The sequence below is a fragment of the Sorex araneus genome, chromosome 5 (assembly GCF_027595985.1).
Source record: "Sorex araneus isolate mSorAra2 chromosome 5, mSorAra2.pri, whole genome shotgun sequence".
Classification (NCBI taxonomy): Eukaryota; Metazoa; Chordata; class Mammalia; order Eulipotyphla; family Soricidae; genus Sorex; species Sorex araneus.
In genome coordinates, this window is record NC_073306.1 from 23942128 (window position 1) to 24230485 (window position 288358).

General features: G+C 42.2%; 3 protein-coding genes and 1 pseudogene across 13 annotated transcripts; 3 read left to right on the forward strand and 1 right to left on the reverse strand.

Annotated features, from left to right (window-relative positions):
- Window positions 1–209: 209 nt before the first annotated feature.
- On the forward strand, window positions 210–152877 carry EPS15 (epidermal growth factor receptor pathway substrate 15). 2 transcript variants are annotated; one of them, XM_055138076.1, is made up of 25 exons: window positions 212–335; window positions 25489–25530; window positions 29841–29930; window positions 30995–31042; window positions 39524–39619; window positions 44344–44409; window positions 49898–50023; window positions 52866–52925; window positions 65499–65588; window positions 67136–67281; window positions 69031–69187; window positions 73759–73844; window positions 89943–90015; window positions 101509–101670; window positions 102073–102270; window positions 109734–109937; window positions 112145–112261; window positions 112678–112768; window positions 120345–120380; window positions 121296–121432; window positions 130798–130867; window positions 141606–141682; window positions 144105–144267; window positions 147281–147471; window positions 150516–152877. In XM_055138076.1, exons 1-25 carry the CDS (start codon window positions 303–305, stop codon window positions 150660–150662), a joined length of 2706 nt encoding a protein of 901 aa, XP_054994051.1. In that variant the 5' UTR covers window positions 212–302; the 3' UTR covers window positions 150663–152877. The 2 variants fall into 2 exon arrangements, with proteins under 2 accessions (XP_054994052.1, XP_054994051.1); XM_055138077.1 differs by lacking the exon at window positions 147281–147471 and having other exon boundaries at window positions 210–335; window positions 150516–150658.
- On the forward strand, window positions 31609–32370 carry LOC101537019 (40S ribosomal protein S7-like; annotated as a pseudogene).
- A 9675-nt stretch (window positions 152878–162552) lies between the features above and the next one.
- On the forward strand, window positions 162553–210700 carry TTC39A (tetratricopeptide repeat domain 39A). 10 transcript variants are annotated; one of them, XM_055140862.1, is made up of 18 exons: window positions 162553–162684; window positions 182205–182309; window positions 190552–190683; window positions 191472–191548; window positions 192410–192477; window positions 193495–193559; window positions 195325–195424; window positions 196245–196310; window positions 198951–199059; window positions 199297–199364; window positions 199446–199505; window positions 200105–200266; window positions 204474–204565; window positions 205525–205645; window positions 207647–207758; window positions 208148–208262; window positions 209100–209216; window positions 209688–210700. In XM_055140862.1, the coding sequence occupies exons 1-18, from the start codon at window positions 162632–162634 to the stop codon at window positions 209809–209811; spliced, it is 1746 nt and encodes a 581-aa protein (XP_054996837.1). In that variant the 5' UTR covers window positions 162553–162631; the 3' UTR covers window positions 209812–210700. The 10 variants fall into 10 exon arrangements, 9 of the variants coding, with proteins under 9 accessions (XP_054996837.1, XP_054996843.1, XP_054996836.1 ...); XM_055140861.1 differs by lacking the exon at window positions 162553–162684 and adding an exon at window positions 172868–172985; XM_055140864.1 differs by lacking the exon at window positions 162553–162684 and adding an exon at window positions 173174–173190.
- A 9323-nt stretch (window positions 210701–220023) lies between these two features.
- Window positions 220024–260396, reverse strand: RNF11 (ring finger protein 11). The gene is made up of 3 exons (XM_055140870.1): window positions 259779–260396; window positions 224245–224414; window positions 220024–222295 (listed from the first exon to the last, which is right to left on the reverse strand). The coding sequence occupies exons 1-3, from the start codon at window positions 259899–259901 to the stop codon at window positions 222124–222126; spliced, it is 465 nt and encodes a 154-aa protein (XP_054996845.1). The 5' UTR covers window positions 259902–260396; the 3' UTR covers window positions 220024–222123.
- Between the last annotated feature and the right edge of the window lie 27962 nt (window positions 260397–288358).

The following is a 288358-nucleotide window of genomic DNA, read 5'->3' on the forward strand; positions in this document are numbered from 1 at the left end:
ATTCTCCTCCGCCGCCCGTCCGCCTTGATGGAAAGTCCGCGCCGGGTTTTCGCGGGCGGCACCGGGGTCGGGCTCCGGTCCGACGGCGCCTGGCTCCGGCGCCATGTTTTGAACGGCGCCGCGGCCGGGGCCGGGGGCGGGGCCGTGCGGGGCGGGGCGGGCGGGAGGAGGGAAGTTGTCGAAGTTCGGGAGCCGCCGCCCGCCCGCCCGGCCTCGCCTCCGGCCGCTCCCTCCGCCTCCTCCCCGCCCCGAGCCCCCGTCCGCCAGTCTTTCCTTCCCCTCCCGTGCATGATGGAAACACCATGGCTGCGGCGGCCCAGCTCTCCCTGACACAGGTAACGCCGGCCGCCCGCCCGGCGCGCGCGCCCGCCTGCTGCCCCGGGCCCCCTCCCCCCGCGCCCTTGGCTTCACCGACCCGGGCAGTTTCGCCCGGCCCCGGCGGGGCGGCGAGGGTGAGGCACGGACGGCGCCATCCCGAGCCGGCTGCTCCCCGGCGCCGCCGCCACCCCGCCCCGGGGCTCGGGGCGCCCCCGGCCCCGCCCCCGCCGGTCCCCCCCGCGCCGCAGCCGCGCGGACTCTGCCCCGCTCCGGGCCGGTCTCGGCCGCGGCCCGGCCCCTGTCCCTCGGGGCGCCGGCCCGCACCCAGGAAGTTTCCTCCTCCCAGGCCCCGCGCGGCCGCGCAGGTGAGCTCCTGTTGAGCTCGGGCCGAGAAGCATCCCGCCGCGGGCCACCTCGTCCCGCCCGAGGCTCGTCCTGGGGGACGCGGGGCAGCGCGCTTCCCCCCACCCCCGCCCTCGGCAGCAGCCGCGTCTGGGCCGGGCTCCCCCCCTCCTGAGTGGCGTTTTCCCAGCGGACTTCCCGAGCGCGCCCCTTCCCCAACACTTGGCTCCCAGCCGCCTCTTGCAGGTCTCATCCTCCCCTGCTAGCTCGGTCCAGCCTGTCCCCTCCCGATCGGGTTTCCGCCGGGGTCAGATCGCCGCCCTGCCCGCCCGCCCCCCGCTAGTGTCTCCTCTTTCCTCCCCTTCCACTCCCACCTGGTGGGCTCTCGGTCGCTGTCCCAGCGGATGGATGAGAGGGACAGAGCCGCTGTCAGGGGAGTGATGCTCCTCCAGCATCACTTGTCACGCAGAATCCGCCCCAAGAGCGGCTCTTGGGATCTTACCTCTTGCCTGTCGGTTTCCCTCTGAGCCCGGTCCCTGTGCTGCACCGACCCCTTCGGCATCTCTCTCTGGGATCCCTCGCACCCCTCCGTAATGAAAGCGCCGTGCAATCCTCCCGGGATGTGCAGGCTGATGCGGCGACGCGCACCTGTTGGCCCTTTCCCGCCCCGCACGGCGATGCTCACTCCAGCCTTTTCATCCTCTTCTCCCCGCGGCTGGTGGCGCTGCTGGTGGCGTCCGGACGATCCCCGCCCGCCCGGTGCCACCTTGTATTCTCCTTGGCCTGCATTTATCAAAGCTGCGATTGGGTATGCTTTGGGGGTTTTCTGTGCTGGGCATCAAGAGACTATGGGGCATTTTGCTTCACACTGGAGGCTGAAAGGAGCGTGCGTGTTACTTTTTTTAAATTAAAAAAATAGTTTTTCTCTAGGAACCAGGAGTCACTTATAAAACATGCGCCACGGGTTAGAGAGCTAGGAATGGGGCCGGGGTGTGGCGCACTGGTAGAGCGCATTCCCTGCCCGGGTGAGGTGCTGGGTTCAATCCTTCACACTGCAGGGAGGGGCGGGGGAGGGGCGCTCCAGAAACTAGCATTGGTGGTCAGGAAGAAATCGAACCCCCGCTTACACTGTGGCTGGGAGTTAGCAGTCTCCTCTGTGAAGTCTGCTCATTTCCCAGTTTACTGGGTGTTGCTTATCCTATTTTGATAAGCAGTTAATGGGGAAGAATCCTTGGAATGTGGCAGTTCAGTCTTGGTGAATCTCTTTCTAAGGGACCTCCTGGAAACTCATACTTGACTTTCAGGCCTTCGCTTCTCCCGAGTCTAGTTAGTGGCTGGCATAAAACAAGATCTCTGTTGGCAAGCTGTTGCTCTCTGGCTCTGTCGGCCAATTGGGGCAGGAGTTTTCCCTTCTTGAAGATTGTGTTCTTTTGAAGACGTCTGTAGGTTGGCTTCTTAGTTGTGTGCAAACTTGAATCTTTCTCAGGTTAACACTCTTTTCAGTTTCTATTTTGCTGTCATTCATCTGGAGGTTTTCTTTGGGCTTTGGCTGATTTATAGTAATATAAATAGGTTCTTGAGATTGTATATATGTTGGAGGCCTCCCAAGCAGTGCTTGGGGTCACGTCCAGCGATTTTCCACTAACTGGGCTGGACTGTTCAGTGCTAGGGCCCCAGGATGCTGCACTGCTCCAGTCCGGAGTTGCAGGCTGCTTCTAAGACCTCACTGAGTGCTTGGGGACTTCCAGGTCTACACCCCACAGTGCTGGGGGCAGTGTGTGGAGCTCAGGTCCCACACATGCAAAGCATGAACCCCTAACTCCTGTGTTATTTCCCCAGCCCTGTGGCTATATAATTAAATATTAGCATGTGCACTGCATCAAAACCATAGACGTTAACACTATTGTAACTGTGTTATCTGAACTAGATAAATTTAAAAATATGAACAGGTACAGAATAAATACGTAGTTGCATATGAAAGAATATACCTTGACAGTTCATTTATAGTGATTATTAATTTTGTTATTAAGAAGCAATAAGATCCCTTCAGTGGAACCTGGGCCTCCCCAGTGCGTACCACTGAGCCTTGTCCCTGATATATTGTAAACACACAGGTCAGAACTTTCTCAGGTGTTAGTCTACTTCAGTGTGACTTGTTATTTCAAAAATTGCTCGATCTGTGTTTCTTTAAAAATTATTTTCTTTACTTTCTTGAGGCAGATGAACAGGTAACAGTGCAACCTGGGTTCAGATTCATTCCTGATCTATTTAAGTCACCCTCTCCAGTATATACACTTAGAAATAGGCATACACACGCGAAAGATCTCCTAGGGCAGGACAGTTTTTCATTCATCTCCCTCAATGTCCATCTGGAGAAAAGTGATTAATAACTATCTCATGAATGGAAATTCTGAAGAGCTTTTTGACAGCTACAAAGATTAAAAAGGTGCTGAAGTTAGTTTTTGCTTCTGGTCATGAAATAATAATGGTTTTGGAATAGGTTCAGTCGTTCAACAAATAATTACTAAGTACCTGTTAAGTGTACTGTGATTGTCTTGTTTATAATGTTTTTGCTTTTATTATTAAGTGAAATGGATGGTTTGGGAAAAATATGTGAAATGTTTAATTTACTCCTTTCTCCTTTTCCTGCCTGCTAACCAATATTTCAGCTCCCCAGCCACCAAAATAAATTATATAAATTATATAAATTATTATGCTCTAGTTTATGGGGAGGATAGAATTTAAGAACAATGAAATGTTATTTCTAGTCCCAGCTCTGTTTAACTGCATGGCATCACCTCCAAGCCTGTTTTCTTTAATATTTGTTCAAGAAATAGTTGTTAAACTTTTCTTTATGTGCTCTTACTTATCCTAAATACTGAGGATATTCTAATGACTAAAATAGTAACAATTGAAGACAAAACATAGAGCTTACATTCTAGAAATGGCATTTAAATTAGCTGATCTAAGGGCCTTTTTAACATTTTATTTTATAGCTCATATTCTATGATTTGTAGATTAGAAGTTACTTTCCTAGGATACTTTAACGCTGTATTGCCTTAGTATTCTCTAGTTCCAGCAGTCTTCTCTCAATATTCTATTTTCTTCTTTTCAATAAGTTAATACTGCTTTTATGATATGATTATATTATATACATTCTTATTTATTGTGATATTTAAAAAAATTATTTTGATTATTTCAGTGACTATTTGTTCAGGCCTGTATTCCTAGTAACAGCATAGTGTTAGCTTTTGTTTTATGCCAGAAATTTTGGTTCTCTTGATCTAATACTATATTTTACAAATGTAGGAAGTAATTTACATAAGCTAGTAAATGGTTGCTCTTGTTTTCAGCCAAAGTCTGTAGGACTTAAGCTATCTATTTCATTGCACTTCTGTGTGTTAGATGCTTGGCATATATAGTGCTCCCTTGTAATTTTATTCTCCTTTTTTTTTCTGTATAAACTATTGTCCTAATTAGGCAATAAGCTTCTTGAGATGGAAACCATAGATATTTGCCTCTGTAGTTCTAGGGCCTTTCATGGTATTTTTTTTTCCATGGTATCTTGATGGTACTATTGTGGCTATATGAGTAGTGCCTTTGATGAAGATAAAAGTCTTATTTTATATAAATATGGCATGATATCAGCACTTGCAGCAGTTCAGCTATCTGTCAAAGTTTCATTGCTTTTAAAAAAAATTTAAAAAAGTGTTTGGCCTCACCCAGCAGTGCTCAGGGCTTACTGTTGGCCTTGTGCCCAGTGTTTACTCCTGGTGGGCTCCAAGGTCCATGTGGGATGCTGGAGATTGAACCCAGGTGAGCTGCATTGCAAGGCAAGCACCCTACCTGCTGTACCAGTGCTTTGGCCCCAAAAGTTTTCTTGTTTTAATTTAGTGGAGATTAAAAAAAAATTATTATATTTTTTGGTTGAGATGACAGTTCATCAGACTGTGTGTGTTTTAGGAGGAATATCTCATGACTCACACCAGTGAGAATGGCCTTTCCGAAAGTGGCTAGGAATGGGTTTGGGATGTGACTCAGTGGGAGTGCATATTCCTTGCATGTGTGAGGTGTTTCATCCAATCCCTGGCATCACAAGAGAAGAAGATGAGAAAATAGCAGCAGACTTCCAGAAACAGATGTTTGTGGGTGTGAAGAAATAGAACCCCTCATACACTATTGGTGAGAATATACATTTGGGTCAGCCACTTTGGAAACCAGTATGGTTTTTTTTTTTTTGGGCGGGGGCACAATGGGAGTGCTCAGGGCTTACTCCTGGCTCTGAACTCAGGGATCACTCCTGATGAACTTGGGAGACCATACAGTTGCTGGGGTTTGAACCCCATTGTCCACATGCAAAGCATACACAATACCCACTGTGCTATCCCTCTGGTCCCTGGGAAACAGTATGGAGAATTTTCAACACATTAAAAATGGATCTATTGGGGCTGCAGTGATAGCACAGCGAGTAGGGCGTTTGCCTTACACTCGGCTGACCCGGGGTCGATTCCCAGCATCCCTTTATGGTCCCCGGAGCACCACCAGGAGTGATTCCTAAGTGCATGAGCCAGGAGTAACCCCTGTGCATTGCTGAGTGTGACTCATAAAGCAAAAATAAATAAATAAATAAAAATAAAAATGGATCTACCGAAGGAACCACAAATTCCTCTTCTAGGTATTTATCCAAAGAACACAAAACCACTATCTTGAAAAGACATAAGCAAACTCTTATTCTTTGCAGCTCTGCTTAGTGTAGCCAAGGATTATTTTTCAGCAATAAAAAAGCACTTAAAAATGAGACTGAATATGAAGAAACCTTTAGTATATGACATAAAGCAATAAAATCTGTAAGAATGCTCATGTTTTTAATTATTTAACATTTTTTTGAGGTATCAGGATTTATACGACTATTAATTATGCTTTTCATGCCTACATCTTTCTAATGCCACACCCATTACCAGAGAGCCGGCTTCCTGCCAGCAGCATCCCAAGGACCCTCCCAGTGCTGCCCCCATGTAAGCTCAGTACTGTAGACAAAATTTTCAGTCCTGATGATTTTGATCATTTGTTTCCTTTTGTATGTTTCTTTTCTTTTTTTTTTTTTTTTTTGCTTTTTGGGTCACACCCGGCGATGCACAGGGGTTACTCCTGGCTCTGTACTCAGGAATTATCCCTGGCGGTGCTCAGGGGACCATATGGGATGCTGGGAATCGAACCCGGGTCGGCCACGTGCAAGGCAAACGCCCTACCCGCTGTGCTATTGCTCCAGCCCCATTGTATGTTTCTTTTTTAATCTCACTTATGGGAAAGATTTTTTTCATTTTTTTTTTTTTATTTTGAGTGTGGTGATCTCTAGCCTCTTATAGTTGTGACATCTATCCTCTTATAGTTGGATTGAGCTAAATTCCTGAAATTCCAGGAAATTGTAAATCAGTAAGTTGATAATTTTTTTCAAAATATCTTTTTTGATAGGCATAAAATTAAAAAATAAATATGAGTAATTCTGTACTAATACATTTTAAAATTTACATGAAGTAGATACATACTACCAATGTAAAATTTAGTAAGACTGAAGAGAATTAAGACCATGTTAGGGGAAAATCTGAATAGACCTCTATAAATATAGAAATATGTTTTATCCTAAGAAAGGGAATATTGGCTTTATATTGAAAAATATTGTATTATAATTACCACTTGAATATTTGCATTAAGTAAAATATTATAATAAAAATTCCCAAGGATGTTAAGAAAAAGAAAAACAAAACACCTGAACAGATATAGAGCAGTCTATATAAGTGAAATGTTAATATTATTTAAAACATAAAATCTCTTAGCAAACTGGGAGTACTCAAAGCTTTCTTGATCTTATAGAGAATAGCCATGAATGAATGCCATACTCAGTGCCAGGTGCTGATAGGTTTGTCTTATCTTTTTTTTTTTTTTTCTTTTTGGGTCTCAACTGGCAATGCTCAGGTGTTACTTCTGGCTCTGCACTCAGGAATTACTCCTGTTGGTGCTTGGGGGACCATATGGGATGCTGGGAATCGAACCCAGGTTGGCCACACACAAGGCAAATGCCCTACCCGCTGTGCTATCACTCCAGCTCCTGTCTTATCTTTTAAAGAAGCTTCTTTAGTGCTTCTTGCAAAACTGGTTTTGAGGCTATAAATTCACTAAGCTGTTGTCAGTCCCTGAAGCTCAGTATCTATTTTTTCATATCTGAATAATAATATTGCTGGATAGAGTATTCTTGGTGACTTGTTCATTTCACTGAGTTTTTTGTACTGTATTCATCCATAATCTTCTGGCCTGTAGTTTCATTTGATAGATCTGTTGTGAATCTTAGGGACTTTCCTTTGTATGTATGTTTTTCTTTTGATCTTGCTGCTTTTTGTATTTTGTCTTGTCATTTTGAGTACAGTGTGTCTTGGGGTTTTTCCTCTCAGAGTATTTCTGCTGGTACCCTTCGGATCTGGGTGCCCATATTCCTCAACTCTGGAAATTTTTTTCTCTGATTTCTTTAACTTGGCTCTTCATTGAATTTGTCTTCATATTCTTTAGGACACTGATGATTCTTAAATTGTTCTTTTTGAACTCATCTCATCCTTTTATTCATTCCTTTTCAGACTTTTCCCCATCTCCTGTTTATCTAGAGGTTTTCTACATCTTATCTTGGAGCTCTTTGATCTTTTTCTCAGCTGCTTTTATTCTGCTCAGAGCCTCTATTGCGTTTTTGTGTATTACCTACTCTGCTCTTCATTTCTGTTGCTTCTGATTTTAGTTTTTTCATTCAGCTCTCATACTTTCTTCTTTGCTGTGCCTTTTCTTTTACCTCATTAAACAGTCTCATCATGGTGTTGCTAAAGTCATTCTCTGAGAATTTATGGAGCAGGTTTGTCTGGTTGTGACTTTCCTGTTTTTACCCATAAGGCCTGGTGGGTTTCTACATGTGGTCTTCCCCTTTGGCATTTTCCTTCCCCCTCTGAGTTTTCACTCACTGAACTTGGTGGGCTTCTACACGTGGTCTTCCCCTTTGGGTTTTGCTGTGCTCCAGCTGTGTGGAGGGTGAATCTTTGTATTTTGCGCCCCCTTCGCATCTCTGAGGCATGAGTTTGGGAGTTGATCTTTTCCTTCCCTTTCCATCTTCACCCAGTGACAGGAAGTATAGGTGTGAGCAGTGTGAAATCTGAGGGGTAGAGATGTCTCGATTGAGGAGATATGTACCTGGGCCTGCTGATAGGGCAGAGGTCAAGCATGGAGCCTGCCTGGACCTAGCTAGAAGAGAAGAAAATTTGCCTCTGGTTAAAAAAAAAAAAAAAAAAAAAAACAACCAAAAAAATCCCTGGAGATGTTAACTGGCGATTCTTCTCACTTGGAAGGGTTGGGGAGCAGGCAGAAGATCAGATGTGCAGCTCTAAGGGCTGAAGCATGTGCTTTGCATATGGGGACTCAGATTTGACCCCTGGCTTTGCATGGTGTCCCAAGCACCTCCAGAAGTAGCCCCCGCACCCCTGTCAGGTGTAGTGCCTTCTCCCCGAAATCGCAGCAGTGATGTAACAGCGTTACAGAAAATTGAAAATTTGAAGGGGGAAAATGTGCCATAAATTAAATTTCTTTTGTTTATTTTCTATTTGATTTAAAATAGTAGAAATACACAAAGCCTATTGCTAAACATATGACCTTAGTGTGGTTTGCTTTAGCAATTGTGACCGTAAATCACTGTCACTGTCATCCCGTTGCTCATCGATTTGTTTAAGCGGGCACCAGTAACGTCTCTCATTGAGAGACTTATTGTTACTGTTTTTGGCATATCCAATGCGCATGGGTAGCTTGCCAGGCTCGATACTCTCGGTAGCTTGCCGGGCTCTCCGAGACGGGCGGAGGAATCGAACTCGGGTCAGCCACATGAAAGGCGAATGCCCAACCGTTGTGCTTCAGCCTGTAAATAAAAGGTGGAATTTGAAAATTGCTGTATGTTGTTAGAGACTGAAAGAGGTATTGATCAGACATGACATAATGTTTCAGTTCCTGATATGAAAAAGGCACAATAATGATTTTCTTTTGTGCTTGAGGTTTTGCAGTTTAGTACTTAGGAAATTTATACTTCTTTGATGTTTATTAAATTACTCATGAGCATAGGGATTTTAGTGATTTACATATATTTCACTTAACCTACATATTATGACATACTGAAACTATGAAACTTGCATGCTTCCATTACTGTGTTTTGACCCTTTCTTTAACATAACATATATGAATGACTCCTATGTGTCTTTGCTCTGTTATGCCTTTGCCATAAAGAAGAGTAAGACCTAAAATCATGTATTATCCAAAGTATCTTTTAGTCTTTGAGGGAAATAAAATGGACTCTCTAGTGCTCTAGTGTACTGTGGAGTAATAATCCTGTGAATATGAGGGAACTTCTGGTGCTAATTTAGTTTTCAGTTTTTTCACTAAGGTTGAAATATTTTAAATTGTACTTAAAAGACTAACCATAGGGATATTTCGTTTCAGTCAGTATTTTGAATCAAGGGTTTTTGTTTGTTTGTTTGTTTTGTTTTGTTTTGGCTGCACCTGGTGATGCTCAGGGGTTACTTGGTGCTCTGCACTCAGGTATTATTCTTTTTTTTTTTGCTTTTTGGGTCACACCTGGCGATGCACAGGGGTTACTCCTGGCTCTGCACTCAGGAATTACTCCTGGCGGTGCTCGGGGGACCATATGGGATGCTGGGAATCGAACCCAGGTTGGCCACACACAAGGCAAACGCCCTACCCGCTGTGCTATTGCTCCAACCCCTCAGGTATTACTCTTGGCAGTGCTCGGGAGACCATCTGGGGTGCTGGTGATTGAGTTGGCCACGTGCAAGGCAAGAGCCCTACCCTCAATATTATCTCTCTGACCCTTGACTCAAGTTTTGATATAAATCAACATTTAATTTGATTGATTTGAATCAGGGCTTGGGGAGATATCTCAGAGGACTTGAGCTACATCCCTTGTATGCACAGGTCCTAGGTTCTGTCACCAGCACTACATGGTCTTCTGAGTACCACCATGGGTGTAGAACTGGGGGTTCCTAATGCTGGCGAGTCCCCCCACCAAAAAGCAAAGCAAAACAAAAAGCAAGAGCAACAATAATATATATTATACATATACTATATTTGAGTTATGTCAGTGTTTTGGTGCATAGAATCTACACTGTCATCATCACTGTCATCCCATTGATCATCGATTTTTTCAAGCGGGCGCCAGTAACATTTCCATTCGTCCTAGCCCTGAGATTTTAGCAGCCTCTCTTTACTCATTTTTTTCCAGCGGTGCCAATTGGTGGCTCTTTCAGGGTAAGGGGAATTAGACCTATCATTGTTACTGTATTTGGCATATCAAATATGCCACGGAGAGCTTGCCAGGATGCTCTCGGTACCTTGCCAGGTTCTCTGAGAGGGAGAACTAGGCTATAAGAGTCCGTGCGGCCATGAATGCTGCTGTGTGCTTCCAGGAGTGTTAAAATCTACACTAGGGGATCTAATATCCATTTTCTAATGGTTAATTTTCTGCTTTTTCTTCTTTATGTAATGGTAAAGCAGTAATATTTTGAGTCCCCACCCACCCATTCGCTTCCCTTTCCTGCTGTTGGTGTTGTGTTCATGGACTAGGTCTCATATACTTAGCTGTAGCTCTTGAACAAAAACCAAGATCGTTCCTTTAATCTAGATTTGGGAGGGGCTTCAAGATAAAGGTCAAAGGATCTGTAACCAATTCTAAAATACTATGTAAAAATACTTTCTGTATTGTAGCAGAGTAGTAAGATTTCTATTTCAAGGATACTAAGAAAAGTTTTATGTAGTGGGAAGTACTAGACTTAGTACAAAGCAAAGCTGGATTTAAATTCTTTCATTTTCACTTGCACTTTTTGAGTACCTTACTTAGCAAGTTAAACTCTGAACTTCCTTCCCTTCTGTAGACTTATTATAGATACTTGAATGCAAACTCATTAATTCTTTTCATGCCCAAGTTCCTTTACTTATTAAAGAAAACTTGGGACGTGCAGGAAAAAGAGCAGTAAAAAACATGAGCTCCATATTTTAGGTTTTAGTTTTGCGCCATTTCCCCATACCACTTCCCTCTGTTTTGTTTTTGTTCCTTCATTGACTAGGGGTCCCAGACATGCTCGATTATAATGCTTGCACACTTGGTTGTAGTCCTTGGCAATTTTGCACATCTGGTGTAGGTATTCTCTGGGGTTACACACGTCAGTTATGGCGCTTCACTCACCTCGCTGCTGTGCATCAGAGACTGCATATTTGCAGGGATCCCAAAGAGCAGAGCTACCAGGACTGTGCTCAGGCATATGGGCAGCTCTGGGCTGCCAGTTTGGCTTCCTGCTTGTAAGGCATTGAATCATCTCTGGGACCTTTTAGTTTTTAAAAGATTAGAGAGGGAGAGGACGGGGAAAAGTAGTTGTGACCTCTCCTTCTCTCTCTCTCTTTCTCTCTCTCTCTCTCTCTCTCTCTCTCTCTCTCTCACACACACACACACACACACACACACAAACAATTTTGTATTTCAGTTTTTAAAAATTTTGATTTCTATGGTTTGGGGTCCCTATGCTGCAGTGCTCAGGACTTACCTCTGGCTCTGCTCAGGGATCATTCTTGCAGCCTCGGGGGAATATATGCGGTGCCAGTTATCAAATCCTGGTTGGCTATGTGCAAGACAAAGGCCATACTCATTATACTGTTTCTCTGGCCACTGTGTTTTATTTTTGACTTAATTTTATAGGCTCTGGGTAAAATCTTGAGCCCTGGCACCATCAAAACACGACAAAAACCCATAAATATTTTTCTATGTGGTCTCTGTAGCATCTTTTTAATGTCTTCATAATAAATTGAGTAGACATTTTATTGTTTATTTAACTTATTTATTGTACAGATACTTTATCAATTATAGTTAATGCTGCTGTAGATAATTACTGCTATAGAATTTTCAGTTCTTTTTTTGTAGTTATTAGTATATAACTGAATTTTTTTCTGTTCATGTCTTTGAATTTTGAAATTAAGTGTGGGATTTTTATTTGTTTAAATTTATAAGAACTTGAGTGACAAAGCCAAAACAACTTTAGGAACAGTATGCTCAAAATACTGTTGTGAAGATATTAAGATGGGTGTATTTGGTTTAGCCATATAGTTTAGAATTTATAAACTTTTACTTAGCATAAAAATTGGGGTTAAAATTTGTGAGACTGAAGTTGGATGATTTCAGTTTGCATAGTTTTTATCCTTTGCAGACTGAGTTCCTTTCATTTTTTATTTTTCTCTGTTCTCTACATTCTGTTCTGTGTTTTGTTGTTGTTTTTTTTTCTGGCAGACTTATGCAGGACCTTGTAAGAGATCTGGGGGTGGATTCTGGACCATCTGGTACTTTAGAAGGGTCCAAAAACTTAACTCTCTTGATGACTTTGAGTCAGACTTGCTTGAAATAGCCTGGTTGGTTTTGCATTAGACAGTTTGTCTCTTATATACACTCATATATATTAGATTTTCTGTATTTATTTTTGACTTTGGGTTACATGCATCTGATGCTTAGGGGTTACTCCTGGCTCTGCACTCAGGAATTACTCCTAGTGGAGCTTGGGGGACTATGTGGGATGCTGTGGATCAAACCCAGGTTGTCCGTGTGCAAGACAAATGCCCTACCTTCTGTACTATTGCTCTGGCAATAGTTTTACCACGTTTTAAAATTTGAGAAAAAGATGCTGTGCAGTGCGGGGATTGAACCTGGGCCTCCCACATGTAAAGCCCTGTGAGCTGTTTCTAGCCCTCTTATTTTGATAGTAAACTATGTTAAAAAGATGATCCTAAACTGAAGGTGTCTTAGAATTGGAAAGGGTCTTTGTTTCGAAAATTTTTCTGTTACAGAAGTAACATTCCATTATAGCAATACATAAATTTTGGGTGCCTGCTATTAAAAACCAGTAAGTGTAGAGGCTGGACATGTAGCTGGGCTTTGCTTGTGGAGAGATCTTGCACTTGCCTTGCATATGTACAGCCCTGGACTTGATCCTTAGCACTGCCCAAACAAACAGTAATTGTATATGTAATATTAAGTTCACTATTAAAAGCTTAATCTTTTTCATATATCTTATGATTACTTGATTTATTACTGTTAGCCAATTTATTCATGCTACTTCCCCTAATATGCCACTTTATTTATTTTACTTTATTTTTGTGATGCTGGGGATCAAACCCAGGGCCTTATATGTACATGGTAAGTGCTCTGCCACTGAGCTGTATACCTAGCTTAGTTTGTATCATTCTCTTCATTGTCGTCGTCATCATCATCATCATCATCATCATGATTTTGGTTTTTAGGCTACACTAGGTGGATCTCAGAGACTATTCCTGTCGCTGCAAGGGAAATACCTTAACCCCTGTATTTTCAGTCTGGCATGTAAACTCTGGCACATCCCATCACATCTTCCCTCCTCCCCTCCTTTCATATGTTAAAGTTTGAATCCACAATATCACAGTTTGTAACTTAGAAAATGGAGTTGTTCCAGATGTAATTAATTACTTGAGATTAACTGGAGTAAGGTGGCCCATTTCTGAATATGACACTTACTCTCATCATAGAGAGAAATTTGGATACAGATACATGCACAGGGAGAAAGCTACATAAGATTGAAGTTATACTGCCACAAACCAAGGAACTCTCAGAAGCAGGAGAAAGTTCTGGAAAAGATCCTTCCCTAGTGCATGAAGAGGGGGCTTGGGCCTGTCACATTTTGATAGTAGATTTCTTGCTTCCAAACTGTGAGATAGTAAATTTGTTGTTCCAACCTTTCAGTTTGTGAATCTTTTTATGGCAGTCTTAATGAATTATTATAGTGATCATGAGTTTATAGTAACATCAGTCTGCTGTGCTGAGTTACTTTCTCAGTGTAGGCACAAAAAAAAAAAAAAGAAAGAAAAGAAAGAAAAAAAAGTGTAGCTGGTTTGTCCAGGTTTGGGACTTAACTGTAAGTGTGACCAAAAACAAGTGGAACAGAATTTATTTGTAAGTGATCTTTTCAAATAATACATCATAGAAGAGAAAAGTAAAGTAAAGAAGAAAATCTCTGAGGGGCCAGAGTGATAGTACAGCAGTTAGGGCGTTTGCCTTGGTATGCGACCAACCTGGTTTGATCCCTGGCATCCCACATGGTCCCCCAGCACTGTCAGAAGTGATTCCTGAGTGCAGAGACAGGAGTACCCTCTGAATATTGCTGGGTGTGACCCAAAAAGCAATAATTTTTTTTTTTTAAAGAAAGTTTGTTCAGAGACAAAATGAAAGAATCCAGGTAAAGAGGTCTTATAGAGGTCAAAAGAAGGTAGCTTGGAAAAAAAGCCTATGGTTGAAGGACAAAATGCTTGGAATAGTGCTTTAGGCTGATGATAGTAGGGCCAGGAAGAATGTTACCACGGGCTGTTTGTAGAGACTGCCTGGGCCATATATGGGTGGGACATTGAATGACTCTGTATTTTGAAGATACCACTGGAGGTCCGTCATTCAGTTTGATAGGGTATGGGGATGGAGATGAAGAAAGACATTGAGCAGATCTGGAAGCTTTAGATGAGTGAATAAGGTGGAGAATCCACAATGAGAAGAGAGTAATTTTGTTGAAACATTAAAGCAAGCAAACAAAAAAACACCTCAAAAGAGTAGAGCTTTACTTTGTCTTTATTGATTTGTTTTTATTTATTTTTGGCCACACCTACCAGTGCTCTTGGCCGACTGCTGCTTCTGGGGATCACTCCTGGCTGTGTTTGGGGGACCATGTCATGGTGCTAGAGATCAAACTGGGGTCAGCTGTGTACAAGGAAAGCATCTGTCCATCTGTACTATCTCTCTGACCTCCCTCTTTATGTTTAAAACAGGAAATTCAAGTAGTAGAATGTGGTCAAGCTGCATGGGTGAACAAAGAGAATTTTAATTCCAGGTTTAGAACCTAAAGTAGACAGATTGTTAAAACTGGACCGTTGTCATTTGAGATGGCAAGAGGGAGGTGAGAGGTTGAGTTGAAAGTAAGACTCAGAGAACGAGGTGCTATTTAATATTGAGTGGTGAAGGGAATCATTTTTAGATGAGGGTGAGAATAAAGAACTTTCCTGCTTCTTCCTTATCTCTGGGATAATCTCCTTGATCAGGCACTGTGTAATTCTTCACTGTGCCTAGTCCAGTCTTTGGCAGCAACATAATACCAATAGATGTTGAATAAATGAATTTCTCCTCCCAGCAATATTTAAGAATTCATAGCAGAAAGGATTTCATCAGTAATTATTCATTCATGGAATGCTTATATATAGTGTGCTTGGTAATGTGTTAGGTATTGAGGATAGAGGATATGTAGTGACAAGATAGATAATGGTTTTCTTCTTTCATTAGGCTCCTATTAAATGAGAGTAGTGGAAAATAGTACATAAACAAAAACAAATTGTAATGAGGTCTGTGAAGGAAACATGCAAATACTGAGATAGAAAATAAAAAGGCGTCCTGAAGAGATAGTACAGGTGTTAAGTAGCATACTTTGCATGCACTGACTGTGGTTCCCCAAGCATTGCTGGCTATAGCCCTGGAAGCCCCTAAGCACCGCTGGGTCCATGGCCCTGAAGATTCCAAAGCTCATCCTGAGGTTGCTGGATGATTCCTGCTACCACAGGCCCTAAGCAGCACCACATCCAGGGGGCCTTGCATCAAACCAGTGGCTCAATTGGCTGAGAATTGACTGGAAGTGAGCATGACTTTGGAGGCACCCCTCCACATAAAATAAAAGGTGACCTATCTTATGATCACACCAGTTTCTGGATAGGAAACTTTTCATCTAGCCCTAAAGAAAATTAAGATACCAATTGTGTTTTTCAAGAAGAGAGAATGACATGAGTTGGGACCGTTTGTGCTTTTGGAAGGATTGGAATATCAGGGTGAATTTAGCAGCCTAGGTGAGGTTGGAAAAGAAAGTGGAGGCTAAATCATTTGGGTACTCAAAACAAGGCAAGGACTTTAGATTTTATATTTTATCAGATGAGAAGCAATTGAAGGGTTTAAGCAAGAGAATGTTATATCCTAATTTATATTTTTAAATTACTACTTTGCCATCTGTGGAGAAAAAAATAAGCAGAAAGGATGGATAAAACATTTTATAACAGACAAGCAGAAAGGATGGATAAAACATTTTATAATAAAGATAGTACAGTGTGATAAGGGTAAGATAAGGACAAAGATATAGAGAGGTGGTTGGATTCAGCATATGTTTTAGAATTAGAGATGATAATATTTGTTGAAGGATTGAAAATTTAGAGACAGGCTAGTTCTTAGATATTTGATTTATGCATGTAGATGTTTGGGAGACATCTAAATGTAAAGTTATATGGTCAATGTAAAACTTAAGAGGAGATTTTCTTTTTCAGGGGAGTGGGTTGGTTTTGGACCACACCTGGCTGTGTGCACAGAGCTTCTTCCTGCCTCTGTGCTTAGGAATCACCTGGTGATACTCGGGACCATCAGTGGTATTATGGATCTAACCCAAGTTAGTTACATGCAAGACAAATGCCTTATGCACTGTACTGTCTCTCAGTCCCCAAGAGGTTTTAACTCAAGATAGCAGTTTGATAGGTCTTAGCATAATTGATCATATTAATTAGCATAGAAGATGAAGTTGGGAACATCTCTTATTAAAGATAAAGCACATTGTAAATGTGGGAAAGAGTGATTTGTTTCATTTGTGACTTAAATGACTTTTTTTTTTATAAGTTTATATGTTACTCTTGCTGAAAGATAGTCCCCAAGAGGTTTTAACTCAAGATAGCAGTTTGATAGGTCTTAGCATAATTGATCATATTAATTAGCATAGAAGATGAAGTTGGGAACATCTCTTATTAAAGATAAAGCACATTGTAAATGTGGGAAAGAGTGATTTGTTTCATTTGTGACTTAAATGACATTTTTTTTTATAAGTTTATATGTTACTCTTGCTGAAAGATAATACTGCTCCCAGTGTTTATTTTAGACTGTGTTGAATTGCATATGTGGGATTCACTGTCTTCTGATGAAAGACCAAAGCTTTGTATTCACTCTTTGTATTCACTCTTGTCAAACTGCCACCAAAGTCCTAGATTTTTTTTGTTGTTGTTGTTGTTGTTAATCAGGTTGAATTGGATTCAACAAAAATAGTCCCTGGATTAAATTGCTGGTATGAACAATTTTCATCCATTGTTTCTCAGTAGTACTATACATTAGAATTATCTTTTGAAATTCTTTCATTAGCTACACTGCAAGTCTTTACTCTTTTATTTCTGATAATCTCCAAAGCAAATATATTTTAGATCCAAATTTTACAGCTTTCTTTAGAACACTGTACTCAAAGCTTTCGATATAATATTATTCTGTAATAGAAACGCTTAGTATTCCTAGATCTTAACCTGCTATGTTATCAATTTGTAATGGTTTCTTATGGAACAAATATGTTACCATGTTTGCAGAATGGAGCATTCTAACTATTACTAGCATGTAAACTGTTTTGATGACAGGAGCCCTGTATGATTTTTATAATCCTAGACAGGTAAATATTTATTCTGTACCTAAGAGGTATCCGGTACATGTTTATTAAATTATTAAATGAATTTTGAGTAACAGATCTGAAGGTTGATCCTTTGCGTTCTCGATGGGAACTGCTCAGAAACGGTGCTTGTGTTTCCTTGAACTCCTCCCCACTGTTCTAACAGTGAAAACTACTCAGATAACTTACTTTTCTCCACCCAACTTCAGAGCTGATTTTCCGTTCTAAAGTTTCTAATTTATTAGAAACTTGTTCCACTTGAATTACCATTGATCATTGCTGTTCTTTTTAGTGTTCATTCTTGCCTTCTTTTGTTATTTGTTTTAACACATTCTGAATTATGAAATGTGCAACTCTTAAACATTGCAAGCCTGTAAAAAGATTTTACCACCCTACCCTGGAAGCCTCAATTGTGTAAATATTTGTATATGAGTTTAACTTCTTTCGGTGGTGTTTTATTCTTAGGACTTGCTATTCAACACTAGAGGGATGATAGTAGTGGTTGTGGGAGAGAAGTTGAAATGATGTAGGGGTTGCTTTCCCTTTTGGTTCTTTAACTCTCTTGAATATGATGTATTAGAAGGCAAGAATTCTGGACTGCTGGATTCTTCTGTCTTACCTGAAGGATTAAATTCTATTATATTGTTTCCTTTCTTAACCCAGCCTTATTGGTCTGTTTACCATCACATAGGGTTCTTTAAAAAAAGCGATGGGGGCCCACTCCCGGTGATTCAGGAACGGGGCCTTTTGGATCACACCTAGAGTGTACAGGGGCCTGTGTGGTGTTAGTGATTGAACTCTGCCACTTGATCCTCATCCATCCTTACATACACTGTTCATTCTGCCTGAATTACCACTTACTCTTCACAGTAGTCTTCAACATCCTTTTCTCATGGGAAGTTGCAAAAAGTGCTAAAGAGGGCCATGTACTCTCTACCCAGGTGTTCCTAATTGTCACACTTTGTTTAAGTATAGCTCAGCAACCAAATGGGAAATTGACATGGCTACAACTCACAGCCCTCTTCAGATGTCACCGGTCTTACAGATATCAGTTTTGTGTTTGTATATATAATTGTTTGTATATATAATTATGTACATATGCAATTTGTACATATGCAGTTTTGCAGTGTGGGTTTGTGTAAGATTCTTCAAGTTGCTTCTTTATATTCAGATTCACTTTCCCCACCATTTTATTTATAGTAATTGCTGGTTTTCCTTTGGGTCATAGACCATGTGATTAACCAAAAAAAAAAATGAGCATGTGTTTTAGGGGATGTCTTAGCTATTTTTACCTATTCCCACATGGTACTGTAACCATTTGCAGTAAGCCTAATACTATTTAAGCTTCCACTTTTTGGTGCATTATAGCATCAGACTCTCAAAGTCATTTTTATTTTTTTAATTTTTTAATTTTTAATTTTTAATTTTTTAATTGAGTCACCATGAGAATAGCTACAGGGCTTTTAGGATCGAGTCTCAGACATACTATGCTCAAACAGCCATCCCTTCACCAGTGCACATGTTCCACCACCAATAACCTCAGCAAAATCCCCCTCCCACTCCTCCCTCTGCCCGTGTGGCAGATGATTTTCACTTTACTCTTTCCTTACTTTGATTACATTCGATTTTCGACAGGAAACTCACTATCATTATTTGGAGTTTTCCCCCCAACATTCAGACCTGTCGGAATGGCATCATTAGATTGTATGTTTTCTATTGTTGGTAACAAAGAGCATATGATGTTGCACAGTCTTGAAAGCAGCCGCCCACATTTGGAATTCTGGTATTAGGTCCAGAGGTATTTCTGCCAGCAGCCGCGGCATTCTGAGATTGGTTTCTGTGGCGCTGGGGTCATGGCTGTTCAGGAGCGGAGACTCTCAAAGTCATATAGTCTCTTATCAACCCTCCATATAAAACCCCCACATAGAAAAAAACCTGAAAAGACATGATCTCTTTCTTTTTCTTTCTTACTATGTGATAGATTTTGATGTTAAATTATGTGTGTGTTTTGATGTATTTTGATGTTACATTACATCAGTGTTTCATTTTACTAGATTTACTGCACTAAAAATCAACTCCAAAAGTAACTTGCAGTAACTTAGGTTTATTGTTTGCTTGTATTGTAATAGTGTTCCCTAGTAATCAGCTGTAGTTCTATTCCATGGTTGTTTATTTTAGAAGCCAGGCTATAGGAGCATCCCTTATTTGTTGAATACTTGGCAGAGAAAAGAGCAAAAGCTGGTGGAAACACACGATAAATTTATTTATTAATTAAAAAAAATTATTTTGTTTTTTGGCCACACCCAGTGGTGCTGGCTCTACACTCAGGAATTTCTCCTGGTGGTGCTCAAGGGATGATATGGGATGCCACAGATTGAACCTGGGCCCACCATATGCAGGCTAGTACCCTACCTGCTGTACTGTCTCTTTGGCCCCAACACAATAGTTTTAAAAGCTTCTACATGAAACATGACCTTTTCATATTTCATGGAACAAATGCACTTTACGATACACAGAGAAAGACAAAACCTTTTCCATATTTCTTAGGACAAATCCACTATAGGATACACACAGAGAGACACTACAAATCACATGGAAACGGTTAGTGATAGTACTGCTTTGACAGAAAGGAGAATAAAAAGGAGCAGAGATAAAGTACTTGCCTTGCATGTGGCCAACCCTCCTGTGATCCTCAGCACCAAATATGGTTTCTCATCACAGCCAGGATTGACCCCGGGGTGGTCACAGATCCAGGAGTAAGCCCTGAGTACTGCTGGGTATGGCCTCAAAACAAAAATGATAGGAGGAATAAGTAATTGAAAATTTGAATGCAATCTATTGAACCTTAGGTAATTTACCATACTATTTTGTAATCTTTCCTTCATTAAGATTATTATACACATTTTTTTGTTTGTTATTGTTTTGGGGATCACAGCAGGCAGTGCTTAGAGTCTGCACCTGGCTCTGCTCGCAGGAATCACTCCTGGAGGGACTTAGGGGACCATATGGGATGCTGCAGTTTGAACCCAGGTTGACTGAACCCAAGGCAAGTGCCCTAGGCAAGTACTTTCTCTCTAGGCCAAGTTTGTTGTACTTTACATGATTATTGTTATATTTAATGAGAGATGTTACTGGTGCCCGCTCGAACAAATCGATGACCAACGGGATGACAGTGACAGTGACTTTGCAACATTAATAAGGATGTTGTTAAAATCCAAATCAGAGACACAAGAGAGAATTTATCACTCTCCAGTAACTGTCTAAGGTAGGCTAAGTGGATGTAGGGCTGATACAGCAACTTGATGACAATTTTAGGGACTTAGACCCTTTTTCTCTAATGGCTTTTAGTCTCAGCCAGATTTTCTCCTCCCAGTCTGGGCTGCTACTCCATACTCTACTACCAAATCTCTTCTAGCCAGATGGAAGAAGGGCTGGGAGTTAGAAGTATTCTTTTTTGTAGGTGCACATTATTTCACAGTAATATGAAAGCTGGGCACATTATTTACTTAGATAAGATGAAAGGATACCAAGATACAACTAGCCATTTCTTGTTATTTCAATCAATTTAATTCATATAAAATCCATGAAAAATAGATTTTTTTTTTTTTTTGCTTTTTGGGTCACACCCAGCGATGCTCAGGGGTTACTCCTGGCTTTGCGCTCAGGAATTACTCCTGGCGGTGCTTGGGGGACCATATGGGATGCCGGGGATCGAACCCGGGTCGGCCGCGTGCAAGGCAAACGCCCTACCCGCTGTGCTATCGCTCCGGCCCCTGAAAAATAGATTTTATGAGTACTTGCAGATAAGGAAAAAGATTTCTTAAACAATGAAATCAGTCAACTGAGATCTGACAATTAGTAGTGGAATGGATTTTGAAGCTAGGCCTATGTGGTAGCAGAGCCTATGTGGGTCTGTGTGTGTGTGTGTGTGTGTGTGTGTGTGTGTGTGTGTGTGTGTGTGTGTTTTCCGTCACACCTGGCAATGTATATTCCTGGCTTTGCACTCAGGAATTACTCCTTGGAGACTATATAGGATGCTGGGTCAGCCACATGCAAGACAAACCCCCTATCTTCTGTGCTCTCACCCCAGTCCCTGTGTGGGTTTTTTGTTTGTTTGTTGTTTCCAAAACTATACTGGCTTTCTGGTGATTTTCATTTGTAATTAACATTTTTCTTTAGGGTAGAAAAAATTAGCTATTGAATAATATAGCTAATAATTATTAGAAAGAATTATTAAAGAGTTTATACTATGGCCAATAAGTTAAGTAAATGCTTTTAAATTAGAATTTAAAGTTCTGGTTTTTAGTTTTACAGGCTTAAATGGTTTATTTAAAGTTAATTTACTTATGTGCCGGAGCAAAGTTACAGTGGATAGCGTGCTTGCCTTGCATATGGCCAACCTGGGTTTGATCCCCAGCATCCTGCAGGGTCTCCAGAGCACCTACAAAAGTAATTTGTAAGTGCAGAGCCAGAGTAACCTCTAAGCATTGCTGGGTAGTATAATTTATTTGTAATATTATCCAGAAGAATCACCATTACCATTTTAACTATTGCTTTCAGACATTTTTCTTTGTGAATTCAATATGTGACTTTTAAAACAAATTTAAATTTTTTTAATCTTTCAATAAAAAGATAGCCAATTTTACTGAATCACTAAAAACATTTAAGTCTTTTTTTTTTTTCCTTTGCTTTTTGGGTCACACGGTGATTCACAGGGGTTACTCCTCGTTCTGCACTCAGAAATTACTCCTCGTGGTGCTCAGGGGACTATATGGGATGCTGGGAATCGAATCCGGTAGGCCGCGTGCAAGGCAAACGCCCTACCCGCTGTGCTGTGCTGCTGTGCTCCAGCCCCCAACACTTGAGTCATTTTGTTTGGTGAGGGAATTGGCAATTTAGACGGCTTTTTCCATTCTCACTTAGCTGAATCTTATTAGTGTAGTAATCTGCACAGGGTGTATTTTTAGAGCTCAGGCTTTCTTACTGTGTAAAGTTTTATTTTTCCCCTGGATACTAGAACTTCACCGAGCACCTCTAGAGTAATTCCAGTGTGCAGAGCCAGGAGTAACCCCTGAACATTTCTGGATGTGGCCAAAAAAAAAAAAGTATCAGGAGAGAAAGATGGAATTATCTAATTTATTTGAGATGGAATTATCACAAATAAATGAATCTTATTTTTAAGATTTTATCGTTTTTTTTTTTTTAGCAGCTAAACACATCACTTACTACTAGATATATACAGTAGAGGTATATAAAATCCATCTTGGCTTTTAAAAATTTAATTTCATTTAATGTAATTTTTTACCCCTGGGGGCCTAGGAACCACTTGCAGTGATACTTGGCCATCTGATTCAGTAGCTTGATGCTTGGATCCAAGGGTGTGATGCTCTTGGGGCCTGCAGTGCCAGGAGTCACCAGTTCCCACCCAGCTGGTGTGGGGGCTGCCAGGGCAATATCTGATGCTTGGAGGGTGTTTCCAGAGCTTGGAAGGCCAGGTGGTGCGGGGGATTAAATCAAAAGATAGGCTAAGTAGAAAGAGGGTTTTCTGTCCTGAGCAAACCAGAGCATAAAGGCAAGCAGCATGGTGTGATGGGAGAGCGTGGAGTTTGGAAAGGGACAGACCTGATTTCAAGCTTTGGTTCTGCCATTTAAAAGCTGGGTAAGTTGTTTCTCTGAGACTAGGTGTTTTAGGGTTCTCCAGAGAAGCAGAACTAACATGTTCCCAGATGCATGACATATAGATTTGTTTTAAGGAATTGGCTCAGGCAGTTTTTGAGATTGGTAATCCTAACCTGCAGGGAAGGCAGCAGGCTAGGAACCAATTGATGTAGTAGCTGAGGCTCTATGCAGTCTAGAGTTAGAATTCTTCATTGAACCTCAGTTAAGACCGCTAGCTGCTCATATGAGAGTAATCTGGAAAGTAGTCTGCTTTATTCAAGGTCTACCTACTTCAGTGTTAAGCACATCTGAGCAAAAGACACCTTGACAGTAACATCTTGAGTCTTAGTCAACAACTACAACTGTGTACCCTGGCATAGCCAAATTAATGCCCCAAATGAATCTTCACAGTTGGTTTTCTTAATTTGCAAATTGGGACAAAAATATGCCGCTCTCCAGATTAAGTGTAGTGTTTCTAAAGCAATTAGAACTATGTTCTCAAAATAGTCTCGCGCCCATTACAACTATAGACATCTTTGGTTTTTTGAAGATTCAAAAAAAGAAAAAACTTTGTCCTTTGTCTCCCCACCTTGTTTAGCCTTTCTACTTACTTAGCATATCTTTTCAACTTTGTTTTCCAAACTTTCTTCAGACCATAGCTTTCTTTTTGTCATTGCCAACCCCTCTCTTAGGCCATTAAGATAATTCCCTAAACTGCTTCTTAGTTTCTTCACATTGAATCACTTAGAATTAATACTAATCACTTCAGTTTTCCCTTTTTTCCTATCCTCATTTTCTTTAGTTCTATTTTGGCGGATGAGATACTTTGTTTTGTAAATTATCTTCTACAAACCTCACAGTCTCTTTTTTTTTGGGAGGGGGTAGGGGACGAGATGAGGCCTAACCCATTGGTACTTGGGGAACTGGGCCCTCTCCTGGCCTTGCTGGTAGTGAAACAAGGCAATAGGACAACATCTGACAGTTGCTTGGGTTGAAACCCAGATCTTTGCTTATATAAGGGTTGTTTCCTACTTCTGGAGTCATATCCCTGGCTTCGAACTTCATCTTTTACTCAAACCATGTCACTACTCAATGTCATTACTTAAGAGCATGTGAAACCATGTCACTATTCAAACTATGTCACTACTTAAGAGCATAGTACTCTTCCTGTAGCAGCAAAAATGCATGTTTTATGACCAAGTAATATTCCATTGTGTACATATACCAGTTTCTTTATTCAGTCATCTATTCTTGGACACTTGGGCTGTTTGCAGATTTTGACTATTGTGGATAGTGTTGTAAGAAACAACGGTGCAGAGGTCTTTTAAGTCTTCATTTGCTTTTGGGCTCTTGAACTTTATTTCAGGAAGTGGAATTGCTGGTCAAATGGAAGCTCAATTCCTAGATTTTTTAGGAATGTTCATATTGTTTTCCAGAAAAATTAAAACCAGTCAACATTCTCACCAGCAGTGAATTAGAGTTCCTTTCTTCCTGCATACATGCCAGCACTAGTTGTTCTTATTCTTTTTTGATGTTTCCCAGTCTCTCTGGTGTGAACTATCCCATTATTGTTTTGAATTGCATTTCCCTCTTGGGACTTTTTTTGTAGGTAGAAGATGAATATTTAGTAAGTTTTTGGAGTTATGTTTTGTTTTTCATTTTTGTTTGGTTGCTTTTGGGCAACACCTGGCCATACTCAGGGTTAACTCCTAGCTCTGTACTCAGGATTCTACTCCTGATGATGCTCAAGGGGCAATATAGGATACTGGGGAATCAAACCTGGATCAGCTGTATGCAAGGCAAGCACTTTGTCCCTATCCACTATCTCTTTGGCTTGTAGTTGATATTTTTTCAGGGATGGGGGTGGCACACCCAGTGATACTCATGAGTTACTTCAGCCTCTATACTCTGGAATTGCTTCTGGCATTGCTTGGGGGACCATATGGGATGCCAGGGATCGAATCTGGGTTGGACACGTGCAAGGCAAACTCCTACCTATTGTACTATCTCTCCATTCCCTGGAGTTGATTTTATCAAAGCATTTCACCCCTAATTTGCTATATATGTTGGATTTCTGCTTGAGATTTTGAATGAGGAAAAGCTGTAGCACATCGTCCAGTTGTTCATCGATTTACTTGAACGGGCACCAGTAATGTCTCCATTGTGAGACTTGTTGTTACTGTTTTTGGAATGTTGAATACACCATGGGGAGCTTGCCAGGCTCTGCAGTTTGGGCGGGATACTCTCGGTAGCTTGCCGGGCTCTCCGAGAGGAGTCAAACCCAGGTTGGCCGCAAATGCTGTTTGCAAAGCAAACACCCCACCCACTGTGCTATCGCTCCAGTCTGAGGAAAAGCTGTAATGTCAAAAAATTTTAATTTCTTATTTTATTTTTTTCCCTATTTTTAGTAATACATGTGGCTGCTTATGTTACTCCCCTTTCCTCCCCAAAAGAAAAACTTTTTGATATCAAGAGTATTTTAATCTTAATTATCTTTGTTTCTCAGATATCTGTTAAGTGAATGAAAATATACTAATAAAATTTATTAAATAGATTTAATTTCTATTTTTAATTACAGTTATCAAGTGGAAATCCTGTATATGAAAAATACTATAGACAGGTAAGATTTATGTTTCTTTGTCTTCCTAGATTAACAGAAAGTAGATTTTCAAACTTGGTTGTATGCATGTGGATTACTAACCAGCTAAATAAATTTAATGTGTTTTGCTTTTAGAGGTTCTTTAGTCTCCTACTTTGAGAATTTAATGCTCCTGAACACAGTCTCAGAAAAGTGAAGGAAGCATAAGGGTAATTATGCCCAAGCACTTAATGTCATAAACACTCAATTAAAATCCTTTCCTCAAAAATCTGTGTATTCAGCTAGATATAAATATCCAAGTTAATTTTTAAGTCAAGTAGAAATGACTTTTCTGCTTTGTACTAAAGAGTTATTAAAGCTTAAGTTTTACAAAGTTGAAACTGGCGGGGGAGATAGGCCTGGCTGGAGGTCATGCTTTGCCAGGTACAGGGGCTTTGACCCCAGTACCACAATACACCCCAAGCACTGCTGGCAGTGACTTTTGAACCACTGAGCCAGGAATCATCCTACATACTGCAGGGTGTGGCCCTCAGCCCCAAACTTAAAACAATAGTAATAAAAATAGCAACTGTGGCTCTTAGAACTAATGTAGAATTAACAGGTATCAAGGACTCATAATTTTTTTCAGACTCATAATTTCTGGAAGAGCCAATAAGATGTAAAAATCAGAATATGAATTAAGGAGATTTGTGTTCTCTAACAAAGTTAATTTTTTTAGCAGGCCAGAGAGACACCTTGCTTGATTCCCTTCACCATATAGTCCTCAGACCATACCAGGAGTGATCCCTGAGAACAAGAACAAAGCCAGGAGTACACCCTGAGTATTGCTGGATGTGGTTCCCAAACCAAACCAAACCAAACCGATTTTTGGTATTGACAGGAATCATTTGCATTGCTGTCAGTTTTTTTTTTTTAATAATTGACCTCTACTCCTATAGCATATAAAATAACTTAATAGATAGAAAATCAGTCATGACTAGAGCAGATACCGTAGTTTAGATTAGTTCCTCTATGTTCAGACAGTCTCATTTCTCCTTTCCAATTATTGGGTCATTTTTCTTAGGGCTTCTTACTTGAGCTCATGATTACAGAAAAGTCTAGTCTAATTATATTTGACCTGTTTGCACCAAGTATTGAACCACCTTGGATTTCACTTGCAAATCTAGAGCTATGTTCTCATTTAGTAGCCTCTAAGGCTAAGAATTGGGACTCCGCGCCAGACTGTTTTCACTTGGGGTGCCCCAGAGTGGGGCGGATGAGAACCCTCCCCGCCCCAAGGGACCCATCCCTGGCAGCCGCCCTGGCAGCCGACCTCCACTACCCAAACACCATCACACTCCAGGCCACTTTCAGGACCACACAGCCACTTTGCAGCCACGCGACACATTATAGGACATTTCCTACCCATTTTCCATAATTACCACACCATATTTGATGGAGTTCAGACAGTAGGCAACAAGTATCATAGAGAGTAATATATGTAATATATATATGTGTATACACACACACACACACACACACACACACACACACAACACACCTCTCTGAGAGTCTGGCAAACTACTGAGAGTATCCTGTCCACACAGGCAGAGGCTGGCAAGCTACCCGTGGCGTATTCAATATGCCCAAAACAGTAACGATAGGTCTCATTCCCCTGACCCTGGAGGAGCCTCCAATCATCGGGAAAGACGAGTAAGGAGAGGCTGCTAAAATCTCAGGGCTGGGAGGAATAGAGACATTACTGATGCCCACTCAAGTAAATCGACGAACAACGGGATGACAGTGATAACAGTGAAGGCTAAGAATTATTTTCTGTGTCAAACTTCTTTTGCTTGTTTTTGGGAACACCCATTCTGCTCAGGTTTACTCTTGAATCTGCTCAGGGATCACTTCTGGCAGTGCTTGGGGGATTATGTGTGGTGCCACATATCAGACCCAGGTCAGCTGCATGCAAGGCACGTGCAGTAATACCTGGATTTTCTTTCTGGCCTCAAACGTTTTAAGAATAGCAGATTCTTTATGTCTTTGGGGGCTAGGGGGCTTGGCCACACCCAAGATTTCTTCATTTTAAAGCCTTTATTACTAGTTTTCTGTCTTGAGGCTAAAATCTAAATCATAGAAATTTTTTTCCCCCATATTTCACCAGCAGTACATATAAATTTGAGTAAATTGATCTCATATTGCAGTTTCCCATATCTGCTAAGATTTCTAGTCTGTTTATAATTGATCCTGCTTTAATATTTTTTATATTTATTTATTTATTTGCTTTTTGGGTCACACCCAGCGATGCTCAAGGGTTACTCCTGGCTTTGCACTCAGGAACTGCTCCTGGCAGTGCTTGGGGGACCATATGGGATGCCGGGGATTGAACCCGGGTTGGCCGCATGCAAGGCAAACGCCGTACCCACTGTGCTATCGCTCCGGCCCCAATCCTGCTTTAATATTGTGAGATTGATATTTTTTCAACCAGACTGCAGCTTTGTTTTTTCTTGGGAGGGCTTTGTAAAATACTGGCTGTGAATAGTCAGTCATTGTTTCTTAATGGTGACTTGTTCTGTCTGAATACTTCCCTTCTTTTGGGGGGGTCACACCTGGTTCTGAACTCAGGAATCACTCCTGGCGGTACTTGGGGACCATATGGGATGCTGGGAATCGAACCTGGGTTGGCTTTGTGCAAGGCAAATGCCCTACCCGCTGTGCTATCGCTTCCGCCCCTTGTTCTGTCTGAATAAAAGGTTGTAAAGACCTTGACATCTTGCCTTAGCCTGCCAACTCAATGTTAACAGTTATGAGAGATGTAAACTTAGAAGTTGTTCCCTGGAAAGCCTGTAATTCAAAGTGTTAATAATTCAAAGTACCTTTCCATAGGCTGCCATTTTGTTGAAGACTCTAGCTGATAGCTTTTATGGCAAACATCAAAGTACAACAAACAGTCTATAGATGACAGTGATAGTGATGTGCTTAGTTTATTATGGTAAGCGGAAGAATGTGCAGTAGCAAAAAAAAAAATTCTATTTTTTCTCCCCTCTCCTGTCTGGCAGTGGTGGAGGTAGGCTTCCTGCTGCGGGTCAGGAGTCACTCCCTATGGTGCTGGTGAGGTGTAACTTCCTGCAGTGCCCCCGGGATCTCGGGCATGTGATGCCCACGGTCAGTCACATGCAAGACAAACTCCTCCATCCAGTATTATCTCTCGGGCTGTAATAGTAAAATTCTTTTTTGGAATATAGTGAACAAATTTGTTAGAGTTTAGTTAGTTTTCTTTTGAGTTGTCTCCATGTTTTATGCTGGAAGTAGGGTTTTCCTTTTTTTTTTTCCTGCCCTGGTCAATCGGGGGGAAACAAACAAACAAACAAAGAATGCTGGAGAATTTTTGAAGCAAATTTCCCAGGCCTTTTCATATTTCATTGTTATCCAAATTTAGATGGGTAATTCTTTTTTTGCTAAGTGACAGATTTAGCCCATGTTTTAGCACTTGGGAAAAGGGTTTCTCTTTTGCTTTTTTGCCGGGTTTGACCTGCCTGGAATGTTTTTGTTATGTTTACAACAAATTTAATCTTTAAATTGGAAAAGCAGGTAGCTCACAAATATTCTGATACAATGTTATCTTTCCCATGAGTTTTTCAAATTTATTTTCCATTTCTACAAATAGAGCTTTTCTTCAGGAAGTATTTACAGAAGTGAGAGTTACTAGGTTTTTTTTGAACTGGTTTTTTATTCTTGCTGACCTCATTCTGTCTTAAAGGAAAGTCCCCATCAGTTAAATTGATGTGTTTCTTCCCTTAATGTGTTTTAGGAACTTTAAAAGTTTCTTTAAATTTATCGTAGGATTTTCTGGTATTTTTGTAGCTGATACTACTTTCATTCTTTTTTTTTTAAGTGTTGCAGTTTCTAAGAATAAATATAATAGAGGTTGATTTAATAATAGTTGCAAACCAGATAACATACCTAGTTATTGTATTTGTCAAGACTTCTCCTTGAGATGCTGTTCCTCTGCCCCACTGTTGTTTTAAGTTTATTAGGATTACATGGGCAACTCTAGAAGATTTAGGAGTCAGAAGATATGTGTTAATGTTATGATTCCATTAATTTGCTTCAACTTTCTCTGAGCTTAAGTTTTCCTACTTATGTAACATATGTAATAAAAAACAATTTGTAAGCTGCCCGGGTTATCTAGATGGTACTCCCTGGTACTCTGTGTATGGCTCTTCACATATTCTTGGCCTTTTAGTAGTCAGAGTATGCCCTTTCCCAAATAGAGGGAAGAAAGAGGGCAAATTGATGATCATTTGATCTTTCTGTTTGTTTTCAACTCACAGTTTTCATCTTTTTAGGTGGATACTGGCAATACTGGAAGAGTATTGGCCTCTGAAGCTGCTGCTTTCCTGAAAAAATCAGGGCTTCCAGACTTGGTACTTGGAAAGGTACTTCTTGTTCATTATGACTAGTTTGTCAAATAGATATTTAATAGTGTGGATGAATTGGATCCATATTCAAAGAGATACCATCTAGAAACTTAGAAGTTAAAACCTAGTCATAATTATAGTAATGTGATAAAGGGAATTTTTGATATGTGATTGATTTACTCTCCTAAGAAGTGTTTTTCAGATTTTTTGAAAACAAATTATTTTTTAGTAGGATGAAATGAGGAAGTAAGAGTACATTTGGGATTTGAGGGGAAAAACAGTACAGACTGGGAGCCTTGCCACCACTGAGAGTTGGCTATATCCCTACTTCCTCTATTACAGCAGTCTCCAACTGTGTTTTTTATACATGATGAGTAAAGTGAAGGATGAGAGGCTTAGGAAACAATGTAGAGAGATGGAAAACCATACTGGGCATACTAGTATGTAATACTGTTATTAATTGTTATAAGTTATACGTTATTAATTGTAATAAGTTATTAGTATTTTTGACCATTTAAAATAATTTCTAATATTTGCTGGCAACTTATTTAATAATTATAAAAGTATCCCCACCCACTATTGACATTTCAGTTACTAAAAAATGCACATTATCTACTTCATCTTGCCCATAAGAAAGAATATCATCTTACGAGGATATAAAATTAAGGTGGTATATTCTCATAGAAAGAGCATTGGACTTGGATTTGGAATCTTAATTGATTAAAAAAGGTATTGAATGGTCTGTAGATGACAAAAACTAGTGGTGTGTTTAATTTATTATAGTAACCAGAAAAATGGGCAGTAGTAACATTTTTTCTGTTTTGTTTTACTATACCTGTCTATGGCAGTGGTGGGCTTCTAATCTTCAAGTTAGAATCTGGAGTTTAGTTCTTTTTCTCATGCCTGTGGTATTCTTGAATTAGTCATGTAACTTCATTAGTTATAAGTATCTTCGTACTAAATGATCTTTAAAGTTTGTTTCTACTTTAAATTTTATGCCAGGAATATATCATAAAATGCAGGGAATTAATTTAAAATATTTGTGTTTAAATATAGATTGACTTACGTATTTTTTATTTCAGATTTGGGATTTATCTGACACAGATGGCAAAGGTATCCTGAACAAACAAGTAAGATTCAGAAATTCATATGAACTTAGAGTCATTTAGATTCAGAAAGAGCCATTATGTTTTGTATTGTTAAATTGATAATTTTGTCTTCCAGCAGCATTAGGGTTTTGCAAGAGCATTGTCATAACACTGAAATATGTCTGATTAATAGATAGCACAGTGGGTAGGGCGTTTGCCTTGCACATAGCCGACCTGGGTTTGATTCCTCCATCTCTCTTGGAGAGCCCGGCAAGCTACCGGGAGTATCCCACCTGCACAGCAGAGCCTGGCTCTGGCATATCGAGTATTCAATATGCCAAAAACAGTAACAAGTCTCCCAATGGAGACGTTACTGGTGCCCGCTTGAGCAAATCGATGAACAACAGGACGGCAGTGCTACAGTGCTATAGACATCTTAAAAGTAATTCATCCTTGAAGTTTAGTGTTAATTTGGTAGCAGCATTCTAGAGCATTATTAATTTAAGCAGATTTTTATAACAGAACACCACAGACCGGATAGTTAATAAACAGCAGACACCTGTTCCTCATAGTTTCAGAGGTAAAAAGTCTAAGGTCAGGGCACCAACATGTGGTATAAAGGCTTTGTTTCAACTTGCAGACTTCTTGCCCTCCCATGGCAGAAGCAGTTAAGGATCTTTCTTAACCCTCTTTTAAAACATAATAATCCTGTTCAGGAATGTAATAATCCTGTTCGATAATCCTGTTCAAGAATCCACTTAGCTTCCTAGTCCAGCACTCACTGAGGAGAAAGCTCTATTCAGTACGAGTGCAAAGATTGTGAAGCTGAATGAATTTGAGACCAGTATTTCCCAGGCTCTCCTTGAATTGGAGATGAACTCGGGTATGAAGGTCCAGCTGAGAGAGCTGAATATCATGGCAGCCGAATTGAATTTGGTGGTAGATGAAAAGCTATTATTATCTCCATTCCTGTTCCTCAGCTGAAGTCTTTCCAGAAAATCCAAGGCAGCGAGTACAGGAACTGGAGAAAAAGTTCAGTGGGAAGCATGTTGTCTTTATTGCTCAGAGAAGAATTTTGCCTAAGCCAACTCCATAAAACTGTACAAACAATAAGCAAAAGCATCCTAGAAGCAGTTCTTTGACAGCCGTGCACGATGCAATCAATCCTGGAGGACTTGGTCTTCCCTAGTGAAACTGTAGGCAAGAGAATCTGTGAAATTGGATGGCAGTGGCTAATAAAGGTTCGTTGGATAAAAAGCCAACAGAACAATAGGGAACATAAGGCTGAAACTTTTTCTGGTATCTATAAGAAGTTCACAGGCAGGGATATTAATTTTGAATTCCCAGAGTTTCAGTTAAAACAAAAATGATTAAATAAAATATCATTCACGGTAAGGACCAATAGACCCCAGTTAGTTATATTAAGCACCTCCCACAGGCCCTCCCTTTAAACCATCATTTTTGGGGGTTAGGATTTCAACATAAAAATTTTGTGGGGGGGAAAAAAATTTTGTGGGGGTATATTCAGACATGATATTTTTTTCTTTGTCATATAAAAAGACTTTACTCTCTGGTTATATTTTATTGATTAAATTTCTTAAATGTTCAGGGCTATAAATAAAAGTGAATTCTAAGTGTTAAGATTAACTGGTACATTTGAAAGGTAGCTCTTGGCTTATTAAACCTGAATATTCTGGTTTAGGTTTTCCCTTTTTTGGGGACAAGGGACGTTTAAGTGTTGCTCAGGAGTCTAGGGGTCCCATCAGTGATTCTTGGCCAACCAGACTAGTGGTTCAGTGCTGGAACCTGAGGATTTGCTCGTTGTACTTGAGCCCAGTATTGTTCCAGGGTCTTAGGGACCATATCTGGCAATGCTGAAAACCTTAAAGGCTGTGACTGGCAATGCTTGAAAAATCATGTGGTGCAGAAGATCGAACTGAGTCAACAATATGTAGGACAAGCACCTTAACCCTTGATTTATCTGTCCAGTCACACGATCTTGTATTTGAGCTATAAGCAAACAAATAATAATTGGTTTACAGCCCATAAGTAAACTCTGGACTACAAATATGTGGAAGTTATTATAGGTTGGGTACACAATTGGTGTACTTTGAAGTTCTACTTGTTTGTAATCGATTTCAAATTTCTACAGAATTAATTCCAAGCTTTGTCACTGTCACTGTCATCCCGTTGCTCATCAATTTGCTTAACTGGGCACGAGTAACGTCTCCGTTGTGAGACTTGTTACTGTTTTTGGCATATCAAATGCGCCATGGTAGCTTGCCAGGCTCTGCTGTGCGGGTGAGATATTCTTGGTAGCTTGCATAGCTTGGTACTTGCTAATATGTTGGCTGACCACTACTGTTCAGAGCCAGTTTTCTCTTGTGTGGATAGCTAAAGCAGGATCAGACTTAGAAATGAGTTGGGAAAAATTGCATGTGAGGATCCCTGAATTAAGATTACAGTCTATGGCTATCCCACCCCGCACATGCCTGTTCTTGTGTGAATTAGGATTATAGGGCTAGATTGTAGTCCCTGTTGGAAACCCTGGGCATAAGGATCAACTTGAAGCATTGGAAGCACTGTCACTATCACTGTCATCCCATTGCTCATCAATTTGCTCTAGCGGGCATTAGTAATGTCTCCATTGTGAGACTTGTTTGTTACTGCTTTTGGCATGTTGAATATGCTACAGGTAGCTTGCCAGGCTCAACTGTGTGGGTGAGATACTCTCGGTAGCTTGCCGGGCTCTTCAAGAGGGGTGGAGGAATTGAACCTGGGTCGGCTGCGTGCAAGGCAAACGCCCTATCACTGTGCTATCGCTCCAGCCTTCATTGGAAACACAGGAAAACTAAATTCACATGTGCACCACAGTGCTGTCCACTGTAAATACTTGTCAGGAACCTGTTTTATGAATCAGGCTCAAGAAATACAGAGGGGCTAGAGTGATAGTACAGCGGGTACATTTGCCTTGCACGCGGTCGATCTGGGTTCAATTTCCAGCATCCCATATGGTCCCCTGAGCACCACCACCAGGAGTAATTCCTGAGTGCAAAGCTAGGAAAAACCCTTGTGCATCAATGGGTGTGACCCAAAAAGAAAAAAAAAAGAAATACAGAAATGAACACACGACAGATTTGATACCTATATTCATGATTTAACTATATATATATATATAATATATACACATATATTATATATATATAAAATCAGTTCTTCACGATCTCCCTGGACATTGGGTACTGAGTTTGAGTTGCCTTTGTTAATCAGGTGACTGTGTATATAGTTTACAGTAAAAATTGGCTCTTTGTTTAGAGGATAGATTTTTAAATTAGCATGAAAGGAAAACCAATACTTGGTTTTCACAAAAGTATAGACAGAAGTCAGTTTTTTTCCTATAAAACTGTTTATAGAGCCCTGAGGACACTGAAGTGAACACAGCATCAGCCAGTGTCAGGATTGCCTTGGCACTCAGGATCACCATCTTGCCCCCCAAGTCAGGATTATCCCCTCCTGCAAAGTGGAAAAGGATGGGAAAGGCTGCTAGCCACCCTGGCTTGGCTCTGCCCAGCCCCAGTCCCAGGACAGTGAGGCACAGTGTAGCAGCAGCTGGTGGTGGGGGCCTGCTGGCTTGGTACTCAGGACTGTCATCTTGCCTCCCAGGTCAGGATTATTCATGTCTGTCAAGTGTGCAGTGGCTATGCTACATTGCTGCACGTTTTTTACCTCTCCATGACAAAGTGTGAGCATACAATGAAAATCCTAACTGTAGTCACCTAGTCACATAGAAATTCAAAAGAAACAACTCCAAACTACAAATGTCACAATAGGAAGGCAATGCAGAACATCACCAGGCTTGGTGAGTGAAGATGGTAGCCCAGAAGATTCAGTCAGTAATAATGAGCTGCATAGGCTGTTTGACTAGGAATTTGGAGAGGAATTGTTGAGGATGTTTACAGAACACAAACAATGGAACAGACCACCAATAAAACACAAGAGCATATAAGAGCAGAAATGGGGAAACTACAAGCATAAATGACAAAGCTGAGAAACTTGGTAGGTGAAGTGAAAAACTCACTGGAAGGCCTCAGAGGCAGGGTAATAGATGCTGAGGACAGAATCAGTGAACTCCAATATGAGGTGCAGAAAACCTCCAGACAACAGCAGAAGATGGGAAAAGGCCTCAAAACAAGCTGACAAGAGAACTTTGGGATGAATTCAGGAGGAACAGTATAAGAATCATCAGGGTCCCAAAGGACCAGGAAGTCAACCCTAATGAAGAAGCAACAGTTGAAAATCATCATTGCTGGAAAGTTCCTAGAACCGAAGAGTACATGCACCCAGATCCAGGAGGGCTGGAGGGTACCAGCTAAATGAAATCTAAATAAAAATACTCCAAGACACATCCTAATCAGAATGACAAAATCCATACTTAGAGATAGAATACTAAAAGAAGCAAGATCAAATAAGAAAATTTTGCTCGAAGGAGTATCCTTAAGATTTACTGCAGATTTATCAAATGAGATGCTCCAGGCCCAAAGACAGGTATGGGATATAGTGAAGAAACTAAAATTGAAATGAACGCCTCACGACGAGCATTTTACCCAGCTAGACTTTTTTTTTCTTTTTTTTTTTTTATTAGTTTTTTTTTTTTTTTTTGCTTTTTGGGTCACACCCGGCGATGCACAGGGGTTACTCCTGGCTCTGCACTCAGGAGTTACCCCTGGCGGTGCTCAGGGGACCATATGGGATGCTGGGATTCGAACCCGGGTCGGCCGCGTGCAAGGCAAACGCCCTACCCGCTGTGCTATCGCTCCAGCCCCTATTAGTTTATTTTTAATTAAAGAGTCATCGTGAGGGTTCAGTTACAGATCCATACATCTTTGTGCTCATGCTTCCCCCATACAAAGTTCAATAACCCATCCCTTCACCAGTGCCCATTCTCCACCACCCGTAAACCCAACATCCCTCCCTCCCTCCCCAGTCCCGTCTCCCCCCACCCCACCCTGCCACTATGGCAGGGAATTCCCTTTTGTTCTCTCTCTCTGATTAGGTGTTGTGGTTTGCAATATAGGTGTTGAGTGGCCATTGTGTTCAGTCTCTAGTCTGTATTCGCCTCACCCTTCCCCCACATGACCTCCAACCACATTTTACTTGGTGGTCCCTTCCCTGAGTTACCCAGAATGAGAGACCAGCCTCCAAGCCATGGAAACAATCTCCTGGTACTTATTTCTACTATTCTTGGGCGTTAGTCTTATAGTCTATTATTCTATATTCCACAGATGAGTGCAATCTTTCTATGTCTGTCTCTCTCTTTCTGACTCATTTCACTTAGCATGATACTTTCCATGTTGATCCACTTATATGCAAACGTCATGACCTCATTTTTTCTAACAGCTGCATAGTATTCCATTGTATAGATGTACCAGAGTTTCTTCAACCAGTCATCTGTTCTAGGGCACTCGGGTTTTTTCCAGATTCTGGCTATTGTAAACAGTCCAGCTAGACTTTTTTTTTTCCCCAGATTTAAAGGAACAGTGTACAACTTTACAGAGAAACAAGTCAGGAATTCATAGATGCAAAACCATCTTTACAAAAACCAAAGGGTCTACTTTAAGACAACACGTCTCCCACAAACACCCAAATTCCTGCAGAATAAGGCACAAAACTTCATGACAGTCATTCCCGACTGGAACAAAACTGGGCTGTGGAGCCCGCTGGCCTGTGAGCAGACCAAGGATAAGACTAGTCGTGGTCGTGCTCGTGCTCATGGTCATCAGGGCCTCTGTGTGCGTGGCCCTCCTACTCCTGGGCTGTTTCACCCTGCTTTGGTACGTCTACAAGAACAAGTATGCCATCTGCCCTGGGAACTCTCTGCCCCAGCACCTGAAAGAGACTATTATGTCAATGTTAATTGGGAATGATCACTCTGGATAAGAACTGAGTGTTGGAAAGAGGTAGAGTCATATATGTGATAAGATTTCAGTAACAGTATTGCAAAACCACAGTGCCTAAAACAGAGAGAGACGGACAGACAGAGACAGAGAGAGACAAAGACAGAGACATGCGTGGGGCGGAGTGTGAAGCATTGGTGGAGGAAAGTGTACACTGGTGAAGGGATGGGTGTTAGAACATTGTATGAAACTTAATCATGAACAACATTGTAACTGTGTCTCTTGCTAATTCAGTTAAAAAATAATCACCAAAAAAACTGTTTATAGGGGAAAAAGTTAATTTTTTTTTTTTTTTGCGTCACACCTGGCGATGCACAGGGGCTACTCCTGGCTCTGCACTCAGGAATTACCCCCTGCCAGTGCTCAGGGGACTATATAGGATGCTGGGAATTGAACCCAGGTCAGCGGCGTACAAGGCAAACGCCCTACCCGCTGTGCTATTTCTCCAGCCCCAAAAAGTTAATATTTTTTTTAAAATTAAAATATTCTATTTTGTTCCTTTAACATATTACAAGGAAGGTATTCATCTATTTATTTATATTTGGGAACCATACCCGGCTATGGTCAGGGCCTACATTGGGCTCTGTGCTCAAGCATCACTCCTGGTGGACACCAGGTACCATATGGGGCGCCAGAGATCAAACCCAAGTTGGCTGCATGCCAGGCAAGCGCCCTCCCCACTGTACTGTAGTCTCTCAGGCCCCTATCCATCTCTTTTAATGGGAAAGTTTTATTAACTTTCCCAAGGCCTCACAACTTTTAAGTATCAGATCAGCATCTGCTATTTGGTGCGGGACTGCAGGGTCTGTTCATACTGTGGGAGTAGAGTCATCGATTTTCTTTTTTTAAAAATTTTTTTTCTCTTTTTCTTTTTTAATTTATTTTATTTAATCACCATGTGGAAAGTTACAAAGTTCTCAGGCTTATGTCTCAGTTATACAATGCTCAAACACCCATCCTTTCACCAGTGCCCACATTCTACCACCAAAAAACCCCAGTATACCTCCCACCCCCTACCCCTTCACCTGCGCCTGCATAACTGATAAATTTCACTTCATTTTCTCTTTATCTTGATTACATTCCATATTTAAACACAAAATTCACTATTGTTGGTGGAGTTTCAACACATAACTTGTTGTTGGAGTTTACCCCCCAAAAATACGGCCCTACTGACAAGGAAGCATTTGATAATTAGTTTTCCATTGATGAGAATGAAGAGATATGAAGTCGCGGCCACGCGGGTTAGGATTTCTGTATTTTAATTAAGCCCAGGGAGATTTATGTTGGAAATTGCATCATTTCCCTTCCTGGGGCAGCACGGGCAAAGGCTTACTTCACAGTCTGGAGACATGGCTGCAGGCACTTGCTGGGACCAGAAGTAGTGTAGCTGGCTCTGGATATTGGTTGTTCAACAGCCAAGCGGCCGTGCAAAAGCAGGGCCACCTGGGTCGAATCGCAGCGGAGCTCGAGCTGGTATCGGCCCCGGGTATCGACTGCCCAAGCGTCCCGCTGTTTCAAGTTCAAAACACATTTTTTTTTTTCTCGTTCCCGCGCCACCAAGTTCATACCTGCTTAAAAGTTCCATAATATGGCAGACACCACGCCGCTTCTTCCCATAAAGGGAAGAAAAACCGAGGAAGAAGGATATTTCCCCTTCTCAGCCGGCAAGAGTCGTCGATTTTCACGTACAACAAGAAGAGGGTCAATGTTGGAATACTTCATATATGAATACACATTTAAGAAAGCACTGACTCTAACAGAAGAAATTTGAAAAGTCAGAAGACAGGAAAGCTCATCAGACTGTTGGTGGAGAGCTTCAGGCAGGATCAAAGTGTCTAGGCTTCCAGAAGAACAGTAACAGAAGAGTGGAAAACAAGGAAAGAGTAAAGAGTCGCTAAGTAGGTGACACAGGCAATAGTTTCTCTACTTAAGCATGGAAGTTAAAGTCAGATTGCACAAAAGCTCATGAAGTCAATAAAAACAGAAGTAGTATTTTTTCAAGAACTTAAGAGTGAAGATAAGGAATTGAATCCATGCCTCACACCTCACTGCAAGTGCTCTGCCACTGAGCTACAATCTAGCCCTAAAGACTTTTTGTTTCATGCTTAAGTGATAAGTAGCTTTTCTTAATGTCAAATACTTTTTGAAACATGATTATCACTTTTGTATAATTTCCACACTGTAGTTTAAATATATTCATAATTTAGCAAGTTTTTCTACTTATAACACTTGCCCTTAGAGATCTCAGTTTTAAAGAAAAGCACTATAATACTGTTTTTGGCTTTTTTGGAGCCGCACCTGGCAATGCTCAGGAGTTAATTTTGGCTCTGAGCTCAGAAATTACTTCTGGCAGTGCTCAAGGGACCGTATGGAATCTGGGATTGAACTTGGGTTGGTAAATGCCCTACCTGCTGTTCTATATTCCAGCCCCAGTACTTTAATATTTGTTGCTATATAAATACTTGGGTAGTTGTGATTTGATGTTTCATATTATAGGTATGTATGTGAGTGGATGACAGATGGTGGAAAAATAGATTGTGCTGTTAATATCCATACTTTTCTTTCCCAGGAATTCTTTGTCGCTTTGCGTCTTGTAGCATGTGCCCAGAATGGATTGGAGGTTTCACTGAATAGCTTGAACCTGGCTGTTCCTCCACCAAGATTTGTAAGAAATATTTTCAATTTGATTTTTTTTAACTTAACAAAATGATACCATATAATTTGAAAGCTATAGTTATTGTATTTTTTTTCTTTTAACATCCCATCAGCTTTCTGACTTTCTCTCTCAAAGGCTGCTGCTATTTCTGTGTTTCTTTTTTATCTTTCCCGAGCTATTCTGTGTATGTGTGTGTGCGTGTGCATGTGCGCAAGTGTGTGTGTGTAAAGAAATACAAATGCATATTTTCTCCCTTTGGATTGTGACATAATTCTCTTCTGAGCAGGGGCAGGGGTTTGGCAGGTGGCCGCTCCTTTTGAGATGTTCTTGGTCGCTGGCTCTGGTGCTGAGGGAGAGCGCACAGTGCTGGGGAGTGACCGCAGGCTTTGTGCATACAGTGCACATGCACCCTCGCCCTTTGAGCCGTCTCCCTAACCCCCTTCTTGAAAGAATTAATGTTTTAGATATCTTTACGTACCATTACATCAAAGCTTATTCAGAATTTTTTGTAGAGCTACCCAGAATTTCTTTGTTTATAGCACAGCCAGTAGGGTGTTTGCCTTGTACGTGCCTGACCAGGGTTTGATTCCTCCGCCCCTCTCAGGGAGCCCGGCAAGCTACCGAGAGTATCTCACCTGCACAGCAGAGCTTGGCAAGCTACAGTGGCATATTCAGTATGCCAAAAACAGTAACAACAAATCTCACAATGGATTCGTTGTGAGTCAAGCAAATTGATAAGCAATAGAAGGACAGTGATAATGATATTATTTACTGTAATTTCCTGTTGATGAGTTCTTAGCTTGTTTCTATTACATTTTAATGTAACATTATATTTAATAACCTTGAATATATATCTATATATGTCTTTTTGTCTATAGAGTGTAAACACTCATAGGTGGGATTACGCTTTGAAGAGTTGGTACTGTTGTAATTTTTCACTCATTATTAACTTGTCACTATGAATAGTGATTGCATTAGTTCACACTCCCACCAGCTATTTGTTGAATGCACTTTTGCTTACATACTGTTGTCAAACTTGGATGCATGCCCGTTTGATAATTGACAAGTGTAATGTAAGTGTAATTTTAATTTTAATTTGTTCTTTTGGTTTTCTGGAATTTGAGTAGTCTCATATTTATGCTGGTTACATTTTATTTTGGTTTTTGAGCTGTATCTGTCAGTGCTCAGGGCTTACTCCTGGCTCTGCACTCAGGGATCACTCCTGACAGGCTTGGGGTCCATATGGGGGCTGGGGATTGAACCCGGGTCTATCACATGCAAGGCAAGGACCTTATGCACTATATTATCTCTCTGATCCCTTTCAATTACATTTTTAAGTGTGTTTTTACAGTCTCGCTTAATTTTGAGGGGCTTGTTGATCATTATCTTATTGAATCTTAGTTGTGCTCCTTATATTAGGAAAATAGTTCTTAGGATATTAGAGTTGCAACTAATTTGTAATTTGTTTCTTGTCTTTTTTTCCTTCCTCCTCTGTACTATCAGTCTGTCCCCTGTTCTTTGACTTTGTGGTGATTTTTTTTTTTCAATAAAAAAAATCGTTGTTGAGCTAATTAGAGAGAGAGAACAGAAGGGAATGCCCTGCCACAGTGGCAGGGTGGGGTGGGGGGAGATGGGATTGGGGAGGGTGGGAGGGATGCTGGGTTTACTGGTGGTGGAGAATGGGCACTGGTGAAGGGATGGGTTCCCGAACTTTGTATGAAGGAAGCATAAGCACAAAAGTGTATACATCTGTAACTGTACCCTCACGGTGATTCACTAATTAAAAATAAATAAATTTAAATTAAAAAAAAAATCGTTGTTGGGGCAAGACCAATAGTAAAGTGGGTAGGGCGTTTGCCTGGTATGTGGCCAACCCCAGTTCAACTCCAGGAGTTGAACCTTCCAGGAGTGATCCCTGTGTGCAGAGCCAGGAATAAGGTATGAGCCCTGTTGGTGTGGACCGCCCCTGCCCCCTCAAATCATTGTTTTGGGTCTGAGTGGTGGAGATAGAGCTTTTATGTGCTAGATGCTGGTTTAATTCCTGGCACAACAAAAAGGAGGAATGAGGCAATTCAGTAATTTTTTTTTAAAGGAAGGAAAAGGAAAAAGAGAAGAATAAATTGTGTTAAAATTTTTATTTGGGGAGCTGGAGAGATAGCACAGCGGGTAGGGCGTTTGCCTTGCACGCGGTCGACCCGGGTTCAAATCCCAGCATCCCATATGGTCCCCTGAGCACCGCCAGGGGTAATTCCTGAGTGCAGAGCCAGGAGTAACCCCTGTGCGTCTCTGGGTGTGACCCAAAAAGCAAAAAAAAAAAAAAAAAAAAAATTTTATTTGGGGACCACACTGGCTTGTGCTGGGGCTACTGTGGGTGTGAAGAAAGAAAGAGAAGAAAGAAAGAAAGAAAGAAAGAAAGAAAGAAAGAAAGAAAGAAAGAAAGAAAGAAAGAAAGAAAGAAAGAAAGAAAGAAAGAGAGAGAGAAAGAGAGAAAGAAAGAGAGAGAGAAAGAGAGAAAGAAAGAAAAAGAAAGCACCATTCTTTCTGGCGCTTGAGGAACCATGTTCTCCATTCTTTTGGCTATCTCTCCAACCCTGGTATTTTTTTTTTAATTTTATTTTAATAAAGTTGTTCACAAAGATTTATTACATTCAGTATTTCAGTACCAATCCCACCAATCCTCTCACCAGCATTATTTCCAATTTTTCCAACCACCATCCAAATCTGCCCCAATAGCAGACCCTAAATAATTTAGTTTGTATTGCTTGTTATGAATAATTAGCTAAAAAATGATCAGAAAATATTTCCTTAGAAGAAAGTATGTGAAGATTGTTATATCTCACCCGGGAGCCATTAAGCCCTTGGATAAGAGATTACTAAAATGTTGTTAAAGGCTACACCTGATGTTTTAATATTTTCTTAATCGGGTTTGGTTGCCTTCTACTTTACATTTCATCCAGTGTGGTGTGCTACTCCTCGTAAATCAGTGGAGTAGAGTATGAGATGTCGCTCTAGGAATTGTAAAATTCGAAATGGGGTGATAGAACTGGAGTTCAGTTTTTAACCAGTTGGTGATTTGGGGGTTCCCTAGCATCTCTGTAGCTTGCTGATCTCTTTCAGGGTTTATTTATTTGTGAGTCTCTGGATCATGGCCGGTTAATGAGCTTATATGGCGCCAGAGGCAGTTCAGGGGTTTGACTACTAGGCTCCAGGAAGAACAAGGGGATGGGAGGAGGTTGCCCATCCCCGACTTCATGAGAGCCTGGAGACTTTGGTCACAAACACTCGTACTTGAGGTTTTCAACAGTTTTATTCCTGGATGAGTCTTGTCCTGAGCCTGTGACGTCCAGCCTGAATCATGGTGGTGATTAGATTATGGAGGTTTTTGGCTGCTGGCCAACCCTAATATTTAAACTAATTTCTTTTTTTTTTTAAACTTTCTTTTATTTTTGCTTTTTTTTTTTTTGGGTCACAACCCAGCAATGCTCAGGGGTTACTCCTGGCTTTGCACTCAGGAATTACCCCTGGCGGTGCTTGGGGGACCATATGGGATGCCGGGGATTGAACCCGGGTCGGCCACGTGCAAGGCAAACGCCCTACCCGCTGTGCTATCACTCCGGCCCCTAAACTAATTTCTTTTAACTTTTAAATTAGTCCTGATGAGGATTTGAGTGTGGATTCACATTTATGTTTTTCCAAATCATTTACTTCATAGACCTAGTGCAGTTTTTTGAATAATCACTTTTTTCTTTACTGATTTGAAATGCCACCTACATTATTTGCTGAAATGTCATATGTGATTTGGTTTCTGTCTAGATTTTTGTTATCACCTATTAATCTGTCCATATTCTGTTCTCAGATTATTGTAGTTCTCATATTTTGTTAGTTCATTTTTATATCTGATAGTGCTACTTGCCCCTACATTAGCTCTTTCCCAGAAGTTTTGTAGCTCTTCTTGATTGTTTTGAAATTCAGTATTTTAAAATATTTTGCTAATATTATCAATTTAGCTAGAATTTTGTGATTTTTTCCCCCCAAGTTTAGTCATGAAGTCAAAGGTTATTATGGGGATTTATTGCCCTACTATGTTATTATAAAAACTTTCAAATAGGGGCCGGAGCAATAGCACAGTGGGTAGGGCGTTTGCCTTGCATGCGGCCAACCCGGGTTCAATCCCCGGCATCCCATGTGGTCCCCCAAGCACCGCCAGGAGTAATTCCTGAGTGCATGAGCCACGAGTAACCCCTGAGCATCGCTGCGTGTGACCCACAAAGCAAAAAAAAAAAAAAAAAAACCAACTTTCAAATAAGTACAATTGTGTTGCTTTAAACAACAAAAAATATTTTTAAAATTATATTTAAATTTGACATCATATACTTGTAACTTAAAAATATTAAGTTGAGTTCTTGTTATAGCTGCTGTGGCATCAGGAAAATGTCACCAGTTAATAATCCATGGATATTTTTGTCATATTCAGCTCTCTGGTAACAAAATTTCATCTCTAATACATGTGTTTGCTAGCCCACAATTATTTATGCAGACAACTCTGCAAAAATAGATTTTGTTATTTGTTCCAAAATGGTCTAATGGATTAATGTAAAATAGTTCATTTAAAGTAGTATTCTGTGTGCATTGAGAGACAGCATTTCAGATGAATGTTTTAAAGTCCAAAGACCAGGTTTTCATCATTGCTTAAAGATGTTAGGATTTCAGCTCTGTGCTGTGTTTCTTTTTAGCATGATACCAGTAGTCCTTTGCTAGTCGGTGGAACCGCTGCAGCTGATCTCCCATGGGCTGTAAAGGTAAGTAAACTTGAGACTTTTCCTTCTTATGCTTAACTTTGCTTCCTTATAATATAATCCATATAATCCTTTCTTGCTATTTTTAACATGTAAGTAGGGGAAAATCTTTGTTAGATATTTATTTTATGTTATTCAAGGACATCAGAGGGAAATATTGATACTTAAACATTTTAATTGATTAATTTTGGGGTCCTTCCAAGCAGTGCTCAGGAAGCCTGGCAGCCCCTTGTAGCAGTGTTCAGCCAGTCGGGCCAGCAGTTCAATGCGAGAGCACTGCAGTGCCAGGAACAGCCAGTCCACCCTGGCACCTCCAGGGCTGCACCCTGCGATGCTTGGGGGACTTAGTGGTGCCAGGGATCGATCCAGGGTCAGCCAAGGCTAGTGCCTTAGTCCTTGTGCTATCTCTTCGGCCCCTAGAAATCTTTTTGAGGATCTAATAGCACTATCAATAATTTTTTAACAATTTATATTGACCTGTTAAGTGTAAACCCAAAATAGTTATGCCATAATAGAGTATTGACTACAAGTGTAAAGTGTGAAGTGTAAACCCCAAACAGTTAAACCCAAAATAGTTGTGTCATAATACTGTATTAACTAAAATATTTTATGAATGGATAGTATCCTATTGGTGTTATTCTTGCTTGAAAATTATGGTTAATTAAAGGCTGGAGCGATAGCACAGCAGGTAGGGCATTTGCCTTGCATGCGGTCGATCCGGGTTCGATTCCCAGCATCCCATATGGTCCCCCGAGCACTGCCAGGAGTGATTCCTGAGTGGAGAGCCAGGAGTAACCTCTGTGCATCGCCGGGTGTGACTCAGAAAGCAAAAAAAAAAAAATTATGGTTAGTTAAATAATCTCTATGATTCTAAAAAAAAAATTCTTTATGAAATCTTAAATAGTAAATATTGATAATTTAAAATTGCATGTTAAAATATCAAAATTGCAGACTTAGAATGGTGTTAGAATATGGCATATCAATGACCTTTAATAAGTATCTACAAAAAATCAGAAAATAGGGGCTGGAGCGATAGCACAGCAGGTAGGGCATTTGCCTTGCACGCGGCTGACCTGGGTTCGATTCCCAGCATCCCATATGGTCCCCTGAGCACCGCCAGGAGTAATTCCTAAGTGCAGAGCCAGGAGTAACCCCTGTGCTCAGCTGGGTGTGACCCAAAAAAGCAAAAAAAAGCAAAAAAAAAAAATCAGAAAATAATTTTTAACATCTATTCTGTTTGTTTTGGGGCCATATCCAGTGGTGCTCAGGGCTTACACCTAACTGTGCACTCAGGAATCACTTCTGGCTCAAGGTGGGAGATATTTAGGATGCCAGGGATGAACCTGTGTTGACCACATGCATGGTAGATATCCCATCTGCTATACCACCTCTCTGGCCCCAGAAAGCTAGTTTAATTTATGTGGGACCGGAGAAATAGTACAGCAAGTAGGACATTTCATTTGCATGTGGCCAACCCAGGTTTGATACCCAAACATCCTTATATGGCCCCCCGAGCCTATCAGGAGTCTTTCCTGAGCACAGAGCCAGGAGTAAGTCCTGAGCACTGCCAGATTTGGCCCTAGAGCAAAACCAAAGAATAATTTAATTTTCATGTTTGTGTATATTTGTATTTGCATAACTTGTATGTTAATTTAAAAAAATTGTAGGATTTCATCTTGACAGAGAAAACACTGAATAATAGGGTTTTAAATATATATTAAATATATATTTATGTATATATTTATATATTTAATATATAAATATATTTAAATATATAAATATATTTAATATATAAATATATATTTGATATATAAATATATATTTAAATATATATATATATATCTATATCTAGGATTTTAGGTACCTTCACTACACAGCCACCGCCACACTCCAGGCCACTTCCTGGACTACGGCACACCATAAGACAATACCCATTTTCCATAATTTCCGCATCATATTTGATGGGGTTCAAATATGGTGTGAATCATGGGAACACCCGTAAGGGCGATTGGAGACCGCCCTAAAAGCCTCAATTCCTCTTGGAGAGCCCAGCAAGGTACCGAGAGTACCCCACCCGCAGGATAGAGCCTGGCAAGCTACCCGTGGGTATTTGATATGCCAAAAACAGTAACAACAAGCCTCACAATGGAGAAACTAGACTGCCAAAATGAAGAAAGATTAAAATGACTGTCTGTACATTCAACGCACGTACGCTGGCATCAGAAGTATCCATCGAGGACCTGATGCTGCAAGCGCAGAAGATCAAGTACCACATCATTGGTTTGACTGAAATGAGAAGGCATTGATCACATCATGCCATTTTTGACACTGGAGAAGAACTGTTTCTCAGAACAGAACATGCAACAACAGAGGCGTCGGTGGCGTCAGTGTCCTTGTCAACACAAACTTGGCCATGAGCATTGATTCATTTGAATGCCTAACAACATGAATTGGACAGTTACGCTTGAATAGATGTGGCTCACTGCCGGCAGTTTCTTTCTTCGTCGTCTACGCACCAAAATCCAGCTATGATGAAGAAGAAATTGAGAAGTTCTTCATGGAGCTGGATAGTTCTATAAAGAAGGCCACACCTTCTATAAGATCATTTTCGGTGATTTTAATGCCAAGATAGGACCGAGAAGGTCACCTGAAGAACTCCACATCGGGACCCGATGTGGAGTAGAATGAAATGAACAGGGTGAGAGACTGTCAGAGTTGATCATGTTGACCAAAACCATCCATGGTAACTCACAGTTCCAGAAGGCTGAATCTAAACGATGAACATGGAAGTCTCTCAGTGGACAGTTCCACAATGAAATTGACCACATCATATTCAATTGACAGTTTTGCCTGACCGATGTCGCTGTTGTCCCAAATTTCCAAACGGGATCAGACCAGCATCTCCTTCATGCAAAATTCTACTTAACAGAGCGGGGAGAAAGGACTGCAAAGTTTAAGTTTAGGAAGAGAACTCCCAGAATGACCACCAACTGGGAGCTCTTTAGCACTATTGTGGCAACGTGGAAAGACGCCATCGTTGACAACATCGATAAGGAATATGATCGACTGGTTCAGCACTTCCGTGACTGTGTGAGGAATACCGAAAGTGGGAAAGCCACAAACAGACGCGTGTCTTTGGAAACTCGAGCTCATTTGACAACGTGGTTTGGCACGAACCTCAACAAGCTAACGTCCAAACTCACAAAGCTGTGCAGAGAAGCGATAAAAGAAGACCTCAGAGAGAAGAGCAGCAGTGTTGGCTGATGCGGCAGAAGCCGGGAAACGTATTTGCAGTGTTCACTTGTTCTTCGCCAACAAAAAGACCAAGATGACTGCCCTCCGACATCCTGATGGATCTCACATCTTCCAGAAGGGCAGTGGAGAGGATTATTCACGACTTCTATTTGGATCTCTTCCAGCTGCCCACATACCAAATTCCGCAGGTTGGATATGTCGTTCCCAACATTCTTCCTTCCAAAATATGACACGCCATTTCATCAGTAAAGACGGGTACAGCACCTGGTCCAGACAAGATCAGACCTGAACACCTGAAGAATCTGCCACCAGTACTCATCAGTACACTGTCTCGGCTCTTGACACATTACCTGTCAGTATGCAAGGTTCTGTCCCAATGGAAAACCAGCTGGACCGTTCTGTTGTACAAGAAGGGAGACATCCCAAACATTGGCAACTGTTGCCCAATCTGCCTGTTTTCCCTCATCTACAAGTTGTTCACTTGAGTCATCCTGAATAGAATAGGCAGAACACTAGATGAAGGACAACTGTGCGAGCAAGCCAGGTTCTGAAAAGGATTCAGCACGATTGACCACATCCACACAGTGACCGAGCTCATTGAAGTTTCGCAAGAGTTCAAGATGCCACTCTGTCTAACGTTCATCGATATAAAGAAGGCCTTTGATTCTGTTGAGACTGAAGTGGTCATCGAAGCCCAGAGCATTCAAAGTCAGTACATCAAGACCCTCCACGAACTGTATTACGGATTCACCACCAGGATCTCACCATTCTACAAGGAAATGATCATTAATGTAAAGAGAGGGGTTCGACAGGGTGATGCTGTTTCACCGAAACTCTTCAGTGCCACCCTCGAAAACATCATGCAATGACAGGAATGGGAAGGGATGGGAGTGAAGATAGACGGTCGGCACCACCTCCGCTTTGCTGATGACATCGTTCTAATAACACCAAATATTAGCCAAGTGGCACAAATGCTGGCTGACTTCGAACACGAGTGTGGAAAGGGTGGACTGCAGCTGAATCTCAGCAAAACAGTGTTCATGAAAAATGAACTAGTCCCTGATGTTCCATTTGCTCTCAACGGAACGAACATTTCCAAATGCAGCAGTTATGTGTACCTGGGTCGAGTACTCAAGATGAGGAACGACTTGGCGCCAGAACTGCGCAGGAGGAAGAGAACAGCGTAGAATGCCTTCAGAGGGAAGAAGAAGTGGTCAAGAGGACGAAGAACCTCTGGCTCCAGGCACATCTTTTTGACTCCACCGTTCTTCCTGAATAACATACACCTTAGCTACCTGGCCCTACAAAAACAGGATGAGAACTCTATTTGGGTATCTCAAAGAGGAATCAAAAGAGCTATGCTTGGAGTATCAAATTTGGAATCCGGAGTTCCAACCTCCATCAACAATCAAGAATCAGGGATGCTGCCTCATTTGCCAAGTTGTCAAAAATCAGATGGGCCGGACACATAAATGCGATTCAGAGACAACTGCTGGACTAGAGCTGTTACTGACTGGATTCTATGGGATGTTAAAAGGCCGCGTGGCTGCCCACCAACAAGATGATCAGACTTCGTCATCAAAAGAAGTTATGAATTCACTCATAACTTGAATGAATGGTTTGAGGCTCTTCTGTTCCTGGTGCAAGCAGATACCATTGGGCTACACTAACATGCCACAGGGACGAATGGAGACGTTACTGGTGCCTGCTCGAGCAAATCAAGATCAACAGGATGACTAGTGACAAGTAACAAGGATTTTAGAGAAATGTTACTGATTAAAATATAAAAAGAAAAATAAAGGGAACTTGGTATTTATTTTTATGATAGTGGTTTTCTTTTTAAAATTTGACATAGTGTAAATAACAAAGTATAGAAAGTCACAGAATGTGATTGACTGGTTATGTATTCTTATGGTAAATAACACCTTTGCTGTTAATCTATGTGAGAGCATTGGACTAGATCCTTTTGTCAAAGCCTGTCACCGAAATCTTTTGAGTCTAACCTGACCATTGAAGTGCTGAGTGTTTTAGCTACAAAAAGAATTTGGGGCATATTGGAGTTTGAGGAGAATTGCTTTTAAATTATTATGTATTCTGATACAGTTTGAGGAATGTGAAAAATACCTTTTCAGTGGTCACTTAAAAATTACATGGTTTATTCTTTGAGTACTTTTTTTATAACTTTTATTAAATTCTTTTCATTATTGTTTAACCTGTGACATTTTTTCCATTACAGTCTGAAGATAAGGCCAAATATGATGCTATTTTTGATAGTTTGAGCCCAGAGAATGGATTTCTGTCTGGGGATAAAGTGAAACCTGTGTTGCTTAACTCTAAGTTACCTGTGGATATCCTTGGACGAGTAAGATATTACTAATTTCTAAATGATTTTTAAATGTATTTTAATTTTTTATCTACAAGAATTTCTGTAAGAATTGCTGTAAGTAGTCACTGCTCACTGCTTAAAAAAACACATGGAATTAACTTTTAAGTTGTGTTGTTGCATATTTTTTTGTGTTCCAATTTTATACAAAATTATTTTTAGTTTATTTTTGTACTTGGTTATTCCCTATAAGATTTATTTGAAACTAGCTTTGTATATATAAGCCCTTTGAGTAGGACCTGTTTTCTTTATTCTGAAAGTCCTGGCCTTTCAGTTCCTAGCTTAATTTCTGGAAACCTATTGGTGATGGGAACTTGACTTAAGGAAGTTTCATTTCGGAAATATAAATTCTGCTGTCCAAAATCTCCTGTCTCTCTAAATTGTTTTTCTTGATCCTTATAGTACTTATTTTTATTCTCTTCCCTTCCCTTTGTTGTTGGATGTTGCACACGTTTACTTCTGTTGCTTGGGGGGGGGGCAAGGGGGAGTTACACTTTTGTAGTATAAATAACATCATAGTATAATGTTATGGCTATACCCATGCTTCCGGAGCTGTATGCTTCGCTTTAGGTGCTGTGCTCATACACATCTGCTACAGTGTGCCAGTGGGTTTGTGGTGCTACTGTTGTGGTGCTGGGGACGGTTCCCAACATTTGGAGCTATGGGGGCCACTCTCATTGCATATGGGCAGTACCAAGGATTGAACTCTGGTCTCAAGCTTGCAGAGCAGATGTTTTTGTTCAGAGCCTTCTCAACCTGTAACTGGGGCTGAAGTTTAGCTGTGCAGCACATGCCGAACATGTCTGAGTCCTGGGTTCCATCTCTGTACCACTAAGTGGTTAGGGAGAAGCAACAGCATCCCCCTTCCCACCCCACCAAATTCTTCTACTTCATGTTCTGAATTTATTTTTCTCCACATCTGATATGAATTAATTTTGTTCTACATGATTTTACCCTTTGATTCCTTTGCCCTGTTATTGTAACCTTCCTGGTGAAAATCCAGGTTTGCACCAGCCTGATTACTGCCTTGTTTATGGTTGCATATGTACTACTAAGAGTCTTTCAATAAAATTGGTGTCATCATGGTTTCCTGATCACCAACACCAGCCGGGCTATCTGCTTCCAATCCTTCTTGTGCTGTTTACATAACGATTTCTGTTTTCCTGTCAGACCTTATCTACTCTCAAACTTTGAGCTCACTCTTGAATCTCTCGGCTTAGTCAGACAGTAGAGAGTCAGATCTTGACTGTACCATTTTAATTTTTTGTGGCCAGAGGCTAATCATTAGAAAATCACATCTCAGTTTGCTTGCCTTTAAAATGAGCATTATTCCTTGTTTATAGGATTGTTAGAATTAAATCTAATCATGTATGTGAAGTACTTAACAGTGTTCGGTACAATGTATAGTCAGGATGACTATGATGCTAGGCTATTCCACATACATAATTGATGAGGATTGATTGTCACATTCTCAATAAATGATATAAAACTACTTTACTACTATTTTTCCCACTAATCATTTCTCATGTGAGATTTTTAAACTATAAATATAGTCTTGTTGGTTTTTTATTTTTAAACCTAATTATTTTCCATTGCATTTAGGATAAAGTCTAAATTCTTTTCAAAGCATCTAACTACAAGGTACTTATCTCTGGTCCTGAATTTCATCAGTACAATTATTTTCTGCCCAATACAATTTTTTGTTGAGTGATTTAAGTGATGTCAAATATTTAGCTTAACTTTTTAGTTATAGTTGGTATAAAGCCTTGTAAATTATTCTAGGTTTATCTATTTATATTTGGTTTGGGGGCTACACCTAGCGGTGCCGGGCTTACTCCTGGCTCTGCACTAGGGATTGCTCCTGGCAGTGCTCAGGGAACTTTATAGGGTTACCAGGGATTGAACCTGGGTTGGCCATGTGTAAGGCAAGCACCCTACTGGCTGCACTATTACTCGGTCCCTCCCTCCCAAATTGTGATTTAAAAAAAAAAACACTGTGTACATAATTATTTTCTTACTGAAGTGGAACAAGATATGTTATTAAAGTTGTAAAATAAAATTGCAAATGAGGGTCAGGGATATAGCATATGTGAAGTTCTGAGTTTGATCAGCAGGACTGGCTGTCCTCAGCACTGCCCTTTGTGACTTTGATTGCCTTCAAAGCCACTGGGAATGGACTGTTGTCCCTGGATGCTGCTGGATTGAGCATTGAATTGCCTCTGGGCAAAGTGTTGCTGGGAGTAATCCTGGACTGTCCCCCCCAAAACCCATCTCCTAGCACTACTGGGCATGACCCTTATAAAAAGTAAATTAAAAACTATAAAAGAAATTCTATTGAAAAATACTTAATATTGTTGGTTGGAACGTTGGTACAGTGGGTAGGGCACTTTCCTTGCACATGGCTGACCTGGATTTGATCCCTGACATTTCGTATGATCCCTGGTTCCTGCTTGGAGTGATCCCTGAGCAAAGAGTCAGGAGAAAGTCCTGAACACCTCTGGGTGATGGCCCTAAAATCAAAACAAAATAATTATTTGGTATTAAAAATTACTTTTTTAAATAATTCTGCTAATGGAGCTTATAATAGTTCTACAATAAATTAACTAATCAGTATAATTGAAGGAAATATTTAGTAATATTATGAGACCAGAAATATGGTTTAGTGCATGCCTGAACATGTGCTTTACATGTGTGTGTTCAATCCCCAGCTAGGAACAAAAATATTTAGGTGAAATTTTCCAAGCATTTAGATATTTTGTATTTATATGTAACACATAACTGAAAAAATATTGATCTTTCTCTCTCTCTTTTTTTTTTTAAGGTTTGGGAATTGAGTGATATTGACCACGATGGAATGCTTGATAGAGATGAGTTTGCAGTTGTAAGTAATCCAGTACTCTTAAAATCTTAAACATTTTAAAGATTTCTCCTTTCAATTGATTCTTAGAGAAAAGCTTTATGTCCCTCAGATTGTGTGAACATTTTATCTAGAATTCACAGGTCATCAATAAATGTTTTTAAATAACTGGATATTGAAAATATTTTGCCATTCTTTTTTTTTTTTTTTTATTTTGCCATTCTTAATATATATATAATTTTGTGATTTTAAATTTGTACTTATTTTAATTTTATAAGATACTGTATTTTTTTTGGGGGGTCACACCCGGCAATGCACAGGGGTTACTCCTGGCTTTGCACTCAGGAATTACTCCTGGTGGTGCTCAGGGGACCATATGGGATGCTGGGATTCGAACCCGGGTGGGCCGCGTGCAAGGCAAATGCCCTACCCACTATGCTATCGCTCCAGCCCTGATACTGTATTTCTATAAATACAAAATTTTGGTTTAGGGCTATATCTAGAGGTGCTCAGGAGCCACTCCCAGCTCTGCTTGGGGACTGTGTGGTGCTGGGAGTGGAGTCCTGTGATCGTGCATGCAGGACACATGCTCCAGTCCCCTGAACCATCTTCCTGGCCCCTGTACATTCTTTGTATTTGACTTTAAGATATGCAGGAAAGGGGCTGGAGTGATAGCACAGCGGGTAGGGCGTTTGCCTTGCACGTGGCCGACCTGGGTTCGAATCCCAGCATCCCATATGTTCCGCTGAGCACCGCCAGGGGTAATTCCTGAGTGCAGAGTCAGGAGTAACCCCTGTGCATTGCTGGGTGTGACCCAAAAAGCAAAAAAAAAAAAAAAAAGATATGCAGGAAATAATTTTGCTACAAATGTGCCCTCCTTCCAAAAATTTCACTTTTATTGTAGGAAAATGTGATTAACACTTTTGTTTCATTTCATTTATAAAGACAGAAAATTTTGACATCTGAAGATCTGTTATCCTTAATAATTGGATATCTCATTCCAAATAAGACTTGTGTTTGTTTCTTCCTTGAGGCTTAGATAAACTCTGCTGTGAATTCATGAATTCTGTTTTTCTTCTTTTAATTGTTTACTTGGAAAGTAAGTAGTTTGTTAAGTTTGGCTAAGGAATTGTCCATTTCTTTGACTTTTCAACTTGTCTCTCCAAGTTTGCATTATTCTTTTAATCTCTTTGATGTGTACCATTTTTAAACTACTGAATTTTTAAATTGAATTACTGTGAGATAGACCATCACAAAGCTATTCATGGTTGGGTTTCAGTCATACAGTGTTTGAACATCCATCCCTCTACCAGTATACATTTCCCACCACCAATGTCTCCAGTTTCCCTCCTACCACTCCTCTTTCCCTACTTTTCCTCCCCCTGCCTGCCTCTATGACAGGCACCTTTCTTCTTTCTCCCTCTCCTTTTGTTTATTATGGTTTGCAGTACAGGTACTAAGAGATCATCGTGTTTGTTCAGGATGTCCAGTATTTTTATCAGAGAGGTACAGCTGGAGTAGTTTTTTTTCACTCAGTGGCGGCTTTGTGGGCATGTCTGTCGGGGCTTCTGAAAGTACAGGGAGGTGGGGGGGAGGTAGCCCATCCGAACTCCAAGAAAACCTGGAGATTTCAGTCACAAAACCTGCATACCCGAATTTTCAGCAGACTAATGTCTTGGTCAGGTCCATCCTGAGATGATGCAGTCTGGCTGTGGGCATGGCAGTGATTTTGGATTGTGGAAGCAAGCAACTTCTGATGGCTCTGTTCGGGTGGAAAGCAGGGTAACCCACCCTCCTCCAACCTACCATAATCTGTTAAGCCTTGTATGGGTCTGAGATTCACTGTGGCTTTTGATCTCTTTTGAGATTTATTTATGGGTCTCTGAAGTGAGGCCTATGGAAAAGCTTACTTGGTGTCACTGGAGTTGGTTCATGGGGGTGACTGCTGGTGCTTCCAGGAGTATAGGGAAGTGGGGAAATATGGGAAATTGGGGGCTATAAGGAAGTATAGCCAGCCCATCCTGACTGAGAAAGTCTGGAGATTTCAGTCACAAAACCTGCATACCTGAATTTTCAGCAGGTTAATATCTCCATGAGGTCTGTCTTGAGATAATGGAATCCGGCCATTATAAAGGAGCAAGTGGCTGCTGGGGGCTCTGTTTGAGAAGGCAGTGGGCTAGCCTGCCCCATTCTATCTACCCTGGTTTGTTCAGCCTTGCACAGGTCTGAGATTAACTGTGGCTTTTGATCTCTTTTGAGATTTATTTATGAGTTGATGATGAAGACTGATAAATGAACTTGTATGGCTGAGCCAGAGGTGGTTTGTGGACATGGCTCCCATATACCTAGCTTTTGGCAGTTTAATTTCTTGGGAAGCTTCGTTCTGAGTAGTTGGGAGACTGGCTAGAGGCACAGTGGTGATTTTGGGGTTATCAGGAATCCTGAAGGCACCATAAGGCTCCTGATGCACTACCCCAGTGGGTCCAGATTGACCTGCTGGCAGTGCTGTGCCCCCTGGATCCCAGTGGTGGTGGCAGGAGCAGTCACCCTGGCAGAGACCAGGATCGCAGCCAGTGCTGCTACCGTTTGCAGCCTGGGCACCCTGGGTGGGCTGTAGTCACCAGTCCAGCAGAGCCTGACTGGGGACCGCACTCCCCCAATCTTGGGTCACCAGACAGTTGGCTCTCAGAGAGGTTTTCTTCCATAATATTCTGAAGGTGACAAGGGCTGGTCCAGAGAAGGAATGGCAGTGGGACTACCTTGCTGGCAGTGAATCGCCAGGGCACCATAGTGGGCGCCCCTCCACCACCCACAGCACCAAGAGCTGCAGTAGCAATGCCCACTGGCAGCTGCCCTGCCACCATCCTCACAAGTTCCACTCTGGACTAGCTTCTGTGGCAGACGACCGCCCGGTTTCACTTAATGGCATTCTCCCTGAGACAGAATGTCAAAGGGGCACCCACATTCACTCATGCAGAAACTTTGTGATGCCATCGGCTGTTCAATGCTACCATCCCTCTGCCAGCCTGCCACTGTACCGCTGCCATCTTTGAGGCCAACACACTAATGAATTTTTTAAATCGAGTATAACTTATGTATAACATCATACAGGTTTCAGGTGTGCGTCATTAAAAATCAGTGTGGTTTTTTTCTTATTCTGTGTGTTCTATATTTTTTCCTTTTCTCTCATTTTTTTAAATTAGATTTTATCTAGTTGACCTTTAAAAAGAGCCATCTTTTGGACTTATCATTTAGTATGTTTTGACTTTTTCATTCCTTTTTAAGTTTTAATTTCTTTTCCTAGGTTCTTTTGGTTTACTTAAAACTTTTCTAGGGCTTAAGATATCACAGCAGCCTGGAGTTCATGTTGTGCCTTCAGGAGGCCTCTTTTGATTGTCAGCTCTGCATGATCCTCTAAGCACAGAATCATAAAAATCTGGGTGTTTGCCTAAAAGCCAAAGAAAAAAATTCTTGAAGATGATGACTGAAAAGATAGTATAGTGGGTAGGGCACTTGCCTTACATGCAGCAGACTGGAGTTTGATCCCTGGCATCTCATATGGTTCCCCACGTACCTCCAGGAGTGCAGAACCAGAACTAACTTATAAGCATTATTGAATATGGCCAAAAGAATGTACAAAAAACTAAATAAGTTTATGAAAATCTATATTTCTTTATTTTTAAATCATATTTAATATTGAAAGCATTTTTAAGGAATATGTTTTCCCTTGAATCTTTTTTTTAGCTGTAGTCAAGAGAAATTGATATAAAGTATTCTAATTTCAAAGTATTTAGGTATGTTTGGTTTTTTTTATATCTTTGTGCATACTTTTAGCTCAGTTGGATGATAGTGAGAGAGAGAATGTTTTTCTCTGCTTAAAAAATTTGTAAAGGGGCTGGAGCGATAGCACAGGGGGTAGGGCATTTGCCTTGCACGAGGCCGACCTGGGTTCAATTCCCAGCATCCCATGTGGTCCCCTGAGCACCGCCGGGGGTGATTCCTGAGTGCAGAGCCAGGAGTAACCCCTGTGCATCGCCGGGTGGGACCCAAAAAGTAAAAAAAAAAAAAAAAAAAAAAAAAAAGTAAAGATTTTCCTCATGGCAAGTTTATGATTTGTTTTAATAACTTTTGACTAAGATATTAGACATCATTAATGAATGTCTAATATTGATTCTGTTGTTTCAAATTCTCTTTTTACTTTTATAAATTGTATTACACTTCTACCTCTAAAGCCAGAAGAAATAGGTAGAATGCATATATTCCATTTGGAAAAATTATGCAGTAGAAACTAACAGTATTTTTGGTTATCAAGTTGAGATTTGTTAGTTTTCCCTTCTTATAATATGGGAATTCTGTTAAAATGTCCCTTTAATAGTTACCATTCCATTCCTTACTTTTTCTCCCCATACCTTACCTTTCTTACTTTTCACTTTCTAATATTTGGAAACAATGTTATTTTGTATATATATATATTTTTAATTGCAGTGCTGGAAATCCAAGAAAAAAAATAGCCCTCAAAAGTGAGGTATTTAAATTATTTTCCTTCCTTTCTTTCTCCTTTCCTGCCCAACCCCAGAAGATTTTGGAATGTTTTTGGTAAATCATATCATTAATTTAGTCATTTTGAATCTAGGGTTATTCCTTGTGAGGATTCTGTTGGTAGATTTTGCCATATATATTTTCTATTTCATTTGCTGGACAATATAGTCCATTAATTAGAATTACTGCATAGCCAGTGTAAGAAAAACTATAAGTCAGTGGTGTTTATTTTTATTCATAAGCATCAGTATTTTAAAAAATTGAATTTTTAAGGGTTGATCTCACTTATCGTTAAATATTCAAATAAACTCAGTATTTGCTTTGGTTTTACGTATTATGTGTTTTAAATAGGAACAAATGAAAATGAAGTTATTGAGAGATTCTCACTTGTATGTTGAATTGCAACATAGATTTTTAAAAGTGAATAGTTATGTCATCAATGAATAAAAATTTTACTGAACCTGAATATTTATGTGGGAAACTTAACCTTTAAAATTCTTAGCCAGTTTCTTTTTATAGCATAAATGAGATTTTCTTTTAATTGTAATCAATAAAGTTGAAGTTACTGAGAAATTCTAACGTGTACAGCTTCTGTTACCATGTGAACCTTTTATGAATGGTCCTAAAGTTCCCTTTCAAATGTAAATGCTTTCATATTCTCTGAAACCCAGCGATTTAATTAAAAATCCAAATCCTAGAATATCTTTGAATATTTTTCTTTTTAACTGAGTTTATAAAGTCCAGGTCTTGTCATGACTTTGATGTTCTGACCAAAACTAAAATGACTTTTGAAAGTGGTAATATAGATTTTATGTATTCACTTGTTTACTTTGGATTTTGGGGCTAAACCTGGCCTCACCCGGTGGTACTCAAGACTTAAACTCCTGTGTTCAGAGATCACTCAAGACAAAGTTTAGGGGACCCATGTAAGGTGCTGGGGATTGAACCTGGGTCTGCTGCATATAAGGCAAGTACCCTACCCACTGTACAATCTCTGTCCCAATAAAATGGATTGTAAAAATTATTTTTACGTCTTTGAATGTGAATTTTTAAAACTCTTAGGGGAGTAACTAATAATCTCATTCAGTTTCAGGATAAGTTCCTCAAGTGTGCTGTTCTTTGTTTTTATTAAGACTGAAAGTCTTTTCTTTGTTTTATTGATGCAGAAAATACTGCTTTTAAAATGAAAGTAATTTAGGGGCTGGAGCGATAATATAGCAGGTACTACAGCAGGGCACTTGCCTTGCATGCTACTGATTCAGAGTCCATCCCTGGCATCCCATATGGTTTCCCTGACCACTGCCAGAAGTGATTCCCAAGCACAGAGCCAGGAGTAACCCCTAAACATCACCAGGTGTGGCCCAAGAAACAAACCAACAAAAAACAAAAAATAGAAGTCATTTTATATTTTTTGGTAAATGAATTTATGTTCTTGCTTTTTCATGGATTTTTAGAGCTAGGCAAAGCTTTATAAGTGTGCTTTTAGTGGGAGAGACAGGCTGAATCTGAGCCTTGAAGATCTTTTTTGTTTTTGTTTTTGTTTTTGTTTTGCGGGGGAGGGTGCCAGAATGGGAACCCAGTACTTCACCTGTTTGCCAGTGCTGTACCAGTGAGCCACATTCCTGGCCTATATATTTTTATTAGGCTTAAATTTATAGAAAAGTTGTAGGAATAGTTTAATGAGTTTCCCATCATTTTACTTCCAGTTCTCATGTAGTATGTGTCATCATATTGCATTATCATGGTACTCTCTTTTTTTGGCTTTTTCAGAGTCACACCCAGCAATGCTCAGGGGTTACTCCTGGCTTTGCACTCAGAAATTACTTCTGGCAGGTTTAGGGAGCACTTGGGATGCCAGGGATTGAACTCAGGTTGGACATGTGCAAGGCAAATGCCTACCCACTGTACCATTGCTCCGACCCAATCATGGTATTCTTGTCAAAATTGAAAACAAAAGCAAAAACAAAACCAACATTTGGAGCTGGAGAAATAGTACAGTGGGTAGAATGCCATATTTAATCACCATGTATCTTCAGTGACGCTAGTCTTTTAATAGTTTCTTGGTTTTGTTTTGTTGTTCTGTGGTCTTCACATTATTAAGGAATGCTAAGTAGGTTACGTAGCCTGTGGAATCTTTCCTAATGTGGGTTTGGTGATTTTTCTCATGATTTAACTTGGGTGTGTGTTTTTAGAAAGAAATACCTTACTTGTTACATTTGTTCTTTGAGTAAATGATGTCCACAGCCATCTCTGATGTTAACCTTTATTTCTTGGTTAAGGTGGGATTGCTGGGACTGGAGAGATAATACAGAGGATTGGGCACTTGCCTGGTTCTTAAAATATGGTTTACCAAAAATAACATCACCTTTATTAGAAAATTTATTAGAAAAGCAATTCGCTGGGCTTTTTTCCGTGTGCTAAATAAATCAGAATCCCTGTGGAAAGAGTAAAAACCCTTTTGTAACAAGCCCTTGAGTGATACTGATTGCTATTGAAATTTGGGAAATACTGTTACTGGTAATTATCTCCCAACAGTAAAACCAACTCCTCCTTTTCCTTAACTTTTTTTTTTGTGTGTGCTTAAATTTTATTTTTATAAAGTTCACAAAATTCATGACATTTAATATTCGAACACCAATCCCACCATCATTGCACCTTCCTACCATATATCAAATCCCAAACTGTGCCCCCTAATGCAGAACCGAAATAATTAATTTTGTATTGCTTGTTTCATAACAATTTTGTTGGACCGTATTTAGAGGATTATTCATATAATCCAACAAAATTTCCTTAGAGGAAAGTGTATGAAGACAGTTATATTTCATTCTGGAGCCCTTAAGCCCTTGTATATATTTTCCCCCTGAGATTGGTTGCCTTCTACTTTAAACTCATCAAATGTGGTTTGCTACTCATCAAACCAGTTTTGCAGAGGATGAGAATATGATTTGCTCCAGGAATCACTCATGGCTGAGGTTCATCTGAGCCCGTGGAGAGCGGCCGTGAGCATGGTGGCGATTGAGTTCTTTCAGCTGCTGGGGCTCTATTGGGGCGGGGAAGGAAACTCACTCACCCCCTCCAAGTTGCCCTGGATAAGACAGCCTGGCACAGGGTCTGGAGGCATCTCTGTAGTGTGACATTCTCTCCTTAACATTTCTAAATAAGCTTAGGCTTATTCTTGATGCTGTTATATTGAAGTCACCAAAAAAAAAAAAAAATCTAAATGCATTTGCCAATACACTGAAGTTCAAAAACCAATTACTGGTCAGATTTGTTTGTGTACATGTGATTATGATGCATTATTTGATTTAGGTGCTGATTTTGTCTCTATAGAAGACTTTCATTAGGATAAAATACCATATAATAAGAAAACAAACAAAAGTACAGCCTGTGTTTTCTGTGCTGTTTGGTGGGAATATTTTGGCTTCAACTTTGTCAAGCAAACTAGTTTCAGGGCAACATGAAGTTAATATTTTCTTTTAACTTAAAAAAATGTGTTGTCTGTTGCCAACAGATGGTTAACAGTGTTTTTTTGCTCAGTGTCCACTTTTCCAGGAAATGACTCCCATCTGCAGTGAGAGAATGCTGACCTTTAATGTGCTTGTTAGGCACTTTCCTTAGCTCTGTGGCAATTAATAATATTGCATATATTTTTAATTTGGCCGAATGTATGTGCTAGTCAGATTGTTTCCTTTCTGTCGTTTAAGTCCTTTGGAGTTAGAAAGGTTGTGTGTTTCTAAAACTAAAATTGAATTAAATTCTTATAACTGACTAGTGAATGGGGAGATGAGAATTCTTGGTTTGGGTCAAGTGATAAATAGCTCAGAAAGATAGCAAAGGAAGTAAGGTTCTTGCCTTGCATGTGGCTGACCTCTGTTGAAATCTCCAGCACCACCTGAGCTCCACCAGGGGTCATTCCTCAGCACAGAGCTGGACTAGTCATCTACCCCTGTCTTAATATCACTGGTGTAGCTCATCCCTCCTACCCTGCCCACCACTAACCTCCTAAAAAAAGTTTTCCCAGGGTTGGGGACCTAGCTGGAAGTATTCGTGTGCATACTTTGCATGTGGGAGACCAGGGTTCTATCCCTGAGCACCATCAGAGAAACTAAACAACCAGAGAATTGAAGTGTTCCTAGGTCAGACATGGTGAATACCCACTAGGAATTCATTAAAATACACACTATTGAGCCCAACCATGAATTCAGTGGTTATGAACTCTGGGAATGGTGTCCAGAAACCTAAACTTTACCAAGCTTCTAGGTAATTATGATGCCTGCTATAATTTGGGTACCACGGGTTAAAAGATTTATTGCTTATAGAGGGGAATATCGTATTATAAAATTATCTGTGCACATCTAAGGATGGTAAATTCTACTTAAAAACAGAAAGCAAGAGCTTTGGAACTATATATTGGTCAAGTTAATTAACATTTCTGAACCATAGTTTTTTATGTAAGATGAATTATTATTTCAATGTTTGTGGATCAGTGTTGTATTAGGCACTTGATAAATACTGATTTGAAAGCCCCATAATATTTAACTTAGAAGCAGATTTCTTTTTTGGGAGAATTGTAACTTTTTTCAGTGAAAGAAAAAAAATAAGAGGAAAAATGGTAATTTACTCCCAATTGCTGTTGGAACCTTTCTGGAAGTTCCAGCATGTTTTGTATAATTTTATATGCTTGAAGATAGTCATGGAAATTTCATCTTTTTAAAGTCTTAAAGGTACAGGCTAGAAAATAGGAGAGTGGATAAAGACCTTGCCTTCAACACAGTTGACTTGGGTTTGAACCCAGCACCACAAGTAGTCCCCTGAGCTTGAGTGGCCCTGAGCACTGCAGGGTTACACACATACCTAAACCCAAACAAAAATCGATGTGGGTGGAGGGTTCCAAAGATGACGCAGAGGTTAAGGTACTTGTCTTGCATGCAGCAAGACCCTAGTTAAGACCCTAATTTGATTCCTATCACCACAAGGTCCCTGAAGTACTGCTCCCCACCCCACCCTGCCAGGGACTAAACTCCAGTGCCAGGGGTTGAACTGCAGTCAGTCACATTCAGGGCAGGTACTTTATCCCCTGTACTAGCTCTCTGTTCCCAAAGTTTGATTTCTTTAGGGGAGGGTGCTTTCAACTATAGCCTGTGGTGCTCAGGATTTACTCCTAGCTCTGTGCACATGTGACCATATGTGTGGTGCCAGGGATCAAAACCAGGGTAAGTACCATGCAAGACAAGAACCATAGCCCTTACATTTCTCTTCTGCTGCACCCCCCACCCCCCATATTTTTTCAGGTAATGCATTTTCATGAGTCAGAAATCAGAACAGTAGTACCAAAAAAAGGTAATCAGTAGGGAAAAGTCTCTGTTCTGTCCTCGTCCTCAATTTCTCCGCTTGTATCTACCTTATACCCATTTTTCTTTCTTGTTTCTCCTAGAATTTTTTTTTCTTTTGGTTTTTGGGTCACACCTGGTGATGCACAGAGGTTACTCCTGGTTCATGCACTCAGGAATTACTCCTGGCCGTGCTCAGGGGACCATATGGGATGCTGGGAACCGAACCCTGGTCGGCTGCGTTCAAGGCAAGCGCCCTACCCGCTGTGCTATCACTCCAACCCCTCTCCTAGAATTTTTAATGCAAATACAAACCTGTATAAACAGTTGCTACCCCTCACCACGGACTGGAGTGATAGCACAGTGGGTAGGGCATTTGCCTTGCATGCAGCCAACCTGGGTTTAATTCCTCTGTCCCTCTCGGAGAGCCCGGCAAGCTACCAAGAGTATCCCACTCGCACGGCAGAGCCTGGCAAGCTACCTGTCGCGTATTTGATATCCCAAAAAACAGTAACAAGTCTCACAATGGAGACAGTACTGGTGCCCGCCTGTACAAATGCTACTACCCCTCACTACAAAAGATAATAACACACTTTATACACTGCTAGGCAGTATATAAATTTTTTAATAGTACATCTTGCATGGGCTGGAGCAATAGCACAGCGGGTAGGGTGTTTGCCTTGCATGCTGGCCGACCCGAGTTCGAGTCATCCGCCCCTCTCAGAGAGCCTGGCGAGCTACCAAGAGTATCCCGCCTACACGGCAGAGCCTGGCAAGCTACCTATGGCATATTCGATATGCCAAAAACAGTAACACCAGGTCTCATAATGGAGACGTTGCTGATGTCCACTTGAGCAAATCAATGAGCAATGGGATGACAATGACAATGACAATGACATCTTGGATATTTTTTATAGAGTACTCTCTCCCCCACTTGTTAATGTTATTAAGGAGTACTTTCTATATAGTGAACTGTATTTATTTTAATTATATAAGTTAATGAATTTTAACAGTTTATATATATCTGTGAAGGTACTACTACATTTCAAATTCAAAGTATTTCTCATGTTTTGTTATTTTAATTGCATCACAGTATCTGGTTATGAATGCACTAGAATTTTTTTTAAATTTATTTATTTTTAATTAGTGAATCACCGTGAGGGTACAGTTACAGATTTATACACTTTTGTGCTTATGCTTCCCTCATACAAAGTTCGGGAACCCATCCCTTCACCAGTGCCCATTCTCCACCACCAGTAAACCCAGCATCCCTCCCACCCTCCCCAATCCCATCTCCCCCCACCCCACCCTCCACTGTGGCAGGGCATTCCCTTCTGTTCTCTCTTTCTAATTAGCTGTTGTGGTTTGCAATAAAGGTGTTGAGTGGCCACTGTGCTCAGTCTCTAGTCCTCATTCAGCCCGCAACTCCCTTCCCCGACATGGCCTTCGACTACATTATAGTTGGTGATCCCTTCTCTGAGTTGCCCTTTCCCCAGAATGTGAGGCTAGCCTCCAAGCCATGGAGTCAACCTCCTGGTACTTATTTCTACAATTCTTGGGTGTTAGTCTCCCACTCTGTTATTCTATATACCATAGATGAGTGCAATCTTTCTATGTCTCTCTCTTTCTGACTCATTTCACTCAGCATGAAACTTTTCATGCCCATCCACTTAAATACAAAATTCATGATCTCCTTTTTTCTAACAGCTGCATAGTATTCCATTGTATATATGTACCAAAGTTTCCTCAACCAGTCATCCGTTTGCACTAGAATCTTTTTAACCAGTCTTCTGTTTATGAGCACTTGGGTGCTGATAGAAATAATTCCATAATTTAACAACTTTTTTCATATAGTATTCTCTATATAAATATGTAAGTCTATAGGTAGATTCCCAGATTTGAGGATGTGGAATCAGTAAGGAAATTAATTTGGTAGATGTTGTCAAATTGCTCTTAAAAGGTTCATTATTGGTTTGTAATGTATGAGAGTTCCTGTTTGCCCAGTCTAGCTAACATCGTATATCCATAAAGGTATTAGCATAGTTTTAACTAAATGTTGGGGGGTTAAGTGAGCATTTTCTGTAGGTTAACTTAGGATGGGCCACTTATAATGTTTGCTTTTCAATAAAATATTTGTTCAATTTTGTATATTTTCCTAATCCTCCCCCCGCTCCGTTGATTGTTCTTGACATTGCAAGTACTGTAGTTGAAGGATGTGTCTAAGTCTAGTTCACTATAGCACTGTCATTCTGTTGTTCATCAATTTGAGGGCACCAGTAATATCTCCATTGTGAGACTTGTTACTGTTTTTGGCCTATCAAATACGATATGAGTAGCTTGCCAGGCTCTGCCATGCAGGTGGGATACTCTCAGTGGCTTGCCAGGCTCTCTGAGAGGGACGGAGGAATCGAACCCGGGTCAGCCATGTGTAAGGCAAACGCCCTACCCGCTGTGCTATCGCTCCAGCCCCCTAAGTCTAGTTCCTTCCTAAAAATTGTTTAAACGGTTTAACTTTGAAATATTTCCTTTTTTCCTGTTCTCCTTTCTTCCTTTCATCTCCCCTTCTTTTCCTCCTTTTCTTCCCAGCTTAATCTCTATTTTTTTTTTGAAAAAAAAAAAAAAGGACTTGAGACAGCTTGAAAATGCTTTCTTGTTAAACAATAATCTGCTCAATAGGTGAATGTTGAGTGATTTTAATATATGTGACTGTGGTTCATCTGTTTTGAAGGCCATGTTTTTGGTATACTGTGCCCTGGAGAAGGAGCCCGTGCCAATGTCTTTGCCTCCAGCCGTGGTGCCACCTTCTAAGAGAAAAACGGTCAGTATATCAGGCTCTGTTCGGTTCATCCCTTCTTCAGCATCATCCAAGGAACCTTGCCACTCCTTACCACCTGTAGGCATTTTACCTACCAAAGCGTCACTAAGACAGGTATAGATTCATCAGTGCTAAAGGACTTTTAAAAATAAACACAAAAATGCATGACATATAACTGTTGGTTGCTTGATAGAAGGAACAATCAAAGGGATCAGAAATTTAGCATTTCCTCTGGTGAACTCTCCTAAGCTGAAGTCCCTAAGAAGGCAGACAATCCTTCTCTTGTTGTTGGCCCAATTTAGGTCAGAGGCTGTTTCATTGGCTTTGCCTGGAACTCCCTGCAGTAAAAGGTGGAGAGAGATGTGCTGTGCTAATCTGGCATGCTTGCCCTTGTATAGTTAGTAGTAGTTTTTTATTTGTTTAATCTCCAGTTAACTCTTGATTCTTCATTACTAGATTATACAAGTTTGGGTTTTCCAAGATCTTTCCCTCACCTGCCACCCTCCAGCCTGCGTCTAGTCATGTTGAGTCAAAAAAAAAAAAAAGAAACTGACAAGATACAAAATCAGCCTGTTTGGCTACGCTTAAGAATGCTTAATCAAGTTGTAAAAAAACAGAAATTGAGGGTCTGTAGAGACAGCTCAATAGACTGTAGCACATTTTGCATGCTGGAGGCTCAGATTTGATCCCTGGCACTGTGTGGTTCTCTTGAGTTCCTGAAAGCTCCCGGGTGTGGCACCCAAACAAACAAAAATAATAGATATTGATAATTACCTGAATTATACAGACTGTCAGTTATCCACATATGTTGCATTTGTTCACAAATCAAGAGTTAACTGTGCTTGAATTTATTCATTACTAACAAGGTAAAAATGTAAAACAGGCATCTATAAATACAGTCTCAACTGACCTGTCACTGTCATCCCCTTGCTCATCGAGTTGTTCGAGTGGGCACCAGTAACGTCTCTCGTTGTGAGACTTATTGTTACTGTTTTTGGCATAGCAAATATGCCACGGGTAGCTTGCCAGGCTCTGCCATGTGGGCAAGCTACTCTCGGTAGCTTGCTGGTCTCTCTGAGAGGGACAAAGCAATTGAACACAGGTAGGCCGAGTGAAAGGGGAACGCCCTACCACTGTGCTATGTCTCCAGCCCAACTGACCTGTATTTATCTTTTATAATTTGTTTTTTACCTCAATATTTGCATTGCTATGATGGAAGTGAAACACCATTGCTTTAGTTAATGAGTAGAGTTGCTCAGAATTTTTCATTTTGATTCATAATTGAAAAAAGTGACACTAGAACTGGAGAGATAATAGAGCCAGTAGGGCACTTGCCTTGTATGTGGCCGATCCGGGTTCAGTCACTGGCATCTCATATGATCCCCTGAGCCTGCCAGGAATGATTCTTGAGTGCAGAGCCTGGAGTAACCCCTGAGCATTGCTGGTGTGGCTCCCAAACAGAAAAACAACAAAAAAGCAAACAAAAAGTGACACTAAAGTTTACTTTGCTTTGACTGAAATACTATATAAGTATGTATTTTTTCCTATAGTGGGTTGTATCCCCTGCAGAAAAAGCTAAATATGATGAAATCTTCCTGAAAACCGATAAAGATATGGATGGTTTTGTGTCTGGATTGGAAGTTCGTGAAATTTTTCTGAAGACAGGTTTGCCTTCAACCTTACTAGCCCATATTTGGTAAGAATTTAATTAAATTTATTTACAAAAACAAGTATGGCTTGTATCACTTTAGTTTTCTGCATATTCTATTTTTAGATATTTATACTTAGAATCATTTTAGAAATCTTGATATATAATGTTTAAATCTGAAAATTTCTTTTGGATAATATAGACAGAACTTGAGTTTGCTAAAGTTTTGGGAGATTGACCAGACATTGGTTAATTAATACCAGAATGTTAAAATGAGGCATCTTTTGATTTCAGTGTAACTTAAATTATGAAAGGCAAATCCATAAGCGTGAAATTTAAGCAGTATAATTTTTTTTATGAGTATTCCTTAAAGAATTTTTTAGAACATACATAGGCTTTTGTACCTTTACGTGGGAATGACATACTTGGTCCTGAAGCAAGACAAACCTTTGTCCTTAGTGACTTTCATGTGCTGTGTTATCACATATGAGTAATATAAATTTTTTTAAGTAAATAAAGTGATGTGAGTAATGAGGTAATATAAACATACTTTGTAGTGTATCTGCTACTAACACAACTCCCTGTGAATAGGTTATGCTGATTTTTCAACTAATAGCAAACATCAGAAATGAAACCACATAGTTGCAAAGAGAAAATTCAGAAAAAAGCACGAATCCAAAACTAGGAAAGATTAAATATGTATATATGTATTGAGCTAGAGAGATAGTACAGGGATTCAGACACTTACTTGCATGTGGCCAACCTTGGTTTGATCTCCAGTATCACATATGATTCCTCAGGCAATGCAATGAGTGATTCCTGAGTACTGGTAGGTGTGGTTCAAAAATCAGTATAAGATTAAATATGGGTAACCAATTATATCTGCCACTTTCGAGTTTGTAGGCTAGACACTATGCTCAATAAATGGCAGTTCTCATGGATTTGGCTTTTTGCCCAGAGTTTGAGTGCAATTTATCTTTAATTTTCATAGTAACCTTACAAGGTAGGTGTTACCTTTGTTTTATTTTGGTTTACACACCCTGTGACTCTCGAGGTTCACTTTTGGCTCTGTGCTCAGGGATGTGGTGCTGGCAGGGATGAAATCGAGGTTGACTCTATGTAGACACCTTGCCCACTGTGCTATCACTTTGGCTCTACTTAGGTTGCGGGGGAGGGGTCGGGAGAGAGAAAAACATTTGCTGTTTTTCTTGAAGTGATAATGGTAAAGCTTTCCAGATTGCAGCCTTCTCGTCACATGTGATCTCCGTTTGCAGCTGTTCCTGCTTTAACTTTGTGAGCCTTCTATCCTCCTACTCTGAGTTGCAAGAAACAAACTGACATGGAAATTTTTGCTTGTTTTAGAGTTATTTGAATGCCAGTTAATGTACCAAAATTTGTTAAGACTTTGGTTTCATCTTTTAATGCCTTTCAATGTGGGAAATTCTTGGGAGCAGACAATGTTGGGGTATTTTAACCCACCATAGCTCTGATTTCCCTGCACTACTGCTGGAAATCAGCAAGAAAACACAAAAGTAAACCTAGATTAGAGACCCCTGATCAGCACGAGGGTGGATGTTCTCTCTCCACTCACTTGCTCACCATTTAGTGGGTTTGTCTCCTAGAATTTGAATGAATTTTGGGCAAGACACCTGTTGGGTTCTCTTTTTCTCTTTCATTTTTTTTTCTTCCACTTGAAAGCACTTGAACATTTTAAAACAATTACATAGGAATATTACCTTTCCTCTGGGTTTTCAAATGGTAGATGTGTCATTTATTTACTTATTTTTATTTGTGCAGGGCATTATGCGACACAAAGAACTGTGGGAAACTTTCAAAGGATCAGTTTGCCTTGGCTTTTCATTTAATCAATCAAAAGTTAATAAAGGGCATCGATCCTCCTCATGTTCTTACACCTGAGATGATTCCACCATCAGACAGGTCCAATTTACAAAAGGTAAGAAACTCACCCAAGAAACCTTGACTGCATTAACAAAAAGAAATAATATCAAATGACAGATTCACTTTAAATTGAAAAGTGAGGAAAAGGTTATCTCACTATGTAGGAGCAGAACAGTATACTGTTTGTAGTTTGGTTTATTTATGCCTATCAAATGTCTGAATGTCTTGTGTGATATCTTTGGTCTGTGACTCATTTACTCCACCAGTTATTATTTCTTCTTTACTTTACTTTTAAAATTGTATAATAAATCTGGTCTTATTTTCCTTTTCCTGGTTTTAAATTTTTATGAATTGGTTATACAGTTTAAATGAAAGCTATCATAATTACTGTGTTTCATTTGATGATCTATTATAGAAAATGATACAGATTGCAAAAAAATCTTGGCAATTGTGATTGCTTGGTCCAGTTTTATATAAAAGATAAATCATTCGGTTGAAAATAGTTCTGTGTGGTTTTTGCCACATACATGATCTTTTGTGAGCATATGGACTGATTTCACATCTTAGGAGCTAGAAGTGAGTTTTAGCTACTTTTGGTTTCTGGCCAGCAGTGCTAATTTTCAGAACCATATTGTTTTAACTGTATTTTGATTTTTTTTTTCTCCTCTTCTAGAAATCCTTCCTAGTATAGTGCATTTGCAGTATCTTGGCTTTAATGCAGCTTTGAAGGGATTTGCATACTCTAATGGTTATTTGCTTTTAAAAGTACAAACTTGGTTTCTTGAAATCTCTTGTGACCTGTGATATAACCGTTGCTGTGGTGATTCTTTGGGGTTATATGTAACAGGGATTGTGAGATATCAGCTATGACATTTACTTTATCAGTAGAATATTTTGGTTTTGTATTAATTTTGTGACATAGGTTTTAAAAATCCCATTTTAAAAAACCTAATAAAAATATATTTTTTTGCCTTTTTCCTAAGTTAGCTAAATGAAACTTTGTAGCCACCAGGTATAGAAGTTATAAGTTAATTTTAAAATAATACCTGATGATCTGCTTTGTAATTTTGTGAATTTGAGGGGATTTCTTGTGGTGTAGGATAGGGTTCTCAAAGTTATACAGAAGGCAAAATGATGCCATCCAGAAATATAAAGGTTCCAAATGGGTATTGATGCCTTCTTCTATCAGTGTAACTCACTGTCTTTTCATCCTTTCTTTTACCTATATCAACTATTTTATTCCCTTTGCTAACTTTATTTTAAATATATTGAATTTCCCACTGGCACAAATTAAAGGTATATTGGAAATATCTGAAGCATATTGTTCATTCATTAAAGTCTCCATAGCACTAGCCATTTTATGTTGCATCAGCTATATAGTTTTTAATATAATAGTTTTGTCTGAAGTCCATTCTCCAGAGCACAAAGAGCATTGTCTATTTATACCAGATATACACACTATTCATGAAAATGAGAACTTATCACTGGTATCTGTCTAGCAACCAAAAATTTAACCTTAAAACAAAATTTGCATTTGCTTTGTCTTTGAAATAATCTCTTTTCTCCTGATAATATTTTTTTTAAGTATTGCATTTTTGCAGCTTTGACTAATCCTTTCTTGAACGTTGCTTTCTTTTCTGTGTTTTCTCTAATTTGGACTGTTTTTTCCATTCTGCAGCACTCTGCTTTTCGCCTTTCTTGTACTGTCAGTTTCTTAACTACTCTCTCAAGGTTAGAGCTTTACTTTATGCCTTTGTAGCATTATAGTTTTTGGTTGACACTATACATTTTGAACTTACAGATCTTGTATGAAGCAAAGTTGATCTAAATAGCATGCTTCTGTCTCGTCACTTGTTCCTTGCTCTAAATTACTTTCCCTAGAATCTATTAAAGTCACTGAAGTCGAATTTTTGAGTAACTCACTAACTAGGGTGAGAAAATATTTTGAAAGAAGGGAGCATGCTACAGTTTTCTTCATATACTGTTAGCTGAACTTTTTTTTTCATGTTTCTTTGGTTGTATGTCATTTTACTGCATTAGAGTGGAATTTATTTTTGTGTCGGTAATTGAGTAGTGGCACAAATTTTATTAACTACAGTACTTTCCCCTGTTCTAAAGTAATTTGTGGTTTGTTAACCTTATAACTTGCTTGAAGTTAAACTTTTAGTATCATTTTCTTTATTTGATGATATTTTTAAGAGTGAAATAATATCAGATGTGAGTCACATCTTTGGGATTAGAATGACAGAAGAGGTGTGGAAGTCATGAGTTTCTTGGGTTGCTTGCACCTCTGATAGCAAATTTCTCAGTAGCACTGGTGTGATGTAAGTTACTCTTGGTGATAGAAATGAGGTCAAGTGCTAATTTTTCACTTTGTTTACTTTCCAACTGCCTGGGCAAGTGTAGCTCATAGATCAAAGTTTAGGCAGTTAAAAATCCTAGAGATTGGGGCTGGAGCGATAGCATAGCAGGTAGGGTTTTTGCCTTGCACTCAGCCAACCTGGGTTCGAATCCCAGCATCCGATATGGTCCCCCGAATACCACCAGGAGTAATTCCTGTGTGCAGAGCCAGGAGTAACCCCTGTGCATCACTGGGTGTGACCCAAAAAGCGAAAAAAAAAAAATCCTGGAGATTACCAGTCACATTCAAAATTCACTTTCAGTTTTGTAATTTAATTTAGGATAAATAATGTTGTCTGCATCAGTAAAGCACAGTAAAAACTGTAAGAAAAATAATTGATATACATCTAATATAAAATTGAGAGTAATATTAGTTGAATCCTTATAGATGAGTTTTTAGTGTTGATAGTTAAAATATAGAAGAAATTCTTTGTCACATGTTATTAGTGTATCTATTAGCCCAATTGCCTTTTAAGGTGATGGTTTCATTTACCACTTAATATTGATTTGCAACTGCCAAGTGGCATAGAGTCAAATATCACTTGGATTTAATCTGAAAATTTCTGATTAAGCTCTCTACTAGCTAGCGTCAACAGTAGGTGATATATTTTGCTTTTTTTAACTTTAAAATGGGGTTAATATCTGTCCTACCTACTACCTGCTTTTCAGATAGTTATGAGAATTGGCTAATAGATCTTAAAGTATTTAGTGGACTGAAAAGATAGGACAGGGGTTAAGGTGCTTGCTTTGCAGGCATCGACCCAGGTTTGATCCTAAATACCATATATGTCCCCCGAGCACCACCAGTAGTAATCCATGAGCACAGAGTCCAAAGAAAGCATCTCTGGGTATGATACCAAAACAAAAAAAGCATTTAATTGTGAGGGGATGAAATATTGTGTGTATTTTGGTTTCTTGAGTGAGTTGGTAAACATAATAAGTTTACCATTAATATTAAGATTTATGTTTACTAATCAGTACTCAGTATATCCTAGTTTGCATATTCAGGCCCCATCTTAACGTTCCTGAGTGGTTATTCTATTACCAATTTTGTTGTAGTGTTGGTAAACTATTTGGAGGTACAGATATATCCTCTTGCCCTGACTTTAGTCAGCTATTTTAGGCATCAACAGTAGTTGACAATGTAGATTTAGCTAGGATGATATCACATACTGTTGTGCAATATTATTTCTCTTTTTTTTGCCACACTGGTGGTACACCGGCTATATTCCTATTCTGTGCTGGGGATGAAACCTGGGCCTCCTGTATGCAAAGCATGTGCTTAGTCTCTCAAGCTTTTGTCCAGCCCTACTCCATTTTGGTTTTTGATATTTTGTTTTTGTTTGGGAGCATATCCAGCGGTGCTCAAGGACTGTTCCGAGCTCAGTGCTCAGGTATCGCTTCTTGCAGTGCTTGCAGGAGCATCAGATACCAAGTGAATCCAGACCTCCAGCATGCAGAGCTTGCTTTGAACTATTGAGCTATTTCTCTAGCCCAGTTTAATTTAATTTTCAGAGTGAGAAGAGAAGATTATGTACCTATTTTAGTGAAATTCATGCAATATAATAAAATAGCAGAGACCAGAATAAACTCAACTAGATTTCTAATTGCAGTCATCATTCAGAAACCAGTTTTGACCAACCCTATGTAAAGGATATAATTTATAAAGACAACTTCACGTATGGTTTACAAATATTTACTCTTTGTAAGTGTACTGTCTGAATAGTTTGTTTTACTTCAAATAGTGTAGGCACTAAAAATATTTAACAAAAGTAAACTTTTGTTGAATAAAATTAGCTATTTATTCAACAAAATTAGCCATTATAGTTCAGAGGTTCAACAAAAAATTATGTTCTTGTACTCTGTACCAGTGATACAAATGTAAATAAATCACATTCCCCCCCCCCAATTTACACTTAAATGGAGTAATTTGTTTATGAATCTAGTATCTATGTGCTTTGAATCAGTGTTCTGACTTAGCTAGGATCAAGTGACAAGACATTGAGATCTGAAGTGTTATCTATTATAGAACAATTTTTTATATAATTTAAGGTAAAATGTCTCTAAATTTTTACCTGTGTATTTACAAATGTACTAGTTACAGTTTTCTTAAATAAATTGCTAGTAATACAATAAAATATATAGAGTTTCTAACATTTTAATGATTTTCAGTATATTAAATAATTGTATAGTAATAATATGTAATTGTCAACTTTTTGTTTTTAGAGCGTCATAGGATCAAGCCCTGTTGCAGACTTCTCTGCTATTAAGGAGCTAGATACCCTTAACAATGAAATAGTTGATCTACAGAGGTATGTCAAGTAAATTTGCAACTCTTTCAGTGTGAATACATGTGCATGCATGCGCATGCGCGCACACACACACACATACACACATAGGCACACACCCCACCCTTCTTTGTTTCAAATGTCTGTCTTGCTATATGATCAGATATCATGGCTCTTGAATTGGGAGTCAGTGTGCTTTATTTCATCAAATCTAAGAAAACTTGTAATTGTAGGATTTATTATTACATGTCACTAAAAAAAGAAAAACCACTTTGAAATAAAATGATACTATGAATTATGAGCCTATTTAATTTCAGAGAATGGAAAGTGTTAATCTTACAAATAGTTTTTCTCTAGCTTTATGTAGTTGAATAATTTAGTAGGAATGCATTATAATTTAATGAATTTTTCCTTACATTTCTTTATTATGTACTTTCATTTCTTCTTTGAAATGTTCCTGTTAGCAGACATATTAATGCTGAGTTTTTTTCTAAGCTTCAACTTTCTACTTTAATATTTCTTGAAATAAAAAATTCGTTTTTCTTTATTTCAGAATAAAGAAGCTAATTTTATTTATTTGTTGCTTTGGATTTTGTTTGGGGGCTGCGTTCAGCAGTGTTCAGGGTTTACTCTGACTCTGCTCAGGGAGCACTCTCAGCAATGTTTAGGGGACCATATACAGTACTGGGGTTCCAACTGAGATAGGCTGAGTACAAGGCAAGAACTTTACCTGCTATACTGTATCTCTGGCCTGAACAGCTCATTTTAAGGAAGATGTTTATTTAAACAAGAAGATATTTGACTTAAAGAGAAAGCTATGTAGGATTAATTTCTTCTACAGTAATTTCTATTTAAAGACAGATTGATCTGCATGTAACAACCACATACAAAAAAAGTTATAAAACTGGGCGGGAGAGATGGCAGGTCAGGTGCTTGCCTTGACACAGTCAATCCAGGTTTTGTCCTTGGTATGTATATGGTCCCCCAAACTCTTCCAGGAGTGATTCCAGAGCACGGAGCAAGGAATGAGCCCTGAGCACCAGTAGTTATGGCCCCTCCCACCCCACAAACAAACAAAAGGCTATAAAATTGTTGTTGTTTTTTCCACAACAGCAGGTGAAAAATATTTCAATTTAAATCAAGATATAAAGAATTTTATGCTCTTTTGTTATTGCTGTTAAACATTAAGTGCAAGATAACTTCCTGGAATACAAAGATAAGAGCTAAATGAGCATTCCAGTTGGTTAAGGGGGGTATTTTCATATGACCATTCTTTCCCCCCATCTCATATCCTTTTGATGTTTGGCAAAGCATACCATTGTCTCTCTAGTGTAAAAAGATGCAAATGCTTATGCATGTACACTTTTACTTTATGTACAGTAAAGGAGTGGGGGGTGGGGAAGATGAAAGACTAGAAAAGCCTGTACTGTAGTAGTCAGGATGTGGTAAAACCAAATTTAGGTTTTCTAATTGCTAAAGTCTTGGTCGTGAGGAACAGAGTTCTGGAGTAAAGTAGCAGGTTCCCTTTTTAGTCTGATGCTGGCACCCATCATTGTATCTTTATCTTCCATTAATTGTTTTGATGTTTTTAAAACATTTTTAATCTTTTCCCTCTTTGGTGATAGTGATAATATATGCTTATTGTAAATATTTGCAAAGTCTGGGAAAGCATAATGAACACAGGAACATGTTTTTTATAATATTATTTTAAGCATTAAAAAAAATCAATGAAACAACAGATGATTGAATAAAGAAGCTGTGGTGTATATACACATGGAATACTGTGTAACTGTAATAAAGATGAATTCTTGCAGTTAGCTGCACTTTGGCCAGATCTGGAGGGTATCATGTTAAAGAGAAGTCAGAAGGAGGAGGACAAATACTAGATGATCTCACTCATTTGTGGTATATAGAGAAAACATGGGAGTAGATAGTATCAAACAATGACAAACCATGGTCCTGGATTACAAACTCCCATTACCAAGTAATGCGGGAAGAAGGGTGTGAGGCGAGGGGAGGAAAGTGTCAACTAGAAGTAACATAAGGAAAGTGGTAGAAATCTGGGGCCCTTTGGTGGTGGTGAAGGTACAATAATTTTGCACACCAAAACCATAAATGTTAACACTGTTATAACCATGTTATCTAAGCTACAAAAAAAATATTTAAATAGGAAAAAATAAAGGAGAAAATCATTGGAGATATGAAATGCTTTTTCCACCTGGGAACTTAACTGTGTAAAGAATGCGGTTTGCTTTGCCAGAGAGATAGCATAGCAGACCAAGTGCATGCTTGGCCTGTGGGAGACTTGGGTTTCATCCCGAGCACCACATGGTCACCCCAGGCACAGAACTAGAGTAGTCTCGGTGAGCACAACCACTGGGGGAGGGGTGTGTGGCAGAAATTAATAAATAAATCAGCATCGAAAGTTCTTTGCTGTTGATCAGAAAATGAGATGCTGTGCTCATTTCTAGTTCACCAAATATTTTCTAGTTAATAATTAAGAGTTGGGCGCCGGGTGCTTGTGGGTACTTTTTTCCTTTGAACATTTTATGCAATTCCTTTAACATTTGCTTATGTAAGAACTTAATTATTTGAATCAGATTAAATTCCTAATCAGATTAAATGTGTATGCTTTTTGAAAAACCTGTTAAGGAAAGTAAATTTTTGGAGGGTGTTTTGGGTCACACCCGGTGATGTACAGGGGTTACTCCTGGCTCATACACTCAGGAGTTATTCCTGGCGGTGCTCGGGGGACCATATGGGATGCTGGGAATCGAACCCGGGTCAGCCACGTGCAAGGCAAACACCCTACCCGCTGTGCTATTGCTCCAGCCCCAAGGAAAGTAAATTTTTAGTACAACAATTATATTACAGTATGACAGAGTTGTAACACAATAATATCAAGTACGTGATCTTTGATCTAAGTTGGGCCACCCCTCACTGTACTCAATGCCAACACCTGACTGTGCTTAGAGATTACTTCTGGTGGTGCTGCAGGAACCAGATGTGGTGTTGGGGAGAGAAGCTAGGTTGTCTTGTGCAGGACAAGTGCCTTACCTTCTGTTCTATCTCTTCAGTCCTCGGACCTATACATATCTACCAGTGTAGAACCTATAAGTACCTCAGGTGTTTCCATCTGCTTATTTGGTAGGATTTGACTCCCTGGTCTTTCCCTAACCTTTATCCTTGTCTTCTTAGTTTTCTTTCTCAGAGATACCGCCATTGGTATAGTCACTCAAGCTAGGAAAACTTAAGGTGTTTCTTTTGTGTGTATGTTTGCTTTTGGGCTACTCCCAGCTCTGTGCCCTGTGGTGGTTAGGGAATCAGGAGGTGCCAGGAACTGAATTGGGACCTCCTGTATGTAAAGCTTTTGTATGCGCTCAGCATGTTGACTTGTGTCTCTGGCCCCAAACTTGAGGTGTTGCTACCTCTCATCTTTGTTTTTGTATCTTTATTTTATTTGTTTTGGATTTGGGGTCATACTCAGCAGTGTTCAAGACTTACTCCTGACTTTCCACTCAGGGATCACTCCTGGTAGGGTTAAAGAGGCTAGATGGGGTGATGGGGATTGAACCTGGGTTGGTCCTACGCAAGGCAAGTGCCCTATCCCACTGTGCTATCTCTGTGGTCCCAGTTTTTCTATTTTAAAAAGGCCTCTTCAGATCATTCTTCCAGACCTTCCCATCTCACTTGGTTAGCCAACTCTTCCTCATCCTTACTTTAGGCATCATTTTCTCTCTAAATGGAATATTTTTGACAGCTTTATTCCCCTATGCGTATACCTGTCCAGAACTTACCTTTCATTGTTTTTATATTTATGCTTTTGTAAATTTGTCAGAATTTATTATAATTTGTCTTTTATTTTAATCTTCTATTAGACTTTTTTTTTTGCAGGGGCGTTGCATCATACCCAGCAATGCTCAGGGTTTACACCTGGTGCTGCTCGAGGGACTATATGAGATCCCGGAGATCGAACCTGAGTTGACTGTGTGCAAGTTTAAGACCCTACTCCCTGCACTGTTGCTATGGCCCCAAACTATGTAATTTTTAAAAAAAATTTTGGGTCACACCTGGCAATGTACAGGGGTTACTCCTGGCTCATGCACTCAGGAATTACTCCTGGTGGTACTCGGGGGACCATATTGGATGCTGGGAATCAAACCCTGGTCAGCCGCATGCAAGGCAAATGCCCTGCCCACTGTGCTATTGCTCCAGCCCCAAACTATGTAATTCTTAAACAAAGGGATTATTTCTTGTTCACTCTTTTATCCCTAACTTATTTAATACATTAGAAGAAATTTCCTACCACTAACATTTGTCCTCTGTTCTTTCTTAGTTCTAAACCTCCTCTACTATCTGCATCACTGCTGTCATCTCCTTAATGACACCTTACAGTCTCCTCTTCCTTCTTTTGTGCCATCCTGCTTTCAACTGTTGTGTGAAATATAACTCAGGTTCCTTATTGACTCCGTGTCTCCAACTGGATCCAGGTTTCTTTTCTCAGTATGGTCTAAAGGCTTGTCATTCTTGGCTTTCTCTTGGCATCCTTATCATCCCTCTCTCTCCCACCTTCCACAGTAAAATATGGTTACTTCTTTTACACTGTAAAGGTTTTTGAGAGAAGACACATGTGTTTGTTCTTTGTACTATCAAGTATTCACCATAGTGTTCTAATCTGCCACTCTGGTTTCTCCTCTTTAGCCATATGGTAGGTGGGCTTGTTACTGCTCCTTTCACTGTGCTCCTTACTGTGTCTCTGATCCTGTTCCTTTGACTGGCTATACCTTTTGCCCTGTAAACTATTAATGTATGAAGGATTAGCTTAAGTATCGTTATCTTTGTCAAACCTTCTGTGAAACCTTGGTTTGCTGTATGTTCTTTTCCTTTTTATTTCTATAGACTTAATTCTTTTTTAATAGTCCTCACCACATTTCATTGCAGCCTCTTTTTTTCCTTTAAGCTGAACTCCTTAATCATAGGAGCTATATCTAACTCATTTGGATAGATCTAGAAATTAATGCAGAGTACCCAAGAGCTTAGAATTTCACTGATCGAGTGAATGATCTAATTGAATCAAGCTGTGTTGCAAATAGCAGAATATTTTCCATACTTAATTCCTAAAAAAAGTAATGGCAGACTAGAAGCTAAGTTTTAAATGATAAGAGAAAAGATTTTCTGAGAAAAATAGTTTATTTTAAAGAATCAAGGAACATGTCCTTACAGAGACACTTAAGATTAGTTGGCTAGCTTTCTGTTTTATCATCCGTTTTTGTCTTAAAAATTTCCTTTGAGAATATCAGTGAAGACTGTTAGATTTTTTCCCAGGAAGAGGGGGAGAAGAGCTTATACCCATGAACACCAATTTGTATTTTAGGAATTCTCAGGCTCTTAAAACTATCTGTCCCATTTAAAATTTTATGGGACCACACCCAGCAGTGGTCAGAGGCATTCCTGGAAATTCTCAGCTCTAGTGGCCATGTCTGGGAGCCATGGAGTACCAGGGACTGAACTGAGGCCCCACATGTTCAAGACACGTGCACTACTGTGGTATGTGTTTCTCTGGTCCCTGTCGAATCCCATTTTAAAAAATCTCTTTGCTCTCAGAAAGTAAAGTTGCTGAAGTAGAGAAGTTCCTAGGAGTGAAAAGATGAGACATGAAGAAACTCCCTCCGTCACTTAGTGTGGTGGTAGTGATGGATTATGCTGAGACAGGAGTTAATACTTAATTGTTTTTTGCTAGCTTCTACTTCCTTTCTCTGTCCTTTGTGCAAGAACATCAGGAAGTCGAAGCAACATCCTGTCTGTCCAGTTTGTTATCCTGGTCTTGGGCCAGTAAATAAGATAGACAATGACAGTAATAGTTAGGCATTTTGCTGTGCCTGCTTTATATACATTCTCCTATTCAGTTTTCACAACGTCACTGAATGGTGAGTAGCTTTACCCTGATTTTCATTTGAGAAAAGAACAAATGTTTTATCTTTAAGACATTTTTCCTGATACCCTCACTTTGTCCAGGAGACTCAGCTCTGTGTGACAGCACGAACTGTCTCTTCAGCGTAGTAAGGTGGCAGAGCAATCTTTCACAGCCTGGGCTCTCTAGCTCTCTGCTTTGGTTCCTCACACCGCACAGGTTATTTAACTAATTTAACTACCTCAGTTTCTTCATATGAAAAATGGAAATATGAACAATGCGATGTATTAAATAATACTATTCTTAATATAGTTCTTGGAACACAGTAAATTTTCAGTAAATGTCAGTAATTTATTTTCATTATCCTCCCTTACATCTATCTCAGTACTTTGAACCCAACATTTAACTGAGTAGCAAACATTGGATGGAGTAGCAGAATGAACACTCATTTTCCTTAGTTGAAAAGGGACTGGAACTTTTTAGTCAACTAGCCAGGTGTTCTGACTTCATACATATTTAAGAACATTAAAAAATAATTTCAGGCAGTGTTAGCATATCTTTTATATTACATTTTAAAAATTGTTGTTGTTTAAATACCACTAGAAACTATTAACTCTGTAAGAGAATATTGATCATACTACAAGATCTGTAGTTCTTTATTTATGTGATGTGACCTAAAGTATTTCTTGTCCTATAAAAATTCTGTAGTAGTGATACTAGGAGTCTCAATTCATGACTTCAAGATTGGTGTTAATTAACTGAGTAATTAAAGGTCATGTAGACTTACTTGGTAAGAATAAGGCAACTGAATTCATTTTCAGACAAAACGCTTGACTCATCATTTCAAACCCCTCTTTAGTAAGACTTCCCTTATTTGAAAGCCTCCTTGCTAAAGGCTGACATTATATCTAATACTAGCCATATAAATAAAAACATATCCTATAGAGGGCCAGACCAATAGTACAGCAGGTAGGGCATTTGCCTTGCATGTAACCAATCCCAGTTTGATCCCTGGCACCCCATATGATCCTCCAAACACCACCAGGAGTAATTCCTGAGCACAAAGCCAGAAATAACCTTGAGAATTGCCTGATGTGGTCCAAAAGCAAAACAAAAATGTTCTTATTTAAAAAAAAAAAATACTTGTTTTTTTAAAATAGAACTTCGTTAAGCATCCAACTTCTCAGAAATCAGTGTAGTGCCATGTGTATTTAACTTTTTACAGTACTTTTTAATCTTAGTTTTATAATTATTGTTGGTTTTCCCCAGAAAACTCTTTAAGTAGAGACCAGCCTCTTTTTTAAAATCAGATTTGCATGTAATAGATATTCAGTGAATATTTATTGAAAGAAAAAGATTATAAATTTTAGGCAAAGTGTAGAGAAATTAAAAACTTAAAGTACAAATGATATCTCTATACTGAAACTTAAAATTTTACCTACGCACTGAATTTTTAGAGTGAAAGACTGTTTAACTTTTGACCTGGTTTGAATTATAAGCCAAGACTTGCTCGTCAGATATCTGTAGTTGTTCAAGACATTTGATAGTACAAAAATAAGCGGTCAGAGTAAACTTTTGTCCCTGAGTAATTTGCCTCAGTTTCCTGTTTCCTCTTCTCCCACAGAGCAAAAAGCAAGCAAAGAAGAGCTCTATTGCTAAACAAGCCATAAGAGTTCAAAAAACATCAGAGACCTTAACACTTACCATTGCCTTATTAAGTTTTATGTCTTTATCTACAACTAAGGTTTATTTATGAGTTTACCCTAATCTACCATACTAATTTCATTATCCATGAACTTTCCAAGAGAAATAAGTTAGTCTGCTGTTTAAAATTGCCTTATATCTATGCCTTCTCCTTTTTTTGTTAATTTATTTTTTTTCCCTTTTTTTGGGTCACACCCGGCATTGCACAGGAGTTATTCCTGGCTCATGCACTCAGGAATTAATTACTCCTGGTGGTGCTTGGAACACCATTTGGAATGCTGAAACACCCTACCCACTGTGCTATCGCTCCAACCTCTTGTTAATTTTTTTTTATGGTGGTAAAAACACATAGCATGTTTACCATATTTGCCATTTTATTTATTTATTTTTTGCCATTTTAAAATATTTAATTATATAATTTATTGGCATTGAGTACATTCATATTACACAATTTTACCACAACTTTTTATTACTCCAAATTGAATAATTTGATTGAACTTGATATCATTTTAAGTTTGATTATACACAAAATTCTATTCTAACTCTTTCCTTTCCACTTGATATTGATGTAATAAATCACATCTCTATATACAAGTATTCTCTAACAGATTTTATACTTACTTTCATGCATTTGCCTTTTAAACATTGTAGACAATATAAAGTGGAATTGCAAACCAAAATTACGGTACTACTTGATTTTATTTCAACCTGAAGCACTCCTTTTAGTACAGATATAAGGTAATAAAGTTCTTCAAATTTTGTTTACCTGGGACAGTATTAATTTCTCCCCTCATTTTTGAAAGATAGTTTTGCCAGATAATATTTGAAGTTGAAAGTTTTTTTTCTTAAAAAAGTAATTCAAAAGTCTCTTAGTTCTTTTAGCATTAAGAATATCCTATTGTCTTCTATATTCAAAATTTCTGCTGAGAAATGTACAGAGGATCCTTTGTACATGACAAGTACAGCTAGCCACTTACTGTTTTAGTTTTCACTCTTTGTCTTTCAACTCCTTGATCGTAGTCTCTCTTCCTCTTAATGTAAACCTAGACTTCTGCTTAGAGTTAGTTGTCTTGGATTATAGATTTCATGTATTTTTATCAAATTTGCAGGTTTCCTTCTTAGTGTCTTAATATACTGTTTTTGATGACATCCTCTGTCCTTACATAAGCTCTCCTTTCCATATATAACGTTATTTTTTTTTTGTTATTTTCTATTCACTATTCATTTCTTTAGCAGAAGTCTTATCTCCTTCACAAATTATTGCTAGGCTCGAGTACTTTCCTGAAGTTCATGAACATTACACTATTCATATCTTGTTAGATAGTTAATGATTCTGCTTTAACTGATACAGAAAAACCCTATTCAGATCCTCCTCCAGGGAGATTTAGAAACTCGTTTTCTGTGTTTCCCCTTTACCATGTGGTGTCTAATGCAGCCTCCAGTACCTGCAGTTGTATGATGGATGTTACATTTTTCTATCCATCCCTTCACATATACTAAATTGTGATTTTCTTAGTGACAGATTTTCTTTATTTCCCAAAGTATGGCACAGTTGACAGGTGTGTAGAAGGATTTGGTATTTGCTTGTTGTATCAGTAGATGGGCTTGGAGTTGCATAGGGATGTGTGGGGTTTTATTGTATATTTTCTCTTTTACCCTTCACAACAATTCCCACTAAAAATGATATTCCCTTTGATTTAAATCATTGACTTATGTATGACTGTGGCAGCTGGCAAATTGGCGACCTCCAGGCAAGGTTGATAGACTTGCCCCCAGGGAAGAGTTTATGTTGTTTCTCAGGTACAGAGAAAGTTTGGAAATGCACTGCATTCCCTTATCCTAGAGGAGCCTCAGAGTTTTCTCTTAAGTGTTTTTTTTTTCTTTTTGGGTCACACCCAGCGATGCACAGGGTGTGAATTTGGCTCTGCACTCAGGAATCACCCCTGGTGGTGCTCAGGGGACCATGTGGGACGCCAGGAATCGAACCCGGGTCAGCCACGTGCAAGGCAAATGCCCTACCCACTGTGTTATTGCTCCAGCCCCTCTCTTAAGTTCTTAAACTGAATAAGTCTCCCAAGACTACAAAAGACAATCTTCTTTCCTCAAAATCTACTGCTATAAATGTCTATTTTATTTAAAATATGCCTGTTCAGCCTGCTCCCCACATGCTCGGGCTGGGGCTCATGAATGAGTGAATGTATTCCTGGTATTCCTGGACTGAGCGGCCACATATATGGCCTCGCGAGACATCAGAAGACACTCCCTACCCATTCTCTGCAGCAGTATCCAGAGTGGTGTTTGACCAGATGTATGGATTACAAGTTGATACATAAAATTTATGTCCCAGGGAATTCTGGAACCAGAGCCAAGACTCTTCTTGTCTTTTACCTTAGCTTCTATATGTTATTCTGTTATTCTTTAGGCAGGGACAACAAATATAACAGCATCTAACTTACATTTGCTTGTCTACATTAGGATAAAATTAAAAAATAATTTTTTTTACTGAGCTATCATAACATATGGTAGTATTAACATTACTCTTTAAACATGTAATGTTATTGCACTGCACCCACCATCATGCTAATGTCCTTACATCACTGCTCCTAGGTTCCTTCTCATCCTGTCCTTCCTTCCCCCCATTCCCCGCCAACCCTGAGGGAGCTTGACAGGCTCAGTTCTGTTGGCAGAATATCAGAGTTTGTTTTCATAACCCATTGTCTGTTCCCTCCCTTTGTTTCATTATATTCCATAAATGAGTGAGGTTTTCCTGTTTTTGTCTCTCTTTACTTTGCTAAGCATGACATCCTTTAGCTCCATCCAGTTTGCAGCAACTACAAGATTTCTTCTCTTCTTGCAGATAGGTAGTATTTCATTGTATATAGACCACAAGGGAATGATTTTTTGAAAAGGAATTAATGGGGTCTAGTGCAGATAAGTATTTGTCATCTATCATTCTATCGTTCCTGATGCTAATTTCTATAATTGCGGTAGTAGTAACAGTAACAGTAGTGTAGAAACAGTAGTAGTGGTGGTGGTGGTGGTGGTGGTAGTGGTAGTAGTGGTAGTAACTTGTTATTATCTTTCCAGTAGTAGTAGTAACAGTAGTAGTAGTAGTAGTAGTAGTAGAAGAAGAAGGAGGTGGATAATATGGGAATGGGAATGTATTGTTAGTTCAAAATAAAGACATCCTAGATGAAAATTTGGACTGCTTTAGTCATGGGCCCGTTCTTTTTTTGATTTGTAATTTTAAAGTGGGATTCTATGGCTGGCAAATTTTAGTCAGGAGTTAATCTGTGAGCCATCATTGCTCCAAGAGGTAGAGTTTATAAGAAGACATTTTTAATTTGGTCTTTAAGGGTAGAAAGATTGTCATTGAGGGAGAGAGAACAGTTGTCTGATTGTCTGAAAGTATTGCTCTAGTCTAGAGGAGGGGCTAGGTCACCCTGAATGAATAGCTTGTTACTACAGAGGTCAAACTGAGTTGACCTGTGATGGAGCCAACATTTGAATTCTGGACAATTTTAAGCTAAATCTTACGCCTTGAAAATCACATAATGAGAGTAGTTTGATTTTCAATACTCTGTTGAGATTTTTATGCAAAGATATTGGTAATTGTATATTCTTTATTTTCTAAACTGTATGTAACCCATAATTCCTTTTAACAAATTAAATAATGAGTCCATCATTGTTATTTAAACTTCTAAGTAATGTTAACATTATGAGTAAAAACAACCAAGCATAAACACTGCATTTTTTCCTCCTGTTTTTGAATGACATCTTGTGGTTCAGATCTTAAGATGGTAGAGATGGGGCCAAGGCCAAAGACGGGCTCAGTGGTAGAATGCTTGCTTTATAGCCCGAGGCCAGGCGTTCCACTCCCAGCTCAGCCCCACTTGGCTGAGGGCAGCCCAGCCTGTTTACACAGTTGTTGGTGTGATTCCCCACAGGAGAAATGTGTCATCTCTAGAATATGGCAGCCAAATGAGTGTGAGCCCTGTGGCCCCTGGCATCACAACAACTAGCAAAGTGTGTTAACACTGCAACAAAGCCTGTAATCCCTCGCCTTCACAACAAAATGAAAGGAAAAGGAATAAATTGGGGAAAAAAAAAACATAAAAAGATGGTAGTTAGTAGCATTTGCATAGCAAAAAATGAAACTCTTATGTAGACGGGACAAGATGGCCTAATAAGAATCAGAAAAACTATATCACATCAGAGTCAGATTAGAACCCAGCGCTCCAGTTTTCAGCCCTATTTTCTTGCTCTCTTCAAGACCCAAATGCCTTTCTGAAGACTATGTGAGAACAGCATCAGGCTTGTCTTTGCTTAGAAGAGAAATTGAATGACAAGCTATATAATAATAGCAATAGTATTAAAAAGGTTTACATCATTCTTGTTTTCAACGGGTTCTAGATTTTATGTTTTCTTGTTGGAAAAGAATGCTTTTTGTATTTAAAAACAGACATAAAACTATGTTCCTGAAAAGGATTTTGAAGATGATTTGCTTCTGTTTCTGTGGCAGTACTCACTCCCATGTTTTTTTTTTTTTTTGAGTCACTATGAGCAACACTTGCAAAGCTTTCATGTTTGTGTTTCAGTTATACAAGGATTGAACACCCATCCCCCCACCAGTGCACATTTTCCACCACCAATATCTCCAGTATCCACCCCCCATCCCACCCCTCCCCCCTGCCTCTATAGCAGACAGTTTCCCCTATACTTTCTCTACTTTTGTGCACTATGGTTTGCAGTACAGAAACGGAGAGGCTATCACACTTGGTCCTTTATCTGTTTTCAGCACACATCTCCCATCCCGATTGATTCCTCCAACCATCATTGACTTAGTGTTCCTTTCTCTGTTCCACCTGCCTTCTCCCCCAGCTCATGAGGCAGGCTTCTAACCATGTAGCAATATTTCTGGCCCTTGTCTCTACTGTCCTTTGGTATCAGTCTCATTTTATATTCCACAATTGAGTGCAGTCATTCTATGTCTATCCCTCTCTTTCTGATTCATTTCACTTAGCATGATACTCTCCATGTCCATCCACTTATAAGCAGATTTCATGATTTCATCTTTCCTAGCAGCTGCATAGTATTCCATTGTATAGATGTACCATAGTTAATTTAACCAGTCATCTGTTTTCAGACGCTCAGGTTGTTTTCAGATTCTGGCTATTGTGAACAGTGCTGCAATGAACATACAGATGCAGATGGAATTTCGACTGTGCTTTTTTGCATTCTTGGGATATATTCCCAGAAGTGGTATTATGTTCACTTCCATGTTCTTATAGACAGTGTCTGGAAGGTAGATTACATGAACTGCAAAGCCCTTAAACTTGACCATCCTGTGAGTAGCATTTGTTACTTAGTGGCATGCTTATGTAGTTGCCAAGTTTAGACTTCTTCTGAAAGCCTAGCATGGACATTGCTTATTGCTTTCTTTGTTGTTTCAGATGTTGGGTTCTTCAGAATCATAACAGTCAATTTTTGGAATACCAAGGAATTGCCTTTCTTTATAGTTTGGTGTATGTGGGTTACTCAGGATGTGCCCCATCTTGGGAGTCTATAGGCTCTCTCTCTCTCTCTCTCTCTCTCTCTCTCTCTCTCTCTCCTTTTTTTTTCCTTTCCCTTTCTAGAAGTTACTGATGTGAAGGCAGTAAAACTTTTCTTTGGGGCTGGGGCAGTCCCAGCAGTGCTTCAGCCCATCCGTGGTGCTTGGTGTGTTGTGTCGCTGGAGGTTTGAACCCCGGGTCTCCTTCCTATTAAACATGTACTCATTCATTTGAGCCACATTCCCTGACTGAAGCCAATAACTTTTTGTTACATCCAAATTAGATAGTGCTTTGAAAACAATGTTTGACACTTATTTTGAAATTTTATATTAGGATATATTATTATATATTATATATAATATATATTAATATATTGTCCACATATCATTGGTTTCCTTAGGCAGCTGCATCCACCACAGAATAACATTTGGGGATCACTGAAACTATTATCTGCGTTATTAAAGATATTATTTGATTTCAATGTGACACATCAAACATTTTAAATCAAAATCTTTTTATAGAAAATCATATACCTATTTAACTTAATTTAATTCCCAACCCATTCCTCCTGCCCCTGCCCTTTTGGGCCACACCTGGCTGTGCTCAGAGCTCACTCCTGGCTCTGCACTCAGGGATTGCTTCTCGAAGGGCTTAGAGAACTTTGTGGTCCTGGGAACTTGAACTGGGGCCAGCTGCCTGCAAGGTGAGCACCTTGCCTCTTGTGCTATCTCTTGGACCCCTGTTTAATTTATTATTTTGAAACATTTTCTGTTTACTGATGTTTATTGCACTACTTGATTTTGGTAATAAAGGAATGATGAAAAATCAGAATCTTACTAGAAGAAGGTAGATTGAAAGTTAAATGATCTGATCCTTAAGAAAATTAGAAACCAATACCCAGAGATATTTTTATATTTTTATATTTAGTTTGGAGGCATCAGCACTGTTTCCTACTCCTCCCAACCACCGAAGTAATGGAGAGAAATTCATACTTTCAAAGCGTTCTCCATTTTACTGAATATTGCGTTTGCTGGTTAAAGCTCTCTGAGAGTCTTTTGTGGAATCTGTTCTCCTATCTTCACCAAGAAGTTCCCTCTTTTGCTTTCCCATTTGTCTGTCGTGGCTACTGTGAGCCAGCTCACTGCCTCCTTACACCCTGCTTTCCGAATGCACACTTGATCTTTGCGCAGGCACTGTTAGTAATAGCAGTTAACAGATTGAATCGAATACAGATAAGCACTTTAATGTGTGTAGTGCTCATCTGTATCATATTTTCTAGTTTTTGTTGCCTGCTGCCCAAAAATGAGCAGCTAAATTGATACTTAGTGTGGAAGAATGCCTGCAAAGATTTGATGGGGGCAGGGATAGTTTTTCATGTGACTTATCTGTAACATGCTGCAGCAGGACTGGAAGTACTCTTCACATAAGGAGGAAAGAACACATCTCTGAGATTAAGCTTACTGGATTTGTGGGGTATATTTAGATTTTTCTTCCTCTTTAGCTATTTTGATTTTACCTAATTATATAAGGGTTAGAAGTGGAGGATGACCTGAAGTATGGGAACGGCGGAGCAGCAAAAAAGAATTTATGTGGTAAACGACGATTTAAAATCTCGGATACTTAGCGACCCACTTTGTGAACCATCCTAAAACCAGTTAATGAGCTCAGTGGCTATCTCAGGTATTTTAAAGTAACAGTATAACAAGTAGCTTTATTCTTGTTTTTGCTCATACAAATGTAAGAACACTGTGCCTTGATAATCATAACAGTTGATGATTGCCTACAATTAAAATTGCACCCCAGAAAGGTGAGAAATATACACACATTGTGAGTTGTCCCTTTTGCATGTCCATTTGTATAATGTTTTTACTTTCCATTTTGCTGCAGCTTAATGGAGCCTGCGCTTCTATTTGGGTTCTGTCTGGAATGAAATTGTAGTCATGAAGCTCTAGGGAAAACTCTGCAGCACTAGTTTGGGGGACTTCTTGGATGCCATCCTCCCCTCTTCTTGTTGCCTTTTTTTACCTTCTTTTCCTCAAAAATTTTGATACAGAATTTTCATCTTGTGGAATATAAAGTGAACGGAGCTCTCTCTTTCTCTCTCTCTCTGTATATGTGATATTTCAGGACAAATGCAAACTTGCGTTTATTATATTAAAAGAAGTGCCATTATTTTGTAATTCTAAATACTGGATTGCTTGGGATTTATTCATTAGGAATTTGGCTCTGATAGAAACATGTAAGCATGTAGATAATGATATTTCAGAGTAAAAGTGGGTCCTGGCAAGTTTGATCTTAAGAATAGAATGTTAATTTGATTCATTTTTTTAGCCTAAAATAAATTGTTTTATATATTTGATCAATTGGAATTGATCAAATAGCTTTTTGGAGCAGATGTGGTATTGCATAGAGCAAATGGCCTTTGTATTGATAATATTATCATTTAATCTATGTTGTTTCATTCTGATACTGGTGCACACCAGCGATTCAAAGGGAAATTAACACTACATTAAATGTCCTCCCTTTCCTTAATGTTGTTGACTGTTTTTATTAGCCATTTTCATTTGATTTCACAGGGGTACTTAAGGGTTAAGATTCCAGAGCTGATGTTCCCCTCCTCTTTTTCACTACTAGTTTTCATTGGACAGCATTTCCATAGCAACAGTGATATCAGTGAAACCTGAGTGTTTCATTGATTATTTTTCTCCTCTTCCTTCTTTAATCTATTCTCTTTTCACCACATTTTAGTGAGAAAGCAATTTTTTTAACAAACAGAGCTCATATTGATTTCTATTCCATAAATAATTAAAAGAGGGTAGAAAAATCTGCCCTTCATTTAAAAATTGAATGTTTCACTATGTATTTAAAAAGCGATTCAGGATTAGGAGGATGGATAACCATACCGGCTGTAGCTGATGTTCTCAAATATTCTTGCATTGTTTGCTGGTCTTCTAGGGAAAAGAATAATGTGGAACAGGACCTTAAAGAGAAAGAAGATACTATTAAACAGAGGACAAGTGAGGTTCAGGTATGTGAACTATAAAATTCAGTATTCTATTTCTGATTTAGGAGAATTCATTAAAATGTAATATGTCGTTTACTATTTTATGATTATGGTACTAATGGTATAGATCAAGGGAATAACTCTTATTTATGTGACATCAATATTTACTTTTTGCAAAATGATGGTTTTCTTTGACTTCTGGCCTGCAGAGATTATACTGCAATGAGAAAGCAGTATTTCTCAGCATAAATTTTTACTTTAAAAAGTATTTTAATGATAGTATTTACCTGCATATTTTATCATTAAAGGTAAGTTTGGGTAACTTTCAGTGTAAATATTATTTCCACCAATAAAATTAAATGAGTAAAATAGTCATCATCATGAAAATGCAAATTGCTTTTTCATGGGCAAGAGATTTTGTTAGATAAGAGACCTAGTATTTTAAAGAACTGTTTTTTTTTTTTAATCAGACTGGTAGGTTGCAAAATGATATGGATCTATTTTAAAATTGCATTTTAAAATTTGTTTAGTATCCAGCTATCTTACACTCTAGCAAAAGAGATTTATTTTCACTAAATTATCTCAAGTAGCTTCATTTTACAGATAGAAGAGATAGTGAAGTGTGTTTCTGTTTAAAAGATATTACAAGGAAAAAAGATACAAAAAAGAATATTATTAAAATTATTCTAAAGTTAATAGTCTAGATATTAGAAAGTACAGAAAATTGGGCATTGTTGCATCAGAGCTGTAAGCAGCCCATGTGACCGGGTATAGGGGCGCTGTTTCCCGACTGCTGTACCAGCACATGCAGGAGGTCAGGCATGGAAATCCTGGCAGCACTGACCAGGAAGAGCTCAGGGATCAGTGTTTCTTATATGTTGCTGGTATGTTGAAATTCCCTGCTTGTCCAGGTCATTTTAAATGGATGAAATTTTGACATTGTTAGAGCCATTGTTTTGTTTTGAAGTAGGGCATCCCGGAGTTGTCTGTCAGGTGGCCAGTGTTAGGGGAGGAGATGATGGAGGCAGAAGCCAGAGGGAGACTTCTCACGGGGAAGTTGATTCTCTGTCTCTGAATTACTCTATAGGAATTTTCCTAAAGGCAATACAGTAGTCATGAGATTATCGCTAGTGTCTTAATAATAGTAAGATTGGGTGTGGTTACCTAAATTAAAAAAGAAATTTGGGGGGCATGATTTGGGGGCTTTCTTTTTTCCCATATGGGCCTCACCACATTGAACTTGGGACCTGGGGGCCACTTTCCGTGCCTGTGCCAGACGGTTTTGGGGAGACCACCTGGGACATACCACATGGCTGTGTTGGAGGCCCAAGAGTGGCATGGATTGAACTCAGGACCTCACACATGCTAGGCATGTGCTCTCCCTTTTGGACTGGTCCTGAGCTTCTTAAATGCAAAAGTCTCATTTTAAACAGTTCTTGATGAAAATAACTTTAAAATGAAAGACAGTATAATCCACATTTTATTAACCTGAAAAAAATACAGTTCCTGATATTATCTTGAAAATGTTCTGAATTTAGCCAGATTATGTTTATAAAGTTTCTTTTGTGATAGACAATATTTTGTTATTCCTGTTGGTTTTTTCCTACTGCGTTTTTCAAGGATGTGAATTTCAATAGCCAGCTTGGAAGAATACTAGCATTTACATTTTTCCCTTTAGGGCTAAATAAGCAATCCATACTTATTTCTTACAATGATAGGAGGTTTGTTCTCATTCATATTTTCTTTGTGGTTTGCTTGTTTTTCTTAATGGTTTTTGTAAGATACATATTTAATCTTAAAATTTGCTGTTGAAGTTTTTAGAATTTTTTACAAAGGGGGGTTTCTCCCAAGTAGTGCTGAGGGGACTCAGGGGGCTCAGGGGAACTCTTCTCGTGGCTCTTGGCCACATGGGCCAGACAGTTCAGGCCTGGATATGACACTGCTCAGGGGCTATTGCTGCTGCACCTGGTGGTGCTTTGAGGGCCATGCTCTGGACAGATTGAATGCAGGGCCTCTCGCATGGAAAGGAAGCACCTGCCTCCGCCGAGATAGCGCCTGTCCCCAGGATATCTGATTGACAAGGTCTAGATTGTTGGGGTTTTTTTCTGCATAGAGAATGATGCAATAAGAAGTATCTAGGAGCGTGGTTAGTAAAGGTCAAATTGTAATTGTTGAGAATAAGTTTGTTGACAAGAACTTTGAATTAAAGCTTTTCATTTTGGGGAGCTGGAGTGATAGAATGATTGGAGCATTTAGCTTGCACGAAGCTGACCTGGGTTCGAGTTTGATCCTTGGTATCCCATATAGTCCCCAAAGTATCACTAGGAGTGGTTCTTGAGCGCTGAGCCAGGAATAGCTCCTGAGCATTGCCAGGTATGTCCAAAACCAAAACATAAGCAACAAACGTTTTCGTTTATTTCATTTTAGCCCAATATGGTTACCTCTGTCATATTCTGTCATAATGAGACTTGACTATGGTTTCCTCAAATGGGCACTACCACTCCCACACCCTATGTCAGTATAGCTGGAAGATCCAGGAGGACAGCAGTATCCTCAGGTGTAATGGGGGACACTTTTGCTTTTTGTTTAAAGAAGTATTTTTCCAGGCCTAGAGATACTATAATGAGTAGGGTCTTGCCTTTCATGCAGCCAACCTGAGTTTCCATACCCTGCATCCCGTTAGTCCCCTGAGCACTGCCAGGAGTGATTCCTGAGTGCAGAGCCACCAGTAACCTCTGAGCATCCCCAGGTGTGGCCCAAACTGCCCTCACCTGGTAGTTTTCCAGGGTGGGGAACTGTCACTGTCACTGTCACTGTCATCCCAGTGGGGAACTAAGTAAATTTTTTCTGCAAAGGTGGATATGGGTCAAATCAGTTTGGAAACCTGTGCATGAGACTAGGAAAGACCTAGATGATTGTTCTCTACAGGTAATTAAAAACTTTCATAAATTTTATCATCTCTCAACTCTGGTTTACCCATTGATAATGAGGTACAGACTAGGAATAGCATGGTCATTAAAATCAACATGTACCTCGAACTCTTAGTGTTAAATTTCTAATTTCTCTAGTAGAAGAAAGTTTACTATAGCTATTAATAAATAGCAAAGTGAAAGAATGTGTACTTCACAGCTTTTGTCCGATGTAGATATTAATTACAACTGCCAAACAAAAATGTCAGGAGAAAAGTGAGAGAATTTTGACATATTAATGAGTATTTGCCTAATTCAGACATGACTTTTCTGACTGCTCTTGCTTTTCTCTGTGTTTATAGTTACAGATAGTGATTTGTATGATCATATTATCTCAGGTACAAAAATGAGATTGTCAAAGACCCAAAGGCTCTTTTCAACTGTTTTGCATTCAGTCTTCCTAAATCAATTTAAGATACTCATATTTATAATAGCACAGGTTACTGCTTTCTTAGATACTCTCCTACTTCTCTGATCTTTTGCTTCTTTACCAGGAACTGATAAGATAAAGCATTTTGCTGTATGAATATTTTGTTGGTGTGGGCACAGGTCTGGGCGACACCCAGCAGAGCTAGCTCTGTGCTCGGCAGTTACCCTGCCAGTGCTCGAGGGACAGTACAGTGCTGGAGATGAAACTCAGCCCTCCTGCGTGCAAGGTGCTTGGCCCATTGAAATGTCTCCCAGCACCGTCCTGTTCTAAATTTGAAAATATTGTCTCCCTCTGATCCTCCACTCTTTTTACCTTCTGTTGTTGCAGTCTAGAATGTTCCCCCACTTCTCTGCTCAGTGAACTTTATCCATGCCATAAAACCCAATTCAGACCCCACCTCCTCTTAAAAATTATCTCTTATGTCTGCAGTCTCCATCCAGTTTCCGTGGGTTGGAACTCCCGGAGGGGATTGCATAACCTCTTACATGGCTTACCCTCTATGAGACCTTATTTTACTGGTTTGTGTTTCAATGAATTCCAAACTGTTCTAGCTAATATTGTGAAATTTAAGATAGGCTTAGAAATTGTGTACCTTGGATCTAACCCTGGAAATAAATTTGAAGAATCTATTCACAACAGTAAAAAGGAATAAATTTCAAGCAGGATGCAAGGACTTGCACACTTGGATGGTGTAGAGGTGTGGTATATGTATATATCTAAACCACAGAGTCAGCAACACTGAAAGCACGAGATTCAAAGTACAGCAATGAAACCTAAAAACGTACCTGTCAAGGAGACCGGCTGGAAGATGGCAGGAACCTGGTAACATTGGTGGAGGGAAGTTGACACTAATAGTAATACTGGGGGAGGAACGTTATATGCTCAAAACTCCATCGTAAATTACTTTGGAAATCACAGTTCCTTAGTAAAAACAAATTCATTAAAAAATAAAAGAAGGCCTGGGTTTAATCCTCAGTACCATATTGTCCCCAGAGCACTGCTGGGAGCAACTCGTGACCACCAAGCCAGGAATCACTCCAGAATACAGCCTGGCATGGTACCATCCCCCCACAATACCCTCCAAGATTATTAGGACACAGACCTAGAAACCACAGAGAGGATTGAGAGCACAGTAGGTATCTTGAAGAGTGAGATTTTCTGTGTTGTTCATATTATCCTCATACAAAAGAAGGTCCAATTATTTATACGTCATTATTCTAGATTCACCAATTCATAGTGATTATTCATGTGTTTTGTTCTTTAAAAATTTTAATTCATGTGGTTGCTTTATTTTCTCTTATATGAAGAAGGATGACTTATTTCTGGGGCGAATAAAATTAGATCCATGAGCTCAGCATTCTTTTCCTAGCTGTAATTCTCTTAGAACATGCTGGGAAGCATATGATTGGGAAAGAAAGGCAGCTGTTAAAGGTTTTTTAGCACCCACCTAGTTTAGTGTTCGCCCCTTTTGTTCTTTGACTTAGATATTTTGTTCTAAAAGTTAATATATGTAAATGTATATATAAAAATACACACGGATACGTACAATCACACACACATATGTGGTATCTTTTTTTGATGTCAGGGATCAAACCCATAGCCTCACACATGCAGGTCTGTGCCTTACCAATAAGTTATCTCTCTCTCTCTCTCTCTCTCTCTCTCTCTCTCTCACACACACACACACACACACACGGGGGATATTTGTGTGGGGCGGGGTAGTGTTGGATCAAACCGATGTCCTCACATATTCAGGTTATGTGCTTTATCAATAAGCTACATCTTCAGCCTCCCAATACATTTTGTTAATGTTAAGAATAATCCTAGGGGGCAGGGGTGCAGAGAGATAGTACAGCAGGTGGTGCACTTGCCTTGCACTTGCCTCCCAACCTGGGTTCAGTCCACAGCTTCCCAGATGGTCCCCCAAGCCTGCCAGGAATAATTCCTGAGTGCAGAGCCAAGAGTAATCCCTGAGCAGTGCCAGGTTTTGGCCCACTTCCCAAAAGAATAATCCCAGGAATCAAAGAGATAATATAGGGCTAATGGGCATGCTTTGCAACAGCTGACCCTGGTCCAGTCCTCTGCATTATTTGGTTCCCCCAGGCATTGCCTAGTGCAGCCCTGGAGGCTTCCAGTTGCTCTGGAGCCCCTTACCACATCCCCGGTGACCTTGCTAGCCCCCAGCACCACAGTCCAAGCAGCACTGTATCCTCAGGCCCTTGCATTGAACCTTGAAGTACTGGGAGGGGTCCTGAGCCTCTGGAGTATTGCTTGGGAATCCCCCCAACTAAAACAAACAATAATCCTGGGGCTGGAGCGATAGCACAGTGGGTAGGGCGTTTGCCTTGCATGCGGCTGACCCAGATTTGATTCCCAGCATCCCATATGGTCCCCTGAGCACTGCCAGGAGTAATTCCTGAGCGCAGAGCCAGGAGTAACCCCTGTGCATCGCCGGGTGTGATCCAAAAAGCAAAACCAAAACAAAACAAAACAATAATCCTGTAACTTTCATTCTGAGAATTAGATCAACATAATACATCACAGGTGGGTTTTTTTTGTTTTTTTAAAACAGCATTTTTTTTGTGTGTGATACTGCTATCATACTTTGCATTCTCCTTATTTTCTCTAATAATCTTCAGGTACATTTATGCCAGTATAAGTGCATGTCCAGTATGTATGCTTTGAATTTCTTTTTTTATTTATGGGTTTTTTTTTTTTTTTTTTTTGGTTTTGGGCCACACACCCAGCTGTACTCACTAAGCCCTATTCCCAGGCTCTGTGTGTAGGAGTCACTCCTAGTAAGCTGGGGGAACCATATGGGATGTTAGAGATTGAAGCCAATCAACCTTGTGAATGACAAGTGACTTACCTGCTGTGCTGTCATTCTAGCCACACTTTGAGTTCTTTCTATGTAAGTTTTACTCAAAAATTAGTATCCTTTTTGCTTATTTTTTGCTTTAGTTAAATCATGAAAATAGATTTTATGTTATATTACATATATTTAGTATATGTAATACATATATTTAGTATATGTGTATTTAGTATTTTAATTTGTACAACTAACTGGGTCACTCAAAAAAATTTTAAACTCCATATAAGAGTTTATAATGTATTAAGAACTTTATTTCTATTTTTCCTATAGTATTTCATGGGCAGAAGAAATGAGTTTCTCATTTTCAGTAACTTGTGGGATTTTTAGAAAACAGGACATTTTCCTTCAGATTTATTAAGTCAAGATCCCAGCTCATATATCTCTTCCTGAATGAGGAATTTGAATATGTACTTTAAAGTTATAGTGCTCGCTTTCGAGTTATGAATTTCCTGATTCTAGAGTTTGTTTTTTTTGAAAATTGCAATGCTTGCCATGAGCTACACCCCTTTTAAGCACCCTTACACACTCCTGGCTATAGTGCACCTAGAAGTTGCTTGCAGTTCTGAAAATCATGAAATTGAACCTCGGGGTACAAACAGTGGATCTGTTATGGCTGGTCTCCATACCATGTATGAGGTATACCACCAGGGTTTGAGCTTGAGGCCTTAACATTTACAATGCCAGACACTCTTTTAAGTATGAGCTTTACCTCATGCCCCAGCATCTCACACTTGCTAATTATGTGCTCTACTGGCAGCCATATCCCTGGCCCTGTAATGGAATTTTTAAATATTAGATCAGTTTTGGTCTGTAAACTACAGAAATATTGAATCAGTGTCAAATTCAGGAACTTAACAGAAATAGTTTATCAGAGGTCAATTTCAGTCTAATTTTAGTCAGTAGCTCTAGTTAAAATAGAGTGCAACTTTTTTTTTTAGTGGGGAGGGGGACTGGGCCACACCCAGCAGTGCTCAAGGGACCAGCTTAATGCTCAAAGGATGCTGGGGACCAAACCCAGGTCAGTTGCATGCAAGGCATGCGCCCTAGCCTCTATACTTACTCTCTTTCTCTATGGTCCCTAGAATGCAACTTTTCGAAGCAGGTTAAAGAACATAGATGAACGTCTGTGTTCTTCCTATCAACTTCAGGCACATTCTCTGATAGTTTTTCTCAAGTAGATATTAGGATCCTTATAGTAGTTACAAATCATTGCTTAATCATCTGGGCTGTCTTTGACGTTATGTTAGATTGTGGTACCCCAAAGAAAGATGAGAGACCAGCTCTGTACTTGAGTTGGTTAAATGGTAATTCACTGTAGTAAGTATCCGAACAGAGTTGAGGTATAAACTGTTGTAAGACCACGGGTAAAAGGAGCTTAAAGGTAGGTTAGAAGAGATTAAATTTGACTCTGCCTTGAAAAAAAGTATTGCCAGATAGTGATGATAGAGAAGTGCAGGGGAAATGATTTAGGAAAGTTGCAGAGAAATTGAAATATATAGTTTATTACAGAAGGAAGAGGTCAGTTTAGGTTGGTGCATAAATGAATATGAGCAGACGAAGATAGTAGAAGAGTAAGGGTAACTTAGGGCCCTCATTTGAATGTTTAATGTGTCTTATGGCTTGTTTTAGGTTTGAGAATACCATTATATATTTTTGAAATAGCCAAGAGGGGCACTGGTTCTTGGGCACATTGGTGGTGGGAGAGTAAAATAATTTTGTTCAGGGGCAGAGAAATAGTACAGTAGGTAAGTCACTTGCCTTGCATATGCCCGGCCCGATTCAATCCCTGGCACCCCTACGGTCCCCCAAATCCCACCAGAAGTGATCACTGAACACAAAGCCAAGAGTAAGCCCTGAGCAGTGTGTCCCCAATCAATAATTCTACTACTACTACTACTAATAATAATAATTTTGTACTTGTAATATCATAAATTTTGATGTCCTGGTGCCCCATGTAGTATCCCAAGTTCCTGAACACAGATCCAGGAACAAGCCTTGAGCACCACGGGGTGTGACCTCAAACAATAATATTCATAATTTTGTACTATGATACCATAATTTTAATACTATTGAAACAACCTAATATAGCACTGTAACACTGTCGTCCCGTTGTTCATCGATTTGCTCGAGCGGATACCAGTAATGTCTCCATTGTGAGACTTGTTACTGTTTTTGACATATCGAATATGCCACAGGGCGCTTGCCAGGCTCTGCCAACAACCTAATATATGTTTTTTAATTCTGCATAAAAAGGAAGACATTTTCTTTGCATTGAGGTTTTTGACAGTTCTTGTTTTAAAGAACTTGGGCAATTGGAATAGAAAGAAACAAAGGAAGGATTACAAATCAAGGGAGAACACTGAAAGCTAGTGCATGTTCATTGAGAAACAGTAGCCAGGTGGATGGTGAACTAAAGCTCTGTCTCCGAAGTATGAATGAGAGATTTCCCAGACCACCCCAGCAGGGCTGTGCCCAGTAATGTTCCAGGGACCATTTGGTGCCAAAAATCAAGCCTAGATTGTGAGCCTAATGAGCCTGTATCCTAATCAATATTCTGTTTCCAAGCCCCTATTTGAGGCCAGGGGAAGGTCGGGCCACACAACAGTAGTGTTCAGGAACTCTGCCTGATTCTGTGCTCAGGATTGACGCCTGCTCATATTCAGGGAACCATATGCAGTTCTCGGGGTCAGCCCAAAGTCAGCTGCATGCAAGGCAAGCACCTTACCCCTGTGTTATCTCCCCTCTGCCTCAGTTATGGTTGTGGTGAGCATAGTTACCATGCCTCAACCACCACCAAAATGCCCAAGATCCTCCACCACTGACTGTATGTTTTTGTATTTGTTTTTTTTTTTTTTTCTGTTTGGGAGCCACATCCTGTGATGGTCAGAGGTTACTCCTGGCTCTGGAATCACGAATTATTCCTGGCGGTGCTCAAGGGACCACATGGGATCGAACCTGGGTCAGCCATGTGCAGTGCAAGCTCTATACTGGCTATACTATCGCTCTGGCCCCCACTGACCTTATGTTTCCCTAGTCTATCTCTTTATCCTCCTCGCTCTCCCCAGCCCCATTTCATGGTATTCAAGGGTTGGTCATGGTTCCATCGTGTCTGTTACTTGCTTTTTCTCTGTAACACTGCACATGAGTGACATCATCATGTATTTGTCCTTCTCCCTTTGACTTGTTTTGCTTAGCCTCATATTCTCTAAGTTGCTGTGAACAGTAAGCTTTCTTCTTTTCTCACAGTTGCATAGTATTCCATTGTGTATCACAACTTTATCCATTCACTTGTTGCTAGATATTTTGGATATTTCTGTCTCCTAGTTGTTTTACTAATGAACATGAGAGTGCATATATTTTTACAATTAATATTTTTGTTTTGGGAATAGATGCCAAAAAGTACAGCTGCTGGGTGATATGGAAGCTCTATTCTTTCTTTTCTTAGAAATCTCCATACTGTTGTCCAAAGCAGCTGAACCACACAAAATTCCAGTCAATTTTAATATCATGTCTCACCATCTTTTTTTTTTTCTTGGTGAAGCCAGAGAGTTTTTATTGAAACTTATTCAGAAAGAAGTGAAGGGGGAGAAAGGGAAAAGTACATGTTTGAGAACACAGGCTTCTCCAGAACGCAGGCTTGAAGATAGCAATTGAAGAAACGCAAGCGTGTTCAAGGGAGAAAACGGGCTTGAGGACCAAGCTACCATAATTTTTTCTGCATATGCCAAGATGTGTCTAAATTCTCTTTTTTGTTCCTTTGATCTGTCATAATGATGACTCAATACCAAAATCTTTGTTTCAGTTTTCTAGTTTATACTATCTAATAGAATTGTCTTTTTTACATTTATAATCCTGGATTTCCCCCCAACGCCCCGTATTCTTCTGTATTTTAGAATAGGCCTTGTGGGATCTTTGAAAATCTGTGTTAGGGTTTTCATTGGAATGTATAGATTCATAGAGTTGAAATCTTTATTATGTCACCTACCATTCACTGATCATTTATGAAGTACTTTATATATAAATATTTATATGCTTCCATATACAAGGAGAAGTGAGTATATAACAGTGAATAAAACTAATCTAGTGTTCCTTAGCTCTTAGAGCTTAAAAATAGGAAGAAATAGACTATAAAATGAAATGTACTGTTGTGTTATTCACAGATAGCCAAAAACTAATGTATAGCCACACAATGGAATATTACTTATCAGTAAACAGGAGCAAACGACTTATACATGCAACCATATAGATGAATCTCACAAATTTTATACCTTACATCAGATGAAAGAGGCCAAGTGAAATAGACTGCATATTATTCTGTTTATGTGAAATTCTATACAAGGCAAAAACTGTAATAGCAGAAATCAGATCATTGGTTTCTTGGGGCTTGAAATGGGCATAAGCATGAAGAGATGAGAGAGGTTGTGGGTGATGCAAGTATGTGTTCTAGAACTGAATTGTGGTAATGACTCCACACTGTATAGATTTATTAAATATTGAATTATATGCAGTGAGCAAGTTGTGATATATAAATTATGGCTCAGTAAAGCTGTTCAAAATAATTACTTTATGCCAACATCAATAAACCTTGAAACGGGCTGTTAAGTTTCAAGCCATTCACACAATTCCACATGATAGTATGATTCTCCTTGAGAATAAAACAGATTTCGGGAGTGTGGGGACCCCAGAAGTTCGGCAAGCTAGAGAAGCCTGTCAGACATTCCAAGGGTAGATTTTAATGTAAGGAATTTGTATATATAAGTCTGGATTTAGGGAAGGGTTCGCAAATAACGATTGTGATTAAAACTCTGAATCTTCCATTTTTCTAGCTCAATATCCTTTATAAGACAAGAGTGCAAAAGAGATAGTATGGGGGTAAGGCTTTTGGCATGCATGTGACCAACCGAGGTTTGATCCCTGGCATGACATATATTCTTATATGGCTGCTGAGCACTGCCAGTTGTGATCATAGATCCAGGAGTAAGCCTGAGCACTGCCTGATGTAGCCCAGTAATAAGACAGGAATTTTCTTTTCCTTAAGATTGACTTTCAGGGTCCGAGAGATAGTACAGGGTAATAGAGGATATGTTTTGCATGCATTTAACCCAACACCTCATATGTTTCCCTGCGCACAGAGCCAGAAGCATTCCTGGGAGCACCACAAGTACGACCAAAAAAGAGGTGGGCTTAAATGGTATTAGGTTTTCTCATACGACTAAAGAGAATAAATAAATTTTATTGTGTTTTAGGATCTTCAAGATGAAGTTGAAAGGGAGAATACCAATCTGCAAAAACTACAGGCCCAGAAACAGCAAGTACAGGAACTCCTTGATGGACTGGATGAGCAAAAAGCCCAGTTGGAGGAACAACTGAAAGAAGTTAGAAAGAAGTGTGCCGAGGAGGCCCAGCTGGTATGGTCTGGCTCTTTATTACTGCTTTGTCTACAATATGATGCTTCTCATGGCTGAAGGTGAAAACATTCTCTGTTGGTGGAGGTGGTTAGATGTCAGTGTACTTAGCAGTTGGACATATGAAGGAAATAAAAACCTTAATTCACCCAGAATTTAGTTCACCCAGAATTTATAGGTACTCTTCAGGAATATAGGGCAGGTAATGAACTGTTTTCCTATTTTTTAGTCTGAAAGTAGGATAACACTCCAAATTTTCAACTCTTTATCCTTCCCAAAAAGGACTTTTCTACCAAAAAGCTACATCAAAGTAGTTAAATAAAACAAATCTATTGAATCATGAAACATTTGACAGCATATCTTTTTAAAAATCCTTTTTTCGTCTCATTTATTTCCATAATACAGATCTCATCGCTGAAAGCTGAAATAACCAATCAAGAATCACAGATCTCTACCTACGAAGAAGAACTGGCCAGAGCTCGGGAAGAGCTGAATCGCCTACAGCAAGAAACAGCAGAATTGGAGGAGAGCGTGGAGTCAGGGAAGGCTCAGCTGGGACCTCTTCAGCAGCAACTGCAAGATTCGCAGCAGGAAATTAGTTCAGTAAGTCTTTGTGATAGTGAGAAAGACGCTTAATTGGGCCCTCACATTGTTTTTAGGTAGTGGAGGGGGACCTCCCAAGCAGTGCTTATGGGGCTCGGTGATACTTGGTGATACTCCCTGGCTCTGTGGTCTGTTCCTGGCTTTGTGCTCAGAAATAACCATCCCCTGGCCGCACTAGGTAACTATGTGGTGAAAGGGTTCAGACCAGGGTCGGCTGGATCCAAGACAAACACCTTAGTGGTACTATCTCTCTAGCCCCTGATTCAGGGAGATGGAGCAGTAAAGTACTCCATCTCCCTCTTCCTACTATAGTAATCTTCATTTTATGCAAATGGTTTCTTACTACCTCTCATAAATTGAAACTCATACTTCTTATAACCTTGGTGACTGTCATTGGAGCAGTTGACTGGAAGCCGGGGCTTTGTAGTTAGCTGGTTTGGGCTTCAGTTTTTGCCACTTCCTGTTGGAATCACTTAAGCATCAGATTCCTGTCTTTGAAATTACATAGTCAACAGTACCCCTACTTCTTTGGGCTGCTGTAAGAATGGAGGCTAAATTTGTGAGATATTGTAGCACAAATTATTATTTTGCTCAGTAAGTTTTGCTTAATTTTATAAATAGTAACCTAGTATCTTTCCATTTATCTTTCCATTTGTGATTCTGATCTTAAAAATCAATTTTACTCATTTGGAAATCCTTATTTATTTATTTATTTATATATATATTTTAGTGGCTCCAGGGATTAAACCCATAACCTCACATATGTAAGGCAAGTGCTCTTCTAAGCTACATCCCTAGTCCAAACTTTTTTTTTTAGTTAGGAAACATTCTTTGTAGAAATACATGTGTAGTGTTGTGATGGGTCCCAACTATGGGTACTTTGTTCTTTTAGGTTTCTCTAAATGGAGAGTAATATTTAATAGAGTGATAAGATAGATAAGAGCGATGTCACTCATAGGTAGATCCTGTCATTTTGAATTTGGACAAATTGAAGCCAGCGAAGGCTAAGTAACTTGCCAGTGATTACATAGCCTTTGAAAGAGCCACTGTTTCGAGACTGAAGAGATAGTGCAGGATTAAGGCACTTAGGTTTCCTGAGGCCAATCCTGGTTCTCTCCCTGGCACTGCCTATGATCCCCCCGAGCACCACCAAGAGTGACCTCTAAGCACTGCTGGGTGTGGCCCAGAAGCCCCATAAAAATGAATAAAAATATATCCGCAGCCTAGACTTCAGATCTTTTAGAATCTAGTCCGGTGTTCCTTAATAATTATTACTTGTAATAAAATTCTGCACTTTATGTTCTTCCTCTCTCTAGTCTGGCAGATGAATAAACTACTTTTGCAAGATTTAGCCTGACCTTTTCTTTCCTTTTTGTTATGTTTTGTTGGGGGGAGGGGGCAGGGGACGAAACCCTGGGCACTGCTCAGAAGCTGCTCCTGGCTCTGCTCAGGCTCTGCTTCTAAGGGTCCTCAGGGGCCTTTGCAGTGCCTGGGATCAGGCCCGAGATTCCCGCCTGTGAGGCCCGCACTCCAGCCCTTTGGACTATCTTCTCAGTCCAGACCTTCTATTTCTTTTTGGCATTTTCTGAATCTCACTTTTATTGGACTCTGTAACTCTGTTATAGTCATAGTAAAACTTCTCCTTCCCTGACCCCTCCCCTAGCATATTTGGTTACATATATGACTTCTTTTCAGCACGCAGAGCTTTTTACTCTAAAAATTTACACTTTTTAGTCTAACTCAGTACAGTTCTTTTCCTACTGTAAGTGCTAAACAGGTAATACAAAAGAAAGTTTTCCTAGTGAGAATGCTGCTTTGTTGATATTTTTAAAAACTGTTTTCTTCTGGGGCTGGAGTGATAGCACAGCAGGTAGGGCGTTTGCCTTGCACGCGGCCGACCCGGGTTCGAATCCCAGCATCCCATATGGTCCCCTGAGCACCGCCAGGGATGATTCCTGAGTTCATGAGCCAGGAGTGAGCCCTGTGCATCACCAGGTGTGACCCAAAAAGCAAAAAAAAACTTTTTTCTTCTTTGAGTTTATAAAAGACATTATGGGGCCAGGGAGAGGACGCAGAGGACCAGTGTGCATGCTTTATGTGCAGGAGACCCGGGTTCAGTCCCCAGCGTGACATGGTCCCCCAGGCATTATCCTAGGAGCCTCGTATGGTCTGGCTCAAAAATATTTCTTAAAAACAATTTTTTAAATAAATATAATTTGGGACTGGAGGGATAGTACAGCAGGTAGAGCAATTTGCATTGCATATGGCCAACGTGTGTTCAATCCCCAGCATCCAATATGGTACCCCAAGCATCGCCAAGAGTAATTCCTGAGTGCAGAGCCAGGAGTATCCCCAGAGCATCTCTGGTGTGATCCAAAAAGCCAAAATAAACATAATTTGTGATACCATTAGGCTTGACTGGATTTAAAGATACAATTTAGAGTAGTTCAGACATTACAATTCAGTTTTAGAACATTTCCATAACTCCCCAAAGATTTCCTGTTTGTAGCCAGTCTCCTGCCCAACCATTGTAACTACTAATACGCTTTCTGCTTCTATCACTGGCTTTTCTGAGAATTTCTGATAGATGAAGTCAGTACTGTAGGCTTATTCATGTATTTTCTTCTCTTGGTATAGTCTTTCCGAGCTTTACCCATCTATCAACAGTATACTCCATTGTATGTTTATAAAGTATTTTAATTGTCCATTCACCAGTTAATGGGCATTGGGTTCTTTTTCTTTTTCTTTTTTTTTTAACTGCTATGAACTTTTGCACATAATTCTTTGCATTTTCCACAAGTCTTGGGTGTAGGATAGTTGCTTATGTAGTAGTTTTGTTTAGTTTTAATTTTTTTTTTTTTGTACATAAGTTTGCCAAACTTTTCCAAAATTACTGTGCCATTTTACTTCCCACCAGTAGTAACATAAGAGGGTTCTAGCTTCTCCTCCTTAACAGGTTATGTCTTTGTACTACTGAGCCATATTCCCGTTATCTGTGCATTTGACTATCATTCTACTAAGTGTAAAGTCGTATTTTAGAATGCTTTTAATTTGCATTTCTCCAATACTAGTTCTACTGAACACCTCTTTGTGTGCTTAGTGTTAATTAGCCTTGTATAGTCTCTTGAATAAAATGTCTGTATTAGTTTATTGCCTTTAAAAACAATTGGATTGTTTGACTTATTAAATTATAAGAGTTTAAAAAATACATTCTGGATATGTCTTTTTATCAGACACTTGATTAGTAAATTATTTTTACCTAAACTTTTGCTTTTCTTTTCTTGACTTTTCTGAAAGGGAATTTTAAAGAGAATATTTTAATGAGAAAAGCAGAAAGAACCTAGATGTTATAAATCATGACTTGAGAAAATGGAGTTATGTTTGTGGTCAAGGAAAATAGTTTTAGAAAATCATGGCACCATGTATCTCAGAACATGTTTACTGTAATGTAGAATTATAACTTTGTGTTTGATCTCCAAGTTCACAATAAGTGTTCTGATTTTTGTATTTTGCGGGGTGGGGTCAATACCTGGCGGTGCTCACTTAGGGTTCACTCTTGGCTGGTCTTGGAAGACCATCTGCAGTGCCGGAGTTCAAACCTGTGGCCGCCTCGCGCAAGGCAATTGCCGTCCTCGACAAACTATCACTCTGACCTGCTTCTGTTCCCATTTCTTACTTTTGACTGGTGACATTGGTGTGTCTTTCCCACAGAGGGCAGTATATTCCCATGGGTCTATTAAAATGAAAATCTAACTTTATGAGTTTTCCATCTTGATACCTAGTAATAAATAAATAAAATAAATAAATAAAATTTTTAATAAAGCTGTTCATGATTGGATTTCAGTCATACAGTATTCCAATACCCATCCCTCCACCATGTACATTTCCTAGCACCAATGTCTCCAGATTCCCCTCATCACCCCCCACCTCTACCCCCTGCCTGCCTCTATGGCAGTTACTCTCACATGTTCTCTCTCTCTCCCTTTCTCTTCCTCTCTCTCCCTCTCTCTCCCTCTTCCCTTTTGGGCATTGTGATACCTAGTATTCGGAGCAAGAAAAAATGGCAAAGAACTTCTGACCATGACTCTATCTTACTTATACTATACATACTGTACATGCTTTTTTTTTTTAATTTTAGCAGAGACTAAAGAAAAACAGTGTTAGTGACAAGTGAATGAAAGAACTAGATGCTGAAAGCCTAGTTTTACTCAAGATTGATTGGCTCAAAAAAGATTATAAAAAAAATACTTGAAAAAGATCCATTGACTGTTTACTGTATGATAAGTATGATTTTTGGTCTTACTGTTTCAAATTTTAGACTGACTGCAGGTTTTAAATGGATATTTAAATTGATGTAATGGGCATAATAAAACTATAGAATAGCTAGGATTTCTGAAACTTGACTCTAATATGTGTGTCTATGTATATGTGAGAAAACTCACAATTTTACATTATATATACATGCATTTAAATAATCCATATATATCTATATTCAGTCACTGTCACTGTCATCCCGTTGCTCATCCAGTTGCTCGAGCGGGCACCAGTAACATCTCCATTGTGAGACTTGTTACTGTTTTTTGGCATATCGAATATACCATGAGTAGCTTGCCAGGCTCTGCCGTACAGGCGGGATACTCTTGGTAGCTTGCTGGGCTCTCCAAGAGGGATGGAGGAATTGAATCCGGTTTGGCTGCTTGCAAGGCAAACACCCTACCCGTTGTGCTATTGCTCCAGCCCATATAGTCAGTATTATCTTTAATAATATTCATATTCACTTGATTAGGATATAAAATTATTTCTATGGAGTAAGTAAAAAAATTATAAGTTAAAATCTCAAGGAGTATACAGGACACATATCACACATGGTTTATTTTTCCATTGTGTAGTATTTGGATATTGCTCATATTCTAAATACTGTGCATTTGCTAGATATAAATGTCAACTGATGCTCACTGCTTCAACTCATAAGCATAATACTTGCATTCATTCAGTGAACATGTACTGCACTTTCATTGTGTATCATTAAACTGGATGTTGAAGATACAAAATTGGTAACAGAATTTGTGAACCTACCCTCAAAGACCCCAAGGTCTTAACTTTTTAATAATTGGTGAATTAACTGACAGGGGTGGGGGGCGGGGGAAGAATAATTATAGGAAATATAGTGTGTCAGGCACTTTTGTACACTTTGTCCATTATTTATATCTTTGCCTCACTTAATAATCACCTTATTGAGGTGGTTCTTAAACTCCCTGTATGAATTAAGAAATGGAAACCTGGGAGCCAGAAATGTAGTACAGAGGGTAAGGCACCTGCCTTTCTTGCAGCCTACCCTAATTTAATCCCTGACACCATCTCTGGTCCTTCCGGCATCGCCAGGCCAAGAGTGATCCCTGAGCACAGAGCCCAGAGTAAGCTCTGAGCACTACCAGGTTGGCCCCAAAACAGAAAAAAAGGTGACAGAGCTAGATTTACATAGATTTATATCTCTTGATTTATTGTGTTACTTCCTTAGTTTATAATCCTGAGAAGATCTGTGATGAATTGATGAATTGCAGGTTCCAGGTTGAGCAGTTTTAAAAGCTTCTGGGAAAGCAAAGACATGATGTATAAAATGTCAATTGGTAATTTATATTTGTTAAAAGCCAAAAAAAAAAGCATGTTAATAAAGAAAATCTCATTGTCTTTTTTGGTTTGTTTTTGTTTTGGGGGGGCCACACCTGGCTGTGCTCAGCCTTTATTCCTGGCTCTGTGCTCAGGGATAATTCCTGGCAAGCTTGGGGAACCATATGGGGTGCTGAGGATTGAACCCAGGTCACACTTGTGTAAGGCTAGTACCTTATACTGTACTATCCAGCACTTCCATTATCGTTTTGTTTTGGAGGGGTAGGGGTGCTGAGGGGCCACACTTGGCAATGCTCAGACGTTACTCCTGGCTCTGCACTGAGGAATCACTTCTGCTGGTGCTTAGGGCATTATATGGGATGTCAGGGATTGAACCTTAGGTCAGTTTCGTACAAGATAAGCGCCCTAGGCACTGTATTATCATTACAGTCCTTTGCCTTTCAGCTGTCATTTTTATTTTTATTTATCTATTTGTTATTTATTTATTTTTTGCTTTTTTGGGGAGTCACACCCGGCGATGCACAGGGGTGAACTTAGGAATTATTCCTGGTGGTACTCAGGGGACCACATGGGATGCTGGGAATCGAACCCATGGCAGCTGCATGCAAGGCAAATGCCCTACCCGCTGTGTTATCACTCCAGCCCCTCAACTGTCATTTTAAAAGCATATTTTTAATGAAAAAAAATGGAACTTTTCTGTAAAATTCATTAATTATTTTTTATTACAACTTTTTGATGGGGCCAGAGAGATAGTATAGACAGTAAGCCTTTCATAAGGCTGATCCCAGTTTGATCCTGAGCACTGTATGGAAGAGCCACTCAAGCAAGGCCAGGGGTCACTCCTGAGCACGGAATTAGGAATAATAGTTTTTGAGCACTACTGCATGTAGCCCAATCACCTTCCACCTTACTCCTGCAAAAAAACACCCCAAGCTTTTTAATTGACTTGAAGATATTTTTATTATTGATATAGATAGCATTTTTCTCCTGCCTCTGCTTTCCAGTAGTTAGAGTCAGGAATTTGAAGTCACTTGAATGTTGGGATTAAAAAAACTTCAAATAGATCTTTAGCATATTTGACTTATCTTAGATCTATAGAATGCTTCTTAGGACTCTTCCCTGTTAAAAACTAATGCTAGAACATAGGACACTATTTTCTGTTGTCTTCATTCCCTTTCTTCCTAGTAGAAGTATTGATGACTCCAAAGCCTGTGTGCTCTATGTGAGCTTACTTTATGTCTCTTAAAGTTCACAGAAATCTCTTGCCCTGATTCTTTGCTCTTTTCCTCAATTCTTGGACCATATTCTGATACCAGGTGGTTGTTAATATGTTATTTTAATCAGAATTCCTAGAGCTTTCAAAAGATGTACCAAAGCACATATATACATACATACATATATATATATATATATATATATGTCTGTGTATTCACATACTGCATGTGCACACGCGCACACACACAAACACGAACACAAATGAATTTCAAAAGGATTATTTACTGGATTGGAATACTGAAGTATTTTCTCTAAGTTCATGGTACATATCTAGAGAATTCTCTCTAAAGAAAGTAAATTTGGACTAGAAAAATAGTACAACTCATAGAGTTTGTCTTGTACGTGGCCCACTTGGGTTCAAATTCCATTACTGCATATGGGCTCCTGGGCCCCGCCAGGAGTGATCTCTGAGTGCAGAAACAGTGATCCTGGGGCACTCGTGTGGTCTTAACACCCTTCCCCCACAAAACAAATTTTTTATTCACCCAGTCTAAGGGAATCGCCATTTTTATGTTGCATGTCTTTCTGATAATAAAATCTGTTTTGTATTGTGTTGACAGATGCAAATGAAACTCATGGAAATGAAAGACCTAGAAAACCACAATAATCAATTAAACTGGTGCAGTAGTCCACACAATGTTCTTGTAAATGGTGCTACAGATTATTGCAGCCTCAGCACCAGCAGCAGTGAAGCCGCCAACCTTAATGAGCATGCTGAAAACCAGAGCACCCTAGAATCTGAGCCTATACAGCAGGAGTCTCCAGTAAGTTTAATATTTACATAATCTTCATAATCAACTTTCAGAAAACAAAATGCATTCAACTCAAACTTTCTTCTGTGTCATACCTAGTATAAATATGTGGCCAGGCCTGAGTTAAGGTTAGTTGAGGTATTCTTCTAATAACAGAGAGGGATACTGCTCCAAAAGTTCTAGCTACTATGAAAATACACTTTCCGCCAGTCTGCTTTTTAGGGAATATACTTTTCAAGCACTAGGTCTGTAGATGGTAACTTATAAAGACATGTCTAACTTCTTTCACCTCAAACTAGAAATAATTATTTTAGAACATTGAAGACACTTGTTTATCAATTATTTTGAGAGTTCCAGTTCTGTACAAGAAGTCTACTGTGTTCTATATGAACTACAAAGACTTGTTAGTTAAAATATCTTTAACCGGGGCTGGAGAGATAGCACAGCGGGTAGGGTGTTTGCCTTGCACGCGGCCAACCCGGGTTCAAATCCCAGCATCCCATATGGTCCCCTGAGCACAGCCAGGGGTAATTCCTGAGTGCAGAGCCAGGAGTAACCCCTGTGCATCGCCAGGTGTGACCCAAAAAAAAAGAAAAAAGTAAATAAATAAAATACCTTTAACCTTGCCTTCACAACATACAGCCTTGAAGTATAACACTATTGGAGAACTGTGAGAAAGGAAGCATGTGATATGTAGCTAGGACTTCTTGGAGGGGCTTCTAAGATTTTGTAGGAAAGATTTTTTACAAGTGGGCTTTGAAGACTAGTTAAAAGATGGTACATTTCAGGGAGGAAAAAACAGCATCAGCGTTTGCCAGTGTCATAAGATGTATTTGAGGCTATCTTGTGATGCCGGGAGAGTACTGTTTGGTGAAGCTCTCTTGGTGAGTACTCACAAGTGTCACTGCTAACTTGATCAAAATGTCAATGTCATTGCGCCATTTAAACTTGAGAACTAGAGTTTCTAGGATGGAACCAGGTACATACAAATTCCATGAATGATTGTGATGTGTCCCTGGATAAGTAATGAATGCTTTTAGGTCAGTAAGTGCCAGATCGATCATTGTTTCATCTGAAACAAAGTTTCAGTTTCATATGAAATTCCTCGGGTTTCTGCCTTACTGAAGTGAGTAGCCATGAAGCATGAAATGGCGTTCTATTTCTCTTTCAGAAAATATGGGAAATAGACTGGAGAGTGTAATCTATTGAACTAGTTGCAGAGATATTTTGAGACTATTGAAATTGTCTGCATAAGAGAATAAACTTAAATAATAACAGGAGAGATGGTAAGAAGAATACAAATTTAAATGCTATTAAAGGGGCTGGAGCAATAGCACAGCGGGTAGGGTGTTTGCCTTGCACGCGGTCGACCTGGGTTCAATTCCCAGCATCCCATATGGTTCCCTGAGCACCGCCAGTAGTTTCTGAGTGCAGAGCCAGGAATAACCCCTGTGCATCGCTGGGTGTGACCCAAAAAGCAAAAAATAAATAAATAAATAAATAAATAAATAAAAGCTATTAAAAATCTAAATTTGTCAGTCTTAATTATATTTAGGCAATGTAAATACACTATTAGATACATTTATTCTTTCAATAACTAAAGGCAAATTATTAGATTATCATTTCAAAGAACGGTGTTGGAATGGAATGAAGATTGACTTTGTCACTCTTAAGCCTTAATGCCTACTGATTTAAATTCAGAATACAACTGGAAGTCATTGTGAAAGATTTTTTTTTTTATCAGAAGGATCATGATCACATACACATTTTAAATCCATTACTTTAGCTACTATAAGAAGTGTAGATTGGAAAGGCAAATGTTAGAGTCAGGAAGGCAGTTGGCTACTGGCCAGAAATGATGGAACTGTGAACTATCGAAGTGACAGTGAAATGGAGAGTAAGAAAAACATTTGAGAAGGGAGAGAGGGTAGACTTGGCAACATTTAGCAGCTAATTTATGGGAATTGATTTATGGGAATTGATCAGAGGGATATGGTTAAGGATATCCCTGATTATGGTTAAGGATGTCCTGATTTTTTAGTCAAAATGAGTTTAGTGCATGTTGATGCCATTTTCCTATGGGAGATTTTAGGGTAAGTTATTTCATGAATAAATTCTGCTTTCTTTTAAAAAAAAGTTTTTAGTAATTTTGGTTTTTAATCAGTTTCCTCTGCCAAGTAGAAATTGCATTGTTAGTCCATTGTAGCGTTATTTTGTAGGCAAGAACTAGTCCTGAAATGCAGCCTGGTGATGTGACTGATGAAAATGAAGTGGTGACTGCAGCTGCTAATGAAAAAGTTTGTCCTGATTTTAACAATGAAAGACATTCGAAAGAGGTAAAAATAATTTTGTTTGGGGCCAGACAGGTGGTAACAGGGTGTAAGGTTTCCTTGTATGCAGCCAACCTGGTTTTTATTACTGGCATCACATGTGGTCCTCTGTGCACTTCCAGTAGTGATCCATGATCACAGAGCCAGGAATAAGCCCTGAGTACGGCCAGGCATGGTCCAAAACGAAAAAACAAATATTTTATAAGTGTTTTAGTAAGTGGTCTTTGATCATTGGTTTTCCTAGATGGATTATATACTAGGTTAAGTCAAGAAAAAAATATGTGAAATGGACTTAAAATTGCATAAATATTTGTTATGTTACCCCCAGTTGAATTTTCAAAGCATTTCATTTTATTTTAAAACTTTATCTTTTAAAACTTTGACTCCTGATACAATGTTTTTAAATTTTAAAATCATTTTAGGAAGATCCATTTAATGTCGAATCAAGTTCACTGACAGATCCAGTTGCAGATTCAAACTTGGATTTCTTCCAGTCTGATCCTTTTGTTGGCAGTAAGTACTCTTATTTTTGTATTACAGATTTATCACCCAAAATTAAACTCTTAAGTTTATTGTCTATACAAAAATTAGGGCTTTTGTTTGGAGATCCTACATGTTCTAACAGAGGTAGAGAGAGGAGTAGAGATTTAAAATTCTAGCTTTGATAGCATTTGTGCTCTTCAGGGAATTAAGTCCTGGAACTAAGCCTTGATTATGTTTAAGAAAGTCTGATTATGAGTGTTTCTTCTTCAGAATACTAATCAAAAGAAATAGATATTATGGACTGGGAAAGGAGATTGGACACTCTTAAGTCAGCTAGCACTAATTTTCCAACAGTGCCAGAAGCACACTTTTAAAGTAGTGGAAGCTGTTAGAAGCCTGATCCCTCCCTGCCTCAAGGTGCCCACAGTCAAATTGGAGAAATGGAGAACCTAAAATATCTGATGACAGTGTAAACTTAAAATATTGCTTGATCAAAGTATTTTTTATATTTTATTTCCAAAGTCATATTGTAACACTAATCACTTTTAAAGGTAGAAGCCTGGGCCCTTAAGGGTGGTACAAGAGGCAAGGCACTTTCCTTGGCATTCCTTATGGTCCCCTGAGCGCCACCAGGGGTAATTCCTGAGTGCTGAGAATTCTGGCACTCTACTGGGTGTGGCCCAAAAAGGACACACACACACACACACACACACACACACACACACACACACACACACACACACACACACAGAGTATATTTTCCAATATTTAGGCTAATTTCTGACATGACTCTAAGCATGTTATTTTATTGCCTCAGTTTTGCACTTTTTTTATTTTTTTGGTTTTTCGTGCCACACCCAATGGTGCTCAGGGCATGCTTCTGGCTGTACTATTGCCCCAGCCCCTAAATATTAGATCTTTTTCTTTAAAAAAAAATGTTTTTGAGATATGTGACTTCAAGCATAACTAATTTAGAGCTCTAGACCCTAAATATTAGAAAAATTTTTGAATATTTTATTGAGACATGTGACTCTAAACATGTTATTTTACTGCCCCAGTTTTGCACTGTACTTATTGAATATTAGAACTGTTTTTTAAATATTTTTATTAAGATATGTGAAGTGTTAAGAGGTAAATTGTAAATTGAAATTATAATATTGATGGGACCAGAGCGATAGTATAGAGAGTAGGGTGTTTGCCTTCACACAGTTTACTTAGGTTCTATCCCGGGCAGCACATATGGTCTCCCGAGCCTGCCAGGAGCACTTCCTGAATACAGAGCCAGGAGTAAGCCCTAAGCACTGCCAGGTGTGGCTGAAAAAGCAAACAAATAAAATAAATTGTACAATTGAATGATTTTTAATATGCAGAGTTGTGTGATCATCACCAGAGTTAATTTTGGAACTTTTTAAAATCCCCTTATAAAAATAATTCAGTACTCATTTGGAATCACTGTCCACCTTCTAACCCCTAGAACCCCTAGCTCTAGGCAACCATTAATCTACTTCTTAGTCTCTATAGATTTGCTTATTTATGGAACTATACAGTTTGTGACCTTTTGTATGTGACTTCTTTCACTTAGCATATATTTTCAAGTTTTATTCATGTTTGTAATGTCACTAAGCTTTATTCCGAATTTCTGATGATGAATAATAGGTAGATAAGGCATATTTATGCTTTAATATGAAATACTAGGTTGTTCATAATGATGCTATGAACATTTATATACTGTTTTTGTGTGGATTTGTGGTTTCATTTATTCTGGGTCTATGTCAGATCATACTATAACTATTGTTTGAGGAACTGCTGAACTATTTACTGGAGTCTTATTATTTTATACTCACACCAGCAGTGTTACAAGGGTTGCATTTTCTTGATAGCCTCACCAACACTTGTTAATATCTTTTTGGTCATAGCCATCCTAGTGAATGTGAAGTGGTTTCTTGCTGTGTCTTTGATCTCTATTTCTCTAATCTTGAGAAGATGTGCGTCTTAGACATCTGTCTTCTTTGAGGAAATGCTTATTCATATCATTTGCCCGTTTTTTAATGTTATTTATGTTTTTATCATTGATTTGTAAAATCAGTTTACTTGTAAATACAAATCTCTTTTTTTTTATATGATTCACAGATACTCTCTTGTGTTCTGTATTTACTTTTTAATTTACATCTTAATTTAATGTTCAGTTTACTTTTTCTTCTGCTATTTATGCTTTGATGTCATAGTTAAGATCCAGACTATTTCCCAAACTATCATTTACTCCTAGGCTTTATTCCAAGAGTTTTATGGTTTTAGCTCTTTAGTCTCTGATCCATATTAACTATTTTTGGCATATGATATGAGATCTAATTTATTCTTTTCTGCATGAATATCCAGCTAGTCCCTATACCACTCAAATAAGATTTTATTTCTGCACTCTTCAACTCTTTTTTTTTTAATTGAATCACTATGAGATACAATGTTACAAAGTTGTTTCTGACTGAGTTTTTCTGCTTGTATCTTTGGACCCTGTGAGGAATACCCATATTGTTTTCCAAAAAAGGCTGAACCACTTGACATTCCCCACCAACAGTGAATGAGGGTCCCTTTTCCCTCACATCCATGCCAACACTGGTTTTTTTTTTTTTTTTTTTTTTTTTTTTTGCTTTTTGGGTCACACCCAGCGATGCACAGGGACTACTCTTGGGTTTACACTCAGGAATTACTCCTGGCAATGCTTGGGGGACCATATGGGATGCTGGGAATCAAACCCTGGTTGGCCGAGTGCAAGGCAAGCACCCTAGCCACTGTACTATTGCTCCAGCCCCTGTTTTTGTTCTTTTTGATGAGTCTCTTCAGTGTGAGGTGGTATCTCATTGTTGTTTTGATTTGTATTTCCCTGATGATTATTGATACAGAGCATTTTTTCACGTGCTTTTTGCCATTTGTATTTCTTCTTTGAGAAGTTTCTGGTCATCTCTTTCCCCATTTTTTGATGGGACTGGAGGCTTTTCCCTTGTAAAGTTCTACCTGTGTTTTATATGTTTTGGATATTAATTCTTTTATCAGATGAATGTTGGGCAAGTAATTCCTCCCAGTCTGTGGACTGTCTTCTATTTTGATCATCTGTTTCCTTTGAGGTGAAGAAGCTTCTTTATTTAATGTAGTCCCATTTGTTTATTTTTGGCTCCACTTGCTTGGTCAGTAGTGTTTCATCTTTAAAGATGCCTCTAGTTTCTGTGTCATAGAGAGATATGCCTATATTTTTCTCTATTTTAAGTTTTTGCCACGTCTACCAGCCCTGCAGTGTGACAAGGTCCACGCATGGTGGAAGGACATTCAAGGAATGTCCTTCCTGGACATTCTTCTTCCTGGAACAAGACAGTGACCTCTCGCTTTCCCCAATCCTTGGAATCAATGTATTTACTACATATGTGCATTGTGGTTGATCTGTATGTTTAGTCCTGGGAGTTCCAGAAAAATGATGATTGGAGACTTGGCCCTTGCAAAATATGTGACAGGATATAAACTAGATGGGTCTGTGAGGAAACCTATGAATGGCTTACAGAAAATTGAATTAACATTTACACAAACACCTAACAATATGTTAGGCAATCAGAAAGTGGAAGATAAAGTAGAAACTAAAATGCCCCCTACGGGCCCCAAATTAGGACAAGTATAGTGCCCACCAAAATGACTATATGACACATTGAACCTTTGGCAAAGAATACGGCACAACAGACCATTGCAGTGTTTGTTAAATATAAAACAAAAGGTTAATCTTATAAGGCAAATTAGAACCTGGAATCATTGGTGGGGAAAGAGTTGGTTACAATTTAACGAGAAAGAACAAATAAATCTGGATATCCTGAAAGCTTTAAAAGGCAGAATATTATTGAAAATATAGTTGGATATAAATCAATGTCTAATTAACCCTTTGTGATAATTTAACATAATGTATGAGTTGTATTTATGAACCCTGCATGCTATGTTTGAACAATTTATTTTTAATTCTGTGCAACCACAACAAGTGAGACAGACAGCTTCTTGACTAATCTGCTGTAATGAAGTCATAAGCTAGATGCATACATAGAAAATGAATATAAATACAGACACAAAATGGAATAAAGCAGAGATCTCCTTCAACACCTGAAAAAGTTTGTTCGTGTTATTTCGCCGATGCCACCAGCCCACCTTCGGGGGTCCTGAACCTTTGCTGCAGCTGGACTGTGGCAAGTTTTGAATTCAGGTCTGCTATCAAGGTCTTTAACCCATTTTGATTTGACTTTTTTTTGCATGGTGTCAGGAAGATGGCTGCGCTCATTTTTTTGAAAGCAGCTCATCAGTTTTCCCAGCACCACTTGAAGAGGCTTTCCTTGCCCCACTTCATAGTTTTTGCTCCTTTATTGAAGATTAATTGATCATATACCTGAGGGTCTGTGTCTGAATTTTCAGTTCTGTTTCATTGATCAGAAAGTCTTTCTTTAGGGGCTGGAGCAATAGCACAGGGGGTAGGGCATTTGCCTTGCATGCGGCCGACCTGGGTTCGATTCCCAGCATTCTATATGGTCCCCCGAGCACCGCCAGGGGTCATTCCTGAGTGCAGAGCCAGGAGTAGTAACCTCTGTGCATTGCCGGGTGTGACCCAAAAAGCAAAAAAAAAAAAAGTCTTTCTCTATTCCGGTACCATGTTGTTTTAATTACTAGTACTTTGTAGTACAGTTTGAAGTTGGGAAAAGTGATGTCTCCCAACTTCTTTTTCCCAAGGATTTCTTTAACTAATCGGGGAGTTTGTTGTTAAATGTGAATTTCAGGAGTATTTTAACCTGTTACTTTGAAAAATGTCATAAATGTCATGGATATCCTTATAGGGACTGGATTGAGTCTGTATAGTATGTTAGGGAGTATTGCCATTTTGACGATTTTAATTCTCCCCAGCCCATTAGCAGGAGATATGTCTTCATTTCCTTATGTCTTTTTTTATTTCTTCAAGTAGTATTTTGTAGTTTTCTTTGTATAGGTCTTTTACCTCTTTGGTAAAGCTGATTCCTAGGTACTTGATTTTCACTTTTTGTTTTATTTTGGGGCCACACCCAGCTATACTCAGAGGTTACTCCTGGCTCTGCACTCAGGGATCACTCCTTACAGTTTTAGGGGACCATTTAGAGTGCTAGGGATTGAACCCATGCAGGCCATGGGCGTGGAAAGTGCCCTACTTGCTATACTATCTCTCAGGGCCCCAGTACTTGATTTTCTGAGTCACAATTGTGAATGGGATTTTTTTTTTAATTTCTCTCTCTTCTATTTCATTGTTTGCTTATAGGAAAGCCATGGACTTTTGCATGTTAATTTTGTAGCTTGCCACTCTACAATAGCATAGTGAGTAGGGCATTTGCCTTGCATGCGGCCAACCTGGTTTGATTCCTAAGTCCCTCTCAGAGAGCTCGGCAAGCTACCGAGAGTATCCGGCCCACACAGCAGAGCCTGGCAGGTTACCCATGGCGTATTTGATATGCCAAAACCAGTAACAAGTCTCACAATGGAGACGTTACTGGTGCCCACTCGAGCAAATCGATGAACAATGGGACGACAGTGCTATGACAGTGCTGCAGTGCCACTCTACAAATCTGTTGTTTCCAGGAACTGTTTTTGTAGATTCTTTGGGCTTTTCTAAATATAGTATGATGTTATCCACAAATAATAAGAACTTCTTCCTTTCCTTTCTGGATGCCCTTAATATCTTTTTCTTATCTGACTTCTATGGCAAATACTTACAGTATTATATTGAATAGAAGTGGTGAGAGTGGGCAACCTTGTCTTGTGCCTAATCTTAGGGGGAAGGCTTTTAGATTTTCCCCATTCAGTATAATGTTGCTGTGGGCTTCTGGTAAATGGCTTTGACTGTTGAGTGAAGCCCTTTCAGTTCTCATTCTCTTGTGAGTTTTTATCATGAAAGGATGCTGGCTCTTGTCAAATGCTTTCTCTGCATCTATTGATATGACCATATGATGACCATATGATTTTTCTTCTCATAATGATATGGTATATTACATTGATAGACTTATATATGTTAAACTATCCTTGCATCCCTGGGATGAATCTCACTTGGTCATGTTGTATGATCTTTTTGATAGATTGTTGGATTTGATTTGCTAGTGTTTTGTTGAGATCTTCATATATTCATCAGGGATCACTGTCACTGTCATCCCATTGCTCATTGATTTGCTTGAGCGGGCACCAGTACCGTCTCCATTGTGAGACTTGTAACTGCTTTTGACATATCAAATACACCACGGGTAGCTTGCCAGGCTCTGCCGTGCAGGCGAGATACTCTCAGTAGCTTGCTGGGCTCTCTGAGAGGGGCGGAGGAATCAAACCCGGGTCAGCCGCGTGCAAGGCAAACGCCTTACCACTGTGCTAATCACTCCAGTCCATCAGGGATATTAGTCTGTAATCCCCTCTCTCTCTCTTTTTTTTTTTTGTGGTGTCTCTGACCACTTTTGATATCAGGGTAATATTTGCTTCATAGACACTGGAGTGTTTCTTTTTCTTCAATTTCCTCAAAGAGCCTGAAAAGGATTGGCAGTTAGTCTTTTGTAAATGTTTAAAAGAACTCACTAATGAATGCATCTGGACCTGGGTTTTGTTTTCAGGGAAACTTTTTTTTTTTGCTTTTTTTTTGGGGGGGGGTCACACACAGCGATGCTCAGGGGTTACTCCTGGCTTTGCACTCAGGAATTGCTCCTGGCAGTGCTTGGGGGACCATATGGGATGCCGGGGATCGAACCCGGGTTGGCCGAGTGCAAGGCAAACGCCCTACCCGCTGTGCTATTGCTCCGGCCCCGAAACTTTTGATTACTGTGTCAAGTTCTTTGATAGTGATATGTCCTTTCAGGTGTTCCATATCTTCTTGGTTCAGCCTTGGAGGTATTGGAGTCCAAAAGTTTTTTTATTCCTTCTGGGCTCTTCGTTTCACGGCATATACACTTGCAAAGTAATCTCTGATGATCCTTTGGATTTCTGTTGTACCTATTATGTCTACTCTGTCAACTCTTCAATTCTTTAAGAATATTTGAATTATTATTTTGTTTTGGTTTGGTGTTTGGACACACCTGGCTCCACTCAGGGTTTTCTCCTGAGACTATGATCAGGGATAACTTCTGACAGTGGTCCAGGGAGCATAAGTAGTACTGGGACCATACAAGGGTAAGGTGCATACAAGGCAAGCACCTTAACCTCTATATTGTCTCTCTGGACCCTGACTTCAGTGAAGTGTCTTTGTTTCTAACGTGATAGTGGTAGTATTCATCCAGTATATTTGTGGAGTGGAGATTTTGTTGGTAAAATTTTTGCTTCTTTCTTTCTTTATCTATAACTTTAATTTATGATCATGGGTAAGTATAGTTAACTCAGATTTGCTTCTTTTATTTGTGTTCCCGCTATGCTTCTATTTGTTTATTATCTCAAATATTTCCTTATAGTATGTAGCATTCATTGTTTTATCTACTTTGAGATATTACTAATGAAAAAATTGCCTTAAAGAACTTTGCCTTTGTTTTAAAGTTACTCTTTAATGTACCATAAAAATAAATATTATTTTGATTTATGTATTTTTTTTTAATCACAGGTGATCCTTTCAAGGATGATCCTTTTGGGAAAATTGGTCAGTATTGTATTGAGATTCATTTTAGTTTTAATTTGACTCTGCTAAGGAGTTTATGTTATATTTAGAAATAAAAGATCACAGTTGGGTATTTATGGGAAATAGGACTTTTTATTTAGCTCTGAAACATATAAGGCCCCTTTACCATACTGTATTTGCTAATCTTTTCAGAGAGATAATGGTAATTTCTTATAAATTTTCTCATTTTTTTCTCAGTGGGAAAAAAATAACATTATTCCTTATATATGCTGCTTTTAAAATATTTACACTGATTTTTCCTTATTTGACAATAATTAGATGAACTTAATGATGTCTGCTACTATAGGGTATAGGATTTTGTTCTTCCTAAGAAGATTATGAGCAATTTTAATGAATGTAGGGAAAGGAAACTTCTTTAGGAATTATCAAATCAGACTTTTTAAGATATTATTTCTTTGAGAGTTTTCATTAAAATAGAGCAAGTCTGATATTCCATTTAGTTATAGCTTAGAATAATGGTCTTAAAATTAAGCAACTTGAAATCATATACTTATTAAGAAAAGTAATTTCATTTGGTGAAAGACATGGTTTCTTTTATCAAAACCACAGAAGCGCCTTTGATTACTTACCAAAAATAAAATCACCAGCTTAGAGGAATTATTTAAGCATAGCATTTTCATAATGTTGTATAGTAAGTGTTGGAATTAATAATTTACTTTGAGTGAAAGATGAATAAGTGGAAAGAACATTAATTAAAGCTATTTAATTAGGTACTGTTTATGCTTTTTAAAATGATCAGTAACCATAATACAAAGTACCAAACATAGATTTTGCAGGAGTTTAAAATGTCTTTCAAATAGGCCAATTATTATGCCTTCGTGTGCCAGAAAATTTAATGTAATAATTTTTAGTCTCATATGTGTTGTGTTTTTTTAGATCCATTTGGAGGTGATCCTTTCAAGGGTTCAGATCCATTCGCGTCTGATTGTTTCTTCAAGCAGTCTTCTGCCGATCTTTTTGCCACTTCAAGTACTGACCCTTTCAGTGCAGCCAGCAGTAGCAATACGACTTCGGTAAGTGGAGAGTTAAAAACCATGAAACAGGGCTGGAGTGATAGCACAATGGGTAGGGCGTTTGCCTTGCACGCGGCCGACCTGGGTTCGATTCCCAGCATCCCATATGGTTCCCTGAGCACTGCTAGGGGTAATTCCTGAGTGCAGAGCCAGGAGTAACCCCTGTGCATCGCCAGGTGTGACCCCCCCCAAAAAAAAAGCCATGAAGCAGATAATCAACTTTTGTGAGTTTCTTGAAATATACAATGATGAAAGCTTCTTTTTAGATTACTTCTGATGATCCATGACAAAATCTCTCTCTTGGGGTCAGAGCAATAGTACAGCGGGCAGGGCATTTGCCTTGCATGAGGCTGACCTGAGTTCAATTCCTGACTTCCAATATGGTCTCCCATGCAGGAGTAATTCCTGAGTGTAGAGCCTGGAGTAGGCCCTGAGCACCACCTGCGTGGTCCATAAAGAAAGAAAAACTCAGTCTTATGCAGCCTGCCTAGTTTTTGGTTCAGACTGGTATTCATGATGATCAGACACTGGAATTGACTATCATCCTAAAATCAAGTTCACCTTTCAAGGGATCAGGTACTACCTTGTTGAGAAATATTAAAAACAAGTTATTGAAATTCCATAGGCCAGTTATGTATAAACCCCCAAGGACTGCCAGTCTGGGCCAGTCTCCCACCCCACCCTACAAAAAAAGAAATACACTAAAAGCAGAAGGACAGAGCAGATATTGCCTGCAAGAGAGCCCCTGTAAAGATCACAGCATCCTACAAATGAAACTGAAAGGAAATAGTATGATATATTCAACACCCTGAATGAAATAGATATCCAAACAAGAAGATATTATCCAACTAGAATATAATTGGAATTAGAAGGCACAATACAAAACTTCACTGACAAACAATAGGTAAAGCAGTTCTTGTTCACTAAACCAGCACTGCAAGACATGCTAAATGATTCATATAAAAGGCCAACAAAATAGACCACAGCATCACTCAGAACCCATGCAAAAAGATGACATTACATTTATTTTATTAATTTCTTAATGGCACTGGCCTGAATTGAGGCACAGAATGGCTGGATGAATCAGAAATTTGAACCCAAACTCCTGCTGCTTATAAGAACTCACTTTAACACATCAGGATAAAGACAAGCTCAAATTAAAAGTGTGAAAAATAATCATACAGGGCTGGAGCAATAGCACAGTGGGTAGGGCGTTTGCCTTGCACGAGGCCAACCCGTGTTCGATTTCCAGCATCCCATATGGTTCCCTGAGCACCACCAGGAGTGATTCATGAGTTCAGAGCCAGGAGTGACTCCCGTGCATTGCCAGGTGTGACCCAAAAAGAAAAAAAAGAAAAGAAAAGAATCATACAGGCAAACTGCAACCAATACAAGGCTACGACAGCCATATTTGTCAGTCAAAATAGACTTCAGTCTAAACCAAGTAGCAAAAGACAGAGATGGACATTATATAATGGTCAAAGGGTCTCTACACCAGTAAATCACTATTAAATAGAAGAAAACAAAAAAAAGGAAAAACATTCCATGTTCATGTATTGGACAAATTAACCATCCTATCCAGAGCATTATATATTCAGTGCAGTCCTTATCAAAATTCTAATGACATTGTTCAAGGACACAGAACAAAAACTGCTAAAAAGATAAACTCCCCTGAGAGTAAAAGCAGTTCTGAGAAAAGATGATGAGAAGTATTGAATTCCTTGACTTTATACTCTGCAACTATAGTAATTACTGGAATAAAAGCAGATTCAGATCACTTATATAGATTTGAGAGCCCAGAAATAAAACCATGAATATATGGGCAGTTAACTTATGACAGAGGAACCATAAAGAAGAAAAAGGAGGGACCGGAAAGGTAGTACAGCAGATAATGAACTGCATGCAGCCAACCCTGGTTGGATCACTGGCACTACATATGTTCCCCACGCCAGCTGGAGTGGTTTCCTGAATGCAGAGCCAGGAGTAAACCCTGAGCACAGGCAGGTGTGGCCCAGGATTTTTAAAAAAAGAAGAAGAAGAAAAGGAAGAAGATGATAATGATTTGTTGGGGAAAACTGGTTATCCACATCTCGAAAAAAAAAGAAACTAGGGGGGCTAGAGCCCTAGTACAGTGAGTAGGGTGTTTGCCTTGCACAGAGCTGACCCGGGTTCGATTCCCAGCATCCCATATGGTCCCCTGAGCACCGCCAGGAGTAATTCCTGAGTGCAGAACCAGGAGTAACCCCTGTGCATCACCGGGTGTGACAAAAGAAAGAGAGAGAGAGAGAGAGAGAGAGAGAGAGAGAGAGAGAGAGAGAGACTGAGACTATGTCACACCATACATAACAGTTAATTCAAAATGGATTAGACGGATCAGAGCAATAGTACAGTGGGTAGGACACTTGTCTTGCATGCAGCCGACTTGGGTTCAATCCCTGGGATCCAATATGGTCCTCTAAGCACCACCTGGTGTAATTCTTCAATGCAGAGCCAGGAGTAACCCATGAACATCACCAGGTGTGCCCTTAAAGCTAAAAATAAAACAATGAATTAGGGATTTTAATATTAGATTCTACATAATACATCTAAAACAGGCAGATCTCTGATTCTAAGATGTCATCAGGTATGGCCCCAAGCCCCTACCCTCACAAAAACAAAACAAAACAATCTTATTTTGAAAGACAGGAAATGGTGAGATGAGTTGGATACACTTTCCAAAGAATACATAGAGATGACCAACAGGCATGTGGAAATATGTTCATCACCACTGATTGCCTGTGAAATGCAAATCAGAACAACACTGAGATATCACCTTACACCACAACTGGAAATAATGGATGCTGACAGGAATTGGGTGGAAAAGAAATCCATACTCACGATTGGTGTTCAGCTTCTGCAGAAGGTAGTATGGAGACCTTTCAAAAAGTTGAGAATAGAGCTGCCACTCTCACCAGTAATACCACTCCTATCTATCCCAAGAACACAAAACCAATAATTTGAAGAGATGTCCATGTACCTGTTTCATTTGCAGAGCTAGTTACATTTATCAAGAGATGGAGACAGCCCACATGCTCAACTGCACATGAATGGCTAAGACAATTATGACAGCTTTAAGAATGGGTAAAATCCTGTCTGTCTTTGCAACTTGATTGGAAATGGGAGGGTGTCATATTAAGCAAAGTGAGTTTAAAAGGACAAAAGCGACTTCAACACACTCCAAATCCTGGAACACCATATGGTCGCCTGAGCACCACCTGCAGTGGCCCGCTGAGAACCTCCGGGAGTGTTTCCAAAACAAAAAATAAATTGAAGAAGAACGATAAATACTGACGATAAATAAATAGTGACATACAGTTCACTCATATATGTAGTACCAAAGCTACGGACGAGACAGTGACCAATTTAACAAACCCCTAGATTGTACCAATAGAACTGAGTCTCCCAAAGTAAGGACACGGGAATGTGGTTGGCGGGGGAGAAAGGGATGAAAGAGAAGGAACCTAAGGCTTGTGTGAGTTGGTGCAGTATGTTGTATTCCTCATGAGTATATTCAAAAAGAATGCCTCCTTAAAAGTAATTGGTTCTTTTAGGTATAATAGATTTTTATATTCTTCAGTTGCTTCCTTTTGGTAATTGGTTAACAGGTGTTTGGTTAACAACTGATATTTTCCATTGGTATAACACTGAGCAGCTGCCTCAGTAACAGAATATTTGTGACTTCCACAAGCTACTAGATACTCTGTTTTCCTATAATACTTAGATTTGCTATTTTGACATATTTGGCAAATTTTTCAAAATTGAGTGTGTGTGTAGGGGCAGGGTGGGTCCAGGGGATAGTGCCTATCAGGCACTTTAATTGTATGTGTACACTGACTACGACACCCATGGAACTGGTGGGAGGTATGTGTGTTCTTTCCTGAGAGTCCTCTGATTATTTCCTAAGAGTCCTCTGAGTCTTGACATTCTCTTCCATCTTTTGCTACATGTCAGCACTTTCCTTTGCCCCATTCTAGGCACTGATAGTTTCATAATTTTGTCTTTTAAAAATGCATATGGCTATTATTTTTCTTGATTTCATTTAGTTATATACATTCCTGGTCATCTGAATATTTAATTTCCTTACAAAAATATATCATCAAAATACAGAGATGCTTAAGGTTACTTCAGTGTTCAAGTTTACTTGCTTTTCTTTTTTCCCCAGCTTTTCTTCAGTTGTCCTAAATATGACTAGCCTTGTTTTATAAACACAAATTAACATTGACATTAATTTATAGTTACTGAATCATCTGTGATTACTCTGTGGTAAATAAGGTGTTTGCTAATAAAGAATTAAAGAAAGGCAAACTAAATTATTTTATTTTTCTTGTGGGACCACACCCAGAAATGCTCAGGGCTTACTCTGGGCTCTGTGCTTATTGATCACTCTTGGTGATTCTTGGGGATCATATGGGGTGCCAGGGATTGAATCTAAGTCAGCCACATACACAGTAAGTGTCTTATATGCTATACTGTCTCTCAAATTCCTAAATTAAATATTTTCACCAGGAAGCAGAGGATGCGAGGAGTAGGGCACATGCCTTTCTTCCCCCCTCACCCGCCCGCCCCCGAGCACATGCCTTTCTATTCTTTTTCTTTTTAATTTTGTTTTCATAGAATTGTTGATAGTAATTGATAACATTCAGTATATCAACACCAATCCCACCGCCATTTCACCTTTTTACCACCATTATTTCAAATTTTCCCACCACCGTTCAAGCCTGCCTGCTATAGGTAGATTCTAGATAATTTATTTTCTATTGCTTATTAGGAATGTCTTGAGAGGTCACGCGGCTCCTGGAATTCTAAATATGTAGGTGATTGGGGTCCAGAGAAATCTCTGTAAGAAACTAACCCATTTTGAGATTCGTTTGTGAATTGCTGGATCGAGGCTTGTGGCATGCTTATATATGGCCTGGACGCAGTTCTTGGGCATCACAACCAGGACCCCAAAGAGGCGGAGGTGAGGTGGGGTGGGGGACAGGAAGGGATGAACTGTCTCTGCCGCCACGTGGCCTGGTGTCTTCAGACCCTGTTCCCACGTACCTGGGGTTTTCTTCCAAAAGTCTGTGGCTGCCAGAGGTTCATCTGGAGTGGGCAGAGCTGGGACACCTGCTCCATGTAAGGAGCCCCGGTGAAATCAACTCAGAGAGCACATGCCTTTCACGTGCCTGATCCAGGTTTGATTGCCAGCGATACATGGGCCCCCAGGCATTACTGGTTGTGATTTTGGAGGCCTCTTGGGTACCACCAGTGTTTCCCTAGTGGTCCCTGGTACCACACAGTCTCCAGTACCACATCCTTGGGATCTCACACCAGCCAGACTGTCTGGTTGGCCAACACTCCCTGGGAATAGCCCCCAGGCCCCCTGAGAAGTGCTACCCCCACCGAATATTAGTTAATTTTTAATTGCATATTGATTTTTTTAATTTCTTGATAAATGTACTTCAGTATTTGAGGATTTGATACCAAAAAATGTATTATCTAAAAAGAAAGAAAATAGTTTATTAGTTTCATTAGTATTTTAGTTTATACTTCTTCTCATCTTAGCAAGAACTAATGTCTATCTGATGTCATGACTACTATTCTTTGGTTGGATTTTGGTTGATGCTACACCAGTGATGACTCCTGACACAGAGCAGGGCTGACTCCTGGCTCTGTGCTCAGGAATAACACCTGGTGGTTCTTAGGGAAGTATATGGAAGCAGGGGGTTTAATCTGAGTTGGCTGAGTGCTAAGCAAGCACCCTACCCACTGTACAATCACTCCAGCCCTGTTGTAACTGTTCTTCTGGGGACTGTCCCAGGTGAGTGGTTCTGAAGCAGGGGGAACTTCAAGGATTAAGAAAACAAGACTAGACATAAGAGAGAAAAGCATAGTATTAGGGAGCTCACAGCCTCATGAATGGAGAGCCCGATTTTTTGGCACATTCCTTATTCAACTAGCAATCATGGGAAGAGCAATGGTGATTGTTTGCAAACATCTGCTTATCTAAGCTAATCTAACAAGGCTAGGCTAATACATGTCAGCGGGAGTTGCATGATGAACAGGGCAAAGGAGATAGTGACTGAGGGGGCTTAGGAGATACATGACTGAGGTCTTTAAAATTAGTTTATCTAAGGAATCTTCTCTGGGAAAGGAGGCAGAGATAAGAGCATTTACAGGACCCCAGATGCAATCCCTTAGCTGAATAAACCCTGGGCACTGCCGGAAATGACCCAAAAACAAAAATCAAAGATGATGAGGTGAATTTAATCAGCTTTATTGTGTGTGTTTGTGGTACACTTCTGTACAGATGAAATTTAGGATGAGGAAAATTCATTCGGGTTTCAAATTTATCAGTAGTAGAAAAGTAATAGAAAAAGTGTTTGCTTAACTATTGTCAGCACTTGGAAGCTTTCTGACTTCAGTCACTGCACTGAAGATATGTTAAAGTGAACATACCTTGAGTTTTGTTCCCTTTTTCAGGTTAAAAGCACAGAATAATATCTAAAATTGCAAGAGGGACTGATTCAAGTAAAAAATGAGGAAGTTAAATTCAGCAATGGCTAGCAATTGTTCTGGCTGCAAAATCAGTCACTATCTCCATTTTATCCTGGATTATGGTACTAGGGAGAAAAGTTTTAAATTGCAATTCATATATATATATACATACATATATATACATATATATATGTATATATATATAGCGGAGCATGGGTTTATTGCAGTCAGAAATCTGTTAACTAAAATGCACATACCTAATTGTGCTTATCTGAGAATGCTACTCAGGGGGTTGGAGAGAAAGTCCCAGGGGTTTTGTTGCGTGTTTTCTATGCAGCCAGCCTTGAGTCAAATCCCCAGCATCACAGGAGTGATCCCTGGACACAGAACCAGGAGTAAGCCCTGAGCTATGTTTGTGTGGCCCAAAATCAAAAAGAAAGCTGCTCACAAATAGAATCAAGCATTAATAAATTGGTAGTGCACAGTTTGTTTTTCTTGTTAATACTGTTTTTTATGTTATTGGTAATTTTACTTTTAATATCCTTCATTATCATTTTCCGTGTGTTATACTATTATTATAACTTTTTTTTATTTTGGGAGGGATGCTTGACACATCCAGCTCAGGGGTTGGTGTCCAGAGTACCATATGTGGTGTCTGGGATTAAACTAGATTTGGCCACATGCAAGGCAAGGCAAGTGCCTTAACACCTATATTCTTTCTCTGGCTCCTCTTATTGATTTTAATAGACAGTTTTATAATTTTAAATGTCAAGGTGTCCTATTCACAATAGCACCTTAATTATGTTGTAGAGCATAGGTAGAAATACAGATATAAGAGCACAGATTTGTCATTGTATCATACACTCTGTTTACTCAAAAAGAGGTAGACTTCCAGAGAGGTACTGAGTAATTTTTTTTTCTAAAGATGGGCTCATATGCCAAATAAATTTAAGAACCTCTGGTGTACAGGTTAGATCACTGGAAATGATCCCAAAACAAACCAAAAAAAAAAAAGGTAGAAAATTGGGGATATGGTGCTGCCAGCAAGTAAACCTGTACCTGCGGGGCAAATACATCAGCAGTCTGATGGTGCCTTCAGGCTTCCTGATACCCCAAAGTTATCGCTGTGCCTTTGCCCAGACTCCAACAACTTGGGACCAAGTTTGCCCAAAAACTAAATGGTCAAGAGGCTGGAGCGATAGCACAGCGAGTAGGGCATTTGCTTTGCACGTGGCCAACCCCGGTTTGATTCCCAGCATCCCATATGGTCCCCTGTGCACTCCCAGGAGTAATTCCTGAGTGCAGAGCCAGGAGTAAGCCCTGGGCATGGCCGGCGTGACCCAAAAAAGAAAAAAAAAATTTAAGTTAGGTATATGGGAGCAACACCCACAAACCACCTCTGGCTCCGTTATACAAGCTCATTTATTTGCCTTATTTCAGAAACCCATAGATAAATCTCAAAAGAGATTAAAAGCCACAATTAATCTCAGACCCACGCATGGCTGAACAGACCAGGGTAACTTGGAATGGGACGGATTGGCCTATGCCCACCCAAGCAGAGCCCCCAGCAGCCACTTGCTTCCACAATCCAAAATCACTGCCATATCCCCTGGCCTGACTCCACTGTCTCAGGATGGACCTCACCAAGATATAATCTGCTGAAAATACGGATATGCAGGTTTTGTGACTGAAATCTCCAGGCTTTCTTGGGGCTGGGATGGACTACCTCACCCCACCTCCTGTACTTCCAGAAGCCTTGGCAGTCATATCCACACCCCAAAACTGCCACCCAATTGAAAAGCCACTCCAACCTTACCGTCCCAATAAAAATACCAAATGCTCTGAACAAACACCACAACCTCTTAGACCTGTATTGCAAATCATAATTCACTAAAGGAAAAGGAGAGGGAGAGCAAAAAGAAAAGTACCCTCATAGAGGGATGCTGGGAGTGGGGGAATGGGGGATTGTGGTAGGGAAATGGTGGATGTTGGTGGCATACACTGGTGGAGGGATGGGTACTGGATTATTGTATGACTGAAACCCAATTACGAACAGCTTTGTAATGGTCTATCCCACGGATATCCAATTTAAAATTTTTTTTAAAAAAGTAATATGGAGTTCATGCCCAATTCAATCAGCTTAATCAATGGTTGAATAAATAGCAGTACTCCTACATTTTAAAAAAAGGAAAAAGAAAAAGTCCCAAAGTATAGCATTTTTTGATACTAAGTATTATAGGCTTGCATATCCTAAGTGCTACATGATATTCTAGAAGTAGAATATTAGTGATAAAATTGGTGATGTCCAAATAAAGCCTGTAGTTTATAGCTTTATATAAAATAATTTATTATTTTAAAATATATACCATGATTTTGTGAGATATTAGCATAAAAGAGACTTGGCAAAGGGTATATGGGAACTCTGTTATTTCCACACTCTTCTTTAAACTTAAAGTTATTTCAAAATAAAAAGTTAAAATAATGTACATGTACACAAGTTGAAATGATATGAATATTACCAAAGTCAAAATAATTACCTTGGAGGAGGAATAGTACAATTGAAGAGAAGCACAAAGATTCTTGAGGTGTTGACAATTTGCTGGAGGTAATTATCTTTACACTTGTTAAACCACATATATTTTAAGTATCATTACAGAATAAAAGAAAGTTGGAAAATTATATCATTTTGATTTACTAGGATTGCATGTCAATATGGGAAATAATGTGTTCTCAATGCTTCCTAAGCCTTAATTTAGATTTTGTAAACAGTATTTTCTTTGAAGTGGCAAATAGGTCTTAGCTATAAAATGTTGTGTCTCAGTTTTGCTTTTGTGTATTATTTTTAGGTAGAAACATTGAAGTGCAATGATCCTTTTGCTCCTGGTGGAACAGTTGTTGTTGCTGCTAGAGATTCAGGTAAGGAAATAATGATCAGGTTGGTGGTTTGTTTTTTTTTTTTTTGCATAGTAAACATTGCCCTTTTCTTCAAGCCTGTTTGCCCTATTTTGCTTTGTATGGCTTTAAAGTTATTACATAATTATATTTAATTGAATCTATCAAAAATATTTTTAAAGAGATGAAAAGTTTAACTCTTCACACCAGTTCATTATCATTTATTGTTCATGTCAAAGATTTCACTGGAACGTGTGCACTAGATAATGTGAATAAAACAGAAAATGTTTTATAAAGATAGTGTTGCTTGGCAGCTTTGAGGTCAGCATTGACTCTTACAGATTTTTTTTTTTCTGAAATTAAAGGATTAATGGCTTGCAGTAGGAACTTGACAAGTAGTGGTTAGGTTGTGATAATAATAGAACGAAAAGCTAAATGTGATTCTAGCATTCTCTTTGTCTTTATGGTATCAAATTTTATATTTTTTCTTTTTTAAAAACTTTTCAAGTAATATTTTCATTTTAAGGATTAGGAAACTAGGCTGGAGATGTAGTACAGGGGTTAAGACTCATGTCTTGCATGCAGCCAACCTTGGTTCAGTCCTCAGCACCACAATGTTCCCTGAACATCACTGGATGTAGCCCTGGCAACATCCTGCACACTGTATTGCCCTAGAATGCTTTGGTACCATGGCAGTGACCAGGGTAATCCTCATCTTTGCAGACCCCAAATCTTTGGAACCATGCATTGAACCACTGACTGGGTTAGCCAAGAATCACTGGCCCTCTTCCTGGTCCCCCTCAGCACTACTTGGAAGACCCAAATAAATAAAAATAAACTCAGGACCGAAATATTCAGTATCTTAACTATTAACCAGTTTTCTGGATGTGAATCAAATGAAGCTGAGATTCAGCCCAAATGCAGTCTAAAAGTTTTTCAACCATGTCATCTTGCTCCCTTCTTTTTTTTTTTTTTTTTTTTTTTTTTGCTTTTTGGGTCACACCCAGTGATGCTCCTGGCTTTGCACTCAGGAATTACTCCTGGCGGTGCTTGGGGGACCATATGGGATGCCGGGGATTGAACCCGGGTCAGCTGCGTGCAAGGCAAATGCCCTACCCGTTGTGCTATCGCTCCGGCCCCCATCTTGCTCCCTTCTCACTTTATTTAAAAACTAGACAGAGGCCAGAGCGAGGTATAGCGGTACAGCATTTGCCTTGCACGCTGTTGACCAGGTTCAATCCTCAACATCCCATATGTCCCCAGAGCACCGCCAGGAGCAATTTCTGATTACAGAGCCAGAAATTACACCCTTTAGCATCACTGGGTATGACACAAAAATAAGTAAAATTTAAAAAACACTTTAAAAATCATACATAAAAATTAGACTAGCAGAGAGTTAAAGGGAAGAGAATTCAAACGTATTGAAAACACATAATAACTGAAAATAGTATAATTTTTCAAGATGAAAATAGGATAATTTATTTAGTATGCAAATTGCTGATTTGACAGACAGATTGAGAGTTATAATAGAGAAAAATTAGTAGACATGTTTTCACAGTTTGGCTTTTTTTTATATTCTACAGATCATAATAAGATGAAATTTAACTGTGTGAAATTATTTGTTTTTAGGTTCCAACTTAAATAACTAGAAGGAAGAATGTGAGAAGCAGATGTATAGGAAATAAGACTTAGTTTAGTTGTATTGATTCACACCAAAACTTAGAACATGGTTTATAAAAACACTTTGTATAACAGTGATTAAATTACATCTTTTAACAAAATATGCTTTTCTCAACTCAGTATTGAACTGTTAAATAAATTGCTAAGTATAATTTATGAGTAGAAAGGGGAGCCTCATAGAATAAAATGAAAGGTTAACACAGTTATTAATTTTGGGTTGCCAAATGTAAGTACCTACACAGCTCAATAAAAATGTAAAAGTGCAAAGGAAGATTGCCTGTATTTAGGATAAATAATGAGTGATTTCAAATTAGAAGGTGACTTTTGTAGTGTATCTTAAAACAATGGGCCAGGCTTTTAATAAGTAATCAGTATAGAAAGAAGGCATATGCAGTGGTCAGAGAGAAGGCACAGCAGGTAAGGCACTGGCCTTACAGCTGACCTTAGTTTGATCTTCGGAGTTACCTGTAGTCCCCCAAATCCTGCCAGAAGTGATCCCTCAGTGAAGAGCCAGCAATAAGTCCTGAGCATAGCTGGATGTGGCACAAAGTTTAGGGGGAAAAAAAGGAAAGTATGTGAGACAAAGAGTAATAAAGCAAGGTTTGGAAGTAGGAAAAACAGGGTGTGTACATGGAAAAATGGACATTTTTATGAAGCTTATTTCCAGTTAAGAATAGGCAAGACTGAATTGTGGTGAGTTGTGTTTCCACCCTAAAAGCATTCCTTAGCTTTTTTTTTTTTTTTCTTTTTGGGTCACACCCAGCGATGTACAGGGGTTACTCCTGGCTCTGCACTCAGGAATTACTCCTGGTGGTGCTTGGGTGACCATATGAGATGCTGGGAATCAAACATGGGTCAGCCACATGCAAGGCAAACGCCCTCCCCGCTGTGCTATCACTTCAGCCCCTATCCTTAGCTTTTAATTCCAGTTCCTAACTCACTTTCTACAAAGTGGTAGACTAAAGGACTATAATCATCTAGAAGGGAGCTATGATTTACTGTTAATTGTGATAAATAGATACCGTTTATTTAATTTTGCATAGTTCAAGCACTCCATGTGCTAACCATTTCTCTGTATTTGTTACCAATTAATTCTCACAATAACTGAGAAAATTGACGTTTATTATACTGAAAGGAAAATCAGGACATAGAGCAATAATTTGTTATTTACAAGATAAGAAACAAAATAAGAGATAGACCCACGTCCAGATGAGATCTCCAATTTCCACTGACTCTTTCAGTTTAGTCTGTTGATTTTTTTCAAGTTTTGTGTTGTATTGCAATTTCTAGGTGGTTTTAATGGAGTCATCAACTGTATGAGAGATACTTTGATTTGCTCAGATATGAATATTTACATGCTACATTTGTTCTGATATTGAATGTTGTATGGGTTGAAAAAAAAATATGATGATGAAGACCATCTGAAGGCTTATTCTGGAGGGCTTGAAGATGATGTGACATTAATTCCCTTACTTGCTGGCATTCCCAATCCCCTCAGCTGATACCAGTCCCTAAGATAGCAAAGTGATTCATCACCTAGAGAAAAATTGTCTACTCTACTTGGCATCTATTTTTCCTCAATACCTATCAAAGGACTGGAGCAATAGCACAGCGGGTAGGGCATTCGCCTTACACGTGGCCGACCTGGGTTCGATTCCCAGCATCCCATATGGTCCCCCGAGCACCGCCAGGCCGACCCAGGTTTGATTCCTTCGTTCCTCCGAAATCCCAGCAAGCTACTGAGAGTATCCCGCCTCCACAGCAGAGCCTGGAAAGGTACCTCTGGCATATTTGATATGCCAAAAACAGTAACAACAAGTCTCACAGTGGAGACTTGTTAATGGTGCCCGCTGAGCAAATCAATGAACAACGGGACGACAGTTCTATAGTGTTCTAGTTTATAAGCCCTGTTATCTGTTTTCTTCTCTGACTCTATTCTTTGGGGATCTCATCTAGTTTCATGACTTCACCAGTATGCTAATTTATATCTCTGTTAAAATCTTTTCTCTAAACTCATATTTATATGCTCATATGTCCAGCTATCTTTATACATCTCCACTTGAATAACTGATAAATAAAACTAGTAGTATGTCTCATGCCAGACACCTAATCTCTCCTCACAAACCCTGCTTCTCTTACACCTTTCCCTCATCTTAATAGTAATTTCATCTTTTAACACTGTTAAGAAATAAAACCTTAGAATTGTCTCTTACTCTATTTTGGACCTGTCGTAATCAAACTGGCTCTTCTTTCCAATTATATCCAATGAATGCTTCACAATACCTCACAACATCATTATTCCTTTAACTTGTTTTGCTTTGGCCACACGGACTTTCTTGCTGTTGCTTAAATGTAATGTGGTGTGCTTTGGGCCCTTGGCCCTCAGCTATTCTTATGCTTACACTGCTATTTCTCCAGTCATCACAGTGATCTCCATTACCTCAATCAAATCGCTACCAAAATATTACCTATTCAGTAAGGCTTATTCTGACCACCCTATTTAACAGTTCACAAAGCTACTGTGCAGCCCAGCATTCCTACTGTCCTAGTCTCTACTTTTCAAGAAAAAGAAAAAGGCTTTTTGTGGGGGGGGGAGGAAATTTTTTGTTTTCTGATTTTGGACCACCCCTGATGATGCTCAGAACTTACTCCTGGCTCTGTGCTCAGGAATCACTATTGGCGGGACTCAGGGGACCAGATAAGGTGCTGGGGATTGAACCTGGGCTGGCTATGTTCAAGGCAAATGCACCAGTCACTATCCTATTTACCCAGCCCCACTTCATAGTAGCCAACCACTAGAAGTGATCTTGAGTGGGGCTGTCGGGGAGAGAAAGAGAGAGGGGAAAAAATAAAAGCCCACATCCTCAAACACCAGGCTGAAAGGGTAGATTTATTGGCAAAGAAACAGTTAAGTTGGGAAGGAGTTTAACAGCACAAATCCATAACCCAGCCTTCTGAAAGAGGAAGTAGGGATCTATTTTTTTTTTTTTGCCTGATAAATATAGGGTAATGTACACATTTACTAGTTTCTTAGGAAACTCAGTTCGTATTTCTGAGGAAGAATAAATACTGGGCATGTGCAATTAAGGAAATACAACAAACATGCATGTCAGGTATAGAAAATGGCATAGAAACATTAGGGATGTATGGATAATAGAGAGAAATTTAGCGTAGAGAAATTCAGGTTGAGGAGGGCCCACTGCTAATCTCCTCTGACCAACATTCTCCAGCCAGGGATCTGGCAGGGCTCTTATCAGTTCAGAAATATTCTTTAGGGGCTGGAGCGATAGCACAGCGGGTAGGGCGTTTGCCTTGCATGCGGCCGACCCGGGTTCTAATCCCAGCATCCCATATGGTCCCCTGAGCACCGCCAGGGGTGATTCCTGAGTGAAGAGCCAGGAGTAACCCCTGTGCATCGCCGGGTGTGACCCAAAAACCAAAAAAAAAAAAAAGAAATATTCTTTATACATCAATGCTGACTCTGCAGTTTGTTAAGCTCCATCCAAGTGTGAGCCACCAGTGGTGTGCCAGCTTCAACATGTTAAAGTTCTGTTATGGCCCAATTAAAGCCAAGAATGTAACAAGGAAGCTTCTCCCAAGGAGAAATTGTCACAACTTGCCAACAACAGGCCTTGGGCCAGTCTGTTTTGGCTTAAACTCAGACAGTCCTTCTAAGTTATGGGGAGAAAGGGAAAGGTTGCAGAGTTACAAATAGTTTTTGACAGTTTGATTACAACTTACCCCTTCCATTAGAATATAAGCTCCATAAGTAAGTGGGATTTTTGTAGTCTTGGATACCAAGAACCTTTACTGGTGTGTTGGGCATATAATTTTACTGAATAAATGGATGAATCTCTTTTTTACCTTATAGAGCTTATAATAGGACTCCTATGGGAGGAAGCTTGTTATTTATTTCATTCTTTTTTAATTATAATAAAACTGTGATTTACCAAGTTGTTCATAATACAGTTGTTTTATGCATTAAATGTTCCAACAAAAATCCCACTACCAGTGTGACCTTCCCTCTACCAATGTCCCCAGTTTCCTACCCACCATCCATCCTTAAATCAATAAAAGTTAATTCGTGATCATTTTTATATCTCACAATGGTACTACTAAAGTCATTGTTAGAGAGAGAGAGGAGAGAGGGGGGCGTGGAAGGAAAAATGGGGATATTGGTGGCAGGAAATGTACACTGGTGAAGGATATGACTGTAAAACTGAAACCCAATCATGAACAACTTTGTAACTATATCCCACTGTGATTCACTAATTATTTTTAAATTCTGAAAATAAAGTCATTGTTTGAGAATGTATTGGGCTGGTTGGTGCTAGTTGAGCCCTCTGTGTTGTTGTTTAGGCTCATTGAGCTTGGTGGTCTTCTATGCAACATTCCCATCTGATTTGCTGTGGTCCTACCGGACTGACAGTACTAAATTTGGTACTGTGTATGCAGCCGCATGGTCCAGGAGCTATGGAGCTGGAGCGATTTGGTGGCTTGGCAGTTTGATGAGGGTCAGTTTTGGAGCTAGGCCGTTTCTATGTTAGAGGGTGTTGGGTGTGACTGTGGGCTGCTGTGCCTTCACCCATGAAAAGGAATCTATCTGCTCCCATTCCAAGAAGGCCCCAAGGTTATCGGTCCCGTTCATTCTACCTGGGAAGATTTGGGAGCATTTTATTCTTTTCAAGATTAAGTGGTGAAACTGGGCTGTTTCTCTGCCTGTAAGATCCTTTTATTTTATTCTGATTAATTTTTTAATATTTTGGCAAAATATATAGACTATAAAACGGATCATTTGAACCATTGTGTGTTCTGTAGCCATCACAACCATCCATCTCCAGAACTTTTTCATCTTGCAGAAATGAAACTCAGGTTCCATTAAACAGGAACTCCTCAGTAATACTTTTCTGCTCAGTTCCTGACAACCACCATTTACTTTCTTTGTTTATGAACTTAAGTACTCTCAGTAGCCTATCTCAGTGGTACAATAATTGTATTTTTTGTGATTGGCTTATTTCACTTGTGGTAATGTCCTTATGATTTACCCATGTTGTAGAACTAGAGAATATCATGCTGAGTGAACTCCATCAGAAGGAAGGGATGGATACAGATTGATCTCCTCATATGTGGAACTTAAAGATATACAGCAAGATAGTAGCAAAGGTCCAGAGGCATTTAGACCTATAATTATAACATAATGGGAAAACTTACCCACAGAATTGAGTTGGGGTGTTGGGTGAGAGGGAAGGGTGTTGGGGTCCTTGGGAGAGAGAGGACTTAAAATTTTTTTAAGATTCCTCGATTTTGTAGCTTGGATTGTAATCACCTTCCTTTTAAAGACTAATATTTCATTGTCTGTTTATACCATATTTTTTATTCATTCTTTAATAGACATTGCTCCCACATTTTGAATATTGTGAGTAATGTTACTATATGCAACTAATATTTCATTGTTTGTTTATACCATATTTTGTTTATTCATTCTTTAATAGGCATTGCTCCCACATTTTGAATATTGTGAGTAATGTTACTTATACTTATGTACATAAGTATAAAAATATCTAGTCAAATTCCTGACTTCAGTTACTTTTGTGTGTCTATTGGGTGTTTATATATCTTCTTTGTTTATATATCTTCTTAGTCCATTATTTTAATCTGGTTTTTAACTTTTTGTTGTTGAATTATAAAACTTTTTATATATACTCTGGGTATTAATGCCTTGTGAGACCTGTGATTTACTGATTTTTTTTTTTATTCTATGAGTTGCACAAAACTTTTAATTTCAAGTTCTATACTGTTGCCTGTTTTTAGTATTATACCCAAGGAAGTGTTATTAAACCTAATGTCATAATGCTTTCCTCTGTCTTCGAAATGTTGTAGGTCTATTATTTGGGTCTTTGACCCATTTTGAGTTAATTTTATATGTAAAGTAAGTTACTCATGACACTATTGTTTCCTTCAATCCTCTAAATCCCTGTTAGTCAGCCTTGAGCCTGATGGTTTCTTTGTCAGTGGGAGTAGATGAGAAAATTAGTGAATGAGTAAATTGAAGACCAGTTTTGGAAAGTGACCTATTTAATAAGACTAACATTTATGCCCCAGATTACAGATGAATATCTCTTGTATATTTTCTCTTATCTTGAGCTTCGTTGTCTTATTGGTTGTGACTTAGATGTTTCTTCCTCATCTCAGTATTCTCTGGTAAGAGTCCTGTAGCTAATTTTTCTTTTTGAGTCACACCTAGTGATACTCAGGGGTTACTCCTGGCTCGGCACTCAGGAATTACTCCTGGCAGTGCTTGGGGGACCATATGGGATACCGGGGATTGAACCTGGGTTGGCTGCGTGCAAGACAAATGCCCTCCTCACTGAACTATCGCTCTAGCCCCAGTAGCTAGTTTTCCTTATTCCATGTTGATGGGCTGTTGATCTCAGAAAGAATATTTTGTTTGGAGAATCTTCATAGATAACTGCTTTCAGTTCCCATTTTATTTCAGTATTTTCAGCAAACTTGACTTGTCACTGTCACTGTCATCTCATTGCTCATCGATTTGTTCGAGCGGCCACCAGTAACGTCTCTCATTGAGAGACTCTTTGTTACTGTTTTTAGCATATCCAGTATGTCATGGATAGCTTGCCAGGCGCTGCCGCGCGGGCTCGATACTCTCGGTAGCTTGCCGGGCTCTCTGAGAGGGGCGGAGCAATCGAACTCAGTCAGGTTGGCCGCGTGAAAGGCGAACACCCAACCGCTGTGCTATCGCTCCAGCCCATATTTGCCAGATCTTGCTCCAGGTCTCAAGACTATAGTGAACTGTCTATATAAGAGCTAGTACAGGGGCTGGAGTGATAGCACAGCGGGTAGGGCGTTTGCCTTGCACGCGGCCAACCCAGGTTCGAATCCCAGCATCCCATATGGTCCCCTGAGCACTGCCAGGGGTAATTCCTGAGTGCAGAGCCAGGAGTAACCCCTGTGCATCGCCAGGTGTGACCCAAAAAGCAAAAAAAAAAAAAAAAGAGCTAGTACAGCAGAAATAGACAGTAAACAGATGTATAATATGTCAAGTACTGATGAATACTGGTAATTAAATCAGGATGTAAGAACTAAAATTCTTAAATTTTAGTGAATTGCTTAAAGTGAATCTTTGTCATCCACATCTCTCCAAATGGCACACTAGTATGTTACAGTCTCAAATATGTAAGAAAAGGTCTGCCAGATGGGAAAGATGCTAAAGAATTATATTAAAATATTGGTGAAGGTTATTTCTGATAATGAGATTATGATGATTTTTTTTGTTATGCATTCGTGTATTTTTCCCAAAGTATTTATTACCTTTATTCTTGGGGTGAAGAGGTCACAGTTGTATTAATGTCACAGTTAAATTTAAAGCCTGATTTTTCTAGCATTTGTATGCATTAAGAGTAAGAAACCACCCGTAATTATTTCCCACATTCCTCATCAGATATCTCGCACACATACAGTCTAAACAAGTTCACATTCATTAAGTCCTTCTGGCTTCTAGATAGGCCTGTTGTTTAACACCAGCCATGAGAAGTATCTCAGAAAATTCCTGCCAACGTCTTAATTCTCCAATTTGGCAAAAGTAAGCCAGGATACATATTTCCCCCATTGTTTGGACCAATGCTATAGGGGGCATATTTTATTCTGATGAAATATAGGGAAAACTGTAATAAGCTGTATCAGCATATTCTTTATTTATAAATGTCATGCCTCTTATTAGCTTCTTTCATAATGTGTCCCTCACAGTAGTTCAGTCAAGCCTCACCTGATTCAGCACTGTTGCCACATGTATTTTGACTTGTAAAAGCTCTTGATTACAGTAGAAAAAAAGCATAAAGCAGATTTTTCAGTCTCTCAAGTGAAATGAGCCCATATTTCCTAATTAGCCTCTGCCAAGTATGGGAGTATCTTTACCCTGTTTCAGCTGCACCTCATCTGCTACAGAACAGAGGGAAAAGAGAGGAAAAGTCCAAAGCAGCACTTTTAAATAGGCTGAGCCTGAGCTGTGGGACTCAGCAGATAAGGCCCAGTGAAAAGGAAGCCGTTTAGTGGAAGCTTGAGATTTCCTGTCTTCCAGACCTCATCAGACTCAGAGTTCTAGTGCATTCTCTAAACAACTGATTTTAGGTATATTTCTATGTGCCCTCTTTACCTGCTTCCTTTACCCCATAACTGTCTTGGTGACAAAGCCAACAATTATACATATCTTCCTTGCTTCTCTTTTTGTCCAGGATATCTGTTTTAGAGGTTAAAGGCATCCTTTAAATATTTAAATAGTTAAGCACACTTTTGTTCTAAAATTGATTTGATGTAAAGATAAGATCGTTGAAACCATAGTACAGTGACTAAGGCTCTTGCCTTGCCTGCAGCCCACCCAGGCTCGATGCCTGGCAATCCATATGGTCCCTCGAGCCCGCCGGGAGTGATTCTTGAGTGAATTTCTCAGGAGTAACCTCTGAGCACTGTCAGATGTTGCTCAGAAACAAAAAATTAGAGTTGAGAAAAGAACAAAAACTTTTTTTCAGTGTTGCTTTGCTTGCTCTTCTTGCCTTACTTTCCTCTTTCCTTCCCAACTCTTTGCTTAGTTTCTACCTTCCTGTATCAAGCAGCAACATTCTAACATTCTTTGAGTTTATTGATATAGCCTTTATTCACTATAGATAAAGTCTATCTCAAAGGCAGTTCATTTCAGTCAAAGTACTCTTTTGGTAAATGCAATACAAGAAAAATTGGAATTAATGGTGCTAACTTTTTTAGTTTACTGACGTATTTATTAGGACTAGTTTAAGTACATAAGAACAATACTCAGCATATATTCCAAAACTGTAAACTCTTTACTTAGTTCTCCTTGCTTTTTTCGTCATAGAGGAATACATTTTGTGAGGATTGTCAGTGTGCTTGTTATCGTGTGGATTTGTTATAAATTTGGAAATTATTACTTGAGATTAGATCTTTTTCATTGTTCTATATATTACCAAGTAAAAGAAGCATGAATTTCATGACTTTGTTACAAAAAGTTTATGACTTTTTGCTCAATTGCATTGATTTCCTTTATTAATTTTAGCTGCAGACCCCTTTGCTTCTGTTTTTGGAAATGAATCATTTGAAGATGGATTTGCTGACTTCAGCACATTGTCAAAGGTAATCAGTCATTAGTGTGAAGGTAAAATACACTGTGTTTCCTTCAAGGGGTAGTTCTTGCTCAATTGTATGACTCTCATAGACACTGTACCTGATTTCAATACATTAGTTATAAGTATGATAAACCACATTGCCTAAAAGAAAAAAGTACCTGCCATAGAGGCAGACTACAGGGAAGGACACTGGGAATATTAGTGGAGGGATGTGGACACTGGTGAAGGGATTGGTGTCGGAACCTTGTACCCCTGAAACCCAATCATGAGTAACTTTGTGACTTTGTAATTCACAATTCACGATGATTAAATGTTAAGATAAATAAAAATTAAAAATAAATTACAGTAGGTGTTGCTTTCAGGTAGAAATGAAAGCTAAAATATAATTAAAATAGATATTTTCTTGCATAAAGACAGTGATGGTGATACAAGGCATTATAATCTTCTGCTGACTTTAAGAGTCTTCTCTCTTCGGGGGCAATTTTTCCCAGTTGAAGTATACTTCCCCCTAATGACTGGGTCAGTAGGTATAAAATCTGGCACTCATTATATCTTCTCTGCATTGGGTATTTGATCTAATATTCTGAGGCTGAGTTAGTAATATAAATAATCCATTACTTATTTTTTAGTATAGTTCTAGAGTCAGTTCAGGCAGTTGAGAAGAATGCACATTAAATTGTCTGTGTCATTGGTTATCACTTGAATGTTATTCTCACCTCCACCCCATTTCTGTCAGGAAACATTTGACAATATCTCAGAGCATGTTTGGTTGTCATCTGGGGATGGGTATCTAGGTGCTATTTTTGTCTAATAGATAGAAACCAGGAATGGCACTAAATGTCTAGTCCCTTGCAATGTGGAATTGCATTTAGTCCAGATATCAGTAGTGCTACTGTAGAGAAACACTGGCCTAAGTAGATCAAAAAGGAGTGAACCTTGGGATCAGGGAGATAGTACAAGGTTCAGGGGTGCACACTCTGTGTATCAGGAGTTTGACTCCCAACTCTTCATGACTCCTTGAGCACTACCCAGCGCTACTGGCCTTCGAGGCCTTCGAGGCCTCTGAGCACTTGTGGGTGTAGATTGGCCCTTCACTGGCCCTGTGGTGCCACATCAAAATGCCCTCACATAGAACCATCTAACTAGGTTGACTCTCACTGGGAGTGACCCCTACATCCTCTGAACACTGTTTGCAAGCTCCTCCCCCCAAAAAAAGGAAGAATAAATCTTATATTACTCCATGTATCAGAAAAATAAAGTCCGTAGGCCCCTATTCAGACTTACTCTTCTGGAGCTAGAAAGATATTACAGCTAGCAGGTCACTTGCCCTGCACATGCCTGACCCAGGTTCAATCCCCAGCATCTCATATGGTCTCCCAAGCACTGCCAGGGGTAATTCCTGACTGCTGAGCCAGGAATAACTCCTGAGCAACTCCAGTTGAGATTTCAAAACTTAAAAGCAAAACAAAACACACACACACACACAAAAACTTTCCTTTCTGTGGGGTTGGTGTTTTGACTTATAAATTGACTTTCACATAATCTTTAATATTTTGTCATTTTGTTTTCTTTACTACTAGTGTTAAATATAATGGTACTATTTTCTCTTTAAAAATATTTTGGATAAGATACTCATTTGATAAAGGACGCACAGTTCTTTTCAATGGGACCTCAAGGTGTCAGAGAGATAACTCAATGGCCTGAGCGCATGCTTTGCATGCAGGAGGTATACATTCTGTCCGCATTACTGCATGATTTTAAAAGCAGCACCAAGAGTGACCTTGAGCATACAGCTGAGAATATTCCGTGAGCACTGCCAGGTGTGTCCACAAATCAAATAAATAAACTAAAATGGTCTATATGTGGTTTTATATTACTTGAAACTTGACAAATCTTTAATTCAGATTTGGCTTATTTTTCTTTTATTGCTTGCACTTAATAATTAGTGTTATCTTAATCACTGCTCATGTAGAACATTTAAGATACTTTAGTATAATTTAGATAATGTGGTTGCAGTAGTATTTAACCTTGTGGTTTTGTTGTTCAATTTACTTCACCACCATCAAGAAACAATTTTTCTTCATTTGTCTTTTTGGGTCCTGAATACAAAGATAGAACAATGGTGCTTTCATAATTGAAATAATAAGTGAGGCTACATAAGACTTAAGATTATTCTTCCAGGCACCAGAAGAATAGCACAGCAGATAAGGCACTTGCCTTGCACATAGCCAACCTGAGTTTAATCCTCCGAGCCCTATGTCGTTTCCCCAAGCCAGTCAGGAGAGATCCCTGAGCACAGCCAGGGGTAAGCCATGAGCAACACCAGGTGTGGCCCAAAAACAAGAGAAAAGAGATTATTCTTCAACCTGCTGCCCATCCATGCAGTTTGGTTGGTGTAATATATGTAACTGTATCATTTCTATTCGAAGGCCAACAATGAAGATCCTTTTAGTTCAGCTGCATCGAGCTCTGTCAGCAGTGTGGTCATTACAAAGAATGTGCTTGAGGAAGCATCAGTTAAAAATGAAGACATACCCCCAGCACTGCCGCCAAAGATTGGAACTCCAACAAGACCCTGCCCACCACCACCTGGTAGGAGAATCAGTATCTTTCCCGAATCAGTTAGAGGTCTTTTTGTGGGTGTGGAACTGTCATGTGTGATAGTTATAGAAATCTGAGCTTTCTGTGAGGGATCTTGCAATCAGAAAACAGCCTGCAGCCGGCACCTGTTCTGACCTCAGACACACTTGGAGGCTCAATTCAGTGCCCTCTCTGTCGTGAGGGGGCTGTCGAGAGTTGCTCTTGTAGCAAAAAGAAGTTGTTAATAGAAAAAGGGAAATATCAATGAAATGTCTTGCTCGTCGTGATCATTCCAACAATAATTTATCACACTTTGTCTTTTAAATAATTTCCATGAGACTCACTCAATGTTCCCTTCTATTCCTGCCAAGTGTGAAGTTTCTCTTAATTTTTTTAACATAAGAATATATGGCCTTTGTTGACATCCAGCATGTAGCAAGGAAGACATTGTTTTTCTTGAAGAAATATATGGCTTTACCTCACTTAACAAGAGAATCTTTCACTTTGTAGAAGTGATTTTTGGGGTTTCAGAAATAATTATAAAATTTCCCCCTTTTTTTGAGTTTTGGTTTCACTTTTAGCATCCTATAAAAGGAAAGGCATTCTGTTTGTTTTTTAGTAGAAATAGAGTTCATGAGAAGTTGCTAAAAATGCCATCCCCTAAGTAAATGCAGTGCTAGTTGCTGAATACACACATCTGGCACATTGTTGTTTTAATTACATACCATTCCTTGGTAAGTTTTCAGCACTAGTATAGATTATTATTCTTGCCTTTTCTTAATAGCCTCCTTATGGCATTTCTTGAACAGATTATTTTTCTTCGTCAAGTTAAAGAATTGCTTATAGGGACCAGAAAGATAGTACAGCAGTCTGGACTCTTATATTGCAAGCAGCTGAACTGGGTTCATTTCCCGGCATCCTGTCTGGTCCCCTGAGTCCCAGCAGGAGTGATCCCTGAGCACAGAGTCAGGAGTAAGCACTGAGCACTGCTGGGTGTGGTCCAAAAAACAAAAAAGAAAGAATTGCTTATATAATTATTAGTACTCAGTTATCTTTTGGAAATCAGATAAACAAGGTAATAAGTTCCTATCTTTCAAGGAAAAGTAGTTAGTATCATATACTAGAAGGTGGAGTTTTTAGAAAAAAATTTAAAACCATAAAAGGACAGGGCCACAGCAATAGTATAGCAGGTAGGGCGTTTTCATTGCACAAGGCCAGCCTGGGTTCAGTCGCCAGCATCTCTTAGGGTCCCCCAGTCCCCTCCAGAAGTAATTCCTAAGTGCAGAGCTAGGAGTAACTACTGAGCACTTCTGGGTATGACCCAAAAACAAACAAACAAACAAAAAAGCAGAGAAGAGGGGCCACAGAGTTAGTACAGTGGGTAAGGCGCTTACCTTGCATGCAGTTAACCCAGGTTTAAAACCTCAGTATCCAGGGGCTGGAGAGATAGCACAGCGGGTAGGGCGTTTGCCTTGCACGCAGCCGACCCGGGTTCAAATCCCAGCATCCCATATAGTCCCCTGAGCACGACCAGGGGTAATTCCTGAGTGCAGAGCCAGGAGTAACCCCTGTGCATTGCCAGGTGTGACCCAAAAAGAAAAAGAAAAAAAAAAAAAAACACCTCAGTATCCAGAAGAACATGACCCCTAACACACAAACACACACACTCACACTCAAACACACACACACACACACACACATTCTCTTTCTCTCTCATACACAGAGGCCAATCTGCAATCTGCGCATTTTAAGTTTTATTCCTATATGATGAAGTGAATATAATACACTAGTGCATTAGCAAAATCTAAGAATCTTCAGCTAAGTAACTATATCACAGTACAAAGGTCAAGGAAGAAAATGGATTATTGGAGAGGGCACTGAATTGGGACTTAAAGATTTAGTTTATAATTCTGGGTATCTTCTGACTAGCTCTATAATCTTGAGTGTGCAATTTCTTATGTCTGTGCCTGAGATACCTAGGCTGTAAGAGGGTGGCAGTGGGGGCTGGAGCAATAGCACAGTGGGTAGGGCATTTGCTTTGCACGCAGCCAACCCGAGTTCGATTCCCAGCATCCCATATGGTCCCCTGAGCACCGCCAGGAGTAATTCCTGAGTGTAGAGCCAAGAGTAACCCCTGTGCATAGCCAGGTGTGACCCAAAAGGAAAAAAAAATAGAGGGTGGCAGTAATTCTATTTTGCCTAGATACCCTTGGATCTCTTTTCTGTAAACTGTTGAAATAAAAAATATATACTGTTATGGTTTCTATTACCAGCTTAACGCATTTTATGAAAAATATATCTGGAGATGAGAACACCAATTCTAATGAGATTTTCAAGAAGTACTAAGTTCTTAGTACTTATAAAATCAGAGAATATGTTTGGAAATAGTGATGAGTTGATGAGCAGCAGTATGCTGTTATTCGGTAAAAGATTCGTTTTTATGTGCTGTCACTAAGATTTAGGCCGTAGACTTCAGTTTGAGATACTATAGATAGCAAAGCATGCATACGGTTTGTGAAAGTAATTTTTAGGGTTTTTTAGTGCTCAGTGTTGTACGTAGATCTAAGAAGAATCTGAAGAATTTTGGCATTTTTTCAAAGGTCACTTGACCTTTATGTCTCTAGTGGATAATTGATTAAAAATCAGGTTGAGGTTAGGTTATAGCCACAGAGCCCCTTTCTGTCTTTATTTTTTTTGTCATTCTCCTTTTTAAATTTTTCTTCTCTTTGGAACATGCTGCTTCTGGGTAAAACATTTATGCTTGGGGTTTAAAGTATGATTCCTTGCCCAACCCATACTCCTTTGCTTTTTTTGTGTGTGTTTATTTTTCATTTAGCAAAACTGAGCTGAAATGTATACAGGTTGAGTGTGAAAATTTAGGACAGATGGTTGTTGTGGCCTTGTAAGCCTATATTTACAGTGTGTTTTGGCAGCCCTAGTTCTTTAAACCCCCTGCATTCATGTTCTTGTGTGTTTGTGTTTGCCATATTTGCTGGTTGAGTTAATTTTAATGATTTTGATCCAGGGAAAAGATCCATCAACAAATTGGATTCTTCCGATCCCTTTAAACTGAATGATCCATTTCAGCCTTTCCCAGGCAGTGATAGCCCCAAAGAAAAAGATCCTGATATGTTTTGCGATTCATTTACTTCTACTACTACTACTTCCACTACCAATAAAGAGGCTGACCCAAGCAATTTTGCTAACTTCAGTGCTGTAAGTACTGTGAATGGGCTGTTTGGGGGAAAATATATTCCATCTGCAGTTTGAACAGTTTTCAACGATTACTTTGGAGTCTGCCAAATTTGTATCATTTTGACTAAGCTTACCAATGTAGTAAAAATGATCTTTATCCCCCAACCAAACCTCTGTCTGATTCTATTTTGATGGTTCTTTAAGGATTCCATTCACAAATTATTTTAATAGTTTTAGTTCTTGAGATACATACAAATTGTTTTACAACCCTTCTTGGTAACATAAGTAAAATTCTGACAGTTTTTATTTTGCAGATGTAGTTAAGAGTCATTTGCTCTCTGCCATTGTGTGAATAATGCCAGTAATAAGTTTGTGTATTTGTGGTGGTGTATGTGTTTGTGTACTGAGCTTTGTTGATTTCTGGAGAGTCGTCAGCTACTGTTTGTATATGAGAGTATAGGGGACAGGGTTCTTGAAATGGAATGTAAATCTCTGGTTTTATGTATTTTAAAACATAAATGTCAGTGGAATTACAAGAGCTAAATAATTTCACTTACTTATATAACTCTTGATTCATTACCCTTGTGTATTTATTCTTCATTCTCTCAGAGCTGACTGAAATTCATAGACTGGTAAAAACAATGGCCGGATGCTATGGTAATGGCATAGGCAGGGCACTGAGATCCCAGATGTGGTTGACCAGATATGGAGACATTATTCTGGAGGGACATAAAATAATGACATTACTGCTCGGATAAAAATAAGTTTGGGGCCAGTGGAGAGATAGTACATCAGGTAGGGTGTTTGCCTTGACACGCCCAACTCGGGTTTGATCTCTGCCACCCCATATGGTACCCTGAACCCCACTGGGCATAGTGCATGAGCACTGTCAGGAGTAAACCCTGAGCATTGCCAGGTGTGACCCCAAAACAAAAAATAAGTTTGGGAGGTGGGGGCTTAAAAGCAAAAATTTGTTTTCTCAGAAAAGTAAAATTCTCAGGCATATGACCTTCATTGTCTCTACCTGTCCCAAATATCAAAGGGTCTGTTCTGTGGGATCAGAAAGTCTTTTTTTTGGTCAGGTGTCTCCACAGTCAGCCGTGGGCCACTGAGCCAGTCTTTCTCCTTGCAGTCATTTATTACTAAAAGGAATAGGCAGGAATTCATGTCAACTAAGGCAGATAAGTAGACTGAGCTCTTCAACTTTGTGCTGTAAATTTCAGTTGCTTCCTGTGAATGTGAAGAAGGGGAATGTGAATTTTGTGTGTATGTATGCTGCTGTGGATCAAACACAAAACATTATACATGTAAAACTTGCAGTCTACCACTGAGTACTCCTCCTCGGCCCGAATATCAATGTATTGTATATTGGAAAACAGAGTATCAGAATCATATTGGCTTAACTTTCATTAGGTGGAATTTTATTTGCTTTAATTAAGAATTTAAACTTTCCCTTTATAAGAAATTATAATCCTTATAAAATAAGCCTCTGGCAGATTGTAATACCTGGCAGTTTGTTACTACCTTAAAAATGATTTCAGAAAGTCAAAGTCTGGTTGGAATCATTCTTGAAAAATAGCTAAACCACTGGGTGTTGCCGGCACTGAACAGAGTAGTACCCTCAGCACCTAGGGATGTGGCCCCAAACCCCTCCCTGCCACAAAGAAAAATCAAACTATTCCAGACAATATTGACCAGGTAGTTAGTGCAGGAGTAAGGCACTTGCCTTCCAATGCAGTGAATCCTAGTTCTGTAGTCCCCTGACCGCTGCCAGGGGTCACTCCTAAGCACACAAGCCAGGAATACCCCTTCAGCTCCGTTTGTGTGGGCCAAAACAGAAAAGTAGCTAAGGCATTTTTCCCTATTTAATACTGCAAAAACCTCAATATACTTTAATATAAAGTAGTCATAATAAAACTGCTTTCTTTATATTTATGGAAGACTGTTGAAATTATAAGCTTCAAAGGAGCTTATTTCATAGGGAAAAGAAAACTATTATTTTCCTGTCAATTTTTAAAAATTTTATCTGAATGACAAGACGTGAAGCCAAATAGAATTTTAAATTTAGTATCTGATAGTATCAGATGCTAATATCTGATAGAAAAAAATATTTCCCCTCATAATAATTACCTCTGTAGCACTGTCGTTCCATTGTCCCATTGTTCATCGATTTGCTCGAGCGGGCACCAGTAACGTCTCCATTGTGAGACAACTTGTTACTGTTTTTGGCTTATCGAAGCTAGGCTTTATTTAGTCTGGATCAGGGCTAGAGAGCTGGTGTGGTGGGTAAGGTGCTTGCCTTGGTTAGGTTCGATCCCTGGCACCACATAAGGTCCCCCAAGCACTGCCAGGAGTGATCTCTGAACACAGCCAGGAGTGGTCCAAAGAACAAAAAGTTCTCAAAGCCTGCCAAAATCTTTGTAATGTTTCGAAAAAATGACGATCTACATGTTGTTTAGTATACCCAATACTCTTATGCATAGCAAACTCATGGTGGGGTTTCTGTCATGCAATGTTCCTATACCCATCCCTCCACCAGTGTACATTTCCCACCACCACTGTCCCCAGTTTCCCTCCCATCACCCCAAACTTAGTACATTCTTCACCGCATACTTTCCTATACATAAAAAGTTAAGAGAAGGTAGGAAATCAACTGGTGACTTATCATGCCAAGATGCTCACTAATAGTAAATGTTTTGCAGTACATAAAAAGACTAGAATCCTCTTTTTTAAATCTAGCTTACCTTAATCATTTCTGTTTTTTTTTTTTAAATGATGGTTTTTGAGGCTAGAAAATGCAGGGCTCAGGGCTTACCTTAAGTTGCATGCTGTCAACCCCAGTTCGATCTGAGGATCATACAGTTGAGAATAGCCCAGAAAATAGGTAAATTAAATCATGTTTTTAGTGTGTAACTGACCATTGTAGCTACTACCTTGAGTTATTGTTGTTGTTGGAGACAAGATTATGTGCATGGTTTTTCAGGTGAAAGTAGTGCCCTTTTATATAAACTATTTTTCCCTTTTATTTGTCTTATTTATTTGCTTACTTATCTTTTAAATGGCAGTATCCCTCTGAAGAAGATATGATTGAATGGGCCAAGAGGGAAAGTGAGAGAGAGGAGGAACAACGGCTTGCCCGACTGAATCAGCAAGAGCAAGAAGACTTAGAGCTGGCTATCGCACTTAGCAAGTCTGAAATATCAGAAGCTTAAGAACTCCTCCTGTCCTCTGTCAGCCAGACAATATTCTTCCTGAATACTGAAGCTATTTACAGTGTGTTTCAAAACTACCTATCAGCATGGGAATACAAAAGGTTTGAGATTCCTGTAAATGTGACAAAAGTTTTTTTGTTTTTGTTTTTGTTTTCTGGGGCTGGGGAGGGCTTTTGTTTGTTTTCTACTCCATTTCAGGTTGTTGTTGTTGTTTTTTTTCCCCTGTAAAATCAGTAACCTAGTCGGACAGTTTAACCTGGGCCCCTGTTATGGTGTGCATTTACTGTGAGCTTTTGCTTGCCTATGCTACTTTTACTTGTAAAGCTAGAGCACCCTCACTACTGCCTTCTGGAATATAGAAAAATAGTTCCACCCTTGTGCTACCTTTGTTCTATAGTTACTCTGTTGATAGCTAAGTGGGGGGTCCTTAAAGTTTGCAGTATTTTCTCCCACCACTTGAATATTTGAGGGAGGGAAGAACATCCTATTTCTCTGATGATCGTGCAAATTGGCTAGTTTAAGGTGCATGTTTATAATTTCCTTATAATAAAAATACTGTTAAATTTACTTATAGACAAGGAAAAGTATTTCATATAAATTGACTCCACTATTGAAAAGGTGGTGTTTAGGTTGAACCATTACAACTCCAGACTCAACTTTTTCCTAAATAAAAATGTTAACAAACACCTCATGGTGGGAAATATATTTAAATTCTTTTGTTCTGAATTTAAAGATAAACAGATACCTCTCTATAATTTTAAGTGTTAGACTGGAAACATTTATCACATAAAATACACCCTTCACTATAAGGTAAGCAAACATCTTATCCTGGCAGCCATCCTGCCTCTGCTATGACATCGTCCTCTTCAGTTCATGGTAGGTTTATTCTTGTATTTGTGCAGAAGAAACGTGAGCAAGCTAGAACTGGAAGGTACTTTAATTTTTTTATACTATATATGTATATATATAGTTTGCTTTAATGAAGGCTTAATTACTTGAAATATAAAAACTTCCACTGAATACAAATGGAAAAAATGATGTATTAGATGTATCATACTATTGCATCTTGCTCATCTTCATAATTTAAAATAATTTAATTTCTTCATGTTTTTCACCAGCAAAATTGGTAAGATAGCAAGAAAAATCTTATTTTTTTAATTGGTAGAGAATAGACCTGCCAAATTGCCAAATTATCAAAGCTCTTCTTGTATTAAAAGCCCATGTCCTATAAAACTAACCCAGCAGACAAGCTGAATTGGAAATAGACTGTGAAGTAGGCTGTTAATTGTAATCTGAATATTATAATCATCAGTTACTGACTTAGATACTGTACTGAATACCAAGATAAAGAAAATTGCACCTAAAGACTGATTAAAAGCATCTGTGGTCACCAAGTCAAGGTGGTTTGATCTGTGTTAATCAGAGTGACTTATTGCTTAGCCTATGAATAAATTCCAAAATATTTAGTTAACTTCATCTTGAAATGGTGCTTTTATTCTCTCCACACACAATTGGACAGCTGCTGTTTAAAACAAACTTAAGCCACTTTCTTGCACTGCTAACGTTTTTCTACTTTTATAAATGGAAACATTTCAGCCTAAGAGTCATACATACGAAGCAAGCGCTGAATGCATAGTTGCAAGGCTTTCCTGTTTATAAACTAATCTGGTGACTTAAGGTTATTCTCAGATGGTGATGAAGAAGGTAGTGTTGGTGGGGCCAGAGCAATAGTACAGCTGGTAGGGCATTTGCCATGCACGTAGTAAACCCAGGTTTGATCCCCAGCAATCTATATGTTCCCCTGAGCACAGAGATGGAAGTAAGCCCTAAACACCACCAGGGTTAACACAGCTCCCCCCAAAAAGAAGAAAAAGGTAGTGTTGGGAATTGGGATTTAGGGATTTAAGTAGTGGTTTTGGGTTTCTTTCTTTCCCATACAAGTCAGTAAATAAAAGGTAAGTTGACTTGAATAACCTTCTTTTGCACTGGGAAAATGAACCGATGTTTGAAAAACTTTTAAAATATTTTTTTTAATTAAAAACACTCTGGAAAATATTAAATAACTGTAACTTATAAACTCCAACTTTTGATGTAATAAGTGTACCCTAATCTTATGTATGTTTAACTGGATTAAATAGATTATTATCTTTTGTTAAAATATGTATACTCAGTGGACCAATATAATATTAAAGAATGTATATATTATATAAGTATATATTTATCTCCATGCTTATTTGTGTAGAGTGAGTGTCTTAGAGTCATTTGTGATTATATTTTACAATGTTGACTGTCTCCAATACCTGTGCTTGAAAAGGACAGATTAAGTACTCCAGAGAGCTAAGTGGCACTATTTACAGAGTTTAACCATCTTCTCTATACTCGTTCAGATTCATTTGGGCTCTCTATGGAAACTTCTCTTATGTTTCAGACTTCTAAATTGTAGAATGTAATTATGAGAATAATAAACTTTAAGTAATAAAGTATATTATCCTATAAAACATTTTCCAGTTCATTTTCCTACTTAATGCATAACCAGGATTTAGGACAGTCTGACCCTCAAACCTTAGTTATTAATATTACTGTAAGTGATAAATATGTAGGTTAGATAGCCTGCTTTTTATTCAAGAATTATAATTTGTAGGGGGCAGAGTACAGCAGGTAAGGTATTTAAACAACTCGGTCTCACCCCCCAGCACTCTGCATGATCCCTGAGCACCACTAGGAGTGATTCCGTAGTGCAGAGCCCGGAGTAAGCCCTGGGCTCCACTGGGTGTGGCCCAGAAACGAAAAGAAAAAAAAAATCACAATTTTTAAAACCACAAGCAAGCAAAAAAGAATATTTATTAGATCTTACAAGACCAGGGGAAAAAATACATTAAAAAGTAGGCAGAGGACCAGAGAAAGTACAGAAGTGAAAGCTTTGCATGCCACACACCCCCACCTGACTCCTCTGCACCACTAGGAGAGATCCTTTAGCATGAGAGACAGGAGTGAATCCTGCAGTGCAGCCTGGTGTGGCCATGAATAAACAAACAAACAAAAAATAGGTAAAGAGTAGATTTTGAAGTGATAGGCAGAATCATGTCATGTATAAAGACGCAGGGGTAGGACATGGTTAGCATGCTGGAGAGCTGCCAGTATCGGAGTAGTTAACTATGACAGTTTAGGTTTTGATTCAGAAGGGTGACATATTTGTATGTCCAAAATGTATCTTTGGTGGTGAAAGGATTGCTGTAGGAAGAGAGCAGGTTAGTCAGGGGGAGGCCATAGAGGTTGTTTCTGTTCCTCAGGAAGGTAGTAAGGACCTAAATCATGACTGTCAGCTGTCTGAGAGGAGAGCAGAATTAATTCTGGAGAATAGGCAGGCCTTTGATTAGATGTAAATGATTCAGTGAAAGAGGAGGGATTTGAAGACTTGTAGCAAACATCGGGAACTTCTGAAGGTTAAAGTATTGTAGGGGCTGAAGCAATAGCACAGCGGGTAGGGCATTTGCCTTGCACGCAGCCGACCTGGGTTCAATTCCCAGCATCCCATATGGTCCCCTGAGCACCACCAAGAGTAACTCCTGTGTGCAGAGCCAGGAGTAACTCCTGTGCATAGCTGGGTGTGACCCAAAAAGCAAAAAAAAAAAAAAAAAAAAAACAAGCAAAGAAAAAAGAAGTACAGATTGTAACGGGTTAGAAAGGGGTCTCAAAGAGTGATGCTGGTGCACTTGCCAGGACCCTGGGTTCAGTCCCCCAGCATACACAAACCATTCTACCTGCCCACATTCTCTCCCATGCCTCTTGCACAGCAGGTGCAGCCCTGGTGGCCCCCAGCACTGCTGGAAATGGCCTCCACAGCAATGACAGACTCCAAACAGCAGTAGTTTTTTATTTGATTAGGTGTAAAATGGAATCCCAGATTTTTTCATTTCTGAACAGGTTCCCAGATGATGCTAAAACTCTTGACCCAGGGACACCACTTTAGAGAACACTATAGTAGATGACTTCCAAGCTTTTGTTCTCTTGCAGGGATACTTCAGGGTTTTTTGTTTGGTTGGGCTCTTTTAGGCCACACACTTTGGTGCTTAGGGACTACAGGCTTCTCCAGACACAGTGTTGGGGACAGGCTAGGGTGGGGAGGCTGGGCCTCGCTTAAGGCAGAACTTGCAGTCATGAGGTGCTGAGGATCAGACCTGAGGTTCCATCATGCAAAGCATGTGCTCCATCCTCTGACCCATCTGTCCAACCCCAATAGATGTTGCTGTTTGTTGTTTTACAGTGCTGGGGATTTAGCCCATCTCCTGCTTGTACTTTATCACTGAATCACACATCTCTTGCAAGTTGTATCAAAGCTTAACTCTGTCAGTCTGCAGCTTTGTTGTACCTTACCACTCCATACTAGAGTTAGGAATACTTCTTCGCAGTGTAAAACACCTCCAATCTTTTTAAAGACGGGTTTTTAAAAATTATTGCAAACCAACAGATGGTATACTATTTATTGAATAGCAGTATTATTTGAGGTACTTTGTATATACTGACTCGTTTGAATCTCCATAACAGTCCTTTAATACTATTACAATCCTTTATTTATTTATTTATTTTTTTACTATTACAATCCTTTAGTACTGTTACTCCATAACAATCCTTAAGTTCAAACGTGTGGAGAGGGGTCTTGAGCATGGCTGTGTCTGGGTTCCGGAGGTCTTCTGCTGCTGGGGCTCTGCTCAGGGTGGGGAGGGAAGCTTACACATGAAGGATGAGCGTCACACATGAAGGAACTGGCAAAGGAACCCAGATATGCGGGACCTGGGGCTGAGATCTCCAAGCGTGCTCAGATCGGGACTGGGCCTCTTCCGCCCAGATCCCCCATTTTCCAGTAGCTAGGCTGTCACACCCAGAAACCGCCCCCAGCTCCGAATAATCCCATCAACAGCCAACATCCAGAGACTATAAAACCAAGTGGCCTCGAGACATTTTATACCCTAGTTTTCCCTCTCAGAGAACCTGGCAAGCTACTGAGAGTTTCCTGCCCGTATGGGAGAGCCTGGCAAGCTCCCCATGGTGTATTCATATGCCAAAACCAGTAACAATGATGGGTCTCATTCCCCTGACCCTGAAAGAGCCTCCAATGCGGCACCATTGGGAAGGACGAGTAAAGAGAGGCTTCTAAAATCTTAGTGCTAGGACGAATGGAGACGTTACTGAGACCGCTCAAGAAAATCAACAATCAATGGGATGATGATGATGATGAATCCTTAAATATTATTATTCCCTGTTTCTAAATGAATAAGTCAAGGTACAAAAGGACTAAGTATCTTTCCCAAGATCACTGAGCTAGGATTCTCCAGCCTAGGCAGTTTGGTTCCAGATTTCATGTACAACCTCTGCATTACTCTCTGATACCCGGACCAATAGTTTACCTATTGCCAGAAAGCCCTATAGTGGGTTTTGCAGATGCACAGTGAGAAAGCCATTGGCGCTTCATTAACTTCGTTGTATTGTGTTCTGGATACTGTGGGCTGGGGGCACAGAAGACTCATATCAGGACCGTCCCATCAGTGCTGGAGTAGAGCAGATGGATATTCACTCACATTTAGTATCAAAATGCCTTATACCGAGGGCTACAAAGGAAAGCTAGAACACCTAGATGAAGGGTACATAATTCTAGCCAGAGCATTGGGGTAGGCGTCACAAAAGAGGTACCTCCAAGATTTAATATTCTGCTCCTGGCAGTAATAAAAGCACAGATGGTAACTGTCAGCCAGAAAGGCACAGCTCTTCCAAGACTACAGCATTTGCTGTCAAGACCCTTGGAGAAGAAAGACAAGCAAGCATTCTCTCCCAAGAGGTCTCACTAAAGTCTCATGACTTTAGCAGATTCACCCTGATCTCAGAACCCACCTTCCAGCACCGAAACCTGATCTTCATCAGTTAAACAGCCCCCACTACAGGCTCACAGTGATTGACTCCTGGACCAGAATGCCAGTGTCCAGTAAGGTGCCAGAGGGCGGAAAGAAGCTGCTGAGCCAAATACCCTTCCTTGCCTTCTACCTCTGAGGTGTCTTAGTTTGTAACCAGGGCCGCCTAGTCCCCTCCCATAAGCATGATTTTTAGATGAAAACTCAGATGAAAATTTAGCCAGGTTATGGTCCAGTTTGGATGGTTGGGAAGCTATTTGGGGTGACTGCCTTTGCTTTCAACCCCGAACTATCAGTTCCTTTCACTGATCCTATTTTTTATTGAGTGTACATGTGGGCGGTTCCTCCTTGACCCATCTGCCACCAAGTTACCACTGTGCCTGACCTTTCTGCCTGTTAAATATTCCTTCAGTCTGTCCTCCCCACCCCAGGCCATCTTCATCTCTCTTCATCTCCAAAGCTCTGTCTCTCCTTGTCACTAGTCTTCGATTTTCTCTACTTCCAAACCCTCCTCCATGCCACTGTCAGATGACCCTGGAATCAGAAGTCTGCCACTGATTACCATCTTCCATAGGCTTTTTCTTCATACTCTTAGTTTCTGATCAGTATTTAATCAATAATGGCCTGCCACATGTAAGGTAATTATTTTCCCTTTAAACAGGTCTTGGAAAAAAAAACTAAAGGAAATATTTAAAATCAGATTACATTGTAATCTGATCATAATGCATGAGATCCTTCTGAAATGTGCAGAAGGATCTAATATTAGATACTTTTTTAAATTTTTCTTTTTTTTTCTTCTTTTTGGACTGCACCGGCAATGCTGAGGTGTTATTCTTGGCTCTGCATTCAGGAATTATTCTTGGTGGTGCTCAGGACCAGATGGAATGCTGGGGATCAAACCCAGGTCGGTCACATGCAAGGCAAACCTGCTCTACTATTGCTCCAGCCCCACTAATGTAATATATCTCAGACAGGTTGTAATACATTACTTAGGTCATGAGATCAGTTTAACATTTTAATCTTTTGGTGGGAGGGTTTCACCTGACTGTACTCAGGGCTTATTCCTGACTGCACTCAGAGATCACTCCTGACAGGGCTCGAGGTGCCAGGGATAAAACCTGGGTCGGTCATAATGCAATGCATGTACCCACTGTACTCTCTCCAGCCTTAAAGTCTGTTTAGAGACTGTAAAGCAACTTGAAAAATATGCAGTAGAGCACTGTTGTGGAATGAATGCCCGTACCAATAATGGCTTCATTATCAATGTATATCCAATCTTGTTTAGGTTTTTACCCACTCTTCTCATGTTATTTTTCAATATGTTAATGAGTATCATCTTAAAAATGATGAAATACATTTTAACTGTACACTGGGGGACTGAAGTGATAGTACAGTGGGGTGGGTAGGGCACTTGCTTTGCACAAGGAACCCTAGTTCTGTTCTTGGCATCACCACATGTGATCCCCGAAGCACCACCAGGAGTTATTTTTGAGGATAGAGTCAGGAGTAAGCCTTGAGCACAGCTGGGTGTAGCCCCAAAACAACTATATATAATATAGTTGTGCATGCATGTATATATGCATATATATACATACACAGGATCAGAAAATAAAGTGAGAATTGCTTATTCATTTTTTAAAACGTTTCAAGTAAGAAATGCAGGTTCCGGTGTTAGGAATCCAAGTTAATGAAAGGTTATCTCGTGGAAGGGAACGTGTGTCTTGGCAGAAAGACTTGACCCATTTTCCCCATCCCAATAGCTACAGAATGTTTTTGGCTGCCCCAAACCTGAGATCTTACTTTCCACCTCTCCTGTTAGATCTGGAATCAGAACTTGGAAGGACTAAATTTATTTTGCAGAAAGGAAAAAAGGGAAAGTATCTGATGCTTAGTAGAGATTTTTCCTGAGCCTAGCACTAAGGCTGTTAATATAGATTATCCTGTTTAATCCTTAGAACATTCACAATAGAGAGAAGTATAAGATGGAGAGATACGAAAGAGGTTTGACCCAGCCAGAGCTGTGAACCCCTCTGTGCCACCGCACCAAACTGCCTGCTCTACCCTGATACAAGAGGCTGAAACAGCCAGAGAGGGGGGATGGCAGGGAGGGATCAGAGCAACCCCCGACTATAAGAAGCCTGCATCGAAGCATAAGACCGTGCACCCTTCTGGAGCTCTGCAGGACACACCAGAAACACCCAGCAGTCGCTCAATCAGCCTCGCCAGGAGGCAGGAGCTGTGCGTTCCCTTTTGGAATTGCTCATTCTTTCTCTGAAGATTACATCTTCTGAATGCATTACTTCTTTTCCTCCCCTGCCCCCCCCTTACTTTTCTATTAAACTTTCTGGGGCCACACCAGGCAGTTCTCTGGAACTACTCCCAGCTCTGGGCTCTGGGCTCTCCTACAACTGCACAGCCCATGTCGTGCCAGGGATCGAGCCTGGGCTCCTGTATGCAGTCTGTTGAGTTCTCTCGCAAGCCATTTTGTTTGCTCGGTGGAGGGGAGTGGGCAGGGGGGTTGTTCTTGTGTTTGTATTGGGGCCGTGCCTGGTGGCACTCCGCTCTTGCTCTGTGCTCAGGAATCACTCCTGTTGAGCTCAGGGGACCATGTAGGAAGCCAGGAATCAAACCTGGATTGGCTGCATGCAAAACAATCGTCCTAAAGCATACTATCATTCCAGTCCCTTTCCCCTTTCTCCAGCCCTTAATAAAATTCCTTTACTTAAAAAAAAAAGAAGGGAGAGAAGATTTATTTCAGAGTTCCTATAGACTTTTAAACAATAGCTAGACATTGGGCATGCCCACACCACCATCCAACCCTGAAATAGTCTCATTCAGAATGTGGGCCTCATGTGACATCCTTCAAGTCTTGAATTAAAGACTCTTCGGGCACTAGGATGCATAGAGACCCGGATAGAATACAGGCCCTGCCAGTTGAGTCAAAACCCTGACCCCACTCCTCTAGCCTCTGCAAAATACTGCCATATTTGCATCCAAGCACAGGGAACCCTAATTCATTGCAACTTCTCCAAAGATACACTAATTCATTGCAGCATCCCAGAAGATGCCTGGCCTTGGTGAAGAAACCCAGAGTTTAGAATCTTACGTGTAGGGTATAAATTCTAGTCAAAATGTGTGATTTGGGGCAAACCCGTCAACCTCTCTGACCCTCAGTTGGAATAACAGTTCTCTTTTACAGGGTTGTTGGTGAGGATTAATAAACCCTTTACAACTGTAAAGTGGGTATAAAGTCTTCAATCCTCTTATGTGGCAGATAACTGAGAGCCATCACATCCATTTTTAAGAAGACAGAAAAAGAACGGTTAGATGGGAAGGGAAGGTTAGATGGGAAGAGAGGTTCATAAATCAGGACAAAGGGGACCTGTCTGCTGGCTTTCCTTGTTGCAGGCTGGAAACAAGGTTGTAGTCCTGTGTCATTTTAAAAATTAATAAAAGGGGCCGGGGAGATAGTACAGTGGGTAGGGCACTTATGCATGGCCTTAAGCATGGCCAAACTATGTTTGATCCCAAACATCTCATATTGTCCCCCGAGCACCACCACGAATAATTCTTGAGTACAAACCAGAAATAACCCCTGAGCATCACCATGTGCGTTTCAAAAACCAAATAATAAAAGGACTGCAGGGATGGCTCAAAGGACTGGAGCACATGCTTTGCATGCAGGACCCCATGTGCTATCTTTGACACAATGTGGAACATAAATAGCCAGGAATGACCAAAAGTAATAATGAAGGGCAAATATACTAAGGCATTTTGAGTGTGGTTAAATTGAAAGGGTTATATGAATGTTGTATCTTGAAAGTTTATTGATATAAAGAACCATTCATTCCCCTCTGACAATAAAATTCACATAGTAGGATGTGTACAGACTCATCCAAGTAATTCTGTTTTGGTTGTGATCACTGATTTAATTCTCACAGCAACCCACCTCGCAGGGGCCATTATTTTCATTTTGCAGGTAGCTGACCAGATTCCAGCCCAAATACCTGGCTCAAGAGCAAGTTAAAGAATAAAACCTGGTCTACCTTGGGGTTGTTAGGAGATTCGAGATTAGAGAAGCTTTGGGAAAGTGGCTCATCAAAGCTATATGTGTGCTGAGAGGCATGTGTGACAGGCAGGCTGAGGCTGGGATTAAGATAAGAAAGATTCTTGAGTCTGGCTTCTTGGATTGAATCCTGACTGCTGCTTCACCAGCCTTTGTGAGCTTGAGCAAATCTAATTCTTCTTGCCTCACTTTCTGAACCAAAAAGATAAGGACTTTACTAAGGACTATTGTTTAAAGATGAAATGAATTGAGACATATAAAGGATTTTAAATAACACCTCACTTACTAAATGGTGAGGAAGAGGAGGGGAAGGGGAAGAGAACAAGCCCTAACATTAGAGATTGAGTCCCAGCTTTTATATGTTCCTTTCTTTTCTCTTCTTTCTTTTTTGTCTTGTTTTGGGGCCACACCTGGCAATGCTCAGGGTTTACTTCTGGCAGGACTGGCCAGGAGCTATGTGGTGCCAGGGATTGAGCCTGGGATGGCTGCCTTATCCACTGTGCTATCTCTCTGGCCCTCATTTGATCTTTCCTAAGCCTCAACTCATACAGTCTCAGAATAGAATCATTGCCCAGCTTAGAGAAAGTGTGGGTAAATGCTTTCCACAGAGCCCCTGCCTCCGAGCCAGCCTTAGCTCCGTTTCACCCCCCACCACTGAGCACATGCAGGATGTGGAACTGTGTGGCTCAGGTCTGCAGAAGACACAGATGAGAGAAACTTTCCCAGCAGAGAGAGATCTGAAGAGTGCGCCTAATCCAGCTGCTAATACCTCCTAGGATTAAAAATAGGGAGGGCCAAATGTCATGAGAGATGGGCCAAAATGTAACCTCTGGAGACGGAGAGATTCCTCTGTTGGGGAGATACAGGAAGTCTTCCTGGAGGAAGTGGTATTAGCTACAGGCTCAGAGCTGAGCTGGATGGGATTTTAATCATCACTGGGATTTAGTCTGGGAAAGTTGGCCATCGGAAGCCAGCTAGTGTTCCCACGGTGGTCAAGGCCCTGTGGCCAGAGAAGGGTTTGAGCCCTGGGTGGCCTGTAACTGGAATTACCAGATCTGGAAGGTCTGGCCGACAACATTCTCGGCTGTGTTGATCTGCCAAGACCAGGGCACATCAGAGAAAAGGGGAAAGGTCACATTTTCTGCCCTGGCTTCCGGGAAATGTGAGAGAAGCTTCTCACATGATCCCTGGGGGCTTCACCCAGACCTTCCACTCGGTGCTCAGTCCACTTTTGGACCCTAGGCAGGGCCCGCAGACCTGGCTACCCATGAGACCCGGCTCCTCAGCTTGGCCCCAGGAGTGTCAGTCAGCGGGCCTTAATCCCACCCCGAGAAGGGGGACTGCCTGCGTTATGGTGAAACCGAAATCTGCAGAGCACCTGCCTTCAGGGCTGGCTCTGGTTGTTAGACGGAGCCTGTGTCCCCAGTCCCAGCACAGAGACCAGCCCACCACACCTGTAGCGTCCTTGCCCGCCCGGGGGTCACCCCTAGCCTCCCTCCCACTGAGAGGAGTCCCCAAGGACTGGGGGTCATCCTCTCCGGACCCTGCCGGCCTTTCTGGGACCCCCTCGGAGCCCTGGGTGCTCCCTGTGGCAGAACTGAACCTTCTAATGTCCCTAGAGACTGAAAAGGACAAGTTGAAGCGCACGTGACAGGACAGCTGGCCGCGGCGCCTTCTGTCCCCTGCCCGCCCTGCAGGGCAGGTTGAGAGTTGGGCAAGGGGCAGCGATGCGGGCCTCGGCCCCTGCTCCCGCGGAAGCCGGGCCCTTGCACAGCCCTGCCTCGGGGCGACCCTGGACAAGCCCCTCGGCCTCAGTTTCTCCCTGCGCCCGTCCTGACTGCGGTCTGCGATGCTCCTGCGGGGAGGGCGGGGAGGAGCGCGGGGAGGAGCGCAGGGAGGAGCGCGGGGCCGCCCTCCGCGCGCGGGTCCAGGTGCTGCCGCCGCAGGAGCCCGCGCCGCCGCCGCCGCCGCCGCCGCCGCCGCCGCCGCCGCTCGCGCCCATGGCCTTCCTCACCGCCTGGAAGCGAGCTGCGTTCCGGAGAAGCCAGCGCAGGTAGCAGGCCGGGGGGCGCTGGGGGGCTGAGGGACGGGCGCCCCGCGGGGAGTGCAGCCCAGCGCCATCCCACGCGAGCCCCAGCCCCGGGACCTCCCGCCTTGAGCGAGCAGAGGCGCAGCCCAGGATCCAGGACCCCCAAGCTCCTGATCAACCCTGATTGAGCTGGGACCTCCAGATGTTTCCATAGGGAAGGGAGTGGGCCTCCCTTCTGACCTTGCCCCCCAGTTTCTTTGCGTGTCTATACTTAAAGTTTATCCCCCCAAATTACTATCTCCATCTGCCTGTCCTATGAGCACCTCAGATTCTTCCGGGGTGTGTGGGGGAGGGGGCGTGTATGGCGACGCTCAGAGGTTACCCCTGGCTCTGCCCTCGGGAATCACTCCTGAAGGTGCTCTGGGATGTCAGGGATGGAAACCACGTCGGCCACGTGCAAGGCCAATGCCCTACCCTTTGTGCTATCTCTCAGGCCCACACCTCAGATTCTTGAAATCCCACATCAAACTCCATATTTTTTACTCCCAAACCTGTTTCACTTCCTGTGTGTCCCCAACTCAGTCATCCACCCAGTTGCCCAAGATCAGAACCTGGGAGTCATCCTTTCACCGCCCTCCCTCAAAGCTCCACCCCAGCCTCCTCGTCCTCCTGATTTTATCTCCCGTGGGTGTCTCAGAGCTACTCATCTCTCTGAACTCCTGAAGTCGGACCAGATTTGCCCAGTCACCTCCCTCCCTGTGTCTCTTCAAGGTCCAGAGATTGTACAGGATAAATCTTGCATGTGGATGACCTTGTTTGGATCCCCATCACACGATGTCCTCCTGAGCTCTGCCACCAGGTGTAGCCCCCAAAAAACAACTTACATCCTTCAGACTGATTATTTTTTATTTTGGTTTTGGGGCCACACCTACCTGTGTTCCTGGCTCTGTGTCCAGGGATTATTCCAGGTAGCACTTGGGGGGACACTCTGGGGTGTCGGGAGTCAAACCTTGGTCAGCACGCTGCAAGGCAAGTTCCTTACCCACCGTACTATCTCTCCAGCCCCCACCTGGTCTTTTCGAAAGCACAGACCAGACGTCATTTTTCTGCTTAGAAACCCTGACTTTGTGGCTCGGGATTACCTAGGATTAGAGTTGAAGGCTTTGAGGAGAGAGACTGTAACCTAAGCAGCATCGCTCTGATGCTGGCCCTGGTCTGCAGCACCAGCAGGCTCTGTCCTATCCTCACCTCTGCCCCGGCTCTGGGACTCCTGTGCCCAGAATGCCCACCCACCTTCATGCCTGGCATTCGCTCTGGAAGATGCCAGCTTCAGTGGCCTCTGAGAGGCCTGTCTGGCCCACCCTTCAGGCAGGCTCAGGGCGCGGTACTCCAGCATCGAGGCCTCCCTCTCGGCTCTCCGGTCAGGCACTGCACTGGCCCCTGCAGAGGTGTTCAGAGACACAGCTCTCTGCTCTCACCAGACCATGTTCTGGTGGGAAAGCTGAAAAGGAGGGAGAATGAGTCAACACCAGAGACGGGGGCTGTGTTCGTATTAAAGCAGGGTGAGTCAGCTGTGCCCAGAGTTTCCATGGCAGTGCAGGCAGCTCAGGTCAAAGGCTGAGAGTGCGTGAGGAACAGAGCGCTGGGGCTCTCGGGGGAGGCCTCAGGCTCCCACAAACAGGGCATTTGATGCTAGAGAGGGGAGTTGTCCCTAATGAGGACCCATGGAGAGAATTTGGCAGGTGATTTCTACGCTGGGTCAGTGGCACCCTTCCTGCCTCCCAGGACGCATGAAGAGGGACAGACTCCCTCCCCATGTCTGAGGGGCAGCACAGAACGGGCTTCCCAGGACGAGCTGGGAAGAGGGTTCCTGAAGAGGGTGAGCATCATCCCCGGCTGGACTGGGGGTGTGGCCATATTGGGTAGTCCTGGAGACACCGTGCTCCTTCTGTCCCAGATGTGTCCCCAGATGTGTTCGTGGCCATTGGTGTCAGCGTGGCAGGAGGCAGGGAGGCTGGAGACTCAGCACGGATGGTGGTGGGGTCTGATGGGAAAATTAGGGTAGGGAAGAGGAGAACCTAAGAAGAACTGAGAAGTGACTGGGAGGTGAGACCAGATTCCCATGACACAGGGACAGAGGCGCTGGCCACGCAGAGGCCTTCGGTGGCTATGTGAGGGGTTGTCAGATCCTTCATGCTTCTGCCCAAACTGGCCAGACACAAATCCCAGGAATTCTCTCTGTCTCTGCCGGCCCTTCTCTCTGTTGAAGTTGTTGCAGGAACCAGGGGTGACTCATGCCCTTGGCTGTGGTGCTTGCCGGGCTCACAGACTCGGCTGCAGTGCCCACTGGAGGTCACTTACTTTTGCTGTAGTGTTCACACACATGCTGGTCTGGGGGCCGCATGCCTGACCACAGTGCTAGCACATATTTTGTGTGACGGCAACTTGCTGGGGTCTCACCATCTGCACACACTGACCTGTGTGTGGGAATCTCTCCTCATCGTCATCAGGGATGGCAAGCGATACTGGTGACCCAGGTATCTGCAGCAAGCAGCAGGGGTTCTGCCAGCTCAGGAGGAATCTTGGGATTCCAGGCACCTGGACTGGGTACCAGGAACTGGCAAGAGAGGGGAAATGATGCCATTTCCACGGAGATCAGCATCTACCCGCCCAAAGCCACTGTCACGCAGCTCCAAGGGAGACAGCAGCACGAGCAAAGGGGAGTTTAGACAGCCAGGTTGCTTCTGTTTGGCTGGGAGGAGGAGGGAGAGGGTACCATGTGTTGTCAATACTGAGCGGTGCTAGGCCCTGACAGTTTTCAAGGCTCACCAGAGCTATACCCTGCTATGCTTAAGGGGCCAGGGGGTAGCAGTGATCCTGCAGCACTGCAGGGCATGTGCTCTGCCACTTGAGCCACAGTTCTAGCTCTGGCGTAGGAGAAAAATATTAGCAGTGCTCGGGGGGAGAGAGACTCCCCGAGAATGGAGCGTCCCAGTAAAGAGGTTGAGGCCTCTGGGCTAATGTGTGCAGAATTCCTACTGAGCCCTCGGACAGCTGTGGGGCGCCTCCTTGTGACTTAATGTGACTCAGACCAGGGCTGGGTTTTCACCTCTGTGAGAGCTCAACTCCTGCAGAGTGAGGCATTTGAGTTCAAATTTCAAACTGAACCTTCGGTTCCCAGGAGCCTGACCTTCCCTCCTGCCACGGGCGCTATGGTGGGGGAGGCGCTGGGACCTCTAGATCTTCCCCTGCAAACTGGTTCATGGAAACCTAGAGGACGCTTGGCCCCTACTTGGCCACTAGGGAAGGATTCTGACTCGGGAAGGGTTTTTGTCTGAGGACGTCTCTTGGAATCAGTGGGAAATAGATTCATTAGACTAAAATTTCTATTCTGCCCACATGCCACATTTCCTGAAATATCTTCAGATCTGTCACTAAGTTACTTGGGACCCTGAGGATGTCTGCAAGTTTCCTTCTGTGGCCAGTTCCCTGCTCTGTTTGTGCCACCTGTCCCTCCACACAGCGCAGACAGACATGGCTTGGCTCACCGTGGCTTGCACTGAGTCCCTGAACTCTGAGATAGCAGGAGAAGGATTCTGGGGGCTGACTTGGCATTCTGATTTGGGGACTTTCTGGCGGTGGGACCTTGGTTGGAGAGGGTGCTTGACCTCTCTTTCCTGATCTGTATCGTGAGGGCCCTCTTAGGACTTGCCTCACAGGATGGTGGTTAAGGGCAGCAGGAACTGGACATGGAGGGCCTGGCAGTGGCCGAGTCATCCAAAGGCCATTCCTGATTCTTCTCACAGTCTCCCAGGCCAGTAGGGGAAAGGGCTTCTCTAGCAGCTCTGGTTTGATAAAACCCTGGGAAATATTCCCATTGACTTACTTCAGCCACTCCCGGTGCCCTGAGAGGTGGGGTCAATAAGAGGACACTCCTTCCAATCAGTCAATGGGACTAGAGAAGTGGGAAGGAGAAATTCTCTAGAATCAAGTGCTCATAACTGGTGGCGCTGTAGCATCAATATGGACTTGAAATAAACCCCATGAAGGACCCAGATTGGAACTGCCTAATTCCTCAGCAGTTGGCTAGGCCCAGGCTGTGATGTAAGACATGAGAAATGAGTAACAGAAAGTTTCGCTGATCTCAAAATCTATCTCCAAACCTCTCAGCCATCCCCGGGGGCATCCTCCTGTGGAACCTCAGTTCCCAGAGCCTGTGTCTGTCTCCATGCACCTTCCCGGAGAGGAGGAATTGCTCTTTCTCTTTTTCACTTTTGCAGTGCAGAGGTTGATCTGGACCTTCCACATGTGAGATAAATGCTCTGCCGCTGAGCCACATCCCTTGGCCCTGGGAAGTTTCTATCAATCCACTTCCAAACATTCTTTCTCCCTCTCAAGGCCTCCAGGTGGACAGTGGGGCTGTAGCCTACTGCTTACCCCACTCTCCGACTAGTTTCCTTCATAGCCAGCAGCTGGATAATTAGCTGAGGGCATCAGACCCTGGGTGCTCTGTCCAGGAAGCCAAGCCAGACAGCCATTTGGACTCCATTTTCCCTGCCAAGAGTTTGCCCTGCTGCAGCCTCCCTGGTCTGCCTCACAGAGAATAATCTGGGGGCCAGATAGTGCAGCGGGTAGGGCACTTGCCTGGCATGCAGCCGAGCAAGGTTCCATCCCCGGCTCTGCATATGGTCTCCTTAACACTGCCCAGAGTGACCTCTGAGCACAGGAGTAAGCCTCTGAGCACACGAGAGCCAGGAGTAAGCCCCGAGCACTATCCAGAATGGCCTCAAAAATCAAATCAAAACAAAAGCACTCTGGGAGACCCAGTCCCACAGAGCCCCTTCTCCTGAACCCTCCCATGGAGACCCTTCTCCCTGTATCTGCCTCTCTCTCTCACATAGAAAACCAGAGTCTCAGGCTAAAGGCCACCCTGCTGTCTTTCCCAGAGAATGTGGGTGGGGATTTTAGCACCCAAGGGGCATACTCCACATTGTCCCTGAGCACAGACCAGGCAGGTCCAAGAGGGAGGCCATCCCCCGGGTCAGTGCACAGCCTCTGCACTAAGACCCTCCTCCAACTGGCCTGGCTGCTGCCTGAGGGATGTGGAACAGCTGCAAGTTCTGTAGAATAACTCCCTGCCCTCCGCCAACCCTGGCTATCTCCTCCCACCATCCACTCCAGCATCCCTACTCCTCTCCCACAGCTGGGAATCAAGGGTTCCTGCTGTCTCCTAAATGCATTGACGACATCGGGAATGTCCTTTTCATACAAGGAGTATAATTTCATTTTATACTCTAAATTAAAAAAAAAAAACATTTACCCACCTTCTAGAAAACTCCAGCTGATGACCAACATTGAGTGGAAGCCGGCAGAATTTTTTTTAGAATGTAGGAGCACTGATACTTATCCAGCCATTGATTAAGCTGATTGAATTGGGCATGAACTTCACATTACTCTTTTAAATTATTATTATTTTTTTATTCTTTAAAATTTTTTAATTTTATAAGTTAGTTCACAATGTTTGATTACATTAATAGTCAAATACCAATCCCACCACCATTACACCTTCCCACCACCAAATTCGGGATGTTTCCATCCCAAACCCCAGTCCCCGTCCCAAAACACAACTGAAATCACATATTTCGTATTGTCTGTTATGAAGAACTGCTGAACATGTTTACATAAAAGTCTTCATATAGGAAACAGTGTGAAGATTGTTCTATTTTGGCAGGAGCCATTAAGACATTCTACAGAGAGCACAGTTGAAAGGGGAAAAAAAACCCTGCCATTGTGGAAGGTAGAATTTAAAGGAAGATACAATCAATGAGAAAGAGAAATATGAAGATGTTAGCAAGTGATTTGGAGCAAAGGGCTGAAGGTAAGAAGCTGGGAGGAGGGCAGCGAGCCTTCTGTTTTCAATAGGTTGGCCAGGGAAGACTCTGGAGGAGGGTTCAAGGGGAACATGTCCCGAAAGGAGTGAGTGTGTGAAGTGCATTCCTAGCAAAGGGGATGGCAGGGTCAAAGGGCCTGAGGCTGGGAGCACCAGGACCCGTTGCAGAAGGGCCCAGAGGCTGGTGTGGCTAAGAGCAAAGAGAGGCAGCGTGGAACACCGGGCAGCTGGCACAGGTTTGGGGCAGAGGGTGACAGGTGGGCTGGCGCTGGGTGCAGGACAGTACACGGGGCAGGGGAGGAGCAGAGAAGCCCGTCAGGAGACAGTGGCTTGAACCCAGGTCCAGAAATTCTCTAGAGGCTCCGTGAGGGCCTCCGGAGAGGCCTCAGGTCCCCCAGCAATTTCATGTCATTTATTTCCTCACTTATCCAGAGGAATATTCAGGTTGAAAACTTTCATGAGGAACAAAGATTTGTCTGTGGTTCTTGGCTGCCCAGACACGACCCGGCGACTTTCTTAGACTCCGTCTTTAATTCCAGCTGTGCCACTTTCTACTCCCATGGCCTCGGGTTGGGAGGGCACATCTGCCTTGAAGGCTTATAGTAGGAGTCAAATGGATGCTTCTTTGTCCTCAGGGCCCTGGCCAGGACCAGGCGCACAGCTTAGGGGAACTCACTCTTTTCTAGACAGCCTTGCCTGGCTTCGGGGCTCGCTGGGGTTCTTGGAGAATCCTGTTCTTCCTGCAGGAAATATAAGCCCTGTTCCAAGGGCCTTCTGCTGTTGCCTCTTTAACCCTTGCACCCACCCCATAAGGTGGGTGCCACTGTCATCTTAGAGATGGAGCCAAGTACCCAGGATGCCAGAGCAGTGGTATGAGCACTGGCTTGTGAGCCTGCTCTATGCTCAAAGGGGCACAGCGAGGACATGGTAGCGTGAGTCCAACCAGATCTTTCTGGAGCAGCTTTTGCTCCCCTGTGTACAGCCACCCAATGTGACCTCAAGAGAGCCAGCCTATTTTTGTTACTGTTTTATTTGTTTGGGGACCCATACCCAGTAGTGCTCAGGGACATGCCTGGTGGTGTTCTGGGGACCATGTGGTTCTGAGATCTAAATGCAGCCCCCACTCCCACAAAGCTTGGACTCCAGAACCATCTCCTTGGTCCCAAACCTACATCCATCTTTTCTCTTTCTTTCTTTCTTTTCTTTCTTTCTTTCTTTCTTTCTTTCTTTCTTTCTTTCTTTCTTTCTTTCTTTCTTTCTTTCTTTCTTTCTTTCTTCTTTCTTTCTTTCTTCCTTCCTTCCCTTTTTTGGTGTGTTATTTAAATCATCTTTCAATGTTTATATTTTTTAATTTTTAATTGATTGCATCACCATGAGATACAAAGTTCCAAAGTTGTTCATGATTTTCAGGTTATACAATGTTCAGACACCCATCCCTTTACCCCTTCCCTCCACCAGTATCCCCAGTTTCCCTCTGCCACCCAGGTTGCCTCCTTACCTAAAGGGCATCGTGTGTACCTCTTTTCAGCACTCATTTCTTGTCCGGAGTGATCACTTCTCACTATCATTGTCATTGTGGGTCCTTTTCTGATCTAACCTCCTTCCCAACATAGTCACAAGCTTTCTACTGAGGATTAGGGCTCCTGGCCTTCATTTCTAAGACCTACCTCTTTCCTCAGTCAGAACTGTCCTTGGTCCTTCAAGCTTCCTTAGTGAGGGAGGACCAGCCTTGTCAGTTCCAGAAAAGAGCTCAGCTCCCCAAAAGGGGCTCCTCTCCCCATCACCTTTGGGGGGAGAGGGAATTTGAAGGCCAGTGGGGAGCATTCACTTTTTCCAGGACCCCATAGCTAGCAGGGGCCACATCCAGAGGCATCCAAAAAGCAGAACTAGTTCCCCTGAGAGGCCCCTCACCAGGCAATGGATGGTTAAGGATGGGGACAGTCACAGTCCTCATCAGGGGCCTGTTTACAAGTCACCAGCTCAGCTGGGTGGCAAGGACTGGTATCTGAGAGAGTCCCAGACTGTTAGAGACTGAGATGGGGCACTTCCCCAGGGAAAGGCCTAGGGGAGGGACTGCGAAAGATGAAGGGGGAGGACTCTCCTGAGAAATGCCCCAGAGGCTAAGACTGTTGCCTCAGGTTTACTAGGTGCAGACACTGAGGCCCAGGGAGGCAGCCTGGCCAGCAGCTGTATGAGGAGGAAAGGGAAGTGTCTGCAGCTTCTCAGCTCCAGGCTTTTCTTGCAGGGTGCAAGACCCAGGGTCAAGTCCATGTCACCCTTGGTCCTGGCCTCCGCGTTCCCACCTGTGGAACTTTCCAGAGCACTCAGAAGCAATTTCACCAAACATATGTACAAGGGGCCCCATTAATTAGGAGTAGATCCTGTGCACCAGTGCATGTAGCCAGAAACAAAAACTGAGACACAGGATAGGTGAAAACAGCCCCCGGAGGCCCGCAGACCCTTAATGAGGAGAAGAGAGGCAAGCAATCTCCCGGCAGCTCCCAGCACAGAGCACCAGGAAACAGTGCCCTGGTGGCGGGAAGCGCTCCAGACCCGGGTGCCCCTGGTCCCAACTGTCAGCTCAGGATGGGAGTGGGCAGCCACCTGAGCAAGGTCACCTGCCTTGGGAAGTGGAAATAATGGTGACTCACAGGCTCTCCAGGGTTGGGGCTGGCCAGGGCTCCTGGGTGGATCCCACTGAGGGGCAGTCACTCTGTGTTCTGACTCAGGAGTGGCTCAGGCCGGGGTGGGGGAGGGGAGGGCGTTAGCAGCATGTGCCACAGCTGGGCTCCGGGCCGGGCGTTCATGTATATGGGGTCCAGATCCTCACTCTCACCTTTGAAGTATTATTTCTGCTTCCAAAGTGAGCATTGAATGAGATCATCTGGGGCCAGGGAGATGGGGCAAAGGCTGGAGTGATGCTCAGCATGTACAAGCCCCTGGTCTGATCTCTGGCACCGCATGGTCTCTGTAGTGACACCGGAGCACTGAGCCAGAAGTAGACCCTGTGCACCACTGCAGGTAGCCAGAAACAAAAACTTTAAAATGAGAGAGAACCCAGGTTAGACACTTGGCGTGCGCAGCATATGGAAAGTATGAGTATCAGTCATTGATATAAACCAGCGAAGAGAAATGCTCAAGAGCCACACCCCGTGCTGGAGTTTGCTGGCTCCACAAGCAGAGACACTGAGATGTCTCTGAGGCGCCCTGTTCGGAAGTGCCCCAGAGACCACACCAGCCTCACTCACTCCATCCCCCATTCAGTGAGTGCTAGGTGTGGCCCAAAACCCAAAATAAAATTAAAAAATAATTTTTTTAAAAGAAAAACACATCAGGCCATGGAGAGTGCACTTGCCTTGCAAGAGGGGTTTAGGCACTTGCCTTGCAGGGAGCTGACCTGGGTGAAACTCCTGACGCCACATATGGTCCCGGAGTGATCCTTGAGCAAAGAGACAGGAGTAAGCCCTAATCGCAGTCAGGTGTGGCACAGAAACAAAAGCAAAACTTTTTAAAATTAAAATTTAACACTAGGCCAGAGAGGTAGAATAGGGGTTAAGGTACTTGCCTTGCACCGATCCCCAACATGGCATTATGGTCCCCTGTGCATGGTCAAGAGTAATCCCTGAGCACAGGGCCAGGGTTAAACCCTGAGCGCTGCGGCATAGAACCCAACACCCTCTCCCAGCCAAAAAAGCAAAACAAAAATAATCTTTTTGATGCAAAGCTCTGGCCTAATGAAGAAGGGAGGAAGGTGTGCCCCAGGTGGCAAATGCAGCATCTGCAGAGTCTAGAGTACTGGAAGCAGACAGCATGTAGTAGGGTGCCCCCCCTCCCCGGCTCATCAGCCAGATCCTCTACCCACTTTGCACCCGCCAGCTCTCTAGTGCCAGCTGTCTTTGCTGGTCTCTGAGCTCGCAGCCTGCTCCTCACCCAGCCAGGGCTCCCTCTCCACAAATTCATTGTGTGTAAATAAGAGAAACCCCAAGACGGGCTTCTCCCCACTTTTCCAGGTTCCTCTGCACTCTCCCGGATCTGGGTTCCTGCAGCCTGCAATGTTGAAGCTGCGCTGGGATGGACCTTCCCCGGGGAGGATGAACGGAGGGACTTGCGTCTGTGCACACAGGACAGGGGAACCCTCTTTCCTGTTCAGCTTGGAACAGTGGCTCCCCTCCCCCACTGTCTCCTGGCCCTCTGTGCCTGGGTCCTCAGGACCTAGTCCAACCCTCCTTGCACCAGGCTCCTGCAGGCTCCTCCTTTTCCTCTTTGACATCCTGGAGCTCGGGGCTGATCCAGGGCCCTGGCGTCCTGCCTCCTGTCCCCTGCCTTGGGGAAGGGACAGCTCTAATGGCAGCCGTGTGCTCTGATGAGTCATGGTTAAGAGCATCTGGCTAGTTAACTCTTCGTGGGCCAGGGACGCTTTCTGCCAAAAGACCAGGTGGGCTTAAGTCCTGGCCCACGTCCCCGCTCAGAACTTGGCACAAGGTGGACATCTGGGGATTGTTAAGAGTCATCCCGGTGTAGCAGCCTAGATTGGGATGGGGGTGAGGGTGGGAGGCGGGAAGGGGACCGAGGGGGCGGGGGGGGGGGGGCAGAATGTTCCTTGAAATCTGGAGGGCTGCATTCTGCCAGCTTGCCTTTAGGTGAGTGGCCTCGAGCACCTCTCAAAAACTCGGCTTCCCTTCTTTTCGTCTGTTTTCCCTTGATGGGGGCTCAGTGGACGGAGCGAGTGTGGACCGCTGGTCAGCTAAACCCTTCGGCTCCAGCTCTGGCTCCGGAGCCCTCCGCGGGCAAGGGGGAGAGATGAGGACCCCAGCCGGCCCGTGGCCCGGCGGGGAGCCCCGTCTCCTCCGCACAACGTCCCCTCCCAAGCCCAGAGGATGCGGGGTGCGGTGCTCAGGTGGGGGCCGCCGCAGAGCCGGTGCCGGGGAGGAAGCCAGGTGGGCCGCAGGTCTGGCAGAACTTTCTGCGCCCGCCGCGGAGGGGCTGTGCGGGGCCGGGCCGGCCACCTCGGGGCCCGGCGGCGTGGGGGTGGGGGGCCCTCGGCGCGGCCCGGCCCCGTCCCCGCCCCCGGCGCGCCCCTCCTGGCCGCGCCGCCCGGCCCGGCTCGGCCCCTCTCGGCCCCTGCTCGGCGCCCGGCGCGGTTCCGCCTGCACCTGGGCCGTGCTCGCTGCGGGGCCGCTGCCCGCGCCTCGGCCATGAGCTCGGCCGGCGCCCCCGGCGCGCAGCCCGCGGGGTAAGTGCGGCGGGGACGGGGGGCGCGGGGCGGCGGGTGGGGACCTCCGCGCCCCCCGCCCGCGGCCCGCACTGCGGCTTCCGCGCGCCCACCCCGCCCGGCCTCAGGGCGCGGCGGGCGCCGGGCGGGCGGGGGCTGCGGGGGCCGGCCCCGGGGCCCCGCCGCGCCCCAACTTTGTCCCGAAACTGCAGTGACGGCCGGGTTCGGAACCTCCTCCCTCCGCTGCGGCGTCTACACCTGTGTGGGGGGAGGGGGAAGGGGAGTGCGGGGGGCGGGGGTGTTGCGGTCGTCTCCGTTACAGATGAGGAAACTGAGGCAGGTCTCCGCGGTGACTTGCCCCTGGATGTCCCGGGAGGTGAGAGATGGGCGGGAATTCGGACCCGGCTTTGCCTAATGTGGTGCAGGAGCCAAGGGTCTCAATGCCTCAGTTTCAGGAAGGATGTTTAGGGGAGCTAAAAGGCTCTGGCCCTGCACGCGGGGTCCGGGAACCATGAACTATGGGTGTTGTCACTTTGGACGTGGCTCGCCTGCCTTCCCTCGCCCCCACTGAGGAACGCTGTAGGGCCCCCGAACTGCCCGAACAGCAACAGAAGCTAAGGCCTGGCCACCCCAGTCAGTGCGTGTGGGGGCAGGTGGGGCCTGGAGCACTGCTGGGAGCCAGATGCCAGGAAGTTGCTGGGTGGGGATCCAGGCAGGTGAGCAGCAGGGCCCCACCCCCTGCCCGGAGACTCACCACCAGGAACAATATTTACCAAGGGACAGGAGCAGGGAGGTGACAAGGCTCATGCCAGCGGTCAGCTGCTGGCCTTCAAACAGCTGGTGGTTGCCCCCAGGTCAGGGACTTAGAGGACGCTTCATCCTAGGTCCTGGGCCCTGGGGCATCTTGCTTAGACTTCCCAGCCTGGACGCTGGAGTGCTGCTCAGTGTCCTTTGGAAGCGGGGCCCAGCCTGGCTTTTCCCTTCCTGCTGTGGGCCGGAGTCTTTGTCCATCTGGAGCAGGATGCGTCTCTGCGGGCAGGCGTGAGACTCAGAGCAGTAGTTTCCTGGAGAGAAGGCTGGTGGGGAGCAGGATTCCCACCCACGAGTTTCAGGTTCCACAGCCGTCCCTCCTGGCACAGTCAGCCGTGCCTGCCCACCTCTAGCCCCACAGCACATGTGCTGCCTCTGTGAGGCCCTAGGTCCCGCTCAGACCTGTCCACCCCTGATCAGAGCCACTTGCGAAGCTGCGCCAAGCAAGACAAGGTGACCTGCTTGCACTCACTCCATCTGCACTACACAGGGCCCCACCTGAGAATGTGGGCATTGGACAAAAGACAAGTTTGAATCCCTTTGAAAACTTGTGAAATCACTGAAGCCTTCAGAAAAATGGAGTAATAAAATCCTCGCCTTTGCCACCCACCGGGCCTTTCCAGAGGAGAACAGCTTGCTCCATTCAACTCATGGCCTTATTAGAAATAAACCTGACAGACAGGCACCCCTGCAGCTACTGTAGACCCCACCTCCTCCCTCCCGCTCATGATGGTGACCACTGTGAGGTTTGGTCTTCACATTGCCCTTGAGCTTTTGTTCTTCTGCTGGTGTGTGTTTGTCAAAGATGTGCTTTTGCTCGTTGACACTTTTGTGTGGAGGGAGCCTCGTGAATCAGGGAGTTGGCTTTTTCTCACTCCCCTGCAGGAGGCTGCCAGTCAGCCTCTAGGTCCTTGCAGCTCCAGTTGGTTGCCCTGATGCTTGTGTGCTGTGCCCCCAAGGAAGAGCTCCTATTTACTTAGTCATTTTCTTGATGGGCATTGAAGGGGTCCCCAGAGTCTTGCCCCTCAAACTGAATATTGTTGCATAGGTGTCCGGTCCCGGGAGCCGTGCTGCTCTGGGCTGCCCCGCGGGACGGGAGAGTGCTCCCAGTCACAGAATGAGTTCAGGTCCTTTTAAAGCAGTGCTGCTTGATAAATGATGGAAATGCATGGTCTTAAGAAAAAATAGCAGTCACAGACATTCCGGAGTCCTCCTTGCTGTGTCCCCCATCGCACATCATGACAACCCTCTGGGGCCGCTGCTGGCCTCCCCTATTTATCACGGGGAGACTGAGGCTCAGTGGGGAAGGAGTTTCTCAGTAAGTTCTTGCTGAGCTGCCGCTGTCCCAGCCCACTGCTTCATGCTGCTAAGGAGGCAGAGTCTCAGTCCTATTTGCAGTTTAGAAAGTAGGATGGGGCAGATGTCCTCTGGACAGGTGTCTCTCTCTAGGACCTGAGGTTCCACCCGAGGAGGGGATGGGGGTTCTGGCCTAGCCCTGACTGCACCGTGCTGCCTGTTTCACTGTCCTGCCTCCCTGCCCTACACCTCAGCCCTGACTGTGGTCAGGGTAGATCCCCAGGGACCACGGAACGTCCTCCAGTTCCACTGATTTCTGCCCATCAGGCGCTCAGATAGCGGCAGACTACCCAGGGAAGTGGAAGTTTAAGGTCTGCGGATGGGCTGGGGAACAGAAGAAACTGAGTTCAGGAGGAGAATCAGGCTGAAACAGGGTTTATAGGAAGGAGAGCACTCCCGTGCAGATCTCACAAGCGTCTAGAGGCTAATGAAGATGTGCTAGCCTGTATTTTAGGGTGGGTTTTTTATTAAGCAAGGCGTGAGGAGGGCATTAGTTGGCTAGTGCCAAGGGTCGGTAGGTAGTCTTTCTTTGTGGGTTCCAGGGATCCCTGAGCTGATAACTCCCTCAGTGGTAGTGGTTTTATGAACCTGTGTATGCAGGTTTCAAAGTGTCCTTCAATTCAAGAGGAAGGAAGAGGAAAGGGGTGACTCCACGCTACCTGACAGTCCTCCCACCAGCTAGCTCCCTTCTGTGACAGTCTCAAACCCTCCTATGTCAAAGCTCCTGACTTTGTTCCTTGGTCCTGCTCCCACTACTGCCCAGCTCAGTACCCTGCATTCTGCCTCAGTTTCCCCAAGACACAGAAGAGAGACTACCAATAACTCTCAGCTATCAGCTTGTTCAGGAAGTTAACCGGGAGCAGAAAGGCCTGGAAGCCTGCAGAGAAGCAGAAGCTCCATCAGGGGAAGGTTTGGTGCAATGGCTTTTGCTGAAAACAATTGCTGTCTTCTTCCAGGCGCTGGGGGAGAAGAAACTAGCTCCTAGCTTCGCTGTCTGTCAAATAACAATGCAAATAACAGCACCTGCCTCTTGGATGCGGGGGAGGATTGTGTGAAAGAACAGTCCTCAATTTAGTAAGGACAGGAAGGTTGCCTTCGAGTACTTCTGTCTTGCAGCCCTGCCCCTGGCACATGTCTCTCCCCCCGCCCCACCATGGACCCTCCTCTGCCTGTGCCCATCACTTTGCCCCTCTGGCCCTCCTTTCTCTACTTGGTCCTCAATTCAGTGTCACCCTTTCCAGATGCGTCTTTGAGCCTCACTCCCCACTTCTGAGCCTCCTCTACCCCTGCTTCTTGTCAAGATCATAGCCCTGGCGGTTCTGGCTCTCACCGGTGCTGCCTGGACCTGTGGCTCTGTGGGCTGTAAACCTCCCCCCAGCAGGCCCAGGTCTGGGTCTAATAGGGTCTCTGGAGTTTGAGCTGAGTTAGTTATCTGGTAGGGAAGCTGGGAACCAGCTCGAGGGTGGGGAGATACGTCTCTGAGCTGCCGGTATCTCTGTGCATCTTTCTCTCCAGGAGACCAAGGCCACTGAGCCTCTTCCTTGGTGGGAGGTGGAATCAGTAGACATGGGGTGTGTGCAAAAATAGCAGTTGGGGACCAGAGAGTTAGCATAGGGGTTACGGATCTTGCTGAGGCTGGGCCCCGTTCCATCCTGGAGCACAGGGCCATGAGTAAGCCCAGAGCACCACTAGATGTGGCCCCCCCAAAAAAAAGAAGTGTTCTGGGATTGTTCAGGGATAGGCTAAGTCAGGACTTGCTTCCCTGGAGCTGAGTTGGTGCCGGGAACACTGAAACATAACTCAGTGACTGCCCATGGGGGGCCTCTAGTTTGGCTGGGTCACTTCTTCTCTGTGCTTTTGTCTCCTCATATGTGGGGGTGCTAACCCCACTTCATAGGGCTCGTGGGCACTACTGAATGTCTGGGAAGTAGTTGCTCACTCCCTTCTGGCAGAGCTGAATGGACCTAGCATCAGTCCGAGGCTAAGTCACTGGCAGAGGAAGCACTGCCCTGCTTCTCAGAGAGATGGGGACTGCTTCCAGGGGAGCTTTTTGGCCACCAAAATGAACATGGTATTTTCCCTAAGAATCATGGGAAGCTGGTGAAAGAGTTTAAGTTCAAAAGTGACAGGGTCAGGTAAGTTGCTGTAACAACAGGTTTGGTCTAGAGGAAATGATGCTTCCAACATTCTCCCTTCTGGAAATGAAATGGTCAGTGATTCAAAATAAAAAATTCTCCCTTACAATATATACTGAGAGGTTGGATAGATTTCCACAGAGCCCTTTAAAAGACATCCTTGATGATTGCACTCATTTGCAGGATATAAAAAAGCAGAGTATGAGAATAATACCCAAAGACAGTACAGACGAGCACCAAGAAGACTGGTGCATGGTAGGAAGCTTGCCACAAGTTGGGGGGTGTGCAGAGAAGGGACCACTGTGACACTGATAATGGAAATGATCACTCTGGACAAGGACTGAATGCTGAAAGGAGGTAAAAGGATGTACATGATAACCTTTCAGTAACAACATTGCAAACCACAGTGTCAAAAAGGAAAATAGGAGAGAGAGAGAAAGACAGAGAGAGAGAGAGAGAGGAAGGAGAGATCTTTCATTGAGACAGGCTGCAGAGGGTGGGGAGATGAAAGAGGGAAACTGAGGACATTGGTGGCAGGAAACATACACTGGTGAAGGGATGAGTATTGGAGTACTGTATGACTGAAACCCAATCATGAACAACTTTGTAACTGTGAATCTTAAGGTGATTCCATTTTTTTTTTTTAAAAAAAGGCATTTTTGAGCTGGAGCAATAGTACAGCGGGTAGGGTGTTTGCCTTGATGTGGTTGACCTGGGTTCAATCCCTGGCAACCCATATGCTCCCCTCCCCACCTCCTCGTGCCAGGTCTGATCTTTGAGCACAGAACCAGGAGTAAGCCCTGAGCACCGCCAGGTAGTATGTCTATCCCCTCTCCCCAGCCCACCCCCGTCACACACACAAACACACACACACACACACACACACACACACACACACAAGATATTCTTGAGTCCCACAGAAACAGCAGAAATGTCTTCAAGCCTGGAAGCAGGAAAGGAAACAAGCCCCAGGAACCTCGGGTGTTTCCAGATTCCCAAACCTGGCATCGGGTTTCAACAATCTCATCAGTGTTGGAGTACAAAATCTCCACTGTCCACCACGTGAAGGATAGATCCTAGCCCCTTGCCACCACAGGCGTCTAGGTCTTTCTTTTTTTTTGCTTTTTTTTTGGGTCACACCTGGCGATGCTCAGGGCTTACTCCTGGCTCTGCACTCAGGAATCACCCCTGGCAGTGCTCAGGGGACCATATGGGATGCTGGGAATCAAACCCGGGTCGGCCACGTGCAAGGCAAACGCCCTACCCACTGTGCTATCGCTCCAGCCCCAGCGTCTAGGTCTTTTGAAGGGTTACTTCCTTAGTGAATGGGGGCTGTGGCCCACGGGGAAGATTAGCCTCCAACATGAGCCAGACAGCTCTTGAAAAAATAATATTGGCACATCTCCATACAGATTCTGAGTTTGATTTTTTGGTTTGTTTGTTGGCCCACACCCAGTGATGCTCAGGGCTTACTCCTGGCTCTGCACTCAGGAATTACTTTTGGTGGTGCTCAGGGGGCCATATGAGATGCCACGGTTAAACCTGGCATAGCCACATGTAAGGCAAGTACCCTAACTATTATCTTTTTGGCTTCTGATTTTTGTTTTTGTGCCACAGCTGGCACTGCTCAGGACTTACTCGTGGCTCTGTACACAGGGATCACTCTGGGTTGGCTACTTGCAAGGCAAGTGCTTACTTGCTATACTCTCTCTCTCTCTGGCCCAAGATTCTGAATTTGAATCCACAAAAACTTTTGTAATACTGGAAATACCAAACTGAAGAAAAAAATAAAAGTAATGTCAGTAGTCTCAGTAGTCTTAGGGTAGCAGCACCGCCAAAGAATCTGACCAAAATAAATGAAAATTCTCTCTGGAGGAAAAGATTCCCACCCCCAGATCCTTTTGGGGGTCAGTAGGAGTTTATGGAAAAACTATAACATGCACACAAGGAAACAGATCCCTACTGGATGATGGACACCTGAAGCAAGAGAGAGCAAAATCAGTTTCTGCAAGAGTCACTGATGATATAAACTATGAGAACTATATAGGCTAAAGATTATGTTTAACATGTGTAAATAAATCAGAGATGAATCTCAATAAAGCAAGAAACGAAACACTGCCTAAGATGACCTAGTAAATTTGAAAAGAACCAAATGTCATCTTTTTAGGAAATGAAGCAAATAATTAAAAAACTCTGTAGACAGGGTAAGTAGAAAAATCAGATAGACCTAAAGAGAGTAGTGGGGGCTGAAGTGATAGTACAGCAGGTAGGGTGCTTGCCTTGCATGTGGCAGACCGGGTTTGATCTCCGGCACCCCATATGGTTCCCCATAACAACCTGGAGTGATTCCTAAGAGCAGAGCCAGGAGTCAGTCCTGAGTACCACCAGATATGACCCAAACACAAAACAGAAAATAAAATAAAGACAATGAAAGATCTACAGAAATTATAAGATCTGGTAGAGTCGGAGAGATAGCAACAAAGAGAATAAAGAAATGTGAAGTATAGAAGAAGAGAATGTGAAGTATGGAAGAAGAGAGAGAGGGTTGGGAGGTGAGAGGGGTAAGGTGAATGCCTCCATTGGACTTAGGTAAAGATGATGATCTAGACCTGGAGAGATGATACAGGGGCTAAGGCACATGCCATGCGCACAACCGACCCGGATTCAGTCTCTCCACACTGCCAGGAGTGATCCCTGAGCACCAGCAGTGAGCCACCCTCGCCTCAACAAAGATGATGGCTTGGAGGGCTCTGGGCTCAGAGCTATAGGCAATGAAATGTAGAGGAAGTAGAAATGATAAGACCTAATGAGGGACAAGATAATGATGTGGCAAGTTTATCAGATTTCTGCCTTCAGAAAATGGGTGTCGGGGCTGGAGTGATAGCACAGCGGGTAGGGCGTTTGCCTTGCATGCGGCTGACCCGGATTCGATTCCCAGCATCCCATTTTGTCCCCTGAGCACCGCTAGGGGTAATTCCTGAGCGCAGAGCCAGGATTGACCCCTGTGCATCATCGGGTGTGACCCAAAAAGCAAAACAAAAACAAAAACAGAAAATGGGTGTCACCTATGAAGGTGGCAACAGAGTGGGAGTGAATGGTTTGGGATTAGGGAAATGCAAAGTTCACTTAGGAATAGATTGTGGTTGATTTGGCTTGGGAAGATCGGCTGATCTCAGTGTCACTGGGAATGTGGAGGAGCTGCCTTGGTGGAAAGGGACTTGGCATTTGGAGAAAAGATCCTCTTTCAGAGAGATCATGGGCCCTTTTAAGAAACCTTTCACTCGGTAGAGGCAGCCTGGGAAGAGATATTCTTGACTTCTCAGGTGGGACTTGTGAGATGGGCCATTTCATCTTTCACTTTTTCAGATGGAGAAGCTGAGATGCAGAAAGGTGAGAATTTTGCTCTCCAGCATTAGACGCCATTAGTTCGATTGTTCATTCACTCATTCATTTAACTGTAGGGGAACAAAAGCCCACTGTGCAACAGTGTCGGGGATTAAGCATGGATAACGCAAAGACTCCCTGCCTTCAGGAAGCTTATATATGAATGGGGGGGAGTGGCAGAAAACCGCAAAAGAATGTCAAGTGAAGCATGTTTGGTTACCAGAACTCTGCAGAAGCCATAGGACTGGAGAGACGGGATGCGCGGGAAAAGCCACTCGGGATGTAGTTCTGGGCATAAACAGCCCCGGGCAGCTCTTCCAGGCTGGCTTCCCCCCACAGTCCATTGTGACAGTGTCTTGGGGTTCTAGAGTGCAGGCAGGGGGCGGGCGGGGAGCACAGGAGAGGCCTGGAGGAGGAAGAGAGGGATTTAGTGGAATTAGTGGGTGGGCTGTGCCCCCCAAGGGGGCAGCAAAGCCCCATGGGTCAGAAGAGCCACAAAGACTCCCTTTACTCTTGTGGGAGGTAATGCCCCTATCCTGGGCCTCTCCTCAAACTCTGTCACTAGCTCTCAGGTGACACCTACCCCAGCTTCAGGAATGGATCCAGAGAGTACTTGTGTCCCAGTAGGGAATGAACAACTTGATGTGACTGGGGACAGGCATCTGAGGCCCCTAGGAGGCCTAGAGGGGCCTGTGAAGTTTGTTCTGACCAGGAGGGGGGGGGGGGCGCGGGTCACTCCCAGTGTCTCTCCCCTCAGGACACCTGTGAGCAGCCTCCATGAGGCCCTGGACCAGTGCATGATCGCCCTGGACCTCTTCCTCACCAACCAGTTCTCAGAAGCACTCTGCTACCTCAAGCCCAGGTGAGGCTTCACCCAGTTGGGGTAGGGGTGTGTGTAGAGATGGGGTGGGGGGACGGGGTGTCTGGCCATGGAGAACTAGAAGTCTTGTGTGAGAGGCGCCCCATGTACCATGATGCAGTTTCATAAAATAGCTCAGTGTCCCCCTCCCCAGCAGCCAGGCCCCCTCAGCCTGGGGTGACTGACTTAGGCTCTTGAGCTTCTTCCGTTTCCTTGTCTCATCCCATTGGGTCCACCAGAGGCTTCTCCTCATCCACTCCACCCCACTCCCCCTTCCTTTCCTTCACAGCATTAAAGCCTTGAGTTGTTTTTCCTCAAACCTTTTATGGTAATAACAGCGTGTTATTGAGCCACTTCTTCCAATGTTCTCTGCCTTATTTGTAAATTAACGGCGTGTTATTGAGCCACTTCTTCCAGTGTTCTCTGCCTTATTTGTCAATACTCTGTCCATTCTACTCCTGTTTTACTAACCACATTTTTCAGATTAAAGATAATTGAGGTATACTTTGTGTACCATAAAAATTCAAGATTTTCATTTTTAATCATCTGTTGGTAGGAGAGGATTTCATTTTCCTTTTTATAAAATTTTGTTTTGGGGCCACATCTGGTTTTGCTCAGGGCTAACTCCTGGCTCTATGCTGAGGGGATACTCCTGGCAGTGCTCAAGGCATCATATATGGTACCAGGGTTTGAACAGGGGTTGGCCACGCTCAAGGCAAACATTCCTTACCCAAACATTCCAAGGGCTGCTATCTCTCCAGCCCTTGGAATTTAACTTTCTTATGCCCCCTGCTCCACCTACATCCTCCTCTTATCATTATGTTCACAATATTTGTCTATCAGTTATCAGTGTTTACATTACTATAACTCTAATTAGCACTCATTGAAGAGACAAGTCATACCAAGTAAGATTCCATTTCCATTCTGTAGTTAATGATTGTTCTCTCATTTGCCAAATTTGCTTTCCATAGATCCTGAACTACTTGTATTCATCCCATTAGATCATGTAATCAGAGATTTACCCTAACTAATACTCAGGCTTGTTTGGTTAATGCTCATAGTCCTGGCCCAGAAGCCTGTCATGCATTGGACAGAGTGTCCCTGGCCATCCCCAGAGGTCCCTTGGAGTGGGGACCCCCTTTGCTTGTCCTTCCCTGAGCCAGTGTTTTGTCTCTCCCTTTACAGTACCAATGCCCCGGAAACTTCCCTGTGTTGCATAAGTATAATTTTTTTCCTGGGAATTTCCCTTTTGTACCACCTACTGCTGTCCAAATTTATATTTTACAAGTGATATTTTTTCCCCCCTTCTCTAGAAGTGTTTAGAGTTTCTGGTTTTATTTCTGCAAGTTTGAAATTTCACAATGATATGCTAAGATATGAGTGTTTTCCATTGGGTCTGTTTTATTTGAGGTTACTGTCAGTTAAAAATCTTGAGTGTGATCTTATATATTGCCCTCTCTTGGGTTTACTTTAAGGCTGATCGTGGCAGTAACCTAAGTCCATTCTACCCTTTTATGTTTCTCTTATTTTGGGTTTTAGCAGAGTCCAGGATGGAATTTGGGGTCTCACATGCACAGCAAGTGCTGTGTGCTGAGCTACACCGTCACCTCCACATTTTTCTTTTTTTGCATCTGATTTTTTTTTTTAGGCTCTTCAACCTTATTAAATTCTTGTATCGACTTTTTTTGAATCCCTGTGCTTGCTTAATTGATTTTCTTGTACCAGTCATTGTTCTCATGTTCCTTTTGTTCTCGGTTTATGGGTGCAATACCTCTGTATTTGGAATGTGAGGTTTTTAGGACAGGGTCTGGCGTGTAGTTTAAGCCCATGCTTACGTAGTTATTGCTGTCATTAGCTGCAGCATCTCTCTTTTTGTCAAAATGTTTTTATTATTTTTACTGCATAATCTCAGGTTTCTCCAAGTTCCTTCTTTGCATTTAGTGAAGGGAGGATTCTCTCCCGGAGGGTATTCCTCAAGCATCTGATGTCAGTGTGTAGATCACACGTCAGGGCTAGTTTACTCCAAAGCCCCTGCCAAGTCTGGACCACAGTCTTGAAATTGGCACCACTTTGGCTCATCTGGCTGAACGCTGGCCCAAGCCAGCTTCCCTGACCAGACTCTTCTGTTCCTGCTTCCTGAATTGTGGGACTGGGGTGAAGGTGGTGGGGGCAGGGTTCTAATCTGGCCTGCCCTTGCTTTGAGCTGTGGTTTGCCCTGGGCCAGACCCCCAGGCTTCACCTGTTCTCTTTTCTAGATTTGACTGGCACCCTCCCCTCCTCCCCCTTCACTCTCCTCCCCCTCCCCCTCCTTCTCCTTCTCCTTTTCATTCCTCTTCTCCCTCCTCCTCCTCCTTTTCCTCCTCCCCCTCTCCTTCCTCTTCTTTCTCCTTTCCCTCCTCCTCCCCTCCTCCCCCTTCCTTCTTTCCTCTTCCTCTTCTTTCTCCTCCCCCTCCTCATTTTCCTCCTCCCCTTTCTCTCCCTCCTCCTCCAGCAGCAGCAGGGCTGACCCAGCAGAAGGTCCCAGGACCTGAGGATCCTGAGAAATCTCTGCGAAGTTCCTTGTGCCACAGCCCACACACCCAGTCCCACCCTCTGAGCATATCTGGACAGGAGCAGGGACAGGGCCACGCAAAGCAACAGAGCAGTTAGTCACGAGAGGCCAGTGACTATATACTCTCCCCTGTGTGGAATGCCTTCGGCCTACCTGCTGCCTGCTGGTCACTGCCCCCTGCTCCCCACAGTCCCTTCTCCTGGTGTGGCCCCTCTCCCTGGGCGGGCGTATGGGAAAGACTCTGCTTTCCTGAAGGAGACGGCGCTTCCCAGCACGGCCTCATACCTGGGAGAGGGACAAGGATCTTCCTGCCTTTTGGAGTTTGAGCGCTTCCCCCTCACAGCAGCTGCCACATGCCCCACTGTAGCCAGGCCCACCCCTCCTCATGCCAACCAAAGGTATTTCCAGAAATTGCCAAGGGTCCTTCTGCTGGTGAAAATTCCTCTCTAGCTCCTTTGAGAAATACCATTCTAGAGGAGCTAACTGAAGAGCAGGCTTGGGAGATGCTCCAAGGCCTTGGCTTTGCGTGCAGAGGGTGCAGGGTCAATCCCTGGCACGGCCTGGGACAGTCGATCCCTGGCATGGTCCCCTGGCACTGAGTGGGCTCCTGAGCATTGCTGGGTGTAGCCTAAAAACAAAACCCAAACTCATACCCACCTCCTCTGCATTTCCTGTGCCACGGTGGGGTCCAGTTACTTCCGGTCCAGTGTCTTCTTTATCCCCCCACATATGAGTAGCATCTCATCGCAGGGAGAGCCCTCACCATCATCCCTAAAGGCACTTGAGCCCCCTTTGTCACTTCTTGGAATGACAGTTCTCTTCCGCTGTGCCTGCCACAGAACACTGTCCGGCCATGGTAGCTGCAACATCCATTTGTCCTGATGGAGAATGGCCACAGTTGGTAAGAGGCAGAGCCAGGACGCAGACCCAGGCCCACCGCTGCCTCCTGCACCAGCCGAGACCCCGAGCAGGTGGAGGAGTTGGCTTTCAATGAGCAGCCTCTCACTGTCACCTGCCAGGGCAAGCACTGGAGACGGTGGAGGGTGGGTGCGTGGCACGGAGTTCAGGGCCTGCTTCCTGCCAGGAGAGGCCAGTCACTGCTGAGAGGGAGAGACAGGCCAGCTGGTATTGGGGCTGCAGAAGAGGGAGAGGCTTCTGAGCAGTGAGGGGCCAGGCCAGCTGGGTTTGGGCTGTGCAGGAGGGTGGGGGGCTCCTCCGGTCTGCTCCTGGCCACATGGAGAGAGTGGCAGCAGCTGACACCTGGACTGGGGGTCCTACCTGGGGCAGCAGGATGTTAGAGGGCTCAGGAATAAGTATTCTACCAAGAAAGTGGCTGATACAGGTCAGGAAGAGAAAGCAGGCTGGGAGGCGAGGTGGGGATGGGGGGGTTGGGCGGGGGCGATGGAGCGTGGGTGTGTTGAATAGACAGAGGCAGGGAGGTGAGAGGCTGTGGCTGGGAGGGTGGGCAGATGCAGAGCCATCCTGTGGGGTCAAGCTATGAGCCTCAGGATGGGGTGGGGGCAGTGGGGATTCATCTCTAGCTGTTCTTGGGGTTCTACAGGAAAACAGTGAAACAAACAATAGGGGGGGGGGCTGGGAATTATGCCCCAAGTCAGAGAGAATCTGTCCATGAAAGCTTTAGGACTGGTCACAGTTTCTGGGACTCCTTGCAAAGTGAAACTGTGGGGTCCTTTGATAAAAGTTGTTAAGAACTTTGATAAAAGTTGTTAAGGTCCTTTGATAAAAGTTGTTAAGAAGCTGGCTGACTTCAGAACCTTAAAGCCCAGCATGGGGCCTTTCAAGACTGGGGCCCTGTGAAACTGTGGAACTGCAGAGATCACTGACCTGTGAAGCCAGCCCCAAGGGCTTCCTGGAGGAAGTGGCATTTATGCTGCAAGAGGCTGGATGAGGAGTCAGCCAGATAGAGAGGGCACTTCCAGGCAGAGGAAAGAAACTGCCTATGTAAAGGCCTGGGGTAGATGAAGGTCCAGGGTATTGGAGGAACTGAGACACTTGACTTCACTGGCATGGGGAAAGGGGTAGGGCCAGTGGGTGGGGGTGGTGGAAAGACACCCCCAGATATGACTGGGGTGTCCCAGAGGCCGGTGGGAGCTTTTGTGGTGAGGAAGGAGGTTTGGAAGCTTCCAGAAGAGCAACAGTCTCTCCCGGAGGGCCCTTGGGGGGTTCCAGATAGGAGCGGTTGGGAGCAGAGACCCAGATGGGGCAAGGAAGCCGAGAAGTAGTTGACAAGCCTCTAAGACTAGGCGGTGCAGGTCTGTGGACTTAGCTGGACTCCAGGTGGCCCAGAGTGCCCAGCCCACTCCCCCACCCCCGCTCCTGACAGCTCTGCCAGGCCCTCGACAGCTGTCCATCTGTCCAGCTGCTTGGGCGCAGGTGGGGCCCCCCCCGAGAGCCTCAGACCCAGGGCTGGGCTCCAGGTCTGAATGCTCTGTGCGAGAGAGAGTTCTGTGGGCTAGGAGTGAGACGTGGGGCCCTGAGATCTGGGGTTGTCAAACCTCTGTACCCCACTTCCCCCGGCAGACCCCAGTTGGAGGGCTTCCTGCATGCTGGGGAGAGGGAGGCCAGATTCCAGCCGCACACACAGGTCAGGCCTCGGGCCTCAGACTAGAAAATCCACTTTGGCTGCCAGCTGCCCGGCAGCACTGCCCCTCCCCAGCTGCAGGCGGGGCTGCCCGGTGCGGCAGGGACCCGGGTGGCGGGGACAGGGGAGAGGCAGGGCTGAGCACTGGAGGGGAGAAGGACAAGGGGAAGGGATCCGCTGGGTTCTGTGCAGGTCTGGGCACTGCCAGGAGACTCCTCCTCTAGGAGACAGTTGTTTTTTTTTTAAATTTATTTTTAATTAGTGAGTCACAGTGAGGGTATAGTTAGATTCGCACATTTTCGTGCTTGTTTTTCCCTCATGCAATGTTTAAGAGCCCACCCCTCCACCAGTGTCCATTTTCCACCACCCATGAACCCAATATCCCTCGTACTCCCCCAGTCCAATCCCCCCACCCCACCCTGCCTCTGTAGCGGGGCATTCCAATTTGATATCTATCTTTCCTTTTGGGTGTTGTGGTTCCAAATAAGGGTATTGAGTGGTCATCCTGTTCAGTCTCTAGTCTACTTTCAGCACGCATTTCCCTTCCTGTGCAGGATCTAGGAGACAGTTTTTGTGTTTGATTCTGTGGCGTACAATGCTGTTAATAATGGTTTCTCACGCACGTATTTCCAATACCACAGGCATCACCCGTGTACCCCCTCCCTCTCCCAAGACCCCAGCACCCCTCCCTCCCCTCTGTCAGCCCCACTCCCCACTCAGCTGCGTGGATCAGTTCTCCCACAAGGGTGCCTCTGGCCCTTGCTGTGTATCTGCGCCCCTAGGGGAGGTCATTCTGTTCCTCGGAGATGGCGTTTGGGCATGAGAGGAGAGGGAGACGGATGCACACTCATGAGCATGGGTGATGGCGTCCCTGCTGGGTGTCCTCTGGCCTCTACTTTCCTGGAGAGGGGCAACGGTAGCCGTGTCCTTGAGGCTGAGTGGGGCTGGAGGATCGTCCAGATCAGACAATTCCGAATGGGCTGCTCTGGGGATTTGGAAGCCTGTCGCCACTGGAGGCGGCCACCTCGTTCCAGGAAGCCACTGCCCTCAGATCAAACAATCCCTGCCAGGACCTGGGACGTGTCCTGATGGCGTCTGGGGCTTGTGAGGGGTGGACCAGTCTTTGACTTCCTCCCAAGACCTTTGACCCCCCCCAGAGATGGTATCACTAAAAGGGGACACCTGATTGACAGAGGTGTCTTTTGAATGAGAAAGGCAGGAAAAGCCTCTAAACCTTCCTCAGCCCTTTCCCCTGACGTCCTCCCAGCAAAGCCTGGCTCAGGGCAGCTGGTGAGTAGTTTATGTGGGAGGCTGTGTAGGAAAGAGGGGAAACTGCTTCTCCGGGCACACCCAGGTGAGGGCCAGCTGCGGGCAGGTGTGTCTCCGTCTCCAAGGCTCCAACAGGCTTCCCCAAGTGGAGGGAGGCCTGGCCTTGGTCTGTCCCTCTGCACTCCTGCTGCTGCTCTTACAAAAGTTCTTCCCACCCACCCCCATCCCTGAGAGGGTCTCTGCTGAGGAGCCAGAAGCAGGCGGGAGCAGGCTGAGGCCAGGGGTCTGGGCCCATGATGTGATGGGTGCTGAGGCCCAGGAGCAGACAGCAGCTGTCCCCAGGGTGCCAGGGCCTGGGGGAGAGGGAAGATCCTCTGAGAAAGGCACAGCCTTGCCTGTTGACATACTCCCTGGGTTCCCAATGGACTCTAGGGTTTTGGGGGCCTTGGCAGATGAGCCAGAGCAAGCGGAGTTTGGGGAAGGCATTTCAAACATAGACTGTGGGGTTTTCTTTCATTTTTAGAACATTTATTTGTTAATATTTTTATTGAATTATCTGAGATATAGTTACAAAGCTTTCATGATTGGGTTTCAGTCATACAATGATTGAACACCCATCCCTCCACCAGTGCACATTTCCCACCGCCAATGTCCCCAGCATCCCTCTCGCCACCCCACCCTACCTCACCATCTGCCTCTGGCAAACAATTTGCTTTTTACTCTCTCTCTCTACTCTTGGGAATTACGGTTTGCAATACAGATGCTAGAGGCCATCATGTTTAATCCTTTATCTACTTTCAGCACACATCTCCCATCCCAAACGATTCCTCCAACCATCATTGACTTAGTGATCCCTTCTCTATTCCAGCTGCCTTCTCTCCCAGCTCATGAGGCAGACTTCCAACCATGGGCAATCTTTCTGGCCCTTGTCTCTACTGCTTTTTATTATGTTATTTTATATTCTACCAATGAGTGCAGTCATTCTATGTCTGTCCCTCTCTGACTCATTTCACTTAGCAGGATACTCTCAATGTCTATCCACTTATAAGCAAATTTCATGACTTCATCTTTCCTAACAGCTGCATAGTATTTAATTGTGTAGATGTAGCATAGTTTCTGCAACCAGTTGTCTGTTCTCGGGCATTCAGGTTGTTTCCAGATTCTGGCTATTGTGAACAGAGCTGCAATGAGCATACAGGTGCAGATGTCATTTCTACTGTGCTTTTTTCCACCCCTGCATATATTTCCAGAAGTGGTATTGCTGGGTCATATGGAACCTCAATTTCTAGTTTTTTAAGGAATGCCTATATTATTTTCCAGAATAGCTAGACCAGTTGGTATTCCCACTAACAATGAAAGAGAGCCTGTGGGTTTCTCTTGAGGGGAGTTCAGTGGGCCCCTGGTGCAGTCCTTGGTCTGAGGGAATTGTGGGCAGCAGGGACAGAGGGCGGGACTGTAGAGCTGGGAGGACCTCAGCAGAGAGTGACGTGAGTAGAACACAGGATGGGAGAGGTGGCAGGTGGTGAGGTCGGCGTTGAGGTAACCAGGCTGGGACAAGGCTGTGTGGGGAGTAAGTTTTTGGAGGGATCCCAGTATGGGGCAGGCTCAGCTGCAGCTGACAGAGGAGAGAAGCCGCAGATGAGTGAGTGCTGGGCAAGCAGCCTAGGAGGCCTCCTGAGGAGAACTGGGAAGAACTCTGTATACACACACACATGTACATGCACATGCACACACACACACACACACACGCATGCACACAGACGATGGGCCAGCTGCCTCGCAGGCCTAGAAGTTGGTGCTCTTGTGTCCCTTCTCTCTCGCAGAACCAAGGAGAGCATGTACCACTCGCTGACATATGCCACCATCCTGGAGATGAAGGCCATGATGACCTTTGACCCTCAGGACATCCTGCTGGCTAGCAACATGATGAAGGAGGCACAGTCGTTGTGTCAGAGGTCAGGGCTGCAGGCGGGCAGGGGTGAAGGTTTGAGGAGTCGTGAGACTCCCGGGCCGGTCTCAGTGACGGGAATGCCACCATTAGAGCTGCCCATTGGCCTCAGAGAACTTGTCTCCCAGGGTTGAGAGCCAGTCCTGTCCACACAGCTGCCACAAGCCTTGTTTTCTGAGCCCGAGTCCCTGTTTGGCTTCTGGTTACTTAGAAACTCTTGATCTCAGACAAGTCTCCCTCTGGACTCGACTTTGCTCATGTGTAAAATGGAGCTGATGGTCGAGTTGTCAGAGGAACAAAGGGCCGCCCGGGTCACAGGCCATGGTGTGCTGCTGGCGTCCAGTCATGGTTAACTGTGTGAACAAATGAACGAGTCCCTGAGCACCCCTGCCCGGTGGCGATGGCCATCACTGGGCATGTGCTCGTGCCTGTCCTTGACCAGGCCTTGTGCTGGGTGCAGGGCCCCTTCACCCACTGCCTCCCTGGGAGAAAACACAGAGATCCAGAGTCCTTGGGCCGTGAAGGATGCAGGAAGCAAGGTGGGTGTGTGCTGGGTCCAGCCAGAGGATCAGGAAGGGCTTCTTGGAAGAGGTGATGCAGGAGCTAGGTCCTGCCGGGTGAGCCGGAGCTGCGGGAGGAGGAGCCGAGGGTATAGCCAGCAGAGGGCGCGAGAGGCCCTGCGCCCCGGGAGCTGGCGGGAGCTGGGGCCAGGTGGAACTCATAGAAAAGACAAAAGATGTGGCTGGCCCACTTGGGTCCCCCCGCCCACCACCAAATGAAGCCCTACCCCTTCAGGCACCGGAAGAAGTCCTCAGTCTCGGATTCCTTCAGCAACCTGGTGCACCGGCCCACGATGGACCAGTTCACGGAAGGTGAGGCCTCGCGGGGCCCGGGTGCTGGGCCAGACAGGCTGGGCCAGGCGGTGGGTGACACACGGGCTGTGAAAAACCAGGAAGCTCAGAGACAGGCTCACACAGGACCTGTGCCTTTTCTTGCGGTGCGGGGTGGGCCGAGTCTGGGGTGAGGCTTAGGGGCTTCAACTCGGGTGACTGTGACCAGCCAGCCTGGAGGAGACGGTCGAGGTGCGTGCATGCGTTTCTGAACCCACCTCGCACGTGGAGGTCTCTTCTGCGCAGGGCTCTGGCGGTTACGGTGGGGAGACAGTGTGCCTGGTCATGCCCTCTTCCCCTAGTCCTTCTACAGCCCTGTGTCCCCAGATCGGTGACCCACGCCAGCAGCGAAGGCCTGTGCTGCTGGCCCTCTCCCTCTAAGTCTCCCCTTTCTCACCCAGTACCAACCCTCTGACTCAGCGGCCCCAGCATCTGAGTGTGACATTCCTGCCCCTCTTGTCCCCTTTTCCCGACCCAACTTAGCTGCCCTTTCCTCTGCCAGCTTCCTTGTTGGGCCAGGTTTCCTCCTGTTGTCCCTCTGGCTTTGGGATTCTCGGGGACCTGCTCCCCATCCTTCATCCTTCTCAGCCCAGACCCGCCTTGCCTGACTCGGCACTGGCACCGTGCTGGTACCTGGGATTTGGCGAATAGGCAAACCAGGCCTGGGGCTGACTTCTGTGATGCGGGGTCAGGGTTTGGGGCGCAGGGAGCACGGGAGAGAAGCAGTTAGGCCACAGGGCAGAGGGGCGCTGCGGTGCTGGCTTTGCTCCCTTTGCCTTTGGGGAAGTGGGAGAATTTTATCCACATCTCCAAGAGGCCACAGGCTTTGGTTTTGTCCCACAGAGGAAATCCACGCCGAGGTCTGCTATGCAGAGTGCCTGCTGCAGAGAGCAGCCCTGACCTTCCTGCAGGTAGGCGCCCCCCACCCCGCATTCCAGAAAACTGGCCACATCCCACCCAGAGGGGCTCTAGCATCTGTCACTCCTGTTCAGGCCTCCCCACTCCCTCTGTCCTGACTACTGAGGTGACATGTGTCACCTACAGGTACTCTTGCCCCGCCCCAGCTGTGATTCTCCTGGTGAGGGGCACATGAGCCGGGAGTAGTGCATAGAGCCGCCAGCTCAGCTGAATGCGCCCCCTGACTCATTCGCAGGGTTCGGCCAGCTGCCTGCTTGTACCCCATGTTCAGAGAGACTCTGTCCTCACTTGATGGGCCAGCAGGGGTGGGGAGAGTAGAAGCAAGGACCGTTCCCAGGGTCCCTGGGGAGCAAGTGGTAGAGCGAGCCCTTTGCCAGGTGTGGCCGATATGGGGCCCTTGTTCGTCACCATGCTGCAGCCATAAGAACTGACCCCTTGCAGTTTCACCAAAGCCAGGGTTATAATGGACATTTCATCATATAAAATAAGTGTATGGGGTGGAGTTCACATATATCTTACCCTTAGGTGCTTTTTTAAAAAATATTTTGGTTTGGGGGGCCAAACCTGGTAGTGCTCTGCACTCAGGGTTCACTTCTGGTGGGGTTCAGGGGACCATATAGGGTAGATGGAACCCGGGTCAGCAATGTGCAAGGCAAGCACCCTCCCGGCTGGTCTGTTCACAGCGGGACGTCTCTTCCTGTCTTCCTCCATGCACAGTCTGTGTGTCCAGACAAGCCTGGGCATTTTGGAGGTCTTAGCTGTCAAATAAGACCCTCATGCAGAGGCAGGGGAGCCTGGATGCATTGACCTCATCACTCCCCAGGGCCCCACAGAGAGTTGGGCAGGGGGAAGACGCCTGTGATTCCCACCCCCACAGTCTGCCCCTGTCCCCCCACCCCCACAGTCCGCCTCTGTCCCTCCCATCCCCTGAGTCTGCCTCTCTCCCCCCACACCCCACAGTTCGCCCCTGTCCCTCCTGTCCCCACAGTCCTCCTCTGTCCCTCCCGCAGGATGAGAACATGGTGAACTTCATCAAGGGCGGCATCAAAGTGCGAAACAGCTACCAGACCTACAAGTGAGTTGGACGGTCCTGCAGGTGTCAGAGCTGCAGTGTCTATACTGGCCCCAGGTTGCTTTGTGGGGGCTGGAGAACTGGAGGCAGGAAGCCCACAGTGACCTCAGGCAGGTGGACAGTGACCACGTGATTCCTTTCCCACCATCTCTGGGCCTGAGCCTGGGCTGAAAGGGGAGACACAGGCCGTGGAGAAACAGCTGGGTGGGGGTGGGGGCAAGACAAAGGACAGGTACTTTGAGAACAGCTGGACCCACCTTCTGTTAAGGTTCAGCCAAGAGACACCTCCCCTGGCCTGTACACAGGGATGGTCCTTCACCCCCGATCTGACAATCCCCCTCACCCACATTAATTCTCCGCCAGCTCTGGGCCCTAACAGGCTGTATTTAACCCTTGGTCCTGAACATGGCACCACAATCCTTACCTGCAACCCCCGGCCCCAGAATCTCTGCACCCCCACATTTTCTCTCACAGTTGGTGTTGAAACTCATTTCCTGCTACTGGTCACTTGGTTTGCCTGCAGAGCACTGGGTCTGTGCACCTGTGCTCTAGGCGCTGTGTGAGAGCGGGGGGGAAACAGCCCCCAAGCTGACTCCTCTTTCCCCGCCAGCTGCCAGCATGGTGTTTCAAAGCACCGGCTTTGTGGGGTGCCCCCCTCCCAGCCTCTGGGTCGAGGCTGAGTCACTCCTGGGAGGGGCCCCACTGCTCCCCATGCCAGCTCACTCCTGCCACGCCCTGTGCCTGGCAGACATGCCCCGTTGATGCACGCCACCCCCTCTGTCTTCTGGCTTCACATCAATACCAGCCCTGCGGGAGCCCTCCCTAAACCCCAGACCTGGTAGATGCCAGGCTCCTCCTCTGAGCCCCGTGGTGACTGACTGGCAGATGGTCCCCAGAGGGCAACCGTCATCAGGGAACTACAAGGTGGCTTAATCTACTACTATCCTAGTTTGCCTCAGAGATTTCAGGCAGCGATGGTAGAAAAGCTCCCTATGATACCTTGGCCCGGGAAGGAGGTGGGCACATCTTTGAAAACCTGGTCCTGCCCCTTCTGGGCGGGGGTATGGCCTTGGCGCTTTTGGTTTTGGGAGAAAAGGTGAAATACCTGCTGAGACTCCAGGAAGACTTCCTGGAGGAAGGGGTTTGGGTGTGGCCCACTGGTTCTTCATGGGGAGCAGTTTTAGTTTCCAGGAGACACTCAGCAATGTGACATCTGGCTGTCACACCTGGGGGAAGAGGCTCCTGACATCTAGTGAGAGGATCGGGGTACTGCTCAGGTCTCTCTGATGCATAGAACCCTCATCCACCCTGTGTCCCCAATCCCAAGGACAGGGTACTTGCACAGCCACCTGTGATGCAAAGGAATACACACACACACACACACACACACACACACACACACACACACACACACGCTTCACAAGCTTAAAATGTTCAGAGTGCTAAGCCCAAGAAACTGAGTGCAAAGCACAAGAAGACATGACTAAGAGTGGCAGGGCTGGAATTTGAGGACTGGAGTGCGGGGTGGTTACTATAATGGCAGGAATTCCTCAATATCAGCTCTCTGCATGCCCAGATGCATTGATCAATTATTTCTGAGGGGCCAGGGATTAACCCAGGGACTCACACAAGGCAAGTCTGTTACCATTTAGCTGTGTCCCAGACCGGGCCAGAACGGGTTCAAGTCCCCCCTACTCCCACCCCCGAGGGTTGTGCAGCAGCTGGGAGGGGGTCACGCTGCAGGAGGCTGAGGATTGTGTGCCCGCAGGGAGCTGGACAGCCTGGTACAGTCGGCGCAGTATTGCCAGGGGGAGAGCCACCAGCACTTTGAGGGCGGCGTGAAGCTCGGCGTGGGAGCCTTCAACCTGGTGAGCCGCGGTGCCCCGTCTGCCCACACCTGGTCTCCGGGCTCGGGGCCAGCGTGACTCTCAGGCCCAGCAATGCGACAGATGCTCCCAAGCTGGCGGGACAGGTGCTGGCCAGGCTCCCCGGTGCTGCTCGCCAGGGCAAGCAGGCGGGTTGGCATTGCCCCGAGTGGGAAGGTGGATGGCAGCGGAAATGGGTGGACAGTGGCCCGGTGCCTGCTCCTCCCTGGAGGGCGGCCGGTGGAGCACTGAGAGGAGAAGCCACTCTGGAAGCAGCTGCTGCCCCAGGGCTCAGGAGAAGCCGGCTGGGCCCTGGGTGGCCCGGACCCCTACCCAGCGGGCATGGTGGGGGTGCGGGAGCTTGGCTGGCTCATTCCCCACCAGACAAAGCCTGTGTACAGGGCAGGGGCGCGGGAACCCCTGTGTCCAGTTTCCTCCCACAGGGAAGTTAAGCCTGGGCCCTGACCCGAGGACTGAGATGTTGGAAAGTTGCAAAGTGCAAATCTCCACTCCGAGGCCACGTCTCCGTGCCTCAGTTTCTCCATCTGTGAGGGGGCAGTGCTGCTCTCTGGCAGACTTCTCTGAGGACTGAGGAGTCTGGTTCAGTGAAACCATAAGGACAGCTGCGGCTCCGCACAGGCCTTGGGGTGTCCCCCAGAGTCTGGTGTCATCTCTCGGGATGAGGAGACGGAGGGAGCCAGCTGTGGCCTGTCACACTGCCGCCCCGCTCGGGAGGCTGATTCCCTCGGGGCATTCAGAGGGTCCACACCTCGAGGGTACCACAGTGCCCCGGACTCAGGCTCCCCTGCCACTCTTCCTGCAGACTCTGTCCATGATGCCAACGAGGATCCTGCGGCTCCTCGAGTTCGTGGGCTTTTCCGGGAACAAGGTAATGCCCCTTACTGAAAGAAAGTATTAAGGGACAAGGGAACGCCCGGTACTGCAGTGGGCCTGAGGGTGTCGGCTTCAGCTCTGCTTGGGGTGTGTGTCTGGCAAGGCCTGGGTGACTCTGGGCTCAGCTCCTCCCGACACTGGCCATGGGACCTGGGATCTCGCCTGGCATCTCTCAGGGTGAGTGTCTCGGGTGGGGGTATCTGTGCCATGAAGCACAACTTCATGCCAGGGCCTGGACTCCCCCTCTTGATCTCGCTTGCTCTCTCTCTTTTGCTTTTTGGGCCATACCCAGTGATGCTCAGGAGTTACTCTTGGCTCTGTGCTCAGGGATCGCTCCTGGCGATGCTCAGGGGATCATATAAGATGCCTGGGATTGGACAAGTGCCCTTCCAGCTGTGCTGTATCTCTGGCCTGGGCTCTAAGTCACAGGTCCCTTCCCTTGGGACCATTTTCTCATCTGAAATGTGCCCAAGAAAAGCCCGACTGTCTGCCAGGTCCTGAGGGCAGAAACCAGAGGACTCGTGAGGAGCCTGGAGGCTGCACTGAAGGCAGGAGCCTAAGTACCAGGTTGCAGATCAGGGAGGGCTCCCATGTGGAAGAGTAGCTTTAATCCAGAAGTCCAAAATACTGGGTCAATCCAGCTTGCTCCTTGTGAGCAAAACACACTCTCCCTGGGCCTGTTTACTGTGAAATATGGCTTTATGTTTCATTTAGATTTCGTTTTATTTTATTTATTTATTTGCTTTTTTGGGGGGAGGGGGTCACACCCAGCAATGCACAGGGGTCACTCCTGGCTCAGCACTCAGGAATTACCCCTGGCAGTGCCTAGGGACCATATGGGATGCTGGGAATCAAACCCGGGTCAGCTGCGTGCAAGGCAAACGCCCTTCCCACTGTGCTATCACTCCAGCCCCCAGGTTTCATGTTTTAAAGACAAAGGTCAGGGGGCTGGAGTGATAGTACAGCAGGTAGGGCATTTGCCTTGCACAGGGCCGACCCAGGTTCAATTCCCAGCATCCCACATGGTTCCCGAGCACGCCAAGATTAATGCCTGAGTGCATGAACTAGGAGAAATCCCTGAGCATCACCGGGTGTAACCCAAAAAGCAATAAATAAATAAATAAATAAATAAAGACAAAGGTCAGTGTGTCTTACACTCAACTTTCTCTGACCTTTCCTGATTTATTTATTTGTTTATTTTTATTTATTTATTTATTTATTGCTTTTTTCAGTCACACCCAGTGATGCTCAGGGGTTACTCCTTGCTCTGTACTCAGGAATTACTCCTGGCAGTGCTTGGGGGACCATATGGGCTGCCTTGGATTAGAACTCAGACTTGCCACGTGCAAGGCAAATGCCCTACCCGCTGTACTGTCACTCCAGCCCAGACCCTTCCTGATTTCTAACATACCCACAACTCTGTTATTTATAAACAAGAGGCTTTTTCTCAAAAATGATTCCTACTTGATTTATTTAGGAAATTTGGGCTATACCTGGCAGTGCTCAGGTGTTACTCCTGGCTCTGCACTCAGGAATCACTCCTGGTGGGCTTGGGGATCACATGGGGTGCCGGGGATCAAACCAGGGTTGGCTACGTGCAAGGCAAACGTTCTTATCTGCTGTACTATTACTCCAGTCCAGTTTCATTGTTTTTAAACCTAAATCTATTGAGAGAAAATAGTATTACACAGAAAGCCCATATCACTTAAGAAGTGAGTAAGAACATAGTGAAAGCGTTCACACAGTAAGAACATAGTGAAAGTGAACATGATCAAGTGTTCAGCTGTGCTGTGCCCTGCCTTGCCTGTTCGGCCTGGCTGCTCTCCAGGAAAGGGAGCTGGGGGGCCATGGGCACCCTCAGTGCACAGGCCCCAGGCCCCTGGTCCCAAGGAGATGGGCCTTACCTTTCAGCCTGCCTGTCCTGTATCCTGCCCCCTGCCTTGTGGCCTGGGCTCCAGGACTCTGGCTGGCGTGGCAAGCCCTTCCCGCTTCCTGTCCTCCTAAGAAGGCTCTTGGCCCATGCATGAGCGCATTCAGGCACAGACTGATCCGCACGGCTGAGAGTGAGGCGAGACCATTGGGGACAGAGGTCCTGTTCTGTCACTCTGTCGGGACTTCGTCTAAGTTGGAACCAGGAAGTCAGCGAGGGGCTTAGGGCAGCTGAGTCTGTCTGTGAGGAAGATGCAGAAAGTTCCAGATGGGCCAGGGAAGGGGCACAACAAGCTGAGTACAGACTTGGCATGTGGGTGGCCTTTGTGCAATCCCTGGAACTACATCGTCACCCAGATACCACCAGGTGAGACCCGAAAACAACGTCCTGGAGGGACAAGCGGGCTGAATGTGCAGAGGGCACAGTCGGGTGCAGTGCTGGTTCCTTCTTAAAGCTCTGAGCCTCCTCCAGGAAGCTCTCCTTGCCTCCTGTCATCCCCCCCACCCCCAGGCTGGGCTGCTTCTGGGTCCCCCACATGAGTAATGGTGGGAAAACTGAGGTGGGGGCTTATGGGAACCCAGCAGTCTTTGCCCCAGCCCTTGTCCCCAGGAGGGTGCTGAGACTAGGTGGCATAGCTGGGCAGTGGACCTGGCCGAGGACTGGGGTCCAGGGGAGCCCCCCCACTGACTCAGCCTCTACCCCCAGGACTACGGGCTGACACAGCTGGAGGAGGGCGCCGCCGGCCACAGCTTCCGCGCCGTGCTCTGCCTCATGCTGCTGCTCTGCTACTACACCTTCCTCACCTTCGTGCTCGGTAGGTGCCCGGGGACGGCCCCGAGTCTTGGGGCCACAGGCCACACCACGCGCCCTGGGCCTGCCTGCTGAGCACTCGCTCGCCTGCCTGGAGCACCAGCTCCAGCGAGATGGGCTGGTCGCGCCCATGGGGCGGAGGGCATGGGGACACTGGCCGTCTGTGCTGCTGTCTCCCGTGGCCCTCGCCTGTCCCCCAGATACAAGGGGCCCGGGGTGACGGGTGTGCCCCCCGCCCCAGGCATCGGCAACGTCAACATCGAGGAGGCCGAGAAGCTCCTGGCGCCCTACCTGAAGCGGTACCCTAAGGTGAGCCCTGCCTCCCGCCAGCACCCCGACCCCCCACCCACACCAGGCCGCCCCCCGCACACACCCTCCCGCATCTCGCAGGGCGCCATCTTCCTCTTCTTCGCCGGCCGTATCGAAGCCATTAAAGGCAACGTGGATGAGGTGAGTCACCCCAGGGGCGCTGCAGACAGAAGTCAGACTCGGGCAGACAGACTCAGGACAGGGCAGGGGGAAGGGGCCTCCCAGAGGGGACCTCGGAGGGTTGGGGAGGAGGTGACAGGGAGCCAGCAGGGATGGGGACACCGTGCTTTAGGGTGCCGTGGCCACCTGCATGGACGGTGAGGGGTTCTCCTGGCATTTGTCCACAGACCTCGCTGAGGGGGTGATATGTGGAAGGGACTAGAGGGGGTCCTCCACCCTGACAGGGAGCCAGCACTGCTGGGGGTTGGCAGAGACCCACCCAGCTGGGATGACTGCAGGGGCAGCAGGCTCAGCTGCCTTGCAGGAGCTCCCAGAGCCTTTGGAGTCTGCGGAGTCCCGAGCCCCCTTATTACAGGGCTTTGAGAGACTTGCCACAAACTGTGCTCACCGAGCCCGTTCCTTCATGTGGGGCTGACACCCCGTGTCCGGAACCTCTAGGGCCCGAGCCAGGTGCAGGGGCCAGACGTCCTGGCTCTCAGGCCTTCCAGCCAGCAGAGGGGATCACGGGGCGCGAGGGGAGACTCGGGGCGCCCTGAAGCTGAGCAAGGGGGTGCCCGCAGGCCATCCGGCGGTTCGAGGAGTGCTGTGAGGCCCAGCAGCACTGGAAGCAGTTCCACCACATGTGCTACTGGGAGCTGATGTGGTGCTTCACCTACAAGGCCCAGTGGAAGATGGCCTACTTCTACGCCGACCTGCTCAGCAAGGAGAACTCCTGGTCCAAGGTAGGTCAGCCTGTGCGCCAGGCTCTGAGCAGCAGACCTGACAGCAGGGTCGCCCGCCCCTCCCCCGCCCCCCTCCCAGCTCAGCGAACACATCACCTGGAAGATGAATTATACCAGCAGCTAGTGCTGGGCGGAGCGCAGCAGAGCTGTCTGACGGGAGCACTATCACGTGGCCCCACAGTACCCGAAATGTGACCAGTGCAACTGTAGAGCCGAATGTTTTGTTTATTGTTTTGGTTTTGGGATTTTTGCTGTTTTTCCATTTGTGGGTTGAGGGGGCACACCCAGAGGTGCTCAGGGCTTACGCCTGGTTCTGTGCTTAGAGTTCACTCCTTGTGAGGCTTGGGGACCCGTGTGATAGCTGGGTTGGCTGCATGCAGGACACGCTCCCTGCCCACTGTAGTATCTCTCCGGCTCTTGATTTTATAATTTTTTTTTAATCTTGGGGCCATACCCAGTGGTGTTCAGGGACTACTCCCAGCCTGGGGTCCAAGACTGTATGCTTATTAGTTTATTAGTTTATTAGTTTATGTTTACTTTGGGGCCATATCCGGCAATGCTCAGGGGTCACTCGGCTCTGCATTCAGGAATCACTCCTGGTGGGGCTCAGGACCATGTTATACCAGGGATCAAACTCGGGTTTGCTGCATGCAAAGCAGGTGACTTACCAGCTGTACTATCACTCTGGCATCTTTAAAAAGTGCCCCCATATTGGGGCTGGAGCAATAGCACAGCGGGTAGGGCGCTTGCCTTGCACGCGGCCGACCCAGGCTGACCCAGGTTCAATTCCCAGCATCCCATATGGTCCCCTGAGCACCGCCAGGAGTAATTCCTGAGTGCAGAGCCAGGAGTAACCCCTGTGCATCGCCAGGTGTGACCCAAAAAGCAAAAAAAAAAAAAAAAAAGTGCCCCCATATTTATGGAGGAACTATGATTTGTAGTACCATTTATGACACTTCCTTGCATACATCAATCAGTCCCAGTGCCACATCCACCACCAGAGTGCCCATTTCCCTCCACATTGTGCCAAGGACTCCTCCTGGTTACCCCGCCCCCTCCAGGTAAACTCAAAAACTGTATTTTTAATACTTAGTTTTATCTAACTCGAAGTTAAGATTTAAAAGTCACATGTGGCTAATGGACACCTTAGTAGGCTATGCTGGTCTAAAACACAGAAAGCCCTTTCCTTGGCTCCTGTCAGAAACCTTCTAACTTCAGGTTGGCTTGGATCCAGAAATTCAAATGATGATCTTAGGGCTGGCTGTCCCTGTCGTAGCTGTGCTCTCATCCAGACGACATTGTTGCAGGCAGACGTCTCCCTGGGACAGGCAGGGTGGCCCCCAACTCTCTTAGTCCCTTGGGCTTCAACCAAAGCCCACACAGAGCTCTTAGGTCTGGCACAGAGTGTGCCGCAGTGCAGAGAGAGAGCGGGAGGCGGGCAGGAGAACAAGGCTGTATCCCTGAAGCTAAGTTGCTGCTGGTGGCAGGGTGGGGGCGGAGCACTCAAGGGATGTCAGTGTTGCAAAACAAAGCACAAGAGATACTCCGCATAGGTGAATACTGCCATCCCGGCACACGGGCACTCCTGAGAAATAGGAGGTTGCAGCCCCCCGAGTGCTGGACCCTTGCTCATTTCTAACCTCCATTCCCCGGCTGCCTGAGCTCCAGTTATTAGGGCCATGCCCACATGCCAGCCACCCACCCCTGCTTAGTGCCCGTTTCTGCCAGGACTGGCCCTGGTTTTTGGGGAGCCTGTGTGTTCGAGAGCTGAGATGACCGGGAACCTGGGGTGCACAGCTCTGCTCAGGAGGCTCAAGGAGGGAGACTCACGGGGAACCTTGGGCCACCCAGCCAGGAGGAGGCTTGAGGGGTCGAGTGACAGGAGTGAAAGGACAGGCCAAGCTTAGAGAAAAGCGAGGGCACAGATTCAAACCTGGGGAGTTGCCAGGAGGTTCTGTCACTGATGATGGGGGACAGTAAGCCCCTGAAGGACCAGACTCAGCACAGACCCCAGAGAGGTGTGAGATCAGGGGACAAACAAGACCCCTTGAGGGGGAGATAGTGGCTGTCTTCCCAGCCCCTCAGCTTTCCTCTAGCACTTGAATAGCCCTGATCATCACAGCTTTAGTCACACATCTGACCTGGGGGTCCGCTGTTGCGGGCAGCGCATGAGGCTGGCCAAGAAAGGCGCCGTCTCCCAAGTTGGGGGAGGGGGTAGCATAGGCAGCCTGGGATGAGGTGAAGGAGCAGAAGAGGAGGAGCTTGAGATGGACAGCAGGTCATGGGGGGTCCAGCGGGAGAGTCTGGCGGGGTCGGGAGCCCCTGACACTTAAATCTGTTCCTTAGGATTCTCGGCAGTCGCTAGCAACCCCCTCCCAGGGACTATTGTCAGTTAGTGAATAGACCCCTTACTTTGGGGGTCCTATGCTGGTGGGAAGACAGGAAACCCACAGGTGTGACAAGACTCAGGCTCAGGGATGCTGGATGCCAGGCTGGGATGAGAGAGGGATGCAGAGACTACCCCGTCTGTCTGAGAAGACCCAGAACAGAGGAAGGTATCAGCTTCAGCGTAGCTTGCCTGGTGGAAGGTGGCATGGAATGAGGAGAAATGTGTGACTTCCATGTCCTCCGGAAGGGCCCACAAATCAGTGTGCCTAGAGGGGGGTGGCGAGAAAACTGGGGCCGACTGGACAGACCATGAGAGGAAGTTTGCATTTTATTCTATGTTCAACCCAGGCTACAGATGATTTTTTAATTTTTTGGCTTTTTGGGTCACACCCAGTGATGTAAAGGGGTTACTCCTGGCTCATGCACTCAGGAATTACTCTTGGCAGTGCTCGGGGGACCATATGGGATGCTGAGAATCCAACCCGGGTCGGCCGCGTGCAAGGCAAATGCCCTGCCCGCTGTGTTATCGCTACAACCCCGGGTACAGATTTTGAGAACAGACAGTTGGTTTGTGTGGGAAGTGGCCTGCAGGGGGCAGCAGTGGGAGGAGGGAGCCCGTCAGAGCCTGAGGACTGGACTGGAGAACCTGCCTGGAGCCGGGTGCGCCCTGCCCTGTAATTAAAGTGAGCCATTAAGGGCAAGGCCAGTGGAATCTAAGATAGCAGGTAGGACCATGAGCACTGGGTGATTCAATGTCAGGGCGCGGGTAGGGCTGGCAAGGATGACAACAGGACATCAGAAGGACTAGGAAACAGGTTTCATTGTGGGGAGATCCTTCCCACTGCACCCCACAAAGAACAACTTTTCCTCATTTCATCAAGGGCAGACTTCAGATGCTGGGAATCGTCCCACAATTTAGCCTGGGTGTGGCGGCTGCCTGGTGGAGGCGGTTCCCCACCTCCAGAGGCGGGACTCCAGGATGTCCTTCTCCACCCCCACATTTCTTTGGGGAGGGAGGGGGGGGGGGTACTGGCAGGTATTTGTGTAGGAGCTGTAGTTTTTGGTCTGGCCACTGGAAGGCAGCACCGAGCCAGGCTCCACTGGCTGGCTTTGTGGGGGAATGGGTGAGCCCTTCAGAGGTGACTGGTGAGAGGCCCTTTGCCTGCACGTCATCCCTGCCAGGGACAGGTGTAATTCCAGTGAGCCAAGCGCTGACTTGGAGTGGGGCGTGTGCACTGCTCCGTGCTGGTAGCACTGCGGCTCCAGGAAGCAGGTGTGGGTGTGGATTCCTCTGGGCCAAGTCTCTGGGATCTGGCAGGGTGATGTTTGTGAGTGCTGACGCCCAGTAAGGCTGTTCTGTCCCGGAGCCTGAACCATGCCCAGACTCAGGGCCTCACCTCTCTTGCCTCCCAGCTGGCATGAGCATGCCGCTGCCCCTTCCTGGTGTTGCTCAGGCTGTCCCCTGGCCTGGAATTACGTTGCCAGTCTCTCTGTGAATCTTCTCATTGGCCTGCAGTGGCTCATAAGGAGGGTCACTGCTTCTCAGGAGCCCTGGCCTCAGGGTCTTTGGGGGTCTCCATCTCAGTCTCCATGTGACCTGCCCATCCACTGCTTCCCTGAGCCCATTTCTCTCTGATGCTTTGCAGTTGAAAGGGCAGCTGCCTTAACAGGGCCCATCCTGGAATTCACTCCCAGTTAAAGTGCTCCCTGACCCTCAGTTTCGGTGTTTGGGGCTGAGATTAGTTGCCTATGGGACCATCCGGAGGGTCCAAGATTGGCCCATGATGGGTGGCTGCTCCCACCTGACTACCTCACACAGGCCACCTACATCTACATGAAGGCTGCCTACCTCAGCATGTTCGGGAAGGACGACTGCAAGCCGTTTGGCGACAATGAAGTGGAGCTGTTCAGGTGGGTCCCAGCCTGGCCTCCCCAGCACCGATTCCGCTGGGCTGGGGGCACCAGGGAGGAGAGGGTGCAGTGTCATCTTCCCTGGTCCTGAGCTCCATACACTCCCCCAGGGTCACCCTCTGTGTCCCCCGCACGCACCCCTCCCAACCCTCCTTGCTGTCCTTCATAGAGTCTAAGCATGAAGTTTCAGGCCTTCCTCCTGCCATGGTGAGGGTTAGCCTGGGCCTGCAGACTTGGGAGAGGGTTAGGAGGGGTGTCCTGAAGCCTCCTGGGCTATCACTGTCATTGTCACAAGGCGTTTATCATTTACCACGTGTCTCTTTCTCCATCTCATGGAAGTTCTTCGAAAGCATGTGAAGGGATCATTATATTGTATTTTAGAGATGAGAAAACAGGCCCAGAGTGGTGCTGTGTGAATACGCAGGAGAGGCATTTGGCTGGGAACCTTACACTCTGCCCAGCTGTTTCTTAGACATGGATGGGTCTGAGCTGAAGGTCACCACCACAGCCGGTGACTTGGGCAGAGATTTGAGGGTGGGAAGGAATGGAGGTGCCGAGGCCTCATGTGTGATGCAAAGCACAATTAACTCTGCCCTTGGCGACAGCTGAGGGCCCACAGCTCACTTGGCAGGAGTTCACGAAAGGTTTGAACTGGGTGGAGTGTTTGTCTCTTGGGGTGTTTGTCTCCCTGTGAACCGGATCAAAGACACACACAGGACTCCCGGAAGTGGGTTCTGGCAGTAGAGCAGAGCCGAGTGGGCCTGAGGTGTGTTTGGGAACATTCTCGTTTCTGCCAGCTGGTATGAAGGTGCCCCTTGTTCAGAAACAGGAGGTGGTAGGTCATATTGGCCCATGAGCATACGAGTTCAGAGGGGGGTCAGGCAGAGGTGGGGCAGTTGGGGGCTCTTAGCCCCCCCGAAATGTTTTCTTACCCTTTCCTCCACCCTCACCTCTCTCAGAGCTGTGCCAGGCCTGAAGCTGAAGATTGCTGGGAAATCTCTGCCCACAGAGAAGTTTGCCATCCGGAAGTCCAGACGTTATCTCTCCTCCAATCCTGTCACCTTGCCTATCCCAGCTCTGGTGGGTAGGAGGTCTTGACTGACCCTGCACCCCAAGCCTGGGCTTGGGTAGATTAGCTGGGAGTCAACTCTGGACCCCCTAGGGGCAAATAGGAGGGGGAGGAGCTTCAGGCTTCAGGAGAGCTGGGAGATAATCAGTGGGGGATGGGGGGGAGGGGGGTGAAGTGAACTGGTGAGTCTTAACCAGCCCCTGCCTCGAAGAAAGAACTAGCCTGGGGGACTGGGGGTGGGGAAATACCCCAAAGCCTAAAGACTCACTAGATAGCACCACACCTCTGTCCCCAGCTGTTTGTGTTCCCGCCCTGTGTGTCCCAGTCTTGTGACTTGGTTCTGTTGACATGTTCACTCTCCCTGGCACCACAGAGTAGTCAGCTGTGAGACAGTAATGGCAGCCCTGACTGTGCTTAGGCATTTGCTATGTTCAAGGCTCCTTAGACGACTGCCCGTTGCTCTCACAGTCACCCTCCCAGTGGCAGAGAGGAGCTGTGCCATCCCCAGACACAGACAAGAAGAAAGAATATCACACAAGTAGATAAGACGGAGGATAGAATGACTAGCCTCGGACACGTCTCAGTCAGAATTTGAACCCTGACAGTTGGGTTCCAGAGTCCATATTCTGAACCTCTGTGAAGATGCTGATTCCTGACAAGATCGGAACAGATATCAAAAACATCTCTAGTTTGCTAAGGCCCTTTTATACTTTAAGTAGTGGGGCAGCCAAAAACTAGAACATGCACTGCTTCAGCTATCACTGATTGGTCACAAATTATGTACCCTTGAATCAAGTCCTCTTTCCCTTAATGTAAAGTAGAAATAGTCATTCATATCTAACCCATTCCCCAGGACAATGAGGAGAATCTGCTGATAAAAGGTGTCATAGTCTATAAATCAAAAAGTTCAGTATCATAGAGAATTTAGCATCCGGAATATCTCTAAGCAAATTTTGAAATCATTTTAGTTTAAAATATACAGCAAATATATTATTATCAAATTGGGTGAGGGTTGTAAAGAAAAGGAGGTGAGCAACTAAACCGAATTTTTGGGAGAATTTCCTAAACTATAATCTGCAAAGTGCAGTTTATGCATGAAATGATCACTGTAACGAAATATATTTAGAAAGATTGACTAAAGCAAAGTTTATGTGTTTCCTTGTTGAATCCTTCATATGCTGCAATGTGCCTGACCACAGAAAACTGGTCTAGATTGAGTGTTTGCTAACTTGGAACCATGTGATGATTTGAGAAGTAGTGATCTAAACCAAATTCCCTCTCCAGAACTTAACAGCCATAACAATTATGTCTTTCTAGAACTTGATTTATACAAATCACTTTCACATCTGTTACCTGGTTTGGTAGTTTAGGAAATGATAATCCAATGGAGTTACTCTGAACAAAAAATAGTTTTCTAAGCTTCCTGACCTTTAAGGCACACACAAGCAGGAAGGGGGCAACTAGGGGGTTAAGATATGTTTCACTGATTTCTTGTGGTAACTCAAGCTTAGTGCCTTGAGGGTACAGGAGAGAAGCCGACAAAGCCTTAAGCTCTCCTGGAAATTCTGAAATACTGAAGTAAAATTTGGTTCCTCCAACTTGGGATAAGGCCCTGCCAGCTGGAACAAGGAGGGGGATTTCCTGAAGAGAGTGAAGCAAGGTTTGTTCCTCATAGAATAGGAAAAGCTCAGACTCAGAGAGGCTGGGAGAGGTAACAGTGCCAGGAAAGCACAATGAGAATTAGCTGAAAACTATTCACTGTTCTAAACAGAATATTAAACAAGTCCATTTTAATGGCTGTATCACTAGGGGTATACTCTTATTAATATTACAAGACTGCACTCATAATTCCCTCAAACCCACAACTTCATAGGCTAGACTGAGACTTGTGGGAAACAAGATCTAGAAGGGCCTTTAGTTAATCCTCTGATTTAAGCTGCCCATTTTACAGATGGGGAAACTGAGGCCCCATTGGAAAGAAAACCTAGGACTGATTTACTCCCTGCCTTCAGGAAATGATGTACATTTGGAATGGCTACGCAGTGATTGGGAAAGAGCCGGAACTCACAGACGGGATACTTGAAATTATCATCAAGGCTGAAGAGACTCTGCAGAAGGGCCCAGGTGACTAACTCCAGGCTGCAATGGCCAGACTGGGTCTGACCACAGGTCTCACAGTTAAAGAAATGCCCTCCCTCCCTTGTCTGCCCTATACTATCCTTTGCCTCTTAGACGAAGCTTCAAGGGCAGCTCCTCCAAAGAGGAGGATATTCCTATCCCGGGTGCCCAGGCCTCCTCGGGGCTCTTCTAGCCCTTGGGCTTCCTCCAGTCAGTCCTGGCCTCACTGTACTGTCATCATCTCATTACCTGTCTTTCCTTGCTGTGAGCTCCCCAAGGACAGGGACCATATGTGAGTCATTTCTGTGTCCCTGGGGCCCAGAACAGAGTAGGAGCTCCGTGGAACTGTGACAGACATGAACCCATGTCGTCTTCCCTCACTCCCCCATTCTCAGAGAACGAGTACTCAGTGGACGATGAGTGCCTGGTGAAGTTGCTAAAAGGCTTGTGTCTGAAGTACTTGGGCCGCACCCAGGAAGCTGAGGAGAACTTCAGAAGCATCTCTGCCAAGTAAGTGACTCCTGAGAATTTTCAGGGTGCTCAGTCCTCACACACGCTAAGGTCGGAGTGCCAATTTTCTGGCTAGACAGATCAGACTTCGGCCCCCAGATGCCCACTGATAGGAGCCCATGCACAGAGTTACCTTAGCATGGTGCCCCCCAAGTCTCTGATCCAATGGCTGCTCTTGCCTTTGAAAAATTTAAATGCCACAGGCAACCCAATCTGGGGGTGCGAGAGGAAGAGCAGAAGGCACGGTTTACCTGAGGGGGGACTGGAACATACTGTGAGGGACCAGGAATGGCCTCTAGAGAGACAGTTTCGTTCAGGAAGTTATCAGGCAGACAAACCAAGGGAGGAGTTTTACATGGAATAGGGACAGAATTCGCAAGGGGGTCGCACCAGAGGCACCTGAGGCAAAGGACAGCAGTGATGAAGGTCTTCCCTGCCCATTAGGTTATAAAAGAGGGGACACAGGAGGAGGCCTACAAGGCTGAATGTTATCCTGAACAGGAAAGAGAGCCACGAAGGACACAGCAGCTTTAAAAGGCAGCGTGGAGGGTGGGTTGGAGGCTAGATGGGAGAAAATCTTCCAGTTAAATATGCTGTTCAACCTGAAAAGGGTGCTGTGGAGCGGAGGGCTGTGTCTGATTCTGGAGGACTAGAAGGCTGCTTGGATCTTAAGCTTTCCCAGTGTCAGGAAGCGGAAACCGCCCCGACTTGGCGCTCCCATCCAAAGGGTCACATGAAGGAATTCTCCTTGGATTCTCCTGTTTGGGGAAGACTCGGAAGAGCCTGTTGGACCGTCAGGGCAGAAACTTGTAAGACTTATTCTCTTTTGTTTCACAGGGAAAAGAAGATCAAATATGACCACTACCTGATCCCAAATGCCATGCTGGAGCTGGCCCTGCTGTTTATGGAGCAAGGGAAAAATGAAGATGCTGTCAAACTCTTAGAAACTGCCAAGTAAGGCTTGGGGTAGCCTTGGTAGCTTTGCTCCACCCGAGCTCAGGAACTTGCTTCTCAGGCAGCAGGAAAGGAGGGTGCTGCCCAGGGCAGTATGGCATTCAGAGGCAGGGCCCGTCTCTGGGAACCCAACTCTCACCTTGTGAGGGAGGCTTCCTTCTCCATGTTACCTGCAAGAAACCAGAATCCCAGAAGCAGGGAATTGTTCCCTGGGGTCAACCCGCAGGCCAGCCGCAGGATTGGTGTAGGCCCAGGTCTCCACCTCTTGGAATCACTCCTCAGTTTGGGGACTCATTGAAGACCAAGAGTGAACTTTCTATTTATAACTATAAGATTTGCTATGCACCCTCTCTGCTAATCTCCATTGCATAGGGCCCAACTCTTTCTTTGAACACACAGGGCAATTCTTGGCTGGTGGGATCCCACAGCTCGAATGGAAGGAAAAGTGTCTGATTGTTTGGTCTTTTCCAGACAAAACTACAAGAACTACTCCATGGAATCAAGGACACATTTTCGAATCCAGGCAGCCACACTCCAAGCCAAGACTTCCTTAGAGAACAGCAACAGACCCCTGGTCTCGTCAGTATCCTTGTAGCTTTGTGCAGCACTCCCAGGCTGAAGACAGACACAGCTAACAAAGCTCCTGGAAACATTTCAAAACAATTCCTTCTCCCATGCCCTGCCTGACCTGACCTGCCTTTGGGATCACTGGTGTGCCCAGTGAAGGACACCACAGAGGTATCCGTGCAGAAGTGAAGCCAGCAATTTCACCAGTGTGGCCAAGGGCCTTTGCCAAGAACTGAGCAGGTGGAGCACACGGACTGCCCTACACACATACGGGTACTTGTTTTTTTCACTGTGATGTTTAAGAGAATGTATAAAGTTTACATTTTCCTTAGAAATATATTGATGAGATCATAGTTGGCTTAAAAAAAAAAACACCACCAACCAATCACCTGTAAATCTTTGTTTTAACTGATTGTTCTCAAAAGCATTCTCATAACACCAAAGACCAAACTGCTTTTCAGTCTTCAGCAAGGGCTAGAAAGACTTCTCAGAGAACCCGAGGGATCCAGGAGGACCTGAAGGATCTGCGCTGTCTGGGGTTTGGGCACAAGGGTTACACATACACTTCACTCCTCTCTCTCTAAGTTAATTTTCATTTCCTAGCTCTTCAATTTAACAACAAAAAAGATCAAACATGTCCTTTGAGTCTACCAGTCCGGAATGGGGAATCTGAGGCCTGCTGAAAGAGGAACTGGGCAGCCCTTTCTGTACCAAAGTCAAGAAGTTTCAGGGAAGGTCCTGAAACGAGCTTGCAAGACAAAACACAGGGAAGCATTTATTAAAGAAACCTTTCGTACTTCGCTCTTAAGTATACTGATCTACTAAGAGTATTTTTTTCCTCAACAGTTATTTTCAGGCTGATTATATACATTTTAGGCTTTTCAGTTAAAAGAGATACTGAATAAAACACACTTAAATCACGCAACATCTATTTCAATTAAACATGTGTTGCTTTAATTCTTGGGGAGGTCACAAATTTGGTTCTGAAGCCATATGGACCTGTATGTTCTATCTAGACAACATGTTTAAAATTTTTCAGAATGTTTCTAACATTTAAAAATGGTGAGTTTTCACAAATAAATCTGGTTTCTGGCCTCTTATTTTAAAATCTGCCTTGCAGTCAGCTGGAGCTGAGGAGAGGTTACTTTTCTTCAAGCACTTGTAGTAACTTTCTGGCTGTGAAAACACTGGAATTATCAAGCTCTGGGTCTGTCAAAAGTGAGAACTCTCAAATTCAAAACAAAAACCAAACATAGTTTTTTGCTGGAAGATAAGTATACTGCACTTAACTATTGCCCAGGATGTAAAATCATGTACACAGTACAAATAGTTACATTACTGTCCACTTTCCTGGTATTACTGTAGTTGCCAGGGGTGGGTGGGTTAATGTATTAAGAGAGTCAGCTGGTCTCTGATATGAAATCGTGAGATTTATGTAGAAAAAACAAAGCAAAAACTCAAGGACCCTCTTTTGCACTAAGAACTGTCAGCAGACATGCTGAAACAAACAAGAATTCTCAATTTGTTAGAACTAGAACAATCCCGAATGCTAGACCAACCACTTCTAAGTTGTGGGGCAGGGTGAGGGGAGCCTGGAGCCTGGCTGCTGGAGGAGGGAGATACCTGCTCCTCCCCCTCCCCTCCCTCCCCACCCCACACTGTATCAAAGCAGCACCTGGTCACAGGAGGCCCAACACAACTCAGTCTGCAAAACTTATTTCAGTACACATTGTAGGCTTTTGCTTTCACTTAGAACATTTTATACCAGGCTGGTTTCCTTGTCAGTGTTGGTTTTTGCTGATTTCTTGCTGGGCTTCACTAATTAGCCTGCATCACCTTTACCTCTGCTGCCCAGCTGCAGTCGGGCTGATAACAGAAATCAGTGGGTTTGGCTCCTTCATTCCACCTGCAACTTGAGATAGTCGACTGGAAACATGTACGTAAAAGACGATGACACACTGGGTGCCTGACCCCATCCCTCCCTTAAGCAGAGGCCTCCGAAGGTAAAAATGATGTCATGGGCTTCTCATTGTTTCTTCTGAGTCATTTCTGGTCATTGCGTCTCTAATAGTGCGGACCTTTCAAGCACATCTACCCTTGGGGGAAGGAGCCAATCTGGTAGAGTTTGGGTCTAGCAATGAGAAAACTTGAAATCTAGTTCCTGCTTTGCTACTGCTTTTCAGAGAGATCTTGGGGGAACGTATGGACCCTCTAAACATCAAAACTGTACATTGCTTCAGCTGGGGACCTCTGTAGCAGCCCAGGACCTCAGAGAGCAAATAATCCCCATTTAGGGAAAGTCTAAATTCCTGTGCCTTACACAGGAACTTGGTTGTTAGAAGTATCGACTATGTCATGATCAGGAAGTCTACCTCTCTGCTTCTGGTCACAGCCCCTGAACTGGAAGGGTGGCTTCCAGCAGTGTGCCAGTCCCTATCAGCTCTCCCACGGTTTGGCAGGATTCCCTAGTCCTTATCACAAGTCAGAACGGGAGTGTTTCCAAGACCGCTATCGTCATTCGCAGCAAAAAGCCACGACCTGAGAGCAAAACCAGGACCCTAAAAGGCCAATGACAACTGGAGATTTGGCAGAGGTCCAGGTGGGAGATTCCCAGGAGTAGAGAGGTTCTGGGAGGTTCTGAGAAAGCCCCCAGCTGCTGCTAGAACCACTCAAGGGAATAAATTCCACTTCTCTCCAGAATTAATGCCCATTTCCTACTTCTAAGATGATGTCCAGTGGACAAGTAGTCTTGTTTGCATCAAATTTAAAGCTGAATGTCACACCAACTGTTTCCCAGTGTCCGCAGCATCAGCTCCATCATTCATGTGACTAATTCAGTAATAAATGCCTGGATTCTAAAAACCAAGCAGCAAATGTGAAGTCCTCACTCCACCCCGAGTCCACATTTTTCCAAGGCTGAAAACTGTGTTTCTGCTTGGGCTAGCACAGCTCCTTTGATAGCTGGTGCAAAGTTTGTTAGTGTCTAACAGAAAAAATCCACAACAGTTTCATTTAGGGGCTTAAAAACACCAAAGCGAGCAAATCTAGGAACTGTTTTACAGCATATAGTTAATTATTGTGACAAAAATGTACTCAAGCCCCTTCCTTAGGAACACACAACTACTAAATGTTGTAGAGATCTACAATCGACAAGTTTAATCAGATGCTTCAGGGCCAACACATCACAGATGACTGGATTATATTGCTTAGCTTTTTCTTCACAGTAACATTTCAGAATACCAGACACCTTATATGCAATGGGTGCATACTAGCTAATAAGAGCTCCACATTTACCAGTTGCTACTCCAGCCACACTTAAAGCAACAAATGAAATTGGAACTAGTTGTCATTTCACAGATGAAAAAACAAGTTTAAAAAATCTGCCTAAAATCGCATGACTATTAACACAGCAAGATATCAAGCTCGTGAAATCTAAAGCCCATGCTTTACAAAACTGCTGGTCAAAGCTGTAATATTATTAAAGTTGGATCTGATTCATTGACTCAGGCAACTGTTAAAGTTGGAAAGGTACTTACTGGCTAGTAACTCAAATACTGGGAATCCTTGGCGTGGAACACATGGAGCATATGCCTATGTGGCATGGTTCCCCCTGTTCACTTGGCATTGTCATGTAGGGAGTCCAGCTTGATCAGTCAAAAGGAAAACTGCATCCACTAAAGCAAGAGTATTTGCTCATGACATCATAGAGTGATGTCAGATGGAAAGGTAAAATCTAATCCCCAGTTCCACAGCCAGCATTCCCATCAGCTACTGCAGAGATGGGAATAAAGGCCACACAGAGGCAGAAGCTCGGGCCCATACTGAGGCTGAAGGGGAGCAACCTACCTGCTACAAGGATTTTGGTGTAACAGTAAGAGGTACAAATGTTGGTAAACTCAAAAGCATTTGATGCTAATGGCAAACAATTGTAAGCTGTTTTTTTAAAAATATTTTTTGTTTTATAGCCACTTCTGGCAATGTTATTCTCAGGGGTTACTCCTAGCTTTGTACTCAAGAATCTCTCCTGGTGGTGCTCAGGGGACTGTATGGGATTCCAGGGATTGAATACAGATTGGTCAGGGGCAAGGCAAGTGCCCTACCTGTCAGTCTTTCTCCAGCCAAAAATAACTTTTTAAGAGGGCTAATTTGCCAAACACCACATCTGTGGTTCAAGGTGATTCATGTGCCGAAAGGATATGAAAAAACTGGTTGTGAACAATTTCATACTAAGCAGTTTGGTCTATTAAAAACATCATCTTAAATTTTATTTATATTAGCTAAAAGTACAGGTCAGGTTTAGATTTAGTTGAAATTACATCTGTGTTTTAAAAATCAGTTCATGCTTCTGTAAAATTAGCTATTTCCATTTGTTTCACAAATTGCATTTAAAAAAAAATCATGTAGGGCGCGAAGCAATAGTATGGGGATAGGGCACTTGCCTTGCATGTGAAAGGCCCAGGTTTGATCCCCAGTATCCCATATGGTCCCTGAATCCTGCCAAGAGTGATTCCTGATCACAGAACTAGAAGTAACCCCTAAGCACACCAGGTGTGGTCCCCCAGACAAACAATAAATTTAAAAATCATGTAAATAGCCTAGGCACAACCTGTAGAATATTAAGGCAAAAACGCAGTCTCGAGACTATGGAAAGCAGGCGTGGGGGACCTGGTTTTAGGCAGGGACTAAATCAGATGCCACTGCTTCCACTTAGAACTTCTCTTGGTTTGCTCTGTACTAATCTCTTGACCTGACTTCACTGCACAGCATTTCAAACCTCACATCCTCACAGCTCTGGACGAGAAAATGGCTACTTTCCATAACTCCAGTACAAAAAATTCTAGATAATGATACTAATTAGTCAGGCTTGGTTTGAATGTCCAGCCCTTAGTTCAGTGGTTCTCTAGATCAGCTAATCTGTTAGAAATGTAGGCATTTTAAACATCTAGACTGTAGGGATGAGGGCAGGGCAATCTAAAACTTAAAATGCCATCCACATGGATCTGATACACACTATAGTTTGAGAGCCACTGCCTCGGGAATGTGGGGGGGAGGGGCTACAATCAGTCTAGCTTGGGTGTATGCTCAGTTATTTGGGGCCTGCTTTTACTAAAAATAAATGATAGGCTACACTACAGACAAAAATACCACCTATTACATGTCCTTACTTTCAAAAGTTGGTAACTTCAAAGAGCCATATTTCCAAGTGAAAGTGACGGTGGGAAGAGATGGTATAGTTTGTTGGTCTATACAGACAAGGCTCATCAAGGCATCTTACCCAACCAGAAAGAGCTGTCTTTGCCTCTTTGATGCTCCCCAAAGATCCCTATTTTCCAACAAGCACCAAGCACTTCTCTGACAGTGGCTCTCTCTCATCAGAAATGCTCAGGACCACTCCTCCCCTCCTCCTCACTTAATGTTCAGCCTCTAACTGTCCTGCTCTGATGGACCTTATTCTGGTAAGGAAGACATATAGTAAAAATTAGTCATGGAATAAAGCCATGTTCTCTAACAGTACCACTCCCTGGGCTGGGGGGAGGGTCCACTGGAATGATCCAATGCGTTGGAGTATCCTTGGGGGGGTGAAGGGAACAAAGTAATTTCCCCCTCCCTGAATGGGGTAGGCCAGAGAAGTTTGGGAACTTCTGGAGTTAACAAAGGATGTCTCTGGTCCAGTTCAGAGGATAAGTCAACCATGTGAATGATCTGGGGAAGGGAAAACAGGAAAGAAAATTACAGACCAAAAGACCTAGGCAGGACAGAGCTTAGCATTTAAAAAATCTATAAAGCTTGAGTACTATGAGAGGAAGAAAGCCAACTATTTCAGCCATTAAGGACTTTAGATTTTATTCTTAGAACAACTGGAAGCTATAAAAGTTCTAAGGAGGTGAGTGACATCATTCTAAAAAAATATTTTTGCTATTGTGTGAAGAATGGATTATATAGACTTAGACACGGAAGTTAGGAACTAGTGCTAAGCCAAAGGCCTCCAGCGCCATTTGCTTCTGCTTTGTGTGAACTGCTACTAAAAATCCCTTTATTAGATGTGGGAACATATAGTAAAGATATGCTAAGTGAAAAAGTTCTAAGAATCAGTAAGTTGCCATTTCATGATTTTTGTTAACAGGAAAACAACCCCAATTTGTCAAAACTTATATCCACAGACTTGACGAACAGCTTCCAAGTCCTTAACTCAAAATTTCAGTAATAATCTCCTGAGAACCGGCTTGCAATATCTGGCCATTTGAAAATACCCTACTAGAGTAACACCTGACTCACTATCAGAAAGAATGTTTATGAGTTATTCTTCCTTGTGTCAAGATAACAGTGATTATCAGCATGAAGGGCCACGGGAACAAATGGTTTGTGAAAAACAATTTTCCTTCCCCACACAGTGCACACCCTAAAATTATGACTATTAACTTTTAATTTGCTGATTACAACTACCCTCATGGACAGAGAGAGGGTCATTATTCTGTAGTGCTTGGAAATTAAAGGACTAGCTCGGCTTCTGGAATTCACAGATGTAGCCTATTTGCACATTCGTAGCATGGATGAACAGTGCTAGAATACACTCTCAAGGGCCCCCTGGCATCATAGTTCAGGTTTCCTCATTCACACAATGTCTAAATCTTGCTTTTGATTCCTATAGGACTAGATTAATGTGTCGTGCCCAGAGAAAAACCTGAGCTCCCCACTTTGCAAAGACAACCTGATCTTGCATCCAGGATTCATCACTTCATCCAGATTCCTAATACGAAATCTGAGTTACCAGGGTGATAGTATAGCAGGCAAGGTGCTTTGCCTTGCACCTGGGTTCAATCCCTGGCATCCCATATGGACCCCAAGTCCCACCAGTAGTGATCCCAAGTCCCACCAGTAGTGATCACCGAGTGCAAAATCAGGAGCAAGTCCTGAATACTCCTGTGTGTGACCTCATAAAAACAAAACCGAGTCAACTATTTCAACTTTTTCTCAGTGCCCATATATCTGGAGCCTACAAAACAAATAGTAAGAAAGGTTTTAAAGCCAGCAAGGATTATCTTTTTTTTTTGTCCCATCCCCCACCCCCCCAAAGATTATCCTTTTGACTACAGTTTTAGCAGCCCAACGCCAGTACCTTACTAATAATGCTGCTTCACTAATACACAGAGAAAAATTAAACTTTATGTGGATATTAACCAAAGATCTTCCAATGACCAGTATTTTTTCTTAATATATAGCAAAGTTAGTATGTCCTAATTTCTTTAAATTTTTTTAATGAAATAGTAAATGGCTTTAGTCTCTAACATTAGTCTCTAATGTTAATCAGACATTAGTATCATCCTGAGCTAAGCTCTATCATTCATAATGAAAACAACTAGTAAAATGTCTAAATAAACCTAAACCTCTTTTAATTATTTCACTAAAGTCTCTATTACAGTAAGGCTAGCAAATGGGCTGTAGAAGAACTCATTTGGTTTTGTTTTTGGGCAACACTTGGCAGTGCTCAGAGGTTTCTCCTGACTGTATGTGGTACAGGGACTTGAACCTGGGTCAGCTGCATGCAAGTCAAGTGCCTTACCCACAGCTGTGGGCTAATAATTTTTTATGGCATATTTATAAATCAAGAAAAGTAATTACAAAGTATATTTTTGGTTTGGGAGTCATACTCAATGCTTCTCTAGAGCTACTCCCAGCGGGATGCGTAAAGGTTGCTCCCAGTGGCACTAGAGAGACTATGCCATCAGTGCTAGAGATCAAACCTGCTTTCTGCAAGTAAAGCAGACATTCCAACTACCCACCCAGCCCTGCAAAGTACATTTAAATCAATATTCCAAAACTACAAGCCTTACTCATCTACTCACTTTTATGTCATTTTAATATAAGCCTTAATGTAAACATCTCTGAAGAGCTAAAAACAAGATCAGAGTTAATGACATTGGTTAAAAATTCCTTATACACAGAACAGACAGACCTAGTTAACTTTCCTTAAATACATAAAAATGAACTGGTGTATCCTTTTATGTTTCTGGGCCACACCTGGCAGTGCTCAAGGGACAGTATGCATTGTTGAGAATTGAACTGGATTAGCTGTGTGCAAGGCAAGCACTTTACTTCCTGTACTCTAGTACCCCCACTTTTGTAAAATCCAGCAGTGCTCGGGGAACTAAATGTGATCCCATGGATTGAACCTGGCTTGGCCACATGCAAGGCAAGCACCTGTTAACCACTGTACTGTCTCTCTGATCCATCTTAGTTATCTTTTAAACTACTTAGAATGGGGCTGGAGAGATAGTACAGTGAATAAGGTGCTTGCCTTGCATGCGGCGACATGAGTTGATTCCCAATCAACATAAGTTGATTCCCAGACCATCCCAGATGGTCTGCCAAACACTACCAGTGGTGATTCCTGGGTGGAGAGGCAGGTATAACCCCTGAGCACTGCTGGGTGTGGTGCAAAAACAAACAAACAAAAAAAACAAACACCCCCCCAACCAAAACACTACTTAGAAAAACTACTATTTTAAGATGTTTATATGATGCAATAATTTATCCTATTAAATCCTAGGTTTCATTTGCATTACCATAAAATTATCACTCAGCCTTGTCTAAATTTGAATTGTCAGCAAGTCTGCTTTACATCTATTAAACCACTGCCTGACCATAGGCAAATTCTTACCTGACACATACATATCTGAGACAAACTATTCTGGAGACCATTTTTGACAGCTCTCAGGAATAGCTCACCTAACAGTGGGTCAATCAGTAATCACATTTGCTACAACCATGGAAATTTTGCTGATAGATATTTTTACTGCATGTTTTACTTAACAAGCATTTATTTAAAAAGCATCTAGATTTTGTGTATCTCTTCCTGAGGGAGGGAAATGTATTTAAAGAGATGAATGGTTAAATCGGATCTTTCAGAAGGTAGGCTAAGGTTTGTCTATCAGATGAATGAGTGTATCTGATCTTTTAATATGCAGGCTAAAGCTAGCAAATTCATTTTCTTAGGAAGCAGGAAGAACAAATAATCTTCATGACTCAGTGGGACATGCCGTTGATGGAAATATGAGCTCTTAATGGCAAAATGTTTGCAGAATGGGACAAAACAGGAAAGAAACCAGGAGTAATTCAATTAAGTCCCCAAAGACTCAAGAGAACACTGCTCTCTGATGGTTCTCAGGCCCCTGCATGAGGGTGATCAGAATATCCTCAACCAGGCCTATGTTTTCAGGTAGTTCTTTCTGAGAATAAACTGACTCTAAGAAATGATTTCTGGCCAATGCCTTTGTAAGCAAAGGTGGCCACCAAACTATATGTCTGAAGTAAACCAAACAAACTTACCTTCCTTACTGTTTACTATTTTCAGTCCCAGAACTAAAGGCAATCCTGTTTTGGACTATTTATATTCCTTTTTCAAATGAGTGCTTTCTTGTGAAGGAGCTTTGCATACAGGAACTTTGTTACTTAAATGCTCACTTGTATTCTGTAAAACATGCTGCCTTATAATACATGGTGGACATTAGTAGTAGGGGGACTCTACTAACACCTTATTTAAGAGATCCCTATGAAGAATACTCATAGAACTAAAAGGGTTTGTGAACCAAACTACAAGGATATGAAAGTATTTCAACTTAAAGGCTCTCATTTATCACACTGAGATTCTTTTTTTTCCTGCCCTGCTCAGGCTTTTCAGTCATATGAATCAGAACCAAGCTTGGACATCCTGCTTAAATTTAAAAAGATTGCTTTTATCAGGTTTTAGAAATTTGAAGTTATTAAGATTCAAAGTTTGTGATTAGATGACAGTGCCAAGAAACTCAAAATACTTTCCCTCCCCCCCCTTTTCTGTCACAACCAGCAATGTTCAGAAGTTACTCCTGGCTCTGCACTCAGGAATTACTCCTGGTGGTACACAGGGGACCATATGGGATGCCAGGGATTGAACCCAAGTTTGCCACATGCAAGGCAATCACCTACCCACTGTATTATGCTTTCAACCCCTCAAAATACTTCTTAAAATGGACACTGGTAAAGGGATAGGTACTGGAACACTGCACACCTGTGACTCAATTACTAATAACTTTGTAACCCTGTAATTCAGTGATTCAATTAAAATTTTAAAAGTAATTCTTAAAAAGTAAAGGCATCTAGAAATTTTTAAGTAACAAATCAAACTAATACATGTCCGTTACATAAGGACCAAATACTCAGGACAATATTCTTACATAATCAACTCTTAATTTTAGCCCTTTACAACTGTATTATAACTTTATTTAATTTAATGAAAGTCAAAAATTGATGATTCTTAACATAATATGTGGCGATCAAATATGTGGCGATCAAAATGAAAGAATACAAAGTACCTTTGGAAAAAAAAAAGCATTCAGCTCAATACTAATTCCTTCAATATACTGTCAAACTTCTGTTGAGTAGTCTTCTAATACACCAAGTCCAACATGAGAGATGATTTTTTTGTAACGTTCATTACAACTTTTAACAATGTAATTTAAAATGTCTATGATAGTGATGACACTGACATGATATTGTAAGCAGCAACACAAAGATTAAACAAAAGTAACATTTCTAAAAATACTGCACAACTTCAGGTGTTTTCTCCAAATTTGTTTTATGTAATTGGGTGAATATAAATTAATGAACAAAAACTTAAGCAAGATACATGTAACAATTTAACAGAACTTGATAGTCTTGATTTTTTCTCTAATTCATCTTTAAGTGTTTTTATCATGGGGCTCATAGAAAATTAACCAACAAAAGAACATTACAGTCAAACGTCAAATCCATAAGAAGTATTTATGATATACTAAATTCTTCTACAATGCAATTATGAGGAACCTTCAAGATACTTGCATTTTGTATGTAGAAAAGTGTTAGAGTCAAATATTCAACTCATTACAAAATAAACACTTCTGATTTATTAGGTTGAGACTGATTCTCCTTTTGCTAGTGAATGATTTTTTTTTTAGCTAATATCAGAGTTGAACAAATAAGTCATCTTTGAGTATATAAGGGAAAAAAACACATGCTAAATGGATAAAACATTAAAACTACATTTTTACTAGATCATCTCTACCTCTAATACTTCAAAAGCTTAGAGATTCAGAGTGTTCTTATATAACAGCAAAAAAAAAAGGAAAGAAAAAAAGAAAAAGAAAAATTCCTTCTGAGATCACAACTATGAAGTCATGTGGTTATACAAATTCTGTATTTGTGTGCAAAACATGAAATACATTTATCTTAATTCTCCCTGCTAGACTGGTCAATCAGCTAGCAGGATTTTCCCTTCCAAGAAATAGAGACTGAGATGTATTCTATATAACTTCAATAACCTCAGCACTACAATAATGAGAGATGCAGTATCCTTTTGCTATGGTCCAAGACAACAGGGAAGGAGGTCACAGAAAAGAATAAATCAAAACTGTTACAAGTGAGAAACTTCAGTTTCACCATGGTGCCACTTTTCATTTTTACATAAGCATGGTGGCATAATTCAAGCTCAGTAAATCAAAATATTTAACATTTTCTTGACTCTTAATTATCACCATATTAACAACCAAAATAATCAGACAAAACATATAGAAAGGGTAATTTTAAATCCCACTTTACTATAGTTGGTTTCTTGACACATCAACTAATTTTTTTTTTAATAGAAAAGGGATAGTGCATCTCAGTTTGCTTACAAGCTAGGAGATCATTTGAATTCTGCATTTCCTAACTGCAAACAGATATAGCACTTATAATAGGTTATAAATAAACTGGTTTTCAAGCATAGAGCCAGCCCCAACGATAATAATACACTATTTAAAAAGACCTAAGGCAATGAATTCCATTTCCAATGGAAAAAAAGAACTGTGCAAACAAGCTTTAAACTACTTTTTTTGTGCCAGTGTTATAAAATGTAGCTTTTAATAAAACCTTGACCCAAATGCCAGCAACTTCAGAAAAGAATTTGGGTGGGGGGTAGGGGGGAAAGTTATTTCACTTAGGAAAAACAACCACTATCTTTTTCCTAATCTTCAACACACACAATTTAAACATATACAGCTGCTGTAACACTTTTACACAATTCCTATGTACTGGAACAATAACAAGATCTAAATACAATTATATTTTAAACACTGGGTCAAGGCTTTACATAAAAATACCAACCTACTTTTCCCCCTAAGTTTCTAAAATATCACATACTTTTCTCCCAACATCTGCAGCCATTCAGGAATTTTAAGGAAACTTTTGTGCATGATCTTAATTCCTAATCCCTGGCTCTTTGGGCTCAGTGACAAAAGATCAAAACCACCAAAAATGATGGTTCACTTGAAGTCAGACGAGAGACCCTGGCTCAATTAGTCTCATAGGACGAAAGCAGTGCTGCATCAACTGGCTCCATGCAGGAGGGGCATGTGAAGGATCTCATCAACCAGTCATCTATACAGTCCAGATGATAGATGTGCATGCACGGCAGAAACCGAATTGGGTCCCCATAAACAAAGTCCATCATACAGATCACACACCTGTCAGGGGTGAGGGAGAGAAATAAGAAAGCATGTTTGTTTGTTTTTTTAAGAGAAATTACCTATCTAGAACACTTTAAAATTCTATTATGTAATGACTTGTCGGTCATACAAAAGAAGCATGAAAAAAAAAATCCGCTCATCCCAATAAATTTAATCCATTTATCTCTTATTTCAATCCCTGGGACTTACATTTTGAGAGAAATCAATGGAAAAATGAAAAGTGGACTACATGGGACTCAAGTTCACTGAATATGAAACAGCTACAAATTACATAAGACAACTAAAGGAAAAAGTGGTATTTTACATATCATCAGTTAGAATCAATGTTTCCCAAAGTGGGTGACAGCACCTGTAGAATTCTGGAAGGAGCCAAGTACTATGGAGAGGTGCTTTGTTCACTTAAGGAAGATTTCCAGTGGACAAAATGATCTTTTTCCCCCCTGAAAAGAGGACCATAGGCCAAATGTTTGATCTAACTCCGAGATTCGCAGGAGTCACTCTTAGCTCTGCACCCAGAAATTACTCCTGACAGTATTTAGGGGCCATATGGGATATAGGGGATTGAATTTGGGTCAGCTGTGTGCAAGGCAAACACACTACCTGCTGTACTATTGCTCCAGTCCAAGTTAGATCAATATCATTACTGAACATTTTACTTGAATTGAGGTTTAGTGTAAGCACGAAGCATAATAGTTTTAACTTTGATAAAACATAAAATCAGAACTACTGGGGCTCGAGCGATAGCACAGCAGGTAGGGCATTTGCCCTGCACTTGGCTGACCCAGGTTCAATTCCCAGCATCCCATATAGTCCCCTATGCACCGCCAGGAGTAATTCCTGAGTGCAGGCAGAGCCAGGAGTAACCCCCATGCATCCCAGAGTGTGACCCAAAAAGAAAAAAAAAATCAGAACTACTAATTTCAGCCTATTCCATGGGCTGCTGCAGGCTTTAGTCCTTTAGGACTCCATTAGTCACAGTTTAAAAGTTCACTATTCAATTTTTCAGTGTTTCTGGATAGAGGTACTAAAATACTATGAGCACTAAGTACTAAATGGTGCTATGGCTAACTTCCAAACAACACAGTAAATGAGATAGATTGTGTCTAAGTTGGTGAGACCATTCTCTACCTGAAACAATGGCTAAATTCATTATAATTGATCAGATACCAGAAAGTTCTAAGAAAAAAATCCCCAGAAACAATATTTATATTCAACTTAATAGGCTTAATAAAATTATTTTGCAAGAAACAGACATAAGATTCTCCTCATATCACTAAAAGTTTGTAGACATAAGATTCTCCTCATATCACCTTAGCAAACAATAGCTGCATAATGTACCAAAATGTCCCTATACCATAATCCACCTTTCATATTAAGAGCTAGCTTACAGATCTGTATCACTGTCACTGTCATCCCATTGCTCATTGATTTGCTTGAGTGGGCACCAGTAATGTCTCCATTGTGAGACCTGTTGTTACTGTTTTTGGCATATCAAAATGCACCACAGGTAGCTTGCCAGGCTCTGCCGTGCGGGCGAGATACTCTCAGTAGCTTGCCGGGCTCTCCGAGATACAAGATAATTATTTTTGTGTCCTCCCCCAAGTAGTGCTCAGTGAGTAGGGGGGCACTCAAAGTAATACTTTGTTAATTGGGCTAGTGATTTAGTGACAGGGTCTGAGACAGTGCTCCTCAGGCTCTATGATGCTGGGGACCACAAGCAGCATTAATCGATATGCTACTCTAACAGTCCCCAGAGGAATAATTTTTAACTAACATCAAATATCATCCAAATGGACACTAGCAACACATAAAGTGGTCAGAATTTAAACCATCATTTCTTAATGTTTAATGAAAATTGCTATACCTAAAAATGCTAACTGATTAGCTATCTGACTTTCAAAATGCAAAATATTTTTCTTGACAGGTATGAATTTATTAAAACTTACTCCCGGATTTTTTTTTCTGATCCATCTCTTCCAGGGTCATAAACTCCTTTAGGCAGATGTTGTATAAGGCCTATTCTTTGAGCTATCCTAATTTGTTCCTCTTCAGTCAGCTGAGTTGCTAGGCGAGTCTGACTAGGTGTTGGATGATAGACCGGAACTGGAACTTGTTCCTAAATTTTGAAAAAAGAAGAAAATGATTAGTTTAAAAGTAACCTTTCCCTGAACTAATGCTATCCTTTTATTTCATATTTTTAGGTTATGAATGGCGGAGGCAGGCTGCCTTTGTTAAACTGGATTACTATGCGGAAGAGACTTTCATCTGCTGTAATTTAGCACATAGGACAAAAGATATAAACACAAATTTCACTGAAAAACTGGCATGCATTAACATTTTATGTATTTCTATATGAGGACTACATAATCCAGAGAAATTCAATTTTAATGAATAGTTAAATCAATATAATGAACAAAACAGACTTATTTTAGGTGCCAGAAAGATAAATAATACAGGGACTAAGACACTTGCCTTGTGTGAGACCAACCCCAATTCATTACCTGGATACCACAAATAGTCCTCTGAGTGCCACCAGGAGTGACCCCTGTGCATAGAACCAGGCATAAGCCCAAGCAACACTGGGTGTCGGCCAAGAACAAAATAAAATAAAACAGACTTTGGCCAAGAACAAAATAAAACAGACTTTTCAAAAATTTAATACTCAGAACTGCAGTGAAATTTTGTGTCCTTGGTATATCAGTATTTACACCAAAACTGGTCTCAGGCTTGAATATTCAGCTCAAAGTTTCAAAACAGGCAAACTCAGTTCAGTGTCAGACTCATAGTAATACCATAAATTAGCTATAAATCGTTGACCAAGTTATTTAACCTCATGAGTCTTAAGTTTCTCTATACAGAAAGTACTACTACTGCCACTGGAAGAATTAAACAGGAAAGGGCATGGAGATGGGTCAAAAAGTTGAAGTCATGCAGAAGTCCCAGGTTAAAAAAGTCCCCTAAGCACTGCCAGGAGCAACCCCCGACGAGGCTAGGAGTAGCACCAAAGTACTGCAGAGTATAATTCAAAGTATTTCAAGTTTTGTCCTGATAAGATACACATAAAACCTCATTAAATATGAGCAAGTATTATTGTAGCTTTTGTTATGACTGTAGAAAAAGACTCAAATGTTTACTTTAAGAAACAGATTGAAAGCTAGAGAGATAGCACAGAGGGCAAAGCACTTGCCTTGTACTCGGCTGACCCAGGTTTGACCCCCATATCCCATAGTCCTAAAAGGAGCACTTCCTGAGTACAGAGCTAGGAGTAAGTCCTGGGCATTGCCAGGTTGTGTCCCCGACCTCCAGCAAAAAAAAGGGGGGGAGGAGTAAGATTCAGGACTGGAGGCTGAGAGGACAAATAGGTGGAGGGAAGCAGACACTGGTGATAGATTGGTGTTGGAACACTGGATGTCTGAAAATTGTGTAAAAACACTTTGTGACTCAAGAAAACACCCAATATAATATTTTAAAAAACAGATTGGAGGCTGGAGAGATAGGACAGGAGGTGAGGCACTTTGTCTAGCATGCAGCCATTTCTGGGGACCCTGGTTTAATCCCTGACACTGCATATGGTTCCCCCCCCCCTCAGCAATGCAGGTATGTCCCAAGAGCATCCCACCCCCGCCAAATAGATTGGACTTATATATGGTAGATCTCAATAAAGTAGAAATCAAAATAAAACAAAATTTAGTCAGAAAGAGGAAGAAATTTATTGGACCTTGGTAGACATTTATCTTTTAAAAAAAAGAAACCTTAGAATTCATTTTGTAAGACTAACGTTCCCATTTTATAGACCAAACTTGCCCTACAGTCACATATTTAATTATTGGAACAATATTGGAACTTGAATTCTACTCTTTTTTTAAGCTAGTTAATTTTTACTATATGGATACCTGATTTATAGATACCAAGATTCTCTATAAATCATGTAATTTTTGTCAACCTACATTACTCTGAAAAATAATTCTTTGAATTAACATTTCAAGAAAGTTATCAGAAATAGGCATTTCAGGGGCCGGAGCAATAGCACAGCGGGTAGGGCGTTTGCCTTGCACGCAGCCGACCCGGGTTCGATCCCCGGCATCCCATATGGTCCCCCAAGCACCGCCAGGAGTAATTCCTGAGTGCAGAGCCAGGAGTAACCCCTGAGCATCGCTGGGTGTGACCAAAAAGCAAAAAAAAAAAAAAAAAAGGCATTTCAAATGAATGAATGCTTCAATAAATGCTTTTATCTATAATAAAGGATTTATAACTTCAGTAATTGCTAAAATTTAAGAACACCCAAATTTATCTTTAAATTATTCCTCTAAAATAGATACATTCAAAAGTCAAATTACATTTTTTCCCTGTTGATCTTTCAACTGGAACTCCGGAGGGCTACACCATGGAGTTGTTCCTGTGTATTTGGGTGACAATCAAAAATCTGCTGCTACCTAAAGTCAGAAAGCTATTTTCAAACAGTAGAGAACAGTTTCTTCTTGTGCTCACTTTGGGATTTGGTTTCCAGATTCACTTTCCTAAGACTAGAAAACCGGTGAGTTTTGAAAAAGAAATAAAACTATTTATGTTCAAAGAAATCTTACTTACAATCACAATAAATTAAAATAGCTATTCTAATACAATGGGCTTGGAATGCAATCTGGCCTAGGAGGAACAATAAGGGTTTCCATCTCTAATCTCTGTCTGGAGCAGCTCGACAATCCTAGGACTCACTGAAGCATAATAACTAAGGGTATGGGGTTCCAGGTGCTGGAGAGATAATACAGTAGGTAGAGCACTTGTCTTGCACATGGCCAGCCTGGGTTCAATCCCCAGCACTGCATATAGTTCCCTGAGCCCTATTAGAAATCATCCCTGAGCACAGAGGGAGGAATAATCCCTGAACACCACTAAGTGTGGTCCAAACTCCACCTCCTCCCAAATAAGAGTATGGGATTTTCTACCTAAAGAACCCTTCATTTCAAGATTTGAATATTACTACTTACTATGGTGACTTAAGTCAAATGATATAATCATGTTAGACACCACTGTAAGAACTTGGTTTATGTCAACATTTGCAAGTTAACTCTTCATACAGTTTTTTCCCATCACTGATAATTCAGATCTTAGAACCTTGGTTAATTGCCATGTCCCTGGCTTTAATCTGTTTTCTAACTTGTCCCCAAATTTTAGATACTCATTTGTTCTTTGTTTTGACCCTGCCAATTCTATGCTTTCCAATCCTAAGATAACTCTAGACTGCCTTTCTGATTCTCAGAGCTAGTCTAAACTAACTTTGGTAAGCTGCCATCTGTTGTACGAAGAACTCAGGAAAAACTAGTCTAAGGATGGGTAAAAAGGAACTATGAAATCTGTGTAACATATTCACTATAAGTAAAAATAACTACACTACTTCAGAAATAATTATCTCTGGGCATGTGCTTTTTTTTTTTTTAAATTAGAAGCCTGTTCCAGCAAGGCTTGGGGGGCCCCAGGCAGGGAAGGTGATGTGTGGGTACAATGGTTCTGAGCTTGGCTCAGCAGTGTCATGGTTTATCCCTGCTGTGCTTGGGGGCCACTTCAGCAGTGCTGGGGCCATGTAATAAAGAAGATCAAATTCAGTGACTCACACGTGTTCATCACTTCGATCTCTTTTTTCAGCCCCTCACATACAATTTTTTAAAGGGCTAGATTTCTTCCATGGCTCACAAGTGTAGTATATACACAGGACATGGAAAACAGAACAAAGGAAAACTCTACTTTATGAAGAAACAAACATATTAACAGATTTTCCTTTGGTACTTATACTGAAGCATATGAGTTCTCTAAATCTCGTACTCAAACATCCTAATTTAAACTTACATGCACTTTTTAGAGGGAAGGAAATGACTAAGAACTCCTGAAACTTTAAAGATGGATATGGTCTTCACCCTTCTCAGCACACACACCTAATTCCTATCATACTTGTTAAAGATGATCTGATGGTTGACTTATTGTTTAGCAGCTAGAGATCCAGTGTTATTTTGAGGTGGCAAAAGTGGAATCTCATTATTATTATTATTATTTTTTGCATCACACCTGGCACTGTTCAGGGGTTACTCCTGGCTCTGCACTCAGGAATCACTTCTGGTGGTGATTGGGGGACCATATGGAATGCTGGGAATCAAACCGGTGTTGGCCGCGTGCAAGGCAAACGCCCTACCCGCTGTGCTATCACTCCAGCCCCTGGAATCTTATTTTTAATACTAGCTATAAGACATGAATGAAAGAGCCACTGTCAACCCGTTACTCATCGATTTGCTCAAGCAGGCACCGGTAACGTCTCCATTGTGAGACCTGTTGTTACTGTGTTTGGCATGTCGAATATGCCATGGGTAGCTTGCCAGGCTCTGCCACGTGGGAGAGATACTCTCAGTAGCTTGCTGGGCTCTCTGAGAGGGGTGGAGAAACCGAACTAGGGTTGGCCACATGCAAGGCAAAAGCCCTACCTGCTGTGCTGTCACTCCAGCCCATGAATGAAAGATGAGTCAAAAATATAAAAACGCCAATTTTTAAGATTTAGGTTCCAGTACATTTATGTTAAGATTTAGTTCCAGTATTCCCTGATGGTTCACTTCATGTAAAATATTTGTATAAATACCAACATCTATATTGGGCACCTGCTTTTTTAAGGTGTCTGGCTTCCCTGACAAGACAGCCCTTCACACATGCTGGCACAATTCAAAGTTGGAGGTATCAAGTGACTTCTATTTTACTACATTAGGAGAGAAGACTGAAAATGGGTACCTGGTTTCCTCTGAATCTCATATTATGAATCTTTTCCCTTTCCTTATTTTGTTTTGAGCCACTAAATCATAGCTGTGATAAATCAGATGCCAAATTCTGTGATTCCTCCTACTGAATTACTGATTATTCTACGTAATACTTAAGCTGACGATGCCTTGACTACTTTGTTAGTGTGCTCACCTTTGCCAGGTGTTTGGAGGCTATTTCTGACTCCATTCAGAGAGAGGTTCCTCATGGTGGTGCTCGAGGAAATCGTGCTGTGCCAGGAATGGAACTGGGACCCAGCATGCAAAGCTTGTACTCAAGCCCTTTGAACTATCTCCCTGGCCCTGATTCCCTCTATTTTAAAAATACTTTGGCAATGTTCATTAGAAATGCTCTTTTGTGAAGTGTTTTTTTTTTGACAACAGTAGTTATGCAATAAAACTTAAAGAATCAGAGGGGCCAGAGAGATAATACACAGGTAAGACACTTGCCTGGAACATGGCCACCTCAGGCTAGATCCCTAGCATCACAAATGGTCCCCCAGGAAGCCAGAATGATCCCTGAGCACAGAAACAAGACTAAGTCCTGAGCACCACTGGGTATGGCTCATCAACAAAAAAGACTGCAAAAGGAACTAGTATTTTGAACACTTATTATATAGCACTGTGAAAACCACTTTGGAGATAGAAATGTCTATGTGGTCCATGTCACTGCCACTCCTTCCAGCTCCCACCCTCCACCACTAAGTTCTAATCCCTGGTACTTCAGAATGTGACGATTTTAACTGTATTTTGACATCATCCCGGCCTCTTTGCCTATCCTATATTCTTCTTCCAATAACTTTTGCCCATGTTGTAAGCTAAAATTACTGAGAAGTTATTCCAATCTGTATCTTTCTCTTAGACTCCTTGGCATGCAGGAGGTCTGGGTTCATCCTAGGCACATGATTCCCACAGCATAACTAGTACTGGGAGGAGCCGCCAGGCACTGATGAGTATGGTCCCAAAACAAAGAACTGAAATAAAATCCCAGGCTCTACTTGACTTCCAGTTGGTATTTCAAAAGCACCTCAAATTCAGTAAGTCCAAACGTGAACTCCCCTCTAAAGTCTAATCCTCTTTTAAGTACCCAATCTTAGTGAATGACATGACCATTATTTAATTCTGTGAGGCAGTGATATCCTTTGCCCTTAGCCTCCCATACTTTTTTTCTACTGAAATAAGGAATTAAGACATTTATTTTTCCATGCCTATTGCTAATACAAGCCAGCTCTAATTTCTTCCTAGTGAACGAAAATGGGCTAGCGAAATCTCAATTTGTTCCCTACCCAGAAGTTAGAAAACTGTTTCAAAATATATCCAACCCTTCTCACCTGTATCTTAAAATCTCTTCAATATCTTTGATGTAAGCCAAAGTCTCCAATAAGACCTTACAAGTTTTGTATAGTCTGGAACATATCTACCAAACCTTCCTCACTTAATAACTAATAACTCAGTTTCCACTTTCTTTCCTGTCCCCCAGCCTTGCCTCTCTCTCTCTCTCTCTCTCTCTCTCTCTCTCTCTCTCTCTCTCTCTCTCTCTCTCTCTCTCTCTCTCTCTCTCTCTCTCCCTCCCTCCCTCCCTCCCTCCCCTCCCTCTCCCCCTCTCTCTCCCCCACTCCACCCCTCTCTCCCTTTGCTCCACCCCCTCTTTTCTTTTGTGCTTTATGGTTTGCAACACAGGTACTAAGAGGTCATTGGGTTTGTTCAGGGCTTTCAGTATTTTTATTGGGAAGATAAGGCAGAAGAGTAGTTGTTTTTTTTTGTTTGTTTGTTTGTTTGCTTTTAGGGGCACACCCAGTGATACACAGGGGTTACTCCTGGCTTTGTACTCAGGAATTACTCCTGGCAGTGATCAGGGGACCATATGGAATGCTGGGAATTGAACCGCGTTGGGCCGTGTGCAAGGCAAACACCTACCCACTGTACTATTGCTCCAGCCCCAGGAGAGTAGTTTTTTAACTGGGTGGCAGCTTTGGGGTATGGATGTGACTTCAGGAAGTACGGGGACGTGGATAGAGAGGTAGCCCATCCTGACCCTGAGAAAGCCTGGAGATTTCAGTCATAGAACCCGAATACCCCAATTTTCAGTGGATCCTATCTCAGTGAGGTCTGTCCTGAGAGCAGTGAGTCCAGGCAGAGGCATGGCAGCGATTCTGGATTGTGGAATAAAGTGGCTACTGGGGGCTCTGCATGGGTGGGCACTAGGCCAACCCGCCTCCCTCCAATTTACCCTGGTCTGTTGAGCCATGCACGGGTCAGAGATTAAACTGCAGCTTTTGATCTCTTTCAAGATTTATTTACAAGTCTCTGCAGTAAGGCCGGTAGAAGAGCTTACATGGTGGCACTGGAGTTGGTTCGCCAGGATGACTGCCAGTGCTTCCAGGTATACAGGGAAGTGAGGAAGGTAGCCCATCCCGACCCTAAGAAAGCCTGGAGATTTCAGGCACAAAACCCACATACCCAAATTTTCAGCAGATTATATCTTGGTGAGGCCTGTCCTGAGACAGTGGAGTCGGGTGAGAGGGATGGGGCAATTTTGGACTGTGGAAGCAAGCAGCTGCCAGGGGCTCTGCTTGGGCAGGCACCAGGCTGACCCACTCCCCTCCAATTTATCCTGGTCTGCTCAGTCTTGCATGGATCTAAGACTAATTGCAGGTTTTTATTTCTTCACATTAACCAAACTTAGCACTGTAGCACTGTCGTCCTATTGCTCATTGATTTGCTCGAGCGGGCACCAGTAATGTCTCCATTGTGAGGCTTGTTGTTACTGTTTTTGGCATATTGAATACACTACGGGTAGCTTGCAGAGGTTGAGTTTCCCTCCCCGCCCCAAGCAGAGCCCCAGCAGCCAAAAACCTCTAGAACCCAGCAACAGCCATGTTCAAGGCCACTCTCCACACACTCAGAGGAGCCTCACGCATGAAGGAACCAGTAGCAGAACCCAGGCATGCTGGACCCGGAGCTGAGATCTCCAAGCCTGCTCGGATTGGAGACTGGGCCTCCTCCATTCAGATCCCTCATTTTTCAGCACCTTGGCAGTCACACCCACAAACTGCATCCCCCCGCCCCTTGCCCTGGGTGCCATGGAATCCCATCAACGGACAAGATCCAGAGACTATATAAAACAAAGCTCCCAGAAGAGTGCAGCAATGAATAGTCTAGCCCACTGATGTGTCTAAAGCAGCACATATCTGTTTGGTCTTAACATACTTGCTTGTATTCTTTGATATACATTCTCCATCCCTCTCGGAGAGCCCGGCAAGCTACCGAGAGCCTGGCAAGCTCCCCGTGGCGTATCCGATATGCCAAATACAGTAACAACAATAGGTCTCATACCATGACCCTGAAAGAGCCTCCAATTGTTGGGAAAGACGAGTAAGGAGAGGCTGCTACAATATCAGGGCTGGGATGAATGGAGACATTACTAGTGCCCGCTCGAGCAAATCGATGAACAACGGGATGACAGTGACAGTGACAGTTTTATTTCTTTAGATTTATTTATGATTCTCTGAAGCAAGGCCGACAAATGAGCTTGTATAGCTGAGCCAGAGGTGATTTGTGGGCATGGCTCCCACATACCTAACTTTTGGCCATTTGATTTCCCAGGAAACTTGGTCCTGAGTCAGGGTCCAGCCAGAGGCACAGCAGCAATTTCCAAGGATCAAGAAGCCTGATCTTTGAACTGGAGTGATAGCACAGTGGGTAGGGCGTTTGCCTTGCATGCGGCCGACCCGGGTTTGATTCCTCTGTCCCTCTCAGAGAGCCCGGCAAGCTACCGAGTTATCCCGCCTGCACAGCAGAGCCTGGCAAGCTCTCCATGGCGTATTAATATGCCAAAAACAGTAACAAGTCTCACAATGGAGAAGTTACTGGTGCCCGCTCAAGCAAATTGTTGAAAAGCAGGATGACAGTGCTACAGTGCTACAGTTAGCTCGAAGGTAACGTCAGGCTGCTGATGCGCTCACCTTGCAGGTAAGGAGCTAACTTGATGGCAGCACCACAGCCCTATCTATATGAATTTTGACTAGAGTACATTGTGATCTTCCAAACTGCAGATATGGATTCTGAGCACTACCAGCTCTGGACCCCCCCCAAAAAAGATAAAGAGATATGTGATTATATGCACAGTAATTTGATTAATGTATTTCCTCATTACCAGATTATAATCTTGATAGAGGCAGGTTCTGTATCTGTTCTGCTTATCAGTATATGCTATTCAGCACAGAATACACCATATAGTAGGGACTGAATAAAATAGAATAACTGAATAATTAAATCAAATCACTCAATGTTCATATATCTATATTTCAAGTCTTACATAAATATCAGTTTTATAAAAATACTATTTAAAAAAATGTGAATGACTGTTAATTATGTCGCAATAAAGCCAAAAAAAGGAAAATGTAATATAAATAGCAATCAGGGTTTCTTATCCAAGTGAAAATATCTGGTTTGTTGTATTGTTCAAATTTCTACTTCTTTATCCTATGGTAACAATATGTATACCCAAGCCAAATTATTTCTTCCTACTGCCAAAATCTCAAACTCAGAACTTTTGTACTACTATCTAGGTTAATGGCAAAGAGACACACTGGAAAAAGCATAGATACTTCATAGGATATCTTACTTGGCACTTACCACTATTAAAAAGTACTAAGTTCCACATTAGCAAAACAACAGTATCCGTCTTAAAGACAGGTGAAGGAGTAATTTAAAAATTTCAAGTAAAGCACCTACCATAATAAGGGCTCAGTATCTGGACCTTCCTGTGATGACATCTTAAAAGTCATCAGAGGTAGACATGTCATCCTTTCTTAATCCTTTGATAACCTGTCTTTCAATTATCCTCAATGTCTACTTAAATGTTTTATAATTTAATCTAAATAGTGTTTCCTCGTGTAAATAGGAAGGAGACATAAATATAATTCACCTGTGAGTTTAAAATTTAAGAAGGGGGTAATTCACAGTAAGAGAAGAAAATGGACTTTAAATAAATCTAAACATATTTTCCCTTAAATCTCCATGGTGAGTCTTGAAGTAAAGTGAACAAAATAGAACAGGAGAAAAATTCTCAGTCCTATTATTATTAAATTTTTTAGTGGAGCAATAAAATAGTTTTTATTGAGTGAAGTTTACTAGAAACAACAGGAACACATGTTCAAAAGAGAACATGGGCTTCTTCAGAATAGAAGAAACAAAGATATTCATACACTCAAGTGAGAAAATAGGCTTGAAAGAGCAAACCTAGGTCTATTATTTTTTTTAAACAGGGTTATCCAGGGAATCCAGCATCACACCATGCAATGTTTGGGGGTACCTTGCAGTACCAAAGATCAAACCTAGGGCCTTTTATATGCTTGGCTTGTACTCTATCACTTGAGTCATATCTGTGACCCTGTTTTGAACATTTGAACTTAAATAAAAGCAATCATTTTAAATTAAAATGTTATGAAAAAGAAACTCAGATCATGGATGTGGGTAGAATATGAAAGGAACAAAATTATAAAACATGCTGAAGCAGAACAAAGGGAAAAGGGTCTGCCACACAAAAAATCTGACCTTTCGATGAGAACAATCTCGAAAGCATTCAAGTGGTTTGTTAATATGTAATAAAGGATCAGTAAAATAATGAATACTGTGAAAAATAGAATGAGCCCCAATCTAAACGAGTTTACAAGACAATAATGACAAACAGAGCAAGTGTAAACTTGTCTATGCAAAAGTCATCACATTAAAAGTTGGCTTCAATTTAGGGAATATGATACAAGTTCAGAAACTAAAACAATGCAGTGGGGAAGTGCCTAAATAATGTGCTGAAGCTGAAAATAGTACAAGTCTGGTTTGTGGTGAAGGAAAAATAAAGTCACTGCTAAAGAATGCAGCATGTCACCAAAAGCTGTATCCTTCACTCCAGTAGGAAATAAGAGTCAGCTCTTCTGAATTTTTCCTTACAGGCTCACAAGCTGTTGCTGGCACCATCCCTCCCCAGCTGCAATCTCCTACTGGTTATGTTTTTCTTTAAATTTTTGTCTGACTGAAACTGCCGGCCATAAAATGGAGGATTTGGAGTAGATGGTGCTGATTCATATCCTAATCCTGATGTTCAATCAATCTTAAAATCAAACAACCCAAAAAGTCCCTCAATGATCAGCATTAACTAACACAGATCCTGAACCATGGAAGATAACCACTATACATGGGAGGGGGAGGTATGCAGCATTTCATCTATAATACCTATATGTAATACGCTGTTACATTTAATAAGAGGATACACACCCAGAGCAACCAATATGGAAAACAAATGCTGCTTCCAGAACAGTGGATTGGTATTTGTTTTTGAAAGAAATGAATGGTTTCTTCTGTCCAAGTACATAATGATTCTCATGTACTCAATCTACATATAGAATATGTGTAGAATCTACAGACTACGCACTTATACAGGGTTGGTAGGCACTGTCAATATAGGTACTCAGTATTACTATTAAGTTTATCTATAAATCTGAAATCAAATTTTGAGCCTACACAACAGATATAAAATTTCTTAAATATCTAACTTATTTCAGATGTGCTTTAGGCAAAGGAGATACAGTAAACAACGTAACTACACCATAGTTCGTACTATCCATAAATTTGTCCATGACCTATGAATTTCTGGATGGGCATACATTGATTCCAGCAGACTCAGAGACTAGCCAATACTTGATGATTTGCACACTCCTAGTTAGTGAAGAGAGGTTGAATCAACTTGATTATTTCTTTTAAAAAGTGGAATCAATGTGATGGAGTGATGGAGGAGTCAAAAGAAGGCATGTATAAACAGGTTATTAGAAGAAAAATAAGAGAAACCTCTCTGGAGTCCTTGTCAGCTTTCTGACTTTAATCCATATAACTCAATACAACTCAAATAACCCACCTTCACTCTGCTCTAGGATAATTACTCAAAAAAAATTTTTTTAAAAATCACTCTTTTCTTTCTTAAATTAGACCACCATTTCTTTCTCAAAAAGCAAACTTGTTTCCAGGAAGGAAATGGTTCTTTTTCTTGAACATTCAGTAGCATGGCATATTTCTCACATAGTTGCAGGTCAGATGATTTCTCTGCAATTTAGAGCATCCATTACTGTTGGAACTACTATTTCGCTAACATCAAAAATATCCTGCATTCCCACCCCCACTGCCCTTTCATCCTTTCATTTAAACATATAAACTTAATTTTTTAAAATTTTGTCTTCATTTTTTTTAAAGAATTAAGGACTGGGATGAGGAGAGAGATGAGAATATGGGTGTTTCGCAGTTTACAGAGATCAAAACCAGGGCCTCAATCCATGCTATGCATGTGTTCTACCGCTAACAACATTCCCAACTGAGTTTTACCAACTTGAAAGAATAAAAATGTACATATCAGAAATTCTCATTTCACTTAAAATATAAGATGCAAATATAAGAGGTCTGAAATGGGGACACTGATGGTGGGAAATGTACACTGGTAAAGAGATGGATGTTGGAATACTGCATAAACTCCATCATGAACAATTTTTTGTAACTGTTATCTCACTGTGATTCAATTAAAAAAAAAAAAAGACTGAGAGCTGGAGAAGTAGTAGAGTTTATGAACTTGCCTTGCAGGTGGTTGACCCTGGTTTGATCCTGACACCAATATGATCTCCTTAGTACCGCCAGGGGGACTCCTGAACACAATGCCAGGAGTAGCCACTGAGCACTCCCTTACCACCACCCAAAAAAAGACTCCCAATGAAAGTTATCTCTCCAGCTTGCTGGGTTGGAGACACAGTAATAGCAGTACTTGTATGTGGGTACAACCCTTTTTAAATCCCCAGCATCACATGATCCTCAGAGCAAAGCCAAAGTCACATCTGAGCAGAGATCTAAAATATCTTGGGGTTGTGATGTTGCCAACAGGTTAATCTATACCTGCTGGGTCAGTGCACCAGAAGCTTGATGGTGCCGTCAGGCTTCCTGACACTTCAAAAATTGCCGCTGTGCCTTTGGCCAGACCCCAACAACTTGGGACCAAGTTTCCAAGAAATTAAATGGCCAAATGTTAGGTATGTGGGAGCACACCCCAAACCACCTCCAGCTCAGCTATACAAGCTCATTTATTGGCCTTACCTCAGAGACCCATAGATAAATCTCGAAAGAGAACAAAAGCCACAGTAAATCTTGGACTCGAGCATGACTGAACAGACTGGGGTAACTCAGGGGTCGGGGGGTGGGGGGAGGGGACAGGTTGGCCTGCGCTTGCCCAAACAGAGCCCCCAGCAACTGCTTGGTTCCACAATCCAAAATCACCGCCATATTCCCGGCCTGACTCCACCGTCTCAGGACAGACCTCACCAAGATACAATCTGCTGAAAATTCAGGTATGCAGGTTTTGTGACTGAAATCTCCAGACTTTCACGGAGCTAGGGTGGAGTACCTCCCCCCACTTCCCAATACACATGGAAGAACTAGCAGTCACCCCATGAACCAACTCCAGCACCACCCTGTAAACTCTATTACTGGTCTTACTTCAGAGACCTGTAAGTAAATCTAAAAAAAAAAAAAATCAAAAGTCAGAGACATAGCAGCGAGTCCTGGAAGACACCACAGAACCGGAGATCTCTCTGGGCCCCATACCAAGCCAATTTCACCGGGCACCTCCATCCCAGGTGGAGCAGGTGCAATCTCCCCACCTACTCCAGATGAAATCCCGGCAACCAAGAGCTTCCACAAGGCAGGCCCAGGTATGCAGTTTCCAGGACTAAATCTCCATGCCATACAGTGGCAGAGGTGCCGGGCTGTCCCTCCCCGGCTCCCTGCCCACTCATCAGTCTGGCTGTCACACCCATAATGTGCCTTTGGGCACCATCTTGGTGCATCAACAGCCCTGGTTCAGAGATGCCCAACTGAATCCCAAAATGGACTAGTGCCCTATAGAAATGTATCTGGAACCCAACCATTTACAATGTAGGATTTCAGAAACACGTGGCTGCAGCACCCAAGATATTCAAAATGAGCAATGGACAATAAATGATCTAGCATCTGTCCCTGGCAGGCAGGCTTGAATGGTGGTGGGAAAATTCGAGCAAAATATAATACCTGAAAGTAGAGAGAGAGTATTGGGGAAACTGCCTGCCGTGGAGGCAGAGTGAGGACTGGGAGGGGCTGGGGGAAATATACTGGGGACACGTGGTGGTAAAATGTGTGCCTGGTGGAGGGATGAGTGTTCGATCATGGTACGACTAAATCCCAAACATAAAAGCTCTGTAACTGTATCTCACAGTGATTCAATTAAAAAAAAAAATTCCCAATGGGGACTGGAGAGATAATACAATGGGCAAGGAGCTCGCCTTGCACATAGCCAACCTGGATTCAATTTCCAGCACCCAATACGGTCTCAGGGGACCAATGGGGTGATAGGAATAAATCCCAGGTTGTCTGTGTACAAGGTAAGCACCCTACAAATTGTATTATTACTCCACTTTCCCCCTTATCTTTTTTTTAATACATCAGTACATCAAGAAGATTTAACACATCAATATTTAACACATTAATACACCAAATGAAGGGGGCAATAAGATATATAAGGCAACTAAGAAAAGGACCGAAGAGACATTGAGAGCAGCACAGTATTAGTAGGGGTCACTAATACCCCTAAATCACTATGGGAGAGATAAGTCATACACAAAAAAATCAATAATGAAACAATATTACTCCAAATAATAGCAAGGAATTGGAAGTGGTGGAATTAATGGCTGAATATACAAAAAGCTGAATATATATATATATATACATATATATGTATATATAAAATTCTTGCTTTCACACAGACCATCTCCAAGAATAGAACATATTAAGAGAAAAAACAAGATCTAGTGCCAAAAGTGATTTCAGCAGCAGCCAAGTGTGTGAAAACACTAACTAAAAAGATGTATGAGGACCATCATCAAAAATGCAATACTGGGGCTGAAGCCATAGCACAGCGGGTAGGGCGTTTGCCTTGCATGCAGCCAACCCGGGTTCGATTCCCAGCATCCCATATGGTCCCCCAAGCACCGCCAGGAGTGATTCCTGAGTGCAGAGCCAGGAGTAACCCCTGAGCATCGCCAGGTGTGACCCAAAAAGAAAAAAAAATGCAATACCTCTGGGGAACATGTGGCTTAACACTACTACTACTGTGACCCTGAAGCCAGCATATATACAAGCATCACAAGTAAATGACTAACCTTTGGGGAACACCAAAGCCAAGTGTGAGAGGAACACAATCAAGTCTGCATATGACTATCATCATCACATCATCAATAAAGGGATAGCAAGGGGTGAAAACAGAAATGAAGTAAAGAAATAGACAATGCCCAATGAAAACAACTTTTAGACTGACTACATAACTGAAAGTACCCTGGGGTGGATTATAGGCTAACATGGTCCAATGACTGTGGTGGAGGGATACTGTTGCTGGTGGGCACAGTGTGGTAAAACTGTATCCTTGAAACATACGCACTCAAACTATTTTAAAGGACATGTTAACATGAGATTTCTCCTAGCAGCCTAGTGAGATACTGTGGAAATAAATAGCACCCCATGTTTTCTCTTGAACTCATATCTTAATTTACCTCTACTTTCCTCCCTTTATTTCCCAATAAACTTCTTAACTTCAAAAAATTGTAATTTTCTATACTGATGAACTTCAATTACAAAAATTTTGCAAAAAAGTATTAAGGTCCTTTTTTGAATTCCAGTAATTTTTGAAGCTAAATAGAAAACCAGCCCACTAAATAAATGAACAAAATTGAAATGGCACAGTCTGAATTAAAAATTGTTTTTAAAAACATTTCCAAAAGTACTAAGGAAATTTATCACTATAAAGTAAAAACACACTTTACAATGTATTTATTAGAAATAATATACATCCATGTTACCTAAAACACAGAAGCAGAAAAAAGGGTAATCTGCATAATACAACCTATCCATTAAAAACACAGAATCCAATGGTTTTTTAGAACATATACAATTTGCATCATAATTCTTGAATACTTTCTTGAATACTGAGTGTCTTAACTGACAAAATATGTACCTGCCTGTTTCTGTTATTTTCTTTCCAATTTTTATTTAGGTACTATGATTTAAAATAGTTGATACCAGTTTCAGGAATACAGTGTTCCAACTCCATACCCACCATCAGTGTCAAAGTGCCTACACTAATATCTCAAGGTCACCTTCCATAACTCTTCACCTATGTTGCCAATACCCTAATTCAGTGTTTCTCAACCTTTTCCTGACTGTGGCCCCTGCTAATCTTATCCCTCCAGTACCTCCCTTCCCTACACAGATGAGGCCTCTGAGCCCTCTGTCTTGTACTGTGCCCTCCACTTTCACCTATGGACTCCTTGGAATATCCAGGGTAGGAGCAGGGGAGTAGGTCATGTATTTCTTACTACTGCTAATTTGTTTTCAGAGATTTCTTCTGGGGGAGGAGGGGAATGGAGGTTTGTGCCACACCCAGCAGAGCTTATACCACTTAGGGATCTACTCCTGGCAGGATTGGGGGACCCATATGGAATGCTGGGGAAGGAATTCAGGTCAGCCACATGCAAGGCAAGCACTCTACCTGCTGTACTATGCGACAGTCCTTCTCAGAGATCTCTTTTTAAAATGCAAATCTAATATACATAATCACACTCTCCCAGACCCACTTAAAACCCTTTAGGGCTATCTGCCCACTGCTTGAAGATTAAAGTCCAAAATCCTTAATAAAGATAATTGTAAAGGATGTGGCACAGAATCTTAATGACAATTGCTAGTATTACAAATGTGTCCACTTCTCTAAAATTTGCTCTCGTACAGCCTAATTTGGATTCATAGAGATTTCACAATCTTATCTTTCAGTTCTGTATTTTGGGATATTTACTGTATGTCATGATCTAATAACGGTTGTGAAATCACTTAGATGGTCACAGCTAGGGCTCTTTAGAAACTAGAATAGAATACAAAAGTAATTAGGTAAGGGTCAATATTATTCCAAACAATGTCTTCTTTTTTAACTGAAGTATGGTAAAAAAAAAAAAAAAGCATTTTTAAGGCTGGGGGTGTAAAACCTTGTATGTGTGAGTTCCCGAGTTTGTTCCCTAGCACCAGCCACAAGAAAGTACTTTTATTGACAATAAAAATACTTAAAAACCCAAAGCCTTGGTATTTTTGTGTGATACATAAAATTTACCTATGGCTAAAGAAATTGTACTTTTAGTAAATTTCCTCAATAGATTTTAAAATTGACCCATTTCATGCAATACAATCTTAAATGGAAGTCTGACAATTACAATCACTGTCACTGTCATCCCGTTGCTCATGGATTTGCTCAAATAGGCATCAGTAACGTCTCCATTGTAAGTCTTCTTGTTACTGTTTTTGGCATATCGAATATGCCATGGGGAGCTTCCCAGGCTCTGCCGTGTGGTCAAAATACTCTCAGTAGCTTGCTGGGCTCTCTGAGAGCGGCAGAGGAATCAAACCCAGGTCATCCAGCGTGCAAGGCAAACACCCTACCCGCTGTGCCATTGCTCCAGCCCAATTAGAATAGCAAAACTTAACGGAATCCCTATTCTATACACCTATCAGAACTCTGTGGCTCAAACCTCAGAGGCTTTGTGGTTTCTGGCAGCCAAGAGATATAACTCAGAGACTACCTCTCAGGGATTCTGTCCTTATGGTACAGAAACCTTTGGCAACCTGAGGGAAGTTATAAACTCATTTATTTCAGTGTTTCTGAATGAATAGTAATAGTAAGATTATCAAGGAAATGCAGCACTATTCGTACAAGGGCCCATGGACCTAAGGTAAGTAACTCCTCAACCTAAAGATTACACTATGAATTTAGATCTTACAAGGAATCCGAGCTAATTAAAGCATGTTTTAAGGGACAAATAAAAAGAGCTTTAGAAATAAAATCTAATTACCAGGAAAAATATTTCAGGTAATGAAACTGTTCAGCGAAGCACTGTATACGAAAAATCACTAGTAAGTTAATTTAGTATTAAAAGAGTTTTCTTTAGTTTTCTACTCATTTAGACCTTGTTTTCTGCCAAAACTGGCTTTATTTTCTTAAGCAGATTTTCTTTGTTTTTTTAAAGATTTATTTCCTGAACATTCAAAGAAATGTTTGAAAATGACTTAACAAATATTTACAAGGCACCTATGATCCAAATCCTCCCAAAATTCATTCACATATAAAAATATTCCTTTCTTTAAAACTTTTTAAATTTTGTGATTTACAATACTGTTAATGATGGCTTCCCACTGTGAACCTTGGTGGGTACACACCAATCACCTGTGTACCCACGTTCCTTCCCCAAAGGCCCCAACACTCTCCTCCCTTTCCAATCTCCCACCCACAACTCAGTAGTGTGGATCAGCTCTCCCACTGTCTCGATATCTGCTCTTTGTTGCTACCTTACTGTGTATCTTCAAGTCCCACATGAGAGATAATTGTGTAACTGTCCCTTTCTTTTTGACTACCTTCACTCAGCATATTCTTTACTTCATCTATGTCACAGCAAATTGCATGACTTTGTTCTTTTTTTTTTTTATGACAGCTCTACAATTTATTAAGATGACACCCGCTTCTGTTTCATTTATGAGAACAAGGTAATCATTATCCCGCTAGGTGAACTTCTAAGGCCTGATATTACACTGGGCCCAGTAGTGGTCTGTCTATTGAACATGTCAACTGACTTATAACAATACAATTCCGAGTTTTATTTTTATTTATTTATTATTATTATTAGTGAATCACCATGAGGGTACAGTTACAGATTTACACATTTTCGTGCTTGTGTTTCGATCATACAATGTTTGAGAACCCATCCCCCCACCAGTGCCCATTCTCTACCACCAATGAACCCAGTATCCCTCCCACCCCCCAATCCCATCCCCCCCACCCCACCCCGCCTCTGTGGCCGGGCATTCTCTTTTGTTCTTTCTATCCTTTTGGGTGTTGTGATCTGCAATAGGGGTAAAGTGGCAATCGTGTTCAATCCATAGTCTACTTTCAGCACACATCTCCCTTTCCAAGCGGGTCCTCCAACACCATTTTACTTGGTGTTCCCTCTCTTATCTGAGCTGCCTTTTCCCCCAGCATGTGAGGCCAGCTTCCAAGCCATGGAGCAAACCTCCTGGTACTTATTTCTACTATTCTTGGGTGTTAGTCTCCTATTCTGTTATTTTATATTCCACAGATGAGCGCAATCTATGTCTGTCTCTCTCTTTCTGACTCACTTCACTTAGCATGATACTTTCCATGTTGATTCACTTATATGCAAAGGTCATGACTTCATCTTTTCTAACAGCTGCACAGTATTCCATTGTATAGATGTACCGAAGTTTCTTTAACCAGTTGTCTGTTCTTGGGCACTCAGTTTTTTTCCAGATTCTGGCTACTGTAAACAGTGCTGCGATGAACATATAAGTGCAGATGTCATTTCAACTATACTTTTTTGCTTCTCCGGGATATATTCCCAGAAGTGGTATTGCTGGGTCAGATGGGAGCTCAATTTCTAATTTTTTTGAGGAGCAACCATACTCTTTTCCAAAAGGGCTGAACCAGTCGGCATTCCCACCAGCAGTGTAGAAGGGTCCCTTTCTCCCCACATTCATGCCAACACCGGTTGGTTTTGTTCTTTTGGATGTGTGCCAGTCTCTGTGGTGTGAGGTGAGATGGTATCTCATAGTTGTTCTGATCTGCATCTCCCTTATGATTAGTGATGAAGAGCATTTTTTTTTTTTTTTTTGCTTTTTGAGTCACACCCAGCGATGCACAGGGGTTACTCCTGGCTCATGCACTCAGGAATTACTCCTGGCAGTGCTCGAGAGACCATATGGGATGCTGGGAATCGAACCCGGGTCAGCCGCATGCAAGTCAAAAGCCCTACCCACTGTGCTATCACTCCAGCCCCTTTCTTTTAAAGAGAGCTCTTCATACTGCTTTATAGAGGCTAAACAGTAGATACTTCTATCAATAGGGGTGACGGTTCCTTTCTCACCACAACCCCACCAATATTGTCTGTTTACGGATTTTTTGATGTGTGCAGGTCTAATTAGTATGAACTAATATCTCAATGTCGTCTTGATTTTCATTTCTCAAATCATGATTGATAATAGAAAATGTTCTTTTCTTAAATAATGTCTTTGGGATCTGTCTATTGGCAGCTACTAAGAAACATGATGAATGGTTTGATTACTGGGTTTCTAGTGTGCAGAGTTTTATAAGATGTACTGCAAGGGCAAAAGCACTAACTGGATGATGAACCCTTGGACAGTGAGAAAAGACGGCAAAGGAAAAAATGACTAGAACCAGAGAGATGGTACAATAGGTAAGGCATTTGCCTTGCACAAGGCTGAACCAGGTTCACCAACCCAGGTTAACCAACTTGGGTTGACCAACTTGGGTTCAGTCACCAAAATATCACATAATCCCCTGAGCACGGCCAGAAGTGATCCCTGGGAACTGGAAGTGTAGTGCTCTCAAACAAACAAAAGACAAGTATAATATTAAAAGCAGAATGAACTTCATCTAAAACACTAATAGCCCTACATATAAAACTAAAGACACCATTCTATTACTCAGTCTATGAAGGGCCCAAGCAAGAATCAGAGTCTTAACTCCATTGCCAATTATCAGAACAAAAAAATACGGACAAAAACACATACTTTTTAAAAACAGAAATGTAGGGTTTCTATTCAAATCATATTTATCCTAAGTAAATCATTCAAATTGAAGTCTAGGTGCAGTGCTATTTTCTACAACTAAATCCATTAGATTTTCCTGCGTGATTTTAATATTCTATCTCTGTTTACTTTTAAAGAGTGATTTTCTTAAACTCAGGTATGTGGGTTTTGTGATGGAAATATGGATATCTCCAGGCTCACACAGAGTTGGGAATGGTCAACCTCCCTTCATCTCCCTGTTCTTCCCGGAGCCTGGCAGTCACACCCACAAACTTCCTCTGGGCACCATATAAGTTCATTAATGGCCATGATCCAGAGACTCACAAATCTCGGAAGAGAGCAAGAATCTGCAGAGATGCCTCCAGAACCCAATCACCATCAGGTTAAAAATCTAACTCCAGCTGTATCATCCTATTTAAAATTGTAGAATTCCTACAACTCCTAGGAGTGATATCTCATACTCTATGCCACTGATGTACCAAGAGTAGCACATCACATTTGACTGGCTGTAAAGTAGAAAGAAGCTGATCTTGATTATATATATACATATATGCCTGTATATATGTGTATATACACACATATGCATGTATATACATATATATGCATGTATATACATATATATAAAACATATATATAAAACATATATATATTTCACATAAGACTCAACCTGTAATAACATGTTAGTGATACCTTACATAAGGGCTTAATGGCTCCAAGGTGAGATATACCAATCTTCATACACTTTCCTCAAATGAAACCTTTCTGGATTATTTTTAGTGAGTCACTCATAACAAGCAATATAAAATAAACTGCTTACAATCTGCTATTGGGCAGGCTTGGGTGGTGGTGAAAAAATTTTTAAAATGGTGGGATTGATAATAGATAAAACTGAATGTAATAAATTATTATGAACAATCTAAAAAAAAAATCCAAGAATTTATGGGGAAATGAATGCACAATGAAAATTCAACATGGAACAGAAAGTTTAAGTAGAATAGAGACACTGCATTAAATTTTTTTTAAAAAGTGATTTTCTTGAACCCCTGCACCTCCATTATCCTGAATAGAACACCTATAGGAGTTATAATAGTCCCTTTAGCTCCAAATCTACTTCTACATTGTAAAAAAAATCACAGTAAGAGACAAGAAAATAATCTAGTACTGTCATGAAAATGTTAAATAAAACACATTTACACTCATTGCAATGAGCCTTAATAAACAGGAACTGGTATCTTATTAATGATAAATGCACATTTTTTTAAATTTGGGAGAGTAAAAAGATTATACATAGAATTATGACAGCCTAGACGCCAGGTAATCTCGTCACCGGCCACGATCCAGATCACGTCCTTCTCTCCTGGAAGGGAGCATAACATGACAATCGCCATAACCATGCCACCAGACCCAAGCCAGGCTGTTTCACTTGGGATGCCCCAGGAGGGTGGGTGAGACCTCTTCCCACCCCAAAGGACCCAGCCCCAGCAGTCGAAAACCTCCAGAACTCACTGCCATCAAGCTCAGAGCCACTCTCCACATGCTCAGGCCGAGCCTCATACATGAGTGAACCTTTTCCTGGACCCAAGGGCCACAAATGAGACACACCCTAACCATACTCCAAGAGCAGCGTACCACTTTTGATGGGATCTACAGTAAGAGGCAACCAACTGTAAAGGAAATATTACAGTATTTTGTTTCTGCTCTGGGGCAGGGATTGGGGTATGGGATAGAAAAACCCAAAATATTATGGGGGGATTGGTGTTTGAATATTAAATGTAATCAAATATTGTGAACTTTATAAAATAAAAGAAATTAAAAAAAGAAAACAAATTACGACAGCCTAAGGGAGAAACGGTAAAAGGGCAATCACCAGTTGAAGAAGGAAAGGGGACAAAGAAACACCAAAACACTTAGCTAACTTCAGCATTTTGCTGACAAAGTGACAAAAGATGCTGTGTATACAAATGGTTTTATTAATATAGCACATTACATTAAACCTATATTCATATGACTTATGGGGCTGGAGTGACAGCACAGCAGCAGGATGTTTGCCTTGCACACAGCTGACCTAGGTTGATTCCTCTGCCCCTCTCGGAGAGCTCGGCAAGCTTCTCGTGGCTATTTGATATGCCAAAAACAGTAACAAGTCTCAAAATGGAGACGTTAACTGGTGCTCGCTTGAGCAAATCGATGACCAATGGGATGACAGTGACAGTGAATGATTATATTAGAAAGAAGCATGTAAGCTAATGTCACATCATATGACTTATGAAATATTTTAGAAAACCTACCACATTATAAAGGAGTTCCAACAATTCAATTATAACCATACAAATCACAGTATTCTAATATGCCCTTCTGTTTGGGGGGAGGAGAACACTCAGCAATGCTCATTGCTTATTCTTGGCTTCCATGTTCAGGGATCACTCCCTGTAGGACCTGGAAGATCATAGAGGTGACAGAGATCAAACCTGGGTCAGCTGTGTAAAAAGCACCTTAAAGTCTGTATTGTCTGTTCGGCCCCTCTAAAATCCCATTCTGACAGATTAATTGTAGTGGAAATGCAATTTTAGGTTTCCATGACTATCTTTGAGTTAAAATATAGTGGGTTTTTCTGTTGTTATTCTTATATATTCCTCTGCCACACTATAAAATTATCTTTGCTTTATAAAATTCAATTCTCATGGCTGCTCAGCTCTGTTAAGTCAGTCACTTCTTTCTATTATCTTGCTATAACAGGGATATAACAACATTCACTTTCATAAAAGTATTGGTGCCTTCTTCTGCATGTAAAGAATTTACAAGAAGCCATGCCCATGTAAGTCTTAATATCTAGGCAAATTTAAAAATCAGTAAAGGGAAAACTACAGACACAGAATTGAAGAGAAAGACAAGCAGATACAATAAAAACCACAATATCAAAACAGCTCCATGAACCAAACCAGTGCCAGGGCCCAAAAAATATGCACTGTAATTGTCAGAATGCTAGAGGTGTATTTTAAGGAAGTCTAAGGTCCAGGAAGATCCTGCACTTTTGTAATGTTTATCTCCAAAAGCAAAAGCTCTACCAAATTCACACAACAAAGATCTGAGAAAAGTCACTCTAAGAATGGGGGGGTGGGGTGAGGGGGAGAAGCCATTTGTCAGGGAGTGGGAGGGGTCTGTATCTGGCTGTGCTCAGAGTTTACTTCTGACTTACTCAGGGATCACTCCTGGCAGGCACAAGAGACCTTACAGGATACTAGGAATCAAACCTGGGTCAGACAAAGGCAAGGCAAGTACCTTACCTGCTGTGCTTTTCCTCTGCCCCCAGGAGTAATTTTTATATATGCTAGACTATATTCTGCTTTCATGAGAAAGTATTTTGCAAGAGTTTAATCTGCTAGGGTTTTTAATCAGAGTTAATTCTCTCTGATGGATATATTCCAACCTAGCTGACAGTAAACTTACGTGTGGGAAAAGGGAAAAAAATCCTACTCCATCCTGTTCCACTTGGGGAGAGGAGAGAGAAGGAAGAGGGAAAGAAGAGAGACAGATGGGGGAGGAAAAACAGGAGAGAAGGCAGAAAGGATGGAGGACAAAAAGGGGAAAAGAATGAGAGAGGATCTCTTTATTTATTTATTTACTTACTTACTTACTTATTTATTGCTTTATAGGTCACACCCGGCGATGCACAGGGGTTACTCCTGGCTCTGCACTCAGGAATTACTCCTGATGGTGCTCAGGGGACTATATGGGATGCTGGGGATTGAACCCAGGTCGGCTGCATGCAGCACCCTACCTGCTGTACTAGCTCCAGCCCAAAGATCTCTTTTGGGAGGGAAATGGCTCAGTTCTACAACTAACCTCCAAAAGTATATGAGGTCACTGAATCTTCCCAAGTAGAGGAGTTTGGGCTGAAAACTGGGGCTTTCATGGAATGGGGGCAGGCCAGTCCTCTTTCTGCCTGAAGGCACAGCAGCTCACAGCCACACTTGACACACTCTGGCAAAGAAATGGCCCGGCTCAACTGAACTTCATCAAGCTGCCAAAGCACCGGATTGTTTCAGCTCCATAGATCCTGGAGCGTGACCTCCAAATTTCATAGTACTCGACAGCCCAGTAGGACCACAACAAATCTGATGGGAAACCAGGGTAAATGATCACCAAGCTCAATTGAGGGAAAACAACACAAAAGGCTCAACTAGCACCAACCAGGCTAGTCAATAAATCCTCAAGACAATGACTTTATTAACACCATTATGAAATATAGTAACAATTATCACAAACTGACTTTTATTTGCCTTTGTGTGATAACAAGCAATATGAAGTAAATGTGTTTGTGCCTGCTAAGGGGACAGCCTTTGGGAGTGGGTGGGAAACCCACTGGTGGTGGGACTGGTGTGGAACACAGAATGCCTGAAACAAACTGTATTATAAACAACTTGGAAAATCACGGTGTTATAATAAAAAAAATAATTAAAAAAATAAGAGGGTGAGGGCAATAAAGAGGAGAGAAAGAGAAAGTAAGGGCGAGCATGAGACTGAGAGCAGGTGCACCTATGTTACTATAAGGAGGTACATACTGGGAATTCCTATTTTCTTTTCCTTTGATAGGGAAGCTCCAGACAGTCAGGACTGCTTCAATGGCTTCAGCATATGCTAAGACTCCAGAGATTAAGGCTCTCACTTGCCACGCAGGTGCCTAAGTCACTGAGCCATCTTCCTAGCCCATATAATACCAATTTTTTATAAAATTATAATACACCTATTAAAAAGGTGAACATCTCAAAAAATGACATCAACTGGTAGGGGGGAATACAGAGCAACAAGAATCTCACTCATTGCCGGTGAGAATACAAAAATAATTCTAAAGTGGGATAGACACTTTGGAAAAGTCTGACAATTTCAAAACTAAACATACTCTTGCCATATACAATGCAGCAGTTATGCTCCTAAAAGCTTATATTCACTCAGAAATCTGCATATGTATACTTACAGTAGTTTTATTCATAACTGTCAAAACTTGGAAGCAACCAAGATGTCCTTCAGTTGGAAGCAATCCAAGACAATTGATTTTTAGCAAGAATGTTAAGACAGGGGCCGGAGCGATAGCACAGTGGGTAGGGTGTTTGCCTTGCACGCGGCCGACCCGGGTTCGATCCCCGTATGGTCCCCCAAGCACTGCCAGGAGTAATTCCTGAGTGCAAAGCCAGGAGTAACCCCTGAGCATCGCTGGGTGTGACCCAAAAAGCAAAAAAAAAAAAAAAAAAAAAAGAATGTTAAGACAATGATATGTGCAAAAGAATAAATTTAAGGGCTGAAGCACTAGTAGGTAAATGGATAAAATATTGGTGTATCTAGGGGCCAGAGCAATAGTAGAGCTGGTAGGGCATCTGCCGTGCACATGGACAATCTGGATTCAATTTTGGCATCCCATTTGGTCCTCCTAGCCCTGCCAAGAGTGATCCCTGAGCTGAGAGCCAGGAGTAAGTCCTGAGCACTGCTGGGTGTGACTCAACATCAACACCCCCCACCCCGCCCCCACCCAGAAAATAGAAATGGTATATCCAGAAAATAGAAATGAGTTGTAAAGGAGCCTCAAAAGCTTAGCATTTAAGGAACCTTAAAAGCAAGTTACTAGTCAAAAAAGTCAAACTGAAATGGCCATGTATGCATGATTTCAGTAACATGCTATCCAAAAAAGACAAAACCACTGAGACAATAAAAGAACTACTTGTGTGCCAGGGGTTAACAAGGAATGAACAGGCATAGCACAGAGAATTATTTCGGGCAGTGAAGCTACTCTGCATGATACTATAATGATGATGGACATAAGTCAATATATATTTATCCAAACTCACAGAATGGAGAAACCCTAACATAAAGCAAGGGCTCTGGGAGATAATGCTGATGCTTCAATATAAGAGTAACTTATCTCGCTAACATGCCAGTGCTTATTTACAAAAACTGATAATGATCCCAAAATTCATATACAATTACAGAAGACTAAGAATAGACAAAATAATTTTGAATAATAAGAACAAAGTTGGAAGATTCACAATTTCTGATTTCAAAACTTTTTACAGTTTATAATACTAGTATATAGTACTAGATTAAGGAAAAACAGAACTGAAGAGCACAGGTATAAAATCCATAGACTACAGACAACTGATTTTTAGCAATAATGTTAAGAAAATAACACATGCAAAAGGATAAATATAAGGGGTGAAGCACTAGCACAGAGGTATGTGCCTTGCGCTCAGCTGACTGGGGTTCAATCCCCAGCATTCCATAAAGTCCCAAATCAGGAGTGATTCCTGAGCACAGAGCCTGGACTAACTCTGAGCATTGCTGGCGTAGCCCAAAAACCAAAAAAAAAAAGGGGGGGGCATAAATTTAGATTTTCCTTGCATGCACATAAAAATTAACTTAGGGGGCTGGAGCAATAGCACAGCGGGTAGGGCGTTTGCCTTGCACTCGGCCAACCCAGGTTCGATTCCCAGCATCCCATATGGTCCCAGGAGCACTGCCAGGAGTAATTCCTAAGTGCAGAGCCACGAGTAACCCTTGTGCATGGCCGAGTGTGACCCAAAAAAGGAAAAAAAAAAAACCTTAAAATATATCATGCCTAAAAGTGACAGCTGAACTATGACTCTTAAAGAAACAGATGTAAATCTTTTGTGACTATGGGCCAGGCAAAACTATTTAGACAGGGGCTGGAGCGATAGCACAGCGGGTAGGGCATTTGCCTTGCATTGCGGCCAACTGGGTTCAATTCCCAGTATCCCCTATGGTCCCCCGAGCACCCTCAGGAGTAATTCCTGAGTGCATGAGCCAGGAGTAACCCCTGTGCATCACTCCGTGTGACCCAAAAATAAAAATAAATAAATTAAAAAAAAAAACTTTCTAAATACAACACCCAAGTTACAGAAGAAAAATAACTGAACTTCATGAAAATTATGTTGTTCAAATAGCACCATCAAGAAAGTGACAAAACATCCCACAAAATAGGAAAAAGTCATGTACCTGACAAGGAAATAAAATGTAAGAATATCACTTATAACTCAGTAGTAATAAGAGAACCCAATTAAAATTGGACAAAGTATCTGAACAGAAATTTCTCTAAAGAATACAGAAAAGGCCAATAAGCACATGAAAAAGACTTTCAGTGTTAGCATTTCAAAATCATGAAGAGATACCACTTACTTTACAGCCATAACTATATACTACACAGTTTATTTATACTCTCGGATGGTTATAAATAAACAGAAAGCGGACAGTAAATTTTAGAGGTTAAGTGCAAAAATTAGAACTCTTGTGCAGCACTGGAGGACCAAGAAATACTGCAGCATGAACTGGGGGCTACCCAAGCAAAGCAAGCATTTGTGCCAGCCCTCCTCAATCTCCCAGGTCAAGGAGCATACTTTTTTGTGGGGGTGAGAGCACTCGGCAGACCTGGGTTTGATTCCCAGTATCCCATATGGTCCCCTGAGCACTGCATGGAGTAATTCCTGAGTGCAAAGCCAGGAGTAACCCCTGTGCATCATCGGGTATGAACCAAAATGCAAAAAACAAAAACAAAAACAAAAACAAAACCCACCAAAAAAACCCCCAAAAACAAAGTGACACCCAATAATTTTCTAACATAAACAACGGCTAGAAATAAGTAAGTGAACATCTTTGCTTACTAGGTAAGCTGAACTATAAAAATGCAAAACCAAATTCTAGTAAAGGAACTAACTTCTCAAAGTTCATAAAGCTTATAAATCAGATGTGACAGAAAAAAACTGAGTAAACTCAAAGAAAATATGTAATGTGAGAGAAAAATAGCAGAACACTGTCTTTTAAGCACAAAAGTCAAACACAAAAGCTTAAGATTGCATAGGATTCCAGAAGCAATTTGCAGAGAAGCAAAAAATCATTATACTTCATATTCTGAGATTTTTTTTTTTAAAAAAAGACATTTTCTGATTTTCACACTTCCTCAAGTATCTGAGTACAAGCTATGTGCAAAGCATACCCATTCTAGTAATGCAAAGATAAATCAGGCTTTAAGTTCCAGGACAGCAGATGTGACACTGTTATAAACAATTACAATCAAATACTAAGAATAAAGGGTCCGAAGAATAATAATTTGCTGAAGGGAGTCAGATTAAAAATTATCATTTGGGGGAGGTCAGAAAAAGATTTAAGGCTTTTGAGCTAACCTGAAAGCTAGCATTTAGATTGGAAAGAACATTCTGGGCAAAGGAAATAGAAACAAAAATAGGGACTGGAAAATAGAAGCCGTGCATAGAAAAAAAAAAAACTGTTCAGTCTAACTGGAGTATAAATTGTATACAAAATTACAAAAGTTGAAAAAGTATACAAGAAGTCTGCTAAAAATGACTCAATGTTTACAGATTCTCAATGCTTAGTCATAATCATTAAGGATTATTAAGAAAGGAATTTAATAAAATTATTTATGAACAATGAATGGAATGAACAGGGAGGAGAAGAGACATTAATTAGATTACCATGAGAAGTAATGAGAACCTCAATTATGAGTCCAGTATAAGAAAGGTTTCAATCTTAGGGTACCTAAAAATGTGTAAGGTGCCATTTCATTTCACTGAGAAATGTTTAGAAGTTTTACACGTCGTTCTCCATTTTTTTTCTTTTTTTGGGGGGGCAGGTAAAGGTGGGTGCAGGGGGAGCACAGCTATGGTCAGGGCTACATCCTGGCTCTATGCTCAGGGATTACTCCTGGTGGGGCATGGGGAACCAAAAGCAGTGCTGTAGATCAAACCTGAGTCGGACACGTGCAATGCAAGCCCCCTACTTGATGTAGTATCTTTCCAGCCCCTCCCTGTAATGTTTAAATAAATTATAATCCAGAAAAAAAGAAATGTCCATGCCTGGAATATGTGAGGCCCAAGGTTAGGTTCCTGACACCGTCCTGGTACTCCACCCCCAAGAGAATGTTGGAGATTATAGATGAAACTGAACAACTTTGACAGGAATAAAATTTCACATAAAAGCTATTCTTTTAAGTAAAACACATTAAGATATGAAAAATTATTTTGTAGTGATTTCTAACAAAAATACTAATACATGAAAAAACAAAATTTTTAATTACTTGGAATTATCAGGGAAAAAAGGCATGAATATATTATCACAACTCCAAATGCTTAAAAAGTGCTTGATCATATTTTAGATTTTAATGGGGGGAAGGTTTTTTTTTAATGTGTTCTTCTATAAAACAGATCAAGTCTTTTGAAAAAATATCTTGGAGAAAGTTTTAGTTACAATTTGAAATATCCAAACTACTACTTGTGAAGGTTCTTTGAAACAACATAATCTGATAAAACCTCCCTTCCTTTTACATATTTACATGTGATAACCTTATGAAATCCAATCTATCTGAATCCCAAACCACAGCTACACTACTCACAAATGTAATGACAACAACTTATTTTCCACTAATTTTATAATCTCAAATATATTCAACTAAGTACAGGAAAGGAGATTAGTAAATTTTAAATTTCAAACTATGTAAATTAATGCAAAATTGGTAGTTGCATACTCAGACAGTTACATTAAAATAGAAAATACTATGAAATGGCATCTGTTGTCCAATGAATTTATTTTCAACAGAATGGGCCAGTCTTGAATTAGCATATGACAAACAGGGCTCTTATAGTGAGACTGGTAGATCAATTTACTCACATACACTTTTCAGAGCTGGACCTACATTTCTCTGGCTCTCTCCCCTTCCTTCACTACTCTTCTATCATTTATCTTCCCACTTATAAACCCTCCTTATAACCCTTCTAAAACTGCCTTTGATATGCAAAATCTGCCACTTTTTAGAACATTTTGTTGCAGAATATATACAGGATAAAAATACTATTTTATCAATAACTAGTTTAAATCAATTCTTATTAACATTGTTAATTTCTTTTTAGTCTTGATTCCTTTAAAATTATTTGTAATTGGGGTTAAATAGATAGTATAAAGATTAAGGTGCTTGCCTTATATCCAGCCAACCTTGGTTCAAATCCCTGATGTCCCAGTACCACATATGGTCCTCCCGAGCATGGCCAGGAGTGATTCCTGAGCAGAGCCAAGAGTAAGTCCTGAGCACTGCTGGGTGTAGACCCAAAATAAAACAAAATCAATGAAATGATCCACGATACAGAGGGAAAGGTACTAGGAATATATAACCCCTGTCAAAATTGTCACAAAATTATTATGTAGTTCATTTGAAAGAAATCTATTATTCAACCAATAATCAAATGCCTAGTATGTGCCAGACACTGTACTTGGGCGTATCACCATTTTTTCCCCCAAATATTTAGGCCACACCCAACTCTTAAATCCCCCTTCCTCAGGGAGCTAATCTTCTAGCAAGATGATAGAAAACAAACAATAAATACAAAATAGTGTTCAAAGTTACACGGGAAAGCCAGAACAGGGTGAATAAGAATTAGTGTTGGGAAGGTTGCAAAACAAAAACAAAAAAAAACAAAACTGAGGAGGTGTTTGGGTCATACCTGGTCATGCTCAGGGGTTACTCCTGGCTCTGCACACAGAAATCACTCCTGATGGTGCTCAGGGGACCATATGGAATACTGGGGCCAAGGTCATCCACATGCAAGGCAAGTGCCTTACCCACCCTATTTAAAATAGCAACCTCTGGCCCCAGGATGTGGTTTTAAATAGGGTGGTCTGAGAGGTTTTATAAAGGTAACATTTGACTGAAGGCTTAAAGGTAGTCAGCATATTGAAACCTGAAGGTTATTAACACTCCAGGCACCGAAATAACTAGGACAAAGTCCCTGGAATATACTAAAGGACAAGAGGCTAAGGGGAAGTGGGAAGCTAACTGACAAAAGGGAAGAATAGTGGGAGAGAAGTAGAGATTTATATTTGGGCCGGAGAAGACAGCACAGTGGATTGTTGTGTTTATGGAATCTGGTTTTCACTTTAAACAATATGGAAATTCATAGAAAACTGAGGACAATGTCATGATCTATTTTACCAGAATCACTCTGACCGTAAATTAAGAAAAAGTTACACACAGGAGCATGGAAAGAAGGAGTGTCTTGGGCATTTTGGTGTTGGTGAGACAAGGTATGCCATGTATATCATTACCATATTTGGCAACACTATGGTAAATACATTACCTTAACTACAATAAATAACAAAAATATGGGGGCTTAATAAGAAACTTTTGTACTATCTCTCCAGTCTCAATAATAATGAAATATGTCAGATTATGATAATAGGAAATAACTGGAACTTACCTTATGTATTAGTCTTTTGGCATATATGACCATTGTGTAACAAACATCAAGGGCATCTTTTTAAAACTCATCACAGAAAAATATCAGGTGATTTTTTTATATGATTAAATATATAATTAGCTATTACATTTCCCCCAAAAAATCTGTAATCCTGCTGCAACTGAAATTATTTATTTATTTTTGCTTTTTGGGTCACACCCGGGGATGCACAGGGGTTACTCCTGGCTCTGCACTCAGGAATCACTTCTGGTGGTGCTCAGGGGACCATATGGGATGCTGGGAATCGAACCCGGGTCGGCCACATGCAAGGCAAACGCCCTCCCCGCTGTGCTATCACTCCAGCCCCTGAAACTATTCTTGAAGAAATAAGTCAATATTCCTGTAGCTCTATTAACTACATACTATTTCTTAAAGACAAAGTTCATTTATTTTATATTGATATTTCTTAGGTAAGTTTAATTAGCTATTCCTAAAAATCAAAATTCTTTTTTTGGGGGGGAGGGGCTTGGGTGCTTGGGCCACACCCAGTAATGCTTAGGAATTATTCCTAGCTGTGCTTGGGGATCTTATGGGATACGATTTTACCTGGGCTGCATGCAAAGTACACACTGTCAGCTTTACTATCACCCTATCCGCAGTACTATATTCTTTCAGGGAGATTAAAAAAATTTTTTTTATACAAAAATTTCTCATATGGGGCTGGAGTGATAGCATAGCAGGGAGGGCGTTTACCTTGCACGCGGCTGACCTGGGTTCAAATCCCAGCATCCCATATGGTCCCCTGAGCACCGCCAGGAGTAATTCCTGAGTGCAGAGCCAGGAATAACCCCTGTGCATCGCCAGGTGTGACCCAAAAACAAAACAAAACAAAAAAAATTTCTCATATGCTCCCATATTTTTAAGCAGTTAATTTCTTCCAATTGATAACAAATTTGCATATCAGAATCTAAGTTATTCTCACAAAAAGGAATAACAAAAAATGCCTGCTATGTTGCAAAAAATCATTCTTTTATGAAACCAAAATTTAAAAATATTCCATTGTCATCTAGTTTTCCTAGGAAGGGCACATATGATTCTCATAAACTCTAAAGAAATTGTACATAACATTGTAAGAACAGAAGTCAATGTCACAGACACTAAATTGCCTTAACAGGCTCTAAAGCAAGGAAGGAGACTAAAATAAAAATTCATAACCTCTAAAAGATTTGGCCAGGAAAGAAGGTGCAATATCATACAGTATTTGACAGAAATGGAGTGAAATACAATGGAATACTATGCAGCTGCAAGTAACAATGAAATCATGCAATGTGCTGCAACCTTATTTGAACTCAAAGATATCAGGTTGAATGAAGCCAGAAGGAGACAAGCATATTATGTCTCATCTGTGAAATGCAATGTAGTCAAGGGGGGATGCCCAGATCACCCTTATGAGGAACAGGGGTTGGGGCCTCCCTTATACTGATGACGGGGGAGAGTGGTACAATTATATACCCAAAGCACAGACTCAACAACAATGAAAAACAGAAGATCTAAGATGCAATCATGGAACTTTGTAATGTGCCTTTCAAGGCAGGTGGGGGAGGGCGGTGGGATCTGCAGGGGATGGAATATGGGAACACTGGTAGAGGGACACTGACTCTGGTGGTGTGGGTAGCGTTGAAATACTGCCTAAAACTCAACTACCAATAACTTTGTAAATCATGGTTCTCTTAATTTTTTTAAAAAGAAACTGAAATAGCAACAACTCACATACTTTAAAGATTCAGAAAAAAGACTAAGATATTATTTCAACTTTTAAGAGACTCTCCCGTTAACAATCTGTGGGGGGAAATGGGCATATAAACATGGAATGCATAATACTGTGCCCAACAGTTAAAATAAGTTGGGCATGTACTTGAATGGAGGCCAAGGTTTGACTCTTTCCATAGCACGGTCCCCAACCAACAGGGGGGACCCGAGCCTGAAGTAATCCCTAAGCACCACCAGGGAAGTTAAGAAAAAGTGAGAAAAATAAAAAATAAACCTAAATTCAAGTTTACTAATTCATTTAGTACTTAAGTGTTTCATGTGCCAATAAGCCTTGGGGACCCAGATGTTATCAAAGGTTTACTGCTTTCACTTATCTCAAAATTACCTACTGAGTCAAACACAGGGGATACAAGAGCAAACAGGAGACTCAACTACCTTCATGCAGTTTACGACAATAAAGGGAAGGAATTCCTCAAGAACATAAACTCAAGCAACTTAGCATGGATACAACACCTAAGTGTCAGAGGTGCCAGCTGAAGTGTGTAGGAGGTCTTCGGAGGGATACCAGCAGCACAAACACACATTTAGGGCAGAGGAAAGGCAAAGTAGGAAGTTCACATACAAGGTGACAGGAGCACCTAGTCCTCTAACAGGACTGGATGTTTACCTGGCAGACCTTGGGGACGGTTTCAAGTAAAGGGAGAGCAAACGCAGAGAGGTATGAACTGGCTGGTCTATGCGGTAAGGCCTGGAGTACAGAACGTGAAAGATCAGTCATGGAGATTGACTTATGCAACTATTAATGCTTGACTTTACTGGTAGCTGTGAAAGGGTTTTAGTCAGAAAACGAGCATATGAGTGATCAGGTTTTTCTGGTGTGATGAGACACTGGTTTACACTGGAATGAGAAAAGATTAACACTAGATAATGATGTCACCACATGAAACAACAAAGGAGCTGCCCTGTTAAGAAACTAAACCCTTTTCAGGAAAAAATTCAGTCACTGAATTATCCAAGCCCTTTGAGGGGGTGAAAAAAAAAAATTCAAAAGACTTTTTAGTCAACAGGCAGAGAAAAGATTTTTCTGGTATATTGTAAGTTATAACATCTACTATCTATTTTAAGTCTCCTCAAGAGGACTTTGCTCTTCATAAACCATGTAAACAATCTGGGGCTGCTGAGATAGGAAAAGCATGGAAAGGGCAAGAAAGTCTGCTACAAAGGCAGGCTCACGAGTAACAGACGGTATTTCTCTCAAGTCAGGTTTAATGGTTTCCAAAGTTCAAGATAATCCAGTTTTATTAAACCAGGGCGTTTAAAGGGGGTGTCATAGGGGCGGAGCAAGAGGAGGGGTTAAAAATTAATATACACATACATAAACAACTCCAGGTCGCTGGCAGGGGACTCACTAAAATTACTTAAAACACCTCTCCGGAGCAGGACAGACAGACACTCCCCGACACAATCCGCACGGCCGGGAGGGAGGGAGGAGGGGCTAATCCCAAGAAAACAGAAACGGGGGGCCGGAGGGAGGGGGGGGGGAGAGGGAAGAATCCGCAACGACCTATCCAGAACCCATAATCCCGTTGGCGGCGCGGCCGAGGAAACCATCCCCCCCCACCCCGAAACCCACAGCTCAGACTTCACGATTCAGACACCAAAGCAGGGAAATGTCACTCCCGACCCCACGGGCCACGGACCACGGGGCCAGGATCCCAGCCCCGGAGCCCAGCACTCAAGGGCAGGGAGCACCATCCCCACTGCGCGCCCGAGGCGAGGTCAAGGATCACCCCCAGACTGGGAAGGAGGAGCAGCTCGCTAAGGAGGTCGCCGCCGCCCCTCGCCCTCGCGCCAGGCCCAGGCCTCGGCCGCCCCCCGCGGCCCCCGCCCCCCAGCCAGGCGGCCCCTGCTCCGCGCACCCCCTCCTTCCCCCCCCCCCACACCCTCCCCTACCTGATATGGCGGCGGCGGCTCCTGATCCGGCTCCGTCCCCTCGCCGAAGCTAGCCCGGTCCGACTGAGACTCGTGGAGCAGGGAGATGTCATCCGAGGTGGGGGATTTGAGGCAGTTCCCCATCTTCCGGGGTTGGGCTGTGCGATCTGAGGGGAGGAAGAAAGCAGTGACGGGGTCGTCCGCACGCCCCGCGGTCAGCCTCGGGCAGCGAGGTGGGGTCGGGCTGCAGGCCCGGGGCTCAGGCGACGGCGGCTCCCCCGCCCCCGGGCGCCGCCGAAGAGCCGCTCATGCCAGCCCCCGGGGGTGGGGGCTCAAGGCTGGGCCGCGGACGCCGCTAGGGTCGCGGCAGTTGCCTCCGACGAGGCGGCGATGGGGGGGGGGGGGGGGCGGGGAGACGAAGCACTTCCCCACCCCGCCCCCCCGCGGGGCGGCGGCGGCCACGGAGCTGCTGGGCCTAATCCAGGTCAGGAGCGGGGGGCGCGGCCGTCGCGGCTGCCTCAGCTGCTGCCTCAGCTGCTGCTGCCCCCGCCGACGCCGGAGCCGCGGCCGCGGGCCTCATCCTACTCCGCCTCAGAGCGGCGGCGGCGGCCTGGACGGGGCAGAGGCGCGCCTGCGTCACGCCGCCGTACGTGCCCCGGTCCCGCCCCCGGCGCTCCGAGGCGTGGGCGGCCCCGCGGCGGCCCCGCCTCCCTTCAGCAGCTGTTACTGGGCTGAGTCAGTTTCTGCTTCTCCCTTTGACAGTTGGCTGGGCACCTGACCTCCAGCCCTCTGGTGTCCTGCCCTTCCCCGCACCCCTCTCGGCTTACTCCAGATTTTACCTGTGCACTCTTCTGAACAGATTTCTCACGATCGCCTGCAGAGTGATCTATTTACAAATCCATTCCCATGGCCAAGGGTTAGACGCTTTCTCCTTACCCGTTTGAGCATAAAGTCAAACCTCTCTACCTTTTCCAACCACTTCCCTTTCTTCTTCATCACAGCTGGAGAGATTCTTTTTTCATTCTTAACACTGGATCAAGCCACCATCATCTCTTGTCCAAAACTACTACAACACTCAGCTGTTCTTCCTACATTCACTGGTACCCACAGCTAAACCACTACTCCATAATTCTTTTATAAGTAAATCTGGGGCGCCCGAAAGGTAGTACAAGGTATGGCCTTGCATGTGGCCAACCGAGGTTCAATCCTCCCACTTCACCACCAACCACCCTAAGCACCACCAAGATTAAGCCCTGAGTACCACTGGGTGTGGCCCAAAACAAACAAACAAAAGTAAATCTGATGAAGTCATCGCCCTTTAAAACCTCAGTGGCTTCCCCAATAATGTTGATGTTATTACTATATATATCTTTGTTTGTTTGTTTTTGTTTTGGGGCTACACCCAACGCTGTTCAGGGTTTACACCTGGCTCTGCACTCAGGGATCACTCCTAGCAGGGTAGGGAGACCATGTGGGATGCCGGGGATTGAAACCAGGTCGGCAGTGTGCAAAGTAAATTCCCTACCAGCTCTACTATGGCTTAAGTCTGCCAAATATAAATTCTTAAGTGGTTATAAATGTATCCCCCAATTTCACTGGCATCACTATTTTCTAACATTCTAAACTCTAGGCTATCTTTTAAATTTTTCTTTAATTAAAGAACAGTGATTTACAAAGTTATTGATAGTTGAGTTTTAGGCATATAATATTTCAACACCAATCCCACCACAAATGTCAAATTCCTTTTATCAGTGTTAACTCTAGGCTGTCTTAAGGACTTTCTATTATCTAGATTATTCCCCTTCTATTTAGGGCCTCTAGCCATATTTTCCCATCAGAAAATCACTTCCTCATTTTCAACTTCTTATCTACCAATAAGCTAACTATCAATCGTACTTGGCCTTCCTGGACTCAAATTCATTTCTCTGGGGAAGCCTCTTCAGGAACCCTTTAGTCTGGGTTAATTTCCTCTTCTGTGGTCTCAGTCTATCAGACCTTGGCCAGATCAAGCTGACTCACTTCTCTCTCTGTGCAAAACCTGACAAGGTTGAGTAGGCTTTCTTCTTGGTTGACTTACCAAACAGCTCAAGGAGCAACCTAAACAAAGTAAAGAAATAAGAAAGATGAGAATGAACCATTCATCTGCCTTTATCCACCACCTTTAAAAGATTCTTAGAAGGTTCAAAGGAGAGTGTTTATTAGATAATTTGGGTGCGAGAAAAATGATTCAGGGGAGAGAAAAATAACAAAGAAAATAAGTCACTTGCATTGCATGCAGCCGATCCCCCATTTGAATCCCCAGAATCTCATATTGTCCTCTGAGCACTGTCAGGGTTTACTCCTGGACACAGAACCAGGTACTCTTGAGTACCTCTGAACATGGACACTCTATTCCCCACAAATAAATTATTCTCAGAGGCATTCTGTGTGCTCTAACTTTCCAGTCCCTCATTTAAGAAACTGCTATCTTATTTTAAGGTACTCATCCTACATCCTACATCAGACAAAACCTTTTTGCTGTGAAATGCCCTCTTCTCCAAGGCTTGCTTTCCTTCCCATTATTACCCCACACCCAAATAGATGTATCCCTCATGTCATGCTTGTATAAGAATTTTTCACACATTCCCAAGAATTATTTCCTGGAAAAATCAAATTATTAGACCCTTTGGGAGAAAAGTTTCAGGCACTTTTCTCTTTCTGCCTTTCTTCATTTTCCTTGCTTCCTCTATGCAATTGCAGTAACCTCCTAACAAAACCTTGCCTTTTACCATCAATCTATTTTCCACAATACTGCCAGGGGAAAAAATCTAACTCTCAGAGAGCATGCATGGACTCCTCTTTCTGGAATTTAGCATGAGCATGGCAGTAAGATCTTAAACAATCCATTCCCATCTTTATCTCCCTTGTGACTAACTCCAACCACACATCCTACACTCCAATCACATTATATGGTTTACCATGACTTCACTGTAATTTTCCACCTCTGACCTTTATCTTTGTTTCCTCTAGTTGACATCTAACCATATTTTAAGACCCTGAATTTCTCATTTTTCATGTAGCTATCCTTGATTTCACTCAAATGGAAAATCTGTAACACTATTTTAGTAGAATATTTATTATATAGAAAGCTGCCCCTTTTTGCTTGTTTGTTTTCAGCAAAAGCCCTATCAAGAATGTTTAGCTTGATGGGGCTGGAGCAATAGCACAGCGGGTAGGGCGTTTGCCTTGCATGCAGCCGACCCGGGTTCGAATCCCAGCATCCCATATGGTCCCCTGAGCACCACCAGGGGTAATTCCTGAGTGAAGAGCCAGGAGTAACCCCTGTGCATTGCCGGGTGTGACCCAAAAACCAAAACCAAACAAACAAACAAACAAAAAAGAATGTTTAGCTTCAATTTCTCCTAACTGTAATGAATCCTCTTAGTAAGTGGTACCCAGGAGATCCAGGGACCCCACCAATGGTTCTTGGCCAACAAACCATGGATTCAATGCAAGGGCTTTAGAATGTGATGCTGCTTAGGTTCTCTTGGAATGCCTGGAATACCTGGGCCACACTCCATAGTCCTGAGGAACCATGTTGTTCTGGGAATTAAAGTGTATTTACTATCTCTTGGGTCCTGATTTTTTTTAAATTGTCTCCAATTTTGTCTTCCCAAAGTGTTATAGGCTGAAATCATGAGGCATGTAGTCTTTTCAGATGAACTTTTTTCACTTTAACTCCATATGCTTCCATAGCTTGATAGTTCATTTTCTTTTCAGCACTGAATAACATTTTAGTGTTTGGATATACCACAGTTTACCCATTCACCTGCTGAAGGTCATCTTCCATGCTTCCTTGTTCTTTTCATTATGAATAAAGCTACTATAAACATTCATGCGTAAGGTTATTTTTATAAAATGTTTTATTATTTCCTTTTTCTACTGTGCAAAAATACACTTAACATAATATTTACCATCAGGCATTTGGAGTGTACAATTTAGTGGTATTTAATACACACTGTATTATACCATCATCACCACCATGTTCAAAACAATTTAATTTAAATTTTCATAAATTTTAAAATATATTACTTATACAATCTTTCTCTCCTTCAAGTACTGGTAATCACCATTTTACTTTTTATCTTTATGATTTGACTATCATAAAACAATAGTTTTTTGTGACTAGCTTATCTCACTTATAATATATTCAAAACTCATTCATGTTGTAGTCTACTACATAATTTCCTTTTTTTGAAAGGCTAATAAAGTAGCCCCCCTCCTTATCTACAGGGTATATGCCCCCATTTTGTCATCAGGGAACTGTGAATATTTTCTAGTCTTATATATACTGTTTGTTTCTACACATACAAACCTATGACAAATTTACAAATTAGGCATCGGAAGAGATAACAAAAGTGCTAATAACAAAATAGAAAAATTAAAACAGATACTCTAATAATAAAGTAAGGTGAATGTAGACTCTCTCAAAATACTTTTGTGTATCTTAGGGTCATAGTTGAGTAAAGGTAACTGAAACCAAGGAAAGTATAATCACACTTTAGGGCAGACAACTGTTTCTATTTCCTGTGTATGGGGGAAAAACACATTCTGTGTATCTAATACAAATTACTCTGTTCATTCAGTTATTGATGAGCACTTGGGTAGCTTACATATTTGAGCTGCTGTGAATAATGCTTTTATGACATGGATATATAAATATCCGAGATCCTACAATCAATTCCTTTGGTATATACTCATGGGGTGAGAATCATGGGATGAGAATACAACATTTACCTTTCACTCATCCACTGTGTTTAGTGTACCAAATTCTCTATTTTTTTTTTTTGTCACACCCAGTGATGCTCAGGAGTTACTCCTGACTCTGCACTCAGAAATTACTGCTGGTGGTGTTTGGGGACCATATGGGATGGTGAGGATTGAACCTGGGTTGGGATGCTGGGGATTGAACCTGAGTTGGCCCTGTACAAGGCAAACACCCTACCCACTGTAGTATCACTCCAGCCCCTTCTCTGCATTCTTGTCAATACATTTTTTGCTACTTTTTTTTCATTTCTTTTCTTTTTAGAAATATCTGCTTATTTCTTTCTTCCTTTTTTATTGTTCATATGTTGCTGTTGTGATAACTAACAGTTTCAAGTGTTTGATTATGGTGCTCATCATGGGTTGCACAGCTTAAACTGCAGAGCTTGCACATGTGTTCACTGGGGATGGGTCAAATGCTTTAACTGTGGTGCTCACACATGGTGTCATGGTTTGTACACCTTGTTGCAGTGTTTGCACATTTTTTAGTGCCATGTTACAGTGGATCAGACACTACTTGCATTGCTTAGACACGCCTGGTATATTGCATCAGATTGAACAGACTCCGTGGCATTAAAGCTACCCAGACCATGCTCAGCACATTTGAGACATGCTGGGAATTAAATCTGTTTGTCACACTTGCAAAGCATGCCCTCTGCTACTGAGCCATCCCTATCCCCATATTTTTTCTTTTTCTTTTCAACTGATAGTAGATATCTTAACAGGAGTGAGGTGATATCTGTCACTGTCACTCTCATCCCGTTGCTCATCGATTTGTTCCAGCGGGCACCAGTAACATCTCTCATTGTGAGACTTATTGTTACTGTTTTTGGCATATTGAATACGCCACGGGTAGCTTGCCAGGCTCTGCCTCGTGGGCTCAATACTCTCGGTAGCTTGCCGGGCTCTCCAAGAAGGGCAGAGGAATCAAACACGGGTCCACCGCGTGAAAGGCGAACACCCTACTACTGTGCTATCGCTCCAGCCCGTGGTGATATCTGATTTTTCTTTTACTTGCATTCTCCTAGCAATCAGTGATATTATTTTTTCATATACTTGTTTTTATTTTGGATAAACGTCTTTCCAGTTATTTTGCCTGTTTTTAAAGTGCATTGTTTGTTTTCTATGTTAAGTTTAGAAGTTCTCTATAATAGATAATAATCCTTTATCAGATCCATGATTTGGAAATATTTCCTCCCATGCAGTGGTCTTCCTTTTTGTGTGTCTTGCTACAAATTTTAAAATGCTCTTTAGTTCATTTTGTCGTGTGTGTGTTTGTGTGTGGTTTCTTGTATTTTTGTATAATAGTATGAAATCATTGCCAAGTCCAATGTTGTGAAGCTTTTATTCAATCTATTCTTCCCTAATAGTTTTTTTTTTGCTTTAGGTCTTATATTTAGGTCCTTGATATATTTTGGCTTAATTTTTATGTGGTGTTAACTAAATTTCAATTTTATAATTTTGCATATGTAGGTCTGTCTTTCCAGTTCTATTGTTGAAACTAATGTCCTTTTGATCTAAGAAGACTTATCAAAGATCTTTTGACCATATTGAGGGCTTATTTCTTTGGCTCTCTTTTTTTTCCCTTCTACTGATCTTTATGTCTGTCTTAATGCCAATGTCTCACTGTTTTAATTTACTGTACCCTTTTAGTCAGATTTGAAATCAGAAGTGTGAGTCCAAGTTTCTTCTTTTTCAAAAAAGTTTTTAGCTATTTTGAGTCCTTGAATTTCTATATGAATTTTACATTTTTAGGTTTTCTATATATAAAATTGTATATCTGCAAATAGGGACAATTTTACTTCATTTAAAAAATTTCTCCCTTTATTTAAACACCATGGCTTACAAAACTGTTCATAATACAGTTGTTACAGACATTCAATGTTCCAACACCAATCCCATTATCAGTGTGTCCTTCCCTCCATCATTGTTTCCATTTTCCCAACCACCCCAAACCTTGCCTCCTAATAGGCACAAAATAATTCATTTTATATTGCTTGTTACAACTAAATGGACAGTGGAATTATAAAAAAAAATTGCACTGTAGCACTGTCGTCTCGTTGTTCATGGATTTGCTCAAGCAGGCACCAGTAACATCTCCATTGTGAGACTTGTTACTGTTTTTGGCATATTGAATATGCTACGGGTAGCTTGCCAGGCTCTGCCGTGTGTGTAGGATGCTCTTGATAGTTTGCCAGGCTATCTGAGAAGGACAAAAGAATCGAATCCGGGTTGGCTGCATGCAAGGCAAACGCCCTACCCGATGTGCTACCACTCCAGTTCATTTTTAAAAAGTATAAAAAAACAGTATAAAAATAGTTTAACAAAATTTAAGTAAATTTTTTTTTGAAAATTGTTATATCTTAACGTAGGATCATTAAGTCCATGTCTGAGGGTGTACTAAGCTATTTCTTGCTACTTGAACCTGTTTTTTTTTTTTTTGAGCCTAATTGTCATCTATGTTACTTTCCTATCTAATTTGTTGTACTCCTACTGTGATGTTAGTACAGTAGAATTTGGAGGTGTCACGCAGCTGCATTTGTGACCACGCACTCCAGGAACTGCAGGAAATGTAATTGGGCTGGGAGTTTTCAGTCTTTCATCATTGAGAGTGATTTTTTTAGCTGACTTTTTCATACTTGAGATACTTTCCTTTTATTCCTATTTTTTATTTTGGGCGTGTTTTGTTTTGTTTGGGTTTTTGTTTGTTTGTTTATCTTTTTCATCTAAGTATACTAAACTTTATCAGTTTTTTTCCCCATCAATTAATATTTCCGCTTTCATTTTGTTACTGTGATAATTACATTTTATATAACACCCTTTTATTTTAGAAATACATTTCTCTTGGTCAAAGTATATAATCCATTTAAGGTGCTGCTAAATTTTTTGCCTGTTATTTAGTGGGGTGGTCGAAGTTGGCCACCATTTGTACCGCTTGGCCAATTTTTGGCATTATGAGAACGATGTCATCAGCGAAGCGGAGGTGGTGTAATTGCTGACCGTCTATCTTCACTCCCATTCCTTTCCATTCCAGTCATCGCATGATGTTCTCGAGGGTGGCACTGAAGAGTTTCGGTGAAATGGTATCACCCTGTCGCACCCCTCTCTTTACGCCCTGTTTGGCCAGGGCTTCGATGACTGCTTCAGTCTCAACAGAATCAAAGGTCTTCTTTAAGTCGATGAACGTTAGACAGAGCAGCATCTTGAACTCTTGAGAAACTTCAATGAGTTTGGTCATTGTGTGGATATGGTCTATCATGATGAATCTTCTTCGGAACCTGGCTTGCTCGCATGGTTGTCCTTCATCTAGTGTTCTGCCTATTCTATTCAGGATGACACGAGTGAACAACTTGTAGACGACAGACAGCAGGCAGATTGGGCAATAGTTGCCGATGTCATGGATGTCTCCCTTCTTGTACAACAGAATGGTCCTACTGGTTTTCCACTGAGAGGAAACCTTGCATTCAGACAGGTAGCGTGTAAAGAGCCGAGCCAGTGTATTGATGAGTACTGGCAGCAGATTCTTCAGGTGTTCGGGTCTGACCTTGTCCAGACCAGGTGCTGTATGCGTCTTTACCAACGAAATGGCGAAATGGCGTGTCGGATTTCGGAAGGGAAGACGTTGGGAATGACATATCCATCCTGCAGAATTTGGTATGTGGGCAGGTGGACATGGCTGTCAAAGAGATCTGAGTAGAAGTTGTGAATAATCGTCTCCATCGCCTTTCTGGAAGATGTGATAGATCCACGAAGATGTTGGAGGGCAGTCATCTTGGTCTTGTAGTTGGCGAAGGATAGGCGAGCATTGTGAATACTTTTCCCGGCTTCTGCCGCATCGGCCAATACTGCTGCTCTTCTCTCTTTGAGGTCTTCCTTTATTGCATCTCTGCACAGCTTTGCAAGCTCGGACGTTAGCTTGTGGTTGCCTGAGGCTCGTGCCAAATCATGTTGACAAATGAGCTCGAGAGTTTCCGAAGACAGGTGTCTGTTTGTGGCTTTCTCACTCTCGGCATTCTTCCCACAGTCATGGAGGTGCTGAACTAGAAGATTGTATTCCTCGTCAATGTTGTCAAGGACGGCATTTTCCCACAGTGCTGCAGTAGTGCCAAAGAGCTCCCAGTTGGTGGTCATTCTGGGAGTTGCCTTCTTAGACTTAAATTTTGCAGACCTTTCTCCCTGCTCTGTGAAGTAGAATTTTGCACAAAGGAGACAGTGGTCCGATCTTGTTTGGAATTTTGGGACAACAGCGACATCGGTCAGGCAAAACCTTCGATTGAATATGATGTAGTCGGGGCTGGAGCGATAGCACAGCGGATAGGGCGTCTCCCTTGCACGCGGCCAACCCAGGTTCGAATCCCAGCATCCCATATGGTCCCCTGAGCACCGCCGGGAGAGAAATTCCTGAGTGCAGAGCCAGGAATAACCCCTGTGCATCGCCAGGTGTGACCCAAAAAGCAAAAAAAAAAAAAATATGATGTGGTCAGTTTCATTGTGGAACTGTCCACCGGGAGAACTGTCCACCGGGAGACTTCCATATCCAGTGTTTAGATTTGGCCTTCTGGAACTGTGAGTTGCCATGGATGGTCTTGGCCGACGAGTGTGGAATGGTTGGATTGCAGCTGAATCTCAACAAGACGATGCTCATGAAAACCGAACTAGTCCCTGATGCTCCAGTTGCTCTCAATGGAATGAACATCTCTGAATGCAACAGCTATGTGCATCTGGGTCGAGAAATCAACATGAGGAACGACTTGGCGCCAGAACTGCGCAGGAGGAAGAGAGCAGCGTGGAATGCCTTCAAGAGTGTCGAAGAAGTGGTTAAGAGGACGAAGAATCTCTCCGACTCCAGGCACATCTTTTCGATTCCACCATTCTTCCTGCATAACATATGCCTCAGAGACCTGTGCCCTACGCAAACAGCGTGAGAACGCCATTTGGGTACCCCAAAGAGGAATCGAAAGAGCTATGCTAGGAGTATCACATCTCACTCAAGTGAGAGAAGGAATCCGGAGTTCTGACCTTCTTTAACGGTCAAGAATCAGGGACGCTGTCTCGTTTGCCAAGGCATTAAAAATCAGATGGTCCGGTCATGTAATGCGATTCAGAGATGACTGCTGGACTAGAGCTGTTACTGACTGGATTCCACCGGATGTCAAAAGACCTCGTGACTGCCCACCAACTAGATGGTCACATTTCTTCATCAAATCCCTGAATGAACGATTTGGGGCTCTTCCTGTTCCCGGAACAAGCAGATATCATTGGGCTGAACTAGCATGCAACAGGGACAAGTGGCAACGTTACTGGCGCCCACTCGAGCAAATTGAAGATCAATGGGACAACAAGTGATACAAGTGATACAAGTGATATTTAGTGGGGTCCCAAGTGTTGGGGCCACATCTGCAGTATTTGAAGGCTACTCCCAACTCTCTGATTAAGGGTTACTCCCATTTGTACTCAAAGGACATATGTGGTATCAAAGATTGACTTCAGAGTTAACAGCATTCAAGGCAACCACCTTAGTCCTTGTATTACCTCTCTGGCCCTTGTTTGATGATATTTTGATCAAGAATTTAATATAAATATTAATAAAGGGTGTTGGTTTATAGTTACCTTGTAGTATCTTTGTCTGAATTGTTTTAATTATGATTACTACCTCAGAATCAGCTAGGAAGTGTTTGCTTTAGTATTTTGGTAAAATTTTAGGAAATTTAGGAAAAATTCCCTACAGTTTGGTATAATATACCAGTGAAGCCATCAGGTCCAAAATTTTCTTGTTGGGAGATTTTTTTTTAAATTATAGATTTAAATCCCCTTATTCTATTCAAATTTTCTATTCTTTGTGATTCATGGATGTGTACATAGGATATGTTATTTTTATATAATAGAGTTTCTATTTATGTCTATTAGATCTAGTTTGTTGTGTTAAGTTCTTTGTTTTCTTATTTTTGTTTGGTCTGTTTGTTTTATGTAATTGTGAGTGGTGTATCTAAACTTCAACTATTCTTGCAGAACTAGTTTTCTTTCAAGTCTGTTTTTGCTTTATATATTTTGTTAGTCTGTCATTAGGTGCATATGTTTATAAACAAATATCTTGTTGTATTAGTATATAATGCTATAATGTTCTGCCTTGTCATTTGTAATCTCTATTTAAATTCTTTTTGTCTGATACCATAGCCACATATGTTCTATTTTTTTTGGGGGGGGGCAGGTGGTGAACTACAACCAGCAATGCTCAGGGGTTACTCCTGGCTCTGCTTTCAGGAATTACTCCTGGTGGTGCCCGGGGGATCATATGGAATTCGGGATATCCAACCTGGGTCAAGCATGTGCAAGGCACTCTCTGCCCGCTGAGAGTCTGCCTGCTTGCTCTCTCCAACACCAAGACATGCTCTTTTTAAAATTATTATTATGATTGAAGGAAATATTATTTGATAGAATGTTATTTTTCCATTGTCATTTTTGTTTGTTTGGGGGTCACACCTGGCAGTGCTAAAGACATATTCCTGGCTCAGTGTTCAGGGTTCACTTCTAGTGGTGCTGGGGATTGAACCTGGATCTCCTTCATGAAAAGCTTGAACTTCAGCCCACTGAGCTTTCTGGTTCCCATACTTTCACTTTTAATCTATTTGTACTTTAGGATTGAATATAATGTCTTATATCTGTCTGTAGACAGCATAAATTGAATCATGATTTTATTTGTTTATTTTAGTTATTGAGGGATGTGTCATGTGATTTAATCATTTTATTTGGAGGTTTTGTCCACATCCTGTGGTGCCCGGGGCTTATTCCTGACTCTGTGCTCAGGGATCTATCCTGGTGGTACTTGCAACACCAATGTAGTGCCAGGCATCATACCTAGGTCAGCCACATGCAAGGCAAATACTTCAGTCACTGTGCTCTCTCTGGCCCCTGATCATGTGATTTTATTCATTCTGACAGTCTTTGTCTTCTGATTGGACAGTTTAATCCATCTATCAACATCATCATCCCATTGATAGTCGATTTTCTTGAGGGGTCTCAGTAAGGTCTCCATTCTAGCCCTGAGCTTTTAGAAGCCTCTCTTTACTCGTCCTTCCCAACAATGCCACATTGGAGGCTCTTTCAGGGTCAGGGGAATGAGTCCCATCATTGTTACTGGTTTTGTCATATGAATATGCCACGGGAGCTTGCTAGGCTCTCCATCTATGTTTAAAGTAATACTGAAGGCTAAAGAGACAGCACAGTACACCAGTAGGGTGCTTGCCTTGTAAACTGTTTTGAACTGGGTTTGTTTCTTGGCACCACATATAATTCCTGAGCCCCACCAGGAGTGATCACTGAGCACAGAGTCAGTAAAAAGGCCTGGCACACCATGTATGGCCCCCAAATCTCCCAAATGAAAAATAAAATAATTACTGATAGGGGCTGGGAGATAGCTTAGCCGTCAGGGGTTCATGCCTGGCATATGCTGGGACCTGAGTTCAAACCCCAGTGGCAGATGGCCCCTCCTCAAGCACCACTGGATATACCCTGGAGGGCTCCAGTACCACTGGCTTAATCACCAGCCTGTGATTGAGCACTGAGCAAATCCTGCTTGGTTGGCAAAGTATTCACAGGAGTGGCTCCAGCTCTTGGGTACTGCTTGGGCAGCTCTCCCTTCACCAAAAAGTTATTACTGATAAAGACTCATTTCTACCATTTTGTACTTTGTCTTCTTAATTTTTAATTTTATTATTTTTATGCTTTTTTGATGCCATTCACCAATTTGTCTGCGATATTTTCTTTTTGTGTGATCATCTTTTTTCTTTGTGTTTGGGCCATACCAGTATTTGTGCTCAGGTCTTACTCATGGCTCTGCACTCAGGACTCACTTCTGGAAGGACTGAGTGATCATATAGGGTGTCAGGGACTGAACCCAGGTAGGTCACATGCAAGGCAAAGACCCTATCTATTATACTACTGCTGCTGCTCCAAATATTCTTATTATTTATTAGAGTAAAATGTTTAAATTATTTTAAAATTTTCTTTTTTATAGATCCTTTATGTTTTCTGTGTGGTCACTATGGAGATTATATTTAACATGCTTAATTATAACAATCTAATTTGAATTTGTGGCAGGGATAATTCAATAATATGCAAAATCTTCTGCACCTACACTTCATACTTCTAAGTTATTAATGTTCCTCAATTTCCCTATTTATATTTTATTTATATCAAAGTATATGCTAAAAATTCTTTTAATTATTTTAGTGGTACTGGGGATTAAATCCAGATCTCATGCTAGTAAGGCATGTGCTTTGCCACTGAACTACATCCCCAGTCCATAACAATTCATCATTTTTAGGTAAATTGTTTATTCAAGAAACACAAGAGGAAAAAATGAAAAATAAGAGAAATCCATAAAGTAGCAGACACCAATGTGGTATGCAGATGCCTCCAGAATGGTTGGGTCTAAAATAATAATTTTTAAAAATATGTTAGTCTCCTTTATGGTATAAAAAGCAAAACTTGGAGATACCACCCAAAGTAAAACAATACTAGCCGTTAGACATAAATTGATGTTTTTCCCTTTCATGAATTAGATCCTTAAATCTAATAGAAAAAAGTACAGTTGCAAACCATTGTCACATAATACAAGTTTTTATGATTGCCCACACATTTACTTTTAAGAATTCTAAAAAGCAGGTCTAATGGCCACAAAGTTCCTCAGCTTGTGTTTATCCTAGCATATTTTAATTTTCCTTGTTCTATTGAACACTAAGTACCATTGTGAATTATTCCCAAATGTGAACTGGAAAAAGCCCCAAGGAATGCCAGGGATGGCAAATTTATTCTTTCTTTTTGTATTTTGGTTTTTGTATATTTGTTTAGAGCCTTCTGGCCTGCAAAGTTTCTGATTAAAAAAAAATTGGTGAAATTTGGTGAAGGGCTAGAGAGATAGTACAGGGGTTAAGGTGTCTGTCTGACATACAGCCAGCCCTGGTTTTCAATCCCTGGCATCATAGGGTTCCCCAGCAAAGCAATGTACAGCCTGGAGACACGGAGCACCTCTGTGAGCCCCTGGCAGCCAGGATCACCATTTGCGTGTCCTCACAGCACCTTATCCTCTGGCCCACATGTTGAACTGCTGGCTCTGTGGACTAAAATCATCAGCAGGAACCCCCAAGCCCCCTGAGCACCTCTTGGGAAGCAAAAATAAATTGGTGATAATTTGAATGAAAGTCATTTGTATGTGATGGTTCACTTATTTCTTTCAATTTTCAAGTTGTTTTTTTTAAGTCACATAATAGGTCTTTTGAATTCATTTTACTTTGAATTCATTGGGCTTCTTGAATGTTTACATTATTCTCCACCAAACAGAAGGAGTCTCTTAGACTTTATCCTTCAAATATTCTCTTTTCCCCTTCCTCTCTTGATTTTCTGAGACTCCTACAAAGCTTTTATTGGTCTACCTGAAGGAAAGCTATAGATCCCTTAGACTGTTCACTTTTATTTCTTTTTTTTCTTTCTGTTCTTCATGTTCAATAATTTCCATTATTCAAATTTCAAGTTCACTGTTTATTCTGACTACTCAACTAAATCTGTCTTTGAATCCCTCTAGTGAATCATATTTGTATACTTTTAGCCTCAGAATTTGTGTTTTTCTAAATTTTTTACTGATATTTTCGTTTTACTCATAATTATTTCCTTATCTTCATATTTCCTTTATTTTATTTATTATTATTATTATTATTACTATTATTATTATTATTACTATTATTTTGGCTTTTTGGGTCACACCCAGCGATGCTCAAGGGTTACTCCTGGCTCTGCACTCAGGAATTGTTCCTGGTGGTGCCTGGGGACTATATGGGATATGCTGGGGATCGAACCAGGGTCAGCCGCATGCATGGCAAACACCCTACCCACTGTACTATCGCTCCAACCCTCATATTTCCTTTAGTTTGGGCATCTTTAAGATACTTGTCTAAAACTTTGACTAGCGCATCCAACTCTGGGTAGTTTCGTGGGCAGTTCTGTGGGTTTTATTTTCTTCCTTTGACTAGGCCATACTTTCCAATTGCTTTGCATTTCTCATGATACATTTTGTTGAAAACAATGTAATAACTTTGAAAAGAGGGTTCTATTCTTACCCAGATTTTGCTATTTTTGCTGTTTTTTTTGAAATTTTTGTGTTGGCAATTTCTATGTCAGAGATCAGCCTAAATTTAAGAACTTCTCAGGTCTTTCCTAAACCTTTTTCTGGATGTTGATAGTCACTTTCTAATTTTTCCATATATGCAGCTGTTTATTTTAATAATATATCATTTTAAATTTAACTTTCAAATTTTATAGGGGTAAAGAAAAATTAAGGAAGACTGGTAGGAAAAAAAGGAAGCACCAAAGTTTATTAAATCCTTGCAAGTTACTTTTGCTGGATGGGTAGAAGCCTTTTTTTTTTTTTTTTGGTCACACTCAGCAATGCACAAGGGTTACTCTTGGCTTTGCACTCAGAAATTACTCCTGGCGGTGCTCAGGGGACCATATGCGATGCTGGGAATAGAATCGAGTCAGCCGCGTGCAAGGCAAATGAGGGCCCTAACTGCTGTACTATGGCTCCAGCCCCATGGGTAGGGGCTTTCATTAGGTGAGAGGTGTAAGAACAATTGTTGACCACCTCTTTCTCTGCATCCTTGTAGTCAGATTTAGCAATCTGTGATCAGAGCCCAGATCTCTGGTATTTGGAGGATGGTCCTTTTTGAACATGAACTGTGTACAGCCTCTCCAGGAATATACATACAGATCTCTGCCTCTGGGGTCAGGGTTAGGGGGTGGAAGGAATGGCCTCTACTGTAGTTGGAACAGAAATTAATCAAAACTAACTTAAATTTACCTTCTTAGTCTTTCCCTAGAAGTCATAAGCAAACGTTCAGTAGACTCTGGAGTTCAAAACCGTCGTCTGAAGCAGATCCTGGTTAATGCAGTTGTTGTATAGGCAGATGGAGAAACATTCATGGGACTTCCTACTTGGCTGTCTTCCCAGAATCCTCTCTTGGTAGCATTTTATACTGTCCAATATGAGTTGTGATGATTCCAATATCTTAACAATCAAACCAGGGTAAATCTCATGTAGTTCTCTTTGGAAATTGTATTCTAAAGGAAAAAATTCAAATAAAAGTAAGATAAAATTGGGAATTGGCTAAGTAATTTTATGTTTTTATTCTACAAGATATTTTGTAAACTCAATTTTATTATCTACCTCCTTTGCTTTTTGTTATAAAGTGTTATTTTTATATACATAGTGTTCACTGTAAATATTTCTAACTGGAATTAAGTCCATAATGTAAGGGTTTTGTCATTTTCACTACTAAATCTTTAATATCTAAGAGTTTTTAAAGAACAAAGTAATTATTTGATATAGCAAATGAAACATGAAAACTTTTCAGGAAATACTTAGTAAAAAGTATTAGTAAAAAGTATTAGTACAGAAAACATGATAGAAAATGTTCTCATTAGAACAATGGCAAATGGCAAAATGATACACAAGTTGAGAATTTGGAATTTAGGAACTTGGGAGATAATGGTCAGTAATGTACTGTAGAGAAATTAAAATCACTTACTTGGAGAATTTTTAGCAATGTTTTCTCTTCTGTTCTTTTTCTCTCTCTTCCTTGTATTAGTGCTCAAAAATGGTTTGTGAAACAAGAACAATTACTCTTAGAAAAATCATTTTTCTTTGACAGGTAAAAGTATGCAGGAAGTATTATGCTTGCCCAACTTATTCCAGACTAATGGGATTCTGTACTTAGGGTAGGAAGGCACAATCCTTTGAGCTTTCAGAGAAGGAAAAGTACAGGAATTGTATGAGTCAGATCAGTAAGTCATAGTATCACTCAAGGAATGTGAGAAGAAAATGGGAAACTGGCCTCTCTCTTCTATGTCCACAGGCTCTGTTCTCAAGTTAACAGGCACACTAATAATCAACAAAGCCAGAAGACAGTGTCACACATTTTGTACATGTCACAAAGGTGCCCAGTCCAGGAGACAAGTTAGACCTTACCCTACTCTGAAAGTCAAAGCAGGGGCTGGAGGAATAGCACAGTGGGTAGGGCGTTTGCCTTGCATGCGGCCGACCCAGGTTCGAATCCCAGCATCCCATATGGTCCCCTGAGCACCGCCAGGGGTGATTTCTGAGTGCAGAGCCAGGAGTAACCCCTGTGCATCGTCGGGTGTGACCCAAAAAGCAAAAAAAAAAAAAAATTAAATTAAAGTCAAAGCAACCGAGGATGGAGTGATATCTGCCCAGAGGCACAAAGGCCTTTAAGACACAAAGGCACCACAGAGAACAGATAGTGGAATGGCCACTGATAACATGTTGGAGTAAAACATGCTCAAGTAAAGTAACCCCTCAGTTGCTCCACAGCAACCTTGACTCCCATAAGCACCAGGGCAAGCCTCAATACTTCCAAATATTAGTCATATAAAATACTATGACTGATATTCATGATATCTAGCCTGTTACCTATACTGACATGTTCAAAAACAGAAGAATATCTTTTGAATGTAAATGTAGAACATTAAATGATTGTCCTTTAATTCTACTACTATGATTTAATGACATGGGACTGGGATGCAAATGGGATAGCAAGGAAACCTTTGACCTCAGAACTCTCATCATCAAGAGGAAAAGCATTAAGTTGAGTTACCCAATCACCTTCTCCCTATGATTTTCTCATTGTCTCAGGGAAAAATGTTAAGACTTCTGAGTTTATACTCCACACATCCTTTATGTCAAACACTTGAACTCCTCAATGTTTCCTAAACATAACATGATCTTTCGCCCCCAAATTCTCTTAGTTCATGCCTAGAAAGACCTCATTGCATTCTCAACAAATTCTTTTCATTTTTCACCTTTTTTTAAATTATGGGGGAAGGGATGAGGTGGGGTGGGGAATAAGGTGGGGCTTGGGGAAATGAGGGAGAGAGAACCTTTGACTTCACAAATCCCCTTCCCTCTCTCTAGTTTCTTATGGTTTGCTTGTTTTGGCAATAACGTGGTGCTTCGGGTAGGGATGGGTAGGGTGGTGGTGGAAAGGTGTGTTGGGGAACATGTGATACTAGAGATCAAACCAGGATCAGTTGCACACAAGCCAGAGCCTTAACCCCTTTTCTATCTTCCAGGCTTTAGCCTTTAAAACAACCCTAAATCCATTTCTCTGGGAAACTGCATACTCTTTCACTAGAGATCCTTTCTACCTTTTCTGAGTCTCCTTTTACTTTTTTTTTTTTTTGCTTTTTGGGTCACACCTGGCGATGTTCAGGGGTTACTCCTGGCTCTGCACTCAGGAATTACTGCTGGTGGTGCTCAGGGAACCATATGGGATGCTGGGAATCGAAGCGTGTGCAAGGCAAATGCTGTGCTATCACTCCAGCCCCTCTTTTCTTTCTTTCTTTCTTTCTTTCTTTCTTTCTTTCTTTCTTTCTTTCTTTCTTTCTTTCTTTCTTTCTTTCTTTCTTTCTTTCTTTCTTTCTTTCTTTCTTTCTTTCTTTCCTTTCTTTCTTTCTTTCTTTCCTTCTTTCTTTCTTCCTTTCTTTCCTTTCTTTCTTTCTTTCTTTCTTTCTTTCTTTCTTTCTTTCTTTCTTTCTTTCTTTCTTTCTTTCTTTCTTTCTTTCCCTCTCTCTTTCTTTCTTTTTTCCCCCATTTCTTTCATACTAACTTCTAGTGTTATCTGTGAACTAATCTCATTAGAGAGTGAGCTATCCCATCATAGAGTTTACACTCTTTGTGACCACATCATACCTCAGCTTCTTCTTTTTTTTTTTAATAAGAATTTTATTTTATTGAATCACCATGTGGAAAATTACAATGCTTTCAGGCTTAAGTCTTAGTCATACAATGCTGAAACAACCATCCCTTCACCAGTGCCCATATCCCACCACCAAAATAAAAACAACAATACACCTCCCATCCCGCCCACGCCCACACACCCCCACCCCGCCTTGTAACTGATAATTTTCACTTTACTTTTTATTCATACCTCAGCTTCTAACACATTACCTTGCCACAGGGTAACTCCAGAAATGTTTGTTAATTAATAAATAAGTGATCTAATAACACATGAATGCATTGGATAAAAGATCTGCATTCAACTCTTGACTTTGCTCTTAGCTTTCCGTGACAAATTGAATATGCAAGTATCTTCCTTGACAGTCTTACTATTAAGAGGGCTACCTGTGTCCTTTCTCCTTGAATCTTAAGAGATTCTTCCAACTAATGCAGAAATGATACTACTAGTTTCCAAGACTGAAACTATAAAAACTAGAAGCTTCTATTTCCTACCTCTCAGAAAACTGCTTCGTGTTGCTCCTTAAAACGTTGACGTCCCTTCTAGAGAGACCGTGTGGAAGCAGGGACAGAATGAGCTCAATCTTCAGGGAAAAAGAGGATGTGGGTGGACCCAGTCTTCCAGTTTTCCTGGACATTTTGTTAGTTACCTGAGTGAAGTTTTCTTACCCTCTGCCCAACTGCCAACTGAATACCACCAACTGACCCCTGTTAATTCCATGTGGAGCTGAATTAGTCATTCAAATCTCATGCTGAATAGTGACTCATGAAATTGAGATAGGACTTTTTTAACACTAAGTTTTGGGACAATTAACAACAACTAATATCCAGACCAGAATTTATCTGGAAATGGGGCACATCTATAACACAAATCCCAAAATATGTGGCCACTAGCTTTGAGGTTGGGGAAAGGGTGGAGACTTGTATGTCCTTGAGAAGCCTGCTGGTGAAAGCTGGGAAATCCTGGAGGAAATTATTGAGTACTTACAGAACAGTCAAGAAACTGGAAATTGGAAACTGGAGTTTGACAACATTTACTTATGGCAACATGAAAAATAAAGTTAACCAATGAACTAGAAAATCTGGCTGTGGAACTTCCATGCAGGAAATGCACACTGTAATTGGCTTTTCTTACTATAATAGAATAGGAAAAGATAAGATATAAACTAAATAAGGTCCCAGGATACTATTTTCTGTTAGCACAAGAATCTCAAAAGAAACAAATGGCCTCATGGTAAAGATAAAATTAAGGTATTGCCAGTAAAATTAGGTCACAGACTAAATACAAGAATGCAATGATAAAATCTTTTGTTAAGAAATCATAAAGATTTAAGGCAACATATCACAAATTCTTTCAAAATTATTTCTAGTGGATAACTCATTCTGTGGGTCTTATTGATGCACCTTATAAACCATCTCTATTGAAAATAAGTTTGTCAACCTAAAATTCAGGAGACAATAAAATTTAAATCTGTATTTCATATCCAAGACTTGCAATTCAGGTAAGAAGCCTAAAACATGCTCCCTCCCAAGAGGTACAAAGTCAGGTTGGTTTTTGTTTAAGAGTAAAGGAGGTCCTCCTTTCCCCTGCCCCCATGAGACTCTGAGATGATGCAACACCCGGCCACCGTCTACTTAAGCTCCCACATGGCCAGGATCCAGAGATACACAAACAAACCTCGGACCCGAGCAATTTGCTGCTACAATCTCTTCAGACCCGAATTATTAAATTTTAGAATTCCTAGAGCATGAGGCCACAACATTATATTGCATTCAAAACAAACAATACAAAACACATTGTCTAGCATTGCCTTTTAGGTAGGTATGAGTGGTAGTCGGTCTGGTCTCGAAATATCGAAGGTAACTAAAGTAAAGAAAGAGAGTATTGTGCAAATTGTCTGCCACACAGGCAGGGGGAGGTGTGGAATGGGGGGAGGGGAGATACTGGGGATTTTAGTGGTGGATAATGTGCACTGGTGAAGGGATGGGTATTGGATAACTATATGATCGAAACTTAAACATGAAACCTTTGTTATCGTACCTCACAGTTAATCAATTAAAAAAAAGAAAAAGAAAAAAAGAGTAAAGGAGAAAGATGAGTTTACATAGAAAGTTAGTATGCTAGAGATGTAGCTCAGTGGTAGAGCACATGTGTTGTAAATATGAGGTCCTGGGTTTGATACTTGGCCTGCAAATAAATGTTTTTTAAAAATTCATAAACATCAGTTTCTTTTTGTCCCTATTCCTAGTTCTATAGTCAATGATCCAGTGTAATCTAAGTATCCCCACTTTGATGTCTTGTCCCACAGACACATTGAACCACAGAACAAACAAAATTGAAAGAATGAGACCCAAACTACAGTGACCAAACTTAAAAATGTGCCTGTCAAGGAGGCAGGATAGGTGTTGGAAATGGTTGAGAGAAGTTGAGACTGGTGGCAGGAGAGGTGTTGTAAAATTGTATACCAGAAACTCAACTACAAAGAACTTTGTAAATCCCTATGCCTAGGGCCGGAGCAATAGTACAGTGGGTAGGGTGTTTGCCTTGCACACTGTTGACCCAGGTTCGATCCCCGGCATCCCATATGGCCGCCCCAGCACCACTAGGAGTAATTCCTGAGTGCAGAGCCAGAAGTAACTCCTGCACATCGCTAGGTGTGACCCCCCAAAAAATCACTATGCCTAAATAAGCAATTTTTTTAAAGTTCATAAATATCAGTTCTCATGATCTGAATGATTTCTCAAATAAAGCTTGATGCTTTCTTTCAATCACTTTTGGCCCAGTACAGTGTCATTGGCCAACTTCCAAATAGATGGGTGATGTAACTTATTTCTATTGACCCTCTGGTCCCATTTTTAAAAATGGCTCCATGAATGTTAGTATTTTCGCATTTCCCATTTTTTAAACAAGATTTTTCTCAGAATGCATCACTGGTTCATTATTGAAATCATTGCTGATCAATCACTGGATTTTCACATTTTGGTCTCATGTTGTCAGGAAGGTGCATCCCTGGTATATCATGTCCCACATAAGAGAGACAGGAGCTTATTGGGAAGCCTTAGAGAACACTGGGCAATAAGAGCACCAGAGTAGAGAAAAGTATTACAACCAAGAATTCTTTATGGGACAGCATCTTTTGCTGTTCTCTGTGTTCCTTGTCTGATGTTTCATAAGCTCTAGTAATAACCTCAAAACATTGAGTGATCATTATTGATGGTATAATATTGAGCTATGCTGAAGAAACAGTTTGTAACAGCAAAAATTCCTGTAATAACAAGCAAATCACCAAGACCAATTTGGAGAATACATCTCCAGGAGAAAATGCCTGAGGCAGCCAGCTAAAGATCTCTAGGTGTTCAGGTGGAGGAGGGAGTCAGGGGAAGACATTGGCAGTCTGCCTTTTGCAGTTTAAATGTCATTGATAAGAAAAATTGGAAACATTAGTTTGGAGAGTCATATTGGAGTAAGCTAGAATAATTCATTGTCCAACCCAGTTTACTGTAAAAACGCTGAGAGGCCATTGACAGTACTGGAGTTTAATATATACAAAGATGTAAACATAATTTTTCTCTATAGTAATTCACTTTCATTGAAGATAACCATAACAAAATATAAAATAAGCCATCTCATTAAAATTGGTCTCTTGTTTATATAAACACAAGAAGAGTAATTAAACATACAGAATCTTTTAATCTATTCTCTGGAAATTTTATAAGTAATCTTATTGAATTTATACAAACAACTCTATTGGCATGAAAATAGGAATGCTTATTAAATTTTCAAAATGGCTCCAGGCCATTGAGCTATCTCGTTTCCAGAGTCTTGAAGCCTACCACCAGCAGCCTTTGAACCGGAGTATTTGTTACAGTTAGCTTATGCCTGTCACCATTGTTGGGTGGGTAGAAGGAAGATAACTTATCTCTTTAGTTTAGAGATCTTCAAGTTGGAACTATTATTTTTTTAAAAAGAAAAAATGGGACCTGAAATATAGTGGATAGGACACTTTGCACATGACATATTCAGGTTCAGTTACCAACATCCCATGTTTCCCCAAGTATTTCTAGGAGTGATCACTGAGCACAGTGTCAGGAGCTTTGTTGATCCTCACTGAAACTCAGTATCAAACGTAATTGTAATTTTAAAAAATTGGAGGGCTCAGACCTGGTGATGCTCAAGGCTCACCTCAGCTCTGGGCTCAGAGAACAGTGCTTGGTGGACCATATGGGGTGTCAGGGATAGAACCCGGGTTTGCTGCTCGCAAAGCAAGCACCCTGCCTGCTGTACTATTGCTCTGACTCCCCTAATTTTAATTTTTATTTATTTATTTATTTATTTTGCTTTTTGGGTCACACCCAGCAATGCACATATTACTCCTGGCTTGCACTCAGGAATTACTCCTGGCTGTGCTCAGGGGACCATATGGGATGCTAGGAATCAAACCTGGGTTGGCCACATGCAAGGCAAATGACCTACCCGCTATGTTATTGCTCCAGCCCCTAATTGTAATTTTTGCCTCTTCGAAAAGTGAAGTTTAAAATCAGACCTGAAGTTTCCCACTTACATCAGAGAGATAATCTGTATAAGATCTGCCTGTCCCCCAACCACCATACCTTCCTTTAAGAAATGATGAATTTGTCTGAAACCATCTTTATTTTCTTTGGCAAATACCCTGTTCCACCCACTTTCTGACCATAAAAATCTCTCATTTTGTACCTCCCATTAGAAATTTTTCACATGCGAGATGCCACATTCATGAATAGTTTGCTAATGTTAACTGAATCTCTACATATTCAAATTTTGCTTTTTATTTGTTGTTGTCATTGCTTTAATGTACCAGAGACACCCACTTAAATGCAGTGCACACAGACTTGGTTATTGTTGAACTCACTGGGGTACCAGAGATCACATTAAAGAGCCACAGGGCTTGTCCTGGGTGATGTGGGGTGATATCAAACTAATAGCCTCACACATGCATTGAAGGCACTCTCTGCATCCGAACTATGTCCCTGGGCCTCTAAAAATGTATATATATATACATATATATATATATGTTAAATATATATATATTTAACAACAGGAGCAAAGCTCAAGGAAATACATCCGAGGAACACCATCTGACTGTGCTATGTCTACTATTAACTGCTTTTGAGGCCTACACTCAGTTGGTACTCATGGGGACAAAGGAAGTGAATAGAGGACAATGTGACCTACTGCTTCTTTTTGTAGCTAGCTTCTATTTCCTACTATATACCACATCTAGAAAGACAATGAGTAATGCCTGTTTGGGTTGAGAGACTTAGATAAAAACATTGTCATAAATATAGTCACCACTCTACTTTGAAGTAGTCCTTTACACAGGGCAAATCAGATATACAGAGGCCTCTAGAAGATTCAAATATCAAGAATTTGAACACTTTCATCATTAATTGGCCTGTCCAATTATGACACTGTGTCATATGTTGGTATTCGTATTTTTGATGCTGTTTTGGGGTCATATCAGGCTATGTTCAGGGCTTACTCTTGGCACTGTGCTCAGGGATCACCCTGATGGGACTCAAGGGACTATATGTGATGCTGGAGATCAAACCTGGTTGGTTGCATGCAAGACAAGATCTTACCTGCTGTACTATTTCTCTGGCTCTGCTCTATTACTAAAATTTTTTTTCAGGGGAGTGTGTTGGTTTGGGGGCCACATCCAAAAAGTGCTCAGAGGCAACTTCTGGCTCTGTGCTGAGGGGTTGCTCCTGGCAGTGCTCAGGGGACCAAAAGCAGTGCTGAGGATCAAATCATGCTATTCATATTATTTCTACTTCACAGGCAGGGTCCCAGCTGCATTTTAAGAAAGGCATATTGCTGAGATTTTTTAAAATGTTCACAGAAGGCCCTCAAACTTGGCTTGACCCAAACAAAACTAAACAAAGGCTAAAGTGACTCTCATGTGACGCATACTCTGCTTTCTGCTCTCAATAAACTCTTCAAAAGCTTGCTGACAGTTAACTCTTTCCACACCAAGGCCATTTGTCTCAAAAGCTCTCACTTCCATTATCCTGCTGTCAGGTACAGCTAAGGTCCAGGAAAAAAACAGATATACCCTCCTTTCTGCTTTCCTTGTGCCATCCACAGTTATCTCTCAAAGCCCTATTCACCCTATTCGATTACTTTATCATTCTCTCCCACCTCTATTTGAGCTATTTGAGGCTAAAGGTTTACTTTTCCGAATGCAGCAGTTATATGTACCTAGGTTGAGAACTCAGTATGACGGACAACCTGGCACCTGAGCTATGCAGGAGGAAGAGAGCGGTGTGGAACGCCTTCAAGAGCATCAAAGAAGCTGTTAAGAGGATGAAGAACCTCTGTCTGGCTCCGTACATATCTTTTCGACTCCACCATTCTTCCTGCCCTAACATACGCCTCAGAGACCCGGGCCTTACGAAAACAGTATGAGAACGCTATTCGGGTCTCCAAAAGAGGAATCGAAAGAGCTATGCTTGGAATATGATGTTCCACTCAAGTGAAAGAAGGAATCCGGAGTTCTGACCTCCCTCAGTGATCAAGAATCAGGGATGCTGTCTCCTTTGCCAAGGTATCAAAAATCAGATGGGCCGTACACGTAATGCAATTTGGAGATGACTGCTGGACTAGAGCTGTTACCAACTGAATTCCACAGGACGTCAAAAGAATGCCTGGCCACCCACCTATGAGATGGTCAGACTCCCTCGTCAAGACCCTGAATGAATGGTTTGAGGCTTTTCGAGTTCCTGGAGCAAGCAGACACCATTGGGCTATACTAGCAAGTGACAGGGACGAATGGAGATGTTACTGGCATCCGCTCGAGCAAATCAATGACAAGTGATACAAGTGATTTTTTGGGGGGTTAAATCTTGCAGTGCTTGGGTTTATTTCTGGCTCTGTGCTTAGGCATCACTCCTTGCAGCACACTGGGAACCTGATGTGGTGTTGGCTCTCAACTCAGTCATCTGTTTTCACAGCAAGTACCTTACACTCTGGCCCTCTCAGTGAGTGAACTAAGGGTGTATCAGATACATATATAACATAATATTATACACATAAGAAAACATAATATACATTTAAATTATATAACACAACATACTTTGTAGCAGTGCCGTTCTGTTCGGTTCATTGATTTACTCAAGTGGGCAACAGTAACATCTGCATCGTGAAACTTGTTATTACTGTTTTTGGCATATTGAATACGTCATGGGTAACTTGTCAGGCTCTGCCATGCGGGAGGGATACTCTTGGTAGCTTGCCAGGCTCTCCAAGAGGAATGGAGGCATTGAACCCAGGTCGGCCACATGTAAAGCAAATGCCCTACCAGCTGTGCTACTGCTCCAGTCCAGGGCGCTGGAGCAATAGCACAGCGGGTAGGACATTTGCCTTGCACACAGCCGACCCAGGTTTGATTCCCAGCATCCCATATGGTCCCCCGAGCACCGCCAGAAGCAATTCCTGAGTGCAGAGTCAGGAGTAATCCCTGAGCATTGCTAGGTGTGACAAAAAAACCAAAAACAACATATTTTATAGCATAACTATATTAACTGCAAAAATTAAAGCATTGAAATTATAACTATTGATAGTTTAGTAAAACAAGGGATTAATATATTATTACTAGCAAAAATTAGTAGAATTATCTTGGAATATAAAAAATGTATTGAATCAAAAATTATTTTGGTCTTTAACTTGATTATCTAATGAAATTTAGATGAAAAATAAGTCATTTAAATTAAAAATTAGAGACCATAAGCGTTTCTAACAATTTCAATAGATTCCAGTTTATTCAGTTGATAATATTACCTGTAAATTACTTTCAAGTATAAACAATGCAAAAACTTAAACATGTAAATTCTAATTCAAATAATAAGAAACAATTATATAACCACAGTGGCTAAGTACTGTAAATTTTATGTGCTATGAAGGAAATACGCAAATGTAAAAAGATAGAATCATGGAGGTTTTATTTCTCTTTCAAATAACTCCTGAGGCCGGAGCTATAGTACAGTAGGGTCTGTCATGTTTGCCTTGCATGTGGCAGACTCAGATTTGATTCCCAGCATCCCATATGTTCCCCCTAGCACTGCCAGGAGTAATTCCTGAGAACAAAGCCAGGAATAACCCCTGAACATCGCTGGGTATGACCCAAAAAGAAAATAAGAAAAAAGAGATAAAATAATTCCTTTGGGGGCTGGAGAGAAAGTGCAGTGGGTAGAGCATTTGCCTTGCATGTGGCTAACTAGGGTTTGATCCCAGGCACTCCATATGCCCACCCCCAAAGTACTGCCAAGAGGAATCTCTGAGTGCAGAATCAGGAGTCACTCCTGAATATCATAGGCTGTGGCCCCAAGACAAAATTAAAACCTAAATCATCATCATCATCTCATTGATCGTCGATTTTCTCGAGTGTCTCAGTAATGTCTCCATTCACCCTAGCCCTGAGGTTTTAGCAGCCCCTCTTTAGTCATCCTACCCAATGGTGCCGATGCTTTCAGGGTCAGGGGAATGAGCCCCATCATTGTTACTGGTTTTGGCATATGAATATGGCACAGGGAGATTGCCAGGCTCTCCCGTGTGGGCGGGAAAGTCTCGAAACTCGGTAGCTTGCCAGGTTTTCCGAGAGCAAGAACTAGGCTCTAAGATGTCGCTTCCGGGAGCTTGGTTTTATAGTCCCTGGATGTTGGCCGTTGATGGGATTACAGGGGGGCAGGGGCAGTTTTTGGTGTGACCGCCTAGGGTGAACCAGGTGGGGCTGGGAGGTGTTTCAGGGTGCATATGCTGGGAGCCCTAGGCTTAATCCCTATCACTGCTTGTTCTTCCAAGCAAGGTGCAGGGATCGCCCCTAAACATTGCAGCACCTGAGAGTACAAGGGGTTAGGCCCTTGCCAGCATCTGACAATGGTCCAATCCCTAGCAGTCTTTCTAGTATTCCTGGCATTACCTAGAGTTCTTTGAGTATAGCTGGGTGTACCCCCCCTTCTCCCAAACAAAAGCCTAAATATAAAAAAAATAATTATTTTGAGTGGCCTGTTCCCAAGTCCAACATTTTTGTTGTCATAAAAATATTTTTATAATTAAAATAAAGCCCTCATAACTAAAGCTGACAGAAATCCTAGTGATTGTGTCTACAAGGCCTGTTAGATGAGAATGAAACGAAACCACTTAGCTGAACATCTGAAAGTTTCTGAACAAGCAAGTCTTTGATGTTGGGTAGACTAAACAAGCAGAGGTTTGGCTGAGGTTTTCTGTTTTCATCTGAAAGGCTGAAATCATGTGACTAAAGTCTTGAGTCCATTACTTATGTCAGTCACCAGAAAGTTTAAAAGTTGTTAGTATGGCCCCACAACGTTTTCCTTTTTTTGATACTCACAAATATCATATTTTGGGAAAGGAAAGGTTCAGTTTTGGGCCAAACCCAGCAGAGCTACTCTGATCTCAGTGCTCAATGGAATGTAGTACAAACCCCAGGCATCCTTCTCAGTGTATTGAGCTATCTTCCTAGTTTCCTGAAAATATCGTTTTTAGTTTGCTCTTTGCTTACGTAAGTCTTTAATATTCCTCATTATCTAAAGAAAAGTCTAAATATCTTAACTCTTCATAATGTGAATTCATAATGATAGTATTCATTCTGATAGTAAATGGTCTAGATATACTGTATTTTCAAAACTAGAGCTTGGGAAGTTTACTGATGGACCAACTTGAGGTGTGAAATAATAAATTTAAGGAAGACACACCAACCTTTTACCACTAGGAAATGGAAGAGTGGGGCTGGGAGATAGCTCAGGTGGTGGAGTACATGCCTTGCATATGCAAAGCCCTGGGTTCCATCACTAACACTGCATGGCCCCCTGAGTACTACATGGCTGTGTTCCTATTAAAAAATAAGTTGCTCCAACTGCAATCAAGAGCATCCTGGAGAGACTGACAGGTCAGGTCAGGTCATCAGTACCTGCAGTTGCCACTCACTTTTTTTTTTTTATA

What these genes read in the sequence shown, in the direction of transcription:
- EPS15 (XM_055138076.1), top strand. Translation starts at nt 303, where the DNA reads ATGGCTGCGGCGGCCCAGCTCTCCCTGACACAG. An exon ending in ATCTCCCATGGGCTGTAAAG is followed by an intron (nt 44,410 to 49,897) that starts GTAAGTAAACTT and finishes TTTCCATTACAG; the next exon opens with TCTGAAGATAAGGCCAAATA. An exon ending in ACAGGTCCAATTTACAAAAG is followed by an intron (nt 69,188 to 73,758) that starts GTAAGAAACTCA and finishes TTTTGTTTTTAG; the next exon opens with AGCGTCATAGGATCAAGCCC.
- TTC39A (XM_055140860.1), top strand. Translation starts at nt 190,232, where the DNA reads ATGGGAGAGGTGGCAGGTGGTGAGGTCGGCGTTGAGGTAACCAGGCTG. An exon ending in GCGTGGGAGCCTTCAACCTG is followed by an intron (nt 195,425 to 196,244) that starts GTGAGCCGCGGT and finishes CTCTTCCTGCAG; the next exon opens with ACTCTGTCCATGATGCCAAC. An exon ending in TGGGCTTTTCCGGGAACAAG is followed by an intron (nt 196,311 to 198,950) that starts GTAATGCCCCTT and finishes CTCTACCCCCAG; the next exon opens with GACTACGGGCTGACACAGCT.
- RNF11 (XM_055140870.1), bottom strand. Translation starts at nt 259,901, where the DNA reads ATGGGGAACTGCCTCAAATCCCCCACCTCGGATGACATCTCCCTGCTC. An exon ending in AGCCGCCGCCGCCATATCAG is followed by an intron (nt 224,415 to 259,778) that starts GTAGGGGAGGGT and finishes TTCAAAATTTAG; the next exon opens with GAACAAGTTCCAGTTCCGGT. An exon ending in TCAGAAAAAAAAATCCGGGA is followed by an intron (nt 222,296 to 224,244) that starts GTAAGTTTTAAT and finishes CACCCCTGACAG; the next exon opens with GTGTGTGATCTGTATGATGG.